The sequence below is a fragment of the Chiroxiphia lanceolata genome, chromosome 4, assembly GCF_009829145.1.
Source record: "Chiroxiphia lanceolata isolate bChiLan1 chromosome 4, bChiLan1.pri, whole genome shotgun sequence".
NCBI lineage: Eukaryota > Metazoa > Chordata > Aves > Passeriformes > Pipridae > Chiroxiphia > Chiroxiphia lanceolata.
Genome location: NC_045640.1, coordinates 63168310 through 63412102, shown reverse-complemented (window position 1 = coordinate 63412102; position 243793 = coordinate 63168310). Strand labels below are relative to the sequence as shown.

The 243793-nt window shown below is 42.7% G+C and overlaps 8 protein-coding genes and 1 long non-coding RNA gene across 22 annotated transcripts; 5 read left to right on the top strand and 4 right to left on the bottom strand.

Annotated features, from left to right (window-relative positions):
* Nucleotides 1–1678: 1678 nt before the first annotated feature.
* On the bottom strand, nucleotides 1679–10675 carry RAB33B (RAB33B, member RAS oncogene family). Its single transcript, XM_032685928.1, has 2 exons — nucleotides 10319–10675; nucleotides 1679–4668 (listed from the first exon to the last, which is right to left on the bottom strand). The coding sequence occupies exons 1-2, from the start codon at nucleotides 10565–10567 to the stop codon at nucleotides 4225–4227; spliced, it is 693 nt and encodes a 230-aa protein (XP_032541819.1). The 5' UTR covers nucleotides 10568–10675; the 3' UTR covers nucleotides 1679–4224.
* A 14318-nt stretch (nucleotides 10676–24993) lies between these two features.
* NAA15 (N-alpha-acetyltransferase 15, NatA auxiliary subunit) lies at nucleotides 24994–63317 on the bottom strand. Its single transcript, XM_032685899.1, has 20 exons — nucleotides 62706–63317; nucleotides 49439–49523; nucleotides 48467–48571; nucleotides 47686–47843; nucleotides 45236–45370; nucleotides 44909–45062; nucleotides 42500–42619; nucleotides 41756–41851; nucleotides 41516–41622; nucleotides 41001–41073; nucleotides 40104–40273; nucleotides 39421–39573; nucleotides 37268–37396; nucleotides 34632–34845; nucleotides 33314–33507; nucleotides 31047–31155; nucleotides 30587–30685; nucleotides 29711–29854; nucleotides 29197–29294; nucleotides 24994–26487 (listed from the first exon to the last, which is right to left on the bottom strand). The coding sequence occupies exons 1-20, from the start codon at nucleotides 63099–63101 to the stop codon at nucleotides 26287–26289; spliced, it is 2940 nt and encodes a 979-aa protein (XP_032541790.1). The 5' UTR covers nucleotides 63102–63317; the 3' UTR covers nucleotides 24994–26286.
* NDUFC1 (NADH:ubiquinone oxidoreductase subunit C1) lies at nucleotides 63038–65983 on the top strand. 3 transcript variants are annotated; one of them, XM_032685932.1, is made up of 4 exons: nucleotides 63038–63415; nucleotides 64054–64157; nucleotides 65077–65159; nucleotides 65803–65952. In XM_032685932.1, coding segments are annotated over exons 1-4 (549 nt in total). In that variant the 5' UTR covers nucleotides 63038–63054; the 3' UTR covers nucleotides 65804–65952. The 3 variants fall into 3 exon arrangements, with proteins under 3 accessions (XP_032541823.1, XP_032541825.1, XP_032541824.1); XM_032685934.1 differs by lacking the exon at nucleotides 65077–65159 and having other exon boundaries at nucleotides 65803–65983; XM_032685933.1 differs by lacking the exon at nucleotides 65803–65952 and having other exon boundaries at nucleotides 65077–65160.
* A 901-nt stretch (nucleotides 65984–66884) lies between these two features.
* MGARP (mitochondria localized glutamic acid rich protein) lies at nucleotides 66885–92337 on the top strand. 6 transcript variants are annotated; one of them, XM_032685925.1, is made up of 8 exons: nucleotides 66901–67054; nucleotides 68515–68618; nucleotides 69679–69781; nucleotides 74350–74579; nucleotides 74616–74628; nucleotides 88155–88313; nucleotides 89028–89076; nucleotides 90923–92337. In XM_032685925.1, the coding sequence occupies exons 1-7, from the start codon at nucleotides 66970–66972 to the stop codon at nucleotides 89072–89074; spliced, it is 741 nt and encodes a 246-aa protein (XP_032541816.1). In that variant the 5' UTR covers nucleotides 66901–66969; the 3' UTR covers nucleotides 89075–89076; nucleotides 90923–92337. The 6 variants fall into 6 exon arrangements, 5 of the variants coding, with proteins under 5 accessions (XP_032541817.1, XP_032541816.1, XP_032541815.1 ...); XR_004356753.1 differs by having other exon boundaries at nucleotides 74350–74628; nucleotides 89028–89157; XM_032685924.1 differs by having other exon boundaries at nucleotides 74350–74628; nucleotides 92046–92337.
* LOC116785851 lies at nucleotides 76419–101239 on the bottom strand. The gene is made up of 3 exons (XR_004356754.1): nucleotides 101184–101239; nucleotides 79013–79126; nucleotides 76419–76764 (listed from the first exon to the last, which is right to left on the bottom strand). It is a non-coding gene; the product is annotated as an uncharacterized LOC116785851 (long non-coding RNA).
* ELF2 (E74 like ETS transcription factor 2) lies at nucleotides 100269–135641 on the top strand. Of its 3 annotated transcripts, none has more exons than XM_032685915.1 (9): nucleotides 100269–100358; nucleotides 107274–107467; nucleotides 108461–108626; nucleotides 126251–126364; nucleotides 127299–127472; nucleotides 128535–128621; nucleotides 132759–132951; nucleotides 133318–133671; nucleotides 133918–135641. In XM_032685915.1, the coding sequence occupies exons 2-9, from the start codon at nucleotides 107396–107398 to the stop codon at nucleotides 134543–134545; spliced, it is 1788 nt and encodes a 595-aa protein (XP_032541806.1). In that variant the 5' UTR covers nucleotides 100269–100358; nucleotides 107274–107395; the 3' UTR covers nucleotides 134546–135641. The 3 variants fall into 3 exon arrangements, with proteins under 3 accessions (XP_032541806.1, XP_032541807.1, XP_032541808.1); XM_032685916.1 differs by having other exon boundaries at nucleotides 100341–100358; nucleotides 107277–107467; XM_032685917.1 differs by lacking the exons at nucleotides 100269–100358; nucleotides 107274–107467; nucleotides 108461–108626 and adding an exon at nucleotides 119382–119523.
* A 5938-nt stretch (nucleotides 135642–141579) lies between these two features.
* Nucleotides 141580–150107, bottom strand: NOCT (nocturnin). The gene is made up of 3 exons (XM_032685919.1): nucleotides 149858–150107; nucleotides 144527–144796; nucleotides 141580–143686 (listed from the first exon to the last, which is right to left on the bottom strand). The coding sequence occupies exons 1-3, from the start codon at nucleotides 150039–150041 to the stop codon at nucleotides 142851–142853; spliced, it is 1290 nt and encodes a 429-aa protein (XP_032541810.1). The 5' UTR covers nucleotides 150042–150107; the 3' UTR covers nucleotides 141580–142850.
* Nucleotides 150108–153982: 3875 nt separating this feature from the next.
* Nucleotides 153983–182300, top strand: LOC116786250 (AF4/FMR2 family member 1-like). The gene is made up of 29 exons (XM_032686698.1): nucleotides 153983–154555; nucleotides 155828–155833; nucleotides 161813–161824; nucleotides 162698–162739; nucleotides 164932–165052; nucleotides 165548–165847; nucleotides 166657–166743; nucleotides 167096–167140; nucleotides 168132–168218; nucleotides 168570–168614; nucleotides 169621–169707; nucleotides 170324–170354; nucleotides 170733–170784; nucleotides 171514–171574; nucleotides 171706–171749; nucleotides 172722–172782; nucleotides 172885–172928; nucleotides 174312–174372; nucleotides 174504–174547; nucleotides 175857–175917; nucleotides 176020–176063; nucleotides 177569–177623; nucleotides 177757–177800; nucleotides 178449–178629; nucleotides 179760–179790; nucleotides 180188–180239; nucleotides 180969–181029; nucleotides 181161–181748; nucleotides 182286–182300. The coding sequence occupies exons 4-29, from the start codon at nucleotides 162705–162707 to the stop codon at nucleotides 182298–182300; spliced, it is 2337 nt and encodes a 778-aa protein (XP_032542589.1). The 5' UTR covers nucleotides 153983–154555; nucleotides 155828–155833; nucleotides 161813–161824; nucleotides 162698–162704.
* An 8472-nt stretch (nucleotides 182301–190772) lies between these two features.
* On the top strand, nucleotides 190773–198113 carry LOC116785568 (E3 ubiquitin-protein ligase RNF4-like). Of its 5 annotated transcripts, none has more exons than XM_032685305.1 (8): nucleotides 190773–190894; nucleotides 192280–192306; nucleotides 193179–193282; nucleotides 194233–194287; nucleotides 195006–195015; nucleotides 196221–196384; nucleotides 197414–197484; nucleotides 197818–198113. In XM_032685305.1, the coding sequence occupies exons 3-8, from the start codon at nucleotides 193245–193247 to the stop codon at nucleotides 198011–198013; spliced, it is 534 nt and encodes a 177-aa protein (XP_032541196.1). In that variant the 5' UTR covers nucleotides 190773–190894; nucleotides 192280–192306; nucleotides 193179–193244; the 3' UTR covers nucleotides 198014–198113. The 5 variants fall into 5 exon arrangements, with proteins under 5 accessions (XP_032541196.1, XP_032541192.1, XP_032541197.1 ...); XM_032685301.1 differs by having other exon boundaries at nucleotides 192280–192349; XM_032685306.1 differs by having other exon boundaries at nucleotides 192280–192349; nucleotides 196221–196386; nucleotides 197430–197484.
* Nucleotides 198114–243793: the final 45680 nt, after the last annotated feature.

Genomic DNA, 243793 nt, shown 5'->3' with positions numbered 1-243793 from the left:
CCGGAATCCAGCAGCCATTCCTCCCCTCTCTGTGTCTCTTCCCAGCCCTTCAGCTGGGTGAATGAGAGGCCTCCTTTTGGCACCCAGGGTCAACTGACGACTTGTAAAAAGTCCTTCATCCTAAAAACAGTGGAGGTTTTTTGTGAGCCATAGGTTACTGAGTTTCTAACGTTACTTACAACTTTAGATTTAAGATTGTTGCATTGATTTGCACAGAAAACCAGGCCACCATTTTAAAAGGAACGTTACTGTTGCTTTAAAATGACCCAGGGCTCTCCTTTTTATCTGGGAATTGCAGATTGTTTAGTAAAACATCAATGACCTCAAAAAGTAGGACTTTGGAAAACAAAAGACCATTGGAACTACACGTTCTGGTGAAAGTGAAAATACTCACAGAGGGCACAAGCAACACGAACTTCCCAGAATTTATAAAAGCAGGAAGTCAGCAGATGATCACCCAGGGGGAATGCTGGTGCAGGGCTACAGTTTAAAGATGGCACTTCTACTGTGTCATACAGGATGAACCAGGTAACAAGAGTATGATCAGCACATGATCAAATGTTATGGGAGACAAAGACAAAACCAGGCATTTTTGGCTGCATGGCGAACAAAGCTATAATCGCTGATCAGTTTTGTCTTCATGCAAAGCTGCCATATTTGAGGGAAAACAGTCACTTTTCTCTGCTTTCCCATTTTCCTGATTCCAGGAGGGAGAGCACTCGTGAGGCAGATGAGGGTGGTGAAGGTCACAGGGAGCAGCAGAGCTGCCTCTGCCTTAACTCTTGTATGAACTCCCACAGTACACCCTTCCATAAAAGTCAGAGCTTAACTTGTTTTTTAGATCATTAAACTGTATTTTAGGGCTGAAATGAAAGCGAAAAATATGACTTTCATTAGGGGTCCTCACCTATTTTCACTGCATCTGGAATGCTGTTTTTTAAAACTATTGACTTATGAAGATGAAAAAAAACAGCGACAAAGGTGGAACTGTTTAATCTTTAATGACTTTTTGCTTTGGGGAGATTACAGTACACATAAAACCCTCATGGATTTATTTGGATGCTTCTTAGCATCTTGATCACGACGAAGACATGAGACATTAGAAACCCCAGGAAACCCTAATGCACAGCAGGTATATGCATGAGTACTAGGACACATCCAGAGTCTGTATCTCGACCTCTTGCCTTCCCCAAGTTGCAAACTGCTTCCTCCCTGAGCAGCTTTCTTTTACCAAGGTCCCTTCTGGTCACTCCCAAGGTCCAAACTCACAGGGCAAACCACCAAGATAGATTAACAAAGAGATAACAAGGAAGTTAAGAGCTTTTATTTCTGAACACGATGAGACTAGAAGAGTAATGGAGAAGATTCCTTTAGGCTCTTGACATACGTTCAAGGGTCATTTTGTAACTGTTGCATCACGTCCCATTCTTCTGGAATCTGAAATAAATCCCAAACATACTTCTGAATCATCCAGTGGGTGCCTCGGATGCCTCAGATCCACCCGGAGCCATCACAAGGAAGCACTGACAGCAGTCCAAGTGTGGTGGCAGTCTTGTACAAACCTGTCACCCACACATACAGAAACTAGAAACTCTTTTTCCTCCCTCATAGCTTTTTTTAGCCATAAGAAATTAGATCAACATTCCTTGTGTAATTATTGAAAACAAGTGATAACTGCTTGTGGCAAAGACAGTTTATTAGGTTTCTGGAATTGTGTCTTGCCCTCCCCCAACACATAGAAAATAACCCGACTTTACAATTTGGTTAAAGTGAAAATACACATACAAAGTATTCGGTATTTTTGACATCCATTTTGGGGGCAGAACGTCGCCACTGAAAGCCAGGAAGCAATACTGAATCCTGCGTTACTGACCACATTACTTTTATGGCAAAACCATTAAAACATGCTTTGTGCTGAACATGAAATTACACACTTGAACACCATTTCCACACAATTTTCATGACATGAGGGCCTTTATTTACAGGCTGTGACAACTCAAATAAAGCTTAACAGGAATGTAAATTTAACAGTAACACTGCAGCTACATCATTTCCTTACCTCAACCCCCAACCTGATCGACTGACTTTGAAATTCTGGGGTTATTTTATTAAAAAAGGAAAAAAACCCAAACAAACCAATAAGCAAAAAAACCCCCCACACTTGTCAACCTCCTTGGTAAACAAATAATTAAGATGGAGCCTTCTGAGAAAAAGGATTAAGGACATGAGTGAAAAACAAGCTGTCCAATAGGACTGTAAACCATATTTATTTACAACAGTATACAGATAAATTTAAGATCAATCCTTTTCTTAAAAAAACATTAAGTACACTAGTGTTAAAAAGGTGATTGTTTCTGAAAGGACTGTAAATTCTAGTAAGGTTCAGAGTGAATACAAAAGCTCCCTTTTACAAGTGTTTCCTAAGCAAAAATACTGTCACAGTTGAAGCAGCTTTATAGTATAGCCTTTTGTTTAGATTACTTTTAAACATCTTAATTGTATTAGACCAAATTGAATGCTCTTTCTAAATCGAGAAAAAAGTCAATGCATTTTTAGTTTGTCGGTTTAAGTTGCAGTGGAATTACATCTTAACAACTGTAATAGTTTACATAATACTAGTTATCTTGTTTCAGTGATTTGTTTCGAATGTGATCACTAGGGTGGCAGCTCCTGAACTGGCCCTTCCATTTAGTTTCCAGTCAGCAACACCTGCTACACATTGCCAGTAATAATAATTAAACAAACAAACAAACAAACAAAAAAACCCCTTCATTTATTCTTCAATTCCTTCAAAAACTAAGTCACAAGACATTGTTTGACATGGCATGTGAATAAAGTCATAGATGGCATTCTGTGGCTTACATTTTGCTTTATGCAATTACGTGCAACTTAGCACCATTTTTATTATGAAACTCGACCTTATTATGAAACTTGACCTTCAACAGAAGTGAAAAAAAAGCGGCTGGAACTACTAGAACACAGGAAAAGATGGTTCTAGAGCAGTAATTTCCCTCATCTGACCCCTACTAACTCACACTAGCAATGCCAAGGATGCCCCACATACAGCCACAACATTACAAGCAGGTTTTAGCTCAAAAATCTGTAACAGATGATGTACTTGGTACATTTACTGCATATCTCAAAACCTACTCTAGTTTGGATTCAGACATATTTTAAGCAAGTCCCATATTCCTAACATTCCATCCTAGGCGTTCCCTTTCCTGAAATACGTTATCAAGTTGGTTTCTCAAGATATTTGTGAAGCACTCATTGTCACTAAAATCCTCCAAAACCCCATCTTTAAAAACCAATATGCTTTTGCCAACTTCATTAAACCTTTTATTTACTTAAGTGTTTTTACTTACCCTGGGACACTCAAACTCAAACACAGCACCTTTAGAAATACGTCCTCATTGAAGTTTTAGTAAGGTCAGAGAAGTTATGGACAGTTAAGAGCCCCAGATTTACCCCAAATCCTGTGCTACAGTACTTTCCATAAGAGGCAATGCATAGTTTAGTACCACATGCTAAATATGAAAAATTAATGAAGTTTTAAGTATCAAATAATAGTCTAGAGGTAGGGACAAGTTGGTCAATTCCCTTACCACTGCCATGAAGAAAAAAAGTTCACAGTGGAATGACAGGTCAAACACCAGCAGTTTGCACTTACACTGACAGCCCAAACTTTGACAGTCCTGGTTTTTGTTTTTATAATAAAAAGGTACCTGTTTACTAATTTGCTAGCAGTCACCAAATATTCCTTCATATGCCAAAAATCTCCCCACCTGCTGATCCAAAACCCAAGCTCCCTGGCTGTCAAAAAACTCCCTTTCTCCTACATTATTCCAATGCAAGTAGCAACCAAAAATGTTAGTAAACTGGCCAACTATTTATAACCTTACCACAAGTGATGAAAAACAACCTCAGGCAGCAAGAGCTCAAAGCAGAATTGCTCTGTCAAAACTTCACACGAAAGTTTACGTTCCCATATATTTATAGTGAAACTTCAGTAATTCAGAAAGTACAGTTACAAAGTGCAAGAGCATGAGATGGGCACATCTACACCAGGGGACAAAAAAAAACCCAAACAAACAACAAACAGAAAACCACATTAAAGTGCCAAAGGGATTTGCTATAATTGCTACCAAAACCTGGAACTTTGCCAAGATGATAATTTTGAAGCACTTGCAAACAAGACAAGGTGACAGGCAGTGACAGTGTGACTTAACACCAGCAGGACGTGGCAGGTTTTGGTTCAGGCTTTATATGTATCTCGTCACGATCTGGGGGTTGACTAAGCATTAATGGCTTGTGACTTTTAAGCTTGTGAGCCAGTGTCATGAATATGGCCTCCACATGGTCATTGTCATTGGGGTTCTTGGCAGAGGTCTCAAACAAGGGCATGCTGTGGGTATCAGCAAACTTCTGCGCCAGGTCCGTGGGCACCTGAATGGCACTTCTCAGGTCACACTTATTTCCAACCAGAATCCGTGGGATATCGTTGGCAAGAAGGTGCTGTTTGCACTCCTCTATCCATGAGGGCAGACTGTGGAAACTGGCAATGTTTGTCATGTCGTACACGAACACCACAGCGTGTACATTCCTGTAGTAGTGCTGCACCATGCTCTTCCTGAAGCGCTCCTGGCCTGCAGTATCCCACAGCTGTATCTGGAAAGGGAAAGACAGTGGGAGAAAAATGTGGTTTACTACTCATGTCGGAAAACAGTACAGATTTACCTGTAGCAAGGGGAGCTACATGATCACAGAAGTCTACTCTTCTGAATTAATCGTACTGAAAAGTTTGTGCTGAAGAAAACTGTTGCATTTACACAATTTCTGAAACTTTGGCTTTCAAAGCCGCTCACGAGTGAGGCCAGGAAGAACGATGGCACAGCTTGATAAAAAATGCAAATTTCTGAAGGTTTGTTGGAGACTGTATTTTTTAGGATTTTTATAAAAACAAATGCTGAAATCTTGGCAATAGCACTTTCATTTGAAAGTAACACAAAATACATGTTACCTCACAGTACAACCCTCAGCTGACACGGTTTTTGTTATTGCCAAAAATAATGTCATCTTGCCCAAAGTTTTGTTCGCCGTCTATTGTGGTATTACATAAAAGTAGGAAGAAATCAAGCCATGCTTGATAACACCACCACCAAAAACAGGACTAAGAACTCTGTCCCTGCAGTGTATCCACTGGAATCAAACCCTCCCATGAAGAACATCTAACTTCAGCTTATTTAATGCCTAAACTGGGACCACGCTGTGGTTTGTAGTATCAAAATATGCATAAAAGGAAAAAAAAACCCAAAGAAAATAATGCATAAACCTTTGCATGTTAGCTTAACATGTGACTATTGTTTCCAATACTAGAGTGTGGCTCTATCACACACATCTGAAAGGCAATTCCCATTTCTTGGGAAAAAGCTGAGTCCTGGCTTCCTGTCTGTCATGCACAGCTGATCCCTGATGGCTGGGGCAGATTGATTAGTATTCAGGCTTTTGAGCTGAAAATGTTTTCTCCCTGGGAATGAAAGCTGAGTTCTTCTTGAGACTCAGAACTCAAGGAATATTAAACGTTCTGTAGACAATGAAGGTAAATTTAAAATTCAATCTGCCCTCATGAAAGTTACAGCTGCTATGAAATTGTTCTCCCATTGCCACAGTTCTGCATTCCTTTGATCCAAATGTTTCAGTAAAACTACTTATTTAGAAATTGCAAGTGTCCTGAAAGTTGCCTTGTTTACCACTTTTACCAGTGTTTTTTTACATTAAAAAAAAAGGGAAGTCCAAGTGCCAAGAAAATCTGCTGACAGCAAGAATTTAAGATGCATCACTGAGAGAGAGGATTACAGTATCACATAAAATTGTTTTGAAACAGTAAAAATAGGGTGAAACCCAACAGAAGCAGATGCAAAGTCTTGACAACAGTGACTACCAATGAAGACTTTTCCTTTAAGCACAGAGTTCATCAGGTTGGAAAGTATTAAAACAGATGACAACCTAGATACACGAGTCAATCACAGGATGTTATGAATCACACGTGTGACAGACTGAAGGAAAAACATGTTTCAGATGGTGTGACTTTTCCTGCAATGTTATGTTCAGCCCCAGCCACCCATCCTCGAGAAAAACTCAGACCAGAGCAGTTGGAAAAGGCAGTTACTGGCTGCATCAGGGGAACTGAGGATTGACATGAAAACATCAGAACAGCTTGGCTTCTGCAGCCTAGTCCAGTTCTCTGCAGCTTCTGATCCACAGACTTAAAAAGACCCATGTGCAGCTTCTAAAAGGGTCCTTAAGATTATTAAGGAAAGCAAGCCAAGTTGCCCTGCCTGTGATCACAGAAAATGATAATCAGTAGCAATCTGTCTCATTTTACAGTATTACACTCTACACACAATTGGCTCCATCTCCATGATCTGTTAAGGGAGTCCAGACAATCAGATTAAACACAGGCTCCTAAGTTTGGGTAAGATTCAGTAACATAGCCAGGTGAGAGATAGTTCTACTTCTCTGCACTTGCACAGAAAATGTTCATGAATGTGACAAATTAAAGAGAGAAGAAAGAAGCACAGATTGAAGCAATCCTATGTTCAGACAACATAATGTTAAAGAATGACTACAGATAAATCTTGGAAAATGCTGTATCAAATTAATTTAAAGAGGGAGCTCATTTCCACAGGTAGCTGTGAGCTTACAATTCTCTCCCCAGCTCAGTCATGCTTCAGTCAAGCAAGTTCCCCAAGTGTATTGCCAGCCCTGGGTAAAGAAGGGGAAATTAAATTAAAGTTTTACATATCTTCCAAGTTAAGCTTAAACTACAATTCCTCCTAAATTTTATTTACATGCAGCCTTCAAGCTGCATGTAAATTGCACCCTTCAAGGGTGCAAATTAAAAATGTTAATATTCCTGGCAAGGAGTAGTTTGCACTGAGAGGAAAATCTTTTCCCAATATTGAAAACTTCACACTTCGGAAGTTTCTTTTCTCCTCTTTCCAGGTGAACTTGAGGACACTATTCCTCAAGTTCCATTTCTGCCCCTCCCCCCAAGTATTTTCTCCACTGAAAAAACAAGACTGAAAACATTCACATTAAGAGATGTGCACTGATGAAGTAACATTAAGCCTACTGTTTCATTATTAGTCCAAGACCATCCATCTTCAAGGGAACACATTTTTTTATAACAGCCCTTTAAAATGTGTATTTTGAAGATTTGGTTTAACAGCATAATTCAGTTAATAAAACTGTGTACAGAATCACTTTAGGGGAGACAAATGGCATAATATCTATTAAATATATTGACTCAGCTATCACCTCCCACCTTCTGACTCCTTCTTGTGGATCCAGAAAGGCTGTTTTCTAAACAAGGACTCACTTAGCATGCATGGTTTGTAACACACTGCTAAAAACATAACTGGCCTTTGATAAAGATAAAATGCTAAACTATGTCTCCTTTTAAAAGATTTGGGAAAAAAAACTTGGAATAGCTCAAAGGTACAGAACATGATGTTCAGACTTTCTTCCCTGAATTTCATTTGCATCCTTTGCTCTTTTAATGTAGGTCAGTGAAGAGTGACATCATTGTTTTCATCAGTTTTCAATGCTCAGATCAATTGAGGGAGAGGAAAATTCAGAATGCAAAAAATTCATTTGTTGAAAGCTTTAATTTACTCATCACATTTATGTGTCAGTGTTTCACATGAAGCTGTTATCCTGCTGTAAAGGCTACGAAGGAATACACGTGTACCTATGTCCTGGAATTCTACGCAATTGCTGTATGGGAGACCCCCAGATGAGAACTGTGTTTGTGTTCCTGCCAATGACACAGCATTTCTCCAGCTGTGAGGGAAACTCTCAGTGCTGTAGCAGCACAAGGAAGACCATCCAGCTGGCTGGGGGAAGGGCAAAGGGAGAAAAGAAGACATTACTTTATAACCTCCTTCAGTGCGAGAGGAAAAATTCCCTTCGGGGCACAGCACGGACCACAGTAACTCAGTTCATTGAAGCTTCTCTCTCCTGGTTCAACAGGCACTGCTGGAGCTCACTGCCACATGTGAGAAGGGTGAAGACGAGTGAGAGGAGGTGCCAGAAAACCAAAAATTGGTTCAAACTTGACAACACTCAGCATCCCACTAAGACCTAGAGTCCTGGCCATGATGACAGAGTTTATTCCTTTAAAGCTCAAACAGAACTTCCACAAAAGAACATGTCTCAGAAGAGCCTCCCTCAGGTCTCCGCCTCCCTCAACCAGAGGTGGTGTATTCTGCAGGTAATTCTCTCAAGAGTGCAGAAAAACAACCTACCACAACATATGCAACAAAATGGCACAATAACCTGTGTGAAGCACCTCAGAGCTGGGGATTAGGCCACGTTCTTTTTCACTTCTCTCCAACAAAGGCCAGGCAGAGGCGATGACAATGCCAGTCAATAAGATGGGGCTGACAAGACAATATCCCTCGGGAGTTTCTCTCCTCTGTCACGGACAGCAACAGACAAGGGAGTACAGAATTTCAGCTGTCAAAAAAGTTCTAGTCAGTGGTTTTCTAAAGGAAAACAAAGACTCCTATTCATCTTTATTTTTTAGTTAAAAAAGGATACGAGGTAAAGAACCGCACAAGAGTAGGAAAGCAAACTGGCTTTTCTACTCTTGTACGTGCTCCACAATTTATTCAGTCAGTAAGTAAGCAAGGAAAAACTATAGCTTTCAGCTACATGACTGTAAGCTGTAATTATAAACATCAGGACTACTGTTACTTCCTTTTTCTACACAACTGAACTTTGGTCATGGAAACAAACCCTTATACAGAAACAGACTTGTGCAGGGGATTCTCTTTGAAACCCTCTTACTGCTGGTAAACAAACTGCATTTGTAAGCTGCTAGAAGACTGACCTGCAAATGACTGTCAGGATCACCACCAGCATTTCTCTATCTACCAGGCAGACTAGGTGTGTTTCATATGCTTTTATAATTTGCTTTCCAGCACAAAGAAGACAAAAGAGCATTTTTTTTCCTCCCATCCAATTTTCCACTAAATTTAGTTCTGCAAGAGTAATCTTCAGCTAAACCTATAATCAGAGTAAAAGCACAGACAAATGCAAGCCAAGTATCCAGCCCATCACTGTCCAGTTCTGCACCACATTTGCCCACACCAATACAGCAAACAGAACCCTAAAAATGAAAAGTTGGACCATATTGCTCGATCCTGAACAACATCCAACTTCCTAACATTTTTAAAGCAAAATGATCATAACAGTGGCACCTAAGCAGCTTGAAGGTTCAAGTATGTAACTTGAAGGTTAGAGCAACTGCTACCCCTGCCTAAAGACAAACACAGAATTTCTGTGATGCAACAAACTGATGACACCAGACTAAAACAGAGGTAAGAGATCTACCTAAAGGCCCATCTTAAAGTGAAATTACTGATTAACACCTGACAAAAGATGCACAAAGGTTTGGCCTACGGTAGGAATTGTTCATCATCACAGAAACCTACACAGTGGCTACATTTCCAATAAGACCCAACCACATCAAACAGCTGGGGTGTGACAGGAGGCCTGGAGACTCCTGCAAGGGGCACGGTGCCCGGGATGGCCAGAGCTCAGAGAATCACAGAATCTGTAAGGCTGGAAAAGATCTCTGGGATCATCGAGTCCAACCTTTGACCCAACACCACCTTGTCTACTAGACCACGGCACTGAGTGCCATATCCAGTCTTTCCCTAAACACCTCCAGGGACGGTGACTCCACCACCTCCCTGTGCAGCCCATTCCAACGCCAATCACCCTTTCTGTGAAGAACTTCTTCCTAACGTCCAACGTAAACCTCCCCTGGCACAGCTTAAGACTGTGCCCTCTTCTCCTATTACTGCTTGCCTGGGAAAAGAAGCCAACCTCCACCTGGCTACAACCTTCCTTCAGGTAGTTTTAGAGAGCAATAATGTCCTCCCCGAGCCTCCTCTTCTCCGGGCTGAACACCCCCAGCTCCCTCAGCCTCTCCTCACAGGACTTGTGCTCCAGACCCTTCACCCGCCTCGCTGCCCTTCTCTGGACACGCTCCAGCACCTCAACATCCCTTTTATCACCCACGGGCGCCCAGCCTTGGTGGCTGCCAGTGGCTCTAGGGGCGAGCCGGGCACCCGCATCCTGCACGCCTCCCGCTCCCGCCGCCTGCCCCGCGGTGCCGGGCGCCGTGCCCGGAGCGGGCTGTCGGGGCGGGCCGTGCCCGGAGCGGGCTGTCGGGGCGGGCCGTGCCCGGAGCGGGCTGTCGGGGCGGGCCGTGCCCGGGCCCGGCTCGGGGAGGGCCCCGCAGTACCTTGATGCGCTCGCCGTCGATGGTGACGGCCCGCTCGCGGAAGTCCACGCCGATGGTGGCCTCGGTGCGCTGCGGGAAGCGGCCGGCGCAGAAGCGGAACGTGAGGCAGGTCTTGCCCACGTTGGAGTCGCCGATCACGATGATCTTGAAGATGCGCGAGCGGGCGGGGGGCAGCGCGCCGGGCAGCGCCCCGGAGCCCGTCAGGCTCAGCTCCAGCGAGGACTCCACGTCTCCCGACGCCGACGCCATCGCGGGCCCCGGGAGGGAACGGGACGGGTCGGGAATGGGAATGGGAATGGGAATGGGAATGGGAATGGGAATGGGACGGGACGGGCGCGCGCCCGGGAAGCGGCAGCCTCCCGGCCTCAGCGCGCGCCGCGTCACGCCACGGCGGCGCGCGCGCGACGGTCTCGCGAGAGCGCGGCGGGCGGGGCCTGCGCGCGGCGGCGGAGCCGCCAGGGGGCGCCAGCCACCGGGACCCCGGAATCAGGAACGGGGAACCGGGAATGGGGACTGGGAAGGAACCTCCGGGGCTGCGGTGAGACCCCCCTGCACCCGTCCGGGCGGCCTGCGCGTTGTTGCAAAACGTGCAGTGTGTGAAAACTTCTTCTTCAGAAAGGATGTTCCCCGGTATTTGGTCTTCGTGCGCTTTTTCCAAGCCTGTTCATGGAGAAGGGGGATTCAGTCAGTGGAACAGAGAGCGGTTAATGAGCAAGCTTTAAGTGATGCCCGGGTGTTGGAAAAACAAATTACTTCTTGGTGGAATTGGTTAAGGTTTAGGGCTGGACGTGCTCCAGTGACCTCAGCGGTGGGAAAGTGGCGGGGGGTGAAAATTAGAGGAAACGGAGAAGTTGTATTCACATCCCATCAGAACTTATAACGGTACGGAAATTACAGGGTAAAATGAGGATGCTGCTCCCAGGGTGGAACACAGTCGACACGCTCCACGATGACTCCCCATACAACAATAAGCACCCGCTAAAGGTGGAGGGAACAGAGGGTGGAGCAGTGGAAATCCTTGCGGGGAGAGGAACTCGATAGCACCTGTCACCCAAGGGAGATAGGAGAAGATGCCCAGAGATACCCGCCTCCAAGGCACAACTACCCCCAACCAGGCGTGTGCCTTCTGTTTTTTTTTGACTCTGTCTTGAAAAGGGAAGTGGGAGAATTTTACACCAGTCAATAACAAAGGTATTTATGACTAAAGTCACTCAAGCTCCATCTAAACGTAAAGAAATAGTATAAAAGTAAGTTGAGAATGGAGGAAAAGTTAGGGAAGACTCCACCAGAAAGGCTGGGATCAGTTGATGGGCTGAACCTGTCTTCTCATTCTATAGGGACATCTATTGGGTAAGAACCATACTCTATGCATGCTGGATACTTTTACTGGGATTAGAGCTTGTCTGTTTATTGCTTTAAATACGTTTTTGCAGTCAGATACTGTCACCGGCAATCTTCAAACCTTAACCTGTCAGGGTTGGTATCAATAAAGGGTGTTATTCTGTAAACTGTCAGTGTCAGTCCTTCCCCTGCACTGGCAGTCGCCTGCAGCGGGAACACACTGGAATAAAGTGGGAAGACCCACTGAGGGGTCTCCCTTAGGCTCAGCTCCCTGAAAAGGGCAGTCAAATCGCCCCCTCATCCAATGGGACTGTTCAGTGAAGGGTCCCCTTAACAGGACGCTGGCAGACTGGTTGGGCACAAGGGTCTCAGCTTTCCTGGGGCACTGACAGACAAATCAAACACTAAGGGTCGAGGTGACATCAACCCAGGGGGAGGTTAACAAAGCTTGGGATGCAGGATGTGCCACTGACAGTGGACACAAAGAATGCAAGATTTATGGGCCACAAGGACATTCAGCAGAACTCCCGAAATAAGGAGAAAACTAATAAACCCAAGTCAGCTACTGTACTGGAATCAGCTCTGACTGGGTAAAAGGTAATTCCCTCAGGGGGAGATGGGAACCACCAACTCACAGACCCCCCGACCCAAGAAACCCACCCACCCAAGAGAAGAGAAGGACTGAGCGTGAGGACTAGTTAGCACGAGGAGTGAGAGAGTCATTAACCAACAGAAGATAGAATACTAATTATTAAGTCACATTACTACATGACTTGTAGCAAATGAACACCGGAGGGTGACCACAACAAACCCACCTTTGTTCAGCAACAAGCTGGGTTTTGAGCCAGATAAGGGAAAAGGCCAATAAAAAACAGATCCTGCGAGGTGGGATAATGCTTTTCTTTATGCCAGTGTCTTCCCTTACACAGCTGGCTCAGGTGTAAAACTCCCTCCTGCCCCAGGGGAGGTGTTGGGACATTGGCGGGGAGGCCTCAAGGTGTTCATCCCTTCTGATAAGACACAACTGGCTCAACTACACTGGTGTGCAAAAAAGCAGTCATGAGTCATTTAGAAGGGCTCATAAATCATCAAAGCCTTTGAAGTGGCCCCAGACTCATTTCTGAGGCCTTCCACCACAGGATGGTGTTACATCAGAGAGTGTAAACCTCCCTACCTCCCCCCCCTCACCCAGGGGAGATACCTGGATGTTACCACTTGAACCTGAGTGTGCATTAACCCATTGATCTTTGTGTATCAGGGGCTTCCCCCACCCCCAGTGGATCAAGACTGTGACCATCACTTCAACCAATGGGACATCAAAATTCCAACAGTCAAGTCTCCACTATCCACTCTTATCCTCTCTTTCTTTCTTTTCCATATATATATTTTTAAGTGATATCTTTATACTTTTTATATTGTCGCATTTCTATAGATAATAACCAATACGGCTACATACCTCCTTTTCATTGCAACCAAACTGTTCTAAAATAAAACCTACGTATATATATATATATATATATATGTATCTATAAACACATCGGTCATTCAATGTCATTTCCCTCTAACCCACTCCAAGGGATCTATTAACAAGAACCTCAGTCACCCCACCTTCAGGGGCAGGATCATAACACTCAAGCAAGGTCACCCTAGAGCACATTGCACAGAATTTCATCCAGATGGTTCTTGACTATCTCCAGTCAGGGAGACTCCACAACCTCTCTGGACAATCTGTTCCAGTGTGTGGTCACCCACACAGGAAAGATCTTCCTCATATTCAGATGGAACTTCCTGTACATCAGTTTCTGCCCATTGCCTCTTGTCCTATTACTCGGCACCACTGAGAAGAGGCTGGCACCATTCTCTTGACACCCTCCCTTCAGACACTTATAGACATTGATGAGGTCCCCTCTCAGTTGTCTCCTCCTGAGGCTGAACAGGCCCGGCTCCCTCAGCCTTTCCCTGTAAGAGAGATGCTCCAGTCCCTTAATCACCTTTGTTGTCCTCTGCTGGACCTCCTCCTCTCTTGTACTGAGGAGCCCAGAACTGGACACAGGATTCCAGGTGAGGCCTCACCAGGGCTGAGTAGAGGGGTAGGATCACCTGCCACAACCTGCTGGCAATGCTCTGGGAAGCAGATCTTTGCCAGCCCCTCCGGCTGGGCTGTGCTTCAGGCTGACCCCTCTGCTGCTGCCATTTACAGTAAATGAGCAAGTTCATCCCTGACAGAGAGGACACTTGGATTAAAAGTGACTGATGTATCTCTCAATAAGAAGGGAAGTATGGCATTGCTTTAGCAGTCTGTTAACTCACCAAGGGCATCAGCCTAGGAGACAGGTGAGATGTAGACATCAAGTTAAGCAATGTCCACCAGCAACATTATTTCAGAGAGCTTAACTCCTACGCTGCAAAGCAAATGTAGATTGCAGTAGCTGAGAAAACTGTTACTTGTTGGTGATTCTCTGGCCTGCAAACTGATAGCTGAGCCAGGATTCCTAAGGTTTGGATCAGATACCTAATAATAGCCACTGGGAGTCCTCCTCTTTACACTGTTACACATGCCTCTGACCACTTGGGGCTTCTGCCTGCACAAATAACAAATGATCCTGGGATCCTATAGAGCAACTATCATGTGATTGAAGGACAGTGCTTTGAGCAGCCTGTTATTACTAATATAAAAACAATAGGCTAGATTAAATAATAAAAAAAAGTTAAAATATCCTGAGTTCAGAGCAACTTCAGTTACAGTGCCCATCTTAGTTTTTGTCACACCCTTTCCCCCTCCCTTGGACCAATCTCTAAGATTGTAGAGATGTTCCTCCAGCCTCTAGTCCTCTTCTGAGACAAGATGCCTCCATTTATGCTGTCAAATAATTAATTCTTTCAAAGAAGAGGAACAGTTTTGTTCTGTTGTGAAAGTGAGATTAAAGGGAGGTGAGAGGGTTATGCCACCAGTGAGTTGCTACTGTCCCTTGTACAGAATTGCTCCTTTTTGCAGCTAGAATGTAAAATGTGTTTGGCTGAGGAGAAGGAGCAGGAGCAAACATATCTCTATAGCCCCACGATCAAAGAAGTAGAGAAATGCTAGTTCTAGTGTGTGTGGGGGTGCCCTGATTTGGGCTCTGACTAGTGTGCTAAAAGGTGAGTTTAAATAGCTGTTAAGCAGGGTCTGCCAACAGCTCATTTAACTGATTTTGGTCTGGGTTATGCCTAGAGGGCCAAAATGAATTATAATTAGATCTGAGCTCTTCAACAGCTTTTAACTTCTTTTATTTCAACGGCCAAGACACACCATCTAGTGGCTGAGGGCATTCCTAGTCATTAGATTTTTGTACTCTGCTAGTTATAAACTGACACTCCCAACATTTTGCCAGTGAATTTGCTTCACAATACTGCCAACAGCCACCACAGTTCCTGTTTTGTTGGCTGTGGACAGGCAGAACCTCCTTCACAGGGATCCACTGGAACACAGCTAGGCCCTGAAACAATGGACGTGCAATAAATAACCTTCTGAGAGTTTAACTTCTGTCCCAGAGGTGGACAATTCCTGGGTATAGAGAGAAAAGTTCACTTTACTGAAAGAGTAAAGTGCTCTTTACTTAAAAGAATTCACAGTTCTTCCAGGGGTCAAAATAAAATCCTGAGTGCAGTTAATGAAGCTCCTCATTCACTTCGGGTTTCTTGGTGGTACTCAGTATTTGCCCACTCCTCTTGCAGCAGCTTGCCTTAGCTTGAGATAGTAAAGGTACACATGGGAGCTTTGACTGCCCTTTTTGAAATTCCTCATTACTCCAGTCTTGAGACTTTGGCATCAGCCTTAACAAATCAGTAAGATTTGACACAAGGTGACTCCACCCACCCTCCCCACTCCTCCTTCTTCCAGGAAGGCTGTCCCTCAAGAGCAGGAGTTTTGGAGGAAGGTGGCTTCCCATCGGGAGGACAGCACTCATTGCCTCTTTTCTGTGCTTGATTTCCAATTTAATCCTTTGATGGGCTGATCTCAGGAGATCTCAGGAGGCTCTTGGCTTAAGTCACTTTTATGTGAGCTATTTCAGTGTGGTACTCGAAATGTCATCACTTCTGTTATATTTGTAGGGATAAGGATGTTGATTAGATCCTTACGTTTCATCCAGCACAGACTATTTCTGGATGCTCCTTTTCCTTTCTGATGTATTTGAAGACCAGCAAATATAATTGAATTTATTTATAGTAACAGAATAAATTAAAAATGTTTCTTTCTATAGAAGCATTTGAAAAAAGGTTTTGGTTTTCTTCTTTTGCAAGGACAAGTACTTTTAATGTGCTCTTCGGATGTGCTCAGTGAATGAATGCACAAGAGCCCAAGTTCACATTTATTTTTATTTAGCAGATGTAGAATTTTCTAAGAAAAGGGATTCTGAAAATAGTTGCAAGTCTCTGGACTTGTGTAGCATTTCAAGAATAGTTATTTCTGTCTTCCCTTGAAGGCATATTTTAACATGTTAGTCCCATGAAAATGCAGACTGTTCAATGTCTAAAAATTACATCTACCAGGTTTTAAGTTAAGGAAAAAACAGGGGGAAAAGAGTGAGTCTAAGGTTGTCTCATGTTGCTTGTTATTTTCTGAAGAGATCAAAAAGTTTCCAGGTGTGCCCTACTAATTTAATGACAGGTAGTTTAAAAATGCTTTTAAAGTTTCTGCAGAGATACTGTACCTCTGATTTCTTGTGGGGGCTTTGTCCTTTGGTGTGAGGCCCCACATCCTCCCTTTTTGCAAAAAAAGTCCCGTGGTTTTGCAAGGAAAAGTTCTACTATTGCAAGACTTGACTTTGCAAGTCTAAGAAGAGTTTGACCTCCCACTAACACATTTCTTTATGATAAAATACAGATGGCAGAAATGTTGGAGGCACAAAGGACAGCTTTTCAGGAGGTAGGATTCAAGGATGCTTTATGTCAGACTGAAAAAGCAAGTATTAACATACCCTGTTGAAATCATAAGGTCAAATGTCCCATCTATCTTTGCACTGAAATGAAGCTTTGACACAGCTGCTTTTACAGCCAGTTACCAGAATGCAACTTTCTCATTCACTTCCAAGCCCTTGTTCTCAGTCAAAACTATCAACTGAAAAACCTTAAGAAAAGAAAAAGAAGTAAAAGCTTTCCCATTTCTAGCTTGTGCTTGGATTTTATCCTCATTGAGTGCCTGATGGGAGGCTGGGGCTTTAATGTGGAGATCAGTGTGTGTTTTAGGTGATAATAGGCCTCATCCATTTGTCTGACACAAATGCAAATCCTCTGCATGAGAACCCTCTGCTCTGCCAAACACAGGTAGAGAAACTCTGGACCCTTAATGTTAAAGGCAGCAACCTCAGCTTTATGAGTGGTATTTCTGTAGGAGCACCCACTTGACATCCCTACTCATAAGAATGGGAGTGGCTGTGGGATTGCATCCAGTGCTTGAAACGCTGCTTGGCCATCTGGGTCTGTACAAAAATGTAAGGTTGTGCAGCCCTAGGATGGCAGTGACTGGAACAACGAGCCCTTGGCCTGTCTGGGTAGCTGAGGGGACAACTGACTGACTTCTGCATCAAGAGCTTCTCACAGAAACCCGGGCTCTCCACACATCCCAAACCTGTAGTGACGCTGCCTGCACATCCTTGGTCCAGTGCTGGGTGTGCCCTCTGCCTTGTTGGGCTGGCTTATCCAAGGGGGGAGGTCAGAAAAAACAGGGAGCACCTTGCCAGCGGGACTGCAGAGAGCACTAGCGAGCAGCAAAGCTGCTCTGAAGCGTTTTGATCTGCCAAGTGAGTCTTAAACTTAAAGCCACGTCCCTGCTTTCTCTCTCCCCGCAGTCATACACGCTGTGCTTAAGGGCTGTCTGCATGTCCCAAGGCAGCACTGCAGGAAGGTTCACCAAATGTCACAGAGCTTCTATATTTACCTGTCTGCATCAAGGCCCCCAGTCAATCATTCCAGGCAGCAAACAAATCCAGTTGTGATCTCCCAGCGATTTGCCTGTACGTTGGGCCCTCGACTCCCAAGACTGCTTGAGGTGAGGATACACCGTGTGTTTTGTTTTCTGGCAACAGGTTTTTCTTCAAATAGTATGATCTCAGGGTGTGGTTTTGTTACTTGCTTCTGCAGGAATAAGCTTTCCTTTTTTTCCCAGGCTCTTACTTGTCATCAAGGGCATAGTCCTACTGCAATTTCAATTAAAACGTTGAATAAAAAAAACAGTCATGGATTAACCCCAGCCAGCAACCAAATACAAGGGGTTTTTATTGTATGCAGAGTATACTGAACAAATAAATATAAATACTGCTTGTATTTATCCCAGTGGCTTAATGCTTGGCATCAGCCTGGCACTGAGATCAGTTTGCTCCCTCAGTTTCAACCCAGTTGCCACACAAGGCTTATCCTCCCTTTAAGTATCTAAGCAAATTTAGGTCACCATACATTGTTCACGTAGCATACATACAGTTTGTGTACCTGTCTGTAATTTATAAAAGGCAGGATGGCAATCAAGCCAGATTTGCAACGCTCCCAAGTTGTTCATTCATGCTTTTGTCTGAAGACCAGTGTCTCACATCCTTTTGTGCTCTCTGCTGGTGGAGATTTTCCCTGCACTGCCTTGTGCAGTTATTTTTTTCTCCCCTCTGTCAAGGGAGGCAGAAATCCAGCAACCTCAGCAGCAGAGGGAGTTGTGGGGATAAGAGATCAGCTGCCCAGTGGTCCTTGTCACCTAAACTCTTCTCTGGTCTGTGTGGCATTCCCGATCCCCTCTCCATGGTTTTGACTGCAATGGAGAACACAGAACAAAACTCTGAGAAAAGACAGTGGCAATGGCAGAGCTGAACAAGACTTGCACTCCCCATCTCCCCGTGATCCCCTGGTGCCAGAAGGATACCCAGTGGGTTTTCCCAGTTTGAAAGTGCTCAGGGGTCACCTGGGCGAGACTACATAAAAAAGGGGAGTTGTTTGCCTAAGAGTGAGAGGAGCTAAAAATTATGTTTTCTCTATCCCCCTTTGCTTTCCATATTGTAGTTTGGAGCATGGGGGAATTCAGGAAGGAGGCCATACCCTAGGGGTTAGTGCCTTTGAACTGTTGCATGGAGAGGATTCAGGTCCTTTCAGGACAGCCCCTGCTGCTGCTGTACAGAATATATGGCTGTATAACGAGATCTCAGCCAGTTTTGCCAAAAAATATAAAAGTCTAATTGAAGGGGGTAATCATCCTCCACCATCAGGGTCCTGCAACACAGAATGTAAAGAACATGGTGAAAAGATGCTCATCAGAGGACAACATAGGAATTCAAAAGCACAGACAAGTTCACTCTGCAATGAAGCAAAGATTGGGTTTTTTTCCAGCTCAAGCAGTTACATTTCATTAAGACATTTATTGATTCTGCAAGCGAAGCGAGATGAAAAGTTATGAACATTTGGTGATTCCTATGAAGAAAAAAAGTGTTTGAAATGCATGATGTAGACAGCCAGAAGCCAACATTTTCCTAAAAAAATTATAAAAATACTTGCAGATTATAAATGCAACTGCAAGAAAAAATAGCAGCTAACTAATAAAAGCAGCTTAATATATTATGAGTATATGGTTTAAAGTTTCATATTTTTGCAATAAAATCATACAATACATATGCAGTGGAACAGAGCTGTTCCTGCTCTCAGGGGCTGATAGACATCCCTGCAGTGCTCTCAAAGGCTGGAGCCCTGGCTCGTGGTTTTGAGTTCAGGAGAAAGTGCCAGACACTGAACAAGCCCTCAAAACCCCACAACTTGCACTTACCATGGAAATGCCAGTCTTGCATGATTCACTCAGCAGCCACATCATTGCTCACACTTTATTTTCCCCTAAATAAATAGCATTTACACATCCCTTGGGTTCACTGCATGAAAGCAAGATGGGAATAAAGTTAAGAGCAGAGTCCACTTTTGGAGTACTGCAATGGCTTCAGGTGAGGCAGAGACTGAGGGTGATTCCTCCTTCCCTGCTTCACAACAGCTTAGGCACTGCAGAAATCATGCAATCCAAAATGAGAACATTACTTTTGTACGTATTCCTTCAAAAAATAAAAAAGATTAAAGAGTCCAGAACTCTGACATTGCTTTTCCAACTGTTCAACAATGCGTTAATCAATCGGTTTTTGTTTTTAGAGCAGTTTTTATTCACGTCCAGTAGAACCTGAGGAGGTTTTGTAGGTGGAGGAAGGCACTTATGATGCAACCTTGCAGCATTTTCAGGGACAGAGGGACTGCAGAAAGACGTTGTCTTTCTGCTACTGCACGAGGAACCTTCAGAACAGTTTCCAGAAGCATAATGACTGATAAGGCAGGAAGATCCAGATGGAGTGGAGGGGTACTGATGAAAGGTCAGAACCGAGAGATTTATGCAGATAAAATAATGCATGAACTGCCAGGCTACCCTGGCTCCTCATAAATCTTCTATGCTTCAAGTCCTCTTGTAGGCAACCACGAGGTGCTGTTCCCAGAAATGGAAGGGTGTGGTTTCAAAGTATTCAAAGTTCAAGGCAGGTGGTTTCCCAGCAGGAATGCCCCTTCCCTCCCCAGAAGAACAGTGAAGTTACTGAGGACATGGATAAGGAAGGGATGCTATTTTTTAGGGGATGCTGTTTTTCAGAGGTGTCCAAAGGAACCTTGACTGCAACAAGCTCCTTTCCCATTCAAAGGGGTGAGTATGAGGATACTGCTGTAATCACTTCAGTATCACACCCACCTTCCCTGCAGGCACCCACAACCAAATGCAGACCCTGCAAGCGCTGGAGTCCTTGTGCTCACTGCAGACAGCGTTAACCAGAGCTGTTATTCACTACACACAATTGTTAACAAACATTTTTTTCAGGTAATGTTAACTGTCCAGTCCACAACATATTATAGGTTCTTATACTGCTGTGTCAGCAGTTTGCTGGCTACTTTTGCCCCAGTTTGTCAGCATTACCATATTGTTTTGCCCGATAATTGATTACAATCACAAGACATTCAGGGACACTGGGTCAGGAAAACTTCGGGATCAGGAGGACTTATGGGTGGGGAAGAGAAGGCTACATTTTATTATTTCATCCCCCAAACGCCTATCTGAGGAAAACAGCAAATGCTTCTTCAGTCAGCTTGCTTCTGAACACCTTCTTATTCAAACCCCCAGGCTCGTTGTAGCCTGAAAAGAGCAAAGGATCTTTTTCTTTGTAGCTACAATTAGTTTCTAGGCTAGGACAGACAGCTTCCTGCCACGGTGGTTCTTCTGCAGCCTGACTTCAAAAAGAATCCTTTCCCTACTGACCTTTCTTCCTTTTGCGAGACCCACACCCCAATTAACAACCCATCAGCATGGAAGGAGACAATGGGGAATTAAGGGAATGAGCCAAGGGATGGTTTATTACAGAGCTGGTGGGCATCTAAGGAGGATGCTGGACCCTACAAGGAAACACTAGTACTCATTTACAAACAGAACTCAGCATTTTTATTCTTTGATTGACTTCCTGCCAGTTTTGATATTTGCTACCACCAGAGAAGAGCGTAAAAACACAGTACAACATTGTTAACCAGTTAGGAAGGCTGGAAGGGAAAGCAAATCCCGGTACAATAGCAAGTGGCTTGGTGGAGTTTATAATTAAGATTTTTTTTTTTTTTTAACGGATCAGCAATGAAGCAATAAATATGCTGCTGCAACTGAACCAACAACAGGACTTTCACTAAGTTTGTGGTTTATTGCATTACAGTTTAAAACTAAATGTTATCCATCATCATACATTCACCGACCAGGTAAATGACACTTTTTCATGTGTTATATGCTAAACGGCTAAAATTAAGCAGTAGCTGAACTAGACTAGGACTAGTAGAGGTAGATATTGAATGGGCAGTGCCAGGCAGAAATATTTTGTAAAAGTACTTTTTTGTGTCTCATTATGAACAATTAACAGGTGTAACACTTTCAATTAAAACAAACATCTTAGGGAAGCTATTCTAAGATGCTTTGGATTTTTCAGTAATATTTCTCTTGCAATATTCTTATAAACCCTTTGATATGGTCCCTTGTAAACTGGACAATCTTTGTCCCCCACATTTTCTGCCACGATTTATGTGAATACTAACATACAAAGCTAGAATCTTTGTGAACATACTACTCTTTGCTTGTACCACTCTAAAAGTAATATACATTTACAGCTTCCTTGGCATGGGAAGACAGCATTTATAGTATTTACAGCTTCAGTCATCTTTCTAGTAGTTAAAAAGCTATTTTATATTTAATCTAAAATGGGATTTTTATTATGCCACCTCATTATAATTCACTTCAGTCTCCTTTTGCTCTATCAGTTGCTCCTTGCCATTCTCACTGCTGACTATGTGTATGCTCCTGGGAAGAAGAGTCTCTGCCTGACACAGCCATTAGAACTGGTGTTTGCAGTCTGCAGCTTTAATTCCAGGAAATAAAGTCATGACAGCACGACCACAGGTTTTGTAAAAGAATACACCCTTCACTCCTCACCATATCACAGAACAGTTCACTACTGGAATGCTCCTGGAAGCAAGAGTCTTTCCCCAAGCTCAGCAATCATTTTCCTCCATCTGGAACTTCAGCTTTCATTAAAGAGCTTAAAGACTTCTCAATTCAATTACTAATAGACTGTCTAAATATACTACATTTGCACTGTTTTCCTGCACAGAATCCTAAAGCAGTGTGTTATCACACAAGCATAACTCTTACTTCCACACAGTTCAAGCTATTATAAATTACCACGTAGGTCCAAAGGGCATTTTTAAAGCAAAATTCCTTAGGGAAAAAGATTTCAAAGCTAGTTACCCTGTACAGAACACTTAGAAACTAACAGTCAAAGCAATCAGAAAAAGGGAAAAATAAGATTTTAATTTAGGTGTATTGAGCTGGATTATGATATCCAGTGGTTTTGTTGGCATGAGTGGCACACGTTCAAAGCACAACTGTGGCGACACAATGTGATCACTGCAGGAACGATGGCACCGCTGCTCCAACCCTCAAAAGGCATCACGTTAAACAAATATCTTCAGTGTTCTTATTTGAACTTGCTCACGTGATGCTGCAATTGTATTTGTGCCTCTGGCTTCTCAGGCCTGATCTCACCCTAACCTCACCTGTGTTTTCTTCTAGGAAGACACTGACAATTCAATCTGGCTGAAGGAAGGTGCGGCACCAGCTTCCAGGATCTACTGTTACAGCTGTAGCTCCTCCAGACCTGGCAAACCCATATGTTAAAGGAAGATTTAACAGGATAATTACACACACCTCACCTCCCTAGAGAGCCCCCTGGGAAATGTGGAATTTTTTCTCCATGCCAGGGGAAAAACTGAGTGGCAAACTTCCTTCCTGACCCAGCAGACATCAGGACATGACTCCTCCCCTATGACCACAGAAGTACCAATACCTCTACTGAAAGAAACCACCATAAATGCAGAAGAATATAGAAGCTTTTAAGGCATTTAAGATGCAAAGGAATGAGTTGCTGAATAGATAACTTTGAGACAACTTTACCTGTTTGTTCACATGCATGCCTGTATGCTCTGGTCTCCACAGGGAGGAAGCGAGTACCTCACGCACCATCATGGGGCGAATGACCACTCTCAGCTACTTACAATTTTGGCCCACTTCTGACTCTGGCATTGCTTCATGCAACATACATTTGCACCATCTACAGTCTCTCATCTAGGGAAAAGTCTGTTGTTTGAATTCCCACCCCCCAGGAGATATCCACAGCATGTCAGCACCAGTGGCTCCCCTGATGGTGAAAGCATCTTTCTCCAGTGAAAATCATGCATCAAAACAAATCATGACTCATGAGTAAGCCAACACTCTGCCCATGTATGCAATCCCTGCTCACCTGCGTTGTCAGCCAAGCATCAATAATTACAATTTTGGATCTCAGCATGAAAAGGAAAGCTTTCACTGCAGCACAACACTCTGTGCTACCACTTCACAAGACTCATTGCATTGGATTGTAACTTCATTTCCAGCTCTTAAAACTCTTCCTCAGAAGCTAGCCTTGCATCTAACAGGAGAGATACAAAGATGAAGGAATAACAATTCCTTTGCCAATTAAAGAACTTTTGTCTTTAGGTGAACTCTTGGCTTAGTTTTCTTTCCTGGGATTGCAGTCTTCTGGAAGGGAATGAGGAACCTCTTTAATCCAAAAGCATCATCTCTGAAGCACTAATAGATGGCTTCAAGCAAGGTTATGAAGTAGTATCCTTGGGGAAAAATCACAATGGATGTGTAGATGGAGGCTTCTGGAAGGCCCACTGAAATATCCTTTTCCACATTTGCATAATGACAGATAACAAGTAACTTCTTGATTCTAGTTCATCCGTTTCAACACAAAAACAGGCAGTGAAAAAGTAAAAGAAATAATCCCATTTATAGGCAGCACCCAAAAAACAGTATTTGGAAAAACAGAATTTGCTTGATGCAATTCACAATCTGTTAAGAGTGAACACTCATCTGCCTCCAGCTAAGCATCAGAAGCCAAGGGAACGGCAGCAATACTCAGAGGCAAGGCCAAAAGCTCGTAGCTTGTGTAGGCAAGACTGAACCATCTTCAGTAGTTGCAGAAGACATGCAGTCCAAGTATCTCAGGCTGCAGAAATGACTGAGATTAAGACATACATACCAGACTCAAGTAAAGGCTCTGTAGGTATTCTAGTCCCTAAAAGCCCAGCAGGTTAAATATACAAATACAGCAACACAACTTACATTTCCGACAGAAACTACACTGCAAACATACACAAGGATAGTCTAACCATGAAAAGAAGGTGGAGCTGAATATACAACAAAAATCTGTTCTTCTGACAGTTAAAAAACTACAAATCCCAATAAGTCTTCCAGGATTTCTTAACTGTACATGTCAATATCGCTGAATCCCATGATGTGGAAGAGGAAGGCTGTGTCTCCACACGACAGATACTCTGTAACTCAACTTCTGCAGCAAAGAAGGCACTCACTTTGTAAGCTGTAGTTTATTTCTGCTCTGTTTTATATGATGAACCTACAAAAGAAAACATTTGAGCACTTATCTATATTATTAACACAGTAGACTCGTAGATTGAAGCTTGACTTGGAAAACAAAATTCAACCTAACATCGGTGGAACTTAAAAGCCAAGTAACAAAGCATTCTGTGTTATAGGACTTCCCAGACATTCAGTATTTACATATAATGCATTTGCATTTTATACTTGATGACCACCCATCAGGAGTGACATTGTTAGCATGACTGGACAGCACAGTAAGCCAACCCTGAGCTGCACTCTAGCAAACCCATTCATTTTCAAAGTACAACATAGATTGGTTTAAATATTCACACAATTGTTTTTCAAAACATTTTATTGCATTATATTTGGTACCTTATGTTTGACAAAGGAAATTACATTTGTAACTGCAGGAATAAGAAGCTGGTCTGTTATTGAAAAAAAATTTTGGGCCCCTTAAAAGTTACAAAGTCTTGGGCTTGCCTGAAACAACTGAGCAAGAAATATATTCTTAAGAAATGTAGGGCTTCAAGTATTACAAACCTGTGACACTGTGGAAAAGTTCCAGAGGTATCTAAACTGCAGCACTTTTTTATTTTTTTTTTTTTCTGCATAACATGAACAAGGCCTGCTGAGGTTTTAATCTATTAGTCTCTTGATCAGTCAAAATGGTAGTCAGGAGTTTTCCTCTTTGCAACTTCAAGCCATAGTATGTTCTCATTTTGTTTTCACTCTACGTGAAAAATGCATGCGATCTTTCTAATTAGTTGGTGCCACATCACAGTGCATAATTTTTATTTGGTTCTTGCATTACAGTTTTAAAAAGTTTGGCCAACCCACGCTGACAAGTTCATCTCAAGAACAGCAACGTTGATTCCTCCCTCTCCCCCTGCCCCCCCCAAGTTTAATCCCAAGAGAGACCGTTTTAACTGGTTCCTTCAGTTAAAAACTGTGGTGCAAGAACATCAAACCGATCGTGTACAGTGAATTTCAGAGACACAACAAGCTTATTGAACACACTATGTTTCTTAATTCTGCTTGATATCCTGTATGTCCAAGCACCCCCAACACAGCACGTATGTTGCAGGTTTCTCTGTATATTCTGATTCGCATTGCATACTTCCTATGGACACAATCATCCCCCGTATCAAAATCAGTCAGATGCTAAAGCCCCATCAACTCTTTGTGCTCAGTGAAAGAATCCAGTGCTAAAACAGCAGTTTTGCTGTCTGAGATAACAGTAATCTCACAAGACAAATTTAAAGTTAATATTTCTGCCACACACCTGCTCTGAGGGACACATACCCCTTCAGGTCTCATATAAATTAGTTTAAAAACATGGGTGGGTAGGTAGGTAGGGAGAAGGGTTTTTTTTTTTTTTTCCTTTTTCAATTTTAGCAGCTTTTAATTTTTAAGAAACCGAACAACCTATAACCAGTAATATGTTAGATATTTTATATATATATTTGTCAGCAGGATAAAAAAAAAAGTAAAACTATTTGAAGGCAACCAGGTTGGTTTTTTTTTCTCCTTCTGTTCTTTTGTGTAAGTTAGAACAATTCAGCAGGTGCGTGACAAAAATATTATACACCAGATATGGTCCAACGTCATTTTTTTCCAATAAAGTTGTTCATATTTCATTGGCCAGTTCTTCAGGTTCTGCAGAGCTATCTCCATTAACTGTGATCTTCATATCCTCTTCATATCCAGGGGGCATGAAAGCCAAAGCATAAGGGAAAAGCTTATGACAATTTGCTCTGTAAGTTTCAGATGCTTCTTTACAGTCTCCAAGGCTACCGTCACATAAAGCTTCTAATACCTCCATACAAGTCTAATTAAAGAGAAAAATAAAGAAGGGTTATGTTTTTTTTAAACATTCAGCTGAACACTCACAAACCAGAAACGCAATACTACAAAGAAAACAAACTCCGAGTATTTTTTACAGGTTTCAAACAGCAGTTTTGCTGCATGAGAGAAGAGCAAACTCACAAGACAAGTTTAAAGTAGTATTTCTGCCACACACCTGTTCTGAGGGCTACACATCCCTATTCAACATCAAATGCCATTTTAATTGGACACAGCATGAAATACAGGGTAGTCTGATTTAAAGAATGCAATTTAAAAAGAGATCTGAAAACCAGCTAGAAATCTTGACTGGAAAATGAAAATACTCATTTGTCACCTGTTCCTTTTCTTCCTAAAAAAAATTTTTTTCTTACTAGTTGGCAACCAAGAACCCCACCAGTTGGGGGATACACTGACTGTTTCAACAATACATAATGTACCTTTAGTGTTTGCAAATAAAACAATGAATACAGAACATATACTATAATTTCCTAGTAATGACTTCTGTGAACTGTGGAATATAAATAAGATGTGAAAACAGCATTAGCTGAATAACCATAATTAGATGTGAAAACATTTCTGGTAGGGAAAACCCCCCACATTTTAACACTTAAGGTCATGTGAGTCGCTGAAGTGTGCCTGTAACTAGTGAATCAAATCAAAGTACTCTGATATTACCACATCCTTCAGATATATGCAGTTTCCTATCCATTTTTATTCATGATTTAGAAGAGAAAAAGGAGATTTCCCGTGTTTGTTTTTTTTCCAACCTGCACTGCAAACATCAGAAACCAACCTACTGAGCCTCACTAAAGCCTGTCAGCATTTAACATCTGCCTGTGCTGTGTGTGCAAGCATTAGCACACCAAGTCAGTCTTTTCCCACTCCTATGACATTTGGTATAGCTTTCATTTCTTCTGTGTACTGAGATTAACTGCTCTGTCCTCCTGCTGTGGGGTTATGAAGTTCTCTTCAACAACCCCTTTTGCTCACATTTGCTCTTTGCTGGTCTTTACTAAAATGAAATGTAATAAATTTGATCTCATTGCACACATAAATGCCTTTCAGCAAATGCCCTGATTCTCAATTTTTAGGGCACTTTCAATTTCCCTTCTAAAAGTTCAGCAGAACTCCAACTCTTACTTTATGTTGGCACCCAGAATTCACCATTTTCAGTTTTATCACAATGCAGCATACAGCATGTCTATATGCTCTGAGTTGCTAAATGCTTCCTCTAGTCCTACCAAGTTAACACCTCCACAATGACCAGGCATTTTTTATTACATTTTAATCTCTCCCCAGTCCAATTTCCAGAATCCCACTCCCAGGCAAAAAACAGCAAAAAGAAGGCCGTTAACACTAAATTAATTTTTGTTTTCTAAATCTATTGATAATCTGGCTTAAGCTCTTTGAGATCACTCAAATAGTAAAGAAAAAAATGCTATCCCAAAAAACAACACCCAAACAAGACAAGTTTATGAAAACTGCTAAATATGTACTTAGGATTTAAAACACACAAGTTTGTGTCCCATACCAATCAGCTAGGGTAGAGAAAGGATCTGAATCTTTAACATCCTAAACAAGTTTATAAATCTCAACAATTTGCCTTTTATTGTCTCTTTTTCCCCTCTCTGTCTGGTCCAAAAATTCCACTATGAACTTAAAATCCTTCACAAAAAACTTGAAGTTCTATTGAACCCAGTCTATTTCCAAAGAGACTTTTTTTGGAAAATATCGATTTTTGCTCACAGAAGAACAATTTTATAGTAAAGTTCACCAATTTTACTTGCAATACATCTAAAAAAAATTCCTGAGTGCAGAGACAAAGAGGACAATAAAGAAATAAGTTTGCACAGCCTTGCCAAAGAATCTCTCTAATGAAATGTGCTGTACACTATTACATGATACAAAGGAAACAGTTTGTCTGGGATACGGAAATAGTTTAGAAAAAACTTAAAAAAAAAAACCTCAAAGGACATTTTATTCCTTCTCTGTTTTCCCAGGTAAGTATGTGGTCAAAGGAAGAAAAAAGACCATGTTTATTAATTTTTACAAGAAACATATGAAAATACAAAGAAAAATTACCTTTCTAAAATACTGTAAATTGCAAGTAACAACTGACAGTCTTCCCAGATGAACATGGGGCAGTGGTACAGGGAGATTATTCCATGACCACCAGAATGGAGCAAAGATTCAAAATTTGGTAAGCTTTTCATTAAACTACACACTAAGGCTAAAATGTGCATATGCAACTTTTACTAAACCTCAGGTAATTCCCACAGCTTGCAGAAAGTTGACTATGGAAAGCCTTCCCAGAGTCTGGGCCACTCCTAAGTCAATCTTTTTCCTGTGAACAGGCACCCGTGTGACAGCCAAAGCTCAGACAGACTACTGCCTTTTCTTACAGGGGAGCTTAGCATCTTTTGCCATGTGAATTCTCTTGTGTTTAATAAGTTTTCCCACTACCCGTGGCAATAACATGGTTTCTGCTGTTGCTATTTTCATATTATCACAAAACTAAATTAATTTAGAAGTGTGAAAAGGACGTTAAACATTTAAGTTCAGATGAACCTGACACCCCTCCCTCTCCTTACCATAAGGCACAGCAACCATGTCAGCTTCCTCTTACCTCCAACATTTGCATAAAGCTCCCACAGACACACCAGAAATTGTTTACAATTTATTAATATGTTACCTGAAGATTTCTGTTAATAAGGGATTCATCCAGGGTCATTGCCAGCTCCACTGCCCTTTTCTGACTGGAAGGATCTAAATAGTACATCATTTTGGCAGCTACAGGAGGAAAAATAAGATTCATCACCAAGTCGATGACCAAAAGTGTCTTATATACAAACATAAAGTAGATCTAACAGGACTAAGGGGGGGACTGAACTCTCCAGCAGTAGTTCAGAATGGAAACACTTGGAGTACAAAGCTTGACACCTACTCGGGTAGACAAAGCACTAAAACATTCAGCAGACATCAGAAATTAAACAGATAGGGCAGAGAGGTCCAAACATTTGTTACTACAGCAGCATAAAGATAAAATTAAAGAAAACCAGAGACAACTTGGCAATCACGTCAGAAGAACTCAAACCGAGTTCCTGAGGGAAAGATTGTAACATCACCAGGGCTGACACTGAGATACCACTGCCAGGTAATCACAGAAAATACAGAGGTAGGGCAGAACAAGGATAAAGGCAAAGTACCTGATAACCTATGTGGCAGTGAGTCATAATTCTTTTTAAGAAAAGCTTCATTGAAGTTCTTTGGATTAGTTGCTCCAAAAAGCCGATTCATTTCTTGGTTTAACACTGTTCTAACAGCATCAGGCAGATCCTTACTTTCAGATACTGCTCAATTGGAAAAAAGAAGTTAACTGAGGTGGGCACAGGTAATCACAGTAAAATATACTTTACGTATTTAATATTTTTCATGTTTACATTATTAACATAATTGGAAAGGATCTCAAAGGAAGATGCATGAAATTTGAAAAGGTAAATAACTGGATCTGGTTGGAAAAAGCTTAACTATGACAGTTTTCTGATGCTTAGAAAAAGCCAAAGCTTTTTTACACTCATACAGTCCCACCCTTACTAACTAAAAATCTATGAGGCTCAAAGACTGTTGTCATACAAGCCTGTTCTGTATCTAGTTTGTAGCCCCCATCAGAAAGGGTGACCTCTGGGGCAAGCAAAGGGGCAGAATCCGTCCAACCTTTTACCAAAAAGGATAGAATTCAAAGCCTTCTCCTTGCACACTGACACAGGCTGCCAGCAGAAAAGAAAGGTTCCTCACTGTACAGTTTCACTTCTTCACTCCCTCACTCTTTCAGGCTTCACCATACTACTCACAGTCCTGAAAAGACTTACTAATACTGGAATAACTCCTAAATCCAGCTGCAGTCATAACAAACATGCTTAATTTTAGCATGAACCAGTTGTTTAAAGGGTTTTCTAATATGTGTATTAAATATTTTGAATTAATTGTGATAACAGCCTGTAAACTAAAAATCAGTGATTGTTTGCTGGCTCAGCATCACCTGGAAGTGTGTACAGATGAAGTCCTACCAAACAGACACATACCACTGCTGAAGAGATGAATCATACACTCGTGAAGCCAAGGATGACTAGAATCAATAGCAAAGGCTCTCTTCACAGACTGAAGCATCAGAAGGAACTTCTCTGGAAAAAAAAAAAAGTGTTGGGAAATTTCAAAAACCTGTGGTGGGAACACTACACTGTATTATGCAGGAGTATTTAGTGTTTGAAATTGGAATGATCAGAAGAAATCACAGCTGAGTGTACTGCAACAGCTGTTTTTTCTAACATGCATGTATTTAACCAGCGAATTAAGTGAATAATCACCCAATGTTCACACTTTGGTTTGTCACAGACTGCTTGTGGCTGGGGTGTCAGTCCAATGAAAAGTTCTGTGTCTCAAGAGGGACTGGCTCCTCACATCCAACGAATAATTTTTGCTTAAGTTCTAATATACAGCTTTATGAATCACAAATTTCTTGCTCTCATTAGTTTTCTCACCTACCTTTTCGAAAATAAATCTCAAAGGCAAAAAGATGCGTCTCTATTTTGTTCTTCACTAAATTCTTCAGGGGGGTTAAAAATTTAATGGCTTCTTCCAAAGGTGCTTCAACCTACGGATTCAAGGAAGTGACACACAACCAGGTCAAAGTTTAAACCTACTCTATAGCAACAAAAAGTAGCTATTCCTGAAACATCAGAGAGTTACTCTCCTAAGGCAGTGCATAAGATGCTTAGAACCTCTTCTGTTACAAATTCTGCGTATTTTACTCAATATTAGTGTCTAAACATAGAATAAAAAGTCTAAAAATTTGCTTTGTGATGGTTATGAATCACATTTTCCTATAGAGATAAAAGTCTTTGCCTTCTATCACACATCAGTGGTGAACACAGCTGGAGCTGAACCTGCTCTGAAATGGGCAGTAGAGCTGCCCACGACAACCTACACACATAGGCCTGAGGTGACGGTAAATGACTAATAAATGATCATGACATTGTGCTGACTTGAACTTCAGAGGGGTTCCTAAGAGCTGCTGCTACATCGTGGCAACATTCCCAAGCAAGATACAAACAGCAAGCTTGAAGCAAGCAGATATTGACCAAGGTCTCCTGGTCTTACCCAGTGTAATCCAGTAAACGGGCAGCCCGAACACAAATTAATTCTAGGCAAGGATTCTTAATAGGCTCTTCCATCTAGACATTCAGGATTAGTCAAACAACAACTGTCTATTGTCCTTCCTATTTTTGTTTTTATGAACATAAGCCAGTCTCTAAGAAGCAGATAAATTTGTTGTGTGTCAGTAACAACTTAGTAATGTTGAAGTGATACACTTGATGGTAAATAACTGAGTTGAAGACAAGGACGGACACCTTCCTGCTAAACATACACTACAGCACCTTCCATAAAAACAACTGCATCATTTCCATGTGCTGTTGATTTTACATATGTCACTGTGCACATCAACTATCTGGAACCCACAATAAACCAGATTTCAAAGCTATGCCTCTAATGCCAAAGCTATAAACCTAAACAAGTCCGGGGTAACTGTTTCAGGAAAACTGTTTGCAAGCGATCAACTATGTCAGAAATGGTCCTCTGGCACTAGGAACCACCTGCATTTGGAAGTGTCATGATTCTGATACTAACTTAAGAATATAACTATATTATACAGACAACTCTATCTTAAATACATAACTAGTTTTGCCAAAGGAATGCATTATACAGTTGCAACTATTCTCTATAATCTTGGGAACAGTTTATTTTTTTCTGGGCTATCCCATGACGTCCCTCTACTCCAGAACTCAATTTCAATACACATCACTGAGACCATTTCAATCTTAACCAGCAGTGCAATTAGTTCTGCTTCTTGCAGCCAGTGAGATAAACATTAGGAATACCAAAAATATTCTTAAATAACTAGTGCAGTTTAAGTCACTTGCTTCCTGGCTACAAAGTGAAGTTCACTGTCTCAACTTTCAAATACCACCTCAAGTGCAAATAATACTCATTGTATGTGTAAAGCGAACATAATGAATACTGTATCTATCAGAACTTGGATACTATTCTATCCAAGTTATTGCTATAAATTAATTTTTCCACTTTCTGTGTTTTCCTTATCTTCCCCCACATTTTTCGAGTGTTTTCCTGCTCCTTACAGGTATAATTTTTAGCAAAAACAATAGCCTTCAGGGTCACCTCCCCTTCATATATCTCTACAGCTCTTAATCCAGATCTCAAAATCCTTCTCAGTCTAGTGTATTACTATGTACTACTACAGTTGCTTTATCCCTTTTTTTTTCAACCAATCAAAACAAATGCAAACAAATCCTGTTAAAGCATTCAATGCTTCAATGGCTCCTCTTCCACAGGCTGACTATGCTTAATAAACAAAAAAATATTAGGGGACATAAAAGAGCAAATGATAATCACCTTACATATAGAATAGAAAGACTTCCATCTGACCAACTAGAAATAGGGTATAATCAACAAGTTAGTGCAATACACATAAGAAAATAGTTCCACCTGTAGCAAATGTTTAGGACTTCAATTGGTGCCTATCAGAACTAGGCACAAAAGCCCTGATTTCCACCATACTAACAGCATATGTAACAAACTACCCCTAGAAAAGAATTCTTTTTAACGTGCTGCCTGTGAAGAGAAGCCATACCAAAAAAAATAAACAAGTTATCTGAATGGCTTTCTATTTTTATCTGTGCTCACTGCAACTTCTGTAGCAATTTCTATGACTTCATTATTCAATTAATAAGCACCTTTGCCAGTTTCTCGGGGATAAGTTCTTCTTTAGGTCCTCCAATTTCTTCATCATCATCATCTTTCTTCTTTTTCTGATTCCTCTGTTGCTTCTCCTTCTCAGCATTCTTCTTCTCCTCCTCCAGCTGGGCTTTCTTCTGTGCTCTTCTCTGCTTATTTCGTAGCTTCTTTAGCTCCTTGTCAGACATATTAGCTGTACACACACAAAGGGCAAAACCAGATAATATTGATGTCTAATATTAACAGTCTCCATCAGTTGTCAAGACACCACCACCTTCTTTAAACCATACCTACTAACAAGCAGCGCTGCCATTACCTCTGTAGAAGCTTATTTACTATCAATAATTACTTTACAGTCTGTGCTTCTGCTCCAGGGAGTAGGAATTAGAACCACATGTTGAAGGTGGGACAGAGTAATTACTGCACGACTCCACAAATCCAGCACCAGGAGTAAAAGTGCACAGCAATACTCACTGATTTCTCCCTGAGGCATTACACATGTTTAATATAGTAATTAAATGGCCTAACAAAAATAAGGTGAAATAGCTCCACTTGGCATAGACAATTTCAGCTTCGCTTCTGATGCCCTACAGACATATCTGATTCATATTCAGATCCTCTCTTCCCTCCAACTAGAATAGGGAGAGTTAATTTAAAACACATCAGAAGTGGCTGCAATAAATGCTATTACACTTCCACCTGTCTTAATTTGAACTGAAAGCCACACAAATGAACTGAGATAAAAAAATATTAAAAGTTGACAAATTCTTCTTGAAGGACTGATGAGCCTCTATTCGTACCGTTTGAGGTACCCCAAGCCACTTAAGTTGCTCTCATATCAGAGATGAGGGGAAAAAAAAAATATATCAGTGGATTTAAAAGTAATTTTTACATCACAAGCCAGATGATAAAATTTAAGTTGCTACCTAGTGAAATTTTTGCATATTCTTAAAATGCTCAGAAAGAGATACCACCAACCACATTGGTTTCAATCTGTTATTTCAGACCAACCACCACGAGAATTCCATGTTTTCACAGCCACTCCGTAACACAAGCACATTTGTACTTAAGAATTACGACTCTCACTACAAACCTGTCATTGTTTTATAATAACCAAGATAAAAACAAGTATTAGTTTAACTTTCAGCAGAACATCTACTTTTACATGCAGTCAAAGTTAACGATTTACCTGCTTTGAGTTGTGTAAAACTTTTATTTTTGGTTACTGCAGTTTACAACTCCAAAAATGCTAGATCTTCATAAAATATCCACTAATTAGTGAAACTGCACAATTAATAAATCCTGAGGGTTGAATACCTGTATCAGCCTCGTGTTCTTTATTTTCATCTGTTAAGGGATTATCATGAAGTTTCAAATATATCTCTATGGCAATTCGTGCTGCTTTGAAGTAGAACGGATGCTGTCGAAGCACATCTTCTAGTTTTAACAAGTCCACATAAGACCTAAGGGTGATCTTCCTCATACAGTAAGTGTGGAAGTCAAACTGGTCGTCCGTGATTTCTACAAAATGCTAACACAGCGTAACATAACATTTTTTAGTCAGTATTAACAATCAGGTACTAACCTGGACTTTTAAAATACGCTCTCTCCAAAGGAATCGTTTAGTAAAACTCTGCTGTTTGACAAATACAACCTAACTGTCAGAAAGGTTAACAAAACCCTCCAAAAATAAAGTCATGGTGAAAAGAACAGAAGGTACCTTAGGTCAAAAACAAAATTCACCCATTTCACAGCCTCTTAACAGCAACTACCCTCTGACGATTTGCAGTTCAAGGGGAAAACATCCTACTTTCATTGTGTATAAACTTCACTAATTCTTTTTCAATTAAAAGTATAATTTTGACTTCCACTAAATACCATGGCAATGAATTCCACACTTAAATAATATGTAGTGTGACAAAGTACTTCCTTTTGCTCAAGCTCTGCTTTCCTTGTCATCACCTGATATCCCTTTTTGTTTGAGAAGCAGTGAAAAGTGATGCCCCTCTTGAACTTCTACAGGTATTTATGATCTCATATGACTTCAACCTACACTCAGCTGTTGTTTGTCAAAGCTGAGGCTAAAACAGTGAGCATGACAAGCTAAGTACAGTCTCTTTGTTTTGAAGGTATTCCATGCATATTTTATCAGCACGTTTTTAAGGAGGTGTGATACTGAGACATAAACAGTATGACAGTCACATGATGAATAAAAGTATTTCTATAGTCACTTAATTCCCCACTTGTCTTTTTGACAGCTGCTCCACACAAACACAGAAGTTGTTGCAGTGTTGTCTATAATAGTGTTAAGATTTCTTTCCTGAGCAGCAATAATTAATGCAAGACCTTTTACTACTTATGCATAGGCACAGAGTTTTTCTTGCCCCTCATTCACTGACTACACCACTGAACATTATGTTTCATGGGCCACTTTTAGTATTGAGACAGCACAGGTGTTGGCCTTGCACTATTCAGTCCTTTTCTGTGATCATTTATTAACATATGAAGCAATGGAGACTCTACAGAGATACCTTAATGATCTCCATGGTATAGCCCTTCTCTTGCAAAAATTGCTTATTTATTCCTATTCTGTTTTCCAAGCCATGAATTAACTATTAAATCCATGAGATCAACATCTTCTTTTTCTGAGACAGTATAGATCCTTTATGGTGTGAAGGATGACATTAAAAGTGTTTCTGAAATCCAGAACATATTTTAACAACTAGACTGCCCTGAACATGACTGGCACCACTAAAGGATTTAAGAGGCACTGCTTTTTCTTACAGAACACCAAAGCTTTATTGATGGTTTCTGAATTCAACATATTTGTCTATTTTATTTTTGAACTTTACAACACCTTCAATCATAGTGACTTAATTCCTTAGAAATTTTGTTTTGGTTTGTTTGTTTTTTAGGATGGCCTAAATTAACACTTTATTTCAGCTTTGCTACGCTCTTCTGGTAACCAAGACAATTTACAATAGACATATTCTTTGACAAGAATCTAACTTAAAGGATTTCTGTGAACAAAACATGGTCCTGGCAAATCACAGAATGGTTTGGGTTGGTAGGGACCTAAAGGTCAGCTATTTCCAACCCTCTGCCACAGGCAGGGACACCTTTCACTAGGCCAGGTTACTTTGATAATTTGCTCTGAGAATATTCCACAGGCAATATTCCACAGAGAATATTTCTCTGCAGAAAAGCAGCCGTGCTGAAATCTCCTAAAGCCTCTCTATTTGCAAAGAGGCACAGCTTCCTACTAAGTTCTGCTCTTTCAGCACTTCATTTACACCCTCAGCTGTCTGGTCTTTTTCTAGACCCTAATGTGCTTTAAAAAACCCATATCCATACTTTTTGGCAAACGTGTTGTATGCCTTACTATGGATCCGCATTTAATATGCGAGTATTCCTCCTTTTTTAAACACAATTTCTACTTTAAGAAGTTGTTATATTTCCAATAGTTTCTTTTAAACTGTAGCTTAATTTTATTTGTTTTTTAAGGACAAGATACTCAATATTTTTGATAGTTTTTTTTTAAGTTAACATCTACCACTAAAACAGTGCTTAAACAGTAACTAAAATGATGGTTTTTTCCTTTACTTCACGAATGGGCTTGTCAGCTCAGTCATGTTATTTCTGGACTTAAAGTACACTTAGTTTTTATTTTTACCCAAATACATATTTTTTATGTACACTGCCAATATTTCTCAGAGTTTTCCTCTCTCTTCTGGATCTTCAAATAACTTCAGAAAATCTCTTCATAACACACAGTTTACAATGGTACTTTGAGGAGGAAATGTAAACTTATCAACTTGCCAGTAACCAACGTGAAACGAAATCTCTCCTGGAGCTACATGAAAGTATACTCTTACTGCTCAAAAAAGAAACATATCAGCACAGTGAACTTAAGCCAGTGTTTTCCAACCTAGGCAGTTTAACTGGATACGTACTCTCTCAATTTCGTGGCATTTTTTAAGTGCTTCTCCGAATTTGTTCATCGCCTTGTAAGCTTGTGCACACTCTGTCTGAAACCACATGCACTGCATTTCATTCAAGTTCTCTACTGCCGAGGTTCCTTCCTAAAAGCAAAAACAGCATTGCACAAAAAATAAATCTCTCGTTCCATTTGTTGACTGCTATTTCCTTTCTATCTTGTCCTAATTAAAAGTACAAATAAGGATGCTATCTAAAGAAATGCTCAATCTCAGAACTGGAGTCCTGAAAGTCAGAAATGCCACAGTTAAGATGGACTTGCTTTGTTCATCAGTTTAAGAAAAATATAAAAACCTTTGTTACATTTACTGGAAGAGTCAGAAAGAAACAATGAAGAGCCAGGTAGCGACCATTTAACTCCTCAGCTTCAGGATAGCTGAGACCTTCATTCAGTGTTTTTAACGCTGTGTGCACACAAGTAACACACTGCAGCATGAAAAAAAAAATGGCAGGAAAGTTCTAGCACATGGTAAGACACTGACAGCTGCAGGAAATCCTGCAGGAATTTTTTTTTTTCTTAACTAAAGCTGCCATCTGTACCTTCCAGAGAACTGCTGATTCAGCTAAGCATACTAACTGACAGCAGTAGTAGATGGTTTCTTATGCCATCAGTACTAGGGAGCAGTGGCAAGGCAAAAGGAATACTGTTAACTCAAGACACCTTCTGGTTCAGAAAAGGAGATTACAGTTGTCTTTCAAATCTGGTATTTATATATACTTGCACAGATCCGGAGAACTTAGCAATGAAAGAGAAAGGCAGCGTTCAAAACAGCCTGATTTAGGCAGCTAGAAGTGAGAAAAAAATGTCAGTTCCATTTGCATTATGGTTACTTTAGGTCTCCTTTAACTGTTTTTTAATTAAGAAGCTTGTATTTGAGCACTAGACATAAGACCAAAAAGAGATAAAAAGATTACACAGAGCAATATCATCAAATTATGCTTTTCAAGTTCAGTTTTGGGTAACTGGCGTGCTTGCTTTTTTGACGTCATCTTAAAGCTGCTTAAGGCATTGAGGGAGGTCAAATCAACTAAATTCATATCAGATTTGCATCAAAAACCCCACATAAAGTTACTGAGTTTATATAAAACAGAACTTCCCCTGCCCTCATGTTTGCCTGCACACATTTCACAAAGACCCTCCAGATTTCCCCTTATAAAAACTGCTCCCCCTCCTCTCCATTCAACCCAACTTACTCCAGGTTTCTCCTGCTCTTCAAGAGAGAGGAGAAAAATGGGACAACAAACAGAAAAGGCTTCACCTTTGAAGGTAGATCCCAAGAGCTTGTTTCCTGTCTCCCACAGACAACATATAAATGATATTACCTGTATCCTAAAACTATCACTTGACAAATAGTCTGGGAAGAATTCACTGAGCTGCTTTGACTTTCAGTTATGAAAGAATAACATCAAGAGAAGTAAATTTAAACAAAGTAACTAACCTGTGTGACCATCAAACCTATCAAAATGGGTTACTGCAGGGACAAAAGTGATGCATGAAATTAAGCAATCTGCACAAGGCAAAACTTATTCTACCAGATAACTGGTCATGTGTAAGCGGATGGAAAAATAAAAAAAAGATATAACATGCAGCTTCCCTCCATCACAGTTAAACATGGCCTTAGGGATGAAAGTTTGTTCACACAAGAAAGACATCTCAGAAAGCCTTTCACCTAGTAGTCACACAAAAATTATGTTCCAAGAAGAATTCTCTAACTTACCACCACTAGAAAAAAAAGCTTATAAGAGACATGGGCAATTTTACCAGATCTTTCAAGTATCCCACAGAATCAACATTAAACCCAAAGCTTACTGTGAAAAAATTATTTACTGAGAAGTTCTCTCTAAAACAAGCATGCTGTATTTTTCCTACCTAGCAAAAATAACCAAATCCAAGCTTTACAGACTCTTCAATTAATGCTATGGATCATGCCTATCCTAGAATAATTCAAACCCTGCTATGGACTACCACAAGTGAAGCAAGAAAACACAGTTGCTCTGAAACAGAACTTAAACATTACAGTAAAGGTGAGTGCAAAGTTAAAACACAAAGTTATTCCACAAGGGATTAGGCCCACGTTATCCAAAAGAGCCGCAGTTAAAAGCAACAAACCCGTGTAAACTTAGAACACATTTCTTCTGCTTCTTTAATGGAGTTTGCTTTCAACATGTATTTTGCACATTTGGAGTTGATAAATCTGTCTGCTGTGTCCAAAGCCTGAGCCTCATCCATCCACCTTGCAGCTTCTTTAATATTTCCAGCATGCTGAAGAGATAGAAATTTGAGTCAGATTCAGTAATTATAAAACATGCACATTTTATCTACTTGCTGTTTAACATAAATTGGTTAACTTTCTAGACATTTTTTAATAAACAGCTTTCTTCAAAAGCAATAGGTCTTTAAATTAAAAAAAGCAGTAAAATTACTTTCCCTCATTATGGAATTATTGTTTTTTTAGCACTAGATGTTTTTCCTGAAAACGCTTAAAGGGCTGCTTTGGATAATCCCATTCTGATACAATATCACAGTGTAGTTGGGAAACTGTTTCTAAGTAGTTAAATAATCCAGGAAAAGAATAGATGAAAGACTCAAATTTATCAGTGTGATTTTTAAACTGAGAATTTACATTTTGCTGTACATTTGTCCTTTACTTAAAAACCTTCACAGGGGCTTACTGATATAGAGCAAAAAAAAGCCCCCAGGTAGCTAAACAATATCCTTAACTAGAAACTCACTAAAACTCACATTCATAACAAATTAATAACGTCTGGTCACTAAGGATAAGCCACACTTACCTTATAGATTTTTGCCTTCACAAGGAAGAGTTCTATCAAAGTGGGAGTACTTTCTATAGCAGCATTTATATATTCTAGAGCCAGGGACGGTTGTCCAATTTTATCATAATGTTGAGCCAAATAATACTGGACCCAGAGTAAAGTGGTTGGAGGTTCTTCTTTACCATCATCTGGATGGAGTAGAATAGAGAGAGGCTCTTCTGTTCAGTTTATTAAAACAACATGCCAGAAGCAGAGTGCTATAAATAAACACACTGAAGTTAATTCTGCCACTATATCAGGCTGTCACACCAGACCTGGGAGTGCTTCCAACCAACTGGGTCCAGGTAAGTACATTAGCTTCTAAGTCTATGCAAGACTTGAGCATATCCTGTTCCCTCGTCATTCTGTGGTTTTAAGGGAAAGGGAGTTAGTGGGTCAGAAGGGAGCTGCATTTTGTTCCAAGTATTCCCTTAGTCGGGGCAATCGATGTGCAGAACCTCCAGGAACAGAAAACCCAGTCTCCAACAAAAGCTCAAAAACTACCTCTCCATGAAGGTTGTGCTATCAGTGCATGTTCTTTTTTGTTTGACGTTCTGTAATTAAAGATTTGACGTAGCTTTCAAATTTCAGCTTCCTGAACAGTGATAAACTCAAGTCTTTAAAATAGAATATCTGAAGTCAAAACTGCAAAGAGATGACCAAATTCATGGATCCGGGAAAAAAGTTCAGAACAAGTGACTACATTTTGAATACAGACTTTACATTTGACAGCTATGGTAGAGTTCCATGTTAGGGGGGAAAAAAGGAAAAAAATCATCTCTACTACTTCACTCCCCACTAGTTCCCCACCTCTGAATGGACACAATGCTTACACCAGGCATTACTTCCACGAAGCACAACAGTCTTGGCACTCACCATTTGGGTTAAATAACCTGCAGCTTCTTAGAGAGGTTTCATAACCTATCACGAGCTCTTCTATGATTGCCACCTACACATGCAAGACAAGACACACAAAAAATAATCTGTGGGCCAGATGGTATTTTATTTCAACCTCAGCTACTTGGTGTTACCCAAATTAGTTATTTTTGGTAAGAAAATTCTGCAATATCCTGAATTACATTACATATGGGAACAATATGTATACTCAATCTCACCTCTATTTTCAACAAATTAAGACCAAGCCTCCCTTGGTGAACACTTACACAGCTTAGAATACGTAAATCTGAGTTTCCTACATTTACCCAGTTGGCACAAGACTATGTATGCTTGCTTGATGTATGCATGTACTTCATTTTTTTTTTTTTTAGCTATACCAGGCTGTAACATGCAGCAGTGCTGATGGAGTGAACACTGAAGAAAAGTCTCCTTTATGTCTTCAATGCACCACAGTTACCCTGTAGAACAGGTAAAAAGTGGTTAAAAACACTCACCTTCTCCTTGTCTTTATATAATGACCTCAAAGTATTGAAGACTGGTGGGCAACCTTTGCTGAAATTCATCCTTAGAAACTTGTCCAGACATTCCTTAAACTTTTCACCTTGAGAGGAAAAAGACCTGTTGATTTTGTTTTACCAGACATTACTCATCAATTGCAGACTGTTTATGCTGTTAAAACAGCATCTCAGAAACACAAGTGTTGATCACTACCTGCTCAGCAAAAATGCACTTACCAGACAAAAAGTTTAATGGTAATCTTCTTGGAACTAGTCCCCTTGGGTATTTAGTCCAGGCCTCTTCATAGATCTTTAGCCTCTCCATCATATTAGCTGCAAGAGAATTTTCCAGTTTACTTTTCCCTTCCTTTTTGGCAAGAAGGTAAAGGGGGGTAAGGAAAGTGATTTGTAACTGGCTAAAAATAGGATCAGGATACATATATCAACTAAAAGCTCTATGCTTCCTAAAGAACATCAATTTCCTCTTTACTGTTTTTAAAACTGATGCACTAAATGATTCCAAGGTACTCAGTATCTGTTAATTCTTCTTCCTAAGACTAACTGCTTAATCTCTCATCTTTGAGTTTCTGCCTTATCGCTGTGCTAAAATCTTCGAAGAAAGCTCTTCAGTTGTATTAGCTACAACATAAGATAACAGACAGTAAAGTAAAACTCTAAATTAAAACTGTCTTCTAGGAAATAATTCTATTCTTTCAACCACACACAAAGACTACTGCATTTTTTTTATTCTATGATTTTAGATAAGACAAGGGTAGCGACAATACCAGAAATATTTCCAGTCTTTCTTAAAAAAACCCCAGCATTATGACAACATGTACACACTATGACTAAAAGGGAAAACTTAAATGAGGACTTTTAAAATAATAGTTTTAATATTTAAAGCAATACAAGTTTTTCATACATATATAAATTTCAAATATGCAGAAAAATTTCAGGTACTACAAGATATCAAATAATTACCTGGTTTAAGTGCCTTTTCTAGGCCTTTGTAGTAAGCCCAGTTTTCAGGATTTCTTTCTTGCAGTCCTTTGTAGACTTCAACTGCTTCTTCAAGTCTGCCAAGCTGAAGCAGGAGTTCTCCTGTGTGAAATTCAAGAAGTTTTAAATTAAGGTAACAAGATACAGAAGCAGTCTAACATTAATCACTCTACAGGAAGACACCAGATAATCTTAACTCCCTGTAGATTCTAAGTTCTTTGAAAAAATAACCACAATGGCATTACAAACTAGCTGACAGATATGCTTTTACTTTGACAACAGCTGCAATTACAATAAGATTTTACAACTCAGCCCATAACTCCTGAAATTTACTTGAAAATTTACTGTTAAAAGCAAGATGCACATGGGGTTTTTTTCTCACTTACTGAAGTGACTGGATACTTTTAAGTGCAGTTTTTACCACAGAAGGCAACTAAAAGCAGTACACTATTTAGCATCTTGAAAACCAAAATGAAACTGCAGAGTTGCAAATAAAAGAATGGTTCTTCAGTCTGGTATTTCATAAAACTAACTTCAGTGTTTTTAATCAAGCCATTGATTTGATGAATAGATTCTCAAGATTCTGCAAACAAGTTTCCTTTTAACGATACTTCAACAGAAGATAAAACTGTTAAAAATAAAATCTAGGTCTAACAACTGTGTAAAGCATCTTTGCTAATGCTGGAATTGCAGGAGTCAATTTCCCATTTTGTATTTTACATATTTTACCAAAAAAAAAAAAAAGGAAAAAACGTATTTTACGAAGTTTTGCTACTGGCAGATGTTAGGCACAAACAGGTCACATGCCACAGGTGAACAGTGTCATTCTACGTTAAGGTAAGATTTCCTCATCTGGTTTCAAGAGGAAAACACGACTCAGCATTGCCTCTCTTCTTCCCTGCATCACACAACTGACATGCAATTTTGCCACGAGATGCTGCTTCCCATAGTTTGGATAACTTGAGGAATACACACAGAATCTAATGCCCAGGAGAACATCAGTAATTCATCAGAATGAATTAGGAAAATAAACCTTAATTCTTTCTTCAAGGTGCAAGGTAATTTTTTTCTATCCAACAGTGGCAAATGTCAATACAATATTCAGTGTTTGTCAGTTGTATTTCATTCACAATGGTTTTTACACATGCATTTAAAATTTGTACACAGCACTTATTTATTAGCAGTAGCAGATGCAGCAGCTAAGCCAGACCAAAGAATACAACGGGAGCTGTGCCCCAAAAAATGAATCTGTTGACCCTGTTGAAAACACACAGATTGCAAAGAGTATTTCCATTCTTTGTTTTTCTGGTAACTTACTTGGAGGTTGTGTGTTTTGGTTTGGTTTTTGGTGCAGGGTTTACTTTTCTTTTTTATGAAGTCCTACTTGAAAATCCTATTTCACTACCAGCCTTGGACCTTTAAACACTTAAAAACACCAAGTATGCCAAAAGATCTTTCAGGTAAGTCATAAAAACACACTCCCACCCCCAAAAGTCCTGCTACTATGTTTCAAAACCGGTCTGTGGTAGTGTAATTTCTACATCCATATCCTTTAACATGCAAATCAAATAATATATTTGCACCCATGGAGAGTCATCTGCAAACATTTTCCTTGAGGAAGTGCCACACATCTCCCATAATACTACCCCTACTAAATTCCTAGGTTCATTTTGCAGGACAGTGAGATTACCATTAGCAGAAACAGGGAATTAGCTACAACATCTATATGAATAATATGAGGGAATAAAAAGATTTCTTCTCTTTGCTTCAAGCAATCATCCAAACAGAAGTTTCACAGAAAGACTGTACAAGCAGTAAAGGAAGAAAACATGCTTTAAGAAAGTGCACCTGTTAACAGAGCTGTGAGAATGAACTATCATCCTGCAATTCCAGCTATGCAATATAAGATACACTATTACATTGATCTGCTATAGTATTACACACTAAGTTTATAATAATAGAACAGCAGAGGCCTATAGATGGCAACCCAACAAGGAGACTATATTCTGCAAGGGCGACTGAGTACAACTAAAAGCCTTCTACTGTGCCAAAGATGATTCTTCCCCTTCAGCAAGTGGTATCCCTGTCAGGACCACAAAGAAAGCTGTAACAGAATGGGTCTGGGTACACTACTCTAAAAGAACTTCAGGACACCAGTTCAGGATCATCTGTCTGAAACACCTGTTAGATTACAAGTTTCGGTCTGTTGATGCTCTGTTGATGTCTTACATCATGACCTGGGAGAAGAGCATGACAGCTGCAAGACAGCAATATTAAATAAGTTAATCTAAAACCAAATCAAAGCTGAAGTTACAAAAGATGGGGAAAGCTGAAAATACAGTCAGCCCACTGTGTGCTATGTATTTAAATGTATCTTCACAAAGTAATTACCTTTAGTTTCCTCGACAGCCAGTTTATCACAAATCTGCTTTTCATAGGTACAAAGATGCTCCAAAGCTTCTTTATATAGTCCTGCCTCCCGGAGGACTTGATTTTGATAGAGCAGCAGCTCACTGTACTCATAGTCCACTTTATCAGGTGATGTCTACACAGGAAAGCAAGACACAGGAAACAGTTCAGCCCTCTGATTCCAGAATTTGGGGTCAGATTCATTTGACTGAAGAAACTGCACAAAGTTTTCCCGTCATGAAAGGAAGCAGTGTTTTATTTTTCGGTTAAGACAGCAATCCACACAGGAATTTCATGCTCTCCTCTTACCTGCTGTGTCTTCCTGAATTCCTCTAAAATTTTTGCTGCCATTTCATAGTCTTCCAGCAGATGGTAAGCGATGGCATAACCAATCCATGATGCTCGCTGTGCAGGTCGGAGTTGGAGCAACTGGTATCTCGTTTCCTGCAAAAAAGTAGCTACTAATTTTTCTGACTTTATTCTGATACTCTGCAGAATCCATTAGGCAGTAATCTGTCTTCAGTATTCTAGTACTTAAGGAGGTCACTAAAAGTTAGTTTTCCACATGCATTTTTTCTAACCAAAAGAAAGAATAATCTTTAAACTACGATGGTCTTCACTGAATAAAAAAAACAAAACAGTACACAAAATAACACATCATGTCCAGTTGAACCCAGATGAGTCAGACTAACTTTGTTAATGTATGACACACATGCTTTTCCTGTCTTACTGCTTATGAACAGAAGGTAATTAAGGATACTTTGGGTTGAGTTGCAGGAACATTTACTGGTGTTTCAAATTCACCTTGAAAGTATGTACGTATTAAATCCTTAAAAGTGTTGTTAGGCAACATAGGTCACGCAAACACATCCCTCTCCTTTGGCAAGAAGAAAATTACAGTTGGAAAATGCAGATTTGCTTGGTATCACACAGTTTTAATCTGACAAAAAAGTTATTACTTGTTTTGTTACAGACTCCTGAAAGGCATCTTCAAGTAATTTAAAATAAAGGGAAAAAGTTACTATCTACTGAAAAAGCCCAAACTTTTAGAAGTAGGGATCTGAAACTAAAACTAGTTACAGCAGTTTGACTAGAATGATGATCAGTCAAAATATTATAAAGTAGGAGAGGGTGGAAGTTAAAGCAAAATAAAAAACCCAACCCAAAACACAAGGTTATTCCCAGTTTTGAGAGTAAATTCATGTTCTTCAGAAACCAGCATATGAACCAGTCATGCATTACTGGGTTCTAAGCACATTTAATTCTTAATGCATTCTATAACCACATGTTACTTGTGAATACAAATTTTGTAATTGCTAAACATGTATTTATCCAGAGGCCAAGAGAACATACGTTTGCAAAAGTATTTGGCACCTATGCTAAGTGTTAGCTATCTTGTCTCAGCAAGAGAGGAATCACATTTCTGAATTATTAATACGAAAAAAGTAGTGATTAAAAATTGTCCTGACTCAGGAATAAGTTCACTGAGGACCTGTACTAGCTGATGGTTCCACACAGCTCTGGGAACAGAATTTGCTCTTGGCATACCTGCAATGTAAACATGAACATTATCCTAATTTGAAAAGGAAATAATCTATTAAGAGACCAACTAATTTGTTTTAACAACCATGACTGAACACCTGAAAAGATGAAAATGTGCTCCTAAAAAAATTATTCAAGGTCTCTCAGGTAAAAATATCTCTTTTTTTTTTTTTTTCCAGAGGAAAGGAATACTGTATTACACCAGTCCACATTAGCTGAAAATCAGACAAGTTTCCAGGCACAAAAAAAAATGCAGGAACTAAGGGGCTTTTTCCAACTCATTAATGTTTGAGTGACCATTGCCATCCCTCCTGGGATGGCACAGTAATAAAAAAAACAAACCTTCTATAGTCATTGCTCTTCCTAATCCTATGTGAGCCATCCATTGATCATGGGCTGCAACTAGAACCACACCAACATCTCTGCAATACACATACTGAATAGCAGCTGCTGATTTATAAGAAAATAAAGGTATTGGCACACATCAGCTCACAATTCAAGGTGACAGAAAAAAATACTCTAACTACATTAGGAGCAGCATTTGTAGAAGAGACAACAGAAAGTTTGTGTTCTTTACAGGAGTATCATTGTCATGGCACTACCACCTTGTAAATGTTGGGTAGCATAAAACAACATCTCAGGTGGCAAATAAACAACTGACGCAAGGCTGCAAATAAGTGGGTGCTGCAGTAACAGGCAGGAAAAGGGTTGCAGTCTAAGTTAACAAACTGCAGTCAGCTTTACTAGAAAGCAAACAGTAGAAAACAAGACAGTAATCTAAGCATTCTGAGAATTAAATCAAGAAAGAAGAGGAATACTCAAGAGGTGTGATCCACAGTCTTACAGCTCACGGGAAATATTTGGACCCGAAGGAGCCGGGAAGCAAAGTATGATGGTTCATGCAGCATACTGCATGAAATTATGATGAAATTTGCCTAGTATTATTATTATTTCAAGAAAATAATAAGACTGGAGAATGTCTACAGCTGGATTATATAGCACCAAAAAAATAAGAAATGCAAGCAATTCTGCACTAAGCTGGAAACACATAATTTAATATGCCATTAAATCTGTATACTTTACAGAAATTGCATCGAGTGGCACATAGTTTTAACACTGGATCTAGTGTATATGGTTAATGACACTTTGAAAAAAAAAAATCTGACACTTTTGCTGCAGTTTCCTAGATGATGATTAAAGGCAGTACGTATACTTACCCTGTAACCTTCAAGATCCCTCATTTGAATCTGTAGCAGAGAAAGATCTCTCAAGATTTGAAGATTGTCTTTGTCCCATTTCAGTGCATTTCTATAGCATTTGATAGCTTCATCATACTTCTTGTCTGACCTCTGAAGAAGGCCATAGACATGCCAACCTATAAAACTCTGTTAAGGCTTCCACTGAATTGGAGCAGGGAGAAAACAGATCTAACAGTGATAGAACAGTAGGCAACAAGCTCTCGAGCTGTTTTATAAAAGGACAGTAACATTACAATTCTTTTCATCAGGAAACTTTGCCAGTTATACGTATAAGGTTCATATAACGTGCTGTAAGCTTTCCTTTTCACATACTGGGGGAGGAAATAAAGTAAGAGGATCTCTGAAAACACTACTAGGCTTACTTGAACACATTTTTAGACAAGTGAAGTGTTTGCACTTCCTGCACTCTATGACAAGTCTTTAACAATGTAATGGCAACTACTAATGTTTTTAGAGCAAATCACATGCTTAAATGCCCACCACAAGTTCAGAGTTGCAGCTCAATGGTCAAAATAATACACAATGCAAGCCAGAGTAACATTTGAGCTAACTGTGACTGCAAGGAGAGCTGCAAAGCCCTTTGGACAGCTCAGACAATATTCTTATTTACTGGAAACCAAACAGAAAATTCTGAACTTCCAGTGTGAAGGTCAGTGGTACTGGTTATGCTATAAATCAAGTAGTTGTAGAAACAAACCTTTTCAATTCATAAGCAAAAGCCTTGTTTCAAAAAGGATACAGACATGACTCTTCAAGTCATTCCTTAGGCCTCTACGCACAAGTTCATAAGCTTCCTCTTTCTTCCCTAGACAGTTCAATGTTAGTCCTTTCATTGCCAAGGTTTCTAAAATAGAAAAAAAAAATGAAATAAGTATCAGTTATTCATTTTCATAGGTTTTAAGCTTAGTATAGCAACACTAAATATAGCATAAATGCAAATTTAGATTCAGTCATCAGCATCAATATTTCCCATTCTTTTTTCCTTGTGGAAAACTATACTGACAGATTATTCACTTAAGTATATAATACATGACAACAAACCTCATACATTACTTCCACCAAAACAAAGTAACGTTTTATTTTAAAGGCACTAAAAACTGTCTGCTCTACAAACACTTGGAGATTTTTTAATGTAAAGGCACGTTATAACTACTCAAGTATTTATTCACAACCCTGAGACTTCCACACATCCAGCCACGCCAAACTAGTTGCAAAAAACCCACAAAACATTTCTGAACAGTGGAAAGAAACTTTCAACTCAGTATTAAGAACTAAATGAAAATACAGCAGAGGACAAACACCTTTTTCTTCTTTTAGAATAAGACTACTCCTTCAGAGAAGTGGCAGACCACAGAGATGACAGGTATACTGAACAATATTCAGCCTCTTCCTTTCATCTTTCATGTGAGTGAACACCAATTTCCCCTGAAAAGTGATCTAAGCCATACATACTTGTATTGAGAAACCTGCACCATGCTATAAGGAGTTTTAGACTTGGAGGCTCAAGAATGGCAAGCTACAACTACTGGTAAGATTAGTCTTAAAAATGACAAATCTTACCAACAGTAAGTGCTTAATATGCAAGTTTCTGGACACTCTCAATGCTTCACAGGCAGAAAATTAGCAGCAACGTGCTATCAAAGTTTAAAATTATTAGTCTACTGTAAAGTACAGGGGAAAAAAAGAGAGTACATACCATTTGAAAACTTACCTCCATGTTCTGCAAACTTCGGGTTGGAAAGGATCTGTTTACAGAACTTCAGTCCATTTCTATACTGTTTATGTTCATAACACCTCTGTTGAAGAACAAAATACATTTATTCAAAAAACTGAGTGAAAGTATTTCTGTACCCCTGAGATTAAGCATCAGTGCAGCTAGGGATTTTAGAAGATGTATTAATATTTTAATGAACCCTGTTCAGCGAGCTTCCTGTGTTTAAAAAGTCTTTCCATTGCCAGAAAAAAAAAAGAGTATATGTTAGTAACACCATGAGTTTGAATGCATAACTAAAGACACATCATACAGCAAATTCTCCAGAGACCCCACAGGAAGCATAAGTGCCTACAGAGATTCAACTTTCCTTTAACATAAAAGCAAATCTTATGTTGTAACATATATTTCTAAGCATTCAAGTCAGTTTGACTCAATCATCTTGCACAAAAAACCCCACAAGACAACTTCCAACAGCCACACAAGCAGGAAAGAATTTCCCCCATTGCAACTTGGCTTAACTATCTCTGAAAGCAACACCATCAGTTTGAACACCACATATATCTCCAATGTACCCAAACTGTCAAAACTAGTGTATACCAACATTATCCTGCCATAGTGGAAAATTTAAACATTCCTCTACAGTTTTATTAATCCAATTCTAATGATTTGCTTTTGTGTGAGTCATGTCCGTCATGCAAAGTGACTGCAATGCACAGTGGCACACAACATGAACTTTCACAACCAGTTTTAGTATTTTGCTTCTGTCAATTCACTTCCTGTGTTCATCTTTAAAAATACAAGCCAAAGGAGGAAGAAATAATGTTATAAACACTGAGTCACTTCAGCAAATGGTAGAGATTTCTTGTGTTTCATTTTATTCTAACAAAATAAACATCTATGAGCACAGGAGTAAAGGAACACACTTTGCTTGAGCACCAACCCAAATCCGATGGTAATTACAAAGTCAATCATAACAGGACCTCACTGACTCTGGTTGATCTGTCCTGGTGGCAGGATGGCTGACAGGGGTGTAAAAATTTGGTACAGCTGACAGCTTTCAAGTCCTCCTAAATAACTCGTTGCTCAGGATTCCACATTTCCTCACACTGCTCCAAAGTAATTATCCAAGAGTGTTCATAAGCACATATGGACACCATTTGTCCTCTAAGCACTCCAGAGGCAGACCCGACACCAAAAAGTTCTAAAAATAAAACTTTACATGAATGTTAGGGAAACGCTTAAAAAAGAAAATGGCATATTTACAACTTCTCTGTTTTATGTTGCTTTTCATAATCAAAGGTGCTCTTTAGTGTCCAGTTTTGTCTTTTAAAGCACAGATGGAAACACCAACAATAAACTTCAAAGGGGTAAAAAACTGGTAAAACACTAAATAGATGTATTATTTTCTAGGTACTGAAGTCATACAGCTGAAATAATATGGCTGAAGACCAAGATGTACCACAAACCAAGGATCTTGACTCCCCTACACTGCCACCACCCTTTAGAGAAAGGCAATCATGGAAATGGAAGAGGAGAAGGAAGATACTCAGATAGAGCAGGCAAGATGTACTCAAAGGGGAACATACCAAGAAAAGAATGACAGAATGGCTTGGATTGGAAAGGACCTTCAAAGACCTAGTTCTAACCCTTCCCACCACAGGCAGGGACATCTTTCACTACATCATTTTCTTCAATGCCTCATCCAACTATTACTTTGAACACTTTCAAAAGACAACTGAAAAATCACCAAGGACAGGAGAAGTCAGCAGTGCAACCACGTAGCAAAGGAACATTAAGGTATGAGAAAATCTGTATAGGCAGCTATTTTTTTTCTTATTATTATTAAACTTGGCTGGGTATTAGTTATACCTTTCAGTCATTACCTGCTTTCAAGTAGCTGGCTGAGTCACTGTAATCAGCCACGGGTCAGAGCTGACAGAGAGTTTACAGGTGACAACACAACAGGATCTAACTTTTTTTTTATTTTAATTGAAACCATCAGTCATAGAAGTTACACCCAGGCCTCCTCCCTGAAAAGTAGAGCCGCCATTTGCCCCCACCCAGGTAGTTGTGAAAGCAGCAAAACCTGTCACAGAAGTGGTGCAGCCACAGGAACTGCAGAACGTGTCTCCAGTGTAACTAAGGCCCTGTCAGCAGCAGAAGGGGCACTTTGGGGGTTTGCAGTTTGGTTTTAAGTACAGCTGCTCAGATGTCGGCTGTGAACACAAAATCTCATCTCTAAGTGGTTCCATTTAACAAACTCTACCAGACTTTCACCTTGAAGCAAAGTCATTCAAGTTGGTATATAAGCTAGAGATAGGAAATACAGGAACATAAAATTTTCTCAGGGTGATACAGAACTCACGATGAAAGGTAGCTTGTAACAGAGTAAGCTCACTGAGAATTCTAACAAAGTCTTCCTTTAGGCTTCACAAAGGAAAAATTGGCAAGTTTATATCCATTACATCAACAGAAAGGTTCCCATCAATCCAGAGAACACTTGGATAGGACCAAGAAGTTACCAGGAACCAATCATGTACCTGCTCCTCTTGCAGTAGCAAATGGAAAACCAGCCATAGCTGTGTATATTCCCCAGTGAAGCATCCTAGGTCTCCATTTTCAGGTATTTCTAGATCAAGACAAGTTGGAGTGATTTCCTGTATACAACTTCTCCAACCTTTCAAGTTCGTACTTCAAGCCTATTTCATTCTGCTAACGGAAACATTTCAAATTGTGTCATTTTATGACTTTCCTTATTCTGTGTATACACTGTTACGTTCTGACAATGGAAGGAAGGGAACAAATGAAATTGAGGTCATGTTTCATTCCCCTTCAGAAGAGACTGTTTCCTTAAAGTGGGCCCAACAGCATCACTGAGATTCCACTACTTGAAACCATGATCATACTTAACTCATTATCCAAAGAGATTATGGACTAACAAGCTTAAATGAAGGGAGAAGGAAGCCAGGAATGCAGCATATGCAACCATGGCTAGTACAAACATCACTGAGCCTGTGGTTTCAAGGAACAGGAACGTGAAATAAAATTTTTTTAAGAAAAAGGAGACAGAAAATACTGAAAAAGTGAAAGGAAGAACAAAAAGAACAACACAAGGAAAGATGTGTGTGAGTAATATGTAGCCTGGGAGAGAAAAATCTTTAAGGGGAGTCAGTAGTTTTTAAGTAAGAGGAGAAAAAAGAATGAGCAATTTAAATTAAAAAAAAATAATCTCAGCAGCAGGAATGGTGACATCTTAAGTATTCTTGGCACATAAAAGGATACAGGCGTTCAGGAAACAAATATTCATCTGGGTAGCTTGTTTCCTCACAGTTGAATAGCTTGTAGAAGTCATTCTCTACCTCCAACCCTTACTTTGGGACAGCTGTTCTGCAGAAGTAACATATTTTTCTGTTCCAGAGATATCTAAAAGAGCACAGTTGCCTCCTCTAAGCTGAATTCCTGCACATATAAACTGCCAAAGCCATCAGTCAGAGCCTGCTTATGATGCTTAACAGACAAGTGCTGCAGCTACAGCTTGTGACATCATGCAATGAGAAAACATGAAAGCTAAACTTCTAAAGAGTGAGGTTAGGGCTAATGTGTTAGAAATCAGAATCTAACCCTCCCTCAGTACTGAACCTATTGCACATTTGCTGTCCTTCAAAGCTTTTCCTTTAATAAGTTAACAGATCTTTTAAGATATCTACCAAGCTTTTCTATACATGCTGTGGCCAGAATTACAACCTATTCCAAACACACCAGGATTCTTTTTATAACCCTTAAACTAATTTTCCCTATTCACAGCAAGGAAATAACATTTGCTTTAATACAATTCTACAAAGAATTGATGAGGCAGGCAAAGTATGACTCCTTCAAAATCATGCAAGACCATAGCAGGTAGGAAAGAATTTGCATTTGCGCTGCTCTCCCCAACAAAAAGAATTTATTTGATGGATTTGAATGCATGGCAATTACCAGACAGACTGATAGTGAAATTATAAGGAACAGAGATACACAATATTCTCCAGAATCCCAAGTCTGAGATGGAAGGAGGCATTCAGATCTCTAAGTCGTATCAAGGCATCTGTGCAGACTCAGATTCTGGCCAGCAGATGCCTTAAACACACACACACACACACCAGCTCATCGTGCCAAGTGTGAATGAATTCCTCCACATTTCTTCCTGGATGGCTGCCATGAAGAAAGGTGAAAAGACTCCCCTATTTACAGCTTACCTACATCTAGACAGCTAACTGCTGGATGGAGTTTGTTCCCCCCTTGCCCCAGTTTTCCAGTTGTGAATCTTCCCCCCATCCACTCTCTATATCTTGCTACCAAACCCACAGTTAAAGAATAAGACTAATGTGGATTCTTGAACAACTACTCCAGGTACCCACAAGGGCCATGCTACTGATTATAGCAGCACTCAGAGTTGCTGACAATAGCACACCCAAACTTAATTCAACACTGTTTTTTTAATATACTGTATAAACAAATACATTGTCACAAGTGCATTTGAGAAATTTTACATTTTTGAAATGTACACAAGTAGGCTCTTTACTTATTTGCTGCCTGTAAGCAGTCAGCACATTCTACCTGTCAAAATAGACATTTCAATGGACAGATACATATGTTTCCAACTAAAACCCAAGGATAATAGTCAGGTGCATCATTTTGACATGCAGGGATGTACCTCAGCATCAAACACACGGCACACAGCAGACCAGACCCTGCCACTACACATGAAATATTCTGCACATATTCACATCCAGGGGTGCAAAGCCTCTTTATCACAAAGCAGTCTTCAGGCAATGCAAGCATTTAATAATTAAACTAAATAACCTAATAGCCATCCCAACTTAAACCAATGCCTTATTGGTAAGACATTTTATAATAACTACACTGCAGATGAAAGTGCCTTGTACATTCAGTAACATGGACAGTCAACAGTAGCTCTAACTCAGCACAATACCAGGAGTTACCAGGGGTCGTCTTTGAAGCTTCACAGTGAATCTACACTGCCACTAAGTATCAATCAACCTATGCAAAGAATCACCTGGATCACAACACACAAAGTAGAGAACTGCCTTTCCAGCAGGGACACTTGAGAAAAAACATGTAAAATCTAGCTGATTCAAGGGGGTTTTAAAATCAATTTGCAGCAGTAAAACAAAATTAAAAAGTCTCAGAAGAGTCCATCCAGGCTGGATATTGCAGCTGATTAAACAGATGAGAAGTAGACTCAGGAGTGTTTAATGAGCAAGCTGATGATAAGTCACAGAAGAACAAAATAAAGGAGAAGCTGCCTTTTGTCTTCTCACTTGGAAGCACACAAAACTAGAGGTTTTTCCTCAAGAATAAGTACCAAAGAAAAGAAGCTACCATTTGCTCTCTAAACTCACAAGTGGGAGCGCTGGGGTTTTATTGACTTATTCTTACTGGGACCAGCATAGGCGGTTGTAAGCAAGAATGGGGTGAAAGTCAAAAGGATATGGCAGACCCAGGTGGGTGGAATGGGATCACATTCCCAATTGTTATGCCTTTTTGAAACTGAATAGGAACAAACCAACAGTGTGCAATTTCTATTAAAAAGACAGAATTTTGAAAAAAACCAGCATGAAGAACTTTTAACTGTATTCTCTTCTACAACTCTGTATTTTCCCAGGTCAGACTTTTAACTCCAACTTAACACCATTATTTTTAAACTCCCATATCTGCAAATTAACTGAAGTAAAATGAATGCATACCACCCAATGCCCTAATACTTAAAAAACAACCAACCCAAACCAACCAACCAAAAAAAAACCCACCAAAACCCCCACAGGAAATCACTTCTTGCTCACAGTAATGCAGTAAAAGCAAGCATCCTCATTTAGTCAGTGCTGTGATAGACCAGCTAAAGAATACGACTTTTCACTGAATGAGTGCCAAAATTGGATTCAGCCCCAAAAGACAGCAGAGCTGCAAACTTTTCTCATTACTAGTCCACTGTACTGTCTCTCAGCAGTGACACTGTAAAAAGCAACATATTGCAGATGCTCTGCATCATATACAAGAGTTACCAGAACAGCTGATCCACATATGGGCACAGGGGAATATTTTACTTGCATCTGAAAGTTCCATCTGAAAGTCCCCAGGAGGAAGTACAATGGAGAACGAACGGGCTGCTCATTCAGAACAATTCATGGATTTGACACTCTGCTATTCTCTTCCCTAAGGGTTTGTGAGTCTCCTCGACTTTGGAGGAGGAGCTGGACTAGATGACCTTTAAAGTCCCTTCCATCCCAGACTGTTCTATGATTCTAAGACAGACTCTTTCAACTCCAGCAGTGTGCTCCTCAGAGGACTCTCTAGTTTCTCCCAGTAGCAGTCATGCACATGTACACTTGTGGCATCACGCAGTAATGTTGGCAAATACAATGCTGCAAGACCTTTGGCAGCAGAAAGTGTCATCATCCTTGGCCTTCACATGAGCTAAGGTGTGCACTTACAGTGCATGACATGTACATCTGCCACTCAGATCCAATCTATCTCTTCCAGCACAGTTCAGATGCAGCACTTAAAAGACAGTAAGTCCAGGTGCTGTGCAGCTCAAGGCTGTTTTCCAGCACAGTTACTCTCTCTTCAGCTAGACTAGATCAGGTTAAGTCACTAAGGTGCACTAATTCAACCTAAATGTAGTAAAGAAGATTCTGATAGCTGGGAGCATTTGGAGCTACTACTCACCATGAATTAGTGGGTCTTTTGAGCACTAACCATATCAAAGAGCTCAGCAGCTCCAGGCAAAAGCTTCCACCACACTGATTCAGTTTTGTGACAAATATAAGACATATAAACCCAAAGACTGGAAAAACCCACACAAACCTTAGAGACAGGATAATGATGAAAAACTCTGGAGCAAACTTGCATAATTTTTGCTGCCAAACTGAAACCAACCATCCTCTTTCATTGCTCTGTGGTGTTGACTGACCAAACTCTTCCGTGTAAGAGACAGCTTCAGCAATTGCCTGACAGTCCCTAGCGATCTCTAGGGAGTAAGAAATCCTCCTCTGCACAGCATGCCTGACTTTTTGGAGTGACTGATACCTTCTTAACTAGCAGTGCTTGGTATAATACAATGGGAGGAACAGAACAAGTTCAAACTGAAGTTAGTTAAGAGAAGGTAAGAAATATGTGCACCTTTTCATCCAATATCGAGGCAGCAAAAAAAAAAAAAATCTATGCTTTTGAATTGGTCTCATTTCTTTATTTAACAAATCCAGCTGGAAATGGGGGCTGAGAAATAGTTACAGCTCTTCTAGAAGACTAGAAATCTTCACTTACTGAAGACAGACTTGCTAAAACTCCCATTATTCAACATGAGCTCTGTTGGCCAGTATTTGACTTACTTTAACCTCTTTTTCTTGGGGAGAATTACCATGAATTTGGCCATATCAACTAAGCTCAGCTGCTTTCTGTCCATGACTCTGGAACCCCGATGTTCAGACTTCACCTGAATTCATCAAGAAACTGACTGTACCCCCCAAGAGATCCAGTATGCACAGAGTATGTTTGGTTTTTAATTATCATCTGAAACAATTAAGTATACCAACTCAAATTCCAAGACATGGCATGAAAGGGACTAAAGGAGCCCAGGTTGTTCTGGAGTTACAGCTGAGTTGAAACGTGGATGTATCTCACAAAATAGTCCAAGGTACATGGTGAGGTTACATTTTCTACTCATGTACTATGTCCAGAGCTCTCTTCACCCTTAGCACTGAGGTATGAGATGTAGTCTGGTAGCACCGAGCCATTGCGAAATAGTTACATGTGTCTGTTAAGATAAGAAAGGTGGTTCTTCAACATTAGGAGGTTCACTAACTTGATTGTGTGGTATCACAGAAGCAAACAGAAATCCTTGTTAACAAGTCCCATTGACCTCAGTTTTAAGGGTGGCAACGAACAATTGTTGATTTTCTCTAAATTCCCCATCAGCAAAAGCAGAAAATATGCAATTCCTTATTTTATCCCCACTCCTGCTGCATTGACAAAGGGCTGTAGTGGACAGGATTTGAACCTGAGATGCCCAGAAAGTGCCATCAGCAAAAACTCATGAAGAAAAGCTTCCAAAAACAGGAATAAACACAACTTGATCAAATTCTAACCAAAATAAAGGGTAGCACCATACAAACAGAACTAACTCCATTGCCCCAATTATGATTAGTTTCAAATCTTATGAAAAACATTTTGGGTTCAGTATATAGTATCTACAGTCATAACATAAGACTGGCTATAATCCAGTGTGAAGAAATTAGGACGTATTTCTGTTAATAAGTCTTTTATTTTCACTAGTGAAACAGGTAAAATTATGCCACTCCTCAGAAATTTACAGTAGGGAATCAGTCAAGTTTCTATGATTTCTGGCAGTTCTGATGACAACAAATGGCCTAATTTGGTGAACAGGCTTTATTAACAGCAGTATTACTCAAGTGAATCCTTAATGGCATCCTAAAGTCTCAAACAGTAATTAATTTCTTTAGCAAGTTTGAGAAATAGTTCTGAAAAACAGGATCAGTGATTCTGCTTAAAGCAGCAGGTCTGTTCTTTACCTCCATTAAAATGTTTCAACCAAGACACGGTTTTTACTACTACTACCACTGGCCAAGCAGGGTATTTCTTTTGGCAAAGAAAAACCAAGTGATTGACATCTCAACAGCCAGGATATTGGAAAAGCCTTGTTAGCAATTCCATATTTCAACTGAGACAGTACATGGCGAAATTCCAGTGAACATACTTCATCACCGTACAGTCATGCAAATGCAACAATGATTGCAAGCAAAATGAGCTAATTTATTTGGCTACTGGAAAGTGAAATTCTGGAAATGAAGTCTTTAATCTTGAATCAAGATCACTTAAGAGGAGATTTCCAAGTCTGCAACCTCAGTGATCTTAAACTCAGCAGCTGAACTTCTACATATAGAACATAGCTTTTAAAGGACTGGTGCTGGTGAAAGTATTAACAAAGGAGAAGCACTGGTCTGTCTAGTTTTAAAGTGGAGGGACAGGGAGCAGATTCTGGAATGAAGAAACAGGAAGATGGCCCAGCAGGAGGGACTTGGCATATTTACAGCAGAGACATGGAAGAGATGCTGTTCAACAGGCTTTTTTATCATTAGGAAGTTCCTGTATCTTTTAGTAGGACACTTGTCAAAGCCAGCATGGAGAGGAAGACCACCAGCTCAAAGATAACACCCTCAAGCACAGCAGTGCAAAAGTAAAAATTACCATCTAAAGGTGAAATTCAAACGCCCCTTTCCTGCAGGAGACACACTGGATACTCTAATGTCCACTGGAGAGAGAACTCAGGCTCTGGCCATGCCCAGTCAAGCCTGCCAAGCACTTAAGGTGACCAGTACAGAGATGAAAGATGCACAGCTCTCCATGCATCGTGAGGACCACTGATAACCCCCAGCCCTGAACAGAGAAACCGTGATCTCCATACAATGCAATATACACAGCTCAGACCAGCCAGGCATCTTGCTTCCTCAGCAGGTCACTTCTACAGCATGTACTTCAGTTATAAATCAGCCAAATTGTTTAAACAAGGCCCGAACACACTTAGTTCCACACTTAAACTGCTCGTTTCCAACATAAAACACAAAGATGTTTCACTTCTTAAATACTTGGGACTTTTTTTCTCTTTGCTCCAGCCATATTATTTAGAGGCTAAAGCCACTAGCTATGGTGAGGTGTTTGCATAACCTTACTCTGCCAGAACATCATGACTCCAAAGACTTTATCCTCTGCTTCTTAAAGGGACTAAAAGAAAAAAACTCTTCCACACAATATGTGGCACCTCTAATAGCTTTGTATTTAATATTTCTTCAATGCATTTTCAACATATTTAACTTCCACATCCAAACAAAAGTTAATTGTATATTATCTTTGGGATTTGTGAAATAAAAGTGAACATCACTGATGAATTGCACCTGACCAGACACAGTGGCTGAACAATTTGGCAAAATGCCAGGAATGTTCATCAGTTATACTGAACTAAAAAAAAATTAAGAATCAGTCTATCTTACTTCCTACAACTACTAGTTCTATACTTGATAGTAAGGGAGAGTTGAAATGGAGTAAGCTCCATTACTTCATAGTGCATCCAGCCTTCTGTGTACCAAAAAGCCAACTTCTTCATTTCTTTGCTGTGTTTACTATTCTACCCTTTCCTCTGTCTTCACCTGAATTCTTCTCCAGTAATTTCTGGACCACCTAGAAGTTATGTGTGTTCAAAAGAATCATTTTAAATGTTCAAATGTTGAGAACCGCTTTTCTTCTAAGTTCCTCAGAACCTCTGAGCAGAAGAACTGGAACATCTACCTGTAGACTTAACAGCAAACAGTTAAAACTAGAAAAACAGTGTAAGCTAGACACTTTCTTTCAATGGAAGTGCAAGTTTAAGTAGAACGGTGATTGCTAATCCTGTGGGTGGCTTTTTTATTCAAACAAATCTTGCAGATCCCTTTCCCGTTGTACTACAGGAGCTCTACATTGTAAAATGCCTTTCAAATGGAAAAATGTTTCTGTTAGAACCTCCACATACCTGTAGAGTGACTGGAAGAGGTTAGTCTAGTTATAGTGTGTTGGAACATGCAAAGGCAAAGTGCACACGCTTCTGAACTCAGCATTTGTCAGTCGAGTGGAAATGCTGGCTTGTGAGCAAATCCATATGCATAAGAAACGTCCTGATCATACAGGATGTTTACTACTAAACAAACAAGAAAACCAAACTCTGAGAGCTACTTATTGCCCTTTGCCATGGAAAGCTGAGCAGCTTGCTGCAGACCTTAAGTGTTTGTGTTACAGGTATATTTCTTAAAAATGGCAAAGAAATGAGGCCTCAGGAACTGAAAACACACTCAGAGTCAGGTTGCTTTCTTCAATTTTATGCTTCACTTGCAAAAATATAAGGCAGCCACCTATTTAACTCCTGTGTTTATTACCTCCATGAAAATCAGAATATAAATGGTTTTATACTCCTGGTTAACAGCCTGTGTACCATTAATCATCTATCTGAAGGGTAATGCCTCCTTTCAGAAACACTTGGGCTGGTTCTCAAAGCATCTGGTGAAAAAAGATCTCACCCAGATGTGTTCAACAGAACATGTGTCAGCCTGGGACAGGAGGCAGCATGTGCTGAGCCAGGGCCAGGCAGTCAGGCCACCTGGGGAGGTGGCAGGGGGCTCAGAGGTGCCCAGCTAGAATCCAGCTCCTCCCGCTGCTGTTCCACCAGCCATGGACCACGGGAAGAGGTGGCAGAGGATTAAGTGTTACAGTCTCCAGAAAACAAGGAGTAGAACAAGGAGAGGCTGCAGGAAGAGAGAGGTGGAGAGAAGGCACAGGAGCAGGGAAGTGATTTTTCCTAGGGCCTGCACTGATAAATGGGACTTCCTAAAAGATGCCTTACTAATTCAAGGCAAACACGTAACCAGAAGTTCACAAAGTAGAGTCATTATCCATAACAAGGCAGACAAGCAGTTCATTAGCCAAAATTCCAGTGTGACCAAAAATCAGCTTCAAGCCTTTTTTTATTCACCACATGTTACAAAGCCACCTCATCACAGGGTAGTCTTAAATACCAGACTACACACCACAGGCTCATCCCTGCAAGATACAGGAAAATATCAGAATGACAGAGTAGCTTTTAGCCTACCCAGTACCTCAAACTCTTGTATTTTCATTAAAGATTTTCAGTCAAAAAAAAAAAAGAGAGTATGAAGAAACCTGCTTGTGCTGGGGCACACCTTTCTCTTTTCTAATCTGAACCAAATTAAGAAGCTTCATCTAACTCACAGCTGCTGAGCCAGCACTTTTTCCAAAGACACTCTTACTCTCTGCTTGTTCCTCCACACAAATACCCAGCCATGTCCCAAGCCTAAGGAAAATGGAAGGAAAAAAAAAAAGGGGGGGCACAAAAAAGGAGTCAGATTTAAACACAGACAAGCTTCTTGATTCAGTCTGTCCTGTAACCGCACAGGCCATCCTCAATGCAAAGGAAGATGGATCAGCGAGCAACAAGGCTACTACTTCTCCAGCTCATAACACACCAAAAACTACACACTTACTACAAGGTCATACCAACTCCCAAGCAGGGCTGAATCTTTCAAAACAGAAATAAATTGTATAGCTGTGTTTACTTTTTAAGCCTAACTGAAGCTGTGTGTCTCAAGATGAGGTGCCTGTGCATAGGAATTTCTAGTGCTACCCATTTCATTTTCACAAAATATTTTGGAAAAAGAAGTGACAAAAGATTGTACACATCCCTCCCACTTAAGGAGCACAAATTTACAGAGCCTTAAGAGTGCTATTATTGTCCAACAGGACAACAGTACTCGTCTTACTTCTGATCTGTGGAAGGACTCAAAATAATAGTGTAACTCTCTTTGAAAGGGAACATACTTAAAATAATAGTATAAGACTCTTCGAAAGGGAACATGAAATTTTTAGACACAATTGACTTTTTGAGAGAAAACAACGTAGTGCTTGACCCAAATAACAGAATCTTCTAAACAAATTTACTGAAGTTTCTCACTATCAAAATTCTGACATTTCCAATTCACCCCAAGTCCTTAGAAATGCAATGTTCCTGCAGCAACGCATCAAATTTGAAACAAGTTCCATAAGATGCAACTGAACTGAGCACACTTTGATAGTGTTTGGACTAGACGCTGTCTTAAAACCATTCTAAAAAATCAGATTTATTCCCTAAATCCCATTGAACTTCCTTTCACCCACACGCCAGAAAAATCGACTGTCAAACTTTCCAAACAGGAGTTGGCTGTTAAGTTAAAACTTCGGCAAGACTTCAAAAAAACCTTCATCCTTTCTCCACTTCCTCCTCCTCCTCCGAAAGCCATCTTCCCCACCGACCAAAATCTGAGTTATAAGAGAGAGTCAAAAAAAAAAAAAAAAAAAACAACAAAAAACCAAACAAAAAGAAAAGAAAACCAAGCCCAGGCAGGGCGGCGGCTGCAGCGGCGGGCGATGAATGAAGAGGCCGAGGGGGGACTTCAGGGAGCCCGGAGTGCGGGTCACGGAGGTGGGGAAGGGGAATCGCGGCTCCCCCGGCCCGGGTGGGACGCGGCGCGGCCCATGGGCAGGAAGGAGCCGGGGCTGGGGCCCGCCGGGCCCGGGGCGGTGTCGCCGGGGCCCCGCTGCCCGCCGGCCCCGGGACACGGTCCAGGGCCTCCCCCCGCTCCCCGCGGCCTCCCGCCCCGCCACTCACCAGGATGCGCTTGAAGAGCGCGTTCTCCTTGGGCGGCAGGCTGACGGACGGCATCCTCCCCGCCGCTCCCGCTTCCGCCGAGGCGCTCCTGGGAGGCGGGTGGGCGGGCGGGCCCGCGTCCCGTCCCCGCTCGCCGCTCGGCCGCCGCTGCCGGGAGCCTCCCCGCCGGAGCGCGGCGGCCGCTACCGCCGCCTCACCTCCGCTGGCCTGGCCGCCCCCCGGGCGCGGCCGCGAGCGCGGCCCCTCGCGGCCCTCGCCGGCCCGTCCCGGCCGTGCAGCGCCGGGCCCGCCGCGCCAGCCCCGGGCGCGCTCACGTGGTCCCCGCTCGGGCCGCGGTGCCGCCGCCAAAATGGCACCGCCGCGCTTCCCCAGCCGGGTCACGGTGCCTCCGCGCATGCGCCGCGCCCCCGCGGCCGCCCCGCCCCGGCAGGTGTGTGGGGGCGAGCCCCCCCTGCCCGGTTCGGCCCGGGGAGGCACCGCCCGGCGCCGGGGGTGGGCGGGGAAAGGCGAGGGGTACTGCCAGGGCCCGCCGGGGCTCGCCCGGCAGAGCTCATGGCCCCCGGCGCCCCGGGCACAGGCGGGGCGGGGCGGGGCGGTGCCGTCCCGTCCCACCCCCGCCCGGCGGGCGGAGCCGGGCCCGGCCGACAAGATGGCGGCGGCGCTGAGGGCGGGCAGGGTATGGGGGCTGGTGACGGCGGCGCCCGGCCTCGGTGAGCAGGGGCGGCATAGCGGGGTCCGTGCGGGGCTAGGCGGAGGGTTCTGTGCCCTGGGGCTGGCCCGGCGCCTCGGGGGCTCCGCTGCCTGCGCGGGAAGCGGTGGCGGCCCTGGGAGCTGGAGTGCGCCCCGCTCCGCGGCCGGGATTAAAGCAATCCCTGTGGTGGCAGCTTCGCTATCCTTGGTGGTTTTGATCAAAGCTGATTTCTGTGTTAAGACAATTGATTAAGAAACTGCTTCCTCCTTCGTTCCCGGGGGAGGGCCCGCCGCGCCCCGCCGCGGTGGTGGTGCGGGCGCTCCTCTGGGAGGCGGTGCCCGGAGCGCCCTCGGTGAGGTGGGGAGGGAGGTGAGGAAGGGATGGAGATGGGGGCTTTCGGCAGGGAACAGTAAGAGGCAGCTCTATGGAGCAGAAGAGGCGGGGAAGGTGGGGTTTGTGGCCGGGGAAAGGGCAAAAGGCACTACTTTGAGTGGTTGGCAGCGGCCCGTCCCCTCTCCCGCGGGTGTGTCCCCCACAAACGTTATGGGGGACCACTTCATAATGGCATTTTGGTGTTTGTTCTTTTTTCCTGATTGCACGAGTGTCAGTAATGACTTGGTCTGTGTTAACGCGTTTGTAATCTTCTGCCTTTTTTAGCTTTTACTCGTTCCGCGTTTGTTGCGAGAAAACGTAATTATGCCCAACCAAACTGGCTGGGAGTCGGCTTGGCGTTTGGCACCTCTGCTGCCTTGTGGGCTTTTGTAAGTGTTTTCATTCGGTTTTGCTGAACTTAACTATTGCCAAGAAATTTACAGTTGTGATGTAAATGCAATGACTGCAACCTACTGAGTCGTTGGGGATAATGGGTGGTCATAGCGGGTGTCAAGACTGAAGCATAATTATGTTGATCCCTTATGTTTTCCCAGCTTTACGTTGTGCTTTTCTTTATAAAAATAAACAACTTATTAAGCTTTTCTCTATTTCAAACTTAAAACAGCCACAACAGAAGAATTAATTCTTCAAGCCTACCGGCTTAATGCTTTGACATTATTCTCCCCACAGATCTTAAAAAAAAACCCAACAGCAATAACCTCCAAACCTAACAAACAACAAACAAACAAAACCACAAACAAACAAAAAACCACTACTGTTGTGCCCAAATAGTCTTGTGTTTGTCAGACCACTAATGCATTCTCTTCTCATTTTTCTGCTGATTAAGATGGTCGTTAGCTGATTTCAATAGATTTAGACCCCTCTTTTCCTGAGTGAAATGCAGGTGTAAAATACTCCCTATTTTAGAGAACTCAACAGGCTTGATGTTGTTAAATTGACAGAGTGTAGTAGCTCTCAGGAAGAAACGTGCAGGATGAGCAGCACTCCCATAATGAAAGCATTGTCAGGGTGGGGTGGATTCCCTTTGGATTTTTCACCTTTTTTGGGGGTGGTGAATTGATTGATAGTATGAGCCCCCTGCCTTCAGTTAGTCAGTTTATCCAATGAGGCATTTTTTCCCACAGGTTTTTCAGTTGATAATTTACAGATGATGTGTTCTGTATTGTCCCAGTTACATATTGGTTTGCATTCCGATAATAGGAATTTTATATTCTGTAGAAGTCTTGTTGTTGTCTGGATCCAGCTGTGAAACTGTATAGCTATTTATCCTATACTGCTATTTTATAGCTTATCAACCAGCATAATGAAGATGTAATGGAATATGAGAGAAGACAAAAAGAGGGACACCACAAGTGTACAGAATGCTCATAGTAAGTGTACACATAGAGATTACAAATGCTTTTGACTTAACAGAAATTCTGAAGATCTTTGACATCTGGTAGCAGTCAAGATAGCAGATTGACATTCTTTCCTTATTATTTTCCTTAATACTTTACATCTTGGCTTTTTCTATTCTTCTAACTCATTCCAGCTTTAAATTGATAAGGTGACTGATCTTTATTTTCATATATTCACTGTTGGCTCTCTGTCTTGGACATGTGACACATCTCTTACAGCATCTATAGTGAATAAAGTTTGTAAATTGAACACCTTTCAAGTGGCTCAGTGGCAAGGAGATCAGAGTAGCTGAAATACATAAAAATTATGTAAAGTCAATGCCCTTAGATGTGCATTACAGGGCAGATTGTATGGGTTGTTGTGCTTTTCAATGTAAAAAACTGTCTGTCTGTCTGCCAGCGAAGTCTTTTTGGGATTATGGCCTCAGAGCAATTAATATTCCACATGAAAAAATTCCTTATACTAGATAGAGGAAAAACTTGTGGTGCTGTGGTTATTTTTCCCCGTACACATTTCTCTCCAGATAAAAATACAGGATGTTATGAGATGTTTCTAACCATATTCATCACATCTATTTTTCTTGTTGCTAAGATTTCTTTTTTCCCTCTTCCTTAGGTTGATGATGTGCTCAGTAAGAAGTAACGTGATCACCGGTTGTCCTACAAATAAGTGAGCACAGCAGGAGTACAGTTCTGTAATTGCTCGTATGTTCATACATTTCATGTGCATAGATATGAAATAAATTATAAAGCCTAGAAGAAACTTTCAAGGACTTTTGTCGCCATTAATATTTCATTCTGCTGGTCTTGAAGTTGTTTTATGTTGCATTTCCATTTCATAGATAATCGATCTTATTTTTAAAATCCTCTGTGTTATTCTGGAAGATATATTAGGGAAGCCTAATACAACTAGTCTGTACAAATGCCAGAATGTACATTTTCCTGTGTGCATTTTGGGAATTGCTTATGCTAGAGAGGTGCCTACAGTGCTCACAGAGTGAGACTGCACAGGCGCTGTCAGTCTCCGGCGTGAGCACTGCCTTCTCTTCGTGCATCAAGGTCAGTCAAGGACAAAGGCTGCAAAAATGGGACCGCAGCAGTCGGCACAATAGGGCATTAAATAATCACAGAGGGAACAACAAAGCTCTGTGTAGATGAGAAACAGGGGGCAACTGCCTGACAATGGTAGGGAGGAGAGGAGCAGCTGCACAGCTCTGCCCCCGAGACGCCCATGGCTGTGACAGTCACCATGATCCCACAGCAGCGCTTCCTTTCCAGTGTTCTGCTGCCAACACGGAACGCCTGTGTCCCGGTGTTTAACCTGAGTGCCCTTTGCCGTCAATTTAGGTGATTTCTCCATTTTGTTTTTTTTCCCCCCTTCCAGGAACTGTTGGCAAAGGAACGTTCTTGGTGAACGCCCTATTTTAGTAGAACAGTAGTTCGTTCCTCACCGTCCTCCCCCTCCTTGCTCAATGCAATCCCTCATATTCTGGGTCTCTTTCAGCACCGCGCACGGCGGCGTTCGGCACAGGGCTGTCTGCCCTTGCGTTCCGGGAAGGCGCTTCCCGCTGCTGCCGGAGCGGCTCCTGCCCTTTCCCGCCGTGTCCCGGTCACCCCCGGCGTCCTCCGGGAGCGGTGTCCAGGTGTTGGCGCGGGGCGGGGCCCGGCCCGTTCCGCCCCCGCGGCTCGGCGGGGCGGGGATCGCTGTCTGTCTCCGCAGCCCCGCGCCGACGGGCACAGTCGAGCGCCCGCTCCGCTGCCCGCCGCCGCCACCACCGCCACCATGTCCCTGTGCAGGGCCGCCTCGCAGGCGCTGGCGTTCCGCCTGAGCAGGGCTCCCGCCGCCGCCGGCCGCCTCAAGCAGCGCGGTACGAGCCCGGGTGGAGGTCACCGGGACGGCGTGAGGGGGCGCGGGGCGGGGCGGAGCGGGACGGGACGGGTAGGGGCGGAGGGGACGCGCGAAGGTCGCGGGCGGGCGGCGGGGACGCGGGGCCGGGAGCAGGGGCGGCGGGGGGGTGGGAGCCCGGCACGGCCGGTCGGGCACCCCCGGCTCCAGGGACCGGCTGCCCCGGAGCTCCGGGCGATCCGCTGGGCAGCCGAGCCCGCCCGGTACCCCCCTTCCCCTCTTCCCGGGACCCCAGAGAGGGTCGCTGCTGCATTCCCTTGCGGCCCCCAGCACAGGGAATAGCGGGGTACAAATCGCTCGGGAGAGCGTTGCCGGCCCCGGGAGGGAGCGAGGATCCACCCGGCGTGCCGCAGCCGTGGCTTTTGGCGCATCAGGAGTTGTGTAACCGATGGCAAAAAAACCCTGCCAGCCGTGCTGGGTGATGGCAGCTCGCTGGTGCGCTCTTCTGCTCTAGCCGGCAGCCTCGGAGAGGAGGGTTAACGAGAAACTGCTGCGGAATGAAAATGTAAATATACGGAAATCCATTAGGATGCCTGGCTATTGAAGAGGAGTCCGAGAAGCGTGTCATGAGACAGATGATGCTAAACATAATCTAGCACACCATGTCAACGTTTTCAGATTGTGACTATTTTTGCAGCCGCCAATTGCAGTGCTCGGAACCATTTTATCTTTCCTGAGCACTCCTTCGATGAGATGTTTCTCATCGGGGATCAAGTCAGGAAATTCACCTGAAAGCTTTGTTGACCAAGAGAGTTACGTGTGTTTTTCGTGGGTCTCTTTTTGAGACGTACGGATGAATCGAAGACTGTAGCAAGCATCAAAGCTACAGGAACAGTGGACACAAATCAAACGTGTAACACTGCTGTTAGAGGCAATATGTACCCAATCGGGGATAAAATTGTGTAATCCTACCTATCTGCCCTGCTGGCCATTTCACGAGGTTAAGGTTATGTATCGAAATGTCAGCAGTCTGTTTGGAAATGAAAGAACGTGAATTCAAAGGAAAAGGCTTTTTTTTAAATTCTCTGTTACTTAACTGAAGAGAATTCGTTAATTCTGCTGATCATAACAAGTAAGGACAGATGAATTCTTTTACATACTGTAGTCAAGAATTTTTTTACTTTCTTTTTTTTTTAGCATTCCTTGGTCTATATAGACTATATCCAGTACTTGGCAGCTGATGGCAGACAGTGTAGTTCAGAGAAAAAGGAACTCTTAGGAAGATCTCAGCCATGTGCCTTGTTCAGTTGGGCGCCATGCCCTGTGTTGCTCAGTCCTAGGAAACGTCACTAAGCTGTACCTCTCTGTTTTGTTACATCTTTTTGACTCATCCTATCCCAAGCAGTGTTCAGACTCCATCGTTCTGTTTTGTGATCGTATTTTAGCAGCATTTTACATCAATTTACTTAATGGTTTTTATAGCACCTCTTCGCCAGATGTCATCTGGGAGCGTTCCTGGCTCTTCTGGAGAGAATATGATTATCTATCTACTTGCTGGTGTTGCGGCTTTCAGTGGTTTATTTTATGTAAGTGTTTTGGGGTGGAGCTGCTTGTGCTTTCTGAGTTGCCATGCTGTAAGGTGTGTTCTGGGTTAAAGAACACGATCAAGGTTCAAACCGTCAATAGAACGTAGACATTGTGGCATAGAGCTAAACACAGCCTAACTGAAAAATCAGCTCTAGAGAACTAGTGAACCTGAATGCCTATTGCTTGCCTGATTTACTGTTGCTTTGGTAACTAGTGCTGGGTCATTCTTAGTGGAAAGCATATTTAAAACTGTGTGAATGTGTCCAAAGCTGGAGTGAGGCACCTGCCTCTAACCCCTTGCCTCTTCTTATCAACCACAACCATTAGGAATATCTCAAAGTGGGTGAGCCAGATATGAAATAAGCTGTCTGAAGCTGCAAGGGGAAGATTATGAACCTTGTTAATTTGGGCACAAAAAGAAAGATTAGTTACTTTGAAAAAGAGTGTTAAAGTTTTATAAACATCTGCTTTTGTTAAGCTTTTTGGTAACCATTCTCTTCCCTGCTTCTAAATAAGTCAGTTTCTGTGCTTCACATGCCTAAATCCTCCATTTTATAGCTTACATCCACCCCTCTTCCCCAAGATCTGAGATAGTGATTAGCACATCCCCGGTACCTATTTCCCTGTCCCACAAAATAATCCTCTTGAATGGTAAGTAGCTATTTGTTCAAAATACCAAACTTGTTTGATTGCATATCCGGAGGAATAACAAGTTCTCTTGCTGTCACATGTTTACCACGTTAGAAAAATAATAATAATAATAATCTTATCGTAATTACCTTTTGAAACACTGTTTTCAATTCCTGAAACACAGCAGCACTTCAAAAGGTGCCCGGTATATTGTATTTGCTTTCTAACAGTGGAGAAATATGAAATGCATAAATGTATTCCTTTAGCAGGTTGTTAATTTTTGTTTTTAACCTTGCTTAGCATAAATTTTATATGCCTTTTAAGACAGACAGTAACACTTGCTTAAAAACCCTTCTCTCCCTCTCCTCTCTTTGTGTTTGGTAACTTTGTAGGGATGTAGCAATAAGTTCAGGTGTAATTTCCTTTCAGGCCTACAGAGTAGTCAGTTCATCCCGCAGCAGGTTTATTGACCATGTGAATGTTCTTCATGAGAGAGCTGAGGGGCGGAAAGGCAACCCTTGGTCAAGGAAGGGTGAGTTGAGCTCTTCTCTCTTGTTCCCTGGGTACATGAGGATCTGGAACAGATTTCTGGGTTGTCTAATCAGGCCTTAACGCTGTCCAAGTCCTTGTCTGAACCGTGCGAGTGGGAGTCAAAACAAAGGGGGTTGTGCAGCGTTGTTCTGTTACAAAGCTACTGCTGCACAAATTTTGGGAATGGTGTTAATATTAAGGCAGTGAATCTGACCTTTGATCCACCTGTGAGAGTCTCTGTGGATGGAAAGAGTTGATGTGTGAATCATTAATCGTATAGTGGGTATTTGATCTACTGGAAGCTTAATGAAACTTGACTGGATGCATAATGCTGTCAAAATCAGTTTTGTTCTTTCATTTGTTGGGGGGAGGAGAAGATAATACCTTTTCCTCAATCAACAGGTTGAGTCCAGGCCACAGGCCATCAGGGAACACAGTTCAACAGGGAAAAAAAAGCCCCTACCTTTTTTTAAATATTCTAAATTGGACCAATTTTTTTGGTCCCAAAACTTTGATTTTGTCCTTTTTGATTTAAGGTTAAATGAAAAACAGGCACTATGTAAATGTATGGCAAATCCTTACTTAGCTCTTCGTGCTTGGATAATTAGACCATGTTAGTTCAAATACTTGTAATGGAATGTTGTCTCTGTCTACATCAATTAGTGTTACAGTGACATTAATGTAAAAGATAGAACTTTGGCAAACATGGCCTTGCTAGGAAAAGCAATTAGCAAAATTACTTAAGGAACTTTATATCTTTTTATTTAGTTGTTATTTTAAAAAAATAAATAAGGTACTGAAGCCAGAGCACTTGAAGCTCTTCTTTATTTTTTCTGATACTGACACCTAGGGAATTGATTTAGTATCTTTGCATGCACACAAAGAATAGATTTGAATAGAGTATGCTTGAGTTTAAATTTTGTTTTCAATGTGAGAACATGATTTGAATTGTCTGCCTCTGTAATTATTTCTTTTGAAGTTGTTAGCCTTGAAGTTCCACAAGACATCCTTTAGTTTTAGAACTTTAAAATTACAGATTTCAAGATTTAAAATGATAAAACACCTTAATTTCCTTTTGCTTAAGCAGCTGGGAGCAATACAGTTTTTAAACTCCATTCTTTAAATACTGAGAATTCAACCACAGTTTTAATGCAATCCTTCCTTGTCCCTAAAATAAAAAATAACCAGGACCAAAGGATATAATTTCTCCCACTGACCTGGTATCCTCCTGCTCAGGGCAGAAGTGAGGGTTACCCTCATTCCTTTCCGACTGCCACAGTCAGAAGAACACAGTAGATGTGGAAGCATTAAGCAAACCTCCCAGTGCACTCCCAGTGGTATCAGTATGTTCCCTCTTTTCTCTTAAGGTTCACTTCTGCAAGGTTCACTGAGTTTTAACCCTAGCCTACCGAAATGTTGGAGTGGGATACCTGCAGGGTCAGTGGGGTTGTTGGCCCACTGAAGGCTATACCTGTGTTGCCCAAGGCTGGGGTAAGAAGAGTACTCAGAGCTCTGCAACTTACCTAATTCTGAATTTGGGTACTCTCCAGATGCCCCATAATCTGATGCTTTGTGCTGCTTAGTTACTTACATAAATGTCACAGCCAATGGCAGATGATTGCTGCCTCTCTTTTTATTGATAGGAAGAAGTCCATAAGAAGTCCAGAACATTTCTAAGGCCGTTCAGTGAACACAGTTGAAACTTGTTTCCTATATTGTTTTCAGTATTGGACTTCTGAATAAATGCTCATCCTGGAATTCTTAGTTGGACTTCTGAGTAGCTAATTCCAATTCACAATACAAAACTACAGTTGAATCAGCTCTTTTTAAAAATCCTTCTTCATTCCCAACCGTGTATTCCCTAAAGAGGTTTCTGTTCTTACTTTTCCTACAGAACCCTCTGTGTGCTTTCTCAAAAAGGATAACATCCCTCTTCTTCCCCCGTTTTTTCCCATTCCCTGCATAGTTGTATTTTGTGTCTATCTTGTCATAGAGTGTTACCATAGTATTGCTTTTCCCAGAAGTGCCACTGCAGCTTCTTTCCTTGTGCATTTAGAGTCAGTCCTCACACTTATTCACAGCAAGCATTGCTGATAAGAGCAATTGAAAATTCCATTGTCAAAGTAATCTGGTATTTTTTTAGGGCCACATTAAATCAAGCTCAAAATAAGGTCTAAAATGGGGCTGGTAAAAATATGAAGTGGTGGACAGAAAAGCAGCACATCAGACGTCCATGGCGTATTTGCTGCATGTGTTATCATAACTGAAGAACTTTCTAGGTGGAAGAACTTAATACTGGGGAGCAGGTGATCAGAGAGAGAGAGTTCTGATAGGATTTTTGTGGTTTCTCATCCAGGGGAAGATTCACCCCTTGTACCTGAACCCAAAATGCCTATTACAGAGAACTGTACACAGCAAACAAGTCTGTCAAAACAAGATAAACAATCAAATCCTATTTTGGGCTTGTTTGTTTATTAGAGGGTTGCAATTATATTTAATTGTATTTTAATTAATGATATCAGACTTTAAAAAAGTATCTGATAGCAAATCTCCTGTAGCTCTTTTTAACTGAAAGTTGTTCTCAAATTTAGTGGGATGTAAAAAGCCCCTGGCAGAAGCCAGACCTGAAGTAGCAGTAGCAAATCTGGGACATCATTTGAACTGTAAAATGATGTTTGGCTTGCAGGGCGTTCTAGTTGCTTATTTAGCAAATACTGGGTTTTGTCTTCCATTTGTGTGTGTCTCCTTTAAACTTGTTCCTGATTTCCTTCCTTTTTAGCTATGACTTTTCTTTTTAACATGATGCAAGCTGATTCAATCTTTCTAATCTATACTCTGCTTTTACACTTTCCAGACTAAAATACAAGGGAAATCTCTTTCCAAACCCGAGGAAGTTAAATACAAACAAAGGACAGTCGTTCACCATTGCCTACCTTGCAGCCTACCTTGGGATGACTTTATACCTTCTATTGTAACACTCCATACTTGTGAGACTTTAAAAGAACTACCTGTGTTTGCAAGGCCAAACCATATTGAGCTTATTACTGAACCTGCTTTGTAGAAGGCAGTTCTGAGATGGAGAAGCTGGCTGTTCTGGATGAATGCACTCTATATTTGACTGTCCAATAAAGTGTACTGAATGCTGAGCTTGGCTGTTAGTCTGTTCTTTGTGTAATGAATTTAGTTTTGTTTGTTTTTTTTAAATATAGTGTTTTCTTAAAGGGACATGATCAGGTTGCATAATGTAAAGCTTTGATTTTTTTACTGAGCAATGAATGGACTTGTCTTTAAACCTGAACACGAAAAGGTAGGCTTGCACTGGCAAAAGAAAAACAAAAAATTAAAATCAATCTGTTTAGTTTTTAAACAGATATGAAAGAGTAACATAAATTCTGACTATGTCTCTTTAAGCTCTTTTGTTTCAATTCTCACGTAGTTTTTACAAACATTATTTCCAGTTCTGTTTTTTCACATGGTGAGTTGGTTCTAGTGGTGAACTTGAGATGAACACTTGATATACAACTTTCTTTTGTTAACTTGGTGTTAGTGCATGTCTGCATGGTGGTTGTGCATCTTTGTTGCTTTGTGCTGTTAGTTTCTCATGACTTGTCTCAGCTGAGTTTGAAGTAATGCATGACTGGGAAACACTGTTTTTTTGAGGTTCTAAAGAGCCTGACCCACAGTGGTGTAGACAAGTCTTTAAAAGAGAGCTGGGACTTGTAAGGAGAAAATAGTCGTAAGTGGTCATATCTTCAAGAAAGTGAATCCTGACCACTTAAAAGTAGCAAGTTATTTTCTTACTTGTATACACCTAGTTTCAATAAGGGTTTTATTCAGCCCTGCAGACCTTACCTTTCTTACCTGAGCACTATGGCTCTCGCAGGGGTCACAGGGCATTAAAGAAAGCAGGGGCAGTAGGGATTGCAGAGTACCTGTGGCTAAGAGAAGGCCCAAAACCCATCTGAAAACTGCTTGGGTAGAGCATTACTTTAGCTATTGGCAGCCAAGTCAGCCACCTTGGAAACAGCCCTGTGCAAACTGAAGGCACACCTTGGCTTGCAGTGCTTCTAAGCTGCAAGAGCTTCCAAGTAGGTTAGCAAATGTCTTATTCCCAGTGTGTTAATTCCACTGCTGGGTGCAAACAGGGCAGGAGTCATGCTCGCTGTGTCACCTGTGATAGCATCATCACTGGCCCTTTTCAGCAGAGTGGGTCTGAAGCAGCACTTGGCAAAGTCCCTTTTTATTCTTCCCTGCACTCCCACCTCTTAGAGTCACTTGCTTTAAGCCACAGTTTCTTTTCTTATTCCACTGAAGCAGTTATGAAACTCGGTAATTAAGAATATGGTTTCCTCATCTTGTAAACATCTTTTTTTTGGTGCCACATGAGACAATATGGGGAGATTAATTATTGATTTTTTGCTGGGTTTTTTTTGTTTTGTTTTTTATTCTGATCCCAAAGCTTAGCTTCCCATTTTAAATTTAAACAAGGATGGTGGTAAAAAGTAGTTGATGAAATTTTTGTTGCATGCATGCACTTTACTCTCTTTATTGTATTAAATAAATCCCTAGAAGGTGATGAAGAGACGGATGAAGTCACTGAAGCAGAGAAAGCCACGGAAGAGGCTGATGCAGCAGATGCTGCTGGACCCACAGCACAGGATGAGAGTGCTGGACCCGCAGCACAGGATGAGAGCTCTGGGGAATCCCCAGAAGCTGGAGGGGAGAACGACTTACCAGCTCCAGAGGCATCCCCTGCTGTGGAGGAAGCACAGCAGGAAGCTGCTGCTAATTCAGAAGCTGCTGCTAATTCGGAAGTTGCTGCTAATTCAGAAGCTGCTGCAGTGCAAGGTTAACTTATGAATGTGGTTTTTGAGTGTGTTGTGTCGTGCCTCTTACAGAACATTAAGACCAAGCATCAGTGTTCCTAATAGAGTTTGTCCTGCAGTGAAAACTAATTCAGGTGTTAACTTGACATATATCATGAGCATAAAGTAATTAAGGTTATTAAATCAGCGTCCTGCCTCTGGCACCAGAGTTACTGTCTAAAACAAGTAGAATGAAACCTTTATTTTACTACCCCATCCTATTTCTCTTTCTTAAGATCTTTTATTAAGTTAAACATGTTATACGATCAGTTAAACAGTTGTTTTAGGGACCTAGTTCTTAAGGGTTTGTTAAGGAATCTAAATACTTTATTTCACTGGCCTTTCCAAAGATAATCACACTAAATAATTATATCTGTATCAATGTAACTTCAGCAGAATCTTGCATAGCAACAAAAATGCCGTCATGGTTTCAGTTATAAGGATATACTAGGTTAAAATTTCAACTAAATTTCAAATTTCAAATAAATACCGTAATACATCAGATACAATAAAACATCAGATTGGGGTTAAACACTAAAATTGATTGATGGCAACATATTCAGTATTTTGAACTGTCAGGGTGTTTGAAATATTTTGATTTACTGTGCTTTTAAAAAAAAAATCACAATAATGCAAATGCAAACCTATCCGTAATTCACACAAGATACAGGATTATAATTTAATTTGTTTGGGGTTTTTTTAGCACTCCTTTTAAATTTTTTTTTTTTTTTACTACTAACCTTGAGAGGTTCTATCTAAAACACAGGTCAAACTGAGATTAAACGTATTTTGTCCACTGGTCCGTGGTAGGTTGTCACAGTACCTGGAAAAGTGTTAGCAGATTCTGGAATTATTGTTGCCTTTTTCCTCGGTGACTCCAGTGAGGGATGGATGCATCTTAACTGCCTTTTTAACAAATGGACTTGAGAAGTGGTGCAGCACTTCCAATGCCTTTGTGAAAGGTCTAGGTATGAATGAGGTTTTAATTCAAGTGTGAATAGCTCCTGTGCTTGTCCATAAAACAATCCAGTGCAAATAACATTTAAAAAGAATACTCAGTCTGATCTGCTGTAAGTGATACAGCTGGTAGAAAGTAGAAGTAAGTATCTTGGTAGTGATTATCACTGCTTACATATAAAAATATTTATAATATCTAGATATTTTATATATATATAATATATATATAAATATTTTTATATATATAATATATATATATATCTAAATATATATATATCTAAATATTAAAATATCTAGAACCTTAAAAATTTCCATTTCTGTGGAATATTTAGACCATTTCATTTAGAAAAGAAGCAGTCTGGTAAATGTTAAAGTTAGTGAATTAGAGCTGTTCTAAGAGGTATGTTTTAAAATGTCTTGCAGAGTTTACCTGCTCTACAGAGCAACTGCAAAATTTCACTTTAGTTTCGTAAGCACTTGCTTGTATTTGGAAGTAGTTGTGTATTCCTTTCACATTGCTTATCTAGGAATAACTGTTCATTGTTGGATAGGGTGGGATCTTCTGTATGGTAAGTATTTCTGCCATTTTATTGAAGAGGAAGCAGCTGTAGGATCTTCCCCAAGAAACATCGTGCATAAGTTGATTAGACCTTGAGAGGACATTCTTTCCTGTGAGGGTGGTGAGGTTCTGGCCCAGAGAAGTTGTGGATGCCTCATCCCTGGCAGTGTTCAAGGCCAGGCTGACTGGGGCTTTGAGCAACCTGGTCTAGTGGAAGAGGAGGTTATGGCAGAGGAGTTGGAACAAGATGGTCTTTAAGGTCCCTTCCAACCCAAACCATTCTGTGATGATTCTGTGATTAAGTCTGAGGATCCCATTCTGGACACAGTGATTTTATGTTCTCACTAATCACTATTTGACAAGAAGAAATATGTCTTGTAGCTGTTAGTTACCTGTGTTATCCAGAAGTGCAGGAGCTATTTAGAAATTACTGATTTCTTAGATCTATTTTCTCTGGCAACATACTGAGGAAAACAGCACTAGAACCACACTTCTGTCATGCTGAGATTTACAGGGGAGTCTGAGGGTCATCTCAGGTGTCCTCTGTCAAACCTCGCTGCAGTGGTGATTCTTTGCTGTGTGGTAAAGCTGGCAGAAACAAACCTGTGGGATATAGAACCATCAGGAAACCGAAGCAAGGGAGCATTCTCCCCAGTGTAGCATTGCCTGATGTCTTCAGTGTTCCTGGGGCGTTAAAACCTGCTCCTGAGCACAGCTCCCTTGTGCCACTGGTCACCAGTGAGGATTGCTGTAAATAGCTGCTGGCGACAGGTGTCTCCAGCCAAGGGTGAGCCCTGAGGACCTTGTCAGGGGTTCACACGAGGTCACATCCCCGGGGCTCCCTGTGAGCGCTGTGTAACCGGAGCCCTGCCCTGGGAGGCTGGAGAGGCTCCAGCTGCCAGGCCGCCTTAGGACTCGCTGCTCCCCTCGTCCCGGCCCTGCCTGCAGGAGAACAGACCCTGGAGCAGTTCTTCCGAGGAGTTCTGGCCGCGGGAAGGAAGGCCACAAGCAGCACGTGGTCTGAAAGCGGTATCCCTTTCCTTTAAGCTGTCTAAAAACTAGTTTTCATTGGCATCGTACTTACAAGAAGACGGGGGTTTTGTTTCAAAAGTTCTCTGCGCTCTCTGTATCACTTTGCTCAGTGCCTACTTGCAGACAACAGCTATTCTGTTTTAAAAAAAATTTATATTCCTAATTAAAATCCTTCTGGAGGTGCCTTTCAGTTTTGTATTCAACATCTTTATCATTTGTATTATCTCCATTCAGAGGGGAAAAAAATGTGTATCTCCACTTTTACTGAGGTAGAGAAGGACTTTCCTTTCAGAGCTTTTGAGAAAGTACTTATTTAAGTAACCTTTATTGGTTTTGTTGGCAGCTTGATGCTACTTCTGCAGATGAAGGTGCGAGTATTTTTACTGTTACCAGCAAACCTCTGCTTTTTCAAATGCAATTGTTTCTTTTAGTTTATAAAGCTTTCTGTAATGTTTGGAAGTGCAGAGTGCCAGTGGACACTCATCTCCAGCTCCAGTACACATACCTGTGTATATGTCTCTGGTATGTATACAGATACCATGAATGTGTCATTATACATAGATGTGCAAAAAAGTGCAACTCAAACCAAAACAAATATCAAACAAACAGAGAAACCTCCCAGAGAAACCCAACCTTGGAGGTAGATGTTTAATACTTAATTGGAGTAATTTATGTTCCAGAGAGTTAATTACAGTAGTACCTGCTTGGAATTTTCTCCTCACCTCAGTTTAAGCAATTTACAATCCACTACTGGTATCTGGAATTCTGCGAAATACTGTAGGCAAAAAAAGTACTGTACTGTGTTACTCTGTCCCCAAAGTTTTAGTTTCCTCTAATTTCTAATTTTCTTTCTCTTTTTATTGCTTGAGCTGTCATTCTTGGTCACTGCCTGATGCTGGTTAAGTTCCTGCTGTTCTCCTTCTAGTGTACTCTGTGTCTGGGGACCGTAAATTAAGATAACTTTTTCTTTATATAGAAAAATGCTATAAAATGCACAGATTGGCCAGCTGTTATTTGGATTAGACAGGGTTGTGACTTCTAGTTTTTGTATTGCAACTATAAACTTTTCTCCAACTCTGATATTGAGGCTTGAAGTTTTGGCATTATCAGCTGGAATAACAAAAGCAATTAGCCCCAGTCCATGCTTGCTGGGACTCCTGACTTCTGTAGCATAGGTTCTTCCCTAATTTTCGAAAAGAAAATGATCTCTTCTCTGTTTGTTATTTCAAATACCGTTTGGGTGAGTGACTAGGTTTGAGGAGGATTAGTGTGTGAATGTGCCAGTGCTTTCCATGTCAAGCTTCAAATGGCATTACAATGCCAGTTGTCTGCAGCCTAGAGAAACAAATATAGGCTGCTCTGGACAAGAGTTGCTGCTCTCGGGACAGGACTTTTCGCTGACCCGATCGCACAGCGATGCCAAGCAGACAAAAAAAATCCTGGCATGATCAGTGCACATTGTTTTTGCTTGGTAAGTTACCAAATTCTGGGTGTGCTGACACTGGAAGTACTTCGAAAATGGCTGAAGAGTCCTCAGAGTTATTTGCAATTGCTCATATTTGAAGGCTTTCAGAATGACGTTGCTCAGTAAAACAGACACATCCTTCCAGGCATTTGTTTGTGTGAGATGGAGGAATGAGGATTGTTTTCTTCTTCATTGAATGTGGTAGATTAATCTAGCTAAATTAGGCTCTAGAAATTTGAATTATGTGAATATTATCCTACTGGGGAAGCATCCGTATCTGTGGAACTTCCGTTGGGTATTTCTGTTTCACATTTTATCACTTTCTTTATCTGTCTCTTGGACTGCTGCACTTACCTTTTATCTCCCTGATTGCCATACACTGGCCACTAGTCTCTTCTCTCTTCCTTCCGTTTTTCCTTCATAAAACCGAGCTTGTAGATGTGTTATCATAGGATAACTGGAAAATCCCTGTTGGAAGAAAGTGAACAATATTTAGAAAAGACTTCTGTAAAAGTTGTGAGCATCTGAAGACCTAAGTTGGTAAATGGAGAGACTGTTCATTTTTGAGCAGCTTAGCTGAAAAGAGAATTTTACAGCATGCTTTGGAGGAGGAAGATTTTGGTAAAAGGGAAAAACCCCTAAAGCTTCCCAGCTAAGACTGCAAACAAATAAATGGGGGAGAACTACCTAAATGACTGTCTTCCTATTTGTCTGTTGTAGGGCAATGAGGCAAGTAACTTCTCCAGAAAAGATTAAAGCTGGTAAAAACACATACAGTGAATAATGCCTAAATGATTGCCACCATTAAGGGGAAAGTAGACTTACTGCTTTTATTAACATTTATAGCTCATTCTCAAGACTTAAAAAGAATCCTGAAATAACTGTATATATTTAAATTGGAAAGCAAGAACTCACTTTGGACAGCAAAAACTGTTAGCATTTACTTTACCTTAAGTAGTATTACCTGTGTTTGAAAATTTCCTATAAATACAGCACCCACAGGAATACTATTAGTGTCCTGCTTTAGAGAAAAAATGGCAACAGGGACTCCTTTCTGCTCTTCTGTGGTGACAGTTCAAACCACAATGGTTTGGTGTTAATTTTTGGGCAATGTTTCTCATTGCAGAGAAAAACATCCTTTTCAAAAAACAACATGCTTAACTTTGCTCCCTTGAAAACTAAGTGGGTAAAACTTGGTGCATTACTTTGTATGGGGAATGTTCCAGAAAATGTCTAACTTAATTAGAAGGGGTTTTAGAACCTTCTGGAGGATTTGATACATCAAATTATTAGTGCATTTTCATATATGCTGATTATATTAATTTGCACTAGTTTTCCTCCTGATCTATTCCAATCAGTGACTAGACATGATTCTATGTTTAAAGCAAATGAACAAACACAATGTGAGTTGCTTCTCATTGCTACAAATCCACGTTACAGAATATAAAACAATATACTTGAAATTATATGAGGTATTGTAAACTATTCTGGATTAATGTGACATGCACTGTTATGCTTTTATTCTGACCATTACAGGCTTGTCTGAATCTTTTTAAAATCCATTTCATTTTTCAGCCATTGTAGAATGAGCTCTCATGAAGTGAGTCTTCTGGTCACTAGTATGAACTAATGAGGCTTTTCTTGAGGACTAGTGACCTACATCAGGCACAAACAACCTGTGTGTTTGGCTGATTGAACTTGTTTCTCTTCTTTATGGAGTGAGGAAAATTTTTATTCATAATAACGTGCTTCACAACACCATGATTTAGGCTTTCAGCTGGACCTCGTGGGTTTTTATCTGGATTACTTATGGATGGGATTGCAGAAAGGGAAAGATGTCAGATTTTTGTAGTGGCAGGATTATCAGAAATGCCAGCCTTCCTCTGTTCATCAGTTTCCCAAAGACCTTGGGTTCTGAACCTCTGGTTTGGGTTTATCCTATGGAATAACTGAAATGCCAAGGAGAGAAAACTCCTGATGCCCGTGGGCTCTAGCAAGGTACTGCAAAGTAGGAGGGTCAGGAAGGTTGGAGCTGCCTTCATGCTGTGTCCAAACAGCAGCATGATCAGGCCAGGGCAGTTCCACAAACAATATCTTGGCACCATATGGGCTTCAGCAGCTGCCAGCCACTAGTTCCTGTCCTGTGCATCCGAGGAACTGATCAGACTGAAAAATAATCAGTGCTTCTCTAAATAATTGTTATTTCCTTGACTCTGTTTAGCATGTAGAACTGAGAGGTTTATTTTTCCCTGTGTGAAGCCCAAGTGCTGATTTCACAGTGCCTCACAGAGAGGCATCAGTCTGTGGTTAACCACCCAGTACATTTCTTGTTTTTTAAGCCCAATGTTTAGGTGTTAAGTGGTTTGTTTTTTTTTCGGAGAGTAACTTGGATAACTTGGTCTAGCTGTTTAGAATCCTAAGTGTTCACTGAATAAAATGCCAATGAGCAGAGAGAGAGAGCATTTCAGGTGGTCCTGAGTGACGTTCCTGGTGCGCGGGATGTTCCTGGTGGGAATCTGCAAGCCCTCCATGCTGAGCTCCCTGTATCTTCCTGGCCAATGACACCTGAAGCACTTGGTCCTGTTCCAGGGGCAGATGCACAGTCTGGCCTATTTTGTCCCAAGCTGCCTTGGTGGTGATGATTTCCCCCTGTTCCTCTTGCTGATGTGGCTGATGGTGGTTTGAGCCCCCAAGAACAGAGGGAGGAGGTGCTCAACCCAAGTCAGCTGTACCTGGTGTGACAGGTGGCTTCTGATGAAAGGATGGAAAGGGACCTTAGCTGTCACCACCACCTCAGGATTTGGAACAAAAGCCATTGTTGAATGAACTTCTTTCCATTTTCCCTAAAGCTGATGGTGGAACCAAAATATGTGAAGTTGTTCTTAAAGGGAATCACAGTTTCTTTCTGGTGCTGCTGTCTTCTCCCCTGGGTTAAGTTTGAAGGCACCAAGTCCCCACTCTTCCTGTGCTCTGTTTTGCACTTCTCTCAAATACGTTCTTGAATTACTTTTCAAACATGGCAGAATTTGACTTTTTAAAAGCCAATTTTACTCCACGGCCAGTTTTCCAAAAGCAGGTCTTTAAGCTAAGAAAAGGAACTGGGAATATTTTGCTCTGCCTATCCTAACATTTCAGAGGACATCCCAAGACCCTCAGTGGACCTGACTGAGGAAGCTTTCTGTAAACAAAAGCATCACATTTTGGTATAAGTGGGTCTCTAAAAAGACTGTAAATAAAATACTTCTGTTTTCACAATTAAATATGACTTCCCTCCCCCTCCTTTGGAATTGGTGTGTGACACTGGTTATGTTATAGGCAGCTTGAAATATCAAAGCCTTGTTTTGTACTCCAGCTTTGGAGTACAAAGCTCCGGGCGGATTCCATTTGTATTATGCTGGCTAACTTGTATTATTTCAGCTTTATAAAGCCAAATTCTTCTGCAAGGAATATTTTTTAAAGTAATTGGACCCGGTGTTGTGCATTTCAGATACCAGCTTCATCTTGACTGCTTAGGAAAAAAAAAAAATCGTGATATGAAGGATACTGTTTTAAGTTAAATGCTTCACTCAGAGAAGCGTATTTTTAAATATCTTTAAAAATTGCAGGAAACTGGTACCTGTTCAAATATTTTTGCTGTTGTTTCTAACTGGAAACATCACTTTTCAGTGAATCAAATTATTAGGATTAGAATCAAAATATGATAGTTTTAAATATATTGGTAGGGAAATGCAAAACTGAGGGAAAAAATACAGACTGTACTCCTGAGAAGGCTGTGGTTATCTTGTATGGTCTCATTATGAAACTTCTGTTCCACAGGAAGGAATCCCCACCTCTCCCCAAGCAAGGAAAAAATAGAATATATCTTTCATTTTAAAATCTGGAGCCGCAAACAGCAATCTTTCCATCTGTATCTTAAATAAGGAGAACTTATACTTACAAAGCCACTTAAAAATACAGGGTAAAAGCTTAAAATCCAGCAAGATTTAAAGTTAGTTTTAATAGGCCTGCAGGCTATTTGTATCGCTCATCTACAATTTGGTATCAATAGATATTAAAAAAATCATTTCTTTCTGTATGTAAAATAAGCTTTGCTTGTTGGTTGCTGGCTAGCTGCTACTTCAGTGGAAGTGGGAAGACTTGACCCTCACATTAACATGGCTGGGTTTTTTTTTTTTGAAGGGCTGCTCTAAGCTTTAAAGCAGTAGCTTAAATTGGCACTCAAGAAACCTCAGTGTTGTAACAAAGGGAAGGTACCTTGTTCCCAGAGTAGTCCAAGCTTGGTTAGACAGAGGGCCGGAACTTCTTCCTTCTGGACTCATCTGCTCGCTCCCCTTGGCACTGCTGACATAACCATACATGTGTAGAGTAAGAAGAGAAGTCAACTATTTGTTTCTTCTTCTCCCTAATCTCATGTATCCTATCACTTTCTTCAGGAAGTGTGGTCAATGCTGATGTATGTGTTGGGGCACTGGTAGCTGGCTTTGTTAGCTTTCACGTGTGGTGTATGGGATGAAGCACAGCTTGGAAAATCCAGCTTTGTGAACACTGAACACTAAAGCCTGACAATATTTGCCCTGTAGAAATGCTATCAGGAACATCTTCTACAAAAATTCTTGCAAGAACCAAGTTTGTGGTAGGTTTCAGATCCCACTTGTCATCGTCAGTGCCAAGTGGATTCTCTCCATACACCCCTTCCACCTCCCTGCTTCAAGGTCACCCCATAGCATGTTGTTTACCAGGGGGTGGGACATGACTGTCAGTGTGAGCTAGCTTAATTTTGCACTGGAGCTTTGTGTCCTAGGCAAAAATCCAGGCTGATTCTGCACAAAAACTCCCCCAGGAAAGTTGCAGAGCTTGTTTTAAAGGCTGGAAAGCTTTGGGGGGAAGGCACTATGCAAGCAGTAGGATCTGCCCTCTGGAAGTCAGTTCATATGTGTGTGGTTTTCTTTATTATTGACAGGAGAAAGTCAATCTCTGTGTGTTATTTTTTATTACCAGCTGGAGCAAAGATGAGTCAGTCACACAGGGCACACAAGTCCCTGCTTATCTTGCTTCTCTGTTCTGCTGCAGGAATGCTGAGCTCACTAATAATCACACAATTCAATTGACCATCATGAGGATGCAGAATCATCCTGGATTTGGACTGTTTTCTGTTCTGCTGCGAATGCACCAGAATGTATAGTCCTGCACTCGCTCTCAGGGCTGCAACTGTAGCATTTGTGAGAGTAGAAATTGTCTTTAAAGACTGCAGGAATAAATACTTTCCACAGGAAGCAGTTTTTGGTGGTTTTTTTTTTTTTTTTTTCCACTGAAATGATAGGGATAGTTTCCTAAAAATTGCATTTCTAAGTGGAACTGGTTTTGGATATCGTGCTAATAAGCTACTGGAGCTGTCTAATGCTGCTGCCTTATTTAAAAAACCCCATCCAAACACAAGCTTTCAAAACAAAAACACAATTTCCTTTTGTCTATAAAATCAATTTCCTTCTCTTTATTTACTCAACTCGAACCAGGCATGTTTTCACAACAGAACTGGTTTCGCATTGCATTTGGTGCATGTGTAATGTGCTCCTGGTAGTTGCCCAGTCATGTTCTCTTCCTGCATGTGCAATGTGTATGTCTTCTCCAAATGTTTATCTCCTGAAGCAGAGGAGCTGAAGACCACTTGAGGGTGCCAGTAGCTGTCCTGGGCAGAAAGCAGGTGGTGTTTTGGTGAGGGTTCCCTGTTACATGTAAGCAGTGGATGTTACACAGACGGCTTCACAGTGGATATGTGTTGGGGCTCTAACTAGCCTTGAGGATGTTTGTCCTCAAAATCCTCGGTATGTTCAAATCCCTTTGAATGCTTTGGCAACAGCTGTTGATGCAATGTGCAAAGCCTAACCCCTTGCCTACAGTTAGTAAACATGATTAGTTTGATTTCTCTGAGGCTTGAAGTTCCTTTATGTTGTCATTTGCTGAAATCACAAGGAAGTTAAGCTCCTAATTCAGATCTGTAAGTGCTACAGTATACATAAATGCCTAGCAAAGTTGAAGAAAGCTGTAGCCAGTGATACTGGGATGTAGCTACTTATCCCAGGGGAAAACTTAAAATCAACAAATGCCTGGCGAAGAAGCGTAAGAGAAAAAAAATCCAATTTTCAGAAAAAGTAGCTAATATTATACACAGAGGCTGAGAATTTTGCTGCCAATATAGTAGCTTGTATGAAACTGTGAAGTATACCTTCTGTATACCTTCTGTAGAGTAATATATCCTACTAAGATGGGGGACAACACAACACACCAAAACCTCTATGAAACAGGAAAATTATGAAGCCGTTTAACTCCAGCGCTATCAATAAATTATTATGTGTGCGTGTGGGACTTCCCCCTACAGAATTAAGAAAAAGGCCCAATGAACACCACTTTTGTGAATATAAGAGGAAACTAAAACCCAAGAACATTCCCTTTTATGGCAGGTTTTAAATTGTATGAGTCAGGGTGAAATCATCACTTGACTGAGACCCATTTGACAGGAATGCTGCAGGTGGGTGTTTTGCTGAAGATGTTTAGGAGCTGAAGTGGTATTGTGCTACATGGATAATAAAGCACCTAGGGGATTCAGTGGAAAGTGTAATATGAATAGGACTCAAATACCACGTGTCCTCATGGCAGAGAAGCAGTTGCACAGGGCAGATTATTTTGTTTAGTTACACCCTGTAGAAATCGTAAAAAAACTGGCATAAATGGACAAAATGGGTTGCAGTTATCACTGCACAAGGAAATACAGGGACTTCAGATTTTCATTCATCATTCAGGGAACGACACAGAACTAGTTAAGGTGCTATAACCCCTCTACGACTATTTTGAAAAAATAAAGAAGCTTAAATTTTTAGTATTTGAACTATCCAAAGATAGAAGTGATTTCAGTTACATCTGTTAATTGCTGGAGAGTTTCATGACAGGCTTATTAGCAACTTTGCAGTAATTGAACAGACAGAAGAGTAAAATCCTTCGTCCAAGGATTATGGAAAATGAGTCATCACTGTATCAGGCATAGATTAAAGTATCTTGTATGAAATAGGGTGTTACTGCAGGATTTTACATGGAACAACTGCGAGAGATTAAACTGGATTGAAAAAAAATGAAATGCATGCAGATTTTTAAAAAAAAAAAGAGAGAGAGAAAGAGTGTGAAATAGCACTTAGGTTAAATTTAATATCTAGGGAAACAAAGAGGAGAGATTTCTAAACTTTGTAAAGCTTTGTGCTACCAGTGGTCAGTAAGAGAAGATGCGCAGGTCTCAGGCAGTGTGCCTGATATTCCTCACGTAGAAGAGCCCATGTGGCAACCCCAAATCTGAAATAGGCAGGGGACTCATCCTGAGCTTGCCAGTTCGTCATTCTTCTGGTGTTGCCCTGGGATCACAGTAACTCCCTTGGACAGAGAAAAACATGTTGGCCTTGTGAATGGGGTACAGAGCATTTGTTCCAAGACGTGTATGGATCACCAAAAATATACTGAGGTTTGTTTTGGAGGCCTTCATGAGGTTATAGACTGCTTCGTAATCCCATGGTGCCCAAAGCACCAGGAGACACTTGGATAGCTGGCTCTAATTGCAATAGGACAAAGAACTGATGCCAAAATGGTCTTTGTTGGCCAGTGTGAGTCTTTCCTGGAGATAATGCCTTAAGGCATGGATTGTGACCCAGTGCAAGCTGCCCTGTCTGGTGCTGCCATGAGCACTTGCACTTGGACCACCAGCTACTGCCATCTTTCTCTTCTCCAAAAGAGCCCTTCAACTGTGGCACCAGGAAGGTGGCTCCTATGGAACTCCAGCCACGTGTGCTCCGGGAACAGATGGGAAAGCCACTTGAATAAAAAAAAAGTACCAGCTGGAGATTTCTGCACTAAGCAAGGACAATTTCTTACATAAACATTATACACTCATACAACAGACACGGGGTTTCAAAATGCAATGCCTGTCCCAACAAGTGCCTTTGTATTCTAGGGAGTGACAGCCACTCCACAAATACCTGGATGGACACACTGGGAGGAATCCCTATTTTGTTGCAGTAGATTGCCTCTCTGATAGCCATAACGAACAATTCAGACCAGAGACACATTTTTCAGTACAAGTGATATTAAGTGTTAATATTAGGTTTCAAGGCAGGTGTTCCTATAGGTGACAGATAAACACACTTCCCATCCAAAGGAAATGAGGTTTTATTAAAAAGTAGGAAAGACCATGTCGCTCCCTCTAATTGCTTCCTGATCTACTCTTCTCAGTGCAAAAAAAATTAAAACACTCATGAGAAAAAAATAAAAAGAAATACTATCAGTCAGAGAGTGAGTTTTTGGTAATATAAACTGAATGTTTGATGTTACAAACTCAAACCCACCAGCTTTTTACCATAGCAGATATATGGCATTACATCAAGCATTGTTTGCTGTAAAATATGTAAAGTTCCACATTTCAAATATAGTATTTTCATTGCACAGCTGTTTCCTATAAAGACAAAGGTAGCAATTCCTGAATATTTGTTTTTCTGTTGCTTCTTCAAAATGCAGTTAGTATTCTGAAAAGTAAGATAGTTAATATTCAGAATACCCTGTATCTAACTAGCTGTGAGGTAATATTTGGAAAAAGGCATGGGATGCTAGCTCTATAAAACTCCTATTTAGTCCATTCATTGAACTTCTGATGAAGCTGTTTAGTTAGCTGTATTTAACAGACTTGTAGCTTAGTATGGGATGTAACAAGAAAGTCTCTGCAAACCTTATCCCACTGACCAGTTGAAGTGTGTAATGTTGGAGACCTCTGACAGGAATGTTAGAAGAACATGGTCAGGGAGAACTTACTGAAGTAAAATTTAACATGCAGCTGCTGGGTGATGTGTTCACTCTCCCTGCAGAGGGTATCTATAAAGAGATATATTACCTATTACAGACTTTTTGATACAGACAGATTGCTTTATGCTTAAAGGAGGATTAAGAAATGGCTAGTTGGCAACCATGGAATTGCAGCCTGAACCTTCAGCCTGATGTTAGGATATTTCTACCTTAAAACTACCCATGGTTATGTGGAGTGTATATGTAATGTCCTATGGTTCTGATCTGACCAGGATTATATCTCCATGGAAACTTTACCATTAGCCTCTTGCACATCATTAATAATTTGACAGCAATCAAAAAAAAAAAAAAAGAACCCAACAGTATGTGCAAGAGAGAATATAGATGTTAGAGGATACTTGTCTGTGTCTAAATACATGAAAATAGCTCAGGTTTATAGTTCTCTGCCCCAGTGCTGGAAAGAGTTAGATTTTCCCTGGAATTCCACTTGCAAAGTCTTATTTGCATGATAGAACTTAATCATCTGATAGATCCTGTTGTCTTCAGTTACTTCAAGCATGGATGTTAGGCAGGTACTTCATGCTTAGTGAGTCTTGACTACTCACCCTCATTTACTGTGGTGAATGGAAAGAGAAGACAATTATCTCTCTAATTTGATTCATAGAATCTGTGAGTGAAGTCTTGGATGTTGCAGCTTCTTCTGCCCTTGAGGAAAACTTAGACAGTGGCGAGGAAGGAGTAGCCTCAGCAGCTCAAGAGCTTTCTGACACAGCCTCCGAGAGCCAGGACGCTGATGCTGAGGAGTCGTGGCAAACTGCAGAAGGTGCAAGAGCACAGCTGGGTCTGAAATGCCTTGTCCCTGAAAAGCTGATGGCTGTGTGCACTGAACTGGCTGCAAGAGCATGCAGAGCTCAAGTGGTGCAGTGTGGCTGCCCGTGCTGGCTGTGTTTGGCATCGTAGTGTTAGCAGAAAATCTAGTTTTGAACCTATATGCTGTGCAGTGGGAATAGGTTGTTACTAAGTTGGATCATGGTGGTGTGTTGAGCTCAGTGCCCTGCTAAGTAAGTGGCTAGATGTGAACTTCATTAAGAACAAGAAATTCTCCTTGTGCTGCCTGTAACACATTTTTTTCAACACCTGACTTAATTTGAAAGATGGAATTTTCTAAAATTACGTGGGTGTAAATAAAAATATAGCTCATGTGGTATTAATAAACCTTGCTGTGTTTTGATGGAGCAATAAACAATCTTATTGCTATTGAAGTTGAATGATGTAACTGAATGCAAAGAAAAATGTGTGTTAAAATCATCACTGCGGAGATTTTCAAAGGAGTTTAGAAGTTTGGCCTCTAAACTCTTTTAAAACTAGAATTAAAAAGCTAAAAGAAAAAGTGTCTGTATACCTAATATGACTTTGTAAATTGTATCCCTTTAGTCCCAGGGATCCTTTGGACTAAAGGGAAACAATTTACTTGACTATTTGTCATTGAATAAGTTGTTTCCAATGTTTCTCACTGGTGTTTTGTCTCCATTTTCAGTTTCTGAGGAGGAGAAGACACCTGAAGAATCTGCTAAAGACCCCTAAAGGTACACAGTACAGTTGCAGCACGTGGTTTCCTGCTCTTCACCTATCTTTTTTTCTCAGTTAGTGGCAATTTGCAGCATGTGGTAAGTCTGCACAGGCACCGTGATGGTGAATTTGTATTTCTGCTCCCCCCCAAAAAAGAACTTTATTGAAGTATTTCTTAATTTTGGGGAACAATTGCTGGCATCTTTTAGAGGCTTGGAAGCAAAACTTTCCCACCTCAATTGTCACGTTGGGTATTTATTTATAGCTTTATCTTAGTCCAATGCAAAATGGATAAAGACCCAAGATTTGTAGCTTTCTTCTAGGCAAAAATATTCTTTGGACTTTTGATTTAAATTATACAGCTACCGGACTTCTGAATTATTGGTCTATACAATAGACCAATATCCTTCTGGACTGTTTTATTTTAAATACATTTTTTCACAATTAGTGTGTCTGCACTTTTAGTTTGTGCTAATGAAAATTACTGAATATAATACTCATTCTATTTTGCTAGTGTCTTTGTCAGTTGGTTTTATTTTTTTTTTCATTGTCAGAAAAGCTGTGCCTCCCAAGGTTGTTATTTTTGCTCAAAGTGGAAGCTAAGGGTACCTGAGGGTATCACATCAGAAAATCAAGTTACCAGGAAATTCTCTCTGCTATGGAACACATAAATGCAGTGATATAGAGAAAGAAATTGAGTTAAGAATCCTTTTTTTTTTCCCTTGTAAACATCTGGCAACCTCACAAATTGTCTCATTGCTGTTCCAGATTTTCATTTAGACAACAAATACCCAATATAGCCTCTTCAATTAATGAAGGCAGAGACAGTAACCGAAAAGGGTGGGAGTGGCAGGGAAGGCAAGCTGTTGGAAGCACCTTTGAGGGAATAAATTGAAAATAGATGAAAAAATAGATTAATCTGCCACCAGAATACAGGTCCACTGAATTCTGCTTAAACTGCTTGGACTATTTTTGACCAAAAAATTACTTTTTATGAGTATAGTGTCGCAAGGTTGCAAAAGGGTCTGTTATTGAGTTCCAAGTTGATCTTGTTGGGGGTGGGGAAGAGATTTATAAAACATTTTACTACTTAGTGCTGGAAGATTACTGGCTGTCATTTTACCAATGTACAAGTCAAGAACCACGTTGTATTCCTAGTCAGGAAAGAATACTTTCTTCCTTTTATTTTTTTGTGTGTTTGTTTTGATTGTAAGCACCTTGGAGTAAGGAGCGTAACTTCTGCATTGAAAACGTCATACTTTTTAAGGAATTCAAGGCAAAGAAAAAGAAACAAAAAAAAAGTTGATGTGAGAATCAAATCACTATCCAGTTGACTTTTTAAAAATACCAATTATTTGGTGAAGGGATAGAAGTGGTAGTGATGGATTAAATCCTCAGATAAAGCCTTAAGTTGCTGCTGAGAGCGTGCCAGAGTAAGGATGTACAGTTCTACTGTGTGTGGCTGTTGGCCCCAAACTGACACTGCTATGGATCTACTTATATCAGTAATCTCAGCAAACACAATTGGTTTACTCTGTGCTTAAAGTTAAGCAAGCAGCTATTTGTGGAAGTAAGACTTAGTGGAACGTGTCCAGCACGCAGGTAAATTCACTTGTACCTGAGCAACACTGATGAAGATTCGGGATTCCTTGAAATCTGGCTTCGTTGGTAGAAACAGAGCAAGTTTTCACGAGCCATCAGATAAGCATGATTTACAGAGCAGTAGTGGTTATATGCTGTAATTCACTCAACTGACAACCCACAGTCAAATTTACAGTGTGCTTGGAATGTTTGGTCGTGTTTGTTGCTAAACATCATTTCTTGTTGCTTCCTCTAAACCAGATTCTTTTTTCTGTTCCCCAGTAAGCAGTGCTGGAGCCTTCGAAAAGTTTAACGGAAATATTTGTGGCAATCAACCAGCTGATTCCTGTGTGAAACCTCATACTCTTCCTTGGAGACATAAAAGAAACCGTGCAGTTTGTCATGCCACGCACTGCTCATTAGGACCAGTATTCAGTGCTGCAACAGATAAGATTTAAGTTGCTTAGAGAGACGCTTCTGTGATTAACATCTCTGCTGTAGAAAGTAGCACCCAGTCAAAGTACCACTCAGCATGTCCTAAATACATGTGCTAAGAGAAGCAGTAGACTTAACTAAACCATGCCAGGTGAACTCCTTTTAGGTCTTTGTTGTCTCATTATGTACATTGATTTCTTACTCTTGGTCCAAACTGCTGTGCATAGTTATACCATTGTAACATTCCATGCTAAAATGTAAGTAAAAGGTTTTAAATCAAGTCAAAATCTTTTAAAAATTACATGTTAGCATTTTTAAATTGGATCACGGGGAAAACAGCAACCTGTTTGCTCCCAAGTTTGGATTTAAGATTGTAAGCATAGGACATCTGGCTGTACAGTATCTAATTTTCCCCCTGCATAAACATTTCAGATACTACCCTTCCTTGCACAATAATATCCAGGACTAAACATTTTTAAGGCTCCTTCTTTGGGAAGAAAACCTGTTTGCAAGTGCTTTCAATAGGTACTTCATAGCATGACAATCAAAATAATGCCAGTTGATGTTACTGATCATGGATCGAAGTGGTGGCTCCTGCCTTGGGGATGCTGGGCTCTGCTCCTACCAAATCTCAAAATCCCAATGGAAGGCTATGCAACAGGTGTTCAAATGGACAAGGATTCTTAGGGATTAAGAAAGAACAGAATAGATAAATAATCTTGTGTTCTTAGTATTAACTTCATACAGAATACATCTATCATGAATAATGGATTTGTATGACACTGTTCTCCTAACCCTCCATTGTGCTACGTGCATGAGTGTGCATTTAAGACAAAATGCTGAGACCCATTACAGCCACCACAGAATGGCAACAATTCTAAACCAGAGCCAAAAAAGGTATATTATATACTATTATTTATATAGAAAGTGTGCTTTATAAGGTGTATCTGACTCTTTTCTCTTCAAGCAGAACTCTGGAAAATGTTGAAAGGGAAATGACAGCATTATGACATTCCTACCCATGGCACAAAGCAACACATGCTGCTTCCCCCATCATAAAGCAAATTATAATAGTGTTCCAACAAAAATATAGCCCGTTGCCCCTGGACCTGCTTAGGAATAACTGGAATAATGTGGAGGCAAAAGTAGGCTCCTGAGCTTCAAGAAGACATACTACGGCCTCCTGCTTAAAGGATAAAGCCACTGTGATTAAAAGCAATTTTTGTAGACAAAGCTACTGGAATAAAAGTCTTAGACTGATATTTTGTTGGATAAGAGTCTCTCTTTATTTATCTGGTAGATTAAACATCCTGTGAAGGATGCATACTCTTAAATGTTCTATTTCTTAATTTTCACTTATTCTCAGTGAAAGAAGCTGTTTTTCTGCAGCAAGCGGTAGGGTTTCTGAAATCATAGGCTTTGCTGAACGGCCCTTTATCTCTGGAACTGCTCTGGTACATGGCAAAATATGTTAGCCCTTTGGAACAGCTGCCTGAAGGATTGAATCACAAACTATGGTGAGCTTTCCAAAGCTTTTAATCCCTCCAATTTAAAAAAAAAAATTGAGTCCCAGGATAGCTTTATGTCAGGGATCGTCTTTTTTGTTTGTTTTGTTTGGGTTTTTTAATTAAAAAAAAAAAAAAAAAAAAAGAAGAAAAGAAAAGAAAAAGAAAAACATTACTCTTGAAAGCCAAGGGAACTAGGAATATATTATGAACTCTAGCTGTGATGACATGTAGCACAGCATGATCTGCTTCAGCTCTTGATTATCCTAGATTAAAAACAGAGATATTTCGCAATTCACAGAGGTCTGGCCATCGTTGATTATTTTCATCAGTCTTGCTAGTATCGAGTCTAATTACCACATAAATAAATATTTCTCTGTCCTTCACCTTCAAAAAAGTGAATTTCTGAGTTGCTGCACAAAGGCTGTGACCAACCATGGGAAATGTTGAAAGGGTATTGTTGAAATGGCTCGTTAAGGAGAACAAGGCCACAGCAGAGAACAGACACAACACAAGACTAAAGGAGGTGGGAGCAAAGGTTTGTTCTCGAGAATACACTTCAAAGGCCAAAGTAAAACTTGAGATTCACAAATTTGTCCAAACTACACGTTTCTCCTTTGCAAGTATCTGTGGAAACAGCTGGCAAAGCATTTCACCCCCCTCTAGCGCTGGTTATCGTGAAGGGGGACAGCCTGCTGCTGCTGCCAGCTGAAAATTCTGGAGACAGATGAAGTCCATCTAACAGCTTCAGGTTTACTCTTTGCCTGTGTTGATGTAAATATAGAGTTTCAATTCCATATTCATTTGCTTCTTCAAAACAAAAGGCAGTTACTTAAAAAGATAGTTCAAACTGCAAGTTGGTACTCAACACTTGGACTATCTGAGAGTGAAATACTTTAATAGAGATTTGTTGTGCCTGTGCAGCAAACTTTGATGATGTGATAAGATACTACTTTTAATCTACTTTTCTGGGGAAAAAAATCACCAAAAAACCCCCCAACTAAACAACCCAAACCCAACCAAACCAAAACCAAACAAAACCCAAAAATGCACACCAAAAAAAACCCAAAGACAAAACCCCAGTGAACTCCAACCAAGCCAAGAATATGCTGTGATTTTTTTTTTCCTCACCTGTTGGCCTCTCTCCCTCAAACATTTTGAACCACCTAGCCACCCCAACTTCTGTTTTACCAGACAGGTGGGAGGGACACAAAGTTCCTACCAGCTGAGTGATGACTGAGGAGATCAGTAGCTAAAACAAGTTACTTGATGTGTTTTTCGGCAGAGAAGCAAATTTACGATGCACCTCTGCAGCACTGGCTACAATTGGCTACTGCAGGTGCCGTTTCCTCTCTGCAGGTGCTAAAAGAATGAGCCAGCAGTGCTGCAGGAGAGAGGTGAGAGGATACAGGCACGTAAAGCATGAGGGAAGACGAGCAGGGACAGGAAGAATTTTGTGTGAAAGGACACAGGAGCTCACTTTGTCTGCTGCACATGGGTTAGCTCATTTCCATGGAGTGCCATCCCTATTGCCACACAGACAATTCTGCTCTTGGGGAAGCTATTTCTTGGTTGTGTGGTTTTCTTTCTTGTCCTGCTCACCTGCTGCAGAAGATGGAAGATGTGCAGGATGATGGAATTTAATTCCATCCTAGAGTGACAGGCATCGAACATTACCACGGGTTAACTGGATTCTCTTGTATTCTGGGCTTTACTCCTTTGTCTGGGATGTTGCCTCCTCTAACTTTATGGGGGGGGGAGAAGGGCTAAAAGTAGAGGTTTCTGTGCTGGAGTTATTTCTGCTATTTGCTTTAACTATAGGTAATTAAACAGGTTGTAGAAACAGCATGATTTGCTTGTCGTTCAGGCATCTGCAGATGTTCTGCACTTCCTCTTGATGTTTTACTGAACTCAAATGATGACTTTTGCAAGTTCTGAAAGGCTGTTTGTGATTAATGCTTAATAGCTCCTGCATAGCACGCAAACAGGAAGCTTCTGAGGAATAGAAGACTCTTCTTCATGTGGTCAGTTAATTATTTGCGTCAGCTTCATGTGCAGATCCAGTCTCTTAATTACCTAAAAATCTTACTTTTTTTAGTGATAGTTTTCCTTATTTTAAAACCTTCATGACCTAGTGATCTTCCAAAAGGTATATATGTGAGCTCTGCTTGTGCCCTAGGAAAAGTGTTCTACATTGCTGTAACTTCTATGTTTCATCTCAGGAAGTTCGGCTGCCTGTGCGTTCCCTTCTCAGTTCAGCAGTGACTGTGGTATGCAAATCAACTAAATTAAAGAGAATAAGTGAATAAATTAAAGAGAATAAGAGAATAAGTGAAAAATGAGAGATGGTAATAAGTATCCAGATCATATTTCCCCTTTCCCTTTCTATCTCTGTAATTAAATTAAATTACTGAGGTCCGTGGAGGTTCATCAATCAACTTCCCATAAAGTGATTTTTTTCTCCCCCGGCTTTTCTTCCTGCACACTACTTCTTTCTCAGTAGTTAGTGGGAAATTTTATTCTCCAGTGAGGGCTAATTGAGAACAATTAACATTGGACAACATGCACTGACATTATCAAGCAGAAGAGGGCAGTAAATCAAAAGCGGTTTGATTGCTAAAACCTGGAATAGAGAAAGAATCCCCCATCCCCAAAATCCAGAGCTGAACAATAGAGGAAGAAATGAATAATCTATGCTTTGTTCCACTGGAGAAAATTTGCTTGATTTTTCTTTTTTTTAATTGTGGTTTGGAGAAAATCCAAATCATACAGATACTTTTCACTCCACTGTTTTAGTAGGTGACTAATTTCCAATGCAAAGTATTTGGTGCCAGAGGAGCCAAACCTGGAGTAAATGCTCAAGGCTTGACAGTTCTTGCCAACAGGAACACAAGGGGGCTGGATATGGGTGACTTTGTTTCCATTTAAATTATTAATGAAGTTCAATAAAATCAAAGTCACTGCAGTCTCACCCCTTTTCACTTACTATGAGTATCGGCAGCAGAAGGAAGTTACACAAACTATTCAGTCCTAGCTGTAAATGAAGAGAGAAGGACTTCAAAGGGTCTGAAGTTGTTACTTTATGAGAAAAACCTTAATGGCTTGATTTCCACCCCCTGCCTGTTCCCTTTCAGTATGTCTCTTCTCAGAATCTTGAGTTCTGTACCAGTTCTGAGATATCCTCACTCCGCCCTGTCCGTGTGAAGACATTTGCTATTTGCACAGCTTGGCTGTTCCTAAATGAAAAGTAATTTTCAATGCTGAAATATTATGCTATGGAAAGACAAATATGCCTTTGAGGACAATAATTTTATACTTTTTCTTTAAATCAAATTAGTTAGTTTCTGTAAGGAATTTCTTCTGGTGAAACACCACCATTTCCAAAGAATTTCCCTGGATAAGAAGGGTCCCTTGTGAGTGTTTTGTTTTCTGCTGCATCTAAATTAAGAAAACATATATGCCATGTACATTCCATGTATTTTTGAGTGAAAATGAGGTTAAGTCCTCTTCCACACTTATTCTAACTTACTTTTTTTTTTTCTAAAATATTGCAACTGCTGTATTTTAAAGTCTATCTAATAGGCAGCAACAGACCACTTCTTCCTTTATTTCTGTATAATTCTTTTTATCTTAAAAGTGAGACAAATTTATTCAAGACTAAATCCTGCCTGCAACAGGCTTGTTTCAGCACTGCATCACCCCCCTGCTCTAATCACATAACTCCCATGTAATCAGTGGTGAAGATCAGAAGCTTCTCATGCTCACCTGCTCTACAAGCAAAGTAGCATTGCAGCTTTAAGGAAAGGAGGGGCTGTGCTTGGGTGGGTTTTTTTGAAGTTTTATTTCATTTTCTTCTAACTTGCATGCCATTAAGGGAAAATTATAAAGGAGCTGGTGAATTCAGAAAGGATTAGGCTTAGACATGCAATTTAAAGGCCTTTACTGTAATATATAAGCTGCTTTAGTAGCATACATTATGAATAAAATCAAGGGGGTAGGTAAGAAGTTTAAGTAAATTTGAGTTAAGCTGCCACTAGTCATGTGTCTTCATAGCACAGAAAATTTGCAACAAGTCTGAAGCTTTGCCTTAATTCTGCTGGATCTGGAGTTCTTCACAGATGGAACCTTTGTTTATTTGGTATTTATCCTTGGCAAAAGAAATATGTGAATCAACAGATCTACAGACCTCAAATTAGGTCCCATATCCCTGCAAAAATAACTCCAAAAGCTAATTGGAACTAGACAATCTTCAATGTCCCTTCCAAACCAAACCATTAGATGATTCCATGATTTGGGGAAACATCTGTCCCTTTGTCATGGAAGAAACAGATATCCAGTGGCCCTTTCTGGACTCAGCATTTGCAGTGTTGCCTGAGACTGGTACTAAAGGACTGTTCCAGTTACCAAGAGTGTGTCAAAATAGCCACCTCCACTTGGGATCTGTCCAACTTGGTCCAGACAGAAAACCCTTTTCTGCACTGGGGTAGAGCAACTCAAGAATAGGACTCTGTCCAGACTACTCCTGGTTCTTACCATTCCGAGTCATATTTTTCCATCAGCAATAATCTTTGAGCTCTCAGCTCACAACGTAATTTTTTTTTTTCCTGTGAGGTCTTGGTAGGATCTTAGAGGTCATCTTTTATAAAAGCAAGGCCACTCAAGTGTTTCAGGCTTGTGCTACTGAAGTGAGCGCTTTTGTGACAAACACAGGCAACAAAATATCCATCCCAAACAGCCCATCCGGAATTTCCTTCCTGCTGGCACAGGCAGCTCCAGTAACATGCAGATCAGTAGCGAATATGTCCTGCGGCACCCGAACAGAAGGTTTTCTCCTTTTCCTGAGGTTTAACTTGGACCCGTTGAAGGAAGAATAAGAATTAAAAAAAGCCAAAATCAACCAAAGCCAAAAGAGTGAGCCCATCAAGTCAGGACTAATTAAGCACTACAGACAAAACTGACAGCACTGAGGTCTGCCAGGCTGCAAGAAAATTGTTGTTGAGGGCTAAAACTCCCACACAGCTGGACATATTTCCAGTCTACAACAAGACAATTTTTGCCAGGAACTCTTCAATCTCTTCCTCCTCCCCTTTTCTTGACTTGCTCTTTACTTCCATTTATTTTGTACTGGCATCTGCTATCTCAGATCTAAGCCCGAGACCTATAAAACATGAACTTCCATCATTCACTGCCAATGAGATTTTAACTTTACAACTTCGTTACATTTTTTTATACAATTTGCATGCTAGAACATTAAAATAACTACACTTTCTAAGGTGCAAACACTGAACATCATTCTATAATTTCTAGCAGCAACATGGATGTCAGCTACATTGTTAATAAATGAGAACCTTTTTACCCGTATAGTTTGAGCCTTGCTTTTAATTAAAGGCAAACAAAATATCTAAAAGCGTTACCTCTTATCTCTTAAAGACCAGACAGAAAACTGAAATTTCATATTGGTTAATGTAAACCAGTAGCAAAATCTGTAATTGATGACATCCAAGTGTATGTGCGTAGTAGAAGCTCAATTTTGCTATGATGTGTGCTTTATTACAAAGTGACAGCTAATTTAACTTTACACCTCAGCAGTGGCCACTTACATAAGAGGCTGCTGGTTGCACCATCTATTATTAGTAATGCCTGACATGTTTTTGGAAAGAAAGAACCACCAACGTTTCCATGCTTCAGGGCACAGGACTGATATTTTTAGGGCTACCTTTATTGTCAGGGAGATGTTGGTGTCATCTCTGAGGAAAATAACTGCCCATGTTATATATCCTGGAAAACTCAAATTGTATGTGACCTGTAAAAGTCAGTCAGATTCCAGAGCTTAAAGAACCCTGAAAGATTTTATTTCCTTAGGAAAGGAAGCTGATGCCCTGAAAATGCAGAGGAAAGAAATACTCAGTTCAGATGCATAAGGAAGAGGAGCCAGAGCTCTGGAGCAATGGTTAAAGGCAGAGACTGAGGACTGGAAATCAGACTCGGTGGAGGAGGAGATGCACAGGAGTGCCAAGGGAGCAGTAGATGTTGGTGATGAGATGGAAACTGAGATGTAGCAGAGAGGTACCTTTGCACAGAGATGCAGGTGAGGAGCACGTATGTGTGACTGTAGTGCCTGTGTGCACTGCTCAGGGCCGAGGGCTGCTGTTAGAAGGAGCGTGTCAGACTCCTGCAATGTACAGGCACAGCGGGGCCTGAATCAGTCTGAACAGAAACCTTCATCCTAGAACTCCTTACAGCAAGTGGCTTTGCAATGCAGAAAGTCTCCTTGGCAGTGGAGGTTTTTTCTGGCATAATGGTTAAAGCCCAATATTTGCAAAGGAGAAGACCAATTCTATTAAAAACTCCAGACCAGGCTGGATCGAGACAGTCTTAAATATGTACTTGCTTTGTGAGCAGAGTCTGACAGTGTGTCTCCTACTGCCAAGGGGATAACAAAAGATGTATTATGAATTTGGCTGGCTTCAAAACCACGCACTCTAGAAGACACCTGTGACTGGGTAAAACTGGAAAGCAACACTTCAGCATTGCCCTGACAGGTCACTGCCTGGAGTTGGTTCTGTAGGCCTGAGGCTCCACAGCTGATCGTGTTGCAAAATGTGGAATATGCAAAAATTTTCTTAGGAAAGGATGTTCGTTGATGTTTGATTTTTGTATACTTTCAGGCCTAATCAACAAGAAGCGAAATTTAACCCATGAAACAGAGAGTGGCTAACAAGCTCTAAGTGATGTCCGTGTGTTAGAAAAACAAATTACCTGTTGATAGAATTGCTTTTTTAGAGTTTAGGGGCTGACATGCTTCAATGGCCTCAGACCTAGGGAGAGGTTAAGAAAACTTGGGAAGGAGGATGTAACACAAAGATGTGGACACAAAGATGCAGAATTTAGGGGCCATCTGGCAGAACTCCCAAGATAAGGAAGAAACTAATAAACCCAAGTCAGCAACTGTGCTGGAATCAGCTCCGACTGGAGTAAAAGGTAATTCCCTCAGGGGGAGATGGGAACCACCGACTCAGGGACCCCCGACCGAAGAAACCCACCCACCCAAGAGAAGAGAAAGACTGAGCATGGGGACTAATTAGTATGAGAAGAGAGAGAATCGTTAACCAATAGGAGATAGAATACTAATTAATAAGAGAACTATGCAACTTTGTAGCCAATGAACACTAATTCCTTTGTCTGCTAAAATGTACACATAGTAAAAGCTTTTGATAGTCGGGGATGCTCGTTCTGTAGAAACCTCCACCTCGCAGAATAAACAGTCTCTCCTTCCCACATCAGACCCCTGCGTTTAGAGAGCTCCTGCAACCAGACACACGGTCAGCTCGTTCTGTCCGTGAGGAGACCGCCGCGCCCGCGGCGCTGGGAGCAGGCACCTGCTCCGGCACGGGGCTGAGGGGAAAAACCCCGGGGCAGCGGGGGTCTCGATGCCGCTCAGCCTCGCCCTTTGTGGCCCGGAGCAGCGGGGACGGGCGGGCGCCACGGTCCTGGGGGACGCTCCCGGCCCCGCCGCCGCTCCCTCAGGATCCCCCCGTCCCCGTGTCGGCCGGGCCCGCGCAGGCGCGGAGCGGCCCCGCCTGCCCGCAGCGCCCCCGCGCGCCCGGCGCTGGCGCGGGGGGGGCCGGGCCGGGCCGGGCAGGTCGCGCCGCTGCGCCCCCGCCCCTCCCGCCCCGGCCCGGCCCCGGCCCGGCCCGGCTCTGCCCGGGCGGCGCCCGCCGCCTCCCGCTCCCGGCCTGCGCGGCCCAACGGGTGCGGCCTCCGCCCGCACGGACACGGTAAGGGCGCGGCGAGCCGCCGGCTCCGGCTCCTGCCGCCGCGGCGGCGCTGACAGGCGGCCCTGCGCGGGGAGGGGGCGGCCGCGCCGCGCGGGGGCCGTGAGGGGCGGCCGGGGCGCGCGGGGCGGCCGCGGGGGCGGCGGGGCCGGGGGGTCGCTCCGGCGGCACCTCCCGCCCCCCGCCCTGCCCTGCCCTGCCCCGCCGCACTTTCGGTTCCGCGCGGGGCGCGGCGGGGCGGCCGCGGGGCCGGAGGGGCCGCCCCGGGTCTCCCCTCAGCCCGGCGGGGTCCGCGCTCGGCGGCGGGGCGGGCGGTGCACGCCGGCTGTCAGTGTAAACACAGCCCCGGGGCGGCCGCGGCCTCCCGGGCCGGGCCCGCAGCACCCCGGGCCGGGCTGGGCGCGGGTGGGCGGCGGGAAGGGAGAGGCGGCCGGGGCAGCGCCAGGGGGGCAGCGCGTTGTTTACACGGGGCGCCGTGAGAACATGGCAGCCCGGGCGTGCGGGCCGCTCGCTGTCATGCGTGTGTGTGATCGCTCCTCCCGGCCACGGGATCGGCGCCCAGCACCCCGCGCCGCTCTCACCCTGCGTAAAGGGCCGGAGTCTGGCGTGTTCGTCGTTACACCGTGAGCCCAGTCCGTGTTTATCTGTTACCCTTTTTGGCCGTGTTCCCTCTTGTCTCTCTCTTTCTCTCTCTCTCTCTCTCTCGCCGCTTAACTCATTCGGGTCTTCGTTTTGCTCGCTCCCTCCCCTTATGGCTGGGCACTGTCATTTTCCTTGTCACTTTTCTATAATCGTTTAACTTCTTTAGCAAAGGCAGCAAAACCTTACCTTACACGCGGCCAATTCGTGAGGACGGTTCTGGGTCTGATCCGAATTCCCCTCTTCCTCCTTCTACTTTCGCTCCATCTCTGACAGTGGACAGGATCAGTTGCTTTAGGAAAGGTTCTGGGAACAGGATGGTTGTTTTGTGTGGTACTATCAGTGACATACCCTTTCCGTACTCTTTTTCTGAAACCGTCTCTTAGGTTTCACTAATATCTGGTTCTGAAGGTCCCTAAACTTTAGACTGTTTTTCGTGTCTTTGTGTTCGGCTGTCTCATAAGCCATTCAGGAGCTTTACCTCTCTAAAGCTGTTGGACTTAAATCTTACAAGTTTTTTGACCTCCAGAACATCCTACGAAAGCTAATTACGGAATTTGCGCGCACCGCTTCCTTTTAGTGTGTGTATTGGGGGTTTTTTTTGTTGTTTTTTTAAACCCACATCCTCACCATTTAATTTAATCGTCTCTATTCCTTTATTATGTAAAACGATGAATAATTCCTCCCGTACTCCAGCTTGTGGGGGAGTGGAAGTGGTTGTTAAGGACCAACAAACGACTCGGTGGGAAGAGAGGTGGGGGTACGAAGTAAGGATATGTGTGTGAGACTCCTGTCAGAGGGAAGAGAAGGTTTCAGGCTATCTTTAAATAGAGAGCAGTGGGAAGAGAGCCTGCTAATAGGATGAAATACGGGAAGGTCCACAAGAAGCCTGCTGAAGCCACAAAGGTTTTTGCAGAACGTTGATAGTTTCTAAGTGATTATGAGCTTATATGTTTTGGGGCTCGTCAGCTTTAGCTATTGAGGTTTCAGAGCAAACTTTGGATGTTCAGATTATCAAATTAAATATGTGTGGAAGGAGTTCCTCTGATTTCTTACTGGATTTGTCGCATCATTAATTTGATCCAACATAACGATTTTCTGTGCATTCTGCAATAAAATTATTGCTTAGTTGTATGGAAACTTGGGAATTATGGCGTGGCCAGGACTACTTTGCTGACTGCTTATTTTGATTTCCTTTTCTGTAACTTTTAGTGATTGTTGTAATTTTTAAGGTACTATAAACTGCATGGATTGTTTTGTTCCCCTGACCTTGTGGATGTAAAAGTTTACTTTGTATCCTCTTTTTGAGTATAGCCCCGGATGCTTTAGCAACAAGTTTAAATATTTTTTTCTCTCAGCCAGCTTTTTCAGCAACCTGATTTTTCAGTTTTTAGACTTGTTCTGAGTCTCAAAAAACTCAGAAAGTTAATTTGCCATTTCTTCTGCACATGCCAGTGTGAATCAGTTAACCAGAGCTGTAAAAAAATTATCTGGGAAAGCATCTTAAAAAAAAAAAACCTTTTCAGTTGACATAAATTTTACAGAGCATGCTGTGCTTTATATGTATCAGGGTGATAGTGGCATTTACTGGTATATTTGAGGTGCTGCCTATGAAAGGCCACCTTTGGACCTTTAGGAAACTTTGTTACTGTTAGTGGGATTCTGCAGAGATCTTGGCCAGTGTATTTCTGCACCTATAAGTAACTTCATTTTCAAGCCAGCTTTCTAACTTTTTTTTTTTTTAATTAAACCAAAAGAAGGCCTTTTTATTAAAAAAAAAAAAAAAAAGCTGTGTGTGTGATGCTACTGCTGGCTGCAGTCCTGCTCTTGTGGTTGCATCTGTGTAGGTATCCACATAAATCTCTCCTCAGGATCTGGGATACCAGCTGAATAAAAGGGGGACATTGTTCCAAGTACTCTTGTGGTGGCTCTGAGTGCTGTGGGAGCAGCTGCCTCTCGTCACTGCTGCCCAGACTTCTGCATGTTTGTCTTGTTTTTGTGTGGGGGCATCTTTTTTTTTTTTTTTTTCCAAGCATTGGGTTCTTTTTTTTTTTTTTGTTGCTTGCTTGTTTTAAAATTAAAACGAAAGTGTACTCAAACGATTTGCAGATTTATATTTAGAGTTTTGTTTTGAAGCCAGTCCTAAATAACTTCACTCTTGGAGTCTGGCCTAGTAGAGATGATGCTCTGCCATCCATTCCACACTGTTTTTTCAGTTATTATTTGTAATTCTGTTGAGCTGCATCTTTGCTTCTCTGATAATTTGGTAGGTGATTATGCACGGGGGGATCAGCTTAAGGCACTGTTTTTTGGGGGATGTGCTCATCACAGTTGTGATTTGCAGTGGTTTTAAGCTTTCTGCTGAAAACATAACCATTTGGATTTCTTGTAAGCAAACACTTGGATGCACAGTGTAGGACATATAAATGTGCTATTCAATATGTGAATGACCTGCTTGGTATTTTGTAGCCTTTATGACAAGTCCCCTGTAGCCTCTGAAGATGTACAGGCTCTAATTGGTCGTCTTGACCAGTGAAATTATCCGAAATTTGAGGTTTTGATATGTCTTTTATAATGGTAAACAGTTATAAACTTCTTGCTGTTGAGGCAAAGAATTTAAGGTTCAGATTTTTTAGTTTAGTTGGGTTCGTTTTTTTTTAGTTTATTTGGGGATGGGAGCACCTAGACTTACTTTTGTTTTCCCATGAGATACGTACAAAAATAACAAGTGATGCAACAAAGCTGTTTTTGTGGTTGTAAGGGTTATTCCAAATGTTTCAAAGCCAGTTTTTCCTCTGCTTTTTCCATTACCAGGAAGAACAGGAGTGGATGTCACAACTCTGACAAAATGATTTGGTAATTTCTTTTGGAAATGTTACCTTTTTTCCTGATGTTATTCCATATTTTGCTGTGTTGTAAGCATCTATCTCGAGAAGAATTACATTTGTAGTGTGTGGGATTTTTTTTATTTTTAATCTTCCTGGGTGTTGTTTTGTAATTCAAAACTAGTCATACTTTGAACCAGCTTCTCTGCTGGCTGTTTGTATCACTGGGGACAGTCTGTTCTCTTACAAACCTGAATCATCTCTTCCTTTAACAATCTGAGTCTAATTGTCTTTTGGCCTTTTTGTCTCAGTTAGCCTTGGGAAATGTGAATTTCAGTACTGATTTCTGAAAGTGGCCAGGCAGCCTTTTCCTTTTACAGGAGTCAAATGAGTTGTGACTTGATAGGGAGAGGATGGGGAATAGATTCAGTGTTCTGCTGAAATTTGAGGGACAGGTAAAAAGCTTTCCACAGAGACATACTCCTTAGGGAAAGAAAGAGGGCAGATGCTTGACTGGTTCATTCAGAAAGGGCCGTGTCTGCAGGACACAAACACGTGGGTGTGTCGGGTGTGTTTGTGCCTTTGCTTCAACTCAGAACTGAACTGAAGCTGTTTTAACTTCCCACTTGCCTTTTTCTGTATCCTGCCAGAGTTTTGAAAACGTTGCTGAATAGCAGGACTCTCAGTATGAAGTTCAAATCCTATTATCTAAAGACTTTGGATCTTTCATTTATTCCTTGCCTGGACTGTTCCATACATTCAGTCTGAAGACACCATCCTTTTAATGAATGCTGGGATTCAGTGTCTCACACATTTTTCGGTAGATTTTCCCCTGTAAGGTTCTTCCTAGGAATTTCTGCCAGAACTGGAAAATGAGGATTATCGTTTATGTTCCCGCATTGCCCTATCTTCATTTCCACAGGTAACTGTTAATTAATGTACAGACAAATCAGCACAAAAGTGATCTAAACTTCCTGTAACCTAGGAGACATAAATGGCATGTTTTTGAGATAACCTGGTCTTGAACAGAGTATTGAGTGTTTTCAGTTGCTACTATTTGGCCACCTGTGTGGGACTGTAGTACATAAAATATAAACACACAGTAGATGTGGTGTAGTACGTGATTGTTGATTTGCATTAATATTCTGTGTGAGAATGAAAGTAGCTTTGTGACATCCTTAGGCAAAGGCACTATATGAAGTGCTGTATGTTCTTATGTAGCTACGAGTCTGAGCTGCAGGAATAACACTGATTTTGAAACTGTTTGGAGGCTCTGCTTTCACATTAATGTACCATTTCCTTTCTTTGGACTTCTCCTTTGGGTTATGATTGCTTGGTGGTATTTCTAGTGTGGATGTAAATGGAAAACCATAGAAGAGGAAAAAGTTCTGGCAATAAAACTTACTTTCTTATTTTGCCTCCTGATTGATTATTTTAGTGCATTCATAAACAGCTCGTTTTCTACTTTACATGTTTCTGAATTCAAACACTTTGGGAATAATTGATAGGCAGATAAGGAGCAAGCTTTTTGTGCTAAAAACATGGAGGGTGACAAGTATATATGGCTACAAGGGATGCCTGTTAAAGGCTTTCCAGCCCGAGTCTTGTCTGGGGAGCAGAGGAGGTCTTGGCTTTCTGTTTCATCTTGAAAATGTTGATAATCAAAAAGTGGTGCTAGCTTTACAAATGAAACAATGGAAAATAAAGGATTAACTGTGGAGGTTCTTTTGTGCTGTTACAAATGAAATATTGTTAGGTATGAATTGTGCTTTGTCATGTAAAGTTGGCCGCCTATGTAAGCAAAAAAGCCTTATTTTTTTTATTCTAAATTGCATATTTTTTTCCTTTCTTTTGAAATGTATCTTGTGCTTATTCTGCTGCTACTGTGATAGTGATTTAACATGGTTTCCTGTTCTTTGGTTTTGTTTTGTGAGGATTAATTTTCAAGAAAGCTGGTATCAGAATTTATTCTCCTTTTTGTTTCTAAGGGTGAAAAATATGGGTATATTGCTCTGTGGTGTCAGGATTTTTTTTTTTTTTTGGTTTGGTGTGTTGCTTGGTTTTTTTGGTTGGGTTTTTTTTGGTGTGTTTTTGTAGTGACCTGCCGTGCACTGTGTGGCAACTGACTTTGGGCTACATTGGTACAGCAATATCAGTGATGCCTTTCTGAGCATATTCTTATGGCAGGCTGAAGGATCCTCAATACCTTGATAAATTAAAGTTTTAAACCAATTTTTGCATAGCATTTTTTCTTGACTTTCTTTCTTAGTTGACATCCTGTTGGGGAGATCAACAATTGTAGTTTTTGCTAGTGCACCTAAGCTGTCATGCCCATAGGAAGTCCAGTTGCTCTGCATGAATCCAAACTAGTTTTTCCCTGTATGTGCAAGATTAATTTACTTTAAGCTGTCTGCTGTTTAAAAGCAGACTCGTTGAGTTTGCCCATTAAAGTATTGATTATGATTCTTTTTGCTCAGTATGTATTAGAAGATCCTGTTTTCTTGCAGACCTCAGTGATTGTGCTAGCTTTCTAAGTGGATGGGTTTTATTAAAAATGTTGGGCTAAATTCTGGCTTCTGTTAAAAAGCATTGATCTCAGTGGAGTTACTTGCAAGGGTAATTGATAACAGGTTGGGTTCTTGTGCCTCACATGGAACATGGGCTTTCTGTTGTTCAGCTAAGGAGCTTTAGTTGCACCTTGAAGTAGTAAACTGCTCCTCATGACCCAAAGTTTATGAAAGGAGATTATTTGTCTCTTTCAAAGGCAGGGTATGAGTAATACCAGTTGGTTAGAAACAAAGCCCTCTTAAAAAAAATTCACAAAGATGAAAGTTGTGTCTCTTTGTAAGCTCAGTGAGCCCATGGTACCCACAAATTGCAGCATTACGATGTGCAACTACATTTTTAGATTCATAAGAATTTCTTCTATAAAATATGAACTGCTAGAATACTTTGTATTTCAAAGAAAACTGTAGGTCAGAAATTAGGTGTGTGTTTGAGATGTGTAATAAATATGCACTGCTTTAAAAAGGCAGTATGTTTGAAAGTGTTATGAAACTCTCTGAAATGACTATGAAACAGTAAAGCAAAGAAGAAAATGCAATTAAAAAATAATCTGATCATGTGATATGAAAGCAATAACTTTAGGAAAGCTGCACTAACTCAAGTGTATGTATGTCTCAAAAAAAAATTAGTTGATATTTGACCTCAGTGAGAAATTAATGATTCTGGCTGAAATTGTGAAGGGCCAAACTGAGATTGTGTTCTCTTAGTATTAGTGTGAAGCTTGTGTGTCACTGTTAACTTCACCAAGGTCAGCACATTCTGTCCCATCTGTTGTGCTTGCCGATGGCATGTTTTGATGTAAAGATATAACATGCAATAGATTTCATAAACATTGGAAGATTTTGGGCTATAAATTATGCAAATAACTTAAAGTTCTTTTGTGTTTCAGCAGCCTCTGCCTAGCTGTTTAACAGCAGTGGATTGGGAATTCAAGCCTTTGATATCCTGAGGTTATCAGCGTTACTGTCTTCAAGAGATAACAGCTCTCAAAGCATCTTCAGGGGATGCACCATGACATCAGCAGTGATTGACACTGGGGGCCCTGGCCTGGAGTTTGACAGCAACGGAATCAAAAACCAAGAGGTTAGAAAAATAAAGAGCATTTATTTACTATCAAACTTTGCACCTTTTATCTAAATTTGAAAGCAAAATTCACTGTAAACTTGCTGTGAAGACAAACGAAATGGATTTGAGATTGTTGCGTAAGGAGTAAGACAGCAGCCATTTTTCAAATATCTTTTATTAGAAGATTTTGTTATCACAGAGAAGTGGAAGCAGTAAGTTTAGGAGTCTGCAGTACAACTGTAGACTTGGTTTACAAAATTACATTCCATACTAAGCATTTCTTTAAAGATCTCAGATGTGTCTTGAGGTATAGAACAAGTTGAGCAGAACAATACAAGGGCCTTTTTTAAAGTTAGCCAACACAACATATTTGGTTGCATTTTTGCATTCTTATCAACAAATAATAAATATATTCTACTATCCTGTAGCTTTCAATAAATAGAATCTGGCAGGGTTCCACTTCTGCAACACTTTAACTGATTAAATATGCTTTTACAGACATTTTGATCCTTAAATAAGTAGCCATAAGCATATGGGCTGTGAAGTAGTCAGTTCTGCTGTGATAGCTTATGTACTTAATCCAAAACATGGGTGTTCATGAGATACAGGTCAGATGTAGGTATCTTGCAGTACACACAAAAAGCCTCGATTACATTTCATCAAGCAGAGGGAGAAGAAACACTTCCCACAGCTGAATGACTTCGTTAGAAAACTCATTTCCAATATCTTAAAGCTCTTTGTCTGATGCTTTAAATTTTAAGTGCTTAAAACCAGGAAAATATCTCTGAGTTTGAGGGAGGTCCCTTTGATGGCTGATAAGCCATCTTTTATTCTTTTCATCTCTTGCTTTAGAAGAAGATTTCATTTAAAAATCTTTAAAATTATTATCATTATTCCATAAAATACGTAAGAGCGTAAGAGGAAAAATACTGATGTAGAGTTCAATAGTGCAGTATTTAGAGCATTTTTTTTTTCTTTTCTTCCCTTTTTTTTTTTTTTTCCTTTCTATAGGAAAATGAGCCAGTCTCTGAATTCCCAGCAGTGATTGTGGAGCCAGTTCCTAGTGCCAGACTAGAACAGGGTTACGCTGCTCAGGTCCTGGTTTATGATGACGAGACTTACCTGATGCAAGATGTAGCAGAGGAACAAGAAATTGAGACTGAAACTGTGGAAACAGGTAGACTTACTTCATTTTTTTTTTTTTCTTCCATGAGGTTTTAGAAGTCCCCTAGGAGTGTGACATTGTGTTTACCCACGGGATGGAGATCCTGGCCTGAGTTCACATCTCTTCCCTCTAAACTCAGTTGTGCTCAGCTTGAGTGGTGACAGGATTACCTTGGCAGGTAAAAACGTCACCTTGCGTCCAGGATGCTGCAAACTGTGTACCCTCATGAGCAGGCAGATCTTCATTTATGTCTTTGTTACTCATGCAGGGAGTTAGCTAGACAGCTAAACTTGGAGTTTTTAAAAATCAGCTGAGCCAGGAAGCTGGCTAGAACTCAGTTTTTTTATGTGTCTGGGCCAAATACCTGCAGGGCAGCTGGCAGAATGGACTGCGTGGCTCTATTTACCCCATATTCCTCTCTGTCCCTTGCTGTCCCACTTTTTTGATCGAAGAGTGGTTTTATTGCTGCTTGGATGGCAGGAGTATGTGGCTAGAGGGGATAGAGTTGGACTGTCTTTTTATGGGCAAAAAGCCAATAGATTGAAATTAACTCATCCAGCTGGTAAAATATCAAGTTAGGGATGAAGCAAGGAGTAGAGCTTTGGGTTTAAAAGCTGAGCTGGTTAGTGCTAAGCACATACCTTTCTGTACACTCTCTCTCCAAAGAGCACCACTGGGAGGTCTGCACCTCCTGAGGGGCACCAAAGTCTGTTTAAAGTGTCTGAGGAAACAAAAGTTGTGCTCCTATGGCTGCCTTATGACACCTGACTGCTGGGCTGCAATTCACAGGATCACAGAATACGCTCAGTTGGAAGGGACCCACAAGAATTATTGAGTCTGACCCTTAGCCCTGCACAGGACACCCCAAGAATCACACCATGTGCCTGAGAGCATTGTCCAAACACCCCTTGAGCTCTGTCAGGCTTGGTGCTGTGACTAGTTCTCTGGGGAGCCTGTTCCAGTGCCCAACCACCCTTTGGGGGAAGAACCTTTTCCTGATATCCAGCCTAAACCTCCCTTGACACAACATCAGGCCATTCCCATGGATCCTATCACTGATCACTGCAGAGAAGAGATCAGTGCCTGTCCCTCCCCTTGCTTTCTTGTGTTGCCTCTCATACTTGTTAAACTTCTTTAGCCATTTCAGTTTGCTAAGTTTGCAAGAAAATGTAGCAAGGAGACCCTCAGCTGTTCTGTATTTTTATTGGGTTAAATTTCTGCTGAATTAGCAGAGTGTTGGTGTAGGGAGTACATAGAACTGCAACCAGAGGGAGTCCAGGTCCTCTTGGGCACTCCATACCGAGCTGGTGAGACCCACATCACATGGGCAGCACACATTCCTATCCTGAGGCTGCCTAATGTGGAGTTGGAGTTTAAATTCATGATGTCAGGCAAGCAAAACAATGGTGAGAGACTCTTCTCTCAGCTGCTTACCTTGGCAGCCCAGTAGCTCTGTGTGCATTCCCATCAGATTAGGCAAGTTTCAGTGCAGATTTCTCTGTAAACAGTGGATGCAACTGCTCATACATCCTTCTGAATTTGGATGTTATCCAAATGTTTGCACCGCAGCAAAAATCACATGCATCGACTTCATAAGATGTGCATGAACTAATGATTCAGATTTTGGGACAATACTTAACGATTCCAGTCTGCTGAAAAGTGTTTTGAATGAAATATGCTAATTAGAAGTTCAACAAATTAATTTAAAGGAAAGTTATGATATATGTATTTTTTAATTCTGTTTTTTACTATGGTAATAAACTTTTAAGATTAAGGTAAGTGAGAAGTGAATTTTAGAACTTAAACTTATATTTGAAAACCTTTAAGAGCTTATACTTTGAAGGTTTTTGTATTCAGAAGTTGTTTTTTAAACATTAAATATGCTGTTTCTTGTAAGATTTTTTGTAGATTAATGGCTAACAGGGCAACTGTTTCAGGATAAAGAGCTACTGCAGATGAATTCTTTCTGTGTTTAAGTATAATTTTATGGCCACAATAAATTGGTGGAAAGGACAACTAAAAACTTGTACCTCTTCGTAGTAATATTTTTATTTAAGCTACTGTTCAAAGAAACAGACGTGGGTACTTACAAGCCTTGATATTTGAAAGTATAGTCTTAAAATTTATAGAGCAGTCGATATGATAATTTGATGAGTTTGTAGCTGGAGATGTTAAGAGATGTGTCTTGACTGCATGTATTTTGTTAGTGTTCTTTGTGTTCTTTTATTTTTTTAATTTCACAGTTTGACATTAGCATGTCCTTAAAAATTTAATATGTTTTAATAGTTTTGAGCTAAGAACTAGTAGGCACTAAAAAGCCAATGTACAGTGGAGGAGAAATTAAAATTAATGAAGATTTAAAAATCTATGAATGCACATCAGTTCCCATGCTCCAGCTTTTCATTGTTATTTGTATACTGTATAAAGCATTAATCCAGTGCAGTTTTCATGATGTAATTATACATGAAAATGAGTTGTTGCACAGAAGTTGTATTCAGTGTTGTTTAGACTGTTTTGAGGGAGGCAGTCCTGTGAGGCACGTGTTTTGACCAACATGTTTTGGCATAGCCAGGAGTCTTTCTCAATTCCTTGCTTATACAGAGAGGTGAGATGGGTGGAGAGAAAGTATTAAAACCACAAGAAACATTCCCTGTGGTAATGCACCATTATTAGCAGTGCCTTGCAGGACAGGGAATCTGAGTGTGTTGTTTAATTTTAATTTCCTAGGAGAAGAGAGGTAGGAAGCAATTTAATGTAGGAGAGGTGGCAACAGGTGCCATAGTAATTGTTAATGAGAAAGCAGGCTAAGGCAGTAAACAAAGTATAATGTTTTTTTAAACAGCATAATTTTAGGGTGTTAATTTTCTGAAGTACATCCCTTTATTATGCTAATGACCCTAATTTTGAGAGAGGTGCAACAATTCGATTTCTGTGCATCTTAGAAGAAAATTCTGTTATTGCTAAAGTGGTCTCAATGGATTCTGCTTCATAAATGACAGAATTAATTGCTATAATAAATTCTGTGTTATTTGATAAGTGTATCATTGTTGCACCAAGAATGAGCAAACTTAATACCTTTTGTGGTTCTGGACTCTACAGACAGCATGGCAAATACTAAAAACTCAAAGAGTCTGGGCAGTATTTGAAAAGGACACCTATTCTCATAACATAATATACACCCTTTTCTGTATCTTTACTGCTGGACATGGACATGATTGTTTTTCCTTTCTTGTGACAGTTCACTGGCACTTCCAATGGCTTCTGATTTACATGTTTTATAGCATTGCAACATACATGTTCCAAGAGCCTCGAGCTACTTTGCAGTTAATCTAAAGCTTTGTAATTTAAAATGTAGCCTTATTCTGGCCTTCAGAGACAGGGATCAGTACCCTTTGTGAAAAATGTAGTGGGGCAGCTCCTTAGGACACTGAAGAGATGATTTGTGCTGTGCCTTGAATGGGTCTGTTTGTGGTTTGCTATTGCATGAATGGATTTGAGACTGTGTGGACTGTAAGGACAGTCAGTACTGAGCCAAGGGCAGAATCAGGACCTGTGATGTTGTTTTGTATTAAAAAACCTCTTGCATTTATGAAACCACAATTCAAATAAAATATGCTATATGATTGTTATAAATACTGATGAATTTTTAGCTAATTCTAGTGGAGTATGGGGGGGTTTGCCTATCAGACTCCTTCCAGCCTGTTTCCCACTAATCTATCTCGATTCATTAATCAAGGATCATTAATTATAATTAATCCTTTAACCGTAAAATTAATCCATTAACTATAAAAGTAAGACCCCAAGAGTCTTTTAGCACACAAGAAAGACTTAATGGTTCAAGTTATGTTTTTATTCTAGAAGGAAAAAAATGCCTATCTGCTTGGAATAGAAAAACATCATGACAAAGGGTGCAACATACATATGTACGTTTTTCTAGAAAAACCAAAATGTAGGAAATTTGGTTTTTTCAGGTGACCTTCTGACATTCTTTTTGGAGGTAGTGAGTGCCTTTTGTAATGATTGAAAGGGAAGATATAAGCTTTAAGTTGACATAGTGTTTAAATTTCTTTCCCTGTTTGTATGATATTCTTGGGAGTGGTACCTTTAGATTATTGAGGACTGAGTTACAACTTTAGAATGTTGTTTACTGCACCAGTGACAGTGTTTGTATAATAAAAGAGACATCCTTCTTAACAAGTTTTTAATAATATCCAAATTTTATTGGCTGTCATCTCCTGCATAGTTTTCTTTCCTTAAAGTAGTTAGGCCTTAAATTGTAAGATTTATTCAGCAAAACCTTTGTAGTTTACATTACAGCAGAAGCTGCTGTCTCTAAAGAAGCAGTCATTTTGAAATTAACAATTGCTACATTTGCAAAACCCACGTTATTGTTTGTTCACAAATTTTGTTGAACAGTGGTAGCTATTAAGGAAATGTTGCTGTAAGTACAGTAAAGCTTGATCCCTATGAGAGGTGTTCCAAAATCGTATTGCCTCTGTAGAACCCTGATGGAATTGATTTAGTGACTCTAACATCTTATATGAATAGTGGTTTTCCCCTTATTTTTTTATTAATCACCAAAGGAACAAGTACAGGTTTGGTTTGTTTTTTTTTCAGTCGCAGCTTTAAGATGAAAGAGGAGACAAACCTACTGTGTTCAAGAAGTCAAAATGTCATTAAATTTGTGAACCGTCACCAGGTTTTTTAATTTGATGTTCCATCAGAAACCCTCCTTGTGGTTCAAGTTGAAAAGTCTGGTTTAATTCTAAAAGTATTATTGGCACAGGGAGGCGGAGAATCTGCATGAAAATAGTGGGGATCTGAAAATGAGCCTCTGCAGGGTTATGATCTGATGGAAAAATACTGGGCTACAAAGATCAGGAAGTTCACTTGAAACTACCATGTAAATTGACAGCCATCCTTAAGGAGGGAGGAGGTTGAATCAACAGGGAGCTTAGGCTTATTCCTCTCCTAATTTAAACAAATGGATGAACAAAATACATACTTTAAGGGAAATCTTTTAGAAAGCAAATTTCACATTACTACTTGCACACTTACCACCGTGGGAATCAGCTTTGCATATCTGTGTCCAGTCTTCAGTTATTGCCTGTTCTTCGTTCTGCCTTTATATGTCTTCTCTTACTATAATTAAAACAGCTTCCTTCTAATGTCTTTTATGTGAATTTGAACCCGTGAACTCTTGTTTCTCAGATAAGTTTTCATCAGTTAAATATCATATACTAAGAACTCAGTATTAGATCTGGTTAGAATCTTACCTTTGAGTATGGCATGTGCATGTAAAGGATAAACAAAACAGTGTTATAATTCATTCTGTCCAGACATTATTTGATTAAACTCTTACAAAAAATGAGTTAACACAAGCATCTGCTGTACATTTTGTTAGTGCTGATGTATCCTGTTGACTGTACTTCATTTTCTTACACTGACAGCTCTGTGAGAATTTTACACATGGAGAGGGAGCAGTTTGTTTTAGAGGACCTTGCTGGCTTAAAAAAAAACAAGATTAATTTGGACATTCTAACAACTTGACTAAGCTCTCATCTTAAGTGCTAAGATGAAGCCTGTTAGCTAGGCAAAAGCAAGATAAAGCTTTGCTTGCTCTACTGCAAGAATTAGATGTCTCTAACACATGAATGGGTTAAGAGTTTGCCCTTTGAATGTGAGCTAATTTTATTTTTTCACACCATGCTGCTGCTTCATCCTTGTGAATCCTCCCTCTGCCAAGAAATCCGTGGCATTTTTGCCAGTTAAATGCTGGTGACAGCAAGGCAAAAGGATTCCCCTCTTAATTCATGTGCTGTTGTATAGTACTTGCAGCAGTTGCACTAAAGGCATATACATCTGTTCTCAGTCACATTCTTAATTCAGAAACAAAATTCAACTGCAACTTAAATTTTATGTCATATTTGCTGGTGTTTCCTTTTCTGAGAAATTAAGGAAAAGAGCTCTAGAACTGTGGATGATAGTATTTTAACATGACCATAACTGGTGTCCAGTTCTTTCTACATTTCAGGTTTCTGCCTTGCTGCATTCCCTGGTCCATTCATATCAAAAGAATGCTGCAAGATTTAACTATTTTGTAATAAAGCCTGATTTAACTACACATTTCAGGAATAATTTTTATTTCCTGAGGCTGATGTGAGGCTAATTCAGTGCCTTGCTGGTGTGGAGCATTAAGGGTTGGACTTCAGATGTACAGGTGCATTCTCCTCTAAACTCCCAACCCCAGCTGTAATTGTGAGTGAGAATTTGTAAGCTGTTACCATGAAGACTCAGCCACAACATTTTTACTAATGAAGGCTGAAAAATTGCGTGGCTTCTACCTTGAAATTAGAATGCAATTGTTAGAATGCCAAACCCATCGTGGTATGAGTGCACAAGAGTTACTGGTCTTTATTGACCAAAAATGGAGCGACAGACTTGAAAGTAATAATTTTTAAAGGTGACCTGCACATTAAAAGGGAGATTGTAGTTGACAACAAGCTCTAGGATGACAGTAAAGCCACATGTGTTTGAGCAGGGCATTTAGTCCTTGGAAATGTTCAGTGGGACCCCTTTCCTCAGTATTTCCCTGGCTCCTCCAGGAACATTTTGTGGTTATTTTGCTATTTGGCAATTTTTTACCGTGGAATCCACAGTGGATGGTAATGATTATGCTGATCTGCTGATAAAGGTGACAGCTGCATTTTCTTGGATGGTTTCTGGAATTTAACAATTTTAGTATTGTTAAAAATATTTCTTTGTATTGTTACCTTTGCAATGCAGTAATAGCTATCAACAGTTTGATAGCCCGCTGTTGAGGACAGCAACTACATCTGTAATTATCAGCTGTGAATTTCTTGAGGATCCTGGGCAAAACTGACCTTTCTGTAACTTTAAAATTTGTAGGTGGTTTGGGCACTCGGGACAGGCCATGACTGGACTTCTGAAATTACTTGAAGCTTTTTAGAGTGGTTGGCATTTCAGCATTGTTACTCTGTTATCATTTGCAATTTGTCATATAGACTGCAAATACTACCCTCAGACAGATTGCCATCTACCCTCCACTACTTACTTAAATGAAGTCAAACAAATCACCTCTGTAAGAATAAGCAACTGCTTTATAATAATTGCCTTTTCCCAGGGTAGGTCTTACTAGAATACAGCTACATCCTCTGTGGCTAAAAGTCATTAAATGCACACAGGTTTTCCTTTCTGGTTAATCATTTGCTGTTAGTGGAGGGCAAAGGTGCCATTGGAAGGTTGCACTTCTAGCATTTCTAGTTACAATACTTGTGAAGTAGTTTTCCAAGAGAAACTACAGGGAGTATTTTCATCATATTTGTGAGAACTGTGGGAAAGGCAGCTTTGCATAGGCGACTATGGGAGTGGAGATTGACAATTCCTCCATAGCCACTGAATGCTCTACTAGTTTTGAGATGCTGTTCAAAGAGGTGCTTAAGATAATTGATGATCCTATTCCAATCCACTTCTGCAAATCTGCTGGAACCTACCAGTTCTTTGTATTCTGAATTTACATCTGCTGTCTTGGATGCATTTAATCACATCCAGCTGCTTTTCTTCAGCTGTCTTTCACTTTTTCAAAATAATCAGGATGAGGGTTAACTGGTGTATATTGCAAAGTGATACGTTTCCTTTAGTGTGAACAAAGTTGTCCATATTAAACATTTTGACTTTTTTTTTGTCTGGCACTTGGTAAATGTAGATGTGATGAGCATGTAGGGGTACCTGGCTATCTTGACAGCTGAGCTTGTTTAAAAAATTACAATACAGCTGAATCTTTGTATACTCTAACAGTAAAACAAACAAACCAACAAAAAAATAGGTTACTAAATATATTTCTGTCTGACAAAGACTGATGCTTTTGGGGATCTGTTCATCTATGTATTTTTTTGTGCTTTTTTCATGCCAGAGAAATATAAGTACATCTGCAATTTCCTGTGGCCCTGTTCCATTACAGTAAATATGTCTTGCTTCATTGGGCCACCCACTGAGTAGACTTTGTAGCCCTCTTTGTTAGCCTTTTGCCTAGAAAGGAGGCTTAAAAATAGGTTAAAAAGTTAAGTGCATGTTTACTTTTTCCCCTGTTGACTCTCTTTTTTCCCTGAAATAGTAAGATTTTATTAGCATGATAAATCAATTAGCATTCAGCATGAAATACTAGAAATCATATAATTTAAACAGATGAAACTGCAGAACTTCCAGAGAAAGTTGCATTCCTCCTTAAAGACATATATGTCTATATATGTAATACTATATAAGGTATGCACAGATCAAAATGATCACTACATAGATTTGTTGTAGTTTTTTACATATTAATCTTGAAAGTGCCCAGGCTTGGACTCTTTTCAAGAGATTGGAACCCCTCAGGCATCCAGTGATATTCTCTCTGTGTGAGATCAGAGAGAGCAAAGACTCAGAATACTGAATGCAGCTGTTCAAGTCCATTTCTTGTGAGTTGGCAAACACTGTGCTAAATCTGTGCTTGCAGTAGTAAATAAATGCTGCCTAGAAAACTGCTATTAAACCAAGAGCTTGATGTTTTATGCTCTTTTTTTCCTTTAATTTTGGACACGTGGTGTTTGTCAGAAGTTACATAGTGCACATTGCTTGAATGCACTTATTCAAGGAGTCCACGTATCCCAGGCAAAAATTCATTGGATATGAGTCAAACACTTTAGTTTATGACTAAAAGTTGCAATCAGAAAACAATGCTCACTGAATTACATAGCAATCAATAAAAGAAAAAACTATGAAGGCACCTTTTCCAAAGTATGGAAGTGTGAACTCCTATTGACACAGGTCTGGATCTTCAAGGGTATTTAGTGTCTCAGTGCACCTTTTGATCTGGATCTAAACAGGCAAACTTTTAAACTGTATTTTACTGCTGTGGGCTAAATGGCTTGAAGTATGGGTAAATTACAACTTTTAGCAACAGTAGGTACACGGGACAAAGTGACAGGAGTATGTGGTTATTGCAGTACTCTGTATTTAAGCTGAACTTAGGGTGTTGCTAAACTACACTGGCTGAGGTTTCCACTTCAATTTGAGGATGTTTTAATGAAGGACTATTAAGTTTTATTGCACATTTAAGTGTGCGCCTACTTAAAATGACTTTCCTTGTCCTTGGGCTTGTCTCCACTAGGAAAATTTCTGCTGGAGGATACAGCAGAGTCCCCTAGTGGAAATATGCTGACGGAAGGAATTCTTGCTAGCACTGCTGCTGCACCTCTCTGAATAACAAAAGCTGACAGGAGCACTCTGCTTTTGGCAAAGCTGGATCTGCATGAGAGCTTTTTGCCATCACAGCTGGATGCTTGCCTTTTTTGTCCATGCTTCTGGTTGGGAAGAGCTCGGCTGGCAAAACTTTAGCACAGACCTACCCTTAGAGAGGTCTTTAACGTGAGAATGAATGATGTCGCTTGGATCATCTGATGGTGATGAACAAATGTAATTCCTTACAGCCAGGAATGGATGAGTGAAGTCTACAAAACGCCTGAATTTTTGTTTGTGTGTTCTAAATATTATATATAAATACAGTCATTAAAATGTATCCTAAAAAGCCTTGGGCATTGTAGTGTTAGGAGTATGATTTGTCAAAAGTTTGAAGCACTGAATTTACCAGCTGGAGGTCATTTATGCGGGATACTATTTTGTGATTTCTGTGGTGGGGAAAAATGCTTCTGAATTGTTGCTTGTGATCTAGGTCCTAGGACTACTAAAACTTGAGAGGGGAAGAGGTTCTGTATTGTCAAGTTGCAGCCAGCGCCCTTCACCTGCTTTTAATGGAGCTGTGGTGTACATGGAAGGAAGGAATTCTCTTTAGGCAGGTGGTTGCTTGATCCTTAGCTTAACAATACGGGCCTATTCAGGTGTGTGTGGTGTTAATGAAGGAATTCCTACGTGTAATCTCCATGCTTTGCTTTTCTTGGGGTAGCTGCTCTTTGCATGCAGCTCTGCAGTTTTACCCTGGGAGTGATTGGCACAGGGAATGGACAAGCACATGTGGAGGGTGCATTCTTCTGACTGGTGTCTGTCCAGCTGCAGCACTCCAGAGGCCTGGCAGGGAATGCTGCGGTGTCACTGAAGCAGGTGTTCTTCAGATGGGAGAGCACACAACCCTAAAAAAAGCAGCAGTAGTGGTTTTTAAAATATATTTTTAAATTAAGAAAGCAATGTAACTTTCTCCCCCTCAAATCTGCTCAGGGGCTGGGTTTCACAAAGGATGGACAGGGCCTGTAGCTAAATGGAAAAGGCACCTAAAGTTCCCTTGGAATCAGCCCCTTCAGGAGACGAGGTGGATTGTGGATTGCAGGAGAGGAGGACTGAGGCTGTCTGGCGAATTGTTACTGAACGTAGGGACTCGCCAAGGAGAAAACTTGTTCCTGCGTCAGTGGGGACTGTCAGGCTTATCCTGGTGCCCGGGGCACGTCGGTGCCGGTGTGCGGGGGCTGCGTGGAGGCGGACGGGAAGGCGCTCGGGGCAGCGCCGGGACGGGCTGTGTCCGTGCCCGCGGGTGCCTGCGGGCCGGGGCGGGCGGGCAGGCAGGCGCTGCCCTCGGCCCGTGTGGGCCGGCGGTGCCCGGCGGCTCCCCCTTCCCGCGGGCGGCCCCGCTCTGCTGCCGCTGCGGCGGCGGGAGCCGGCACGGCACTTCCTGTGTGGGACGGGCGGCGGAAGGATCGCGCGCGCGCCGCCCCGCAGGAAGCGCTCTCGCCGCCGCCGCCGCGCGCCGTGGCGGTGACCGCTCCGCCCGCGCCGCGGGAGCGCGCCTCGCCCGCCGGCCCCGCGCGCGCCCGCCCGTCAATGTGAAGCCGCTCCGGCAGCGTAAACATGGCGGCGTCCGTGCATGAGGGGCCCACCAACCAGCTCGACCTCCTGATCCGCGCCGGTGAGCGGCGCCGCGCCGCCGGGGGGCGAGGACGGCTGCGGGGGTGGCGGGGCGGGCAAGAGCGGGGACGGGCGGCGGGGGGAGCCGCGGCGCAGGGCGGGCGGGAGGGCTGCAATGGAGGGCAATCAGGAAGTGATCACCTTGGTAGCGGCCGGCCCGGCGTGCGGCGGGCCCCGCGGCACCGCCACCGCCGGCACGGCCGCCGCCGCGCCGGGAGTTGCGGCGGGGCGCGCGCGGCGGAGTTTTGCGGGGCTTTTGGCGGCCGGGGCGAGAACCAGGAAGTGCGCGGGGTTGTTGTCCTCCCGCCCCCGCCGGCCCTCCCCTCGCTCGGAGCGCCGCTGCCGCCGCCACGCTGTCTGAGCGGGCAGGCCGAGGGCCGCGGCCCGGCCTCCCCCTGCGTGTGTCCCCCCCCCCCCCTCTTTCGCCCCTAATTCCGGCGGCCCCCCCCCCCCCGTGCCCTTTTAAACTGTGAGCCGCCGGCGGGGCGGGAGGAGGCGCCGCCGGCGGGGCCGCGGCCCCCACGTGTTTGGGGCGGGGGGGCGGCGGTGCCCCCTCCCCCACGCGCGCCGCGCAGCGGAAGCGCCGCGCGCGCCCCCGGGGCCCCCGCGCGTCCCCGGGGGAGGGACCGGCCCGAGGGGGAGGTGGCGGGGCCGCCAATGGGCGCGCGGCGGGCGCGGCACCGGAGCGGAGCGCGGTGTAAACACGGAAGTGGCGCCGCCGCCGCCGCACGTGGCCGCACCTGCCTGCGGGCGCCCCCGGCGGGCGGGGGAGGGCGCGGCGGGAGCGCCGGCCCGGGACGGAACAGGAGCCGGAGCCGGCTCTCATAAGCTGGTGCACGTGCCGCGCTCCTTCTGCTCGCTCCTCTATACCTTGGAGCCCCCGGGACTAGCCGCTTTACTCGAGCTCTAACACTTCGTCGGGGTTATGTTCAGGATCATGGTTTGGCCTCTCTTGGTTTTATTAAATCTGTCCGAGAACAGGACGCATTCCAGTGATCCCAGGATTTGTCTTAAACTGTGGTAGAGCCACGGAGAAAGCACGAGCAAAGTTACAGCTGACTAAAGCCACAAATGCACTGTCCAGCGTTTAGTTCTCCATAGAAGTTGTACTAGCTCTCGTTTTATTTTTGTCTTTACAACGTGTAGCTCAGTATTTAAACCTACTCCTTGAAGCCACACACAGCAGTACCGTGGAGAGCATTAGAAGTAATGACTTGTGCAGTTACTGCCTGGACAGTAAAGCCTAACGCTGGTTTTGCATTGACATGGCAGTGGGTTTGTACAGGCCTGAATGTGTGCTAAAGGTAAATGCTCTGTCGTTCACGAGTGTATAAAGATACCCTTCCGAAAAACAAGAGCCAAATCATGAAATGTTCACAGTGCTTTATTTTATTTAATGTGGAAAAACACACAGTGTTTTTTGTAGGAGGGTGACACCAACCCCAGACACACAAAAACCCCCCAGTATAAAGCAGCAAAGAACTGTTCTGCTGCACAACAGAAGTGGAGCAGGTCATAAGCAGTTGGACACTCTCCTGTCTACGCTGGAGCAGGAGCTTCATTTTGCCAGTGGAACACATCTCTGATTCCTTCAGGGCTCACACTGCGCATTTCAGTTAGTTGTTTTTTACTTTTGATTGTCAATGAATGGAGAACGTTTAAGTGGTTGATTATTGTGTCAAGACCTTCTTAAGTCACTGTAACTAGATTGCTTGTGACCTAACCTTTAGATAAATGACAGGTGACCTTTGCATTGCCCTTTCTGATGTCCTTAATGTCCTTAGCGCAGACAACTTAATTCCTTTTTTTTGTTGTTGTTATATTTGCATTGCAGTGAGTGATACAGATACCTACACAGGTCTAGTATTCCCATCATCGTACTATCAGGATACCATATCTGTTTACTTACGTTTGTATGTAGATGGTATCATGTGGATTTAAGTGAGGAATTCTCTATCCTAAGGGATTGTAATAGTAATGACGTGCTGCCTTTTCCCGTGGCTCCTCGTCCCAATGTTGACAAAACTTCAGTGTCGATAACTGCGGGCACTAAGCGGGACTAAAATTGTTGCTGCTTAGTGTTATCTTAATTGAGGGTTGTACAAGCAACTCCTAAATGACTTTACAAAGACATGTTTTGGCTTTGTAGCTAATATTTGTGTCAATATCAGGCTGATAACTAATGGCTTACAGTGGAGCAAGTGTTTTGGGATGATCTCTCTCATTTTCTTTATTGATTACCTTTATGCAGTGGGTTATGCATCATCCTTAAATTGTGTGCAGCTGAGAGTCTTTGGAACCAACAGAGCCAGGCTTAGGGAAATACTGAAAAATCCAAGGGATTGTTCTTCACTTTCTGAACAAATGTCTGCCATAAAACAAGCAGTAAACTGAAAATGCTTTCTTTTCCAGTCAAATGTTGCATGCAGAAAGATTTCTGGGTATTACCTATATGGGCAATTCAGTTGCTTATAATTAAAATGCAGCTTAAGCACTGTTACAGCTTCCACTGCTCTTTGCTGTGGTCTTTTAAGTGCTGAGATAAAACAAGCATGTAAGCACCAGTAAACTTTAATGAGCTTTGTTAGTGTATGTGTAGTCACTCTTGACTGAGTTCCATGCTTGGAATTGGGAATTCTTCATTAAAGTATTCCTCTGGTTGCCTGATAGTATTAAAGGATAAGCTATTGCAGGTGCTGCAGTTAAGTGTTGGCCTTGTAAATGCAGACATTGATAACACTTCAGGTAAAGGGGGGGGAGGGCTGTATTCAGTGCCAAAAAGTACCATTTTGAAAGTTCCTGTCCCATTTTTTTTCCCTCTCATCAGTTGCTTTCATTAATTTTGTTAAGTCTTATGTTGAAACGGGGGACATTTTAACCAAATGGATATGTTGCCACTGTGTTCTTCTGTAAAGCTGAAGTACAGCCCTGTCAGACTTAATTACCAAGTTTGGTGTTTTGTAACAGCTGTTGAGAACCTTGAATAATGTACTGTACATGCTATTTGTTTAGAAAGTGGAGCTAGAAGACATTAGGTCAACAGTGAAGATAGACATCAACTAGCGTAGTTAACTGTTTACATTTTTTGAGGTTGTTTTCAAAGAGGATTTTTTTTCCTACAAACAGACCAGAAAATTTTTAATGAAGTATTTTAAAATAATGAAGTATCTTAAAATAAAATGCCAAGGACTCAGAATTCTTCATAAAAGCAGTAAGATGAGGTTTAGTTTTAAAAGAATGAAAGGTAAGTGGTGGTGTTAGCTCTGATGTGTTCTAGATCAGTAAATGGCAGTTCTCATGTCACTTAGTTATCAAACTCTGAAAAATTTACTTTCGTCCATGTAAACTACTTTGCTTCCTTTGGGCAAGTGACAGTTCCTCCTGAAATGATTATATGAGGTGACAGACCTACACCTTACTTTTTTTACTCAAGCAATACAGTCTGTTTTAGCTTTGGGGTATTGTATATGTGCACAGTGGTACCATAGTTGATAGCATAAATAAATACAAATAGAACTGGGCATATTTAAAGAAACAGGTGAAACACTTCAGTCTTTGATCAGAAACATTTCTGCCCATTGTGATACTGCACTTGTGCACCAAAGTGGAAAGTTGTCTTTTTTCTTTTTTTTTTGCTTGTTTGTACAATCCTTATCCCTTGATTTGCTTTTTTCCCATCTTTATTGTGGGAAGTGTTACCAGGTACTGTGATACAAGTGTAGTTTGGTTGATGACACTTGATCCAGTAATCTGCAAGAACAGCCTCCTGCTTTTTTCTGGTCTCATTCCTTCTCTGAGGGAGCCTGTTCCCCCACTTCCATCTTTTAGGTTATCTAATTTAGCTGTGTTTTTCATCCGTGTCATGCCTCATGACTGAGCACTCTGACATGCTGCTGTCTTCTATTAGATATTTTCCAGCATGTCAGAAAGATGTTTTACATAAAATTTGTGTCGAAATACAAATCTGTACTTTTTTCTTCCCACTGTGTTGGCGCAGTAACGTTGCCTGTGCATAAATGAAAACTCCCGATGCTCACTGGGTAGACAAATGCTTCTGAGGCTAAACCCATGTACTGGTTAAAGGAGAATTAGCTACCTGAAAAGGCTTGAAACTTGGTAATAGCACTCGTTTTAGTAAGTGTTTTAATAGCTGCCTTTTTGGCGATGTAAGGTGCATTTGTTGGCTGTCATGATAGACAGACAGCATGTGTGTTCCAGCCAAAGCCAGAAGTGTTACTATTTTTTGCTTGATATTTTTTAGGTGGCAATTTTAGTGGAGTCCTAAGTAACTCACGTTGGAAAAACATTTGTGAAGTGTGTATTTTCAAATGTCACAGGCTTTTGAGGAGTAGATAGTGCTATTTTTATTGGAAAGTGAAGGGTTACTTAGGGGAGAGGTTGAGCGGCTCCTTGGCTCTGCTGTTAGGGTTTTGCAGCATTAGTCCCTAATGTTGAGGAGGTTGTGTCTCCTAGCCCCTCAGCAGAATGCCCTAGTCCTGGAAAAGTATGAAGATGGCTTTCTGCTATTCTTTTTGCCTTATTCCTGCCCCCAGCTAGGTACCTCATACTTGTGGTGAAGCATCTAAACTGTTCCCTACAGGAAAAATTTTGTATGCTTTTAAGCATTTAGGAGTAGCTAATTGGGTACTCTCTTACAAGTGAAATTTGGCAACTGTTGTTTGAATTTCTTTACCGATTTCCTTTACATACTAAACCTGCTGTCTGCACAGAAGCAGCTAACTAGTTGTCCCAAAAATGGTAACCAGCAGAAATGAAAACTGCACAGCTCTTAGCTGCAGGGGAGGCAGAGGGGTTGGTGGAGAAGCTTTGCTGACATGCTTTAAATCTTACTGCATACTTTAGAATAATAATATATTCAATACTGATTTGGACTTTCTAATTTTAGTAGTGTTGTAGAATTGATACATTTATGATGACTCTCTGAGTATTGTTCCTTTATTCTGATGATCAGTGGAAAGTTTTATCAGATAGATGAAGGGAAGTGTACCGATTTCTGTACAACTGAAGCTTTTCTTTGTCGAGAGAAGTGTTTAGGCAGAGGGTTTCCTGCAGGGCCACTCTGTCACAGTGCAGGTTTCAGCCTCTGACTTGGGATGCTCCCAAACTGCTCCATGAGGAAGGAAACAGCTTGGCCAAGCACGGGAAGCACCCAGGACTTGGAGCTGGGGGAAGGGCTTACAATGCAAAACTCTTGCTGATTGCTACTGGTTATACAAGGGACAGAGTGTGCAATAGAGACCCTTTCCCGATTTTCCTGTGCTCCCAGCCTGGGGTGAAGCACTGGTGGAATGTCAGCTTTATCAGGCATCTACCCTTCCAAAAGATAAAGCCCTCTAAATAGCATCCCAGGCTGTAAGTAATGGGCTGTGGTGGGAATTCCATCAGCCAGCCAGCAGGTGGGCAGCGGGCTAGTTCAGCAAGAAATTTCAGGCACCGAAAATTTTGCATTTGGGCACTTTCAGTTTCTGGTTTATGTGTTTAATTTGGTGGCTAGTAGGTTTTTTGAGGTTTTAAGCCCTGCATTTGAATAAACTGCAATGTGCTGGAAGGCTTTTACCTCCATGTGTGCCTGCAGGAATCTTTGTGTATCCAGCGTTTTCTAAAGTCAGAAGCAACTCTAGTGTTATTTTCCCAACAAACCTCGAGTTGTTTCTTTGATGTTTTCAGTTACAGGATAGGTGCCTTGAAGTTTTCATAGAGAATTACTCCCAAATCCTCTTTAGTGGTGTGACACTGGAGATAGGTGACCCTGCTCACGCTAAAGATAGATCTCCTGGGTTGCCGGCTGCCTCCCTGGAGTGGTTCAGCTTGGAGCAGATGGCCATAAATGGAAAGAGCAACTGGAGAGAGGCAGAGTACCTTAGCCAGAGTGTGGATGATGGGCAACAGGTGTTTCTGCAGTCACTACTTTTAAAAATCTTTACAGGGGTGAGGAATGTGGAGTTGGCTGTGGAGTAGAATTGTAGTTTTAGTTGATACCTTGGGGTCTTTATAGTGTTGCTGCTGTGTTCAAGTTGCTGTGAGCTGCACTGTATCAGACTTAAATGTGCTTTCTTGGAGTTACATTATTTTTTATTAATTACTTAGTTTTCCTTTCAGAACATAAGAAAAGAGCTGTTTTTACCTTTTTCCCTTAAAAAACCCATACCCTTTATACTGTTTGTTGTGATTTGTGTTTTTTTAACAATCAAGCCTGCTAAACCCAACACACAGTTATGTCAGAAATCAAAACAGGAAATATCTGTTTTGCAGACTAATATTGTATTTTTATATAGATTTATCCAATAGACTGAAAATTTGAAGAGAGGTGACCTTCGGAATTTAACGGGATAATAATTGGAGATAGTACTACTTGTCTGTTCTGCTGCGTTAATTTATAACCATCCTGATCACAGTCTGGTTTGTTCTGGTTAATTTGAAGGCAGAATATAAATCTCAGAGTCTGCTTTTGTAAGCTCTTGAGCACCTCATGGAACTGAGGAGCTTGGCTGTGAACCAGAAATCTAATCTAGAGAAGTGACAGTGTTGGTTCTGCTTGTTGTGTGTCTTCCCTAAATGTTTCTGTCGACAGAAAGGTATAAAAGGTGTGAAGACACCTGACAATTTTGCGATTTTCATGTTAGAGATTGAGCAGTACAGCTGTACAGGGATACCTGTGGACTTTCATAAGTAATCTGTTCTCATTAATTTTTTGTATCCTTCTGCAGTGGAAGCATCAGTCCATGGCAGTAACGTGCACTGCACGGATAAGACAATTGAAGCTGCAGAGGCCTTGCTTCATATGGAGTCTCCTACCTGCCTGAGAGATGCCAGGAGTCCTGGTATGTCAGCCACAGTTTCTGCTCTGGGATCTGTTTCTCCTTCTACTAACTAATAAAACAAAGTGGGAAACTTGTTTCTGTGGGGAGTTGTATACAGTTTAAAGCATTTGCTTGCTTATTTCAAAGCTACTGATTTGGTTTGAGTTTTTACATGATTTTTCCACCCCCTTACAAGTATAGTTACAGAGTAAATCATTTATCTGTTGGGTAGAGATATTTGAGTGACTACACATTTAAGGTTAACTTCACTGCCTAAACATCAGGAAACACTTTTTTTCACTGTGCAGCTGACAGAGCCCTGGCACAGGTTGCCCAAAGAGACCATGGAGTCTCCATCCTTGGAGATACAAAAAAGTACATGATTCTAGGTGGCCCAGCTTGAGTAAGGAGTTGGACCAGGTGCCCTTCTAACCTCAACCATTCTGTGGTTCTGTGAATTTGACATTTTAAATTGCTAAAATGAAGACTTATTTTAAGTGAAAATATTTATATTTATATTCATCTTTCTATTTTGGAAAGAATATCTGAATACAATGTGTTGCAAAGTTTTCTTGGTTTAGAAAACCAAAATTTGATGATTTTTTTAACCGATGTTTCTTCTGAGGTTACTTAATTTATGTTGGATTAAATAATGGTCAAACTGAAATGCAAAAACTACAAAATAGGAAATGAAGATCATAATAATGATCAAAGATTAAGCTCTAATTTGTCTAATTCAAAGTTGAGTTTATTGCTAAAGGATATTGTTGTGATACTTGTCTTCTGCCTAAAAATACAAATATGCATGTTTTGGGGAGCTGGATTGATTTTCTAGACGACAGGTTGTTGGAGCAGAAACATATTGTATATGCTTTGTAGAAATTATTTTATGTAAGGTGCCTTAAAATAACCAGATAAAAACTTCATCAGCTATTCCTTTTTTCTTCTTTCATAGTGGAAGTTTTTGTCCCTCCTTGTGTGTCAACCCCAGAATTTATCCATGCAGCCATGAGACCTGATGTGATCACAGAAACTGTGGTGGAAGTATCAACAGAGGAATCTGAGTCAATGGATGTATCTCCTGTCCCAACTTCCCCTGATATCCATGAACCAATGAAAAAGAAAAAAGGTACATATGGCTCTTGGTAGGAGCAATGTCAGAATTTATTTCTGATGTGCACTGCTGTGGGTGGTGCAGTTGATACAGGTGGAGATAGATTAGATGATCTGTTATCTTTGCTCATATGAACAGACTGACTGGAGTCTGAAGTGTGAGTTCTTAGAAAATGGCACCGGAGCAGGAAAAAAGAAGGAGCAAGAGAACGGGCTTTGCCAAGCCATAAAGGCAAATGGTTTCTGTGTTTGTTGTTTTTTAACACAAAGTGGAGGAAGGATAGAGAAGGATGCAAAGAGGACTTTCGTGGTGTGTAACCACTGGTGTCTGAAATACGGATATATCTGGAGAGTGGATAGACTCAAGGTAATTGCAGTGAAACAGCATGGTAAATACTAACCTAAAAACCCACAAATGAGTTTGCAAAAACATGAGAAGATCTTCCTTGTGATATTTGTATCTTTCCTGTTTGACTGCCGTGTCTTTGAGGAGAAGCAATTCAGAACAGTGTTTGATTTCTAAGCATTCCACTATCGTATGGGAGGTTAGCACCTGGTGAGATTACTCTCTCTGTATCTATCTGGCAGTTTTCTTACAGGCATCAATAAGATTTGCATAACTTTAGGGATATTGCTTTAATAGAGCTTCCAGACGTGCTAAGATGGAATATTTGTAATTTAGAGGGGAAAAAATGCAATGCAATGGTAAAGTGATATAAATCCAAGATCTTTGAATTTCAGATTTTGTAAAATCACACGCACATAACTGTAACTCTGCTGTAAATTAATTCAGAGTAAAACAGGCATTGGGCTAAAGAATGCAAATACATTGAGTTTTACTCGATACTTTTGGTCCTTACCTCACCTGCCATTAACTTGTCTGAAATTGAGTTAAATCTGCAACCAAATGATTAATTAAACTGGTTGTGCGGTAGTAATCAAACAATTTAGGTTTATCCATATCTGTAGCAAGGAAACAGCAAGGGGAAAATACATGAACTGCTTCTTTCAGCAAAGACAAACTGTAAGATACTTCACATATGATTAACACTTGTTTTTCCCCGTGTTTTATGTGCAGCTGGCCGTAAACCCAAGAGCCAGCAGTCGGCTCTGGCTGATGGGTCTCCAGATCTGGGTATAAAGAAGAAACCTAGGGAAGGCAAAGGTATATTTTTTTTCATTTATCGAGTCTTTAAAAATATGCAGTGCATGGTATCTGTCACAGGAAATATACACATCTTCAAAGGTTTGGTGGACGAGTTTGTACTGACTTCATTAGAGTTGGATTCGATGTCTTCAAATTTGTGCAAGATCTGGCACAAGGATGTGTGCTTTGGAAGAGCCCTGTAGTACACTCCACAGTTAATAGGATTTCTCATATTTTATTTGCTTTGCTTTGTGTTTATTGACTTGTGATGTCTTTCGTGGTGTGTGTCAACTTAGTGCTACGCACATAATTTATTAAGCTACTGCTGAAAGACTTGTTCTCAAGTAGTGGCAGCACGTGGGCTTTTAGAATGGTGATGGCTGGAAATAATGTTTTCTTAGTTGATTCACAAACTCCAGTGGGAATATATTCCTTTGACTAATAGGTTCAGTTTGAGTTAAGGGGAAAACCAAATGATGATGTGTTTCTGCAGTGGTTGAGTGAGGCATTTTGTGCTTGAGCGTCCTACTTTCCTAATGTTTCTCCTTATAAACAGTGGTTCCTTTCTTGGACTCCAAGGCCCTGCTATTCACTCAGCAGGGAGACAGATTGGGACATTTGCTCACAGGTTACCTTTGAAGTGGTGTGTGGTGTATCAGCTCTTCCCCTGTTTGTAGGTGAAAAATCTGGATCTCTTCCCCACTTACTGCACTGAAGGTTATTTGGAGATGTTGCTATGGCAGGGAGTAACCAAGTTTAGTGACTTGTAGTGGCAGCGCCCTAGAAAGACTGTGTAGTGGTCAGCTCCACTATTATTTTGAGATTTGCTTGAAAGCAAGGTCTTTACTGTTTACATAATTCCTTATCTGGCTACAGCTCCTGAGTCTTATCAGTAGGGCAAGGAAGAATGGGACTGACGTCCTGCAGATGTTGGCTCATGGAAAGCAGTGCAAACAGTCATTAAACTTCCCTGCAGTGCCCAGTGTTGCTGTCTTTGGATTTGGTGTAGGAGTGGACTTCAGTGAAGATCACAGATTTTGTATCTGCTATGTTTAAAAGTGCATCTTAATTTAATTGTCTCTGTCCTTTTTTTCTTTTTTAGTATTCTTAAATCCTTCTTAGCTTGCTTTCTAATTCAGATTTTGCTATTACAGCTTTCCATTACCTGAATAGTACATGTAAATTGTCCCAGGTCCTAGTTTGCTGCACAAATAACTTTGAAAAAGGAGACCTGTATTTCTGTCTCTTCTAGTTTTTGTACTGGTGATTTAATTCTGTAGCTGTTTTTTTTACTGAGTGGGAGATGGTACTCCTTTGTGGGTTTGGGTGGAATTTTTTGCCTTTTTTTTTCTAATTGTATTTCCATGGATCCTCATAATGATCTGCTTATGTCTCTTGTTCTCATGAAGTATCTTATTCCATATTTTACTCTACAACTGGAATAAAATATTTTTTTTCTTAATATAGTCTAGCTAGATGTGCTGCAAAACATTTTGTTACTGGATTTAATTTTTGTTACTTATTTAAAAAAATTACTTGCAGATATAGGCTATTTAATATCCAGCATGTTTTTGGAAAACCAGAAATTATTTTAGAGCTCAGTACTGTCAGAGTGAAGTCTTGGAGGAAGAGAGCTGGTTGTGCACATTTGGAAAGGGTTGGCATATAGGTAATCCTTCTTTTGTGCATTCCTGGTGCTTTCTGGTGCAAAGTGAAGCAGCTGTAAATCTGATTTACTTGTGCCTTACAGTTTATTACATGGGAGGAACTGGAGACATAGTAGTATTTTTACTTTAAGTGAGATAGTGTTGTTTTTTTATTTTGTTCTCACGTAGTGGATTGCCAGTTTTTGGCATGGTTTCTCTTTCCATACTTTGTTTTTCATTTGCAGAAATACTCTCTTTAAACTGAAGGCAGTTAGAGGGAGCAAAACTGTGTTTGAGCCTCTCCTCATAGATGCAACAGTTCATTGACACACACAGGACCTTGTATAATTCACATACTCCCTGGTCATTGGTCTCTCTATTTTGAAATGACACCTAACATTCTTAAGCAGGTGGCAGCTGTAATAATCATCTAACCACAAAAATTTCTTTAAAATTTAAAATACTCTGGACTGAAGTTAAGATAGGTAACACTAATGTCTAGCTCAGTGGCTGCTTACTGGTTAACCTGAGACCTTTCTGATGGTGATGGGAGCTGTATGGTAGTAAATAAAGCTTCTCTCTTCCTAGCAAGGTGCAGGCAGCACACGTTCCTAAGTCCAGCCTGGTACACAGATGCTTAAAAGCAGCTTGAATTTAAACCTGTTCAGAAAATAGATTTTATAGGGGTGTCTCTCTCTTCCTCAGGAGTCTGTAAGCTTGGATTCATAGTATAAGGAGTGTCTGGTTCTGAGGAGAAAGGGTTTAAGAGTGGTTCAAAATTGTATTAAACATTTGTAAAATGAGCTTTCTGTGTTAAATGCATAGCAGCTTTAGCTGACACAGCAGCCCACCTGAAGTATCACTGGGTCTTGCTGGCAATAGTAGATGGCTTCTGAGTGGTATAGGTATTACGCAGTCTTCCTGTGGAAAAAAAGCTTTTATTTAGGTCAATACAGAGCATGAGAGGAAAAGAGAAACCTGCTGAGTCAGCAGCACTGTTCCTGCAGAAACAATTGGGCACTCTCAGGAATGATTTCTCTTGAATTTCTTTTTTACTTCCTAATACTAAAGCCCACCTATGTTTTTGCAGAGAATCTGCTGCAGACCTGCAGCATCTGGCGGTGGACCCAGAAATTCTCTTTCTGAGGAGCTAAAGAATAAACCCCCAAGGGATTAATTCCCTAAAATGCAGGATGATTTAAACATTCCTGAGTTCTCTTCTTGACTCTTTCCTCAAATGGGTCCAATTCAAATGTCTCTGAAATCTAGTGCAAGTAGGATTTTGGTAGCTCTTGAGTAAGTACTTGCTGTTGTTTGGAGCATGTGGTTAAGTACTGTTTTTTCTGTCTATGAGGTGGTCTTCCAGAAGATGGAAGCTAGTTTTTTTTACCCTTTGGGGTTTATAGCTAAGTTCTCAAATTCTGCAGCAGTGGTCTTGAAGCTGCCTTAATGTCTTTAGCATGGCATAACAAGTTCTATGCTAGGCCACTAAATCTCAGGAATTAAAGACCTTTTTTCATACACACACACACAAATTGGTGTGTCACTCCCATGTCACTCCCTGGAAGTGAAGAATTGGGATTAATGTTCTGCGGTTATTATTCTTGTAGATCTGTCATAGTTCTCCCTTCTCAGAAACGTGAGGAGTCTTTCTTCAGCTGTAGAAATTGTGGTGTGATCTGCTTTTTTCTTTGCTTCTCTTACCCTTTTCCTAGATGCACATGGTTTAGTCAGAGTGCAGACAATCCCCATGTTATGTTCTGTGCCATCCTGTCATAAACCCTCTTTTGGGGCTTCTCCAGTGGAAATGGTACAACCTCTTGAATACCTGAGAAGTGCATTAAATTCTTCTTTGGGGTGACTTCATTTTATATTCCCCTAATTATAGAAAGGTACATGGGATTTCTGCCATGTGAGTACTTGCTGTCAAGAAGTTGGACTGTCTTTGTACCTAGAAGGGTGTTGGTCACTCTGCAGCATATATTTGGGTAGAGTCAGGACGTGGGGCTGTCACCAGGCATTGTGGGAGCCCCAGATCCTGGACAAACTTCACTGCAGTTGAGATGTTTTGGTATTACAGGTTGTATGTCTTTTGTAAATTACTTATTTATGTCCTCCTGTCCTTCAGTGTCATAAAATACACTGGCATTTTCATGCCCTGTTCAATCAAATATGAGAAGAAAATTCTGAGCTCTCGTCCTGCTGAAGAGATGTAGGTTGTAGTGACTTGGAACATCCTCCCACACTTCTTTTCAAGAACTCAGAATGAATGTTGGATTGAGCAGGCTCCTGTTCCAAGATCACTTGGATTAGCTCCTTTCAGAATGTAAATATTTATGAAAGCTTTACTAAACTTAACAGAATGAACGAATATGTGCAGGTGACATGACATGCCATCCTCTGCATAACATTGCTTATAATGCAGGTCACTCAGAGTTACCTAAATGTGGAGAACTTTCTGTTGTCTTTAAAAGTGGTTTTCTAATATTTAAATGATTTCTGATTATAGGAAATACAACATACTTATGGGAGTTCCTTCTGGACCTTCTCCAGGACAAAAACACTTGTCCTCGGTACATTAAATGGACTCAGCGAGAGAAGGGAATCTTTAAACTTGTGGACTCAAAAGCTGTCTCCAAACTCTGGGGAAAACACAAAAACAAACCTGACATGAACTATGAGACTATGGGAAGAGCCCTGAGGTAAAAATTCTTACAGCCCTAAGTTACCTTTTAAATTTTAAATCTGATTCTTAATTTTGCCTCCAGAAATAAAACAGTGCTGAAATTTAAAAGCTTTGCCCTCTTGCTGACTTTGCTTTCAGTCTTGCAGTCCCTATTGCTTTTTGTGTTACCAGCAAATTTGTAATTTAATTCCTGAAGTATGTATTTAAAAGGTCAGATTTTTTTTCAGGTAGGTCCTTCAGATCCCTTGCCAGGGTGTTCTGCCAGCTTCTTTCCACACCTCTTCACACTGTAGATTTTACTGTGGTTACTTCAGGTTTACTTGTTAGTACAGAATGAGGTTTTCTACTTGTTGCTTACTGCTTGACTGTATTTCTCTTGCAGATACTACTATCAAAGAGGAATCCTGGCAAAGGTTGAGGGACAGAGGCTTGTGTATCAGTTTAAGGAGATGCCAAAAAACATAGTTGTCATAGATGATGACAAAAGTGAGTCCTGCAATGAAGATTTGTCGATGCCTACAGATGAAAAGTCATTGGAAAGAGTGTCTTTATCTGCAGAAAACCTTTTAAAAGCAGCAAGCTCTGCACGTGGAGGAAAGAATTCCTCTCAGTTAAGCTGTACCAGAGCAGAAAAAGGAGTCACCAGAGTCGTGAATATCGCCTCGCCAGCGCATGACACATCCTCATCTCGACCCTCAACTACCACCACTACTGTCCCAGCAACAACAGCTCCCAGGTTTGTATTATTATGTGCCTTGGGTTCGTCTTCTCTTCATGACAAACAGCCTTTTTGTTAGGAAGCTGTCTTTTAGGGGTTTTTGTCTATGTTTTAAATGTTGGAAATAGTCTCTGATTTGCAAGTAGCAGTGTAATTTAGAGTCACAGAATGGTTTGGGTTGGAAGGGACCTTAGAGATCATGTTGTATCTGTAGTGGTGCCCTGGGTTTTGGCATAAAAACACACATCTTCCTTTATTTTGTAGGACTGTTCGTGTGGCAATGCAAGTGCCTGTTGTCATGACCTCTCTGGGACAGAAAATCTCCACCGTGGCAGTGCAGTCGGTAAACGCAGGGTCACCGTTAATAACCAACACGAGCCCAACAACAGCAACAACCCCAAAGGTAGTAATCCAGACAATCCCTACTGTGATGCCAACCTCTGCTGAAAATGGAGACAAAATCACAATGCAGCCTGCCAAAATCATTACCATCCCTGCCACGCAACTCACGCAGTGTCAGTTACAAACAAAAACGGGCCTGTCCGGCTCAGGAAGTATTAACATTGTGGGAGCCCCGTTGGCTGTTAGAGCACTAACCCCGGTGTCTATAGCTCATGGGACACCAGTAATGAGACTATCGGTGCCTGCTCAGCAGGCCTCTGGCCAGACTCCTCCCAGGGTGATTAGTGCAGTTTTAAAAAGCCCAGAAGTTAAATCAGACACAGCGGCTTCAAAACAGGAGTGTGAAGTGAAAACACTGCAGCTGGTAAAAGAAGAGAAGCCAGCAGATGGAAGCAAGACTGTGACCCACGTAGTAGTAGTTAGCACGCCCTCAGCTATTGCCCTTCCTGTAACAATGAAAACAGAAGGAATCATAACGTGTGAAAAATGAAGAATAGGCTGCTTCCAGCATGGACCTTGCCTGTAACGGTTTTGAGTATACTGACATAACTGGGGGAGGGATGTGGATGCCACCACCAAGTCAAAAAGGAGAGTTTTGGAATGTTAATAAACGTGAATTTGTTGAAGACTTCCTGGAAAAAAACAAAATTATTTTCCCGTGTTTCAGTGGGAATTGAACCACATTTGATATGCTGACAAAAACTGCCTCTTCCAGTTGGGAGACAGCTGAACCTATGGAGAAGGAGAGATAGAGGGACTGAAAAGGGACCAAACTATTCACTACGCTACCGGTTACCAAGTTACACTAAGACCTGGAACACTAAAAGAGAGCTGTGTGAGAGGTTTGCCTTGGTTTTTAGTTTTCAGGGGGAGAGGAAAGTCTCATTGTTACACAAATGGCAAATTTGATGCAGTTTATGTGCATACCAGCGATTACTACTGTGCCCACAGTACTCAACTGGTGCTATGTGAAAAACTCTGCTATACTAGGCATTGTAGAAAGTGAAATAAAGGAGGTTTAAGAGCTTCTAAAAGAAGACAGAGACCTAGAGGGATTTTTGTATCATACAGCTTAAGCAGATTCAAAATGAAAGCCTTAGACTGATTTTCAGTTATCTTTCTTGAAATAAGCTAATGGCTTGTTTGTGTAAAGCTTTTTTATTAAAACAAATTTTTTAAAAAACCTTGTACCTAGCACAGTATTGTTATAGAATGACATGTAACATATTTTGTATGGTAGTTTAAAGTCTGTCTAAATTTCTTAATCGTGGACAAAGTAGCAGCAGGCTTCCTGCCTTCTGCTGTAACATGCCTGTGTCTCTCACTTAGCCTTGGCATCTGTGCATACATTTCAGTTTCAGCTCTACTCTGTCACTTGAAAGGTCACGCCCAGCATGAGCTTTTGTCAGGTAGTTCTAAACCTGTAAATTTTTTTTTTTTAGTTGAAGTTAAGAGGGAAGTACCAGTGTTCGGAACGAACTATAATAGTTTGTATATTCAACATTTGAAGTATATTCTATTTTGTTGTACTCTTGTTTCAAAGTGTATTCAAGTAGGTTTTACTGAAATACAGAAACAAAATTTAATGGTGTTTGGTCTGCTTTTTATTTTTTACTTTTTCCTTTCAACCTATTAACCACCTTTTCTGCTTATTTGAAATTTTCCAGGCATTCAGCCTAAGATAGATGATACAGCATGAAATTTTGGAACTCCTCACTACTCTGAACGGCTGACCAGCTCTCTCACACAGTACACCCAAATATTTTTTGTTAAAGTATCTGTGAAGCTTGTGGTAGCCGGTGAGGTAACTTCTGACAGAGGTCTAGTTCTCTTACACTTTTTCAGGTTGTTGAGCGCACCCATGAGCTCTGCGAGCTACCTAACTGCTCCTCCAGCTACACCTCAGTTTCCTAAGGCTGCACTGCAGAGGAAAGGTAGAAATGAGCAGTGTTCTAATCTCTGATGATCTCACAGAGGCAGGCTGAAAGTGCTGGGACACAGAAACAAGAAAGAGAAATACTGAGTTAACAAACACCGCTGGTTCTTTTGATGTTGTCGCTGTTGACATTTCCAACTTGGCTTCAGCGCAAATACATGACTTTTTTTTTTTTTTTTCTGGATGGAGTAAGTATCTGAATAGGTTTTCCATTTGTAATTGCACTGAAATTAGAGGTATCATGATACAAGGCTACGGGGTAAAGCTCGTGTGAGAACACACAGTACACAGATATTTGCTCCATGTTTGCAGTCCATGAGCATGACTTAAAATAGATGCAGGGGAGCTTACCTTGTTTTCATGGGGACCACACTGGCACGTTGGCTTGTGGGGACCCAGGTCCCCAGTGGACTCCCAGTTCCTAGTGAGATGCCCTGGAAAGTCTTCAGAGCGGGAACTCAGCTAATCTTGAGATTATCTAAGTCTAGATGACCATCTTAGTACTTCATGTCTGGAAGAGCAATTTCAACAGATGCCTGGAACTGAGGTCTTGATAAAGGAAACCAGAATGAATACTTCCATGTGAAAAGCAAGGTACCTCTCGATTCCTAGCAGTAAGCCCCATTCTTCCCTTTGAAATGTGGGACTAGCTCCATACAGCCAGGCCAGCAGGTGGGGAATTTTGAAAGTCTTTAGGAAAATGTATTCTTTTTCATAATTCTAAGCGAGGAAGTGGAGTTTAAGAACAAAGCAATGAAAAAGCTGAAGCAGGTAAAGCGTGGCATAGAAGGCAGCAATCCCTCCCACCAGCAGCAACCCAGAGAAGCAAAGGTTTTTATGCAGAAGCTGTGTTTCTGGCCTGGGGTAGGGGACAAAGACCCCTTCACAGGAGGAAATGTGGGAGAAAGAAGAGGAATTATGTTGCTAAGAAAGGGGTAGGTAGGACAGAAAGGGGAAGGTGGGCAATGGCTCGATTAATTTGGTAGTCTGGGATGCACTGTTATGGGTAAAGAGAAATGGAGCACTGTGAAAAGAGGCAGGTAGAACAAACCTGCCTCAAAAGACAAGAGGAGAGAAAAGTGAGAGTGTTTTTAAACCTACATTTGTAAGTCTTATCTGTAAGAAATCTTTTTCTAAATGGTTGTCACTTGATCATACATGAAAGATGCTGCACCTCTGAGTGTGAAATGTCTGCCTCCAGTATTTGTAATTAAAACCTTTCCGACGCCTAATTTAGATACACTGGAAGTCAAATGGGGACAAGCTGTTTTCCTGGAAATAGATAAGGACTTGAGCTGATGACCTCTTAAGTTAGAGCCAAGACTTCATTATGTCATGGCAAAAACGAAAGGAATGGAGGTGCACATGTACTACTCGTGGGATAGTCAGCTTGGAGCCCGTGCTCTGAGACACTGTTACTGCCAGTGCTGCATCTTGCCACAGAACTGGTGATGGTCTTTTGGCTCTCTCCCCTGGCCACCCAGTGAGCAGCACACAATGCTGGCTGACAGAGGACATTTAACAGAGGCTCGAGAAGTGAGAACCTCAATCTGTATGAGGATGTGCCGTAACTGAAATGGGAAGGGAACTTAACCCGACTTGAAACAGTGAGGATTTTGTTAACCTTTCCGTGTATGCCTTTGTACTCCTCACTTTTTTAAATTTAGCTGCTACCTAGAAGTACAACAGCCTTCTTGTCACAGTCAGGTAGTGATTTCAGTGTATCTGCTTAAGCACAGCTCTTCAGCATTGCTTTGTGTGCATGCGGTGCCTCTGAGTTCTTCTGAGGTCCGGTTTCCTTCAGAGTTGGTGTGTGATCTCAGTAGCAAAGCTGTGCCTTTTACAAGAGGCAGCCTCTCCTCGGGGATTTCTTCATTCAAATGTCAGAGGGTTGAGTCCCATCTGTAACTGAAAGTCTCAGAGCATTCTCTAGTGTGGAAGTTTGCTTTTCAATGTGCTGCTTTCAATGAGGTATCAGGAATTCTTCACTCTGGGGGTGGTGAGCCACTGGTGGTTGCTCAGATAAGTTGTGGGTGGCCCCATTCCTGGAGTGTTCAAGGCCAGGTTGGATGGGGCTTTGAGCTAAGTTGGTGTAGCAGGGGAGTTAGAACTGCATCATCTTTAAGGTCCCTTCCAAACCAAACCATTCTATGATTCTATGAATTAATTAGTATGTTTTTACTGGTGGTGGTGGAGGATGTGGTCTTAGGATGAAGGAGCTTTGGTCAGGTTTGTAACATCTGAAATGAAGAGAAGAACACTAGAGTATTGGAAAAGTCACTATCTAGCTGTACTCCCAGACTTTTTCAATCCCACTGAAAAACCTGTTATTCTGTACCTGTGTGAAAGCAGGACTCACTTTTACATCTGAAGCTGGTGGCTCACGTAGGAGAGTCCAGGCTTAACTCATCCCTGGCAAGTAGTAACTTTTCTAGATGTGGGAATGGAATGAAACTCATGTGAAGTGAGCAGGCTTTATACAGAAGGCATTGAGACATATACAGTCAAGGTATCACTGATTTTACAATTTTTACTTTTCCTGTAACTACCGTTGTAAGTTATAGGATGAAAAGGTTGATGCTGTGTAATCCACAGGGAAGAAAAAAGTCTTAACTGAATTGCAACTCAGAACAAAGATCTGAGTATCAAAATTTTGGGTAGTGACAAGAAAAGTTGAAAGGGAAATCCTATCCTGGAGACCGCTGTTTTTGTTAACTCTCTCCTGGACATCTTGCTTAGAGAAGGGTTCTGGGCCCTGACACAACTCAACTGGTTTCAGTAAGGCGTGTTGAAAGAAAGGCTGAGCTCTTGGGATCCTCTGCTGCTTGATTTCATCAATTTTAGGGCTTTGGAGAATTACATCTGAGGTGATGAAGGATGAGTGAGCCAGTGGCAGTCAGGAGTTGATGAGGAAACAAAGAGGTGCCCGAAGCCCCAGTTCTCACTCGCCCTGACACGTGCAGCAGGGATCTCGGTTGCATGTGAAGATTGTCACTGCCAGAACAAGGTAAGTGCAATTCTGCCTCGTAGAGACAGTTCAAACAGCAGGTGTTAAGCTTATTAAGTGAAGAAGATCCAAGTGACACTATCTACTTGTGATCTAATTGTTCTCCAAGAGAGACAGTGTTTTAATAAACTTGCAACAGCTTCTGCCTTTCATCAAATTAAACAATTGGGTCATTTCTTCCTTCATCTCACTTGAGGGTGAGGGAAAAGTGTCACTGATAAAGCTAATGCAGCTTTTATTCAAGATCAGAGCAAGGGATCTGTTGAGACTTTTTTCAGCCCTGGTGTGCTTATAAGCCGTGAGAAGAGCTTTGAAGACATTTTTTACTGTAAGAGTCATACTGCTACATAGGAAAAACAAATCAAAAACCTTTCTGCTTCTTCCTATGAAAAACATTCAGTATATTGATATTTATAGCTGGCAAAAGCATTTCAGTGCTGCAGGCCTGCCTCTTGCTGCATAAAACAAAGCAAGAGCAGTATGTCATTTAAGTCTTTCAAAACAGACTTCTCTGCAAAATAAATTTCATGGCAAGTACCGGAATAAAAGGGTGAAGATGTCTGGGAAGTTACCAGTTAATTTCTGTGGCTTGTCTACCTTTTATTGAAATCCAGCAGAAGGGGTTCACTGTTGTGCTTGTAGCAGGGAGGTGTGATTTTCTGAGTATGACAATATGAAGAATTGCCTGGAGATAGGGAGAGTCCCCAGCCTTTTCAATTATTCCACCCTCCCCTCGCCTTCAAAATTACCCTTTAAGGAGATGAAGCAGTGAACATCTACTGTCACGTGGCCAGGGTGAAAGAAGAATCCCAGCCCCTTCCACTTCAGGAGAGGTCTGCCGTGATGGCAGCATCATATAAATCAGACTGTTCCTCCACAGTTTGGTTTCTTTTGTGGGAGAGGCAGCACTGCAAGCAAGGGTCTGAGTTAAAATGCCGTAAGAATCATCCAGATACCAAATACCACACTGTGAGAGTGACAGTGGGGATTCTGCAGCTGTGACAGTTCAGCTCCTGTGGTAAACAAGGCCTTCCATAATCGGGGCTGTGGCTCTGTGCCCTGGCAGTGGTGGAGCTGCCACACTGATCGACACCTCGACTGGCCTTAGGAAAATGGAGCTGCTTATACAGGAGTGAAATGAAATTAAGGGCTTGTTGGTGTTTGGTGGGGTTTTTTTTTGGTTTGTTCTTTTTTTGTTGTTTTTTTTGTTATGGTTTAGTTTGTTTTTAAATACAGAATCTGAGTACAAGTATTACCCTTGCTCTCAAGTCATGGCTTTCTACCACAAGTGCAGTTTCTTCTAGAAACTGCCAAAAGAGTCTGGATGGAAACTCCAGCTTTCTGGTGTGACTTTTTGTGGTAGACGAGCAAGGATTTGACCTATTAAAGGTATCATCTTGTATGTCTGCCTTGTGGTGTTGCTTTCAGAAGTGCTTAGCTACAGATGACTACATACCTCCGTTAATGGGCACTTGTATTCTTTCTCCTTCTTGCAAGATCATTTGAGGGAAGGTCCTAAGAGAAGATAATCCTAAAGGAGAAGGATTGCATCTCACCCCCTCAGAGAGCAATTGAGGGCAGCCAGCACCAGGAAAAGGAAGCTGTCACAGTCTAGTTGGTGTGAAATGCTCATGGCAGGGATGCTCCAAGGTCTGCCTTCCTGTGGGGCATTAGGAGCATTGCATCTCTGGCTCAAAATCTCCCCCAAAAGAGCCACCCCTTGTGGCTTCCAGGGACACAATTTGCTCTTTCTGAAGTTCCAGCTGAAGGAGGTGGTGGCATGTCCCATCTGCCTGGTAAAAGTGTTCACCAAGGACGTTATCCCCTTGGTTGTAAAATCCTTTCATTCTGGGGAAATTCAAATCCACATAAACCCCAGGCTGGTTAAAGGGGCCTCTGTGTGGAAGCAGATCATTGCCCTCATCTTTCAAGGGCCAGGAACACGTGCAGTGTGTGTTACAGCCCTGCACCAGCACTTCACTTGTTTGCCTGACAAGGGAGTGTGTTTGTGTAGGAATTTGGGACTTCCAGTTGCCGGACTCTGTACTTCACTTATCAGCAATGCAAGTACAGTAATTTATGGGCTGTGTAAAGCACATAGCTGTGGCACTTCTTGCTCTTCAAATTAGGTTTTAAAATAAGGTGACAAATTGAGCTGCCTGCTGTGGGGAGCCAGCCCTGCCAGGCATCTGAGCAGCTCTCAGGGAGGGATATTTGCCCTCTGCTTTGCAGGACTGGTCAGGTTTGTAGCTCCACACAATTGCTGGAAATGGTAATATTTACAGTAATACTGACTGTAGGCTTCATCTTTACCTAGGGGAGAGAGCAGCTTAACAGCGAAAGGTAACTCCCTTCCCTACGGATTTGCTGTGGAATTTGGGCATTTCAGTTTGGAGAAACAGCACATGCTGTGAAGGCAAAGCAGCTCTGCCACCCTGTGAGATCAGGACTGTGGGGTGGGGGAAGAGGTCTGGAACAGGAGGCATCACCAATGACTTGAAGCTCCAACTAGTTGAGACCGGTCACTTACTTGGGAACAGGAACCTTGGACAGGGACATGAGAAAGACAGCAGCAGAGACATTACTTTTTTTCCAAAGACTTTTATTAATAAACACATGGAACATTTAAGAGTTACTATGTACCCTACTTTACATGGAAGTACTGCTTTATTTGCCCTGACTCATCTTTCTCAACTATCTAAATGTCAGCCCAACCCCAACTGCTGTCTCTGTTCCCTTCTCTCTCCCTATGGCATTTTCTGGCATAGTGGCATATTTACAATCCATATATGCAATTCCTATGTCATACCAATGAGCATCACATGAGTTACTATACTAACACAGTTCTGTTGTAGCCCAGGTGCTTGGCCAGAGTTCCCCTGGGCCACTGCATGATTTCAAACCAACTTTTGTCAATAAATAAATTTTATCTTGTACCAGGTTCCAGTGTAGCTTTAGATTTCTGAAGATAAATAAAATCTTTCAACATTAAGATTGGCCCTTTACTGAAACAAGATTGACAAGACTACAAATTTAAACCATTTAGAAAAGTAATACTTGAAGCAGAGGAAGAAATACTCCCTGGTTAGCTGTGCCCTCCAGAGGGAAGCACAGAAGAGACAAAGGTACCAGTGCATTTACCTACAGGCTGTATGTGTGTAATAGACACATGCACATTGTTCTGGAAAAGTGAGGGTATTACTCCAGGTTATAGTTAGCCTCTATTTCCTCACCTGCTCTTACTGGAGGGGCCCTTCCTCACACTGCACCACTACCCATTCACTTCCAATGAATTCATCACTTCAGGTCATGTGAAAATGAGAAGACCACACACCAGTATGAGCTTAGATTTCTTCTTGTCTAATCTGCATTAAACTTCCTTCGTATTGCAACAGAAAAAGATTTAAGAGAATCTCACTGGGCAGTTGGAACCTCATTCCCTTTGGTACTTAAAAAAGCTTAACAGGAAATAAATAAAATTAGCATGCTGTCAGGGCAAGTTGTTTTACAAACACAAGTGATTTAAGTACTAAGGCCTCCACATTCATTAGAGGATTAAATCCTTAAACGGGGCTTAGTGAAAGGATAAAGCTCATTTGCCTTCTGGTTTTCAAACCCTGACATGGCAAGAAGACCACGATGAGAACACTGGCTTCTTTCTTCCTCCCTCAAAGGCTCCACATTAATGAGGGCTGAAGGACATGCATAACACCAAACAAGTGCCCGAAATAATGTTTAGTCAACAACAGTGTTTCCTCATCTTCCAATTGCTTCCAGCTTCAAAAGTCTTCTCTAAAATAAAATAGTGGTGAGTTCAGTCACTGCAATACCTAGTGGCATTCCAATTCCACATTACAGCAGCCTGTCAGGGTCTTGATTAAAACTAAAGTCACACACCAGGGACAGGTGATCCGAGGGGTAATTGAACGATGGCAGCCTGTTGGGTCCAATTTGCTCTTCAGTCAGCAAGCCCAGGGCTGAGTTCACATTCAAGGCGTGCTGGGAATACCAGATGTAATCCAGCGTGTGCCGGCACTCTCCTGAGGGCCGGATCTTCCAGGTGGTGTACGGGGGCTCCGACTGCCCGTCGGGGCTCAGCAGCTTGTACGCGCTGTTCAGATTGAGGCTGGAGTTGGAGAATTCCCTGTAGACCTCCTCGGTCGGCTCCGCGTTGAAGTCCCCGCAGACGATCAGGGGGATCTTTGCCCCTTGGGTGATGTTCTTCAGGTTCTGGAGGAGGTCACAGCCCTGCGCGGACCGAAACCTCTCCCAGCCGGTGCGGGCCTTGAGGTGGGTGACGGCGATGCAGAAGAGCCGCCCCGTCTCGTGGCACTTCAGCGTCTGCGCTATGGCCACCTGGTTGGTCTTCAGCTTCATGGCCGTCAGGCGGATGTTGGCGCTGTTGACGAGCTCGAAGCGGTCCTTGAGGAAGAACAAGGCGCAGCCATCCGGCCCGTTGTTCCGCTCCACATCCAGGCACGGCGACCACGGCTTCGGGAAGAAGGTGCACTGGTAGCCCAGTCGGCTGAGGAGCGGCTCAAACGTGTCAAAGTAGTGGTCGACTTCCTGCAGGCACAAGATGTCGGGCTTATACGCCAGGATTTCCTCCAGGATGAGGCACTTCCTCTCCTCCCATTTCAGAGCTTCCATGGGGCACTGAACGAAGTTGTCTTTACCTTCCCCGAGAGCTGAAATTAGCAGGGATGGGGAGAGAAAAAAGGAAGTTACTGATGGCTCCAGCAGGCTGTCCTCCAGGTTTGGCAGAGGCCAGAGGTGCATCAGTTTACAATGCAGGTCATGGGCTTTTTAGCAGTAGCTGGTGACTTTAGGGGTGCCAGGTTTGCCAATGGGTGTGAGAACCCCTTCTCAAACCACTGGAGTCACTCCAAAAAAATTAAGTTCCCTTTACAGATACAAGACTTCCTCTCCCTTTTCCCCCTATGCTGTGGCAAGTACTTTCACATGTGGCTGCTGCAGCTTAAGCCTAAAAATAAAATGCAATGGGATAGGAGTGACTTAACTGCAGATTGTTAAAGCAATCCCTATGGGGGGACTTCCCATCCCAAAAGATTTTAAGATGAGACTGTTGCATAAGTCAATTTACAGCCTTGATTTGAAAATACCAAAAATTATTATAACCAAAAGGTAAAATTATTTTGAAACATTAAGAATTCTCATAGCAGATCTAAATTCCTGGATAATTCACCAATAAACTAATAAGAAAGCTTTAGACGAGGTTTACAAAGAATAAAATTTAGGGAAGGATGAGTCTTTTCTGGGGGTTAAAAACTACCTAAAAACTGATGGGTCTTTTTGAATACACTGTGTTCAGCTAGGACAGGAATCCAGGACTACCTTTGGCATCACAGCTGTAAGGAGAGACCCTTTTTCCTTTCCTACAGGACAGAAGGAAAGCCCCTATTTTAAGTGCTCAGAATACTCCCTCTGGCCCTCAGCCAGTTGTACCTCATGTAGTTCACCTCTCCCTTTGCTCTGCCAGGGCGCTGCACTTGGTCTCAAGGTCATACCTTGGGCAAGGATGTTCCACTGCATGACCCGGATAGGGCGGTGGTTGCTGGCAGCGTTTTTCTTCAGGTTCACAAAGCTCCTCTGGAACCGGGGCGGCCGTTTCTGTAGGACAATCTGACATTCCTCCAGCAAATCCTTGGGGTCTATAGGATCCAGCCGTGCTGGGTCTAGCTGCTCCAGGCAGTCCTGGTGCTGGGACACGGCACCGCTGCTCAGCGTCTTGGCAAGCACGCTGTAGAGCCGGCTGGTGCTGTTTCCCATGGAACACACTGGAAAGGAAAAACTGCTGTTAAGAGATGTCCACCTTGGCTCTTTTCATCACTTGGCTGCCTTGTTACAGTGCCAGGAATTTGTGGTTTGTGCAGGAGCCTGTTCCTGAAGCTGAGACAAAATATGAAGGATGCAGAGGTAGGGTTAGTCCTGTCCAGTCTCATCATGTTCTGCCTGCCATCAGGGGCTGCTCACCTCTGCAGCATGCAAACAGCCTGGCTTAGAACATCAGGCTGGTCTTTTTAGGGAAGAAAGGAGTCTTTTGTCCATAATAGTAGGGCTAAGATTAACTCTGCATGCATTGTAGGAAACAGAATAGAGCACACTTTTCCCTTGCTCAGAGAGGAGAGAGCCCAGCAGGTAGACAAATGCTGTCTGTTCCTCATTTTGTGTGCAGCATTTGCCTGTGATGGAGATGACAGACACACTGTTTGACCCGGTACCTCGTCCTGATTTGGGATGCCTACAGCCTGCGGGTTCCTACCTGCAGAGCAGCAAGCAGGGTGACTCATTCCCTTGGGTTAATATTTAATAGGGATCCCTGATCACAGCTTTATCTGCTTTCGCAGCAATGTTTTCATGAGCGTGAAGCAGCCAGATGCTTCTGTTGGCTTAAGCCTTAGGATGTGCAATGGAGAGAGCAATCTGTCCAGCTCCTGCACACAAGAAGCTGTCCCCAGCTCTCCCCCTAAGGCAGTCAGCCCTCACCCAGCCCCATGTCTCCTGCAGGGAGGTCCCCCCATCCCAGGTGAGGTCACGGCTGCCATGGGGAGGGTGCATGTGTGTCCCCACTCAGTTCTGCCCTTTGGCTTACACACAGGAGGTGACTGCAGCCCTCTTCCCTTAGGAGGGTCAGGGAGCAGAGCCACCCATTCCTTTCAGCCAGCAGCCCTCATGCCTGTTGTGCTGTGAAATACCTCCTTCTCCCATTTCCCAAGAGCACAAGCAGTACCACTCCACTGCCACAAACACTCCAAGGCTTTGCTTAGGGCACACACACGGGACAGCATCAAGGGCTGGCCTTCGGGGGAGTTGTGGGGGAGTTTGGACAGTTTGTGATGTTCCTACACAGTGCATGCCCTAAGAGCTCTCCAACCCTTTCTCAGAAAATGCCAAAACACGTAGGGAGCTCTTGGAAAGAGGCTGTGTTTGCACATTTCCATGCTCAGCACTCTGCCCAAGTGTGCCAGGACACTTTGCTTCCCTTCAAACACGGGCAGGAAGGGCAGTGTTTGCATCACAGCAACTTGCACAAGAGGCAGCGCTGACCGAGTTTTGTTGTTGTCTCAACTTATTTACTCTGGATGCATTTTGAAAAGGGAATCTTGGGCAAAAGAACTTCGGTGTTGCATTGCTGTTGGTCCACAGTGGTTTTTAAGCAAGTTTAGTTGTATTGCTGAGTTACTTAAAAAAGGAAGAGGAAGAGGATGTCATCTCATGCTCACATCTTGCAGCAGATTTAGGGGGCTACTCCACACACACGTTCAGACTGAACTACAGCACTACCAGCTGTAAGAGCTGGTGACAGATATACAGTAATGACAGGCTAGAGGGGCAGGCAGGAAGATGGAATCCCTAACAGTTCAACAAACACACTCAGAAGGAGTAAAAGCAACACTCTGCAGTAGAAGCCTCCTGTCTTTGTATTTAGCAAAACGAATACTTTCAAAGACACTAAAAACCACTTAACATGTGTTTTGTAAGCCCATGGAACAGTGCGTCTTAACAGTTCTAAGGAAGTTGTAAATTGGGACCTTAGATTGGATGGAGGACACTTCTCCCCATCTCCATCCTTTCAGTTAAAGTTTAAAGTACCAGGAGTTCCTCAACTGAGGTGTGAGCTTGAATTCGTTCATAAGCATGAATGTCTTTCTAGGGAAACTGTGTGTAAAGTGTTTCAGTTTCTGCAGTCTTAGAATTCTTATCAGAAAGGAAAGTACTGCTGCAAGTAGAAGAAATGCCATTTAATAGTGAGGGAAACATGAAATCCCTAAGCACAGGACCCTGACATGGCTGTGAGGAGATGGGGATCAGGAACCAAAGCATGCTCTGTGCTGGTTACAGAAGGGTCCAGCTTACACACTACCCTGGCTGCCAGGCAGCCACGCAGAAAACCAAGGAAATCAACAGAGCTTTTAATAGAAGCTGCACAGGGAGCCACTCACCTACTTTTAGGGTAGGTACAAGCCATAGCTAAGTGCTGCAACTGGAGATAAGCACATGGTGTTTTCTGCTACATCAGGGATGCCGTCAGCAGCCGGGTGCAGCCACGAGCCCTACACCCCAAACATCCTTCTGTACAGCCCCCGCCTCGGCAGGGATGAACATGACCAACATAGGGCTTTTCCAAAGGAATAAGCAAGAGCTTAGGCTGCTTGTGGTTTGACCTGAATCAGAGGGATGATGTTGAAAGAGCCAAGGCAGGTGCGATGCAGCTGGAGCCAAAGGTCTACAGGCAAAGCCCTGAGCAGCTTACATCTGTTACAGCAGGACGCAGGCCAAGTTCAGCCACCCACCTGCCAAGCTGCAAACAAAGCCAGAGTACTGTCTAAATCTCATCATCCCCAGGATCATGGGGTATCCAGCTCTTTATTGGGGCATAAGGCACAGCTTAACCTGCTCTGGATGTGCTATGGCCCAGCTGCACAGATCTGACAGCTTTTAAAGTCAGTCATGTGTCAGGCAGGAAAAAAGAGCTTTTGAGGGCCCAGGAAAGATTGGGTGAAAGAAGGTCTGGACTGTAAATCAAACACTTTCAGTCCTAGTATAGGTGGATAGAGAGTTCTTGGCTGAAAGGGGGCTCCTGGGGGAAGACTTCAGCTTAAGATGACTGCTGATCTGCACATGTTCTTTGTCCCCAGTGTGCTGAAACCACCACAGCACGGTTTGAGCTGTTCTGCAGAACAGGAGCCAGAGCAGCAACCTGAACGTGGAAACTCCAAACACAAAAATCCATTCTGTTATTTCTGCAACACTGAACATGTCCACAGCAGCCAGGCAAGTACAAGGTCACCATTTCAAAACCTTACAGTCCAAGCTAAGTGACCTGTAACTTGCTGGGATAATGTGTGCTGTGACACTGTGGTGCTGGTGTGTGCAGAGGAACAAGCAGACTCCTGAGCTCAAACTACAGCAGTGGGAAGTGAACATGGAAGTGATTCTCTTGGTGTGATGTAATAGGTAACACCAGCTCAGCAACTACTCTTAAAGGTGCTTAAAATCAAAAAGCACCTTCCTCTCAGCAAAGGTGGTACCTCAGCACAATAAGGGCAAAGGAAGAATTCAAACTGCTCATTAAACCTAAGAACAGGGTGTAAGCATCATCCAGCACAGAAGAGACGAACTTCTAGGATCTCAGGCAATGAGACACCCGAGACTTTTATTTTACTAACTTTGCTTCAAAGATGAGGGCTGCAGAGGGGTATTGAAGCCAGGGCCCTGACCTTCTGCGTAAGGTGAACAGCATTCTCACTTCCCTTCATGTCCTACCTCCCAGCACTGCTTTTGGCCAAAAGCCCCAACCCATTTACCACCTGGATTTCACTGCCAGGTGAATGGTTCCACCATACCCGCAGCGTGGCCTGTAACTGAATCAGCCTCCACAGCCAAGGAGGCCAGCAGCAGCCAGAGGTGCCCTCCCTGCAACCCCAATTCTAGGAAAAACTTTACAGGTGGCATCCCCATGTGACAAATCCTATGCTACTGAGTATCATACTACACCTACAGCCTTGTTTGGGACAGTGATGAGAGCTCATCACAGCAAGGGAGGTGCTGCCTGTTTCTCAACAGGCAACACCAGAAAGAAGAATGAACCTCAAATCCTGCTTCCAGTAATATACATAATCACTGCTTGGCACAAGCTCTGGAAACCTTTTTCCTCATGAGTGCTTTAATCATGAGCTCGATCCTGCCAGCTCTCAGGCACATATGCTCCTCTTCCCAGTAGTGCCATGAAGCTTCAATCCTGCCATATGGTATCCTGGCCTGGTTTCAACACGAGGAATAGGAGCAACCTGCCCCACCCTGGTTTTTATACCTCCCCTGTAACAGCAGGGAATGAACACACTTCACCCCAATCCTGGTTGACGACAGTAGGAAAAAGTGGATCTCCAGCACACCAGGCATGTAACACAGCCTCAGATATTGCAAATATATTAGCCAGAAAAGCTGCAGCTGCCCCATTCCCTGGAAGCGTTCAAGAGCAGGCTGGATGGGGCTTTAAGCAACCTGGTCTAGTGAGAGGTGTCCCTGCCCACGGCAGCGGGGCTGGAACGAGATGACCTTTAAGGTCCCTCCCAACAGACACGCTCGTCAACACGCATGGCTTAGGGCTGAATCCGAACCGCAGGGCTCCAGCGGGTGCGTCACCGCCCCGCTCCCAGTCTGGCCACGGGTCAGCGAGCAGAGGGGAGGGAGCGGGGTGCATGCCAAGGTGTTGTCCTCCCGGGCACCCAAGGACGTGTGGGCACTTTCCAAGTCTCATTCGGGGAACGAGGAACAGGGCGCAATTATTTAACGGCGCAGGCAAGCAGGAACCTGATGGGCCGGCATCGCTGCTGCTGCTGCCCGCAGGAAAGTAACCCGGGCTCTTCCCACACACTGCCTCCAGTAAAAAAAGCCAAACCACTGTGAGTCAAAGCTCATTCTACACAGAGTGCAACGCTGGGAGAGAACACCTCAGCTACTCGAGAGCGGTGTAAGGACACTGCCGCCCTGGGTGACCGGGCAGGTTACTCCAGCCGGGTTTACTCCGAGGGTGCCCTGTCACCCAGCTGAGTGACACCGAGCCACAACCCCCTGCAGCACCGGCGCGATGCCTGGCACCGCCTGTCGCGACTCTGCGGGATGTCGCCCATTCACACCGAGCGAGCGAGCGCCGCGGCCTTTGCCTTAGAGCCGCAGGGCCGGCCCAACGCCCAGAGAGGCGGCTGGCGAAGGCACCAGGGCCGGGGCTGCCGCGGGCAGGAGAGCCCAGGCGCCCCTGTCCCAACAGTGAGGCCCCGCGCGGCTCCCGCACCCGCTCCGCGGGGCAGCCCCGCACCTCCCCGCCCGGTACCCACCTGTGCGGGGCGGCGCCCCCGGGGCGGGCGGGCCGCCCGTTGTTGCCCGCGGGGCAGCGGGGCCGAGGGGCGGCGGCGGGGCGCGGGGCCGCGGCGGCAGAGGCAGGCGGGAGGCCGAGGCGGCGGGGGCGCAGCAGAGGGCGGGCAGCGCCGAGCAGAGGCAGCGTGCGGGGCTCTGGAACATGCTCCTGGCGGGACGGGGCGCGACCGTCAGGGATCGGACGGGAGCGACGGAGCAGCAGCTCCCACGCCCGCCCGGCGCCCGCGCTTATAGAGGCGGCGGCGCGCGGCGCGGCCGGCACATCCGGCACATACCACCCGCCCCCGGCGGGGGGGTGGGGACACACAGCAAAAAAAACCGCACCACCAGCGCCGCCGCCTGTACCGAGCCCGCCCGCGCACAGCGGCGGGGCGGCGCTTCCAGCCGCCATCCCACACCTCCCGCTGCCGCGGCGGGCGCTGCGCGGGTAGGGCGCGTCCCGCCGCATCCCCCCCCCTCGATGGCCACGGAGTGGTGTGGCCCGGCGGAGGTTTGCGCGTCAGCGAGGGGCGCGCGCCCCCTCAGGGGCGTCAGGGCGGCCCCGCCCCCCCCCGGCCGGGGGCGTCACACGGGGGGAGCTGGAGCTTGGTGCTCTTCGTGCGTCGCTCCCTCTGTGTCTCCCTCTCATTTCTTAGAGCTTTGGGTCTGGTGCCTTGTCTACAACTCCCGCGGGAGGGGGAAGAGGAGGGGCATGCACTGATCTCGTCTCTGTGGTGACCAGTGACAGGACCCGAGGAATGGGCTGGAGTTGTGTCGGAGAGGTTTAGGTTGGATATCAGGAAAAGGTTCTTCACCCTGAGGGTGGTTGGGCACTGGAACAGGCTCCCCAGGGCAGTGGTCACAGCACCAAGCCTGACAGAGTTCAAGTGTGTGAACGATGCTCTCGGGCACACGGTGTGAATCTTGGGGATGGTCTTGTGCAGGGCCAGGAGTTAGACTCGATGATCCTTATCAATCCCTTCCAACTCAGCATATTCTGTAATTCTGTTATTCTTGTGCCATTTTGTTGCTTTGAACCCTCTTGGCTCTTGACTGATCTCACCCTGATATCATCCCCCGAGGCTTATGCTAATTCTGTCATTTCTCATGTGTAATTTTATCCATCTGTCTTTGTTCCTCATTTCTTTTTATTTCGATTATCAAAGCATGGGTGGTGGTAGTCTCACAAACCCTCTACTGATAGTGTTGTTCTGTCTATGCTGCTTTTCTATTCAAAAAGAAAGTAAGTTGGGACGTGTGTAGAGCAGCTGCAGTTTCAAAGGTGGGTCTTAGATCTTGGTGCTTAAATTTCCACCTGGCTCTGGGTAGGCTCATCTAGCCCTCCCTAAGCAAAATGCTCTAATGATTAAATGATTTTAAGTGAAGGAAAAAACTAAGAAAGATAGTTAAACAGTGGATAGGTACTTAGTACCCTGCTAACTTCTTCAGTTTTGTTTTCTGTGAAATGAAGCGGCCGTGCTGCCTGTGCTCAAAAGGGAACGCTGAGAGCACAGGACAAGGCAGCTGGAGAGCCTTGAAGGGAAAGGCTGGAGCTTGGATTTCTCTGCTTTCAGACACACGGACCACTCCTTGAAGATCTCTGTGCTCTGATTCATATCCTCTCTGCTTTAAATATGCATGAAAGAGACAGAGGCTTGACTGCCGTGCAAGACTGGGAGCCCTGGTTCCTTGCTAACCAGACTCTGCACCTGACTGGGCTTGTCTGCTCTCAAGTCTGGACACCCTTATCAGAAGGGCAAACTTGTGATTAAGAGTTTATTTCCATGCTTCTTTTGTAAGATCATCTGTAACCAGCTTTTCCCTCCCTTTCTAGAAGACAAGACCCTTCTAGAAGGAAAGAGTGGTTGGTGATTCATGAGCTAGTCTAATGGCCCTGCCATTTCTGGTGAGATTTGACAAAGAAAATACCTCCCGGCAGTGGTCCAAGGAATAGGCAGCCTGGGTTTTGCTGCATTATCTGTCACACTGTCACTGACAGATTAGAGGCTTGGTGGCAGGGAAGCTGATGGCTTTGTGGGCCCATCTCTGAGCTCCAAGTCCTCAGCTCCTGTCGCATTTTCTGCCGTTCAGGTGCCTCTTAGCCTGATGGCTCTTCATTCTGCTCTCCTGCCCCATGGGAAAACCCTTGGGTTTCGCCCAGGGCTGGCTGCTCGTCCTCCTCACCTCCAGTTCCAGCAGATTTCCCGGAGCTGCTTGTTGCCCAGAGAGCTCAGCAGTCCCTAAGTAGCTAATGACTGGTGGTACAATATGTTTGTTATTCATTTCATTTCTCTGATGACTCAAGTAGCTGGGTTGAGGCCAAACCACCTCCTCGTGCAATCTCCAAGGAGGAAAGACAGAAGATTTCCTTCTTCCCGCTGTACTGAATGTGCTTTTCCCTGCTCTTTCGAGTGCCAGCTTTCTTTAGCCGAGTGTGACCAAGCCAGTGTGACAGTAACAAAGGCGGGTGTGAAAGAAACAAAAGTTACTGATGATGCACAGGGCTGTTTTCTGGGCATACCGCTCTGTTCCCAGATTTGGGAAAGAGTGGTGATTTAGCTCCAATATGTGAATCATTGTTTGCTTGGCATCCCTTGGGAATGGTCCTAATAGCCTTCCCGGAAAATAAAATCCTTTTGAAAATACACAGAAGATGCAATTAATCTTATAAATAACTAAATGTATATGTGACTTAGAGAAAAAGGTTTCTTTGGAAAATGATCTCAGCTGTCCCATGTGCATCTGACTGATGTTTCCACTAGCTGGGAACAGTGGGCAAATGGAGAGAAGGGGTCCGGGTCAAAGGGTGCATAGGCTGTGAGAAATGCTTTTTCCTTAGCTTTTTGACCTGTTCTTACCCTGGAGATGCTGATGTTTCAAACATGCTGGACAGATTGTTAATCCTTTTCCAATGCTGTGGAAATCCCAGGTCCAGCAGGGTGTTACTAAAAAATACAGCTATGACTGAAGTTTTTCCAGCATGTAGTAAAAACAATGATTTCCACAAACTCCACTTCCTTGGGATTAGTAATGGTCTGAGGATAATAATCCTTCCACATCCTTGGTTAGTCATCTCCCAACCGGTCATCCCTACATCAGGGAAGTGTTTGTGCTGTGTTTGGTACAGCTGCTTTAACTGCCAACGTTTTCAGCTTGGAAAAGCATGCTCTAAAAAGGAAATTACCATCTCAAGGGAGCTGGACAGTAGTCACTGAAGTGTCACAGTGGATTAACAGGAAAAAAACTATGGCAGTTTGACTCTGCGCAGCACAGATGGCTGTGAGTGTGGTGCTTTTGAACTTCAGGGTGCACGTGCATCCCAACACCTTCTTGCTTCTCCCATGAGAAATGCCATCGCCTGGGCTGCTGGCTGCATTCCTTTGGGATGACTTGCACCATCAGGTCCCCTGTCACAGCACCAGGAACCCTTCACCTCCCCACCATCACCCTGCTGTGGGTCTTCCTCCCTCCCCGAGCCGCAGGGCTGGGAATGCTTACGTCCTCTCCCTTCCCTGCCTCATCTTGGTTTTGGGCACCTGGGAAGAAGCTGGGAAACAGAACTCGGTGGCAGATGTGGGGATCACAGTAGTTTTGAGGGAGGCTGCCCCAAAACAGGTTCACCTGAGGTGACAAAAGGGCAGAAATTTGTATGTTTAAAACAGGCAGCCTTGCCATAGTTAACTGAGTTTCCAAAGCACTCAGCTCTGATTTTTCAAGCGTTTCAGTCACTAAAGCATCTCAGAAGGGGGAGCTTTGCCACTTGAACCCAATATCTGTCTCACTGAGAAATGAGTAGCATTAAGTCTGGACAGCAGATGGCAAAGTGTTCCACACGGCTGAGGAAGAGAGAGGGAATGATAGTGACACTTCTGACATCCTGTGAAAGAAACATGCATGTATATTCATCTCAGATATGGATGCACACTACAGTGCAGATGATTAAATAGAGTACTTCATTTCTGGAAGTAGGTGTCTGTCTAAGAGGTGTCTGCCCGTGGAATCAAAGTTTCCAAGACTTCCACCTCTCTCTGGAGCCACTGCAGCCACTTGGGCTACAGTGTTCCCCTGTACCTGAGGAAGGGGAGGATCATTCACTTCCATTTAGCACATTTAGCAAATATTTCCATTTAACCCTCAGTCTGCCTTCTGAGAAACAGAAATGGGCACATTATCCATTTAGGATGTCACTGTGACCTGGCTGTAGCCTCTGAGATACAATGATGGTGCTACAGATGGTGACATGATTTTTAGGAGTCTTTAGAAAGGTCAGGCTCTGTGAGGCCTGGCAGGGCTGCCATTTCTTGGCCTGCTGGAAAGAACTGGAACACTTAGTGATGTAGGAGTGGTTTGCCTGCCTCTACTGAGAGACTGAGGCAAACAGGGGGCAGGTGAAGTGAGCACCACTGAAAAGCCTGGGATTTGCACAACTTTTCCAGAGCCCAAATCAGTGGAAGTGCTGCCCGTGTGGAGCTTCTGGTGGTGATGCCGTTCCTGGCACACAGACATGCAGAGGCAGCAGGAGTGGGTCTGGGGCTGCCCAATAGTTCATTGCTGCTGGTCTTCCATGCTGCCCATTCAGAGGGGGTCTGCAAGGGCTGCTCTCTGCCATGTGCTCCAAGGGGCTGAAGATTCATCCACCTTCCCAATGACTGCCTCGGGGTATCTTAGGCTGAGGTAAGGACAGTTTTCTTGGCAAAAGCATCATTTTTTATTCCTTCTTTCTTGCCTTCTCCTTCAAGGTGTGAACAGAGCTCTCTTGGGAGGAGGTTGGTTTAGTGTCCTGAAGGATGCAGTATTTGGGCTCTTTCCCTGTCTCAGGGAGGTCTGGCTGGGATCTGCTCTTCCCCCCCTTTCAGCAGATTACAAAATGATGTATTTGATCCCTGCATCAACAAAACAACCTCCAAGCAGGGGCTGAAATTCCAGCTTGCCAGAATGATGACCCTGAGCTGAGAGGAGAGGGGAAGAGCGAGAAGGGCCATACTAGAGAGCTTTAACTCTAGTTTTGTACAGTTCTGAATTAGTTTGTTATAGAACCTCACCCTGGCATTGCTAAGGGGCAGTGAAGGAAATTCCTGTGATCCTCCCCTTTATGCATTCCATTGGGCAGCTGAGGTCTGGGGTGGAGAACATCTGCCTGGCTTTAAAGTTGAGCATCTCTGCCTGCTGCCTATGGTATGGCCTGTAACACACCCAAGCACTGGCTATCTGGCACGTGTGTTGCTTGTGCAGGTTGTGTTGCTTATTAGCAGACTTGAGACTGAGGGTTGAAGTGTAATAGGGACCACCTGGGGACTGACCCCCTGCATGTGCTGGTTTAAAGGTAAACCAGCAGGGGAAATGAACTCAACTCAAAAGAGAGATTATAAGTCAGAATAACAATTTAGTAAAATAATACAATAAGTACAATTATACAGACAAACAATTGGTTTTAACCCACAAAACCCAAATGTATAACCCAGCACCCTGGGGCATGAACAGAGTGGTGTTCTTTGGGCCCCCTGAGCCCAAAGTAAAAGGAGAGGGGAAAACCTGTTGGTGAGAGTGCTGCTGCAGTCTGGTCAAGGGTGGTGATTGCAGTCTGGTTGAAAAGTGGTGGTTGCAGTCTGGTTGAGAGTGGTGGTCTGCAGTCTTCCTCTGGATCCCATGAGTGGTTAAAAAAGTTCCAAGACTCCAAGATTATATATTCTCCAGTTCAGGCAGGAATGCCCAGCACTTCCCTCAGGGCAGGGAGCTCCACAAAGGGTGTGAGGACAAGAGCATCCTCCTATCTCGCAGGCCTCTTAACACCTAGTTTATAGCCTGAGGAGTCAGGCTCTATGGGCAGATGGTGCAAATGGTTCATTGATAAGTTTCTGGGAAATGGCATGGAAGGTTGTAGAATACACAGTTTTGGGTTACATCCATCCAGTGATGAACTGGTCCCAGCTGTTCTAACTAGGACACTGCACCTGACTGCTGTAGCCCTTGGGGCCATCCGGTGTCCTCCTTCCAAACACATTTAACAAAGCTCAGCTGTTTTCTAGTGAAAGGGATGCAATGATTACACCCTGCCTGATCGAAACAGTCATATATCAGAGTTTTCATAGTCAAGAGTTTTCCTATCTGACTAACTGTAGTTTGGAAGCTGCTCTGCAAATCCCATGTGGGATATTTATGTCCTAAGCTACATTGCTACTCTCCGGCCTCCTCTTGAAAAGCAAAGTGATGGGTACTGATGGAGAACTCTCAGACATAGAGATGCTGAGGATCCTTGGCTGGGCACTGCAATCCTCAGGTGAAACGATGCTAATGTTCATCTTTGGAAATAAATGCAACTTCTATTTTTCAAGCTCTGTTACCCTGGTTTCACGGTACCTTGGTGCCTCAGTAAAGAAACCCACCAGTCATCAGTTTCCAGCCAGTACATTTGTAACTCCAGAGGGGCTGGAACGGCAGAGCTGGCAGCCAAACCTGGGACTGGACTTTCCCCAGGGGGTTGTGCTTCGTAGCAGTGCAGTGGTTGGGCTGCCTGGAGGCAGGGCTGCGGGCAGCTCCTACTTTTTGGTCAGCATCCAGGCCTGGCCAGCACCCAGCTCTGCCCTGCGTCACTGGCCCTCCTGGTTATGCAAGTGCCCCTGTGCCGGAGGTGCCCCCAGTGGCTTTCATAACCAGGCTGACGGGGATCTGGAACAGGGAGGGCTTTGCCCTCGATCACACCAGGCACCCTGTGTTCCCCCAGCACAGAGGCTTTGCCCAGCTCTGACTGGCCCCAGCAGGAGTGAGAAATCCTGGAATTCAGGCTGAGAAGCTCTTGGTGCTGCCAGACACTTCTGTATCTCTTTCCCCACCCACGACGTGGGGCGGCCCAGTTCTAGTTCCATCTCCATCTGAGGAACCATTCCGACGTCTTGAAGGATGGGGAAAGGGAACTCCAGTGCCAGGGGTTTCTTCAGGCCCTGAGCCTGGAGGGGAGAGGTGCCCTCCCCTTTTCCCCCCATGCACGTGGCTCCATGGCTGGCACAGAGACAGCACACCGGGAGTGGAGAGGAGGCAAGAGAGAGTTTATTGTTGGGGATGTTACATTTATAGGGTTTAGGAGGATTCACAGAGTAAACAATTAGAAGTCTCAAGGGGCTTACAGGAACACCCAATCACAGGAAGGGGTTAACAACCAATAGGAAAGGGTTAAAAGGGGCCAATGAGAACACTTCAGGATCGTGGGGGGTGCTGGGAAGAAGAAGCACGTGTTTGCAAAGAGACCACCAAAAGCCATTTTAAGACATGTTTAAACAACAGTTTTCCCATATAATGCAGGTTTAGTGCCACAAGACACACCAAACTGGAAGCTCCCTTCCAGGCATTGGGTGGGGCTTTGGCCTTCTCGCTCTTTCTGCAGCCACCCTGACCTCAGGGCACCTTGGTGCACATGGCTGAGCAGCCCCTGGCCCCTCTGCCCTGGTTCCAGGCAGGTGCGTACGCAAAGCCCGAGGTTTTGCTAACCCCCAGCCAAGAAGGCCAAGGTTGGGAACTGGCTGCTTCCCAGGTGTCTGGCTGGGCTGTCTCCTCTCCCCAGCTGGGTGCCAGGGGCGCTGCTTTGCCAAGGTAATGCAAACAAATCATGGCAAAGGCCACCTGGACTGTTCTAGAATAGGCTTTTCACTCTGCAAAGATGTTATACTTATTCAACAGCAAATTCCTCTGTGAATTCCCTACTTGTAGTGCATCTAACATAGCTTTAATTAGGAATAGATTTTTGTTCTTTCAGGGCAGCTTTAGATGTGGAGAGGTACTCTTCCCTCTGCGAGCATGTGCTGCTGTTTTCCTTGGAGAACAGCTGAACTTCTTGCATTCGTTGTGTTCTGGTTTCTTTTTTTTGAAAGAAGTTCTAGTTTCACCCCTATATCCCAGGGATATCAGGGGATTGATGCAGGCTCTCCCTAATAGACTTTTAGTAGCTTTAAATCCAGAAGAGAATTTGCAGAGAAAGTCATGGTCGGAAGCTGAACCCTGCAGGGTAAAAGCATCGCTCTGCCTGGCATGGCTGTCTTCAGGGGGCTCTCAGGGCTGTCTTCTGAATCCCTTCACTGCCATGTGTCAGTCTCCCCTGACTTCTCTTCGGCTTGTTTTGGTGCTTTACCATGCTGGGGTTCAGCTCAGACCTGGCTTTGGAGCTGGTGCCACCTCCATCTCCTGCTCCTGCGTGTACGGCATGGAGAAGGCAACCCATGACTTACAGGGCTGGCTGATGCCACAGAGACGCTCAAAAGGTGGCAGTGATCTGAAGCAATACTGGTTTTATTATCCCTTGACTGTTTGGTGAGTTTTCCAGGACCCTTCTGAGCTCCTGCTGAGGGTGTGTAAGTGACATTTAATCCTTGGTTTCTCTATATGAAGTAGGGATGCACTCAGTGACTGACAAGGTGAGGGCAGTGAAAGAGTAATGCAATAGATCCAAGAATGTGATGAAAAGATACTTCTGGGGTGATTTCAGTACCTCTGTGAGGGCAGGGGGCAGTTTTGAAATACTTGGGAGCTCCCTACTACAAGGGAGCTGAGTTGCCCCGTTCCAGTGGGGTGTGTGGGCGGGGCCCCGTCAGGGTTCTGTGATTGTGACATCCAGGTGACAACCGGGCACCTGCCAAGGACAGAGCCTGCCCCTCGGCAGCACTGCGAGGTGTGCGGCCGCACGGATCGCAGCGCAGCTCTCGCTCCGAGAGGTGTTGGTTCTGTGGAAAGCGAGTGTTTGTCTGGACCCTCACTCTGTGAGGTGTTCAGTCTTCGGAAAACCTCTGTTTGTCTGGACCCTCACTCTGTGAGGTGTTCATTGTCCAGAAATACCATACTTACCTGGACCATCACTTTGTGAGGCATTCCTTGTTGGGAAAGCCTGTGTTTATCTGGACCCTCACTCTGTGAGGTGTTCAGTCTTTGGAAAGCCTCTGGACCACCACTCTGTGAGGCATTCCTTGTCCAGAAAGCCTGTGTGTATCTGGGCTGTCAGTCTGTGAGTCCTTCCTTGCCTGGAAAGCCTGTTTGTGCAAGGTAATTCCCTGCTTGTCTGGAAGGGAGGAAAAGGTCCCGGTGCTGAGAAAGAGATGGTTGAGGGGAGACCCATCAGATCTGTGGCAAAAGCAACTCTGGGCACAGGGATTAGTCATAATTACAGTTGAGCTGTTGCAGTCAGTAACTGCAGAGGAAGATGGTAAAGCCTATGTGGAAAAACCCCAATTGCGGAAATGAATCCAAAGCTCTTGATTTATTATTTTTTCAGTGTTAATAATCAAGGCTATTATAATGAGAAATATGTACATTATATGTATTTAATGACAGTGGCCATTAGAATTTCTTAATAATTCAAGGCTAGGCTGGATGGAGCTTTGAGCAACCTGGTCTAGGAAAAGGTGTCCCTACCCATGGCAAGGGGGTTGGAATTTTAAGGTCCCTTCCAACCAAAACCATTCTCTGGTTCTATAGTTCTGTGGTTCTATAGTTCTATGGTTCTATGCTTCTATGGATCTATGAATCCAGTCTCTTCTGCAAGTGTGCGTCAAGCTGTCCCTTCAAAGAACTGAATGCCTGCACAGACATCAAGTTTTTCCCACTCTGTCAATGTTAGTGATGGCAGCGTTGAAGGGAAGGGAAGCTCTTGGCTTGGGTACACAAGGTTCAAGTTTCCCCCCCATCAATACTCAGGCAAGACAGGAAGACAGCAATACTCAATACAAGACAGCTTCTTGTCTTGTAGCCGTCAGGTTTGCAGGACTGGGGACTGCAGCTGTTGGGGGGGCTCTGTTTGTGTTTAATGCTGGTAATCCAGAGTTAATACTGGTTGACTTTCCAAGTTAGTACCAACTACAAAAGTTGGGCTTGGTGCTACAGCAGGAGTTTCTGGATCAGGGCGTGCAGGTGCTGTGTGAAGTAACTGCATTAGAGCTTCCTGATTTCTTTTGGGGTTGAGGTCGAGCTTTGCACCAAAAGAGCACCTGTCACAATGGGGCAGATGCCAGGCTCGACCTTTCAGAACATCAAAGCCCAAAAGGTTTTCATTGTGCTCTGTAATTGCAAAGTGAGTGGCTGACATCAACTTCTTGCTTTGGGGCCATAAATGAATCTGAGCAGCTTGGCAGGTCCTGCAGCTTGTTGTCCTGCAGTGACTGTAAGGCTTTGCCGTGCCAGTTGTAATCTTGGCTTCTGGACATTTTGCTGCCTCAATAATGCTGTGTCCTGAGGTTGGGAAGTGCCGAGTTGCCCCGTTCCAGTGGGGCGTGTGGGCGGGGCCCCGTCAGGGTTCTGTGATTGTGACATCCAGGTGACAACCGGGCACCTGCCAAGGGCAGAGCCCGTCCCTCGGCAGCACTGCGAGGTGTGCGGCCGCATGGATCACAGCACAGCTCTCGCTCCGAGAGGTGTTGGTTGTGTGGAAAGCGAGTGTTTGTCTGGACCCTCACCCTGTGAGGTGTTCAGTCTTTGGAAAACCTCTGTTTGTCTGGACCCTCACTCTGTGAGGTGTTCATTGTCCAGAAATACCATATTTACCTGGACCATCACTTTGTGAGGCATTCCTTGTTGGGAAAGCCTGTGTTTATCTGGACCCTCACTCTGTGAGGTGTTCAGTCTTTGGAAAGCCTCTGTCTATCTGGACCACCACTCTGTGAGGCATTCCTTGTCCAGAAAGCCTGTGTGTATCTGGACTGTCAGTCTGTGAGTCCTTCCTTGCCTGGAAAGCCTGTTTGTGCAAGGTAATTCCCTGCTTGTCTGGAAGGGAGAGAAAAAAGGGCAGGTACTTTTGTCTCCACTGCCTTCCATCACTGTAGATCAGCAGGAACAGCTTGAAATCCAGATTCTTGCTACTGCCTCTGCAAGCTGAGAACAATTGTCTCTGCAAGAAATCTTCTCTCCAGGGAATTTATTTATTTTTATTATTAATATTATCCAGCCTGCAGTGGGACAAATTAATTTCAAGTGGAGGGGAATGTTCTGGTAAGGCTTGCTGCTGCCTCAGCTTTAAACCTAAGTGTCTCTGAGGAGTAGGATAGCCATGGAATCCCTAATAAAGGAGGATGATTTTGGCAGTGCAAAGCCCCCTTGGTTGTGGCCTGGGTGCTGCCAAAAGGTCCCAGTGCTGAGAAAGAGATGGTTGAGGGGAGACACATCAGATCTGTGGCAAAAGCAACTCTGGGCACAGGGATTAGTCATAATTACAGTTGAGCTGTTGCAGTCAGTAACTGCAGAGGAAGATGGTAAAGCCTGTGTGGAAAAACCTCAATTGCGGAAATGAATCCAAAGCTCTTGATTTATTATTTTTTCAGTGCTAGTAATCAAAGCCATTATAATAAGCAATATGTAGATTTTATATATTTAATGACACTGGCCATCAGAATTTCTTAATAACTCAAGGCCAAGCTCGATGGGGCTTTGAGCAACCTGGCCTAGGAAAAGGTGTCCCTGCCCATGGCAAGGGGGTTGGAATTTTAAGGTCCCTTCCAAACGAAACCATTCTCTGGTTCTATGATTTTGTGATTCTATGGTTCTATGATTCTATGCTTCTCTGGTTTTATGGTTCTATGAATCCAGTGTCTTCTGTGAGTGTCCATCAAGCTGTCCCTTCAAAGAACTGAATGCTTGCAAGGACTTCAAGTTTTTCCCACCCTGTCAATGTTAGTGATGGCAGCGTTGAAGGGAAGGGAGGCTCTTGACCTGGGTTCATAAGGGACAAGTTTCCAAGGAGCTTCCATGTTCAATTAGAGCAGCTGTTTGCCTGTGGCTTGATGGAGAAAGGCAGAAAGAAGGGGGATCAACTATATCCAGCTAAGGGATACAGCAATCAGTCTGGTCAACTACAGCACTCTAAAACACTGTAAAAATTCCAATCAGGGCCACTTGGGTGCCTGCTTTCGTCTGTAGGTGGTGGCTGTACAGTCGCATAGGACAGTAGCTGGTAAGGAAAACCTCGGCATCTTGGAGTCCCCGGAAACATCAGTTTGTGGGGAGCTGCAGGGAAAGATGCAACACACATCACTGAAAATGAGTGCAGCAACAAACTGTTTCAAGCTTTTTGAGCAAAAAGCACAAATAACAAGCAATAACAAAGAACAGAACAGTTGCTTGTAGAACAAGAAAAGCCATTCAAACTACATTGTCCAGCCAGGCAAGTGGACATCAGGGAGGAAAGACTGTTACTAAACATACCTTGGTTGCTAAAGCATTTGTGTGTTGTGGAGAAATTAATGCCAGGTTAATAAGGCGCACACAACGTGAAATCCATGGGGCATCAGAGTGGTTGCAAACCTGGTCCTGTCAAAGGCATTTGCAAAAGTCTTGGATTGTTTAGATGTCTAGATGTCACTGCTGGCTGCTCACAGGCTTTATAGCCGTGTTAGGGATAAGCTGGTGACAGAGCAGGCTTCCCTCCCACACTGTTTAGTCCCGTGTGTGTGCATCTCTGTCTGCCTAAGTTAGGACAACGTGAGACCCATCCAACAGAAGTTGAAAGAAAGCTGGAATGACTTCTTCTAGAACACACTTCCTACTTGTGCCACCTTCTTTTGTTTTTCCATTCCAGTGGGCAGCTTGTTTTTTTAAGGCAGTTAATTTAGCAGCCAAGGTTATGGTTTTCATGATTCTGAGGAGGGAATAAATATGAAATGTTTATTTGCTTTCAGATCCATACTCTCCTCTTAGTGTGTGTGTCTGTCCCTTAGGCTTTCCAGCTGCAGGCTGAGGGGGCGTGTGACAGGATTCCCATCTGTAGTGGCCTGTGTCTTTCTGTGGCTTGCACCATTGTTATCTGATGGTCCCTTCCCTGCTGAGTATCTGTTTTTTCTCTTCTAGAGAGGCTGACTCATAATGGAACCCCCAGACAAGGGGAAGAGCGACGAGAGGTAGGAATTCGTTGGGTGTAATCTTGACCTCCCAGGTGCTGTGACAAATGTCGAGATGGTTTCAAAAAAATACTCCCCTTCTCAACGCAAGAAATATAATCCCTGAGGGGGAGGAGTAAGTCAGGATTGTCATGTCCCTGAGAGTGGCTTCAGAGCATGCTGGTGTTTTCATGGCTTCTGTGACAGACCCAGGCCTGGGTGACGTCCTGCTCTTCCAACCCGCTTAGGTACAGAGAGGCCAAGTGTGCCTCTGTCCCTAAATGAGGGGAGGATTTTAAGTTCCAAAGTACCCAAAAGCGAGATTAAGAGAGAAACCAGGTCAAATGTTGGAGTCCAAACCAATAACTCAACTGGATTAAGTCCAAGAGAGGCAGAGAGAGATAAAGGAAAAACAGAAGGAAGTGGGAAAAGCTAGGAAGCATGGAAAAGTTTACCACCACCATGAACTCAGTGGTGGATCTTGTCTTTGGCAGTGTGGGGAGAGATCTCTGTTGAGTCATTCTCTGGTCTTTGGTCTCTGTGGCGTGAGCGGAGTTCTCGCAGCAAGTGTTGGCCCCGCGGCGCTCCCTGAGGGAGTGTGTGTGTGTGTGTGTGTTTGTGTTTGTGTGTGTCTGTGTGTTTGTGTGTTTTTGTGTGTGTCTGTGTGTTTGTGTGGTTTTGTGTCTGTGTCTGTGTCTCTGTGTCTGTGTGTCTCTGTGTGTGTGTGTGTCTGTATCTGTGTCTCTGTGTCTGTGTGTCTGTGCCCTCAGTCCGTGCCGGCCGTGCCTGTGGGGAAGGTTTCCTGCCTTGGCCCGCACGGCACAGCCCCGGTTCCCTGGTGTATGTGGGGCAATCCCGCCCACACGGGGCCTGAGCTGACTGTGGATCTCTGAGGCTTTCTGCCTGGCTTCCCAACAGGGAGCCTGGGGGAACTCTGCAGTGTTCTGAGTTACAGCATAGCCCAGGTTTTCAAAAGCTGGGAAGAGCAGATTGACAAACACCCTCCCTGGCCAGGGGAATGATGGGCAGAAATGGTGTCTCCACAGGTGTGTGGAGGCTTATATTAAAAAAGGTACAGGCTTCTCTTAAAAAAGTGGGTGTTTCAGTAGACAGCAGACCCTTCTGGTCTGAAGTAGAAATGTCATCTAGTGCGATACAACTTATTTCTTTTAAAGAGCAGCCCCTCAGCATGAGAGGAGGCAGCTCTGCCTCTTCTGTAGGAATGTTTAAACTTGCAGGAGCTGATGATTGGTGTGGTATTTGAGAGAATGTCAGTGCTGGGGAAGACAAGGCTCTTCCCTTGCAAACTGGGGCACTTGAGAAGAACAGTCTAGGAATTCTATGTAGACAGTAGACTGGAGACACAGGAGAGAGATACCTGCATCCACTATGCCTGCATGCTTTTCCTTCCCCAGTGTCCATAAATATTAGAGCAGGAGATTCCCTTCTTTTGCCACAGTATTTCACTGATGAGGTGTAGTTTAAAGGGTCTGGTTTTCCATGAAGTCACTGTGCAGGGCATGTGACACAGCTTTCCTGGTGTTTTGCTGTGGGTCTGGTGGAACTGAGTGCTGGCAGATGTGGCTGAGGAGGAACAGGGCATCTGACCTGCTGTTTTCTGAATTTCTGAGATTTCAATTTATGGGATTGTTTTAAATGCAACTCCACGGTGTCCCAGGTCAGCGTCTTTCCAAATATCCATTTCAAGCAGAGAGAGAGTTTTCAAGCCTGATTATAAAGTAGGCAAAATTCAATCTCTGAAAGTGGCAATACCTTCAAAGTAGTGGATTCCCTTTTACCCTCAGGTGGAGAGTTGGGGCAGAAGTCTGAAGTTGCTCAGACCAATCATTGCAAGGGGATCTGCCAACTCATGTGCTTATGACCCCCGTTGACTGCTTCTCAATTTCTTTCACAATTAAATGGGTGGACAGTTTTTCCCTTCCCACCCTTCTTGATGGATGGTATCAGGAGTAGAAATCCCTTTTAAGAAAGATGCATGCTGTCCCTTGTGTGTCTCATTCCTATGTGGGACAGCAATTGCTTGCCCCAACTGATTTGTCAGCTGTAACCATTCTGTGGATTTCCCAATTACTGTCATGCTGGACATGTGGCATTGTCTGACACCCAGGGGTTCTGCACAGAGTATAAAGGGGTGGATAACACTGGTGTAAGATGTTCATCATCCTTTCTCTTTCTCTTTCTCTTTGTGAAAGCTTGTCCAAGAAGAACAGAGACTTGCTTCGTCTGGAGGCGCAAGAGAAGAGGAGACGGGAGGCTCCAGGGGAGAAAGACCAGTTCCCTGGGAAGACTCCCATCTTTGCAAAACCCCACAAGGTAATGGCAGTGGGGTGTGGAGAGGAAGGAGAGGAAGGAGAGCTGTGTCTTCTGCATGGGGTGTAGCAGACTTGAGCATGGTACAGGCAAACACAGCATCTTCCCATCTGCTGAACTTCAGTTCCTCAGAGGATGTGCTTAAAGCTCTGCTGGCTGTGCAAGAGCACGATGGACTTGGGGTTGGTCTCCTGCAGTAGGAGGGAGAGCAAGAGCAGCTTGGCTGCCCGTCTGTCTGCAGCTGTGGTGATAAAAAGTGGATCTGATGTTGGTGCTCCTGAAGGCTGCAGGTGCACCTGCAAGCTTGGCTTGGAATGACTGGCAGTGTCCAGAGCAGTCCCATTTGCTTTGGAGAGACTGGCAGGATCAAGACCAGCTTGCCTAACTTCATTTGTGCTGATGCATGGTGATTCAGTTAAGATCCTGAGGAATGTCTCTTGCTGAGCTGGATCTCTTGGAGTGCTCCTGAACTTTCCAGCTCTCTGTTTTGTGTTGCAGACTGATAACAAAGATGGGCTGTCGAGGCGCATTAGGAACGTCTTTGGCGATTATAATGATTTCAAGGAGTACATGACGAAGAATTTGCGGAAGGTCATGTGGTTTCCAAAGAAGTTCAAATCCAGGTCACAGAGGAGGAGCAAGTGTTGTGAACCGAGCTGCAGTCAAACCAAGACATTTCAGAGCTCAGTGACGGAACAACCACTTAAAAATTCTACGACATCAGAATCATCTGAGCTTGAACCTTCTCTGGAGAAAACCAACTCCACGGATGTGCCGTCCATTGAGGACATTTTGAGGGTAGGTGCTCTCAAAGAACAGAGCTCTGTGTTTCCTTCTATTTTGTGTGCATTAAGGTGAGGGGTGGAGACAAACACAGCGCTCCACTTCTGTTCACTCAGCGGGTGTTGCTGTTGCTCCAAGTGTGTTGTGGGCTGTGCTGAGGAGCAGTAAAGATCAAAGTCAGCCTCAGATACAGCTGGAGTTGTCAGATCAACCTTGCTCTCAGGGTGTGAGTGTAATACAGTCTAGTGCAGTTCAAGAGCCACACTGACAAGGCTTGTGAGACAGACAGAGCTGTTCCTTCCTCAAGTCAGGAGTTGCCTTTCTTGAGCTTCCCTCCTCCCAAGGCACTGGTCCTCCCAAGGCACTGGACACACTGCCTCGTGTCCATGCTGCCAGCGCCAGCAGCGTGGCCCTGAGCAGGACCATGCAACTGAGTCCTTGCACCCGCCTGTGCATGGCACTGCTGCTGCTCCTTCCCTGGAATTCCAGTCCACTCGTGCAAAGCCAAGCCAGGTCTGATGCAAAACTGTAACCTGGTGTCCAAGCTGGATCTGTGAGCAGCACACAGGCTTCCAGTGCCTGGGTCTGAGTCTGTGCCACCCCTTCCCTGTGCACAGTGTGACAATGCCGTGTGCTGGCTGGGGTTGCAGCCCAAGGACTCCACCTGGAAGTCTTCGCTCATTTTGTGTTTCACCAGACAGCCTGTGTTCTTGCCTATTAGGAATGCGTGTCACTACTTATGTAGGCACCCCGGGGAAGTGTGAAACTTCCCCTGTGTCTCTCAGCAAATATCCTGAGAGCTGCTTCTCTCAATTGTTTTCCAGGAAATGACCTACTCATTTTCACGTCCAGTGTCACCTCTGCACACGCCTCCAAAAGCAGAGCCTACCAAATTGCCCTGCTCAACAAAGGTAAACCAGCCCCTTTTTGCCAGGGCTGTTGGTAAATTCCGAGAGAGCCTTCTGCCTCTTGCATGTGCCTTCACCTGCTTTTGAGCCCAATGGATCTCGAGTTGGGAAACTCTTTGAAATGCAGAGGCAGCCTGGGCCTTGGCAGGCAAAGCTCAGATGCTTCAATAGCAATTCAAGGAAAGCAACTGCCCTTCTGAAGGGGCTTTTAGTCCTTACCAGCATTTTGTTATTCATGGTCTTACATGCCATGCCTAGAGCAGTTGGTAAGCAAATGTTTGCTGAGTGCCTGCTGGTCTCATGTCAGGAAAAAAACCCCAACAAACTCATGCTGCTTCCCCCTTTCTTGTCTCAGCAAACCAACTCCACGGATGTGCCATCCATTGAGGACATTTTGAGGGTAGGTGCTCTCAAAGAACAGAGCTCTGTGTTTCCTTCTATTTTGCGTGCATTAAGGTACTGGGAGGGGAAAAACACAGCACTCCACTTCTGTTCACTCAGCGGGTGTTGCTGTTGCTCCAAGTGTGTTGTGGGCTGTGCTGAGGAGCAGTAAAGATCAAAGTCAGCCTCAGATACAGCTGGAGTTGTCAGATCAACCTTGCTCTCAGGGTGTGAGTGTAATACAGTCTAGTGCAGTTCAAGAGCCACACTGACAAGGCTTGTGAGACAGACAGAGCTGTTCCTTCCTCAAGTCAGGAGTTGCCTTTCTTGAGCTTCCTTCCTCCCAAGGCACTGTCGGTGCTGCCAGCATGTTTTGTCAATTGACAACTGACAGAGAGGACACAAACACCAGTAGAGGGAAGGGTCCTGCTTTATTAGCAATATTAAGGCAACACACCAAACCAAAACACTGCATTTAATATGGCAGTAAGCTTAGCACGCACACCGTTTAGGCAAAAACCAAACTGAGCAAGGTCATGCATCTAATCATTCCTATACCAGCAAAGAACAGGGATTAAGAAGATACATCCCCAGTTACCCCGTTAATCCATTACCCTCATCCAGACGGCTTCAGTCACTGGGGAGCCCCGGTCACAGTGAAGGGTGGGAGAACCACTCCCGGTTCCTGGGGAACCCTACGCAGTGCGTGCACTCGTAGGTGAGGTCTCCATCTTTGCTCTGTGGGCAGCACACAGGCTCCCAGTGCCTGGGTCTGAGTCCGTGTCACCCCTTTCCTGTGCACGGTGTGACAATGCCGTGTGCTAGCTGGGGTTGCAGCTCAAGGACTCCAGCTGGAAGTCTGGCATCCCTTTGTGTTTCACCAGACAGCCTGTGTTCTTGCCTGTTAGGAATGCATATCACTAGTTTTGTAGGTACCCCAGGGAAATGTGAAACTTCCTCTGTGTCACTCAGCAAATATCTGAGAGTTGCTTCTCTCAATTGTTTTCCAGGAAATGACCTACTCATTTTCACGTCCAGTGTCACCTCTGCACACGCCTCCAAAAGCAGAGCCTGCCAAATTGCCCTGCTCAACAAAGGTAAACCAGCCCCTTTTTGCCAGGGCTGTTGGTAAATTCCAAGAGAGCCTTCTGCCTCTTGCATGTGCTTTCACCTCCTTTTGAGCCCAGTGGATTTCGAGTTGTGAAACTCTTTGAAATGCAGAGGCAGCCTGGGCCTTGGCAGGCAAAGCTCAGATGCTTCAATAGCAATTCAAGGAAAGCAACTGCCCTTCTGAAGGGGCTTTTAGTCCTTACTAGCATGTTGTTGTTAATGGTCTTACATGCCTTGTCTAGAGCAGTTGGTAAGCAAATGTTTGCTGAGTGCCTGCTGGTCTCATGTCAGGAAAAAACCCCAACAAACTCATGCTGCTTCCCTCTTTCTTGTCTCAGCAAACCAACTCCACGGATGTGCCGTCCATTGAGGACATTTTGAGGGTAGGTGCTCTCAAAGAACAGAGCTCTGTGTTTCCTTCTATTTTGCGTGCATTAAGGTACTGGGAGGGGAAAAACACAGCGCTCCACTTCTGTTCACTCAGTGGGTGTTGCTGTTGCTCCAAGTGTGTTGTGGGCTGTGCTGAGGAGCAGTAAAGATCAAAGTCAGCCTCAGATACAGCTGGAGTTGTCAGATCAACCTTGCTCTCAGGGTGTGAGTGTAATACAGTCTAGTGCAGTTCAAGAGCCACACTGACAAGGCTTGTGAGACAGACAGAGCTGTTCCTTCCTCAAGTCAGGAGTTCCCTTTCCTGACCTTCCTTCCTCCGAAGGCACTGGACACGCTGCCTTGTGTCCATGCTGCCAGTGTCTTTTGCCAATTGACAGCTGACAGAGAGGACACAAACACCAGCAGAGAGAACTCTCCTGCTTTATTAGCAATATCAAGGCAACACCAAACCAAAACACTGCATTTAATATGGCAGTAAGCTTAGCATGCACACCGTTATGGCAACAACCAAACTGAACAAGGTCATGCATCTAATCATTCCTATACCAGCAAAGAACAGGGATTAAGAAGATACATCCCCATTTACCCCGTTAATCCATTACCCTCATCCAGACAGCTTCAATCACTGGGGAGCCCCAGTCACAGTGAAGGGTGGGAGAACCACTCCCGGTTCCTGGGGAACCCTACGCAGTGCGTGCACTCGTAGGTGAGGTCTCCATCTTTGCTCTGTGGGCAGCACACAGGCTCCCAGTGCCTGGGTCTGAGTCCGTGTCACCCCTTCCCTGTGCACGGTGTGACAATGCCGTGTGCTGGCTGGGGTTGCAGCTCAAGGACTCCAGCTGGAAGTCTGGCATCCCTTTGTGTTTCACCAGACAGCCTGTGTTCTTGCCTATTAGGAATGCATATCACTAGTTTTGTAGGCACCCCGGGGAAGTGTGAAACTTCCCCTGTGTCACTCAGCAAATATCCTGAGAGCTGCTTCTCTCAATTGTTTTCCAGGAAATGACCTTCTCATTTTCACGTCCAGTGTCACCTCTGCAGACACCTCCAAAAGCAGAGCCTACCAAATTGCCTTGCTCAACAAAGGTAAACCAGCCCCTTTTTGCCAGAGCTGTTGGTAAATTCCAAGAGAGCTTTCTGCCCCTTGCATGTGCTTTCCACCTCCTTTTGAGCCCAGTGGATCTCCAGTTGCGAAGCAGCTGCTTCCAGTGCACTGTTCTGCTGAGAATTCGAAGTGATTTTGCTGCTGAGTGTTTTGGAGTGGGCTGACGTGGTGGCAAAATGATCTTTCCTCTTTTCAGTTGTTATAACAAGTGTTGTGTTTTTAGAGTTGTAAGACTTTTGAGCCAGAGGAGGCAGATGTTGATGTACAAAAGCCATTTTAACTTCATTGTCAACAAAAGATATCTGCTGATTCGGTTAAGTTGTTGGCACTTCTTGTAAAGTTTTTAAATACTTCTTCAAAGATGTACCTACCCCTAATGTGCCACCAATACATTTTTGGTGGCAGTAGCACGTATCATTTCTGTGCATGCTAAGGTGTGCCAGGCCAGCTTGGACTCTGGGACACTTCCCAGTCAGACAAGCTAGTCAAAGTGTTTAGTCCAGTAGGTAACACCTGGGAAACCAGTCATTGGTAAAGTGCTATTAAGAGAGAGCTGATTTATTTCATTCTCAACATGCACTTTTTCTTTCTTTCTAGGACATGGACGGCTCTGCAGCTCACAATGAGGGTAAGCAGAAATCCAGAGCAAACACCCAGTTATGTACTGACAGGTCATGTTGTGTGTGGTGTGTGATATGTTGTGGGGAACATCACTTGTTTACATGGATGAAGAAGGGTGATTTCCTCTGCTTTGTTGAACAGGGATGAATTTAGAAATGGCCATAGAGACTGTAAACATTCATTACCTAGAAATGAAGGTAGCAGTTCAGTAGGGCACAAGCAGTATTTCATTAGGAAACCCCCTTAGGAAACCCCACTGGGAAAGCCCATGGAGTGATGAATAATCTCAGTGGCAAAGACGTCCAATCTGGTGCTCAGAGATCATAGGGTGAAACAGGCTACAGGTGAGGCAAATTAATCCAACCTATTCCTGTTTGATGTGCAGAGCAGTCTGGCACAGCCTCAGGAACATTGCCGAGCTCTCAGCCAAGAACATCGTAAGTAACCAGACTCTGTTCCCAGCTCTACTGGGCAGTTACTTGACAGAACCTGGAAGGCACAAAAACTGGTGCTCCCTGAGGATTCTGAAGATTAAGTTTTATCAGTCTGGTTTTTCTTAGAAAACTTGAGTGCAGGGAATTTTCAGCCATGAAACATTATTATTTCTGGATGGACTCACAGAAAGCTTTAGATTGGAAAAGGCCTTTAAGATCACCAAGTCCAACCATTAATCCAGCAATGCCAAGTCCACTAAGCCATGGAATGGTTATACTGCCTGTGTTGAAAGCAAACCAAAACTGAAGAGAAGACCCCCCAAGTATTAATGTCATAGACATGGGGAGCAGTGCAAGCTGAGAGCATGGGAGTCTCTTCCTGTGCAAGGATCAGACTCCTTCCCTCCTGTGGGCTGGGCCAGGGAGCCTTTTGTGAGCAGCATTCCCTCACTGAGCTTGGTCTTTGCTGCCTCTAGATGGCAGCCCTTGCTCCTGATCTCCATTGCCCAATATCCCCAGGTCAGCTGGAAAGCCCAATGAAATGCCTGCTTGTGTGTTACCATTTTACCACCCATTCAGGCAGTGACAGGCTTTTGCAGACTGGACATGCCAAACGTTTAGAAGGGATGGGGGAGGTTGGTTGGTTTGGGCAAGCCCAACCCAAATCTTTTTCAGAGTCTGGTGCTTTTGAGAATGTGTCTGCCTTGGCTGATATTTGTGTTCTGGTTGTAGTTTCAGTTGGCTCCAGAATGTCCCGCAGCTCAGTGACAGTGAGGAGAGTGATGACAACCAGGTCAGTTTGGGATGTTGGACACACCAGGCACACAGACATGCCTTGGAATCATCTCACCTTGTTGCATTGTTCTGAGTGCCTTGAGTTAACCTTTCCTTCCCCTCTCCTCTTTGTTTTTGTGACCAAAACAGGTTGTTGAAAAGCCTCCTTCTCCACTTGCTGCTCCAAGATACAGGTTTGTTCCCAAACTACTAGCTAGACTACTAGCTAGACCACCACTAGAGGTGACCACAGAACTGTAAATCTTGTTCTCTTGGTTCATAATATGAAATGAAGGAGTGTGAAGATTTGTGCAGTTTTTCTAAAATGCCTCAAGAACATCAGTGTTCCCCTCCTTTTTCCAGGATGATGGGGTTCATTGGTGATCATTCATATTTGTTTTCTTGCTGTGAACTGTGCTGTGATGAGGGGTTGGCGTCTTATTTTTCTGCTAAGGCCGTGAGAAAAATTTCTCACAGAGAGCCCTTGGATGGAAGTGAGGTTGCAATGAAGAGAATTTTGACCTGATTGAGTAAAATCCTTCTCTGGATTCCCAAGCTTTTTCCCCCATTTTTGGAAAGATACTGGAGGAATTCTCTGAGTTCATGTGTCAGGCCCCAGCTAGTTTCCAGAAGGAACAGGAAATAGGGATGACTCTTGTATGTGTGTCAGGAGACTTCAGCAGGAAAACAAGGACGTCTGTGACAGGACAAATATTGGCACCCTTGAGCACAGAGAGCGTGAACATGCACAGCTTCTGGTGTACAGAGGGTGTTTTCTGTCCCTCGGGGAGCAGTGCAGGCTGAGAGCATGGGAGTCTCTTCCTGTGCAAGGATCAGACTCCTTCCCCCCTGTGGGCTGGGCCAGGGAGCCTTTTGTGAGCAGCATTCCCTCACTGAGCTTGGTCTTTGCTGCCTCTAGATGGCAGCCCTTGCTCCTGACCTCCATTGCCCAATATCCCCAGGTCAGCTGGAAAGCCCAATGAAATGCCTGCTTGTGTGTTACCATTTTACCACCCATTCAGGCAGTGACAGGCTTTTGCAGCCTGAACGTGCCAATTGTTCAGGGGGAGGTTGATTTGTTTTGGCAAGCCCAACCCAAAACTTTTTTCAGTGTCTGGTGCTTGAGAATGTGTCTGCCTTGGCTGATATTTGTGTTCTGGTTGTAGTTTCAGTTGGCTCCCGAAGGTCCTGCAGCTCAGTGACAGTGAGGAGAGTGATGACAACCAGGTCACTTTTCAATGTTGTATCATCTCGACTTCTTGCACTGTTCTGAGTTCCTTGAGCTAACCTTTCTTCTCCCTCTCCTCTTTGGTTTTGTGACCAAAATAGGTTCTTGAACGGCCACCTTCTCCACTTGCTCCTCCAAGACACAGGTTTGTTCCCAAACTACTAGCTAGATCAAATTAGGAGAAAAACAAACCTCATTTTTATATGAGGGCGAGATTGGAAAGCACTCTTGGTTTCTCCTTTAGCCACAGGCTTTGGTTCCTGGCTGCCTGAAGGTGCTGTTAAGAATTGGCTTCAACTCTGTGGGGTTTTCCTGAAAGCTCCCCTTAGAAATGTATAATCCAGGCATGCTGCCGTTTGCCTGTGAACCAGAACTGTGTTCATATTCTCACTGTAAAGGCAGGGAGGGGCACAATCTGATAAGTGAATGGCTAGGATAGAAAATGTGAAGTTGGTCTGTGGACAAGAGCAGATGAACCACTTGTGGTTGCCACAGCCCGAGGGTAAAAGGAATAGGGACGGGACACTGCACAAAAGGGTTCTGACACTGTAGAAGGTCAGGGTGCAATGGCCAGTTTATTGGGGGAAACAAGGATTTATATAAGGTTTGGGCAAGGGCAGGTTCCACAACTGAGGCGGAGCATGGGATGGACAACTCAGGGCAAAATGGGATTGGGGAATAGGAGAAAGATGGGTGGAACTTTGGAGTATCCAGGGGAAAGGACCAATGGGAGCTCACTCCGCACTGCGGCATCCATCAGCCAATGAGTGAGAGATGAGCGGGAAAACCAGGGGAGAACAAGGGAGTAAACAACTTTTGGCGGGAAAAACGTGAGGGCAAGTCCAGGCAAGCCCGGAACAATACAAACCAAGGGGAATTAACATGGGAGTACATTAAACTTGGTATAAAGCTGGGGGATAACAAGAGAGTCCATGGAGTAATAGTCTTTTCAGGCCCCATACACATCCCTCCAGGCCTTGAATCATTGCCAGTCAGATTTGTGATCCTCCTCATGTGGTTTGTGGAATTGCTGTTGGTTGTGAGACCGTGGCCAGCTTTGGCAGTGGCACGGACCTATTTCCCTGAAAATGCCCCCATGTGTGTCAACTTCTTTGGTAGGAGTGTAAAAGGATTTGTGTAGGTTATGGGGATAGAGTTTAGATAAGGGAATCCCTTTTTTATTCCAGGATTTTGCTCCTCTATTGTCATGTAAACATAAAATCAAATCGCTCAGGGTGTTTAGAGGTGACAACCAGAGCCATAAATCTTGTTCACTTGGTTCATAATTTGAAATGAAAGAGTGCCCAATATCCCCAGGTCAGCTGGAAAGCCCAATGAAATGCCTGCTTGTGTGTTACCATTTTGCCACCCATTCAGGCAGTGACAGGCTTTTGCAGACTGGACATGCCAAACGTTCAGGAGGGATGGGGGAGGTTGGTTTGTTTTGGCAAGCCCAACCCAAATCTTGTTCAGAGTCTGGTGCTTGAGAATGTGTCTGCTTTGGCTGATATTTGTGTTCTGGTTGTAGTTTCAGTTGGCTCCAGAATGTCCCGCAGCTCAGTGACAGTGAGGAGAGTGATGACAACCAGGTCAGTTTGGGATGTTGGACACACCAGGCACACAGACATGCCTTGGAATCATCTCACCTTGTTGCATTGTTCTGAGTGCCTTGAGTTAACCTTTCCTTCCCCTCTCCTCTTTGTTTTTGTGACCAAAACAGGTTGTTGAAAAGCCTCCTTCTCCACTTGCTGCTCCAAGATACAGGTTTGTTCCCAAACTACTAGCTAGACCAAATTAGGAGAAAAACAAAACTCCAATTTCTCTGAGAGGGTGGTGGAAAAGTGTCCTTTGCTTTTCCTGTAGCCACAGGCTTTGGTTTCTGGCAGCCTGAGGGTGTTGTTGAAAATTGGCTTCAGCTGTTTGTGCTTTTCCTGAAAGCTCCAGTTAGAAATGGATAATCCAGGCATGCTGGAGTTTGCTTATGAACCAGACCTGTGTTAATGTGTGTTGAGTGCTTTGGTAGGAGTGATAAAGAATTTCTGTAGGTAATGGGGATAATGTTTAGATAAGGGAATCAAAGTTTTATTCCAGGATTTTACTCCTCTATTGTCACGCAATCATAAAATCAAATCACTCAGGGTGTTTTGGAGGTGACCCCCAGAGCCGTAAATCTCGTTCTCTTCGTTCATAATTTGAAATGAAAGAGTGTCAAGATTTGTGTAGTTTTCCTAAAAGACCTCAGGAACACCAGTGTTCTCCTCCCTTTTCCAGGATGATGGGGTTCATTGGTGATCATTCATATTTGTTTTCTTGCTGTGAACTGCACTGTGATGAGGGGTTGGCATCTTATTTTTCTCCTATGCCCATGAGAAAAATTTCTCACAGAGAGCCCATAGTTTGAAATAAGGTTGCAATGAAGAGAGTTTTGACCTAAATAAATAAAATGCTGTCCTGGTTCCCAGGCTTTTTCCCCCATTTTTGGAAGGACACTGGAGGAATTCTCTGGGTTCATGAGTCAGGCCCCAGCCAGTTTCCAAGAGGAACAGGAAATAGGGATGACTCTTGTATGGGTGTCAGGAGACTTCAGCAGGAAAACAAGGACGTCTGTGACAGGACAAATATTGGCACCCTTGAGCACAGAGAGCGTGAACATGCACAGCTTCTGGTGCACAGAGGGTGCTTTCTGTCCCTCGGGGAGCAGTGCAGGCTGAGAGCATGGGAGTCTCTTCCTGTGCAAGGATCAGACTCCTTCCCCCCTGCGGGCTGGGCCAGGGAGCCTTTTGTGAGCAGCATTCCCTCACTGAGCTTGGTCTTTGCTGCCTCTAGATGGCAGCCCTTGCTCCTGATCTCCATTGCCCAATATCCCCAGGTCAGCTGGAAAGCCCAATGAAATGCCTGCTTGTGTGTTACCATTTTACCACCCATTCAGGCAGTGACAGGCTTTTGCAGCCTGAACGTGCCAATTGTTCAGGGGGAGGTTGATTTGTTTTGGCAAGCCCAACCCAAAACTTTTTTCAGTGTCTGGTGCTTGAGAATGTGTCTGCCTTGGCTGATATTTGTGTTCTGGTTGTAGTTTCAGTTGGCTCCCGAAGGTCCTGCAGCTCAGTGACAGTGAGGAGAGTGATGACAACCAGGTCACTTTTCAATGTTGTATCATCTCGACTTCTTGCATTGCTCTGAGTTTCTTGAACTAACCTTTCTTCCCTCTCTCCTCTTTGGTTTTCTGAACACAACAGGTTCTTGAAAGGCCACCTTCTCCACTTGCTCCTCCAAGACACAGGTTTGTTCCCAAACTACTAGCTAGACCAAATTAGGAGAAAAACAAACCTCATTTTTATATGAGGGCGAGATTGGAAAGCACTCTTGGTTTCTCCTTTAGCCACAGGCTTTGGTTCCTGGCTGCCTGAAGGTGCTGTTAAGAATTGGCTTCAACTCTGTGGGGTTTTCCTGAAAGCTGCACTTAGAAATGTATAATCCAGGCATGCTGCCGTTTGCCTGTGAACCAGAACTGTGTTCATATTCTCACTGTAAAGGCAGGGAGGGGCACAATCTGATAAGTGAATGGCTAGGATAGAAAATGTGAAGTTGGTCTGTGGACAAGAGCAGATGAACCACTTGTGGTTTGTGGAATTGCTGTTGGTTGTGAGACCGTGGCCAGCTTTGGCAGTGGCACGGACCTATTTCCCTGAAAGTGCCCCCATGTTTGTCAGCTGCTTTGGTAGGAGTGTAAAGGGATTTGTGTAGGTAATGGGGATAGTGTTTAGATAAGGGAATCCCTTTTTTATTCCAGGATTTTGCTCCTGTATTGTCACGTAAACATAAAATCAAATTGCTCAGGGTGTTTAGAGGTGACCCACAGAGCCATAAATCTCGTTCTCTTCGTTCATAATTTGACATGAAGGAGTGTGAAGATTTGTGTAGTTTTCCTAAAAGGCTTCAGGAACACCCGTGTTCTCCTCCCTTTTCCAGGATGATGGGGTTCATTGGTGATCATTCATATTTGTTTTCTTGCTGTGAACTGTGCTGTGATGAGGGGTTGGCATCTTATTTTTCTCCTCTGCCCATGAGAAAAATTTCTCACAGAGAGCCCATAGTTTGAAATGAGGTTGCAATGAAGAGAGTTGTGACCTGATTAAGTAAAATCTCTCTCCTGGTTGCCAAGCTTTTCCCCCCATTTTTGGAAAGACACTGGAGGAATTCTCTGGGTTCATGAGTCAGGCCCCAGCCAGTTTCCAGAAGGAACAGGAAATAGGGAGGACTCTTGTATGGGTGTCAGGAGACTTCAGCAGGAAAACAAGGACGTATGTGACAGGACAAATATTGGCACCCTTGAGCACAGAGAGTGTGAACATGCACAGCTTCTGGTGCATAGAGGGTGCTTTCTGTCCCTTGGGGAGCAGTGCAGGCTGAGAGCATGGGAGTCTCTTCCTGTGCAAGGATCAGACTCCTTCCCCCCTATGGGCTGGGCCAGGGAGCCTTTTGTGAGCAGCATTCCCTCACTGAGCTTGGTCTTTGCTGCCTCTAGATGGCAGCCCTTGCTCCTGACCTCCATTGCCCAATATCCCCAGGTCAGCTGGAAAGCCCAATGAAATGCCTGCTTGTGTGTTACCATTTTACCACCCATTCAGGCAGTGACAGGCTTTTGCAGCTTGAACGAGCCAAACGTTCAGGAGGGATGGGGGAGGTTGATTTGTTTTGGCAAGCCCGACCCAAAACTTTTTTCAGTTTCTGCTGCTTGAGAATGTGTCTGCCTTGGCTGATATTTGTGTTCTGGTTGTCTTTCAGCATGCTCCTGGATGACCTGCAGCTCACTGACAGTGAGGAGAGTGATGACAACCAAGTCAGTTTGGGATGCTGGACACACCAGGCACACAGATGTGCCTTGGAATCATCTCACCTTGTTGCCTTGTTCTGAGTTCCTTGAGCTAACCTTTCCTTCCCCTCTTCTCTTTTTTTTTTTGTGACCAAAACAGGTTGTTGAAAAGCCTCCTTCTGCACTTGTTTCTCCAAGAGACAGGTTTTTTACCAAACTTCTAGCTAGACCAGATAAGGAGAAAAACAAACCTCCTTTTCATATGAGGAGGAGATGTGAAAGGGTTCCTGGTTTCTGTCATGTATTGTTAGTCAGAAGCAATATTCAAGACAGATTAAAGTGCCCCGGGCCAGCATTAGAGGAAGAAAGGTGGAGAAGCCCAGAATTTTTCCTCTAAGGCAGCACTGACCCACATTTTTGGCTTGACCAAGTAACACAGATGGAGAAGGGAAAACTTAAGGGGAAGAATACAAAACTGAGAAATCTGGTAGCCTTTCTTGGAAATTTTTTTCCAGTTGAAAGGACTGAGGCTTTCAGAAAAACCCTGGGCCAGTTTTGATGGGTTTTTAAAGTTGAGTTGGCCAAATGCAGCTTCAGAATGTAGCAGTGATGTCCTGCTTACATACTTGTCTGACTGGGTTGAAGTTGAAGGATTTATTATTTGCAGAGGTTTTTCATTCCAGTGCTTTATGTTTTGAGTATGGCAATGTATTCCTCTGGCCTTCTCCCCTCTCCTCTCATTGCCAAAACACAGGGTTTCAGTTTTATTTTTGAATACTGCCATGTCAATATAATAAGTAAATAATCTTCACTCATGCTCCTTTGTAATTTCATCTCCTGGTGGCTTTGCAGTGCCCTACAGTCCCAGCCCAGGAGTGTGGCATCATCTCCATCCAGCAGCTCCGAGACCAGTGACTCAGAGAGCTCCGTAGACTGGGAGACCGTTTACTCAGAGAGCTCCTCCGACTCGGAGATGGAGACCGCCTGGAGTGACGGTGACGTGGGCGACCCTCCAAGTGCACCAGCACCTGAGGTGAGTGCAAATGAAATGTAGGAGCTGCTTAACACAGCCTCCTGCCTCAGCCTGCCTGCTGTCTGAGTGCAGGCACGACACAAAACCTGAAATAGCATCGTCCTTCAGGTGTCCCTTTGACACCTTTGCTGTGTCAGAGATGCCCTCTGCTTCCCTTCTGGAGTTTGTCAATGAAATACCCTCAGTAACAGTGTGGTTAGACCTCTGGTGGTTTCTGCTGGAAGTGTTCCCCCTTGTCCTTTGGCATCGTTGTCTAGTACTTCTGGAGTGTTAATTCCATGCTTGGTCCATTTTGAAGCTGACAGATGAAACTTCTGGTGAATATACTGAATGATCCTCCTTTGCAGTCTTTAGGCTGTGGCCCCTGACTGTTTTCTGTGCATAGGTGTTCTGGATAATGGCTCTGTAAGCTCCAGTAAAAAATCCATGGCTTCACTTTCTGCTTGTTTCAGCATTGTCATTGTCATCCTTGGTTACTTCTGTTTGGCCTCAATGATCAACATCTGTTTGACAATACAGTCCTCCAGTGCTGAAGCCTGGAGAGGGAGGAGGAGGAAGAAACAGTGAGGTTGCAGCCCTGGCTGTGTGCCCTGTGTGCTGCATGTGCCGTTCAGGGGTGGTGGCTGGGGAGCAGGGCTGGGCTGGTTTGCTTTTGGGAAACATCCTGTGAGGGCTGCTGCGCACAGGTGAAAGATTCACCCAAAGAAAGGATCTTGAGAAGGCTGCTCAGGGGTCTTTGGGGTGAAAGGTCATCCCTCCCTCTTGTTTTTGCTGAAAGAAGAGCTGCAGGGAGGCTCCTGCCTTGCCATGACCCTGACAGTGAACGGGTCTAGACGAGCAGAAGTTCTGCTGTTCTTCCCTCTTCCTCCCAAACCAAACTGGGAGCATGGTTTTACACACTGTAGTTAAACTTTTTTGGTGTCAGTAGCACGTATTGTTTCTGTGCATGCTAAGGTATGTCAGCCAGCTTAGACTGGCAAGAACTCTGCCAGGCTCTTGCCAGACTCTGACAAGCTAATCAAAGTGTTTAGTCCAGTAGGTAACACCTGGGAAACCAATCATTGGTAACGTGCTATTGAGAGAGAGCTGATTTATTTCATTCTCAACATGCACTTTGTCTTTCTTTCTAGGACATGGACGGCTCTGCAGCTCAGAACGAGGGTAAGCAGAAATCCAGAGCAAACACCCAGTTATGTACTGACAGGTTATGTTGTGTGTGGTGTGTGATATGTTGTGGGGAACATCACTTGTTTACATGGATGAAGAAGGGTGATTTCCTGTGCTTTGTTGAACAGGGATGAATTTAGAAATGGCCATAGAGACTGTAAACATTCATTACCTAGAAATGAAGGTAGCAGTTCAGCAGGGCACAAGCAGTATTTCATTAGGAAACCCCCTTAGGAAACCCCACTGGGAAAGCCCATGGAGTGATGAATAATCTCAGTGGCAAAGACGTCCTGGAAGAAAGTGACTTTCCAATCTGGTACTCAGAGATCATAGGGTGAAACAGGCTACAGGTGAGGCAAATTAATCCAACCTATTCCTGTTTGATGTGCAGAGCAGTCTGGCACAGCCTCAGGAACATTGCCGAGCTCTCAGCCAAGAACATCGTAAGTAACCAGACTCTGTTCCCAGCTCTACTGGGCAGTTACTTGACAGAACCTGGAAGGCACAAAAACTGGTGCTCCCTGAGGATTCTGAAGATTAAGTTTTATCAGTCTGGTTTTTCTTAGAAAACTTGAGTGCAGGGAATTTTCAGCCATGAAACATTATTATTTCTGGATGGATTCACAGAAAGCTTTAGATTGGAAAAGGCCTTTAAGATCACCAAGTCCAACCATTAATCCAGCAATGCCAAGTCCACTAAGCCATGGAATGGTTATACTGCCTGTGTTGAAAGCAAACCAAAACTGAAGAGAACACCCCCCAAGTATTAATGTCATAGCCTTGGGGAGCAGTGCAGGCTGAGAGCATGGGAGTCTCTTCCTGTGCAAGGATCAGACTCCTTCCCCCCTGTGGGCTGGGCCAGGGAGCCTTTTGTGAGCAGCATTCCCTCACTGAGCTTGGTCTTTGCTACCTCTAGATGGCAGCCCTTGCTCCTGACCTCCATTGCCCAATCTCCCCAGGTCAGCTGGAAAGCCCAATGAAATGCCTGCTTGTGTGTTACCATTTTACCACCCATTCAGGCAGTGACAGGCTTTTGCAGACTGGACATGCCAAACGTTTAGAAGGGATGGGGGAGGTTGGTTTGTTTGGGCAAGCCCAATCCAAATCTTTTTCAGAGTCTGGTGCTTTTGAGGATGTGTCTGCCTTGGCTGATATTTGTGTTCTGGTTGTAGTTTCAGTTGGCTCCAGAATGTCCCGCAGCTCAGTGACAGTGAGGAGAGTGATGACAACCAGGTCAGTTTGGGATGTTGGACACACCAGGCACACAGACATGCCTTGAAATCATCACCACTTCTTGCCTTGTTCCGAGGTCCTTGACCGAACCCTTCCTCCCTTGCTCCTCTTTGTTTTTGTGACCAAAACAGGTTGTTGAAAAGCCTCCTTCTCCACTTGCTGCTCCAAGAGTTTTGCAATCCAGCAGCCCAGAGTCCGGGAGCACCAGTGACTCTGAGAGCTCCTCAGGCTCTGAGAGCAGTGACTCTGAGAGCTCTTCATCCTCGGACACCAGTGACTCAGAGAGCTCCTCGGGCTCAGAGACCCACCACACTGGGGGTGTCAAAAGGCCTGGCAAGCCCCTGGTGCACAACGGGGCCAAGAGATGCCGGAAGGAGGACAGCAACCCTGATCTGTTGGAGATCAGAGCCCAGTCTTCCAGGGACAAACAGAAAGACAGAGTGAAGCCACACTCAACTTACAGGAAAGACCTGAAGCCGGCCCTCCAAGAGCCCCTTGAGAACAGAAAGGGCTCCCACCAGGCCAAAGCCAAACAGCCCTTTGCTCTCGGGGTGAAGAAGTTGCTCTTGCCAGTGAGAGACCCCGCAGCTCCTGAGCCTGTCCGGGTGAAAGAAGAGCACCAGAGAAGAGCAGAGACCAAGGACCTCCCTCGTGCAAGGAAGCGGGACTTGAAGAGGAGAGCCATGGACAGTCCTGATGAGCCCAGTGGGAAGAAAAAGGTGAGAGGTGGGAGGGGAGGTGGGTTTGTACAAGGACCAAGGGGGTGTTTGAAAGACTCCTGCAAAGTTTCCACTTCACAAGTTAGGAGTGGAGCCACTATGCTTCTCCCATAAAGGTGTTCTCGAATGTCTAAAGCAAATGTGAATCAAAACTTTCCACAGCTGTTTATCAATGGTCACAAATCCCCTCCTGAGCAAATGAAAAGTCCACCCAGAAGAGATGAAATGCTTATTTTCAGCAATGGAAATAAGAGGTTTCAAGAAGAGGTTTAGCAGTTTCATCCCTGCCACTACAAAGCAATTAATCTATCCAAGCAAATTAGATAAAAAGTCCTTTTCAGTTACTTGTCAGGGAGCCTGAAATCTATATCTGCTGTGCTGTGGGTTTCCACTTGGTGAATTCCAGTGTCTTAGTTTTCCTGTCCTCAGTCAGAATCAGAATCACTCAAGCTTAAGTGTACTGGTCTGTACTTGGTGTGAACTTTCAAAACCTGAGTGATTTTTTTTCCTTTTTCCTTTTTTCTTTCTTCCTGTTAGAGAGGAGAGATATGAAGATGAAAGCCAGTCTTCAGTAAGCAAAGGCTGCAATAAAGTGAAGTGAGTATACAGTGGTGGGATGTCAGAAAGATGCCTAAATCTAAGTCTTTCTTAAAAAGGGCGAGGTGAGGAACTGTATCTCCTGTCCTAATACTCCTGAGTTTGCTTCTAACATAAGATGCCTTCTGAAACTTAATCTGCTGGAGATTTGCCTTTACATCCTGGAAGGAACCAGTCCAGAAAACAGCTTTGTAGGTGTAGGTGGGTAAGGGTAGAGAGCATTTCTCTTCTCCACTAAAATCATCTTGTTGCCTTTGTCTTTTTCCTCTGTGACCCACAGAAACACAACCAGTGTGTGCCTTTTGAGTCCTGACTGTCTGGATTTCAGGTGGCCTTGGTGGCCAGGAATTTCTGGTTTATCCCAGTGTAGGATTTGCAGTACTTCTGATAGATGTGCTGAAGCTTCCCTGCCAGTTTGCACCCCAGGGCACTGCCAGTATTTTGGCCAGGTCTTTGCTAGAGTGAGTGCTTCCAAGAGCGTGTCTCCAAGTCATTGGTGTTCCCAACAGGGGAGACTTGTGCATCAGTCATGGGCTACTGCATTCTATTCCTGCTTGCCTGTGCCTGGAATTTGAGGTGTTGGCCTGGACTGGTGCTGAGGTTTGTGTCGTGACAACAGGAGGAAACTACTGTTCTGCAGACAAAATGCTGAGGTGTTCTGAAAGCATGGAGACGTTGGGGCCAGCGTTTAGTTGGGGAAAGGATATTCCAGCTGCAGTAGTGATGGAAGATCTTTAGTTCTGGAGTTCACTCTTCCCTTTCTCTCAGTGCAAATGAGCAGCTGCTTTAGTCATGTTGTGGCTTTTGGAGTGGGAAGGATAGGAAGCGTTTTTGGGCTGAGAGGGCTCTGGATCGGGTCAGGGGTGGTGCTGTGCTCTGTGTAAAATAGTCCTCAGCTGTGCCAAAGTAGAGAAGCTGGGGAGCATGTGTGCAGTGAGTAGGGACCATTCCCACTGGGAAAAGTGGGTGGTGAAAGAGGGGAGAGGACTGTCCCATGCACAGCAGAATCAGGCAAGATGTGCAGCATCAACCTGCCCTGTTGGAGCAGCACTTGCTAAAGGAACTTGGCTCCTGAGCAGCACTTGAATTTTGGAGTCCTTGCTGGGCACGTGACCAGTATTTGCCAGTAGCAACTCCTAGAATTGCTGCTCCTCTTGTTATCGTACAGTTTTGTCGTTCAAACTGTTGTGTTCTCCTGTGGTGCAAGCAGTGGTGCATCTGTAAAAGCTGCAGAGGGGGTGCAGTTCAGCCTGTAACCTGCCATCCCACGTGGCCTTTGCAGTGCCATTTTCCATAAAACACAAGGTTTGGTGAGCTACTGAGGATGAAGGGATGCAGTACTGTGATGTGTTGGCAAAGTGGCAAAAGAAAATAAGCACAAAGTGCGGTAGGAAGGCTGTAAAAAGGCTCACGCTGATGAGGCAGTTGCTGAAATTCTGAAGGCTTTGCAAGTGCCCTTTGAATCAAGTAGCTGTATTTGCTGAATGTCCTCTGTCAGCTGTACCTGTTGTATGAAAGCAACCAAAGGTTTTCTCTCTCCCTCTCTTTTTCCAGAGATCTTTGCTGAAATCATCAGAGAGACCTGTGCTCTGGTATTGACCAGGAGCCTGACAGACCTGTCACACTCCACCAGGCAGGGATTAGTGACTGAGACTGGAAGAAAACATGCCTGAATTGTTTCTCCATCATGTCAAATACCTTCCAGGATGTCAAATACCTCCCAGTTTTCAGTCATTTTGAAGCCTTAGAAACTTAGGAACTTAGTTTAGTAATTTTTTTTAATTGTTCAATAAAACCCCTGCAAGGAAAAATAGGAAGAGCTTAGTTATATTTTTTGGATTTTTGAAAAAAGCACCTGCAAACAAAAATGTTTCAAATAAAGCTGAAGTTTTCTGGTTCCCTTGGGAAAACTTTGCACTGTGTTTGTTTGGGCAGCGTTTTTCTGCCTTGAAAAAAAAGAGATGGAGAATGGCACCTGCCTTTAAAACGACAAAGTGCAGTGAATTGTCTGCATGGGCCAATGTATTGATGGTTTGTGAACATTTCTATTAAGAGTAACCAACAGGACAATAATCACACCTATTGTTGAGAAGGAGATCTGCCTCCAGAGGTTATTTTGTGACATCCCACAGTCTGCAGTAGTTGTGTGCCCAGAAAACACCAGAGGAATGTTTTCCAAGCTCTGGCACACATCCACGCCCTCAGCACTGGAACTGAGTTACTGAGGGTCTTGCTCAGTTTCAGCCTTGGAAGCCTCAAGCTGGGGTGGCAAATGACAAGGGGTGTTTGGAAACAGCTCTGCCTGTCTGCTGTGGTGGAGGGATGTCACTCATGGGCTCCTTCTCAGCCACACTTCGGGATGGGCCCAGATACTTAGAAACCTGTCAAGGGAACACAGAAGGCAATAATTAGCTGTTTGCAAGCATTTTCCCCTTGTCACTGTAACTGTGAAGGCAGCATCCCCAGCATTTGTGTGTTCAGTAAGATGACATCCGTGTCTACCCAAGGATTTCCTGTGGTGTGACAGCAGCATCTGCCATCCTCATATCTAAAAGTGTGCCTTAGTCCTCTGGTCCTCTCACATCCCTCGCCCTATCTCTGACGGACCAGTGGGAGTGGTGAAGAGAAGGATGGTATCCCAAAACAAGTTTGTTTACAAGAAAGGATTCTCTCTTTTTTCCACATAATTTCATGATGTAGGAACAAGACTGCACGTGTGCAGCAGTCTCCCCTTTGTGAAATACCTGTTCATGGGTTTGAGGCTCATGAAAAGGGACAGTAAATAAATACCAGCAAAATGTCTGCATTTCCAAAAGTAGTTTCTGTAGAAGTGGCCCCTGCCAGGGGGAAGGCTGGATCCAAGTTCTTGAAGGCAAACCATTGATCTGGCTGGAAAGAACAGGGCATTTTTCCATGAAAGGCTTTCAGGTTTCACCTCTCCCCCTCCCTGCCCCTTACTGCACTGTGCCATAGGGGACATCACAAGGATGCACGGAAATGCCCTGGATTTATGAAAACCACAGAAAACTGGCATGTTCTATATGCTCCTACCACCCATCAGCTGTACAATCCCATACACTTCCCAATCCCATACACTTCCCGATCCCAAGGCCGCAGCACACCCAGTGTGCCAGGCGGGATTTGGTTTCCCATAGGCGCCCTCAGCCCCAGGGCTGCCATGGTGCCAATGGCACGGCTGCGGCCCCATCCCCTTTCCCAGCAGCCCTCCAGGCTCCATGGTGACCACAGCCCTTCCCCACAGCCAGACCCCACTGGGAGCTTTCCCCATTCGGCCACACAACATCCCCTCACCCTCTGGGACCGGCAGCCTCCAGCCTGGATCCCCTTGGGGTAGGCCTGACCCCTCCCCACAGCCCAGCCCTGTGGCAATGGATTTGCCATAGGTAGGATGGAAGAAGTCCTGTCAGAGATGGACTAGTGAAGAAAAAGAAGAAAACAGCTCAAATGTTATAGAAACAGAAGTTTTTAATGTGGTTTAAACAGGTTTCAAAATGGCTTTTGCTTTCCTGCAAAGTCATTGCTCCTTCTTCCCGACACCCCCTGTGACCCTGTGAGAAGCCCGTCCTGGAGCAGGTTCCTGGCAGGACCTGTGGTTCCATGGAGAGAAGAGCCCTCGGTGGAGCAGGTTTGCTGGCAGGACTTGTGACCCTGTGGGGGACCCATGCTGCAGCAGCCTGTTTCAGAAGAACTGCACCCTGTGGAAAGGTGGTGCAGATTTTTTTTGTGTGAAAAATAAACCTCTGGAGCAGTTGATGAAGAACTGTAGCCCATGGGAAAGACTCATACTGGAGAAGTTCATGAAGGACTGTCTCCCATGGGAGACAGTTCTATTTTTTCTCCCCTGTTCAGTTGACAAGGGGAGGGATAAAGCAGGTTTGGTGGCCCTTGTCCTCTGGAGGTCAGACACCAGTCTTCCAGAGACAAGCCAGAAGTCAAAAAAATGCTGAAGCCAAATCCAGACAGAAAAGACCTGAAGCTGACACTTCAAGAGCCCTCTGAGAACAACAAGGGCCCCCACCAGGCCAATGCCAAACCCCTCTTGGGCCCCAAGCTCAATGCCCCATCAGGACCAGCAGCCACAGGTCACAAAAGGAGAAACTACTCTTTCCTCTCAGGTAGAAGGAGTTGCTCTCCTGAGTGAGGGACCCCCTCACCCAAGAGCAAAGATCTCCATTGCCTGGCAATAGTCCCTCAGCCTCCCGGGAAAGATGGACACCAGAAGAGAGCAGAGACCAAGGACTTCCCTGGTTCAAGGAAGCAGGACTTGCAGAGTCCAGCAGCTCAGAGTCAGAGAGCACCAGTGACCCTGAGAGCTCCTCAGACTTGCAGACAGAGAGCACCTCAAGTGACAGTGAAGTGAACGACCCTCCAAGAGCACCAGCACCTGAGGTGAATGCAAACAGAACCTAGAGGCTGCTTAACAAAGCCTCCTGCCTCTGCCTCTCAGCTGCCTGAATGCAGTCAGGAGACTTGAAACACTGTCATTGTTCAGGTGTCCCCTTGCCATCTTTGCTGCATCATCTGACACTTTTTGCCCTCTGCTTCCCTTCTAGAACCTGTCAATTAAATACCCCTTAGTAACAGCAGAATTAAACTTTCAGGTGCCTAACCTGAAAGTGTTCCCCCTTGTCCTTTGGCATCATTGTCTCGCACTCCTGGAGGAATCTGTGCCTTCACTGGCGAGACACAAGCAAGGTGCAGACGAGAAACACGGCTGATTTGGGGCCCCCTCTGCCTGTGAAGCATTTCTGGTGCCGAGGGTATGGGCTGCTACAGGGTGAGACCAGTTTCCAGATCTCTTGAGAGGAACTGCTGCCTCCCTGCAGCTCCTGTGCCTGAGTGACAGATTGAGCTCCTCCCATATTGCAGCTGAAGGGATCCAACCTGCAGGAAGGGCTGGAATGTGCTTAGAGTTGCTTCTGTTGAATTGTGTGGATACTGCTGCACTGACATTTCTGAGACATTTATTGGAGAAAGCAGACAAGCCGAACTTGGTCCCTGAAACTTTCAGAACTGAGACCTTACATTGTTTAGAAATGTGCTGCAGAAGTGCTCATGTCCCATGGTTTCTAACAGTTCCTCCAGCTTGCAAAACATTCTCGGTCCAGTGGGAAGCGCATGGTTATATCTGCAGAGCACAGCTGATGTAAACCAATCTACTGGCAATTCTGAAGTTCTCTTAGAAACCTGAGAAATCTTTAAATTTATTTCTCCTCCCCTGATCCAGCCATATCTTTCCTTCCTTTTGCCTCAGAAGCACGTGAACAGGGAGCCCCCCTAGTGGGGTTCCACAGGACTCCATCTTGGGCCCAGTGCTCTTCCACACCTTCTTGAATGACTTGGACGCAGGGCTGGAAGGGATCCTAAGCAAGTGTGCAGACGACACTAAACTGGGAGGAGCTGTCGACTCCCTGGAAGGCAGGGAGGTCCTGCAGAGAGACCTGGACAAATGAGAGGGCTGGGCAATCACCAACCCCATACTGAGCAAGGTAGCAGACGACACAAAACTGGGAGGAGCTGTCGACTCCCTCGAAGCAAACTGGTGTTGCTGTTGTGGTTGAAAGCTATCCTAAAGAGGAATTTGATAGAGGATTCCCTGTTTTCTCAGAAAATGTTCTGAGAGCTGCAGTGTAGCAGTCGAACGTACAAGAAGATGGTGCAGCTGACAGGTAGAGCAACTGAGCTGCAGGAATGAGATCTCATGAAAAAAAATCATCTGGTAATTGTTTTTCACCAGAGAGTTGAGCAAATCATCTCCTTGACTTGTACTGCAAATTAGGAATTCTTGGAACTGATGATTTGTACCTTATCAGTGATATATTGATTTTGATTCTTTTGTAGCTTAATTGTGTCTATTTGACTGAGGGGATTTAATACTTCATTCACCATCTGATGGCGTCACTTGGTGAGCAGAAATCTTTTCTCACATTATGTCTCTCAAGAATTATCTACATTTGAAGGAATTGTAAAGACCCTGTGAGTAATGTCTATTAGTTGGGATGCTGGGATGTTATGTTTTTATTATCCTGTTAACAACTAATTTCCATGTGAAATTCTTGTTGCAGAGGCCCTGGAGCAGGAGCTCGCCTGTCCGGACTGGAACACGGCCTCCCTGTGTTTCCATCACTGCTCGGGGCCCCCAAAATGCGCAAGTCACAGAATTTAAGTTCTTGCCACTTGTTTTCCTTGAGTGCCTCTGATCCTGCTGCAGTTGGGCAAAGCAACTGCATGTCTGGCACTGGTAGCTGAGGGTTCCCTTGGTGGCTCCGTGTCAGCAGCTGGGCAGGGGCGGAGGGGCTCGGTGGCACAGGTCTGTGCTGTGCCCGCGCCTTGGGGACATGCTGTGTCCTGATGTTGGGAAGTGCCGAGTTGCCCCGTTCCAGTGGGGTGTGTGGGCGGGGCCCCGGCAAAGTTCTGGGATTGTGACATCCAGGTGACAACCGGGCACCTGCCAAGGGCAGAGCCCGTCCCTCGGCAGCACTGCGAGGTGTGCGGCCGCACGGATCGCAGCACAGCTCTCGCTCCGAGAGGTGTTGGTTGTGTGGAAAGCAAGTGTTTGTCTGGACCCTCACTCTGTGAGGTGTTCAGTCTTTGGAAAACCTCTGTTTTCTGTCACTTTTTGAATTGTTCAGTAAAATACCTGCAAGGAAAACTAGAAAGAGCTTAGTTATATTTTTTGGATTTTTGAAAAAAGCACCTGCAAACAAAAATGTTTCAAATAAAGCTGAAGTTTTCTGGTTCCCTTGGGAAAACTTTGCACTGTGTTTGTTCGGGTAGCAATTTCCTGCCTTGAAAAAAAAGAGATGGAGAATGGCACCTGCCTTTAAAACGACAAAGTGCAGTGAATTGTCTGAATGGGCCAATGTATTGATGGTTTGTGAACATTTCTATTAAGAGTAACCAACAGGACAATAATCACACCTATTGTTGAGAAGGAGATCTGCCTCCAGAGGTTATTAGGTGACATCCCACAGTCTGCAGTAGTTGTGTGCACAGAAAACACCAGAGGAATGTTTTCCAAGCTCTGGCGCACATCCACGCCCTCAGCACTGGAACTGAGTTACTGAGGGTCTTGCTCAGTTTCAGCCTTGGAAGCCTCAAGCTGGGGTGGCAAATGACAAGGGGTGTTTGGAAACAGCTCTGCCTGTCTGCTGTGGTGGAGGGATGTCACTCATGGGCTCCTGCTCAGAAATCTGCTGCAGAAATACACATCCCATGCTTTCTAGTTCCTCCAGCTTGCAAGAAGTGCATGATTATACCTGCACAGCACAGCTGATGTAAACCAATCTACTGGCAATTCTGAAGTACTCATAGAAAGCTGAGACACTTTGTAATTTATTTCTTCTCCCCTGTCTCAGCCATATTTTTCCTTTCTTTTGCCTTAGAAGCACATGAACTAGTCACTAGGGGGGGTTCCACAGGGCTCCATCTTGGGGCCAGTGCTCTTCCACACCTTCATAAATTACTTGTACGCAGAGCTGGAAAGGGTACTAAGCAAGTTTTCAGACAACACAGAACTGGAAGGAGCTGTTGACTCCCTCGAAGGCAAGGAGGCCTTGTAGAGACACCTTGACAAATGAGAGGGTTGGTCAATCACCAACCATATGGAGTTCCATATGGGAAAGTTCTTTTCTATGAGGGAAAGTTCTGGATTCTGCACCTGGGATGGGGCAACCCTGGATGTTCAGACTGGGGAATGAAATGCTGGAAAGCAGTGCTGTGGAAATGGACCTGGAGGTCCTGGTCGATGGCAAGTTGAATGTGAGTCAGCAGTGCCCTGGCAGCCGGGAGGGCCGACCGTGTCCTGGGGGCATCAGGCAAAGCATCGCCAGCTAGTCAAGGAAGAGGATTGTCCCACTCTGCTCTGCACTGATGCGGCCTCAGCTTGAACATTGTGGCACTTTTGGGCACCACAATGTAAGAAAGATATTAAGCTTATAGACAGTGTCCAAAGGAGGGCAACAAGGATGGTGAAGGGCCTTGAGGGGGAGCCGTGTGAGGAGCGGCTGAGATCACTGGGTCTGTTCATCCTAGAGAAGAGGAGACTGAGGGGACACCTCACTGCAGTTACAACTTCCTAGTGAGGGGAAGAGGAGGGGCAGGCACTGATCTCTTCTCTGTGGTAACCAGTGAAGAACCTGAGGGAATGGGCTGAAGTTGTGTCAGGGGAGGTTTAGGTTGGATATCAGGAAAAGAGTCTTCCCCCAGAGGGTGGTTGGGCACTGGCTGGAACAGACTTTGCCCGGTGCAGTGTGGGAGTCTTTGGAAGGAAACAGATGTTATACTACTTCTCTCTTACCAAATCCTACCTGGTTTGTCCTGAAAATACTAAATCCTAAGACCCCCCTCTCCCTCTAGTGAAGGCCTGACTATTTGCCGTTGACCGTTTTGTCCTTTTCTATTCAGTAAACGTCCATCCACGGTGCTCAAGGAGCAAGTTAGTGCATGTGGCCTGTTGGTTTATAGCCAGTGCTTCACATGCAAAAGCCCAGACTTAAAAACCTCTAGGCATTAATCTCTGGACTCTGGTAAGTTGTGCAGTGATAGAAACAGCCCATAAAAGCATCAGCCTTGAATCCTTCTTTTGTCTTTTTGTTGGCAGCCTGAACCACCAACTTCTATTAAGTGACACCTTGTCAAGTGTTATTTTAAGGGGGGAGGGGTGGATTTCTTTAGCCGTTTAAAGGCTACAGTATTGCTCAGGCTGAAGGTGGGAGGAGGTGAATGTCTCCCTCTGCTTTGCCCTCATGAGGCCCCGCCTGGAATGGCCCCCAGCTCTGGGGCCCAGCACAAGCAGGACGTGCCTGTTGGAGCAGGGCCGGAGGAGGCCTCAGAGGGCTGGAGCACCTCTCCTCCACAACCAGGCCAGGAGAGCTGGGGCTGTCCATCCTGGAGAGAAGCAGGCCTCATCGAGGCATTCCAGTACCTGAAGGAGGCCTGTAGGAAAGGCAGAATGATTTATTACATGGGCAGAGACCGATAGGAAAAGGGGGAATGGTTTTAAGCCAAATGTGGGGAGATTTAGATTAGATACTAGGGAGAACCGTGAGGGTGGTGAGATACTGGAACAGGCTGCCCAGAGAAGCTGTGGATGCCCCATCCCTGGAAGGCCCCATTCCAGGACAGGGCCCTGAGCACCGTCATTTAGTGAATGGGGTCCCTGCCCATGGCAGGGGGTTGGAACTAGGTAATCTTTGAGGTCCCTTCCAAACCAAGGCATTCTGGAACTCCATGAGGGTGTCCTGTTACCTGGACATGGAATTTTACCCAATGGTTGCCATGAGGACTCATGGACTTCCCCTCTAGCTTTGGGCAGAAACTGGTGACTTGGGAATGGGAATATTGGAGTGAAGGGATATTTGCAAGCCTTTGGGATAGGCTTTTCCTTGGTGAGGCAACTGGTAAGAGATCAGAGGTGATGTCTTTTCCTTGATGCGATGCACTCAAGTAGGAATGGCCCACAGCACCATTCAATGCATATTCCAGCAGTTTGTCATTAGCTGGGCCCTCTACCTCAAGGGAACGTGTACAGCATGGTACCACAAAATTAGAATACCCTCTGATTCTCATTTTGGTGTTTTTTTTTTTCTGGTTTTGTTTTTCTGTGTGATATACATTCCCCTATGTTAAGTGAATCTTCTGTTAATTCCTATCTCCCACAAGCTGCTGTCATGCAACAGAACTGTGTGAGGAGCTCAGCCACTGCTTCTCTTGTGCTGCCACTTGTGGAAGACAGGGCTGGTAATGCTCTGTATGGACTGTTGAGGGCAAAGCTTGAGTGCAATGTTGGACACGTTCCTGAAGAGAAGAGAACCAGGACACCATTTGAATCTTACCTCACCATATTCCACCATGGCAGCCCATTTCATTCCTCTGCCATCTCTGATCTTGATTCTAACATTCTGTTTTTCAGCTGGTGAAGAATTCATAGATCTCACAGGTGAATCTTCCGAGCCAATCTAACTGGTGATAGTTCTGTTGTGGTAAGCAGTGAATGGCACCCTTCTCTCCATCCTGCAGTCTCTTATGCTCCCAGACCTGTCTTCTGGCATGTGACTGAGCAGCCTGACCTCAAGGGTCTCATTTACCACTTAAGACAGAGTTCCCAGTCAACTCCAAATGCACCCATGAACACCTCAGCATGTCTATCACTTGCAGAGGGTGGAGAGTAATCTAAAAAAGCTTGTTGCTTCAGAACTCAGGGAGAACATTTACAAATCATGGGTAATGTTAACAGAAGGAGATGCCATTTAAAGCTGAAGCTATTCTAGAGATACCCAAGACATAGGCCAGTGATTTTAAAGAAAAAGCAAAGGAGAGGACAGGAAGTCTTTGACTTCACAAATATGAAATGTTTAGCTGGTTTAAGGTATGCCTGTCACTGAGGTGCCAAGCACAATTGTAGTGGATTGGGGCACAAACGAGTTCTGTTTATTACTCCAAGAAGTCTGTAAATAAGATCCAGCCCACAGTGTAGTTTATCCCCTCAGTTTTGGGATACCACTGCTGCCTTGTAAAGCAGAAACATTTAGCAAGAATAGGAAAAGGCCTCAAGCTTTTTTACAAAAGAATCTGCATGACCCAGCTCAAGTTCCACAAAAATAATAGTGGACTTGGGGTTGGGTTTTTTTTCAGCAGCAGTTCATCTAATACAGAGTGCTTATGGCTATCACAGCTGAATTTGCCTATTTGAGGGAGAGAGAGGGAATGAAACACCTACAGCCCAAAACCAATTAGGGAATTGAAACAGGGGAGCAGGGAGGAGAGGCTTCAGGTGGCTCCTAAGCTGCTTCCATTTCTACCCCGTTGCAGCAGCAGGACTAAAACCAGCAGCACCCGCTTGTTTCCAGAGCAGCAGACAATTCAGTAGTGCTACCAATGAGTGACACTGAAGAGGAACCAAGAGATAATAATGGGTATGTGACAGATAAAATATCTCTAAAGTCTAGTTTCTGATAAACGGTACAAACAGGTTTTTGCCAAGCTTTTGGGTTCTGTTTGATTCTGTGTGAAAATTTTTGAGCTGGAATATAGAGACCTGCCTGGAAGAGAACTAATTGAAAAAAACCCCAACAAACCACAAAACCAACAAACCCCACCCCACTATGAGAAATGAAAATATGATTTTTATAGGCGTATCACAAAGTTGTAAGATATTCAAGTCTCAGACTGGGACTGGGTATCCGGGACTTTTTCGGCCTGATAAGGGAAATATAAAAATTCCTTAAAATTAAATTTTTTTGGGGCCATGTGAGAATTTTGTACACAGGGATTTCTCTTCTCTCTTTTGGCTAAGAACAAAGGAAGATCCATCATTTTTGACAGAGGATGTCCAGTGGCCAATTGGAAAGAAGGGAAAGCCCCTTTTCAGAGAAAAGAAACCTTTTTAGGCAAAAAAAGAATATATTAAACTTATCTGAAAAGGGTGGGGATTTTGTGAAACTATAAAATGTATGGAATTTAAACTGAAGGGACTTTTCCCCCGGAAACTCGGTGTGAGAAAGACCCAACATGTTGAATAAATTCTTCCTTCTTTCTTTGTTCCCTGAGTTTATGCCGTCTTTCTAAATTTAAAAAGAGGGATATTTCCCACACCACCAAAAAACCAAACCAAAAGCATCAAAATCCAGTAGGAACCTTTCTTCTTTGTTCATGAAGGCATTATTGAATGTATCTTACACTATGACTTGAGATACATTTAAATGCTTGCAGTACATAATAGTTCTTGGAATAATTTTGTTGCTGGGGTGGGATGATGCTAAATCTGAATAGGAATGTTTTCATTTCTGACACTTTATGTATTGGTAACCCTTGATGCACAGTAAAATTAGTGGCTGCATGTTTTTTCTGGTTCTGTTCTCTGTAGCACATGGCCAACAGGTGCTGTTAGTTCTCCGGTTTGGGTGGATATGAACTCAGAGGTAAAGATCCACATGTTGTCATCCTTTCTGCTCTGTCGGGGGGAAGGGGCAGAGGGGGAGCTGTGCATCTCAGTTGGCTAATGTGGGTGCTATGGGCAGCTGGCTTGAAGCACAGACCTTGCTTTGAAGCTCCAACTAGCACATCACTCCAAGTCTCTTCTTTATGGTGTAAGTAGAGGGAGAAACCCTTGCCAAGATGGCACTCTAAGGACTGAGGGTTCCTTATTGTTCTAGGAGTAACTGGCAGATACTCGAAGTCCTATTTCCCTGGTGCCAATAGAGCAGCAAACCGGAATTCTTTACTCCCAATCACCGTTGTGGTTTCCTTTCTTCAGCAGCTGTTCATTTAACACAAAGTGTTTGTGGCTAACACAGCTGAATTTGCCCATTTGAGGGAGAAAGAGGGAAAGTAATACTTTCAGCCCAAATCCAATTAGAGAACTGAAACTGAGGAGCTGGGAGGAGGGTCTTCTTAAGCTGCCTCTGTTTTCTGCCTTTTTGCCACTGCGGGAGCAGAACCAGTAGCAACTTATTACTTGTTTTCAGGGTAGCAGCTAATTGACTACTAGTTTGAGTGTACTTAACCAAAATAAGAGGTTGATAGCATTCTTCCCCTGTGCTCTTGTAACTGCTTCCCTGAGCTGGTGCTGCACCAGGGGTGCAGACCAAAGTCTAATTGTATTTTCTTTTCTCTCCCTTCCCATATGCATTGATGAAGCTTCCTGAAGGTGAGTTGACATTTTACAGTTGATAATGGAAATGTCTTAAGCATAATTATTATGTTTTGTTTGTCTTTTTCAACAAACTTGAGGAGCAGGAATTGAAACTGCATTTAGCAAAAGGCAAAGTATGATGCTAAAGCCTCTGTCCAGCATCTTAGAGAATGGATTTAATCTGCATCTGATAGCCACTATCAGACACACTGGAAAATCCCTGCAAATAAAAGTTGTAGCTGAATATTTATGCAGAAAGGAACTTTAATTTGGGGACACTTTCTGTAATTTTGATTGATTAGTGCTTGATTATTGTTACATGGACTCTGGAGCTGCAGACATCATTGTTGCCTGTGGTTTCTGAGAGTTAAAAAACAAACAGTATTTCTTGACCCTTTGGATGTTATAGACCAGGCCATTAAAAATTGATCTCCTTTGAACTTGGGCAATATAACTCCATTGTCAAGTTACCTTAACTCAGGAGAGAGATGATGACAATTTCTAAGGAGACACTACTTTAAAACACTTTATAAATTCCGAGGACTGTTCTTAACAAGACTCATTTGATAGAAACTGCCTTTGAGTGAGGAGGTTTGGTTTAACACAGACAAAAAGAGTGCAACAGTTTAGCATCATACAGTAACAAGGAAGCACAACAGCTCTGGAATATATAGTTTTAGATTTAAGCATCTCTTCAATCTCTTATGAAGGTTTCTGAATAAAGCACTCTGTGTTTTACCAGGCCTTTTTGTTGTGTATGTGCTATGTTACCATACTCCTTGGAAACTTGACTGCAGTCCTCTCTCTCCACTATCACACAACAATTGTTGCCCTTCCTGGCCATAGGATTCCAGGAGACATGTTTAGTAAGAAGGGAGTGGGGGAGCTTCCCTTTACAGGGCAGCTTTATTCACAGGTAGTGTAAGTCTGTAGAACTTATACATTGAGAATGTCTTGGGTCACCTTTTCAGCTGTTTGTAGGGTGAATAGGGAAAATGCTTTGTGTTGGTCCATAGCAGAAATGTCTGGAAAGTGTCTGGAAGGCTTCAGCCTTAATATTTGGGAAACTAGTTTGTTTAAGATTGCATTTAACCCAGGTGAATAGAGTTCATTTAAAATAGGAACCATTACAGACTATTTATGATAATGCATTTGAGGGATAGTTCCGGGGGAAGAGAGAGAGAGAATAAGAATTTTAAATTATCAAAATTAAATTACAGAGTATATACAACAAATGAGAAATCTTTCACTAAGAAGCCATCAACAGTCAGACAGTTCTGTACTGAGTAGAGATGATGAAGATGAAACAACAACAAATGATATGTATGGGACTGCTACAGCATCTGAGCAACAGGTATCACCAGAAGCGCAAACTGCAAATTCAAAGTATGTATGCCTCATGACCTACCAAACACTGACTTTGCTTTTTAAAAAATTTTTATATAGATAGGACTAAGTTAAACTGCAACAGCCTTCACTTACTCTACTTATTTCCCTTTTTCAATGAGGATAACATCCTGTATTGTGTGATGATCAAATTATACCATTTGCACTTTAGGAGAAAAATGCAGCCCAAGACAGATGCATAGCTTTGCATACAACCTTAAAGATGAGAGTGGGGGAATGGCAAGGAAGGGAGATAAGTCACAGGCCGTAGCTCACAATGTATTGTCATTTATTTTTTATGCCAAGCCCTCGTAATGATGTTAGATACAGCAATGCTTTCATTGGTATGGATGAGGCTTGGCATCACGAGACCAGCAGGCAGGCAGCAGCCAGGCAAATTCTGTGCCGGTTTTAAATAAAACTGGTGTGCTTTGAGCCTTTTGGATTACTGAAAGGCAACATAGGAGAAAATAAAAAAAGGAATATTGTGTTCCTTCGGTCTCAAGCTTCTCTGTTACAGTATGCGCCTTCCTGCTCTGTTCAGGTGAGGCTGAAAGAGCGCAGAGCTGCAGTATTTAACACTGACCAAAGGGTCCTTCCTGGGGCTGGAGCCTGCCAGAGTTAACATCTGCAGTGTTAACTCTGTAGTGTCAGACCTCATTCCCTTCTGGGGTGAAGAGTTCCCAGAGGATAGCTAGATCCTTCAGTTACAAAGCTGTTATTGATGACCTGTTGGAGGTTAATGCTGCCATACATAGGCTGCCCAGTGCTGGAGACTGCTGTTAATTCAAATCCTAGAGCAAGGCAGCTGACTGCATCTTTCTCCCATTGAAAACCAAGATGCCGTTTCCGTTAGGACGGGGAGCTCTGAACTCCTCATTACATGCAGCAAACTGAGTTACAGATTTGCAGGGTTCTTCAAAAGAAATGCATCATGGCTACTCAGTGCAGTCAGATGATTATGTGACGTTTTACATATCAGTAACCCTCAATGCCCAGCGATAGTAATGTCTGCTTGTTCTTTCTGGATCTGTTCTCTCTAGTGCATGGCCACCAGGGACTATTTGGTGTCCAATTTGCATGGATTTGTACTCAAAGGTAAGGATCCACATGTTGTCATCCTTTCTGCTTTGCGGGAGGGGGAACAGGGCAGAGGGGGAGCTGCGCAACTCAGCTGTCTTATGTGGGATGCTATGGGCAACTGGCTGGAAGCACAGATCTTGCTGTGGGGCTCTGAAAGTCACTTCTTGGTGGTGGACGTAGAGGGGAAAACCCTTGCCGAGATGGCACTGACAGATCTGTGGGTCCCCCATTACACTAGCAGTAATGGACTGATTCCAGATCCTCCAAGACCTATTGGCCTGGTGCCAAGAAGAGCAGCAAACTTGAATCCTTTCCTCCCAATACATGTTGTGGTTTCCTTTCATCCAGATCCTGCGAAGTGAACGACTGGTTTTGTCAACCCTGTGCGGCCATATCTTCTGCAGTCAGTGCCTCCCTGTTGCCATTGAGGTTACCGGGGCTTGTCCAACCTGCAGCAGAGAACTCACTCACAGACAATATCATCCCATTTATATATGAGTACTTCTGTTTCTCAGCACAGATTCAGATGGATTTTGGTGAATAGGTGGTGGAAAGGCTTTTTGCTTCATGTATACAGTTCTCGTTGTATACAGCTCCATTTTTTTCCTGAATTTAATTCTAAATGAATTGTTGATTTAAGTATAGTCAAGTCTGTTTGCTCATCTGTGTTGGACTCAGCTAGTAGACCAAGACTTCTTGTAACAGGTGGAAATAAAACTCTTTGTTGGATCAGTCAGAAGCATTCATTCTTTTCATCACACTGAAGTCATTGATTTGGCAGAGAAAAAATGCTAAAGGCATAAGCTTTGTAGTTCTTGGGGCAGTGTGTGTTGTGTGGGGAAAAGGAAACAGGCACTGCTCGGGCTGGAAGGACTTCTGTTTCTCAGGACAGACTCAGCTGGATGTTTTGGTGAAAATTTCATGATTTCAGTGTCCTGAGGATTGAAAGACCAGTAGATTGTGCACATGTCCAAAGAAAGCTATTCCCTTGAAGAGTAACTTGTACACATCTAGACAGCTTGTTTATGGTCCAAGCTGCTCCTTGTTATGTCCCTGGTTGTAAGGTTCCATTGATGCCTGCCAGCTGATGACAGGAGCACTGCCAGCTTCTATGAAGCTCTCCCCCTTCTGAAAAGCCGGCAAGCTTAAGGGCAATTGCAAGAACATAGCAGTGTGAACTGCTGTGTTCAACATTTAACCTGCAAAATAGAAGGTGCTTTAAGTAGCGAGGTAAAGACATTAAGCAACTGCCGAGGAACGCAGCGCCACCTTTTGCCATTGCCATCACTATCATCTTCACCAGGACCATCGCCGTTTGCCTTTTCCACTGCAAAAGCAAATTGTGTACAGAGGGAATGAGGAGCCTGCAGCAGCTCCTAGGTCCAGGGTGCTGACATGGGCTGGCAGCAAGTGTCCCTGTCAGTCACGGGGAGTCACACCAAACATTGCCAGTGAGTGCTGATGGCGTGTACCTGTCCGTATTTCTGGGAGAAAGCATCCTGCTGAACGCACAGGTCATTTCCCTAACTGCCTGCAGGGCTAAGCGGGACCTGCACTTCCCAAGCTCTGGGTTCAGCGCTTGCAAACGTCTCCATCTGCCAGCTGGACGTGGTACTCACAGCTCAGGGGCTGTCACTGCTGAAATACCCTTCCCTCCATGGGAGCCCTGCACAAAGGCTCGTCTTGCATTTCTCCTTGAAAAATTCTTCTATTTCATCAGAAGAATTTTCAGTTCCTGGGGATGGAAGCCCCAGGATAGAATAAACTTCAGGCATCATTTATGTGACACACCCAGGGTAGACCTAAGAGCATTTGTAATCAGAATGCCAAATTTCTTGCTGCTTGGGGAGAAAGAATAAAAAGACAATGACACTGACATTTCTGCTCTATTCAGAGTAAAAGATAAAAATTTGCTGCCAGTTGTCCTATAGAAAAAGCACTTCTTTCTTTGCAAAGCAACTTTTAATAGGAATTCCTTAGTTTTCTGTTGCAGTTTATGGATTTCATAGGTTGTATATTTGGGAAGCTGTACTTTTACTGCTTCCAGCAGGACTCATGGAAGTACAATCCAAACCACTGCTTTGATTTGGTTTGTTACTAGTGGAAAAAAAAAAGGGGGAAGTATGGTATATTTAATTTTGTAATCCTTATTGTAGATTATGGAAGGTTTCTTCAGAGGTTAGGCAGAGAAAAGCATGACCAATACTTTATCCATGCAAGTTTCACTAAATTCTAGAGCAGTATACAGCAAAGAGCTGCACATTACCATCCCCAGTCATCAAGTCATCCATGTTCTAAATTCCTAAATGCATAATACTGCACTTTATCATCAGACAACAGGACCCCATATTTGTGGTTTCATCACTTCCAGCCCTATGTGTGCAGTCCACCTCAGCTTTGCAGAGGAGCAATAAAAAGCTGAGCTCCTTTTAGCAAGAGCTAACGGTGTTCTGAGCTCACCCAAATCTATTACTTCGAGTTCCTTAAAATGCATCTCTGTAGATATTTGAGAAGCTACTCTGCTGGCTATTTTGAATGGCTAATAAACTCTCTTTGTGTCATCCTAGTGTAGTCAGAACACAGCATGTCCTACAGTCCCTCAACTATGGTAGGCAGAACAGGGGAAATAACAGAATGACGGGGAAGAGGTACTCAGGGATACTAAATTTTCTTAATAATCATACTTGATTGTTGCATGGCAGACAGAACTGCAAGGTAAATAACTAGTCTTCAGATAAAGGTAAGGTGAAAATTGTCTTCCTCCAGTGTATAGCATTCTGAGCATCTTTTTGTTTATTTGCAGGATGGCTTATGCTTCTTCTCCCACACATTCTTCCAGTAATATTAGTCACCTCTGATCCCGTTTCACATTCAGATATTGTCAGAGAAGCAGAAAGTGTGCCTCAAAAAGACTTCTTTTTTTTTTAACTTTTCCCAGGAATGTGTATCTCTATTGGTTTATAAAAGTCTTTTATCCAATAAAAGTAATGTCTCAAAAATCACAGTCATAGCTTGATGTCTCAAAAATCACATTTGATTTTCTGTGGGGAAAAAAAATTAGAGAATGGTTTTGTCTTTTCTGAACTTCCCAAAAGTGGAGGAAACCCAGATTCAATCCTTAGTCCTCCCTCATCTTGAGGGAAGCTGGGATAAGATGGCTCCGTGTGTCTGCCGTAATAATGAGGTAAGTCTAAAATTAAGCCAAGAAGTCCTGTCAGCAAGGTAAGGCCAGCTTCTGCAAGGAGTGGACATGGGCACAGCTGCAGCATAGCTCAGACAGGGACCATGGGTAAGAGCTGGAGCTTAGTTGCAGCTTCTGAGCGAAAGACAGGAAACCTCAGGGGAGGCATCTCACATCTCTTTCTGGTGCAAGTATTACTCACAAGTTCAGTGCTATCCCAGCAGTCTGATGTAGAGGTACAACGTGTATATATTTTCAATAACTACTTTAGTATTTGTGTGTAGTTGGGGACTTACCTCTACATGCATTTATTGTGTGTGTAATAATACAGCGTGAGTTCACATCAAAAGACTTCCCCTATTCAGGTCACATACAGGGCAGTAGCCATTTGCTTTCATAAGACTTAAAAATCTTAAGTCCATGGTCCTTTTCTCAGATCAAGCCTACATCAGCCAATGAAATAGATATTACTAGGGAAGGGGGCACTTGTAAATAAGGTTTTCTTCTACAGGAAGCCAAGCGATAAAAATAGAAGTAGGTTCACTGAAGCAGATGGACTTGTGGAGTACATGTGTAGGTGAGGGGAGAATGAACCTATGGCACTTTTATTTAGGATCAAATTTCTGCTTCAAAGTGATTTATAAAGGTAAATTCACAGCTACATAAACTTCTCTTTAGTGGATCCTGGAAATCAAAAGCACCAGAATATGACACTGCACTGCTATTCTGAAAGGGATCATTGCTTTGGCAAAGGTTGATTGAACCCACTGAACAAATATCTGTAACAAGTAAAAAGTAGTAGGTACAAAAACCACGTATATTTTCAAGGCAGGCAAAAAGGACAAAACAACAAACAAACCCAACAGAAAACAGAGGTGAGTAGCAACTCATACACTTATCACTGAGCTCCAAGAAATACAAATAATTAAATTCACCTGTCTGTCTCTGTTTTTCAAGACAGGTAGGAGTTCTGTTCTTATTGATAATGTGTCTGAAGCCTACCCAAGCCATTGTGGATACCTCTGGAAGAACAGCCACAAAACAGCCTTCAGAGATAAGACAACTGTTTTCTTACCAGTATCCCATTTCTGTGCTGAATTGAACTCTGTATAGAATTGTGAATCCCTGGGTGGGATGAGGATTGCAAAGGACTAATCTTTTGTTAATCCAAGCACAGACAAATACAAATACTAATCAAATGGATAATCCATTTTGTTAGCCATGAAGATATCAGTTTTTGATTAAGCTGTCAGAAGGCTTAGCATGGTCTAAAAGTTAAACAAGACATTTATGTTAAGAAGATCCACTTGTCACAGAAAACCAATCTAAAAATGGTAAGGGGAGAAAATTGCAAAAGCCATTTCTTTAAACCAAACTGTGTAGGAGCACTGAATTTCAAGATCTTATTAGTTTTAAAGATTATATCTCAATACTAAATGAAACAAAGAGAATAATATCCTTGACATTATTGTTTGGATTATTGTCATGTTTCAAAACCAAAATTTGCTTTAGAATAAAGGAGAAACAAGCAAATATCCCAAAAAACTTCCCAGGGCCACAGCTGAAGCTGAAAATAATACATCTGTAGTTACAAGAAGGTTCACAGCAGGTTACCATACTTGTTAAATGTTTTGGGGTGTTTTTTGTATGAGACTGAATGTTTTGCTGGGGTTAAATTCCCATTGGCTTTGGAAAGATTAATTCTTTCAATTTTCAAGAGCAAAAGCGTTGAGATGACGGTAGGGAAAGACCCACAGGTGAGAAACCCCGATTCCGACCTTAACTGTGCTAAAAGCAATATGAACTTATGACAGCTCAACATCTTGAATCCAGACCCACAAACTAAGATTTGTGTACAGAGAGGGATGGGCTGGAGATTCCTTTTGCTTCTCAAAATCTGTGTATCCCATAACTTCATTCCTACACAGTCCAGCAGCTGTGGAATCCCCACAAAATAAGGTGTACTGGCTTAGGGTTAGGGTTGGGCTGGGAAAGTGTGGCAGGTGCACCTGCCCTAGCAGGATCAAGGCTCCCCAGCTGGTGACCTACAGCTGACCTCACTCTTGTAATTGCTGGCTTCAGGTGTGTATTTGACCACAGAGCAGATTTGGCTAGGGTATAAAAGGAGCCCCACCAGGGGGGCTGTTAGTTTGGTTCTCCTTGGAACAGAGCTTCTGCATTGAGGGATTGCCCCCCTGGCTGGGAACACCATTCAAGCTACCTCCCTGAGCTCGAGAGTCTTTTTGGGTGAGTGATTGGGCATTCTGGGTTACCTTTCTAAAAACTAAGTCAGTTGCATAGTGCTAATTGCATTTGACATCATTAATCTGCATTCAAATGTTGATGGAGATTTAATTGTTTTAATGGGTTAGTTTGATTTAACCGGTTTATAAATAAACCTCATTTGAACATACTGTTGGTCTCTATTTTAAGCCTCTGCAACATTCTCTGCTCTGAGCAAATGCAGAGGTTTTCTACCAGGTACAATTTGTAGGATTATATTATTTCTTATGTCCAGCAATGAGCAGCTGCCACAACTTCTGAATAATGCGTGCTAGTTGTCAGTGTTTTTTCCAAATATATACTTAAGTGACCTACTCCACAGGCTCTCACCAGTCCATCAGCTTAGTGAACTGACTACATTCAGTACTTCAGCAAGCATCCAGTAATGACCATGTGGGTAATTGTTTGATTAGTTTTTTTCCTTCTCATGGTACATAGAGGCCAATTTTTGCTTATTCCTTTCTCAGACTTTACTATAGCTGATGTCCTTATAGGGCAGGCTGAGGGGTGACCTCATCACAGCCTACAAGTTACTCAAGGGGGATGGTGGAAGGGGAGGTACTGATCTTCTCTTTCTGATGACCAGTGATAGGACTCAAGGAAATCAAATTAAGCTGCATCAGACAAATATCAGATTGGACTTCAGGAAAAAGCTGTTCCTGAGAGGGTGGTCAGTCCCTGGAACAGGCTCCCCAGGGAAGTAGTCACAGCACCAATCCTGTCAAAGTTCAGGGAGGGTCTGAATGATGTGGTTAGTCATATGATTTAAATTTAGGTAGTCCTGTGAGGAGAGGGAGTTGGACCCAGTGATCCTTATCAGTCCCTTCTAATGTGAGGTATTCTTCTTCACCTTCTTCAAAAAGGTACTTTAGGTCTGTAATGCTAACATTGGGTTTCTAGTCATACCCAAAAATCTGCTTTTACTTGTCAGCTTCCAAGTGATAGGTTTGTCTCATGACCAAAGCTGGAAAAATAAGTCTGAACTGAAAATGACATTGCTTTTCTACATAAATTGCAACAAATAGAAACAGGGAGACAGCAAGTATCACTTCATAACTGTGTACAGGTGGTAAGTGAATTCAGCTGAGTTGAATTCTTTTACAGAGCCTTAGTTAAATTTCTTCGCTACTGGAGTGTGATCTATTTGAAATGCCTTTGTTTCTCCCAGGAGACTCCCCATACTCCAGCCACCTCCCCAGTGCATATGAGACTGTGTGATATCAGCCAGTGTTGTGTGGCACCTTCAGATTCCTGAGGGCGTCTCAAATGACCCTAAGCAGCCAATTTGAGCCCACTAGGTCCTTTACTGTAAATGTGAACATAGTTGTCAGAAACTTCTGGCAGCTGAGCCCTTTACAGGCTTAACATTTACAGGCAAATGTTGCCTGTTATTTAGGTTGCTCATTTGCAACTCAGCTGAGCTGAGATCTGACTGCTGCGACTGGAAAGATTTGATTTTAATCTAAGTTTATTTGCAGTAGGGTATCTTCAGCATCAGCTATATGTACAAAGTAATGTATTTCTCTGCAGTTCTAAAATATTTCTATCAAGTTAGCAGATATTAAGAAATGTAAATGCTAGGAGGGAGTCTCAGAAGAACTCTCATTCATATGCATCATCTTAAAATACATTTTTTTAAAAACCCATGAAGGCAGATATTTCAGAAGATAGATGCCACAGATACAAGCAGTTGATACCTGATGGTTCCATTTTAGGGTATAATTTTTTTAGCATCTGGATTTCTCTTGAGGCACGACAGTGATAAAGAATACCAAGATGCTCTGTAATAATGTCTACTGAAAGTGAGAAACAATTATGTGAAAAATGATTATAGTGTTCCCCCTTTGTCATAGTTTGATTTCTTCTATTTCAGAAGGTAGCTTTTGTATTTCTAGTTTTGAAATGTTAAGAATGTAGAAGTTCATAGCTGTAACAGCCACTTGGTGTCACCAGCACACTTGCTGAGGATGTGCTCAGTCCCACTGTTCCATGTCACTGACAATGTTAAACGGTGCTGTCCCAGTACTGACCCCTGAGGAATGGTCACTGTTCTCCACTTGGACATCAAGCTACTGACCACAGCTCTTTGAGTACAACCATCAGACGATTCTTTATCCACTGAGTGGTCCATCTGTCAAATCCATGTCTTTCCAGTTTAGAGCCAAGAATGTCATGTGGGAGAGTTTCAAAAATGCCTTGCACAAGTTCAGCTGGATTGTGTCACTTGCTCCTCCCTTATCCACCAACACTGTAACCCCACTGTAGAAGGCCATCAGATTTTTCAGGCACAGTCTGCCCTTAGTGAAGTCATATTGGCTGTCACCAATAGTCTCCTTATTTTCCAGGTGCCTTAGCATAGTTTCCAGGAGCTGGGAGGAGGTGATGTTAACCGGCTGAAGCCCAAAAAATATCAGGGTGGTTGAAGTCGCTTGTGAACGTGAAAATCCTTCTATCTATCATCTGTTCTGTCTTCCTATTTGAGCACCTGCTGCAGATGCCCACTCCAATGTCACCTCTCCCCACCCTCCCTTTAGCTCTGACCCATAAGCTCTTGGTTGGCTCCTCACCCATTCCCAGGCAGAGCTCTGTGTGCTCCAGCTGGTCACTGACATGGAGGGCAGCACCATCTCCTCATCTCCCCTTGTGGCCTTCCTACTTGCCTTTACTCTCTTCTCTCTCTCTAATACCCATCTTTGGACACATACATGGTTACCAGACTGGCAGCATCAGTCATACTACTGTACCAGAATGACCATTATGGTCAGAAAAGTTAACTTTTGTTGACCCCCCCCCAGTGAACACCAATTTTTGGTAATCACAGTGTGTTAAATGTTGCAGGTAACTGAACTAATATCTGAGTTTGTGTGAGTTGATTGTGACAAGGATGACATGAGTGGTTTTTGGTTTGTTTTTGTTTTTTTGAGTAGTGCACAGTTTGTGGGGTTTGGTTGCTTTTTCTGAGGTCAAATATGATGAGAAGTAGGAGGGAGCTGAGCACTGCAGAGTTTACTTCACAGGTGGTTCTCTGGTGGGAGTGTTCTCTAGTGGCACACGAGGCATGGGGCAAACATGTTCATATTGTGCTTGAGTGGAAAATCAGTACTCTTAAAAAGGCAATGATTCAATTATGTTGCGGCATAACTCACCCTTCAGGGAAGACATGCCTGCTGTAATGACTTCTTAACAGGTTGGCAGTATCCTCTCTCCTTGCTGCCAGAGGAGTGAATTTCTTGATGAATGGTCATCTTTCTAGTGAAACCCTGTCTCACAAGCCTTGTCAACAGTACTGACTGATCTCTTGCCAAACAAATCACCTGCAGCTGTAATTGACTGGGGTTTGTGTCTACCAGCTACAGAGAGGAGGCTTTTCAGCACTGGCTGTTTTTCTATTTGTCTTTGCCAACATGTTAAAGCTGAAGTTTGTGTGTTCTACACATAGCACAAAAGTATCCCTAGAATTAAAGTATTTCTTGAAGGTTCATACTCAATGTTTACAGTGAAATAATCATTTGGTTACCCTGTTTGACATGGAAAAGTACAAACGTTCTTTAGGATACCTGCTGTCATCAAACACTCGGCACTCTTCTAACAAATGAAGTATACCCTTTCCTAAGAAAGGATAAGAACAGAAGACATTAGAAAATAAAGGAGGTAATGAGTTAAAGGATTAGTTTATCAAAGGGATATGGGAGAGAGCAGTGTTGCTGTTAACTGTCATTATGACCTGTATTGCTGAAAGAAACTCACAAATCAAATTAGTCCTCTGTGTTAAACTCTTTTTGATGTTGACGCTTGTTTTACTTGCTGTGTTCAAAAAAAGTTCTGAAGAAAAGCCTAAGAAAATGCTGATGTCTGTCAGATATAAATCCTGTTCTTAAGGCTATTTTCTTGCTGTGTGAGAGTTCTGTGGTTTGAGTCATGCTGCAAGCAAGCATGCTAGAAAACTAGATTGCATGTTGACAAATTATCTACAACTAAGTGTTCCTCTGTTTAAACCGTTGTGTGACCATGAAGATCAGGTGAGAGGACTTGAGGCTTCTTAATGGAGGTATGGGAAGGAATTTGCAGACAATTGTGCTGCAGCAAGAACTAACAGAAGACTCAGTTCAGCAAAGCTCTCCCCAGAGTAGGCAGGAGATTTGCCAAGACAGCAAGAGAATAGGGCTAGAAAGACACTCTTCTTAGAAGGTCATTACAGAAGCAGGTGAAGGTGTGCTGTACTGAAAGGTTTTGAAGAAGTGAATATAAGAAAAAGTCTTTCAGAAGTGGGACAAGTTCTTTGTGGACTGTAGAGCTGGAAAACCTGTAATCTAGTCCATATAGTGTGTGGGCCACAGGATATCTGGAAATTAATTTGGTTTTACAGTATCATTTTTGGTTTAGAAAGCCATCTAATTGCCAGATCTTTTGCTAGTGATGGGAGTTCATGTTATTTGACTTGTTTATTATGTTTTATAAAGTTTATAATGACTTAGTTCTATGTTTCCTTGGGATTTTTTTTGGTGTTTGAAAACTGTAGGCCAAGACCTGACCTCTGTGAAACCTCTGCTGTGGAATTAAATGCATTTAGTGATTATTTCCTACCTGTGTTCTGAGAAATCTGTCTTAGATACTGTTTCAGACACTCTGCATGGGGTAGATTATGTAGCTTAAGGCATGGGAATTTAAGTATCCATGTGTAGGCATGTAAGCTACAGCCAAGCGTCTTGGCTCTGTTTATAGTTGGTGGAGAGGAGATCTACAACAGGCAACAGAGCTCCTTCTTAAGTATGTAACTGGAGCCAAGGTAGCCTGGAAGCTGAATCCCAGTCTTACTGCATGACAGAACGCATTTTATATTCTAATTTAATCAAACACCTTGTAATACCAAATCACATGCCTTCCTGGAGCGGGAAGAGCTACTGAAGAAAGGAGGGAATGGTAAAAATGTGGAAAACAATAGCTTTATAAAAGGTGGGCAAAGGCCTGTCAGAGAGGAGAAGGAACAGTCCTCTACATAAGTCTGAAATGAAGGGGAAAGTGCTGAGATGGCTAGAAGAGAAGGCAGGGCTAGGAAAAAGAATTGAGGGATATGCACAGGAAAAAGGAAACATAACAGTCTCAAGAACTGAAGGTGGAAGCACCCTTGGGGGGCAGGTTAGTACTGGAATAGCTCTTGATGCCTGTCTTGCAAGTAATCAAATATATTTCGTGTAAGAGAAGACAGGAAACTGCTAATTACAGGTCTAGCCTTATTTTTAGTTTTTTGAAATAGTAATGAGGAAGTTATGAAAGAGGGGGAATGAACTGCAGCAGCTCGTTTGTCATCACACAGTGTGGTTTGAGGTTGGTTTTGTGGTGGCAAAGTGGAAGTGACAGTTGGAAGATTCAATTACCAGCACTGCTATGCACTTATGGTGAGCAGCTCTCAACATGGTGCTGCTCCTGTCTCCCATGGATAAAAGAAAGCTGATGGGATATAACTCGTTTATTTTGCGAGGATGATTTAGGCCAAGTTTCTTGGACTGCTGTTTCTAGTTGTAACCTGCAGTTTTCAAACAGTGACAGAGAAGACGTAAAGTTGCTCAGAAATTAACTTCTTAAAGCCAAGTCTTGATGGATCTGCACAGCCTCATCGGTTTAATTGGTTTTCTGACTGACAAGAGATGGCTCTTTTAAATTAACTTGGAAGTTTTCACATGTGGTTCTGGCACTGGCTGAACTGAAATTGGCTTCAAAATGCTCATTCAATTGAGACAACTAGAGAGCATGGCCTTGGAAATGCAGGATCCTTCTCTGAAGGAAGACACTGAGAAGGTTGGCAGTATCTCACAGATACACACTTTCTTGAGGTTGGCACTTTCAAGTATGAAATGTTTTTAGGTCAATCTAATTGAACAGAGCCTTTTCTCGCCTTCATGGTTGTAAAATATATCCCTCCATCACTTCATGGTCTGCAGGCTTTGCATTGCTTACTTCTTATGCAACAAGCTTGAGGAATCAAGTTAAGGCCTAAACATGTTATTAGCATTTTATTATAATGTACCACTGTTCTATCCCAGTCTGGAAAAACAGGTTTTAATCTCCTGCTAATGAACACCTGGTGGTCTGTTGGCTTTTCAGGGATCTGTGTAAACAAGCAAGCATAGCTGCCCATCCCACCTTCAACTTACTCTTTATAGGTTTCTTGACTCTCCAGAAGATTTTTGAAGGGAGAACAGAAGTTTAAAAGAGGTAGAAGAAAACTAGTTATCTCAAAAGAGTGTTGCCGTTAAGTATCAGGATATTGAGGAGTCTTGCTGAGGTCTTTGCCCTCTTCCGAACAGATTCTTGGCCAGAATGATCCCATAAGGGAATGTAAAACACATGAATAGCTGCTATCCAGAAACATACCTGATTTCTTGATCCCAGGTGGGCACCTAAAATTACAAATATCAGGTCAGAGAAAGAATATTAGAAGCCAACCTATTCACAACAGTGAATTCAGTAGGAAATTGTTTCCTTTGGGGCATTGCTTGCAGATGGGGTTTTTTTAATAGCTTTTCAGTATAAAGGATAGAATGTTACTACTTCTTGGCTGTGCAATATTCCTCTTTAATCACTTCATATTTACACTTCAAACAAGCCACTGCTTTTAATGCTTTGAAATACCGTTTGTACACTGGACTATCGAGGTGGGAAGGAGAGAAGTGTGGTCCCTTTCAATCTGTAATCCTGCTTGCAAATAAGAAGCTTAAATCTCACCAAGTCTCTGGCTCCATCTGTTGCTTTCTCTCCTTCTCCATCAGTCTCTCTGAAAGCAGCAATGAAATCCTAGTCACAGATTGCTTTTCCTCAAGTGAGAGGCCAGGGGCCTGTTCAGATTATTTATAGACAATAACAACAAATGGGCCTCAGTGCAAGTTTCAGTTCTTTTAATTTTCCTCATAATTTTGCTTTAAATTTTACTCCTTGTAACTTCATGGCTTGCAAAGGGTGTTGAGCAGACATTCTCATTGTAGCAATTTCATGTCAAGCACCTGTCTTTTGAGCTGACAATGATAGGTTCAAGAAGCACTTAGATAATATTTTTCCAAGTGTTTTTATAGTGAGATAAAATTGGATAGGTTTGCCTTTATTTTTCTTTCTGGAAGACTGAAAGAGACATTCTCTCAATTTTCAGCTTTATACCAGTACAATGTCAATTTTACAGGTAGTAAGTCAGCTGTAGCACAAAAAAAAAATTCTCAGGCTGAATAGCTAACTAGAATGAAACTCAGAAATGGAAAGAAATGGAGCAGCTGCCTCTGAGAAGCTTAATGCTTAGAAATGAAGACAGCAGGATTCAGTGTTTTGATTACTTGATTGCAATACCAACCAATAGATGAGGGGGAGCAAACCAGATATAATTTTTTTAATGCAGGAAAAAGTTATATTACCTTCAGCTGAATGTTGTGTATGTTGACAGGATGGTCTTTTTTTTTTTATTATCCTTAGGTCATACAATCTTCAAAAAAAAAAATTTAAAAACTCTTTTCCTTATGCTCAGTGAGCACTCTTAATTCTCTTCTAGATGAACAAAAACTTCCAATCTATATTAGTCATTCTTAAAAATGGAAAAACAGCAGGGGGAAAATCACAGGATGGTTTGGTTCAGCTTGTGAAGGTCAAGAGAAGCTCGAGTATGCTTCATATTCCTGTCATAAGCCCTGGTATAGATGGAGTAGGTGCTTGACCATGATGCAGTCATGACAGTGGATGTGATGAGGGTGACACCTACACTCTGCCTTTTCAGGTGAAGTAGTTCCTGCAGCTACCTGTTCTGACTTGGAGGACTTGCTTGGAAAAATACACTCAACCCACTTCCCACTGCTTCAGTATTTTGCTCTGTGTAACCAGTCTGAGCAGCTCTCAGCCAGCAGCAGCACCTGACCCTTTGGTCCATTCAAAAGGCAATCTTTTTTGTGTGGTGTCTGTGGATCCCTCAGGCTTTATCATGTGCTTAGGTTGTTAATTTTTTTCTCTGGTCTGTAGTCATAATTTCAGGGAATTAATGCAGTTCTCCGATTGGGAACAAATTATTTGGGAGGAGAAAATGTGTCATGCCACTCTTAAATGTCCTCTTTCAGAGACAAAAGAGAACCCTTTTGTAAATGATCATTTCTGTAGTGCTTCAGCGTCCTGCTGGGCCTGTTCTTGGCAGGAAAGCTGTTTTTTGTTGGAAGCAAAGGAATAAGAGACGTCTGCTGTGCTAGTCATTGTTAAATGGCCCTGCTACTTAACTTCCTGTTGCAGGGACCTTTATTTAAAGCTAATTACAGAATTACTTGTAATTTCATCTCCTGAACTAATTCTGATGGTTTCAAACCAAAAAGACTGTTTGCCTGGAGCTGGTGAATTATTGCACAAGCTCTCATGACTTGTGCAACCTCAAGAAATTAAGTGAAAAGCTGGAGTTCGGAGGAGAGTAATCTGCCTGATTCTAAGACATGTCTTCATCCCTGGAGAGCAGGGTGTGTGTTACCTTGTCACCTGCATAAAAGATGAAAAAGCCTGCTGGAAAGCCATGTTGAAAGTGCAGTCAAAAAGACCCTGGCATGAGACACAAGACCATATTCCTCTGTTGCAAAGATTCAACCTAAACATGTTAGGAGAGCTTTTCCCTAGATGGTCATCGGTTTAGGACAGACCAGAGTATACCATAACCATGCATATGCCAAGAAGTTCAATACTTTATTCACAACATCATCAAGATATTTGTATATGAATGAGAATATTTTCCTTGTACTTCATGCTCGATATGTTCTCCAAGAATGTGTTTCCAGAGTGTTGACAATTATGTCCTTTCTGTTGCTTGAAAGGAAACATTCTTAGTGAAGGATTGGACTTGTTCTTCCATGCAGAAGGTCAAGGTTGAACTGCTCAAGTACAGGAGACATGTTCAGTCAGTGATGCTCTGTTATGGTGTATCTGGTCACAATGGTTTTCTGTGGTTATGGGTATGTGTGTGCACAACACGACAGGAAACAACAAAAATTTAATTCTTCACTGACAGAAATCACTAAAGTAATGGTGGTCTAGGCCCTTAGCTGACACCAGTTCTGGTTAATTTTCTTGAATTTTAAGTTGTGCTGCTGTAAACCAGTGAAGTCTAGACCCAGGGCACTTGTATGTCTTAGTTCCAAAGTCTGCAAAGGAACTTCGTGGTGACAGAACTTGGGGAAAAAGTAGATTGGGCAAAATTAGATAGATCTTTGCTGTCCTAGCCAAAGGTACGAGGGTTTGAGCTCTCAGACCTAAGAAAAGAATGAAATGTGGTTCTCTTCTTACTGACCACTTTGCTGTTATTGCTGTGTCTTGTAATAAACCAGGGGTTTATTTTGCCAGAATGGTAGTAGTGATCTTGTTTCTGTGGTGGGCAGCTGATGCTGCAGGGCTGCATAGGGAAATAGATGCAGTGTCTGTATGCAGTTTGCCTCTAGGTGATGTTTGTGTTTTGTTTTTTCCCTGATCTGCTTTAGGAACTGTAAACATCTGTTAGTCTGATTATCCTGTGAAAATGCCTATGGGAAGTACATGTGAAATCCTTGTGACCTTTGTTTTGATTTGTGGTGTCTGGAAATTTTGTTGCTCCTATGGACATAGTGACTAAATAGCATTTATGTGCTGCTCTGACACTAACATAAGTATCACGGGAATAATGTGTCCTGTCATATCAAGAAAATATTATAAAGGTGGCAAAACTAAGAAAATGACAGATCTTCTGTGCACTATTTCTGCTTAGTATTTAACTGTTGCAAAACAGTCCATAACTTTGGTGTCATTGCTTTGGTGGAGAGCTGAGAGCAATCCAGTGGTAAAAAAAACAAACTAACCAAGAAAAACCCAACCAAAATCAACAAAATAATCCTTTTAGCTCAGCCAACTACTGATTAACTCTTTCTGCCCAGCTTTCCACTAGCTCTTTGTGACTGTATTTCTACTTGGGGAAGGGGTATTTGAAAGATGTCTTTAAAAACAACCCACAAACTTGGCCAAGCTGCGTGACTTGCTCACAGCAGGTAAAGTGGAGCGATTGCTGGGAGCAGAAGAGAGCTCCTCTTGGTTCCCTGTTTTGTGTGAGTTGGTACAGACAGGTGGCCAGGGTAACCACAATCCCATGTCTGAAACACAAAGAGTAAATTTATTTCTGTTACCTTGATAACCAGGGGATCCCCAAAGCATCACCCAGGCAGAGGTACATAAGCAGAGACACAAGCACTGTTAAACTCTCCTCGTACTAGAGGACCACTGGCCTGCTGTTCACGCTGGTTTATCAAAGGCTCAAGGTCACTTGAGCAGTTTACAATCCTCCTCGCCAGCCTTCTGCTTTTAAACCCAAAACTGCTCTTTGTTCTTTCAGCAATCTGGTTTCAATGTATTGCTTACATTATTTCACTCCTCCTGTGACCAGGAACTGGTGCTTAAGTGGCAGTCACAAACTGCTGGATCTTACAGATCTGTTTGCACAATGAATCCCAGGTTGTTGAATGGGCAGTACTACAGTTGTTGCTTTGAAAAATCAACTTGAAAATTAAATTTATTGCATGCATGAACATCTGAGCAGTAATTTTTTCTGAGTTTGAAATAACTGGAAACATAATTTGTTTTCTACTTGAAGTTCAAAGCATCAGGTCTTAGAGTTCAGCTCTAGAGTCACTCAAGATGCTTCCCCTGCCCTCAAGCCCCTGTACAATATGTTTTAACTTGAATCTTTTTTGTTACTGCACAGAAGCTTGTGGGTTTACAAATGAGAACTACTCTTTTTTCCTCTAACAGCTCTCTGGGTTTTGAAGGAAGTTAAAGAAGTTCAGATGAAGAGCATTTTCTTACAGTAGGGGGAGTAAATTAACAATTCGTGCAAATGTGAGGTCAGTCTACTATTATGCAAAAAAATAATTATGCTTGGGGGCATCCATTTATTTTAATGAATGTTATTTGGTTATTCAAAGAGATAAGGGAGGGTATATGCTGAAAGAGAATTCTGAGATCATAAGAGACAGAAATTAGACAAGTCCTGAATTTGCACAGTCATAAATTTGGCAGCAACAAGGGGCCTTACTTGCTATCTCTTAGGTGGATGGTGGTGCATCCATCCATAAAACCACCATGGTATTGTGCTATGGAAAGTATTTTTTTATGTAATATTCTTCTGACTGAAGCAGTTAGGAAAGCTGTAAGGAAAAAAGCCTCTTCATAAATTCTTTTCTGTTCTGCTGCTGTTTCACTGTGTATATGGCCAAAATTATTTGTACTGCTGTGAGAGACTTGTCTCCTGAGCCCTTGGTGATAGCAGGTGGGTCAGTGAACCAAGTTAACAGTTGGTTCTGTGACTGTTTGTGCGACATCACTATTACTGGCTTTGTAATTCTTGTTACTATTTTTTGTTTGGTACTGTAAGAGGCATGTATTAACCCTGACTGAGGTCAGATGTGTTGTCTAAACATATATTGGAGAATTAATCTTCAGCTTAGATAAGGTCATTGCATTCAGCAAAGGCTGGTTTTGGTTTCTTTTGAACTTGGCAAACTTGAAGACTGAAATTTGCCTTACTAAATGTCCAGATTATCTTAATATTTACATTTTTCTATCTCTGGAAGTTTAACTTTCTTTGTTCTTATTGGCTGTAGTTTATAAGTATCATTCCTGTGTAATGCCTGAGCAGTAGCTTAGGGCCTGTGTTAGGTCCTGTCATACTCTATGCATTTGAATGATAATCTACTGTATGTAATGCATTGTAATGATAACCTGTTGTTCAATGGTTATAGGTACTTTTGAGAGGTGAAACGAGAAGTGACTCATAAAAATAAGGGAGATCTGAACAGCTGTTGTGTGATCTGAACAGCTCACAAATTATAAAATCTTTTTCAGAAGTTTAAAAACTGGTACATTAACTTAACTTAGTTGTTTAATTTTTGAGAATCTAGAGAGAATCCAGAGATCATTTTCTCTGCAGTCACTCAGAGCTTTGCAGTTTGTAACTGCTGTTCAAGGTGAACTAATTGAAGATGTGATTGAAATTACTTCTATCCCTCTTTGCACAAATGAGTTTTATAAGGTATGTGCTACTTATTAAATTATCTCACTGTGAAAACAGTAGAGAGGCATTTCCTTTCTTGATAAGATCATCCATCCCAACTTATTACCTGAAATGTAGAAGGCTTTACATTTTTTTAATAGAAAACTTATTGAGCCTTTGTCTTAAATGACAAAACAGGCTCTACTTGATTACTCATTAATTTACAGTCAGATGTTGCATAGTGCTCCCAGAAGTCAGATGGTAAAAAACTGCTGCCAGACTGAAGGGAAATTTGTCATGATTTCTGTGCTTTTGACAAACACTGCTCTCCTCAGACTTCTGTATCCTTCCTACTAAAGTAATTACCCTCATGGTACATTGAATTAGATGTGGATATTGTTTATTTTTACTTCTGAGCCATCCTGAATTGTGATGGCCTCTTTCTTAAACCACATGTGTCATCTTCCAAGATGAGTATGAAGCATACACTTGATTTAATTTTCTGATGGCTGCTGCCTTAAAAGTACTTGTTTTAAAGTATTCAGAGAAAATACAGTCATCTCATAAAAAGGTCTGGTGACTCTGAGGAACATGGCTGCAAATACTGCTCTTTGCAGGGTGGTGTGAGCACCTGCAGTGCTTTGCTGCTCTGTCTGAGGGCAGGCATAGCAGCCTTACTGAGAGGGGCTGGGGGGTTAACCTCTTTGTGCTATCTCTCCCTTCTTAGTCATGTTTTTGAACTGCAGATGAGAAGGAATGGGGCAAGGTACTCTTCTTTTTTTTTGGGGGGGGTGGGGCAGGATAGCTTTGGTTGTTATGTGTGTCTGGGTTTTTTTCCCCCCTATAATTTATATCTCTGATACCTCACACATACCCTTTCCTCTGCTTCCTCTGAATTGGCAGAGAGCAATGTCACTAATTGGATCAGTTAGGAAGCATTGCAGGCAGCAGAACTCATGTTCTTGAGTATTTAGTTCAGGGTAAGCATGAAGGTCTCTTCCTAGATCCGGGCAAGATCCACATATTTTAAGTAGCTTATGTTAGCCCCTGAAGAGATGGGTGGAGGGCAACTGACCCCATCTTATTCCAGAGACATCTCATATTTCTCCACTTTGGTAAATAGGTGAAAAAACCACAAATTTAGGGACTTACTACAGTGGATGAGGCATCTAAAGCAGAGGTCTGATCAGCTTTCTTGTTAGAAGGGAGGCTGTGATTCAGCTCAGAGCTACAGCCTCTCTCTGACCTTCAAGTGTACTGTCTTCTTGTAGTTTGGCATAGAAATGAGCTTCTGAAACAGCACCTCTGAATGTCAGAAAGTGAGTTCTCCCTTTGGCCTTCTGACCTCTCTGTTGCAGTGCTGCATCCTAGTCTTTAGATGAAGAGTGCTCTGGCTCATGGGACAGGCTGTTTTCACACATGTATGTCTCTGGATTCATTCTTGCTTCAGTGGTTGATTCTTTCCAAGGGTCTATAGGACAGCTTTTTGATGCCAGCAGTAGATGATTGAGAAGCCTTAGTATATTTTTCTATTGTTTGATACTACTTTGAAAGACCACTTGTCCACGTGTTCTCCAGCCCATTGTTGGCTAAAGCCCTGAGATCTCTAAATTTTCTAAATTGTCTCTAAAACTCTGCTCATCGGGGCATTGAAAGCAGGGCAGGAGTTGCTGTCTTGAACAGTGTTTCTCACTGAAGAGGTTAACCTGAGCAGCTTTTGGAAAAAAAAAGAAAAAGGGCATAAAGCTGAGAGATCTGAAACACAATAGCAGCCTCCTGAATGGTGTTTACAAAATCTAGCTATTAAGTGGGGTTCTGGAAACTCCAGCTTCTCATGTGATTGTTGCTTGAAATAATCCTGAAATAATAATCTTGTTTGGAAATCCTGCAGGTTCAAAAGTGAAAAGAGAATGGGGCAGCAATCATGCATTTGTAAACATATTTAAAATCCTGCGTGTTCTAAAGATTACTGTTGAAATTATGTGGAGGAAGTAGCTTGTTAGGATGAGTGACCTCAGGTTTGGAAACACTCTTTCAGTTGTCAGATCTCTTTAAGTATGCACTGTAGATCCACACAGATATCTCTGGTGTAAATGGACATAGTGACTGATGACATGGACATGGCTGATGACACACATTGTCAAAAATAAGTATTCTAAAATAAAAAAAATTAGAAAACATTTACAGTTGGCTTGATGTAGATGTCTAGTTGTGGAAGAGTTGCTGTTCCTTGCACAAGGGCATTGGTTTCATACTTTTTTCCTTTAAGGAAATGGGGCTCATCTTCAGGTGGCAGAATATCATATAAACTGAAGGAAAGATGTGAAATGACACAAGATGGGAGAAAACCCTGGACAAGCACTAAACATAGTTATTTTCTGGGCAAGCCTGTATCTGCTTTTTGGCCCCAATTCAGAAGGAAGGGATCTGGAAACTGAAAACTTTGTAATATGATATAATGCTTAAGAGTAAAAGCTCAGGGCTCTAATTTTTCTGTCTTGTGGTTTAGGATGTTTTGGCCTCAATTCAACAAAGCACTTAAGTCTGTATGGTACCTTTTCTTATTAATCTGGGTAGAATTATTCATGTGAATTATCCTATACCAGAGCTTACTGACCTTCCTGGACCAGAGGCTTTATGATATGTGAGAAGATGAATTGGTCAATCTTAAAAAGGCTATTGATGTAATAGTGCTACAGAAATTGAAGCATAAGCAGCACTGAAAGCTTGGAGAGAGGAGATGGTTTAATCTTGGCCATCTGTCACCCTAGGCTAGCATTAGAAACTTCTAACAAGTGTATTTCTTGTTAATGTGCTCCATAGAGGGAACACAGCATAGACTCCTGCTCCAAAGTGGTGAAAAGTGAGTGGTCTATCACTAAACCTGTTCATAAATATATGAAGTGATACTGCATTGATGAAGTTCTACTACTGTGTGTGTTGCTACACCTCTGGAAATGGTGTTACCATCTTTGCTACCAGAAGTTGCCCAGTATTGAATATCTAAATGCACTGTTAGGACCTATCAAAGTGTTTGGTTCCATTGGGTCATCATGCATCCATAGACGGGATCATTTCAATGCTGATGAACTGCCTGTGCATCTCCTGGTGGTCCTGGTCTGTCTGCATTGAGGCTAGTGGGTTACTCAGGAGTCCCAACAAGCTCAGGGTGAATAAACTACTCTATGTGCTAAGGGCAGCAAAAACAGCCTTTATTGTCTCCTAGAAAAAATGGTAACTGAATTCATCAATTTGATATTTCTGCTGGTGGGCTCTCTGAGAAAACTGTAAAAAAAAATATATATATACTTAAAATGGCAAACCACAAACCCCAAACTTCTTTCCTAATTTCCAGTACTAATAATAGTAGAACAGTAAATGAAGAGCATCTTGGTTCATTAAATGAGTACTTTCACCTACAGAAACACTATAGTTCCTCACAGGAGTTACTTAACTATCAGCTTGCAGTTTGACAACAGATGTATCTTGCTTGAGCTTTCCAACATGTCACATGGAAACATTCAACTGCTGTTTCTTTCCAGCTCACTTTCTGGGATGCTCTGGGACAGCATCTTCTGATAAAGGTTCCCCTTGGCCAGTGTCTGTCCTCACAGATAGCAATGTGTCTGAGGGCAGAAATGCTGCCTGCCTGCAGCCCTTTCACTTAAAATCCTGTGCTTTAGATTCCTCCATTTTAAAGTGCAGCTCTCTTTTTAAGAAGTAAGGCATTTAGCTCTGAATTCAGATTCAGAATGGGAAAATATGTGCTTTTCTGCCTTTTTCAGATGTATCTGGCAACTAAGGAAAAGAGTTGCAGCTCTGTGCTCTTGTGTATTCCAGCAACTTTTTTCTTGCTTTCGTAGCTGATGAGTAGCAACTATTGCTCTGTTTCTCAACCTAGTATATCTATCCCCAAACATGAATTTATATTTCAAGGTGTCTGAAAACATTGGCAATGTAGAAAACGTTATGCAGAAGGGCATAATTACTTCGGAATTGGAGCAGTTATTTGTTTTGTTGGTGTTCTGCTGATGTCTGGCTTTGGGTAGTAGCTTAACAGCAGCCTAGTTTGTTGCCAGGGGATTTTATACCACTGCAAAAGCGAGGTTTCTGCAGTGGTGAATTAAGACTGCTGTGTCTTAATATCTTAATATCAGATACATCTTTGGCAAGAGTGTTTTAGTGCATTTGGGTTGGAAAAATACCCATTTTAAAGCCATCTCGTTTTGGCATCCCTGCTTTCTTTCTGAGATCCTAATCTGTAGCTTGCTTCGATGTGTGCTCATAGTAGACATAATCTGATTTTAACAAAGAAATTGTGAATTGGAGGTTCTGATTTTGTAGAATCATAAACATGATGAGTTGGAAGGGACTCATCAGGAACATACTGGCACTGTGCAGTAGGGTACTGTTGCCTCTGTTTGGAACCCCTAGGTAGAGTTCTGCCTACCTGAATTGCTTTTTAGGTTCTTGACTGTGTGACATAGTTCTAAACTTAGGTTTGGAAAATGTCTCTGATTGTAGCACATGTCATCAGGCCTGTACCTACCTCACAGTAGTATTAAGACCTAGAGCATAGTAACAATTTACAGGTTCTGTCTGGATCCTCTTTAAGTCCTGGGGTTACTGACACAGTTAAAATGCAGATGACATTGAGCAAGCAGAGGAAGGTATTCATGTGGTAGGGAAAAAAATCCCTATAATGGTGAAAACCAGAAGTGTAAAATTTCTCAAATACTTTCAGTAATTTATGTCCACGTTAGAAAAAATTCCAAAACATACTGTAAATAAAAATCCTATAGATCACAGCAGTGAATGTTCCCACTTTTAATTTCAGTCATTTTTCTGGCAGAAGATTTACTTGGTAACACTGACTCAAGTTTTCTGAAATGGAAAGTTAGCTGAGTTGGACTTTGGCTAGAGAGAAGGTTTTTGTTCTTTCTTTTTTTTTTTTTGAATATATTAGCAGCTGAGGATCATCTATATTAAAATGATCTCCAATTCAGCTCCTGTAATCAAAGCAATAGAAGAATATATATTGACACTATATTTGGAAAAAAAAATAGATTCCTCCCCTCTTCCCCCTTCAGAAAGGATTCGATTATCAGATCTTGAGGTTTCCACTAAGATTTTTTTCATGCTTTCCTGATGCCAACAGAAATTTGACTGCTAGTACCTTTTGAAATTGAGGCTTATTGCATCTAGTTAAAAGAAAATAAGTGACCGGCATCCATACTTTGAAAGCACGTCTTTAAATTATTGTTTCATTTGTTTTTTTTGTGATTTTCTTAAATTTGCACTGTGACTGTGCATAGACATTGTGAAATAACAGTGAATCTCCAAACTTTACTTTTTTTTTTTGGAAAAAGTTTCAGAAAAATGTTTTGCATATTATGCAATCTCAGTCAAATAATAGTTAAATAGTACTTACAGATTGTATTATATTACATTTTGAATTAATGAAAGGGTTCAATTACCCCTGTTAATGTCCAGGCAAAGATAGTTCAAGATTGTCTTGTCATGCTAAGTAGAAAAATATTCAACGTTTACTTCCCAGATAATATCCAATTTATCTGTCACTTGCAGAATTCATAAACTGAAATGACAGTAATGGGTGAGACAGATTCCTGGTATTAGTGCAATGAGTATTTTAAGCATAAGCAGCTAACTTGGGGCAGGATGAGACTCCTGTGACTTTCAAGGCTTCATAGCTTCCTTGGGGGCAGAATATCATCTAAGTGCTTTGTGGCCTTTTATTTTCCTTTGTATTATCCTTGCTGGATGTCACTGAAAGCAAGATATTAAAACTACAGTGACTGTTGCTGTAATATAGGGGCACTTCAAAGGGTCCTGAGGCTTACTGGGCTCAGAACAAACTCTGTCCATTTACAGTCATCACCAGATTAAAGTAGTATCAACAATTACATAGCAGCCCATAACAAGAGCATCCTGGGTCCCTGCACCTTGAAACCTGCAACTTTGACTAATCTTAACACTTCACAAGTGGTAAGGTGAAGTGGAAAAGAGAATCTTCATCTCTTGAAGAAAATGAAAGTTTATGTCGTGAGCAGAAGTCAAGACCTGAAACATGGCCATGGCACACAGATCAATCAGAGGCAGTTTGCCTCTGAAGAGGAACTTTGCTGTTCTGCATACAGCTTTTGGATTATCTTTATCTCCCTAGACACACCCAAGGGTGTGGGTGGGAGAGGCAAAAGTCTGCCAGGGGTCATCAGTGTTTTGCCTTTGCTTCCAGGCACAACACAAGGAATATGACATCTGTGAAAATGTGACTCACTCGGAGCTTTTGGCTGTGTGATGTGCCTGTAAGGATTGTAGCAGAGAAACATCTGCTTTCCACAGTCTATTGCCAATCTGTAGTATGCTAACAGTGGTGTGGTAGATTAAATCAACTTCTGAAGCAGTCATGGGACAAGTACTTAGATGACTTTTAAAGGTTTTTTTTTTTTTTTAGTATTAATAAACAGTATTTGTTGAAAGCTTTTAATAGTCTGAGTGTGTATGAGGATCTGTTCTCACAAGGAAAAGCTTTTATAACAGAAGTTTGTACAAGGTTCTTGCTTTGGAAAAAGTATTGTTACCTGAGCTCATTTTGTAAGCCCTATTTCTTGTAGGATTTGTCACACTACATTTGTCCTTTGTAACAGAAGAAAATCAGAAGGGACAGATGGTATACTGGAGATCTGTGGGTCAGATGGATTTTAAGCCTTTGAGAGTAAAGACCCTTAAAACGAAAGCCTTAATCTTGTGAACTGCACAGCAAATATACATTACAACAGATACGGAAACACTACTTGTTCTTGAATTGGCTGAAGTGATGCAAAACATTGCTGTCAAAAGCTGGGACTGGGTTTTATTTCATTTTTCAAACTTAGGGAGCCAGTTGTGCATTGGTTTCAGCATACCTCAGTGTAAGCAAAAGCACAGATAATTAACAGGTCTGGACTGCTGAATTCATATCCAGCACAGTAATTTGTCCATTGCAAACTTATCACCTGAAACCTCACAGTTTGTGCATGTCTTTGGAACCCATTTAGAGGAAGCAAGGGCAGCTGGTCTAACAGTTATATATATCTCTGTACAGCAGGAGACATATTTTCAGTTCTGGGTTTTATCTTTTATCAGAGATGATCAAAACCACCACACAGAAAATGTAGATGTGTCTCTATAGAAGGCAGAAGAAAATGTTTGATTGTCCTTTGTAAGGACTCTACCAGCATGTGGGCAAGAAAAGGTATTGGAAATTACAATGCAGCATGAAGAAACAATCATGATGGCAATCAGGGGTGATTGTGTGAAACAGGAAGGGGTTTTTTTTGCCTGAGTTAGTCCTGCCTTTATGGCTTATAAGCAGGGTGTATGCCTGGAACAAAAATTCACAAAGAGGGTATAAAAATACCTAAAGTTTTCAGATACGTTTTCCATATTTATTTTGCAAATGCCTAGCTGCAGTCCCTGCTAGACTGCTCTCTTTAAAGTGTTCATTATCTGGTAGATACTGTTTGGCTCAAGGCTTGGAGTCCTAGGTATGATATTTTATTTTATTTTGGCTTTGTGTAATGCTATCAAAGAAGTCTGAAAATTTCAGCAGAGTTTTTGTTTCATGGTGATCACCAGGTACAGGAAGAGCCATTGGAGCCTTAAACTGAAGGGCTCTGGGGAGGTAGAGAGCCTGTAATGGAAGTGTACCCACCTGTCACACAGCCACAGGTAGCAGAACTGATGTTTCCATGACAGCACTGCACAGAATTGGAAACTCAAAAAGAAGAAAGTTTGAACGTGTGAAAATAGAAAATGCTATTTGTTTAGGCTGAGCTATTGCAAACCTATAGTTAGCACTCCTACAGAACTTAGCCTTGGCACAGGATAAAACAGTATCACATTTTCTGAAGCTTTTAAGTCAGTACTTGAGAGAGTGTGTAGTATGAAAGACCAAACCAAGATAATCTGATGATGAAAAAAAGATTTGATGTCTTTTTGATATCTTCTTGAAACATGGTTTTTGTCCTAGGTGGTCTACATAATGTACATGATGCCATTGTCTTCAGATTAAAATGGATGCTAATTGCTAATGAGATGCCATCTGTACAGCTTTCACTGGGAGCCATGAGTCACTTTGGGCTGGAGAGTGCACCCTCTCTGCAGATGTGTTAGAGCTGAAGTGCATATGTTTAGAGCTGCACTAGATGGTCAATCTTTTCCTCGTGACAAGAGGATCTAATGATGCTGAATTTAGCTTGCTGCCCTTGGTATTTCTGGTTATTTTTAAAAAGCCATTGTAGCACACTTTGTTGTGATTGCTTTCTCCACCCCTCAGGAGCAACAGCTGCTCTCAACTGTAGTGCAATAGAAACATGAAGCACTGCTGTCACATTCACAGGGAGCCAGGGTGAGTCTTTGGCCCACACTGACTGGCACTGAGTGTGGTCCAGGGAGGGCAGTGCTTTTTGCTTCTCACAGCAACTGAACACTACTTTTGACAGAAAACAAAGAAGATTCTGATATAATTGCTTAGTGGATGGTAACTGCATCTCTGCTGAAAGTACCAACTTTAAATGGCTGTTAGAGAATCTACTTAGATTTCTGAGGTCTCACGTGAGATTGCTGTGTCTGTTGCTTTAAAGTAATTTTTCTTTACTCTTGTTTCTGAGGCTTTAACAGACCTTAACAGCTACTGCTACTCATCCCAGGATTTAGAAATAGTATATGAGGAATGAGGGTGATGCTGTCAAACCAAGATACTATTCCACATTGGGGAAGGGGGGAAAATGTATTTATTCTTTAGAGTGGTATTCAGGCAGGTACCTTCCTGTGAATGTTATTTCTGAAAACACCACCACATCAGACTTTTATAGAGATCCTACTTAGACTGAGCTTTTCCCTGGTTTTAACCATTAGGATACTTTCCAAAGTATATTCCTTTCTAAATTCCTGTCTTCCCAGCCAAAAAGAAATGCAAAAAGCTGCTAGAGTCCAGAGGGAGCTTATGCTACTCTCTCTGCATGGTCTTTGGGGTCTGTTTGTATCACGTTATCACAAAACTGAAGATTTCAAATTACCTTTTCCCTTACCGGTTTATGCTGGAGGCTTGGAAACTATCATTTTTTGAGTGCAGTATTTCAGAAAATGGTTACTGGGTGAGTAATAAGGAAAAAACCAGACTGCAGGATTCTGACTGTTCACCTTGTGAAAGTAAGAGGAAAGTCCTGCTCCTAAAACACTGATGCAATTTTGCTTCTAGGTTACACTCATGAAGTATTGAGTGTTACAAGAATTACCTGAGATCCCTAGCTTAGGTTTAACGAGGTCAGTGTCACACACACAAAGGACAGGATTTGAGCTTTCTTTAAATGTAAGCAAAGCACTAAAGCTACAGCAGTAATAAAGGTATTTGAAAACAAAACACTGAAAACGTTTTTCTTGATTAATCTGGCATGTTCTTCAGTGAAAGTCTGTTGCCTGCTCTTTTATTAACTCACAGAAGATAGTTCTGGTTAGTTATTGGTTTCCTGCCTATAAGGAGCACCTTTTGCATGTCTGGTTTGTTTTTCCACCTGTCACACATTTCCTGTTTGTCTTGTGTTCTGCTATTGCAGGGGGAATGAAATCCAAATTCTACATATTTTTTTTTCTTTGACATGAGCTGTCAAAATTAGAAGTCAAAACAAAAAACTGTACTTCATCTGCTAGTACATTGATAAACAGAAGAGGTCAACATCAAGGGGACAAAATTTGCAAGTGGCATCTGAGTATATGTTAGCAAAAACTAGAAGAGTTTACAATGCATTGGCAGGACCTCCCAGAGCTGCAGTGATTTGAAGTGCCATAGGAGATGAGATTAAACTCAAGCCAGGGCCAAATAGCACATGTTGGAAGTAAGAACTCTGGCACAGATGTTGTTGACTGTGGGAGAACACATTAACTATGCATCATGGAAAGAACGCCTTTTAAGAACGGGATCATAACAGCAACTCTCCGTCATCATCGTCATCCTGATCCATCCAGTCGTCATGTCACATCAGCCTTCTCCCACAACTCCTCCTCTTCCAGATTGGATTGCAACTAATCAAGGAAACATATGATCTTCTTTGGCTAAGTCCTTAAATGTCAGCTCATTGTGTCTTTCAGTTTCAGATCCCTCTAACCCGTTAAAAACATGTTTAATTGCAATTCCCTGGTCCCCTCGAAAATGGACAGGATTCTGAAATCAATATTTCCCTTGGTGCAATGATCCCAACAAAAATGAAAACCGGATTATGTCCTTTATCCCCTGTCCCCCAAAGGCCAAAACAGCTCCACAATATTTTAACAATGATCCCGAAGAATTGGAAGTCCCCCCCATTGTCCTCCCCAAGGGGGTGTTCCTTATCTGTGGACTTGGGGTATGGAAATCAATCCTTAAAGAGGCAGTTGGGGGACCTTGCACCTTTGGTCAATTAACAATTTATAATCCTGCAAAGACTATTCCTTTCCTAGTTATTAATCTTCACAAGAAAATTACAAAGTGAGACATGACAGTCCACCCTGAAAAACTGGACTCACCCGCAGTGCGGCGACTCAAAGAGAGTGGAAAACCATTTATTGTAGGACCAATCATTACAAACATAACCCCTCATCCTCTGGCTCAGCAACATCCCCTTTCTAAATTTCAAAATTTGCAACAATTCACAGAAGAATTGTGACTCTAACCTTCAGTTTTGGTCACACAGCAAGGATATTTGGGGCAGCATAGTAATTCCGGCCATTGGCACAACACCCACCCTAAATTGGCTTACAAAAACGGGATGTTGGTTAGCCAAAGAGGCAAATGCAACTAGCGCAGCACTGGAAGACCTTTTACTGGGTTCTCAACAAATTAAGAAAGCAACATTACAGAATAGAGCTGGAATTGATTTTTCGATTATTGATTAATGGACATGGCTGCAATGAGTTTGAGGGCCTGTGCTGTCTAAATTTGTCAGATCATTCCCAATCCATCCACTCCCACATTAATGAACTCTGCTCTCTCATTCAACAGATCCTAAAATCAGATGAGGTTAGCTGGGGCGATATGTTTGATTGGTTTTCCCTAAAAGGACTTTCACTGCCCCTTTAAAAATTCCTATTATTTTTGCTTTTAGGCTTGTTTGTGTTAGTAATCCTTCTTTGTGTCCTCCCACATATAGCTAAATGTTTTCAGGATCTTGTTATGCACAACGCTACTCAAGTTTATGCTTCATTAATAAACAAAAATGGAGGAATTGTGGGAGAACGCATTAACTATGAATCGTGGAAAGAACGCCTATAGGAAGGGGATCATCACAACAGCAACTTTCCGGAATCAGATAAATTAGAAACACAGTGGACTTGTGGTTTTTATTGTATGGTTTCCCTTTAAGCTTTGTTATTTCCCCACACACACACACTGCACTCACGTGGTTTCCCTGGACAGCACCGTGTTGTCTTCTCCACTGAGCCAGCTCTTGCCTCTGTCCTAACCCCACTGGTTGTCTCACCCATCTCTCCCCAGTCCCTGGGTTCCTACTGGATTTGGATCTTCCTGCTTCCCCCATTGGCTAGCTGAGTACCTAAGCCACTCCCTTCTCCCCAAGCCTGTACCCAACCACATCCCACTTCCTAAGCCCTCCCCCAGCAGCTGTAAAAACCCTCTAGCTTTGAATAAAGGCTTTTCACCACCTCGGAGCATGCACAGTGTGGTCTTTGCCACCGGCACAGGGGCTTGCACCATCTGTCCCCCCTCTTGGAGAGGCCGGGGGAGTGGGGAGCTGTCCCTTGGTCAGCCTCTGTCAGTTGACTATATTGTGAGCAGCCAAGAGGAAGAGCAAGATTTTAATGTCAACAATTCAATGAAAACAGATGCTCATTGCATAGCAGGAGTTATAGAATTGCACATTTATACTGTCAGCAAGACAGTCCCTAGTTACAACTCATTAAGCACTGTAGAAATGTGTAAAGGAGTTGTGCATTTAGGTTTCCAGTGACAGAGAGATTGATCCTGCTAAGGATCCAGTTGTCCTTGGGCAGGTTATTCCTCTGAGACACAGGGTCATCAGACTGGGAGCATTGTGAGTCTGACACAGGGTTGGCAAACTCCATTTCTTCATGTAAAATAGTGGAATGTGTCACCTTTGGTGGTTATGTCAGTATCCTAAATTGTTGCAAGAAAAAAAAAGGTTTTGAGTGGAGGGGCCTGCTGTTCTGTGACACCAGCATACATCCCTATCCTGTCCCTCCTCTGGTGCTGTTCTGCTGCGTAGTCTGATTCCAACACACATTCTCCAGTCAATCTGTGGCTTCAGCATTGACTCGAACATGAATCCTCTCTTCCCAATCTTCCTCCAACTCTTTTTTTCACATATTCTTTCCTTTCTAAGTATATTTCCACTTAATGAACTCCAGCTCCTGTAGTCTTCAAAGGGAGCTTCTGAAAAATCAGTCTGTATCCAGGACTTGTAGGAACTGGTAACTAGTAAAGTCCAAGACAAGGCACATTAATGATGGCTGAGTGAGATAGGAGATGCATTACATGAAAAAGAATAATCACTTCAACAAAAATCGCAGGTTGCCGTTACTAAGTGGCATGTTTTCAGTTAAACTTCAGTAGTGTTCTGGGCTGTCATTAATCTCCTGCTTTTATTAACTAGTAGATTCCCAAAGAGACAGACAAATAGCTAAACCAGGCTTTCTGATCCCCCACGCTTCAGTGTCAGTTGTTCACTAATTTATCCTCCTGTTCTGATAGTCTTCCCCACCTGGAGGGCAGGTTGTTTAAAGAACAGTCCCAGCTTGAACTGTCAGCATCTTTCCTACTGTGTTGCTGATGCTGTGTTTGTTTGATGGCATCTGCTGTGTTTCTCTTGAGCAGCAGGTTACTGTGGCACAGCTCTGCTTGGCCTACCACTGCCCCAGAGCTCAGGCAGCTTTGTGAGGGTGAAGAGTTAAGGGGCTTTTGAGGGACAACTTGATTTATTTATTTATCCCCCCTCCTCCCATGCCAACCCTTTTTAAACATGGACTTTTAAGATCAAGGCCAGGCAACCTTGATCTCTGTCCCACTTTCTGCCGGGTTAACAGTTAATGGAGCTGTGATGTAGAAATGATTGTCTGCTTCTGAGGAGCTGGCAGTTCTGTGCATGCAGCATAAAAGCACTGTATGCAGAAATAGTTGTTTTTCTTATTTTAACACCTGATGTTTCAGTTGAAAAGAGGTATACCTAGTAATGGAAATTGGCAAACCATTAGTACAGCAGCCCAGAGCCCAAGTCCACTCATTTAACACTAAGTGCTATCTACTTTGACTTCAGCAACTCTTAATCTAATAGCATAGTTTTAAGCCAGAGCTTTTACTGTAATTGAGATTTATTCCTGCTATGGTCATTTCAGCTGATAAATCAATTGATGCTAGGATTAATTTTCAACTGTTAAGTTTCAAAGCAAAATAGTGAGGGTTTATGCTCAGATTTATACTGGCACAGTACAGGTTTCTACTTTCACCCTTCATGTTCTGAATAAACTTAAGAGTTCCCTCCTAGCACGTACCTGCATCTGCAGGAGCTATGATCTGATTTCTACCTTGGATGTTATCTTTATAGTCTGAGTGCCTGGGCAGAAGGAGTGAATACAGTTTAAAGATTAAGTATTCAGCTCATAATATTTTGTGGCAGTACTGAGGCTACAATGCTGATTTTGTAGCATCTGATTGACTATATATCCATGTCAGACATAGCTGCTTTGTAAAAACAGGGTTTGAGTGTTGCTATTCCTAATATTTTCAATGTCCTTCATGCTTTCACATATGAAATTTGCCTTTCCCAATTGGTCTGACACCCCAACCCTTCTTTTTTCCTCTCTAGTTGTTCCAAGGCTATATCATGGCACGTAGATAGCATTTTGGGTGATTATAAATGTTGTATGAAGCATACTTGCTATTAAAGTCTAGGAAAACTACTTCTGTGTTTTTTATATGCTGATTCTACAACAGTGAGGTCTGTTGATTTCTCCTTCTTGCTCTGTGTGGGCTGGGAAAAGAAATGGAATCATTTCTTTCACTAGTAACTTTCCGAAAGGTTTTTGGTAGGAAAGCTGTTGCAAACCTACTCACTTTCCATGTGAGAAAGATAACAGCTGTCCTGATCATGGGGCTGCTGAAGCCAGCCCATTAGGGAATGCATGAACCATGAAAATTGCCTTTCAGGATTACATCTCTCTGTGTTCTCGGGAACACCAGGAAAATGTGCATTGAAGTTTGGCTTTATTATGTTTGCATAACTCATTACTTGGCAACACGTAAATGTGGTCTCTCTCTTGTTTCAAGTCATGTTTGTGTGGTGACATGGGAAGCCTTGCCAACAGCCCTTTCCTTCTGTGAGTAATTTGGGGTGTTTGCATATGTCCAAACCAGTCTTTTGTTTTGCGTGAATCTTCCCTGGTTTTAAGGAAGCATAGAAAAGAATTGTACGTGCAGACAAGAACAGCAGTGATGAACAGACCACATATTATGGGTATGCAATATGGATCAGTACAAAAATGTACCTGATAAGATGGTCTTTATCCACACAGAGTCAGACCCAAGATGGCTTTAGTCTACAAAGTGTTCACTGTTTAAGAATACATTTAGTGCAGGTGAGTCAGTATGTGAGCTGCAGGTTGTGCCCTGGGTGGGGGAAAATGTCTGGAGCTGCAGGCAAGGGGCTGTGAACTGGCACCAACGCAATAGGAAGACCCCAAACTACCGCACTCTTAGGCTGTAAGAGCATAAAAAGCTCAGGGATTCCTTTTTTTTGCGTCCTTCATTGGAGGCACCAGGTCAGGCTATTTCTGTTCAGCTGTTCCTGCAGCATGATTAAATTGTTTGAAGGATCCAGACTTCTGTGACTATGCTATGGGAAACCTGGGGTCCAGCCAGGGAGGGAAACCTGTCTGACTGCCTGAGTGTGGGGTATGTAGAGAGTCAAGTGGTGAATCCATCACTTCACAGAAACCCCTCGCTGTGAAGAGGCTTCGTTCCCAGCAGTGGCAGCCTGGGGTGGTTGTGAGTGTGACTGACAGAGTGACTCCTGAATGGTCAGACAGGAAAACTTCCTTAATATCTCTAACCATTCTAGTGGCCAACACCTAGGGAGCTTATGGTAAAAATGGGACACACTTAGGTGAGACTTGCCCCAGCCTTTGAAGTATTTTCACTATATGGCTTTTTCTTAGCTAGAGACAGATTTCTCTTTCATGAAATTGGTTGATTTCCTTTTGAACTTAGGTGAACTTTTAGGACCCACAGTCATCTGTTGCAGTGAATTCCCCGTGTCATATTCTCCTGTTGATTTTTGACCTCGCTCATGGTAGTTTGAGTGACAGTTTGCTAATTCTTGTTTATGAACAGTCACACTCAAACTAGCTATCTGCTCTCTCACATGGCAATAATCTTTCATTTTCCTGCACAGAAAACCAGTACAGGCAGTCTCTTAAGACTGAGGATAAACATAGTGACTAAGAGGGAGCATGCAGTGTTGGAAATGTCCACTCAGCTGGGTGGATGTGTAGGAGTAGCCTTTAAATACACTTCTGGCTCTTTGGCTCATTTCTAGCTTGTCTTTTAACTTGGTAATCAGCATTTCTGTTTTGGGTTTTTTTTCCCTAAAAATCTGAACTGAATACATCTCTATTTCCTGTTCTCCAGATATGATAATGATGTAAAGTTTAAATGTAAATGTGACACTCTCTTCTGAAAACATCTCTGTAAAGTTGTAGCTTTTTACTCCTCTGATATTTTCATTGTGTATTCAGTTACAATTTTTGATGTTGGCTTAACAGAACTTGTAGAGCATGACCCAACCTTTCTGCTTTCTGATGGTTGATAACAAAAAGCCTGATTCAAACTCATTGAAATGAACTTATTGCCTTCTGATCCAATCCATGGTTCCAGACTTCATGCATAACCTCCTTACTGTACCCAAGAGACAATTCCTAATCTTGTGAATCCAAGTGTGACACTAGTCACAGAAACATCCCACTTAACAAAGAGAAGGGAGGAAAGAGGTGGGCCAGCACTGAGTTTGTGTGAACTACTTGGAGAATTAACCCCTTGAAAGATTCAGTTCTTGTAACCTCTCATTGTGATCGACATCATGAAATGCATAATTATGTGGTGAAAGTAGAAGTACCTCTATTGCTCAAACATCAAGTCATCTGTTACAATACTATAGTAATATTATATCTCTAATTCTAGTCTCAGACAAATCAATTTGGGTTTTTCTTTCTTGGTCAATAGTCTTGTAATATGAGAGTTTCTACCAAAAATCTGAATGGTTACTCAGCTGTGGAACTCCCTTTCTGAACTGACAGTTTTTAACCAAACAGGCCACTTGAGAAGATCACCAGAGGTCAAAACATCACAGTAACCTGTTTTCAGAAGTGCAGTGCATCTGGCAACTGCCACTGACATCAAAGGAAGCTTCCTGGTGCTCAGATCTCTCTAACAGGTTCTGTAAATATCACCCCTCACAGGAGAGTAATTTCTTAATGTTGTTTCAAATGCCCAATATTTCTCAGTTCCCAGAGATAGTTGCAGCTGTCAAGAGGCTGTACTTGATTTCCTAATTTCTGTGCAATGGTTTTGTACTACTTTTTACCAACTGCATATGCCTTGACTTTTATTTGAACATCTCAAGACCTCTAAAATAAGATATTAATAAAGGCAAAGTTAGAGATTTTTATTTTTTTTTCCTACAGACTATAGAGAGGAATCAAGCAAGAAAATGTGACTGATGGAAGGTCTCATAACTTTTCCTTTCCTTCACTAAGTACCTGCCATAATTCTCAATTCTAGCCTCATCCTCCTCTGGAGATGCACATGCTTATTTTCAGCAATTGAATTCACAAGCAGAGTTTGTAGTCTGATTTTAGGTTTCTGTCTTCCAAACAATGACAAAGGTTCTCTTTATCTTCATATTCTGAATGGCCATTCATCTAATTTGTTCAGTTTGATCTGAACAGAGCCTGTAAGACATTTCCACACCTCAAGTGCTTCAAACTGAGGTGGAAGTCTGAAATCTTCCAAGTCAGAGAGCCTTTGACAGAGAATTACCTGTCAAGTACATTTTTCTGAGCTCTTACTCAGGCAATATTTTCAAGCCTCCAGTAGTTCTACCAGGTGAGAACCTGATGCTGATTTGTGTTACTGCTTTAAACTAAAACTTGAACTGTAAGACTTGGGAAAGACATCTTTTCACTGAGGGATTTTTGTCTTGTTTCTTCACATATGACCTTATACATCAGCATTTTGCACAGTATTAAGGATGGTTATCCGTAGAAGGTCACTTGGAAGTAGTTTTGGTGAAACCATGCTGACATATGCCATAAACATGGCAGCTGAGGTACAGGACAAGCTGAGGCAATGCAAGCATTCATTCCAACACTGAAGTATCTTAATGAAACCAGATAAAAAAAATCTCAAACTCTCCATATTTGGATTTATTTTGGTGTGCAGAACATCCCTTCAGGGATCCTTTTTTACCTCAAATGAACAAAACAATAGGTTTATAACTGGCAATGTGATAGAAGTTTATGAATGTCACTTCGCTGTAAAATGAAACTACTTCTGTGTACAATGAATACAGTAAATATTGAATATATTATTTTATTATACTCGAAGGTGAGTCATGAGTTCAGCAGACAATTTATTTTTGTAATTTTTTACTTAAGGAAGCTGATGTAAAAGGTTCCCTTGTGCAGCTTTGCCTCTGTCTTTTCTTTCTCTCAGCTTTATAGCCTGGACTGCTTCTCAGTGCTTAATAACCTACTAACCCAGCCAGGCAGTAAATTAATGCTGTAATTGATATGCCACTGCTTAAATGAGAGTGAGTGGGAGGACTGGGTCATCCTGAAGGAAGCTAGGGTTCCTTCTGTCACAGCTGGCTGCTGCTCCTGGGGCTTTTTTTGTTGTTCCCTGAGGTTCTTAAATAAACTAAATGATAGTTCCCAGATTTCTGGGCTCTGTGGCACATGTCACTGCATGTTGTAGATTCAAGGCTGAGTAGTGAAGGGTGATCATTGATGGTTTGTTAAAACCTCCCTTGTAATAAGATAAAAGGCAAGGGTAGTTGCTCTGTTTTCTCAAGCGTGCTGCCTGGCCACGATTTCCTTTTCACAGAAGTTTGGTACAGTTTTACCAGGGCAATTAAGCTATAGCATTCACAAATGCTCCAAAGGATAGGAACAGGAGCCTGACTATTTGTGAAAGTTCTTGCATAGAGCTATTTGGGTTATCTCTGGTCTATGGAATTGCTCTCACGGTGCAAAAAACACATAAAAAGATGATATAACATTATTTTATATATACACTACTTTTCAACCTAGAAGAAACAGCGACTGCACAGAACATATTAATTCCCTCTTGAATCTCATCCTGACATCAAGTCATTGACTAGTACAGTCAGTCTGTCATGTTGTACCTACTATACTCTGCAGTGATTATTTATAACAGTTCAGCTGAGGGACTCTCTGGTGTTACACATAATCCATGCAGGAAACAGGTCTTGCAAGTGATAACAAGAGCTTCACAGGGACCAAACTGCAGTGGTTGACTCTGGCACAGAGACCAGAACTGGTCCTGCAAGAGATAACATGAGCTTAACATGAGACAACCACAGAGAGGTTGACTCTGGTACAGAGATCAACCCTGATCTTTGCCAACTGAAAAACTCGTTTGGTTTTCCAGACGGTGAAATCTGCCTGAATAGATCATTCCATTTTCTAACAGGAGGAATGTTTTGATAGGTTATTTTCTCTTTCTTGTAATTTCTTTCTTCCTAAATCAGCCAGCATTAGTGTCTCTAGGCTTATCCTTATGAAAAGCGTTGCTGGCATGAAAAATAGGAAGTTCCTGTGCTAGTGAGGATACAAAAATAGAGTTGAGCTCAGAGCTAAATCCTGAAAGCTGGCAAGCATCTGAGTCTTGTGCTAAATTGAACAGAAGGTGCTCAGCAGGTCTTAGTATCTGGCCTTTACTGAACAGCAGGAGTGTGCTCTAAAGGGCTTTGTTCACCACTTGATGAGGTTGTAAAGCTTCAGCATTGGTCACTCACAGCACAATTCTGAGATCATTCCTGTAAAAAGCGTAGGAAAGCTGTGTAGATGTGGAAAGATGATGACTTAGCAGTAGTGAAAAGGAACTTTTCTGCAGCCACTGCCCCAGAAAAGTATTGACTGATGTTTTTTCCATAATTAAAGAGTAAGCTACCTTGTGTGCTACGTATTAAGTCACTGCTTTTACTCAGACTTCATATATGTGTGAGTTCTGATTATGTACTCAGACTACAAAGCAGTATGTTCCTTAATCCATGTATGCTCATTTACTCCAAAACAGTACAACACAACCTCTGGGGACAGATGAAGAGAACTTGTCAACTTCCTTTGAAGTCAGTATGGTAGCTGTGTGTTGCACTGTCTGACCATTTGGCCTAATAAAACTGCATTTATAGTGGAATCTATCACCTCCCGTTACTGAGACTCCTTAAGAATTTGCAGGCTGACCTGGCAAGCAGCCTCAGGAGCTCTCCTTTTGTTTAAGATCTTTTTCATAAGACTACTCTGACATTAAGCCCAGCTCCTGGGACAACATCAACAGACTATTTCATGAATATTAGTTGCAACTAATATGATTTTAGATGTTATTTTGTATTAGAGGGACAATCTATACTGAGAAGGAGATGAATTTTTCTTAATTCATATACATCTATATCTGCTTTTCAGTTTTCTTTTTATATTCCCCTCTGCTAGATAAAATTAGTGTCAGGTTATCTGCAACTATTAAGTCATAACTTTGATGCTGCAGGTCTAGTTCACTTTGGAGAAAAGAATATTGACTAGATTAGTGCAGATGAAGTTACCTCTTTCAATCAGATATTTTCTGTGGGCATAAAAATGCAGTAAGTATATGTGGTATCTTTACTTCCTCTGCCTGTGGTTACACTCTGCTGTATTGGCTTTTGAAAACCCATAAGTTGTTACAGAAAATACTGTGTGCAAATTGTGTTATAGGGTTAACTGTGTAAATAGGAGGTTTTGGTGGTAAGACGTGCCAGGCAAGAATGAGAAAGATTTAAAAATTTAAAACTTAAAGAGATGGTCTGGAAATGGTTGTTCTTACTGAATTAGTCTCAGCATTGGACTAACTCTGGTGGTGTTGATTAACTCTCTTGAACTTGGATGTTAGGTCACTGCTGTCTGTTTCCAAAAGCAGTACCTCTATTTACAGTGATTGTATTAGCCTGATGATAGCCCAGAATGGCACAGGCTGTCCTCCAGCTTGTCAAATGAATGAGTGGGCAGGCATCTTAGACTTGCTGTTCTCTCACATTACTGATGGCACCCAATTCACGTGTGGTTAGTTTTGGCCCAGTGGTCACAGTGATGGTGGCTTACAAAAGTTTAAATTAAATTTGGATTTCATTTGCATAGACACAAGAAGAGACAGTAGTTGTCAAGTTCTGGTGCCTGCCTCCACCCAATATCCAGTTCTGTTTACTTGAATGATGTCTAGCAATTTTACCCCTAAGACAACTACGAAGTGCTTGGTGGGATAAAACATATTCGCTATGGATCTAGGGGAAAGCGAACTTTCAAGAGATGAATGCTACCTACAGCAGTCAATATTTTTGAAGGACTTTGCCCTGACCACTCAATTAAATAAGTTTCCCTAATGTTTTCTGGATCATCCCACTGTCCATGTTGATTGCTTTCAGGATTTGAGGTTGGTCTCTATACTAAGAAAAAGGTTTTCAAAAGCTCGCTGCATTTGGTTGCAACTGTCATGGAAACTCAAACATGTTTTATGTATCAGCAGTATCGGTGGTTTCTCCTTTCCGTTTGTTTTTCTAGGGAAATGGGATTTTTCTTTCTTTTTTTCATGCTTATTATATGTTTGTGATTCTTCTCCCCACCCTGTTGTCACTGTTGACATACGAATTTGTACAACAGAAGGCTTAAGGAAATTCAACTTCTGCATGAGTAATGCAGAAGAGATCAGAAGCAATCCACAAGGAAAGGTTGTAGTATGAGATCTCCTCTTATTAGACACTGAAGGATCCCTGTGGAAACACAGCCTTTCTGAATGAATTCACAGAAGATTACTTGTTCTCTGCTTAGGGAGTTATTTAACATTCTTATGTGGCAGGGCAAATCCTCTCTAGGGACAATTTGTTTCTGCAAAGCCATAGCTGAGAAGACCATTAAAATCTGAGTTGCTATTTTGGTTTTGTGTTTAATACACTAGTACAAAAAACCTAAAACATTGGGTTTAGCTTCTAATTATGCCACAAACTCATTCTGGATCTAGAGCTAGTCACAATGCCTCTGGGACTTGAGACACTATTTCTCATCAAAGCTAGGGACAAAGTTGTGCTCTTTGTATCTCTTGCCTCGTTAGAACTTAGTTTTCTCTTAAATTTTGTAGCAGACCTTTACCTGCAGGAGTAAAATGTCTACATTTTAATGTAGTAGTTCAAAAATCAACACAACTACAGTCGTGTCAGATTAATTTAAATGCTTGTGTTTCACCACATGCAGGCTGTTAGCCAGCTCTGGGATTCAAGATGGCTTTCAAGTGCTCTGGGCTATCATTTGGCTGTTGGGATAATTTGTTTAACAGTGTATGTCACACAGGCTTGAGTACAGAGGGAGACACAATGAGTGTATTCAAGAGTGAAGATACCTGGACAGTAAAGGGCAGTGTAAGAAAAATATGGTAGTGCATAGCTAGTGTGACGTGAGGTTGGAGGATTAGCAGGAAGCTCACACGACCATGTTATGGTCATTTACCATCATCAGTTTTCTGATAAGAGTTATGATAGTAATTGGATATGAATGGCAGAGCCCTGTTTGCACTGAATAGAGAGACACAACAACAGTGGAGTGTCAGGAGGGAATTACTTTTGAAGATCGGCTTAATTGTGCTCAGTCTTCCTTTATAAACAGAAGCACCTTTTTCTTGGGGAAATCAGGGGAATACAGGTTGGTTGGAAGATGTACCCCTGCAGTTTCTGCACAGCTGCAATTGACTGCCATGCTAGGCAGAGTTACTAAAGTGATTGAAGTTCCTCAATCCTCCTCTTGTAATATCAAGTTTATATGTGTGATAGAACAATAGAAACCTTCCATCTGTCACTGCTGTAAATGGAGCTTCTCAAAACCAAAGATCAGGCCAAGCAGAGTCTGTTGCCTTACTTTGTTTCAGGAGATACATTGAGGGATCTAAAATGGTGACAGTGCAAATCAAGACCTTTTCTTCACTATTTTTGCTTTAACTTTGAAGAATTAGCTAAATTTAGCCCATTCTTTTGAATTACTTACAGTACTTAGAACAGACTTTAGAATGAAGTCAGGTGATGGTTCTGTCCCAGAGACATGAAAGCAGAACCCCAGCTGCAATGTAACTAACATGTCAGCTCACTGCCTGCCCAAATACAATGACACCTGCACCACAAAACAAGCTGAAAATAAAATCAGCCCTTTACAGTGTTTAAAAAACTCAATCTTGTTTAATGGGATCAGGAGAATAAAATGGAAAGAGGAAGCTGAAGCAATGACAGCAAGAGAAGGAAGTAGAGAGACCAAAGGGTTTTTTTTATGTTGGAGTATAACATGTACTTAACATCTGCGGAACTCAGTGGGTGAACTGAGTGGAATTTACTTCTAACAGTCCCAAATGCTACTGTGATCACAGGGATATTATTAATGTCTTTTGAACTCTACTGTTGTTAAGGGAGTAGAGTTGTTGGGTTTTTTCCTGCAAGGGCCATGGAAAACCAGAGGAATTGCTAAATGCAGCATAAGAAACATTCAAGCAGCTATAAAACTAGAGAAAATCTATACAGGGACTTAGAGTGATATATTTATAGGGGACTACTGTGCTACTTGAAGGGCTTTAACCAGAATAAAAGGAGATTTTTGTTAAAAATGATGGTGTTAAGCAGGGAGGTGGTGCATTCTGCAGAGAAATAGCTAGACCAGGATTGTCATGCATGAATGTGTTCTTAGAGCTTCCAGAGGTGGGAGAGGTCATATGAGCAGCCATATAGTGCAAGTGTACCTGTTCAAACAAACTGATTGCTCCATGTGACACTGAAAAGAATAGCATGGCTGTTGTCAGCTGAGTGATTCAGTGCCATGCTACTCTGTCTTGCTTTCCTTGGCTATGGATTCCTCCTTTTCCTTCTCTCTGCCTGCCTTGCAGAGTTGCTAACTCTATCAAAGGGCAAGATGGGATCATTTCTTCATGACCTGTCAGCCTAAACACCGGCACACACAGTGAGAATGTCTCTTGCCCCATCTGCCCCTTTTGCCTTTCCTTTTAGCATTTTTTGTCCTGTGCCACCATAGGCATAAGGAGTTCTTAGCCTGCTGGGCTCACTTCTTTGTGAGTGTGTTCCCGTGACAGAAGATTTTCTAGCAGCTCCCCAGTCACCTTGTCAGCCTCACCTTTCTCTTCCAGCCCTGGGGTGAGATTGCTTTGTGGCAGCAAGGACAAACTTCCTGGATTCCCTGCCCTCTGTGACTGACTTGCTGTGGTTTTTCAGCAACTCTGACACACTTCTAACAGAAGCCACCCCAGTAGCCACTCCCACTACCAAAACCCAGCCACAAAAACCCACTACACATGCACAGAAAAATTCTTCTTCTGTAGCTTAGACGTCTCTTCCATGTGAAACATGACCGAAGATAGTGCTAAAAAAAGAACTAAGACATCAGTTCAAGATGCATTAGATTCACACAAAACTGTTTTTCACCAAGTATTTCAGGCTATGTGGCTATTAAAAAAAAATCCAAATAAAATCGTAGAATTGGTTCTAGACTCAGAATAGCGTTGGTAGTTTGCACTTGATGTTCTGTTTTTCAAAACATGTAAACAGCCTGAGATTTGAGTGTGTCTTTGCAAATATTATGGTAATTCAGAGAAGTTATGTTTGGGTTCCCTCAAGAGGCTTTTGAAATGAATGTAGGACCCACACCTCCAGCATAATCAGCTAAAACTGTGAGACCTTGCATGGTTGGAGAGTTGGTTTGTGCTTGATTCTGGTACAAGTTGTTATTTATGGGGCAGCAGAATAATCCTAAGGGAAAGCAACATCCCTGACCACAGGATCTTACTGTTTCAGTGTCTAAGTAGAAAGTTTGAGGAAATTTTACGGTCTTAACTGTGGTTCAGGATTAGGCGTTTAAACTCATCTGAGCTTTGTTTAGTCATTGATTTTTGTTGTACTTACTTTGCTTAGCATGGATGTCAGCAAAAAAGCTTAGCTCTGAAGTAAGAGCTCTTTTGACTCATGAATATTTTACCTGCTGCCAGCTTCAAAGCCTGACATGAATTTCCACTCTGACCGGCCAAGTTAAAGTCTTAACCATATAAAAGCATATTCTGCTTGGTGACCAGCTTCTGGCAAGCATGTTCTCTTTCCTTGAGAGAACTCGTCCTATTCCTTAAAACGTCCTGCACATAGCTTTTCATTAACCATCATAGCCTATAGACTTTTTTAGTTTCTTCATAAACATAATTATTCCAAAATAACAAGTGCATGTGACTGTCCCTTTAGTTTGAGTGCAGTGCGTCCCAGGCACATGAGAGTAGCTGTACTGGGTGAGATTTAAGGTGTGCCAGTCCCCTTCTGTGTTTCCTGGCAGTGGTTGGTAGCAATGCTCACAGGAGGCTGCAAGAAGGGCGATGGCAGTGATGCATCTGGACCAATGCATCCTCTTAGCACTCTGAGACTGCATGGAACAGTTTGTGGGTAGAAGCGGTGGATTGGGTTTTTCCAAGGAATGTCTGCTGTGAGATAAATAGGCTGAGGCTAGAGATGTGGGAAATCAGCCCGAGCAAATCACCCTCATTTGTAATGTCTCGAATTCCTTTATCTCAAAATGGATCATATTTTGCACTGAGGCTAAAGAGTGTTCCTCAAAGAAGTATAGATGGCCCCTCCCAAGGCTGCTTGGTGACAGCAGAGTCACTCAGCTTGGATGTTAGCAAACTGCCCACTCAGGTCTAGGTCTGAACATGGTTCTCTGGGGCCCTTTTGAAGACGCTCTGTGTATTTACCTGTGTTTAGATGCCCTTTGCTTTAAACATTATGTTCATTCTCTAAGATAACTACTCCATTCTTACCTGTACCTTCAGCACTGTGCTTTCAGTTTCTACAGAGAATGCTCTCTCTAAGAGTCATCATCTATCCTCCAGTTACTTCATTCAGTAAAAGCCTTGCTATAGATTTAAAATTATATCCCCCCCGAAATGCAGTTGCAAATGTAATCTGGTCTCAAGTAGTGATGTGGGTCCAAAGTTATTGTCTTGTCATCTACTTCATATTTCACTTTATGGAGTGTATTTCAGAGCATGTTTCAAGCAGTAAGATGCTTGTAGTATGGAAATATCACAGTCCTCTACAGATGACAGTAAATAAGGATTCCAACTAAACGTAGTTAAAATAATTAAGCCTAGATGTTAAAAGCTAAAGTGATGCAAAAAAAAAAAAAAGTCTGACTTCACAGTGGTCCTAGCCTTTTATGGTTTTTCAGATTGTCTACTGAGAGCTAACTGTGCTCAACATAATGAAGGGAAATAAAGTGGAATATTTTTTAGTACATTCTTATTTAACATATTCATATAATAAACAATTAGTTTCATGGTAATGCCTCATGAGTTTTAATCCAGATCGCAGTGGCTTTGTGGCATCTTTCCAGAAACAGCTCAAGTCATATATATTTTCTTTAGATTTCTGATAAGGTGTTATGTTTGCTCCTGCTGTGTTGTTTACTCACAGGAATACCTTTAGTCTCTTGTCTTTCAAGACTTTTTGCAGGCTTATGACTATTAGTTATAGTAATTTCTTGTTGTTGCTGCTTGCTGATATGCCCAGAAAGCTTTGGGCAAGACTGAGGCTCTCCTATATTGAGGAGTAGCTTTGATTTTTTTTGTTCGTGTGCCCAGTTTGACCCTCTCAGAACCTGTTTAATCAACAGATAGAGGAAATAATTTGTTTTCCTGAATGTAAACAGTTTGGAATGAATAAACATTCTTAAGTGGGTGCTTTATTTAGTCTTCATGTACCCAAGGACTTCAAGTATGTTTGGTTTAAAACAAACATGCTTCAATGAATCATCCTATAAAAAGATGTTATGTAATGAAAATCACAGGAGTTTGTTTATCCTTCTTCTCCTCCCAGATCCATGCCCAAGGTTCTGCTTTTCCAATATTCACCTTAGTTGCAAGAAACAGGGCTGTGGAGAATACACACAAGGCCCCAAGGAATAAAGTACCTACTGCAGCTGACGTTCTGCTTCTTCTGTGATGGGATGGACAAAGCAAAGGATACCTTTTCTTTTTTATAGGTGAATTAAGTGCTTTCTTCGCATGTTTTAGACCCTCATTCAAGGATGGTTTAGGTGCTTTTAGGAAACAAGTGAGAAATAAATAAGCTAGCACAATCACTCCCTCAAACCAAAGTGTGGTCCTCTGGGGTGTTCTTGTTGTTTAGGGGTGGGTTTAGGTGGTTTGTGGGGAAGATAGAGCTTTTCACCATTAGATCAGTGCTATGGTGTTCTAAGGTCCAAGAGGATTTGAAGTTGCAAGCCTATTTTAATCTACTGATAAATGTCTAACTAGTTTTTTATTGCCTATTAAGATCCAAAGTGGAATGCTTTGTTGGGGCTATTTGTAGGTTAATTGATTTGCTGGATAAGAGCTCTAAGGAACTAAAGTCTGCATCAGTGTAAAGCCCAGAACTGGTAACACCTCTTCCATCTTCTCAATTTAAACAAAAGCCAACGGAAAGGTTCCCATTTATTTGAGTTTCAGTACCTTAATTCTAAAATGCCAGTTGCTTTTATGAGAAACCATAAAACACTTCAAGATGACCAGAGGGCTTTCTCAGCCTGAGGCAGCCCTGCTGTGGAAGATGCTGCTTTTTGTGGCTTTGCAGCCCTCTGTGCCCTCTCATATGGGGGTCACAGAGCAGATACAGAGCAAGCTTGATGAAGGGGACTTGGTAGCCCAAAGCTGACCTAAATGGAGACTCTATCTTTTTTAAGGATGGGTTTTTTAAGCTGTCACAATTGCTCTATGTTCTGACCAAGGATTTAAATATTGATTCTGAAAATCCTGAAATCCCAGAAAAGGCTCAAACACAAAACTGCTTACGCTTTTTCTGCATCCCTGTCAAGGGTTAGAAGTTTTCCTCCAGACCTATTGACCTATTGACCATTGTACAATCAATGATTGAAGAGCTATTTGCTAATTGTGGTTGGGATTTTATTTATATTTTCACTAAAACTATCAAAACAAGCAAACAAAAAAAGGGCATTTGTCTTCTGCAGGGGTGATGTTTGATGCAGGAGCAGGAATTGCTGCTTGCAGTACACCTAGTAAAGGCTAGAGCTAATGAGTACTTCTTAGCTACTGTTGAGGAACCTTTTTGAGTCTTTTTGACTCACTGTCAGGTGTTCTGCATGAGCCAGGATTCCATAGGAGGAGTGTGTGTGTAGGTGCAGGCGTGTGCCCATAGGAGAGGAGAATCCTCCTTGTCAGGGTTTTTGACACTTTTCAGGTGCAGTGGCAAAGCTGCCTTTGCATTGCTATTTTGCACTCTGTGCAGTGAGCGCCTGTACTTTGCAGAATTTACGTAGAACAGTGTTGAAAAGCAGATCATCTGGAGTTGATATAAACTGAACCGTTCTGAGGGCACAATATGTGTGGGCAGCCTCTTCTGCAAGGAAATAATTCTCCCCATCTGTGGTTTTGTTTACCAGAGGATTCTAAATATAGTCTCATATCCTGTTGATGATTAAGAATAAGCCTGTTCCTGCATTACAGAGTTAGAAATCTGTTTTTCTTGGAGTACACTGGGAGCAGTTTCACTGTCTGACTTTAGTTACCCATTTAATAAAGATGTGATGCTATCACTGAAATCATGAAGAGCTGTTGCATATGTAGTGCTCCCTGCTACAGTTCTCCCCTTCTGTGGTAGGATATGCATATGGCTGCTGTGAGGGAATGTGAGACACAATTGTTATGGATCAGAGTTGTCCTGAAATCTGTGTTTACTCTGCCACGGGTTCAGCAGCATTACAAGAGGATCCTGAGAGAAATTATTTTTTTCCATGTCTTTTTGTTAGATTTCATTAAAATTGACTTTTGGAAATTTGGAGGAAGGGCCCCACATTTCTCGCCACCAGAAAAAAGGTAAAACAAATACTTCCCAGACACTTGATTTACTACTGGAATTATACTCCTGCTTTTAATCTGCTTCTTCAGGGAGGGAAGATGCAATTGTGGATGTTGGTCTCAAGCACACCTGTTGGAGCTGTCAGATTTGCAGATGCCATTAGCATTGTGAACTGGATGGAAAAGGCAGCATACAAACAAAACCTTTGCAGGCAGAGGCGGTGCAGATTGTGAGACCTTGCTTAACGTACATCTAAAGTCTACTTTGTAATTGCTGGTTAAAAATAATGACCATTTCTTCCACAGCAGGACTGCTGCTTGGTCGGTAATAGTGCAGATCTGGGCCTTTTACCTGGCTCAGATGCAAATATAATTTAGTTATGTGTTCAGTGGGGGCCAGTGCCAAGATCTCTCTCAGCATATAAAATATGCAGGCTGTATCCCACTGCTTACTTAAGCCTCAGTTAGGATGCCATGATCAAAGGGTTCTATGTCAGCTCACTGTATGTGTTCTGCATTTCCTCAGTGAGTTGTCTACAACAGCAGGAAATCCAGAGCAGGTGAGATTCAGGTCACAGAATGACAGATTGGGTAAGGTTGCAGAGGACCACTGAAG

Coding starts and splice junctions, on each gene's coding strand:
- RAB33B (XM_032685928.1), bottom strand. CDS start 10,567: ATGGCGTCGGCGTCGGGAGACGTGGAGTCCTCGCTGGAGCTGAGCCTG. Junction 4,669..10,318: donor TCGACGGCGAGCGCATCAAG/GTACTGCGGGGC, acceptor TTCCCTTTCCAG/ATACAGCTGTGGGATACTGC.
- NDUFC1 (XM_032685932.1), top strand. CDS start 63,055: ATGGCACCGCCGCGCTTCCCCAGCCGGGTCACGGTGCCTCCGCGCATG. Junction 63,416..64,053: donor GACGGCGGCGCCCGGCCTCG/GTGAGCAGGGGC, acceptor TGCCTTTTTTAG/CTTTTACTCGTTCCGCGTTT. Junction 64,158..65,076: donor CTGCTGCCTTGTGGGCTTTT/GTAAGTGTTTTC, acceptor GCTATTTTATAG/CTTATCAACCAGCATAATGA.
- NAA15 (XM_032685899.1), bottom strand. CDS start 63,101: ATGCGCGGAGGCACCGTGACCCGGCTGGGGAAGCGCGGCGGTGCCATT. Junction 29,855..30,586: donor GATTCATCTCTTCAGCAGTG/GTATGTGTCTGT, acceptor CCAATTGAGCAG/TATCTGAAAGTAAGGATCTG. Junction 26,488..29,196: donor TTATTAACAGAAATCTTCAG/GTAACATATTAA, acceptor CTCTTTAATTAG/ACTTGTATGGAGGTATTAGA.
- MGARP (XM_032685924.1), top strand. CDS start 66,970: ATGTCCCTGTGCAGGGCCGCCTCGCAGGCGCTGGCGTTCCGCCTGAGC. Junction 68,619..69,678: donor CTTTCAGTGGTTTATTTTAT/GTAAGTGTTTTG, acceptor ATTTCCTTTCAG/GCCTACAGAGTAGTCAGTTC. Junction 74,629..88,154: donor AGAAGCTGCTGCAGTGCAAG/GTTAACTTATGA, acceptor TTTGATTCATAG/AATCTGTGAGTGAAGTCTTG.
- ELF2 (XM_032685915.1), top strand. CDS start 107,396: ATGACATCAGCAGTGATTGACACTGGGGGCCCTGGCCTGGAGTTTGAC. Junction 126,365..127,298: donor GAGAGATGCCAGGAGTCCTG/GTATGTCAGCCA, acceptor CTTCTTTCATAG/TGGAAGTTTTTGTCCCTCCT. Junction 127,473..128,534: donor ACCAATGAAAAAGAAAAAAG/GTACATATGGCT, acceptor TTTTATGTGCAG/CTGGCCGTAAACCCAAGAGC.
- NOCT (XM_032685919.1), bottom strand. CDS start 150,041: ATGTTCCAGAGCCCCGCACGCTGCCTCTGCTCGGCGCTGCCCGCCCTC. Junction 144,797..149,857: donor GGGGGCGCCGCCCCGCACAG/GTGGGTACCGGG, acceptor TTTCCTTTCCAG/TGTGTTCCATGGGAAACAGC. Junction 143,687..144,526: donor GTGGAACATCCTTGCCCAAG/GTATGACCTTGA, acceptor TGCTAATTTCAG/CTCTCGGGGAAGGTAAAGAC.
- LOC116786250 (XM_032686698.1), top strand. CDS start 162,705: ATGGAACCCCCAGACAAGGGGAAGAGCGACGAGAG. Junction 168,219..168,569: donor AATTGCCCTGCTCAACAAAG/GTAAACCAGCCC, acceptor TTCTTGTCTCAG/CAAACCAACTCCACGGATGT. Junction 170,355..170,732: donor CTCTGCAGCTCACAATGAGG/GTAAGCAGAAAT, acceptor TTTGATGTGCAG/AGCAGTCTGGCACAGCCTCA.
- LOC116785568 (XM_032685305.1), top strand. CDS start 193,245: ATGAGTGACACTGAAGAGGAACCAAGAGATAATAATGG. Junction 193,283..194,232: donor GAACCAAGAGATAATAATGG/GTATGTGACAGA, acceptor TGTTCTCTGTAG/CACATGGCCAACAGGTGCTG. Junction 197,485..197,817: donor GCATGGATTTGTACTCAAAG/GTAAGGATCCAC, acceptor CCTTTCATCCAG/ATCCTGCGAAGTGAACGACT.